At 44.6% G+C, this 287,509-nt stretch overlaps 2 protein-coding genes across 3 annotated transcripts in view; both read left to right on the top strand.

Moving 5' to 3' along the window:
* XRN1 (5'-3' exoribonuclease 1) overlaps nucleotides 1–110,115 on the top strand; it is a 227,733-nt gene extending 117,618 nt beyond the window's left edge. Inside the window, exons 16-44 of one of the 2 annotated variants that reach the window (XM_069727559.1) lie at nucleotides 2,335–2,504; nucleotides 13,905–14,025; nucleotides 15,365–15,463; nucleotides 22,735–22,838; nucleotides 22,921–23,052; nucleotides 23,137–23,299; nucleotides 23,838–23,951; nucleotides 24,054–24,152; nucleotides 27,906–28,021; nucleotides 28,920–29,066; nucleotides 37,270–37,359; nucleotides 37,445–37,580; nucleotides 37,793–37,849; nucleotides 39,202–39,334; nucleotides 39,544–39,613; nucleotides 39,712–39,788; nucleotides 39,870–39,937; nucleotides 68,089–68,172; nucleotides 68,675–68,764; nucleotides 68,866–68,977; nucleotides 69,247–69,296; nucleotides 70,463–70,558; nucleotides 70,677–70,805; nucleotides 72,692–72,806; nucleotides 73,548–73,735; nucleotides 74,085–74,198; nucleotides 87,380–87,488; nucleotides 88,463–88,608; nucleotides 108,285–110,115. In XM_069727559.1, the coding sequence (XP_069583660.1) occupies nucleotides 2,335–2,504; nucleotides 13,905–14,025; nucleotides 15,365–15,463; nucleotides 22,735–22,838; nucleotides 22,921–23,052; nucleotides 23,137–23,299; nucleotides 23,838–23,951; nucleotides 24,054–24,152; nucleotides 27,906–28,021; nucleotides 28,920–29,066; nucleotides 37,270–37,359; nucleotides 37,445–37,580; nucleotides 37,793–37,849; nucleotides 39,202–39,334; nucleotides 39,544–39,613; nucleotides 39,712–39,788; nucleotides 39,870–39,937; nucleotides 68,089–68,172; nucleotides 68,675–68,764; nucleotides 68,866–68,977; nucleotides 69,247–69,296; nucleotides 70,463–70,558; nucleotides 70,677–70,805; nucleotides 72,692–72,806; nucleotides 73,548–73,735; nucleotides 74,085–74,198; nucleotides 87,380–87,488; nucleotides 88,463–88,608; nucleotides 108,285–108,560 (3,405 nt within the window). In that variant the 3' untranslated portion in view covers nucleotides 108,561–110,115. Of the gene's footprint in view, nucleotides 1–2,334; nucleotides 2,505–13,904; nucleotides 14,026–15,364; nucleotides 15,464–22,734; nucleotides 22,839–22,920; nucleotides 23,053–23,136; nucleotides 23,300–23,837; nucleotides 23,952–24,053; nucleotides 24,153–27,905; nucleotides 28,022–28,919; nucleotides 29,067–37,269; nucleotides 37,360–37,444; nucleotides 37,581–37,792; nucleotides 37,850–39,201; nucleotides 39,335–39,543; nucleotides 39,614–39,711; nucleotides 39,938–68,088; nucleotides 68,173–68,674; nucleotides 68,765–68,865; nucleotides 68,978–69,246; nucleotides 69,297–70,462; nucleotides 70,559–70,676; nucleotides 70,806–72,691; nucleotides 72,807–73,547; nucleotides 73,736–74,084; nucleotides 74,199–87,379; nucleotides 87,489–88,462; nucleotides 88,609–108,284 lie in introns of both variants that reach the window. The other variant, XM_069727558.1, reaches the window with a different exon arrangement.
* A 51,567-nt stretch (nucleotides 110,116–161,682) lies between these two features.
* Nucleotides 161,683–287,077, top strand: LOC138637838 (guanylate cyclase soluble subunit beta-2-like). Its single transcript, XM_069726762.1, has 16 exons — nucleotides 161,683–162,199; nucleotides 173,224–173,297; nucleotides 192,351–192,445; nucleotides 201,723–201,883; nucleotides 210,564–210,663; nucleotides 212,482–212,663; nucleotides 234,088–234,214; nucleotides 235,327–235,430; nucleotides 238,439–238,655; nucleotides 240,230–240,550; nucleotides 249,031–249,179; nucleotides 250,083–250,229; nucleotides 257,816–257,970; nucleotides 271,856–272,073; nucleotides 272,154–272,255; nucleotides 287,028–287,077. The coding sequence occupies exons 1-16, from the start codon at nucleotides 162,197–162,199 to the stop codon at nucleotides 287,075–287,077; spliced, it is 2,205 nt and encodes a 734-aa protein (XP_069582863.1). The 5' UTR covers nucleotides 161,683–162,196.
* Nucleotides 287,078–287,509: the final 432 nt, after the last annotated feature.

The following is a 287,509-nucleotide window of genomic DNA, read 5'->3' as shown; positions in this document are numbered from 1 at the left end:
GGTTAATATTTCACCTCACAACGTAGCCTATGACGCTCTCAGGGTCCAGACGTGTGACTGTGCAAAATTTTGTGGCTGTAGCTGCGACGGTGCAGATGCCAATCACACACACACACACACACACACACACACACACACACACACACACACACACACACACACACACACACACACACACACACACACACACACACACACACACACACACACATTCAGCTTTATATAGTAGATATATGTGTAAATTTTTTTTTTTTTTTTTTTTTTTTTTTTTAAGAACCCAGAAGTGACTTTGGGGGTCCTAAATAATTGAAAACCTCCAAAAGTGATACCATTTTTAAAAACCGTGCCCCCCGACATATTGAAAACTGCTGTCAGGCATGGCTATTTGGCCATGAACTACCATGGTAAACATCAGAGCCACACAATCATGATCTCAGGGTGCAGATGGAGATAAAGAGGAAGCCCCCACACTCTGTTAACCATTTATATGATGTCACTATTTACAGCAGCATCTAAGGGGTTAAACAGATATGGACGGTGCTTACGTGGCTGATGCAGCAAGTTGTCAGCTATAGTGTAGTGGACAGCCGACAGCTGCTGGATTGTCACCTGTATGGGGAGGCTGTTCTATTCTATCTCAGGTCAGTAAATAGACATATTGGCAGTCTTTAAGGGGTTAAACTTATTGTTGTATTAAAATTCTCCCCTCTTTCTTGATAATTGTAATTTTTGGGGTTATATTTTTAGCTGTTTATATCTCTTAAACTGTAGCGGTGGCTGATCTTTTCATCTAACTGCAGTGACCGAATACGTGTTGTGCTTAAGAGCTGTTTCCAATAGAGCTAGTAAGTAGAGTTGAGCAAATTTGTCGGCTGTGTCCCAGTCAGAGCACATGCATGGACAGCCTGTCTGTTGGGGTCTCCATGCATGTGTCGTGACTGTCACACAGCCGCAACACATGCAGCTGCAGCGCTGATCAGCCGGCGCGCTCCAGCTATCTGGGTTCCCACTGTAGCTTATTTTCCAAGTGTTATAGCTTGCCGAATAAGAGGGAACCCGAGCAAATGAATTTGCTGAACTCTACTAGTATGCACTGATCCGAAGCTGACCAGGAATGCTGGTACTTCACTTTAGATTCTTAATGTGACCAGCTACCGTGCCACTGTGGTCCTCCAATGCTCTAATCCAGTCAGTTTACATGACACTGTGGTCCTCCAATGCTCTACTCTGGCCACGTTACATGACACTGTGGTCCTCCACTGCTCTACTCTGGCCAGTTGACATGACCGTGTGGTCCTCCAATGCTCTACTCTGGCCAGTTTACATGACAGTGTGGTCCTCCACTGCTCTACTCTGGCCAGTTTACATGACAGTGTGGTCCTCCAATGCTCTACTCTGGCCAGTTTACTTGATACTGTGGTCCTCCACTGCTCTACTCTGGCCAGTTTACTTGACACTGTGGTCCTCCAATCCTCTACTCTGGCCAGTTTACTTGACACTGTGGTCCTCCACTGCTCTACTCTGGCCAGATTACATGACACTGTGGTCCTTCACTGCTCTACTCTGGCCAGATTACATGACAGTGTGGTCCTCCACTGCTCTACTATGGCCAGTTTACATGAGTGTGGTCCTCCAAAGCTCTTCTCTGGCCAGGTTACATGACACTGTGGTCCTCCAATGCTCTACTCTGGCCAATTTACATGACAGTGTGGTCCTCCAATGCTCTACTCTGGCCAGTTTACATGACACTGTGGTCCTTCACTGCTCTACTCTGGCCAGTTTACTTGACACTGTGGTCCTCCACTGCTCTACTCTGGCCAGATTACATGACAGTGTGGTCCTTCAACCCTCTACTCTGGCCAGTTTAGATGACACTGTGGTCCTCCACTGCTCTACTCTGGCCAGTTTACATGACACTGTGGTCCTCCAATGCTCTACTCTGGCCAGTTTACATGACACTGTAGTCCTTCAGTCATGCAGATATGAAGCAGACTTATGTAGCAGCATTAGAAAGCATGCAGTTCATTCAAATGGCACAAAGTTGCCTCTGGTCCGATTTGTGAAGCATGAGCACAACGTTCCCAAGCAGGCCGGAGGCTGGGGAGAGGTGCTTGGGGGGTAAAACATTGAATACTCATGGAGAGTGGAATAAATACCTGTATGCACTTGCTGTAAGACTAAGTGGGCAGTAGTGGTGATGCTAGTGCTTTAATTTTGCTGTTTTTTGCTTGTCTAAATCTAGTTTACCCATTTTTCTATTTCTTCCTTCTACAGGACTATGGCAGAGATAAAGCGGGATGAGAATTGAGCCATGATCTATTTCTGTATTTGCAGATTCGGTTGCTGGAAGCCATGGATCCCTGCAACAAACGTTTGACAGAGGATGAAAAAAAGAGGAACAGGCATAGCGAGTGCTTGATGTACTGGTATGAAAAGGAGTCCAACTTCAAATATAACTCGCCATGGCCGGAAAAGTTTCAAAGCATTGAGTGCTGCTATGCAAGGTAATTCAAGGCTGTGTGTACCATCATGGGCAGAGTGTGATGTAAGAGGTGGATCACTCTCTGTAGCAAGTTCTTTGCGCCAAGTGTTGTGAAGACTCTGAATCTAGCCGTGCTGGTGTCAGTAGTTTTACTGATGATCATGGCACTCTGGAAAAGGAAAAAAAGATTCTGGTGCTCGCTTATGGTATGTCGGTCTTTGGAGCATGTGGGACGGCGCGTACATTGCTAACTAGATTCTCAAGGCACTGTTACTTCTTATCTTCCATTTTCCTGCACTAAGAACGATGTACCATCAATCCATTTGCTATCCGATGTGTGAGGGTCTCTTGACATGACCGAAACGTCACATTATACCTTTGGATTATTCAACAATAAACTCATCTAATTTTATTGCAGAGTTATTTCTTTCTGTGTTTTTAAGTCCATTCCTTTCCGTTCCAGGACTCCTCTGCACTAGTGATGAGCGAGTGTACTCGTTGCTTGGGGGTCCTCCGAGTATTTGTTAGTGTTCGGAGATTGTTTTCATCACCTCAGCTGAATGATTTACAGCTATTATCCAGGCCGAGTACATGTGGGGGTTGCCTGGTTGCTAGGGAATCCCCACATGTAATCAAGCTGGCTAGTAGCTGTAAATCATTCAGCTGCTGCAAGGAAAACTAAATCTCTGAGCATTTACAAATACTCGGAGGACACCCGCGCGTGCTCGGGAAATCTCGAGCAACGAGTACACTCATCACTACTCTGCACCTAAAATGTGGGTAGACAGAAAAATCTGCGGATTCTTTGAAGGAAGCGACTTTTATGCTTCATTAGTTGTGGTGCCATGTTACAGAGATTATAGAAAAAAAACACTTTTTTTTATCAAGCCCCATCTGAAATTAAAGCCATGCGGAGGTACAGTAGGGCTCCATGCCCACCGGTCTGTGCCGTGTCACCTGTAACACCATAGTGTGCACGAGCCCGTATTCTTCTAAAGTAAAGGCAAAGTTTTATGGCTGTATGTGGAGATGTCTTATTATGAAGAGGAGTGTGTTCAAATCATATATGCTTTTTTAACAGTTTGTGATCATTTGTAATGTTAAAGTGGTTATCTATAGTAGATAACCCCTTAGTTAAAATCTGACCAGTGTCCCTTTATGTGGTAATACCTCTAGAATGCTTCAACACATCCTAGGGATTTTTTTTTTTGTGACACATGATATTTTTGGTTAATTCTAAATTTAGGTTGATATATTTTGCATTCATTTATAGAAATATAAGAAATTTGACAAAAATTTTAAAAAACTTGCAATAAGAAGGAGATGTAAGACCTTCCTTTTTTGTCGCATTGCTTCTGACTCTACTCCTTTCTTTGGCTTGAAAGAACGCTTGAAAAAAAAAATGCATTAAATACTATGATGTGTGACGCTAGCCTAGGGATTTTTGCATAACTCTTTTTCTGGGATGAAAAACGTACCTTTATTCAATTTAGTTTCTCCTACGCCTCATTGGGGGACACAGGACCATGGGTGTTATGCTGCTTGCCACTAGGAGCACACTAAGTAAACACAAAGAGTTAACTGCAGTAAACACCCCTTGACTGGCCAGTAACGACTCAGTTCTTGCTTAGTGTCTGTAGGAGGCACTTGGGTCTGTTTTCAGACCCCACCGTTTTTTTGTTTTATTTTTATTTTCTGTAAATTTTTATTTTTTAATTAACGGCGTGAAGGGGGCGACGGATTCCTCTCTAGGGTCCGCTCTTCCCCGAACCATCAACAGGCAAGCATGGTGAGTATACCTCCCCGTACCTCCCCTGCGACGACTGGGGCACGGAAAAGCTACACCAGGGCGACTGTTCCTATACGGTCCCGATCTCCCCCCTGTAAGAGGGCGAGCACATAGAGTACCGTATTTTCTGGCGTATAAGACGACTGGGCGTATAAGACGACCCCCAACTTTTCCAAATAAAATATGGAATTTGGGATATGCCCGCCGTATAAGACGGGGGTCATCTTATACGCCCAGTCATCTTATACGGCGTGTGGTTCCCAGGGTCTGGAGGAGAGGAGACTCTCCTTCAGGCCCTGGGATCCATATTCATGTAAAAAATAAAGAATAAAAATAAAAAACATGGATATACTCACCCTCGGATGGGCCCTGGATCACAGCGCTGCTAGCGTCTCCCTCCGTTCCTTAGAATGCGGTGAGTGAAGGACCTTCAATGACGTCGCGGTCACATGAGCGGTCAGGTGACCGCTCATGTGACCGTGACGTCATTGAAGGTCCTTCATTCACCGCATTCTAAGGAACGGAGGGAGACGCTAGCAGCGGTGACAGCCAGGGCCGGTCCGAGGGTGAATATATCCATGTTTTTTAGTTTTTATTCCCAGACCCTGGGAACTACACGCCGAAATGCAGGATCGCTCCCTGCACACGCCGTACCAGGTGTATAAGACGACCCCTGACTTTTGGGACAATTTTTGGGGGTCAAAAAGTCATCTTATACGCCGGAAAATACAGTATATCTCTTATGTGCATCTCCCGGGCTCATCCGAAATTATGCCCTCACCTCGGCGACACGTAGACCCCACAGTAGCCGTAAGTCCCCTGCGGCAGGCATTTCCGTAAGTCCCCTGCGGCAGGCATTTCCGTAAGTCCCCTGCGGCAGGCATTTCCCTAAGTCCCCTGCGGCAGGCATTTCCCTAAGTCCCCTGCGGCAGGCATTTCCCTAAGTCCCCTGCGGCAGGCATTTCCCTAAGTCCCCTGCGGCAGGCATTTCCCTAAGTCCCCTGCGGCAGGCATTTCCCTAAGTCCCCTGCGGCAGGCATTTCCCTAAGTCCCCTGCGGCAGGCATTTCCCTAAGTCCCCTGCGGCAGGCATTTCCCTAAGTCCCCTGCGGCAGGCATTTCCCTAAGTCCCCTGCGGCAGGCATTTCCCTAAGTCCCCTGCGGCAGGCATTTCCCTAAGTCCCCTGCGGCAGGCATTTCCCTAAGTCCCCTGCGGCAGGCATTTCCCTAAGTCCCCTGCGGCAGGCATTTCCCTAAGTCCCCTGCGGCAGGCATTTCCCTAAGTCCCCTGCGGCAGGCATTTCCCTAAGTCCCCTGCGGCAGGCATTTCCCTAAGTCCCCTGCGGCAGGCATTTCCCTAAGTCCCCTGCGGCAGGCATTTCCCTAAGTCCCCTGCGGCAGGCATTTCCCTAAGTCCCCTGCGGCAGGCATTTCCCTAAGTCCCCTGCGGCAGGCATTTCCCTAAGTCCCCTGCGGCAGGCATTTCCCTAAGTCCCCTGCGGCAGGCATTTCCCTAAGTCCCCTGCGGCAGGCATTTCCCTAAGTCCCCTGCGGCAGGCATTTCCCTAAGTCCCCTGCGGCAGGCATTTCCCTAAGTCCCCTGCGGCAGGCATTTCCCTAAGTCCCCTGCGGCAGGCATTTCCCTAAGTCCCCTGCGGCAGGCATTTCCCTAAGTCCCCTGCGGCAGGCATTTCCCTAAGTCCCCTGCGGCAGGCATTTCCCTAAGTCCCCTGCGGCAGGCATTTCCCTAAGTCCCCTGCGGCAGGCATTTCCCTAAGTCCCCTGCGGCAGGCATTTCCCTAAGTCCCCTGCGGCAGGCATTTCCCTAAGTCCCCTGCGGCAGGCATTTCCCTAAGTCCCCTGCGGCAGGCATTTCCCTAAGTCCCCTGCGGCAGGCATTTCCCTAAGTCCCCTGCGGCAGGCATTTCCCTAAGTCCCCTGCGGCAGGCATATCTGAAGACGCAAACGCTCTCCATCCCCCAACATAGGGAGGATCGATTGAGCTGCAGTCACCCCTCCTCGGTGAATAATACCCTTCCTCACGCTGCCTGCGTGGGAAGGTGCGGTCCGGGTCCCTGGGGAGAGATACCGCTGGCTAGATGCCAGCGGCGGTCATCAGGCACGGCCACCGGTCCGTTCCGCCGGCCGGCTCCATAAATTTAGTCCCCGGCTTCAACTGCCGGACTAGTCTGCAACTTAAAGTTCCCGCCCACCGTCTAAGCTCCGCCCACTACTCAGGCGCTTCTCACTCTGAACGAGAAGTGCCCTGCAAATCTCGGGCGCCATCTTGGGACTCCACTTCTGCAGGGAACATTCAGCTGATAACGCTGCCTTCCCTCTCTGCCTCCCCGGGGACAACAGCACAGGACCGTGGGTAAGCTGCTCCACTCCATAGGGAAAGCTTAACCCCTTCACTGCTCCCATAGCCCTGCTATCGCAGTTTAATTGGCGTATAGACATACACTATGTCTCAATCTAAGAACGCAAAAAGGGGCAATAAAAAGCACACTGTTTTTTTTACTTCATGTGCCATTTGCAATTCTGCCACGTGCCCACTATACCCCTTTGTGCCAGAACTGTGACCCGGCCTGTGCGCAGCCGCCTTCTGCCGCCACCTCCAATGTCTCCACAGACCCCCGCCGAGCCTAATCCTCCTGAGTGGGCTGCGTCCTTGTCACGTCCAATGGAGTCCTTGGTCAAGGCATTGGACTCTTTCCGAGGGTCCTCTTTAAGCCAGAACTCACCTCCGTCGGCTGCGATGGAATCTGGCGACGGTGCAGGGCCGTCCGACCACAGGGGGCGTACCGTTCTACGGGACTCTCGGGATGCCAGAAAAAGAACCCTTCCCTCATATCCCGTCTATTCTCGAGCTTCAACATCTGTGAGCTCATCTTCTCGCTCCCCCTCCCCTGAGGGTCGCAGCGTGCATGACTCAGTATACGAGTCAGAGGAATCTTTAACCCAAGACTCCTCTATCGGTCAGGAGACACTTGACTCCTCTATTGAGGCAGTCAACAAAACACTAATGGTGGACGACGAATCTGTTTCCTCTCAGGAACATGTTGTATCTTTTAAAAAGACTAAACGTGTCCAAAAGATATTTGCTAATCACCCTGAGTTTCAGGACATTATCCAAAAACACAGGGAACACCCCGAGAAGCGTTTTACGGCTCAAAAAGACACGGAAGCTAAATATCCTTTTGTAGTTAACGCTTCCATAGATGCGGCTAATTGCACAGCGCAAGCGGCTGCAGACACCATTTCAGGAGGGCCTTATGGCTCCGCGATTGGCGAGCAGATTCTGCTTCCAAAAAGTCGCTGACTTCTCTACCTTACCAAGCGGGCCATTTATTTGGGGAGAAACTAGACCAAATAATTTCTGACGCTACCGGAGGGAAGAGTAAATTTCTTCCCCAGCAAAAACCTGCCCGGCCTTTTTGGAATCAACAGCAGTTTCGATTCTTGTCCTTTCGTAACAACTCCAGTTGGTCCTCCTCTTCCCCTGGTTTGGGACGACGGGAAAACGGAAAGCCCCAGGTCTCATACAGACCAAACCGTTCCTGTAAACCTAGATGAGACGTTCTGCCCCTAAGCCATCCGCATCCCTTAAACCTTCTACACAATTACTCGTTGACGTGTTCGGCGGACCCCGACAAAGTAGGCGAATGCCTTCTTTTGTTCCGTCAAAATTGGCTCTCGGCCGTTCATGACGAGTGGGTCAGAGAGCTCGTGTCTTCCGGATACAAAATCAAGTTTTCTTCCATCCCCCTCCGCACTTCTTTCAGTCTTCTCCCCCCCAAATCAAGGGCATCACATCTTCTTCAGGCCATCCAGGCGCTTCAAAGGGACGGTGTCATCGCTCCGGTCCCTCGAGACCAAAGGTTCAAGGGGTTTTACTCCAACCTTTTCGTGGTCCCAAAGAAGGACTGGACTCTACGGCCCATACTGGACCTCAAACTGCTGAACAAGTTTGTACGTGTCCGACACTTCAAGATGGACTCGCTCCGTTCCGTTGTCGCGTCCCTGGAAAAAGGAGACTTCCTTGCATCCATAGACATCAAGGATGCTAATCTACATATTCCAATTTTTCCCTCCCATCATCAGTTCCTGCGCTTCGCAGTCCAAGAAGTACACTTCCAGTTTGTGGCCTTGCCCTTCGGACTTGCCACCGCCCCCAGAGTCTTCACGAAGATCATGGCGGCTGTCATGGCCATTCTTCTCGCTCGGGGAATGGTAGTTCTGCCCTATCTGGACGAGCTATTAATCAAGGGTACGTCCCTTTCTGCCTGCGAGGAGTCTGTAAGTATCACCGTGGATTCTCTTTCTCGCCTGGGTTGGAAAATCAACTTCGAGAAATCATCTCCAGTGCCGGCTCAGCAAATCTGCTTCCTGGGCATGAGTTTGGACGCTTCATGTGGGTTAGTCATTCTCCCTCCAGAGAAGGTCTTGTCCTTACAACAGGGAGCGCGCAAGCTCTCCCGCCCAGTCCCTCACTCCATTCGCTTGGCAATGCGCATCCTTGGAAAAATGGTTGCGGCGATGGAAGCTGTTCCGTTTGCGCAGTTCCATCTCCGTCCTTTGCAACAGGCGCTTCTGTTAGCCTGGGACAGGAGCCAGTTTTCCCTCGACCGTCATTTTCGCCTACCCCCACAGGTCAGGCAGACCCTCAGGTGGTGGACGCTACAGTCCTCCCTGAACCAAGGGAAGTCCTTTCTCCCAGTACGCTGGTTAGTGGTGACCACTGATGCCAACCTTTTGGGCTGGGGCGCAGTTTTCAATCACCACACGGCACAGGGTCGTTGGTCCACAAGAGTAGCGTCTTCCACTCAATATCTTGGAGATTCGAGTGATCACTCTTACCTTACGCAACTTTCACCACCTTCTCGCAGGCCAGGCCATCTCATCAGAATCCAATCTGACAACTCCGTGGCGTATATCAACCGGCAAGGGGGAACCCACAGCAGGGCAGCCAATCTCGAAGTCTCCCACATCCTGCGCTGGGCCGAGACCAATCACTCGCTCATCTCGGCGATCCACATACTGGGTGTGGAGAATTGGGAAGCGGATTTCCTCAGTTGCCAAGGTCTTGCCTCGGGCGAGTGGTCCCTCCATCCGGAAGTCTTCTAGCAGATTTGCCTTCGCTGGGGGACGCCGGATGTGGATCTCATGGCCTCGAGGCTCAACAACCAGTTTCCCCAGTTCATTGCGCGGTCCCGTGATCCTTGCGCCATCGGGGCAGATGCTCTTGTCCTGTTGTGGCATCAGTTCCAGCTGCCATACATATTTCCACCTCTTCCTCTGCTCCCGAGATTCATCAAGAAGATCGGGGCAGAGGGGAGACCGGTGATTTTCCTCACGCCAGACTGGCCGCACCGAGCATGGTATGCAGAACTCGTCTAAATGGTTGCCGACGTCCCCTGGCGGCTTCCAGATCGCACGGATCTTCTCTCACAGGCCCCGATTTGCCACCAGAACTCCGGACCCTGTCTTTGATGGCGTGGCTGTTGAATCCTGGATTTTAGCCCAAGCCAGATTCTCTCCAGGGGTTTCTTTTACCATGATTCACGCTAGGAAACCCGTATCCATGCGCTTTTATCATCGCACCTGGCGCATTTTCTTTTCATGGTGCAATGCCCATGGCCGTTCTCCTGTTTTTTTCCATTCCGTCCATTCTGGAGTTTCTCCAATCAGGCTTAGAGTTAGGCCTTGCCCTAAGCTCGCTCATGGGGCAAGTGTCCGCATTGTCTGTTCTATTCCAATGAAAGATCGCTTCCAGACTGCCGGTTAAGACGTTCATCCAAAGAGTCTCCCGGGTGGTCCCTTCCTATAGAATGCCTTTGGCTTCATGGGATCTTAACTTGGTTCTCGGCGTTCTTCAGGAGGCCCCTTTCGAACCATTGCAGGACACACTCACCCTCCTTTCATGGAAGGTGGTCTCTCTCGTGGCAATTACGTCAGTCAGGAGAGTTTCTGAGTTGGCGGCTCTCTTGCTGACCCCCTTTCCTGATTTTTCACCCAGACAAGGTAGTTTTGAGAACCTCTCCCTCTTTCCTACCTAAAGTCATCTCCTCCTTTCATCTAAATGAGGACATTGTCTTGCCGTCATTCTGTCCCGCACCAACCCATCGTATCGAGAAAGCTCTCCATATGCTGGATGTGGTTAGGGGTCTTCGGCGGTACATACCTCGCGCGGCTCCCTTCCGTAAGTCGGATGTCCTGTTCGTGCTTCCGGAGGGACATAGGAAAGGTCTACCTGCCTCAAATGCCACTCTAGCCAAGTGGATTCGCTCCACTATTCAGGAATCCTATCGCGTCACGAACACCCCTGTCCCAGCAGGGATTAAGGCACATTCGACTCGGTCGGTCGGTGCTTCTTGGGCCATTTGGCACCAGGCTTCCGCACAACAGCTTTGTAAAGCTGCGACTTGGTCCAGTCTGCATACCTTCACGAAGCACTATCACATCCATACCCAGGATTCAGCAGACGCTGCCCTTGGCAGGCGCATTCTGCATACAGCGGTACCTCAGTAAGCCAGTGGTACATGGGATTTTAGCAGTGCAATTGCTCCCCACCCAGGGACTGCTTTAGGACGTCCCATGGTCCTGTGTCCCCCAATGAGGCGTAGGAGAAAAGGAGATTTTTGTGTACTCACCGTAAAATCTTTTTCTCCGAGCCAATCATTGGGAGACACAGCACCCACCCTGTTAGCCTATTGGCTGTTTGTTGTTGTATTTTGTTCCTCAGTTTTGGACATAGTTTACTTGTCTTGGTGTTCTTATACTCCTACTGCTTTACTACCGAACTGAGTCATTACTGGCCAGTCAAGGGGTGTATACTGCAGAGGAGGAGTTAACTGTTTGTGTTTACTTAGTGTCCTCCTAGTGGCAAGCCGCATAACACCCATGGTCTTGTGTCCCCCAATGATTGGCTCGGAGAAAAAGATTTTACGGTGAGTACACACAAATCTCCCTTTTCAGATTCTATAAAAATGTTACTAATAATGTTACTGATAGAGATAGAAATTTCTATATATATATAATCGTCTAAGGTCCACTTCTATCTGTCTGTTTGTCTGTCACGGAAATACCACGTCGCTGATTGGTCGCGGCCGGCAGGGCGCGACCAATCAGCGACAGGCACAGTCCGGCTGCGAATTGGCCCCTCCCTACTCCCCTCCAGTCAGTGCCCTCTCCATACTCCCCTCCAGTCAGCGCCCACATAGCGTTTTAGCAGTCCGTTAACGCTGCCATTAACCCTGTAAGTGTGACCAACTTTTTACTATTGATGCTGTCTATGCAGTATCAATAGTAAAAACATATAATGTTAAAGATAATAATAAAAAAAGAATTGTATTCTCACCTTCCAGCGTCCGCACCAGCCTTTCCCGCTCCTCACGACGCTCCGGTCCCAAGAATGCATTGCGGCAATGACCCCAGATGACATAGCGGTCTCGCGAGACTGCTACATCATCACGGGTTATTGACGCAAGGCATTACTGGGAAAGGAGTGTCGCGAGTAGTATCGCTAAAGGCCTGGGCTGGATCCGGGGGCCACCAGAAGGTGAGTAAATAACTATTTTTTATTTAAAATTTTTTTTTTAACAGGGATATGGTGCCCACATTGCTATATACTGTGTGGGCTGTGTTATGTACTGCGTGGGCTGTGTTATGTACTGCGTGGGCTGTGTTATGTACTGCGTGGGCTGTGTTATGTACTGCGTGGGCTGTGTTATGTACTGCGTGGGCTGTGTTATGTACTGCGTGGGCTGTGTGACTCTTTCGCCTGGGGCCCTCAAAAACCTGGAGCTGGCCCTGGCTTCACTGATTGGTCGCACCCGGCCGGCCGCGAACAATCAGCGACAGACGCAGTCCGGCCGCGAATTGGCGCGGGATTTGAACCACGCTTCGCTAATTGGTTGCGCCCGGCCGGCCGAATCCTGTGTATTCATTGCATTATTCTGAAATCTTCATAAATAAACTACATACATATTCTAGAATACCACCATCTAGTTTCTATATATTGATATTTATACGTTGGACTAGATGGTGGCCCGATTCTAACGCATCGGGTATTCTAGAATATGCATGTCCACGTAGTATATTACACAGCCCACGTAGTATATTGCCCAGTCACGTAGTATATTGCCCTGTCACGTAGTATATTGCCCAGCCACGTAGTATATTGCCCAGCCACGTAGTATATTGCCCAGCCACGTAGTATATTGCCCAGCCACGTAGTATATTGCCCAGCCACGTAGTATATTGCCCAGCCACGTAGTATATTGCCCAGCCACGTAGTATATTGCCCAGCCACGTAGTATATTGCCCAGCCACGTAGTATATTGCCCAGCCACGTAGTATATTGCCCAGCCACGTAGTATATTGCCCAGCCACGTAGTTTATTGCCCAGTCACGTAGTATATTGCCCAGTGACGTAGTATATTGCCCAGTCACGTAGTATATTGCACAGCGATGTAGTATACAGCACAGACACGTATATTGCCCAGTCTCGTAGTATATTGCCCAGTCTCGTAGTATATTGCCCAGTCTCGTAGTATATTGCCCAGTCTCGTAGTATATTGCCCAGTCACGTAGTATATTGCCCAGCGACGTAGTATACAGCACAGAGCCACGTAGTATATTGCCCAGTCACGTAGTATATTGCCCAGCTACGTAGTATACAGCACAGAGCCACGTAGTATACAGCACAGCCCACGCAGTATATAACAGTGGCCACGTAATATATAGCACAGCCCACGGAGTATATAACACTGCCTATGTAGTATACAGCACAGAGCCACGCGGTATGTAACACAGCCCACGTAGTATACAGCAGTGTGGGCACCATATCCCTATTAAAAAAATAATTAAAATAAAAAATAGTTATATACTCACCTCCTGGGATCCAGCGGAGCTCCGGCGATAGGCGCGCGGCTGCCGCCATCTTCGTTCCCAGGATGCATTGCGAAATTACCCAGATGGCGAGACCGCTAAGTCTTCTGGGTAATTTCGTAATGCATCGCCGGGAACGGAAGATGGCGGCAGGTGCGAGCGGTTCAGCGGACAACGGAGGGCGAGTATAGCAGGTTTTTTGTTTTTTTTATTATTTTTAACATTACAATTTTTTTTTACTATTGATGCCGCATAGGCAGCATCAATAGTAAAAGGTTGGGGACACACAGGATTAATAGTGGCGGAGTGCGTTACCCACGATATAACGCGGTCCGTTACCGCCAGCATTAACCCTGTGTGAGTGGAGGGGAGTATGCGGGCGCCGGCCACTGACTGCAGGTATCAAAGAGCGGCCATTTTCTTCCCGACTGTGCCCGTCGCTGATTGGTTGTGGCTGTTTTGCCGCGACCAATCAGCGACTTGGATTTCCAGGACAGACAGAGGCTGCGACCAATGAATATCTGTGACAGACAGACGGAAGTGACCCTTAGACAATTATATAGTAGATTATTTGGATTTCCGTTTGTCCGCCGTCCATCTATTACATCTGATGTATTATCAGTTCCTAAGCTGCACCGCGCCTAAAACACCGCTACGTTTTCCTGAATGGTTACGTGTTTTGGTGTGGCATAGATGCAGTCTTATATTATATGTATAAACTGTTAATTTTCCTCTATTACAGGAGTAAGATGATTTCACTAGATGCTTGGCATGTTTCTATGATTGATAACAAGATTACTAAAGTGAACAAGAGTGCATTATATTTCTGTGGCTTCCCAACTCTGAAGCATATTAGGCACACGGTGAGTTCTGTCTGGATGCAGTGGCCCACATTTATCAAAAATGGCATCATTGACACTAAATAACATGGGACGTATTCACTTCAACCTCACCACTCCATAACTGTGAACTGTTGCACCTTAATGGTACATTTGGTGCAAGTTACTCCAGCGCCTCTTTTTAGACATGGTAATGCACTTCACAAATTTACAAAAAAAAGGATCAGCGTAGTATTTTTTGTAAAATTGTAACTTTTCATGCATGTTAAAAATGTTCCATCATTCACGTATTTGTCCAGTCGCTTTTTAAGACCGCTATGATATTAATATACTTTGTAATAATTTTATTAGGGACAAACAGCATTGATTAGCCATGATGTCCCAATTGCTCATTCATTTTAATTACTAAATGATAAAGGTTACATTTTAATATTTCTCACACCTCGTGCTGCACAAATGAGGGTGTCCCAACATAGCAAGTTACACATTACACATTGATGTGTGTTCTCTGCCCTCACTCCTATCAGCCAGTGGCACCTACAAGGCACCCAGCCATCAGCAACTTATCACCTTTCCTGTAGATGGGTAATCATTTAAGTTGCCGCAAATCCGTCAGAGGTTCTCAATACAGAGCACCATGATCAGTCCCTAAATGTGCAGCTAACATTGATACATTGTGCTGCATATTTGGGTGCTTAGTCACAGTTTGCCTCCTGCCTCTGTCTTAGGCTAGGTTCACATTGCGTTAGGGCAATCTGTTTAGCGCATACGGTAGCGGATTGCGCTAACGCAATGTCCCAAAAGGGATCACGTTTGGCGATCCCGCTAGCGCAGATACCCGATCTGCGCTAGCGAGGAACGGACTGCAAGCAGTGTCCGCAGTCTGTCCGAAACTAACGGGACATCGCTAGCGCATGCCAAAAATGGCATGCGCTAGCGATGCGCTAGAGATCCGTTAGCATGTTGCAGTCAATGGGTGCGCTAACGGATCCGTTACATAGCGTTAATTGCGACAATCGCGCCATGTAACGGAGTCCGCTAGCGGACACCCATTAATGCAATGTGAACCTAGCTTTATCCAGATGTATCTGGGCCGCTCTTTGGCTCCAGCTTCACATCTCCAAGCAGCTGCTGTTCAGGTTCAATGATTGTGTGGCGTATGCTTGGTTGTCTGCAGAATGGAAAATGTGCTAATCCCTCAGTATGCTCCACATCTGAGTGCACTCCCATTCTAGAAGCCAAAGCCATTCTAAATCTAGATCTGCATGGCTATAAGACATGGCGTAACTCACCAGTAAGTTATTACTTTGTGCCTATTTCTTTCTTTTTGATAAAATGCTATATTACTTTTTTTTATTAATAGTTTTCGTTGAAGAAAGCAGGAGTTCAAGTTTTCCAACAGAGCAGCCGAGGAGAGAATATGATCTTAGAGATTGTGGTAGATGAGGACTCTGAGGATAACGTAAGTTACATTTACTTGCTCAGACATTAAAAAGATTTTCTGGGATCAAGAGACATTTCTTCAGTCATTTTGTGTGACTTCTGATTTCTGACTTGTGTGCAATGTGCTCACTGTCAGGACTTTACTGCTTTACTTCCAGCACAAGTGTGCTGTCACATGACCACAAGTAATCGATTTGCATAACCCAAATTGCTATGTTTAGGTCTGGTATATTTTTACCTTGTATTGTACATTTTGTAAATGATATCTATAGCCTTTTATTTCTCCTTCGCCTCATTAGGGGACACAGACCGTGGGTGTATGCTGCTGCCACAAGGAGGCTGACACTAAGTAATACAAAGAAAGTTATCTCCTCCCCTGCAGTATACACCCTCCTGCTGGCTCTCAGAGAACCAGTTCATGCTTAGTGTCCGTAGAAGGCACACTGGGGTCTGCTATTCAGACCATACATTTTTATTTTATTTTTCAATTTTTTTTACCTTTTTAAACCTTTTTCACGAGGAAGACTGGGGCAACGGACCCTTTCAAAGGGCTGATCTCACCCAACCAACAACAGGCGAGCTCGGCGAGTGTCACCTCCCTGTATCCTCTCCTGCGACGTGTGATGCCATGCCTGAGCTATCTTAGGGGCGACGGTTCTCTTCAGGGCGCCAATCTCCCCGCACCAGCAACAGACGGGAACATAGAATGTCGCCACCATGTACCCCCTTCTGTGCCAGACTACAGCCGGACACAGCCCTGTGAAATCCTAGGGGAGTGAACCCGTAGGATACACAGAGGCCCCTATAGCATCCGTGCTGCTCCCACTGCAACAACACTGATTGAACAGCGGTGCTGCAAGGAGCTGGATGGTCCCTCTCCACCTCCCTTCTAAAAGGGGATGGTAGATGGAGGGTTCCTGCACCATCTGAATCGCAACCCTCACCTGCAAGCTGAGTGTCGGCTTTGCCTTCCCTCCATCTCCGGTGGTAAGTTTGGCACCCTGTGGGGCCCCTGCAGTGCGATCCTCAGGATCTTTTTTTCGACCAGGCATTCTCTCCACAGCGTGGACAATCAGGGAGGGGCCCTACAGCTGTTTTTCTTTTTTTGTACGGTCGGTGCTGGCAATCTAGTTCCTGGCTTCGGCCCGCACTAGGCCGAGCACTAAATAATACTCGGAGGACACCCGAGCGTGCTCTGGAAATCTCGAGTAACGAGTATACTCGCTCATCACTATTAAGCAAGTCTTCCCCATTTCCAGCCCATCAGATATCTCTTTTTCGGATGATCCTGGACACTTCCAGAAGGTTGGTCATACAAGGCCTTGGCCCTCCAACAGAGAGCTTGCGCGCTGATTAGCTATGAGTGTTCTGGGAAAAATGGTGGCGGCAATGGAAGCGGTCCCCTTCGCTCCACTTGTCTCTGCTGGTCAGACAGGTTTTTCAGATGATGGTTTTTGAATTCCTCCCTCAACCAGGGGAGATCCTTTCTTCCGGTTCAATGGTTAGTAGTGACTACCGATTCCAGCCTTCTGGACTTAGGAGCGTCACCACACTGTTCAAAGTCGCCAGTCAACTCGGGAACTCTTGATCAAGGCTTCTGGAGATCCGAGAGATATGGCAAGCCCTGCGGTAGTTCCACTGTCTTCTGGTGGGCCACCCCATCCAAATTTAATCGGATAACATCAGGAGGGTACCAGCAGCCGAGCGGCCATGGCCGATGTCGCTCGCTTACTCCGATGGGCAGATCAAAGAAAACTGGGCGGCAGATTCCCTTAGCCGCCAGAATCTCGCCTCAGGCAAGAGCAAACTTCATTTGGAAGTCTTCCAACACATCTGCCTTTGCTGGGTAATTCTGGATGTGAATCAGATGGCGTCCGGACTTAATGCCAAAGTACTCGGGTTTATAGCTCAGTCTCGAGATCCAATGTCATCAAAGGGCATGCTCTGGTTCTTCCGTGGTGTCCGTTCCATTTCCCCTCTTCCGCTACTTCCGAGAGTCTTGGGAACGGAAACGGTTGCAGTGCTCCTATGCGATCGGGATTGACCACGTCAGGCGTTGTTTGCTACTCCAATTCATCGTCTTTTTTTTTCTGGCGATTGTCGGATCATCCAGATCCGCTCCCAGGGTCCGTTTCGTCACTAGATCCCAGGGGTTCCGTGTTTTTCAACTTGGCCATTAAATCCTGTAGAGCGCTATAGCCTGCCTCAGTATACATTTCGCTTGGGGCAGGGATCTCAGACGCCTCCCCCTTTTTTAACTTTTTTCTTCAGAATAATCTGGATTCGGGCCCGGCGTTCAGCTCACTGGAAGTCCAAACTTTGACTTTTTCAGTCTTATTGCAACAAAACGGCAACTAAGGTTTTTCTCTATCGCATACCGCTAGATCTTTGGGACCTTAATTGGTCCTGGAAGTCTTACAGAAGACTTCTTTTGATCCTCTTCATGATAATTATCTTTCTTGCATGAAAGGTCACCTTTTTTCGTGGCGGTCACATCATTCAGGTGAGTTTTTTTAAGCCAGCTGCTCTCTCCTTTCAGATGCTTTTCCTTATTTCTGTCAAGGCAAGGTTTTCCTCAGACCGTGCATGTCCCTTGTTGCCAAGGTGGTATCGACTTCCACCGTTACGAGGACATTGTTCTTTACTCGTCTTGTCCAACTCCAGTCCACAGAGTGGAACGAGGTGAGCGCTCTGAGAAGGTATGTATCGAGGACGGTGTCTTTCCGAAGGTCGGACGCTTTATTTGGGCTTTCTGATGGTCACGGGAAGGGTTTAGCCGCCATATCGGCTATGATAGCCAGGTGGATTCGTTTCCACCTTCCAGGACTCCTTCCATGTCAGAGGTCAGCCTATCTCAGCAGGGATCAGAGCACACTCCACTCTGTGGATTGAGGTTTCTTGGGTCATTAGGCACCTGGCGTCAGCAAAGCACGCCTGCAAGCTTGCGGGTTCGTCCAGTCTGCACATATTCTTGAAGCAATATAATTTTCACACCCACACTTCCGCAGAGGTAAGTCTGGGCAGCCAGACTCTGCAGGCCGCGGCAGCGCATTTTTGGGTAGCGATTACGCAGGGCCTGATCTGATGTTGTTCCCACCCAGGGACTCATTTGAGACGTCCCACGATCTGTGTCCCCCAATGAGGCGAAGGAGAAATAGGGATTTTTCTGTACTCATTGTAAAATCCTTTTCTCCGAGCCATTCATTGGGGGACACAGCTCCCACCCTGTTATTAGCTTGTGCTTGTTCTTTAATTTGACATGTTATACTCTTATGTCTTGTTATTGATCTCCTACTACTTTTACACTGAACTGGTTCTCTGAGAGCCAGCAGGAGGATGTATACTGCAGGGGAGGAGCTAACTTTCTTTGTATTACTTAGTGTCAGCCTCCTGGTGGCAGCAGCATACACCATGGTCTGTGTCCCCCAGTGAAAGGTTCGTAGAAAAGGATTTTACAGTGAGCACACAAAAATCACTATTTTCATGTTAATATTTGTGTCCGATTAACCCCTTTCTGACCTCGGACGGGATAGTACGTCCGAGGTCAGAAGCCCTGCTTTGATGTGGACTCCGGCGGTGAGCCCGCATCAAAGCCGGGACATGTCAGCTGTTTTGAACAGCTGACATGTGCCCGCAATAGCGGTGCGTGAAATCGCGATTCACCCGCCACTATTAACTAGATAATGCCGCTGTCAGACGCTGACAGCGACATTTAACCGACGCTTCCGGAAATGAGCGCATTGCTGACCCCCGTCACATGATCGGGGATCAGCGATGCTTCTGTATAGTAACCATAGAGGTCCTTGAGACCTCTATGGTTACTGATCCTCGGTAGCTGTGATCGCCACCCTGTGGTCAGCACTCATAGCACACCTGCATTTCTGCTGCATAGCAGCGATCTAATGATTGCTGCTATGTAGCAGAGCCGATCGCGTTGTGCCAGCTTCTAGCCTCCTATGGAGGCTATTGAAGCATGGCAAAAGTAAAGTTAAAAAATATAAAAATTTAAATCACCCCCCTTTCGCCCCATTCAAAATAAATCAATAAAAAAAAAATCAAACCTACACATAATTGGTATCGCCGCGTTCAGAATCGCCCGATCTATCAATAAAAAAAAGCATTAACCTGATCGCTAAACAGCGTAGCGAGAAAAAAATTTAAACCGCCAGAATTACGTTTTTTTTGGTCGCCGCGACATTGCATTAAAATGCAATAACGGGCGATCAAAAGAACGTATCTGCACCGAAATGGTATCATTAAAAACGCCAGCTCGGCAAGCAAAAAATAAGCCCTCAACCGACCTTAGATCATGAAAAATGGAGGCACTACATGTATCGGAAAATGGTGCAATTTTTTTTTTTTCACCACTTAGATAAAAAATAAACTAGTCATGTTAGGTGTCTATGAACTCGTAATGACCTGGAATGACCTTTGCAATTTCACCGCACTTGGAATTTTTTTCCCGTTTTCTAGTACACGACATGCTAAAATCAATGATGTCGTTCAAAAGTACAACTTGTTTTGCAAAAACTAAGCCCTCATATGGCCAAATTGACGGAAAAATAAAAAAGTTATGGCTCTGGGAAGGAGGGGAGCAAAAAACGAACACGGAAAAATCGGAAAATCCCAAGGTCATGAGGGGGTTAATCAAAGATTCTCTCAAGACATTTTAAGTTTCACTTTCTAATAGTGTATAACATATAGTTCTATCCTTTCTATCCTAACTATTAAAGATTAATAAGGGTTGGTGGCATTTGTATCAGTTGTCTCGTTTAACCCCTCAACCCTCTAGCGTTTTGTTTTTTTTTCAGTTTTCGCTTTTTCCTCCCCTTCCAAGAAACTGGGGGAAAAAAAATTCCAAGTTTAATGAAATTGTAAAAAAAATAAAATAAAAAAATAAAGCAATTCTACGACTTTTATTTATTTTATTTTTCTGTTTTTATTAACGATCATCAACATAGTAAAACTGACTTAACAATATGACTCCCCAGGTCATTCCGAATGTGAATATATATATATATATATATATATATATATATATATATTTAGTACAGAGCGAAAGTTTGGACACACCTTTTCATTTAAAGATTTTTCTGTATTTTCATGACTATGAAAATTGTAAATTCACACTGAAGGCATCTAAACTATGAATTAACACATGTGGAATTATATACTTAACAAAAAAGTGTGAAACAACTGAAATTATGTCTTCAAAGTAGCCACCTTTTGCTTTGACTGCTTTGCACACTCTTGGCATTCTCTTGATGAGCTTCAAGAGGTAGTAACCGGAAATGGTTTTCACTTCACAGGTATGCCCTGTCAGGTTTAATAAGTGGGATTTCTTACCTTATAAATGGAGTTGGGACCATCAGTTGTGTTGAGCAGAAGTCTGGTGGATACACAGCAGATAGTCCTATTGAATAGGCTGTTAGAATTTGTATTATGGCAAGAAAAAAGCAGCTAAGTAAAGAAAAACGAGTGGCCATCATTACTTTAGTCAGTCCGAAAAATTGGGAAAACTTTGCAAGTGTCCCCAAGTGCAGTGGCAAAAACAGTCAAACGCTACAAAGAAACTGGCTCACATGAGGACCGCCCCAGGAAAGGAAAACAAAGAGTCACCTCTGCTTCTGAGGATAAGTTTATCTGAGTCACCAGCCTCAGAAATCGCAGGATAACAGCAGCTCAGATTAGATACCAGGTCAATGCCACACAGAGTTCTAGCAGCAGGCACATTTCTACAACAACTGTTAAGAAGAGACTTTGTGCAGCACTCCTTCATGGTAAATAGCTGCTATGAAACCACTGCTAAGGACAGGCAACAAGCAGAAGAGACTTGTTAGGGCTAAAGAACACAAGGAATGGACATTAGACCAGTGGAAATCTGTGCTTTGGTCTGATGAGTCCAAATTTGAGATCTTTGGTTCCAACCACTGTGTCTTTGTGCGGCGCAGAAAAAGTGAACGGATGGACTCTACATGCCTGGTTCCCACCGTGAGGCATGGAGGAGGAGGTGTGATGGTGTGGGGGTGCTTTGCTGGTGACACTGTTGGGGATTTATTCAAAATTGAAGGCATACTGAACCAGCATGTCTATCACAGCATCTTGCAGCGGCATGCTATTCCATCCGGTTTGCGTTTAGTTGGACAATCATTTATTTTTCAACAGGACAATGACCCCAAACACACCTCCAGGCTGTGTAAGGGCTATTTGACCAAGGAGGAGAGTGATGGGGTGCTACGCCAGATGACCTGGCCTCCACAGTCACCAGACCTGAACCCAATCAAGATGGTTTGGGGTGAGTTGGACCACAGAGTGAAGGCAAAAGGGCCAACAAGTGCTAAGCATCTCTGGGAACTCCTTCAAGATAGTTGTAACACCGTTCCCGCTGACTACCTCTTGAAGCTCATAAAGAGAATGCCAAGAGTGTGCAAAGCAGTCATCAAAGCAAAAGGTGGCTACTTTGAAGAACCTAGAATATAAGACATAATTTCAGTTGTTTCACTCTTTTTTGTTAAGTATATAATTCCACATGTGTTAATTCAGTTTTGATGCCTTCAGTGTGAATTTACATTTTTCATAGTCATGAAAATACAGAAAAATCTTTAAATGAGAAGGTGTCCAAACATTTGGTCTGTACTGTACATACATATACATACATCCATATAAATAAAAATAATTAAGTGATACCTTGTTTGTGTGCATAATCTTTTTCTTTCTGTGCGCAATGTGATTTAATGGATATGCATCTAGGTGATCCTGTTTGAATAATGCTTTTGATGGGCGCTTAAAATTTTATATTCTGGGTTTAAATAGTATGCATGCCATTGTATGTTATGCTGTGATAGAACTAGTGTAATTTGAAATGCATTGCATGGTGTCATCTTTTACATCAATGTCTCCATAATTTTTAATGGATTAATCTTTAATAACGTTTGGAGTGTATGGTTGCGCTGGACTGCTAACCCAAATGTTCTATTCAATGTGCATATTTGTGTTCATTTGACAACTAGAAGTCACATGCTGATGATTCTGGGCAGATAATCGGCTAGTGACAGCAGGTAAATCACATACTTGTGGTTGTGTGACCGCGTACTGGAACTGGAAATTGCCGAATCGTGACAGTGTGCAATGTGCACACTGTCACTACTTTCCACTGTCTACGGTCACACAAAGTGACAGTACAAATATCTTTTGAGCCTAGAAAACCCCTTTAAGCAGTCCATTATACTATGGTGGCATTGCTGCTATCTTGAGGGATACATGCTTTTTATTGCATTATTTTGTCCATAGGAAGTAGAAATTGTGGCTTCGGCTGTGCTCGGGAAATCTGTGTTTGTCAATTGGCCTCACCTTGAAGAAGCCCGAGTGGTTTCTGTGTCGGATGGAGAAGCGAAGTATGTACAGTATATTGATTCATGCAACGGAAACCTGTAGCATATATCTTTTACTTTCTGTATTTCCTTTCGCTTAATTTAGGTTTTACTTGGATGAACCTCAAGGAACCCAGAAGCTGTATGTTGGTGGGGCGATCCCACCGGCAACAGTAATTAATGTTGGTAACAAAGAGAGAAACATCTGGGTGAAGGAAGTGCAAGGAATCCACGAACAGTGAGTTCATAATGCAAGGCTGATGCAGTTATTTCCCCTAACTTTATATGTTGAACATTACAGTATTTTCCTGTATCCTTAAAGCTATCACAAAAGAAAAGGAGTAATCGTCAACGACACGTCAGTCATTATATATGCACAGCTCCTTACTGGTCGTCGATACCAGTTATCACAAAATGGAGACGTTGTCCTTGAGAAGCAGTGGTCCAAGCAGGTTGTCCCTTTTGTATACCAAGCCGTTGTGAAGGTGAGCATAGCTTTCCCTGCGGAATTGTAGGTAAGGTTTCAGCTCAAGGAAGGCAAAACTTTTCACATCTTAAAGGCAACCTCAGCTGATAGTTGCTGCCCAAACTGTGGGCAGCGTGTGTCGGCCACGGGCAGACCGACATTGTGATGTTTTTGCCCTTGGGCATGCATAGGACATCAGATTTGGCACAATCACATCACTATGTTGCTCCACCCGCACCAGGACTTATAACATCTTGTGCACCACCCTGTAGTTCTGTAAGCCACTGGCCTAAAGTGTCCTGCAGCTTACAGGACAGAGCACGGTAGGGCAGGGAGACGTCTTCCTGCTCTATCACAGGGTTTAACTCTATCGCGGTGTTATGCATGCCGGTACAGTTAAGATTGGCGGTAGATCCAGGTCTCCCCCCTCTGAGTGTGCCCGTGGCAGCCACCCCCTCTCCTCACCTCTACCCTCCCCTCTAGCAATGCTGCTGCTTTTGTGTTAAACCGTTATATGCTATTGTATATTATATTCTGGTATATTTCTATTATTTCAGGACATTACAGCTTTTGAATCTGGCTCATCCCATTTCAAGACACTTGGAGAACTCTTTTCGACTGGTAGCACAGTATTCATGCTTGGCATTCCCTACTATGGTTGCATGGGAGAGGTATCTCATCTACCTGGCCGATGAGCCGAGACTTTAGTTTGCTTTGTTATACTTTGCATATGTGTTTTTAAAAGAGATTTTTCTTTTCTTTCCAATGTTTAGGTGCAAGATTCATCCGATGTTCTCAGTGAGAACAGAATTCGAGTTTTATTTAGCATTACCTATGAACCAGAGCTTGATGCCTTAATACTAAACCAGCATGTAAGTTGTCTGAGCTCTCCCATGATAGAAACTTATCACTCATGACTATTTTATTCGCAAACCTTATTTTATATAAGATATGGGATAAACTTTTTTGCTATGGACGTCACTCCTGTGTGTCTTATTTTATAGACACTGCAGGTTTATTTAAACTCTACTTACTAGCTCTATTGGAAACAGCTCTTAAGCACAACACGTATTCGGTCACTGCAGTTAGACTAAAAGATCGGCCACCGCTACAGCTTAAGAGATATAAGCAGCTAAAAATATAACCCCAAAAATTACAATTATCAAGAAAGAGGGGAGAATTTTAATACACCAATAAGTTTAACCCCTTAATGACCGCCAATACGTCTTTTCACTGACCTGAGATATAAGAGAATAGCCTCCCCATACAGGTGACAATCCAGCAGCTGTCGGCTGTCCACTACACTATAGCTGACAACTTGCTGCATCAGCCACGTTAGCACCGTCCATATCTGTTTAAAAAGAACCTGTCACCCCCAAAATCGAAGGTGAGCTAAGCCCACCAGCATCAGGCCTTATCTACAGCATTCTGGAATGCTGTAGGTAAGCCCCCGATGTATCCTGAAAGATGAGAAAAAGAGGTTAGATTATACTCACCCAGGGGCGGTCCCGCTGTGGTCCGGTCCGATAGGCGTCACGGTCTGGTCCAGGGCCTCCCATCTTCATAGGATTACGTCCTCTTCTTGTATTCGCGCTGTGGCTCCGGTGCAGGCGTACTTTATCTGCCCTGTTGAGGGCAGAGCAAAGTACTGCAGTACACAGGCGCCGGGAAAGGTCAGAGAGGCCCGGCGCCTGCGCACTGCAGTACTTTGCTCTGCCCTCAACAGGGCAGACCAAGTATTCCGGAGCCGCAGAGCGACGACAAGAAGAGGATGTCATCGTAAGAAGATGGGAGGCCCCGGACCGCAGCCGGACCGCCCCTGGGTGACTATAATCTAACCTCTTTTTTTCATCTTTCAGGATACATCGGGGGCTTATCTACAGCATTACAGAATGCTGTAGATAAGCCCCTGATGCTTCGATTTTGGGGGTGACAGGTTCCCTTTAACCCACTTAACTATTTCATTATACACCTTATGACACTGATCTTCTATGGGGAGCATGTGGATTCACATTTATGATGACAAAAATACAAGTGTATACTTATTTATTCTATGTTTTCCCTCAACTGTGGCTAAGGATTTATGTTTATTGTGAAATACATTACTGGCATCGCATTTAGTTAGTAGCTGTCTCCTGTTTTTGTTTAATTTTTAATTTTAGGTGAATTCACAATGTATTTAATTTGATTAGCTTCGACTAATGTACAACATTGTATTATATTGACAGCTTACCAGCTGGTGACACGTTGTTCAAGCTATTCTTATATGTATATTACTAGATGGTGGCCTGATTCTAACGCATCGGGTATTCTAGAATATGTATGTAGTTTATTTATGAAGTTTTCAGAATAATGCAATTCATACACAGGATTCGGCCGGCCGGGCACGGCCAATTAGCTATGCGTGGTTCAAATTCCACGCCAATTCGCAGCTGGACTGTGCCGGTCGCTGATTGTTCGCGGCCGGCCGGGCGTGACCAACAGCGAAGCCAGGGCCGGCACCAGGATTTTGAGGGCCCCGAGCGAAAGAGTCTCAGTGGGCCCCCCCTCTTAAACACATACCACGATTCATGATGCACAGATACAGCAGAGAAATATACCACAGCTAAGTAGCATATAACAAAGCCCAATTAGCACAGGCCACGTAGCATATAGCACAGGCCACGTAGTATATAACACAGGCCACGTAGTATATAACACAGCCCACGTAGTATATAACAGCCCACATAGCATATACCACAGCATTCACGTAGCATATAGCACAGCCACGTAGTATATAGCACAGCCCATGCAGTGTATAACAGCCCACGTAGTATATAGCATAGCCCACGCAGTGTATAACACAGCCCACACAGTATATAGCTCAGGTCACGTAGTATATAACACAGCCATGTAGTATATAGCACAGCCCAGGAAGTATATAACACAGCCACGTAATATATTGCACCGCTAGGTAGTATATAGCACAGCTCACGCAGTATATAACACAGCCACGTAGTATATTGCCCAGCCACGTAATATATTGCACAGCCCACGTAGTATATAGCACAGAGATGCAGTATATAACACAGCCCATGCAGTATATAACACAGTCCATGTAGTATATAACACAGCCCACTTAGTATATAGCAATGTGGGCACCATATCCCTGTAAAAAAAAAAAAAAAAATTAAATAAAAAATAGTTATATACTCACCTTCCGGCGCCCTCGTATCAGGCGAGAACGCTCCGGTCCCAAGAATGCAGTGCGGTCTCGTGAGATGATGATATAGCGGTTTCGCGAGACCACCACGTCATCCTCTCGCGAGACCGCAATGCATGGCCCGGAGCGGGAAAGGCGCCAGAAGGTGAGTATATGATTTTTTATTTTTTTAATTATTTTTAACATTACATCTTTTTACTATTGATGCTGCATAGGCAGCATCAATAGTAAAAATTTGGTCACACAGGGTTAATAGCAGCGTTAACGGACTGCGTTACACCGCAGCATCAGGCGGTCTAACGCAGCCATTAACCCTGTGTGAGCGCTGACTGGAAGGGGCACTGACAGAGTAGGAAGGGGCGAATTCGCGGCCGGACTGTGCCAGTCGCTGATTGGTGGCGGCCGCAACCAATCAGCGACGCGGGATTTCCGTGACAGACAGACAGACGGAAGTGCCCCTTTCAAGATACATGACATATGTTTTCATTGAAGTGCTTGAGGTTGTTCTACTATATTGACTTTATTTTTTCCTCTGATGCACCAATCTATTGGAGTGTGCAGATTTGACCTTGACCATTTCTTATTTTATATAAGAGCCAGCTTGATCAGATAAGTAATAAAAATAATATTTTGGTTTGGTGTTTTTTGGTTTATTCTGAGTTAAAGCTCAGAGGGGACAACCGACAAGGTAACGTCACATATCTTGCATGGTTCTTGCTCAACTTTTCCAGACTCCCGAATAGCAAATGTTCCTACTTACGGTATTCTCTAGTATCGCTAATCTCTCAAGCCCTTCATGGCCGGGCAGAATTCCTATTCAGTACACTATCTCGTATGAAGCCATTTATTTCTGTACATTTTTACTTGGTTCCATGTTTGGCAGCAGTATTAATAAAAAATAAAACACCAACCATCTATCGACAGTCGCTATATTAAGATTATTATTATTATTATTTTTTTATTCTGTAATGCAGTGTAATGTCTTGGAGGAATCTAGTGCTAGGCAGGCATAGCATGAGTATAAGTGTGTGATTTTCCCCAGGTGAAATGAGTTCGCTACTGGGCAACTTCGACTGAATCAGTGCAGAATCTCCATTAAAATAAAAGCCCTGTATACTCAGGTCTTGCAGCGCTGCTGTTCCGCTGTTCCCAGTGCTCGATGCCACTTTTGTAACTTGTAGGCTTCAGCCAATGAGCGACCGCTCGTCAACGTAGGGCTTTACTATTCCGTCTTAGTGGACATCAGTCCTGATGGAATATTGATGACCTGCGGCCAATCATTGACTGCAACTGTCACGAGACACAACAATGTCACAACAACTCCAGGAAAGAGCTACTGCAGGAAGTGAGCATACATTGTTTTTATTGAGGTCCTGAATTAAATGGGCAACCCCTTTTAATGATTTTCTATTTGTTTTTGTAGAAATATTCAGTAAAATATAATCCTGGCTATGTCTTAGCTAGTCGACTAGGCGTTAACGGATACCTCGTTTCAAGGTTCACTGGAAGTATTTTCATTGGCCGAGGATCCAAAAGAAAGTGAGTATAAATGTAATTGAAAATTATTTAATGGGAACCTATCACCAGGTATGAGGTAAGACCAGTAACTATAAGCAATTATAAGATATTATCCAGGCACGCTCGGGTGCTAAGAGTGTCTTGGGCGTGCTCGAATAATATGTTTGAGTCCCCGAGCCTGCATGTCTCACGCTGTTTGACTGCCATAACACATGCAGAGATTGCCTAACAAGCATGTAATCCCAGCATATGTTGCAGCTGTTGAACAGCCATGAGACATGCCGCCACGGGGACTCACATATTTTTCTAGCACACCAAAGACACTCAACACAGGAGCATGCCCAGATAAAACCTTATCCGAGCACGTTCTTTCACGTTCTTTCATAAACCCTCATATACATCATTCTATTATGCTGTATATATGCCCCCAATGCGGCCTGCAGGACAAGAAACCTTTTATAATACTCCCCTATGGGGCGGTCCGGTCCGATGGGCGTCCCTGTTCTTGATCTGGCACCTCCTCTTTTTGCGATGCCATCCTCCTTCTGTACTTTGTGTGGATACCGTGTCCTACATCATCCACATAATGTGCTCCTGCCCAGATGCACTTTGCTCTGTCAAGGGCAAAGCGAAGTACTGCAGTGCGCATGCACCGGGAAAAGCAAAGAGCGCAGGCGATCTACAGTACTTTGCCCTTCCTTCGACAAGGCAGAGAGAAGTACGCCTGCACAGGAGCGCAATACTAGGGGACAAATGTTTTTCACAAGGGTAAAAAAAAACTAAATGCTAATCAGAACAGCCGAAATAAAATGAGTGAAAATTGGCCAATTTGTACCTGGTGATAGATTCTCTTTTAAATATAATGAAAATGAGGATATTTATCACGTATGGCATAACCATATATGTCCTTCCTCTTTAGTCCACATGGAGAGCAAAAAGCCAATGTGGGCTTGAATTTGAAATTCAATAAGAAGAATGAAGAGGTTCCTGGTTACACTAAGAGAGTTGGTACTGAATGGACATATTCCTCCTCTGTGGAGCAGGTTCTGGCTGAGTATATTGAGAGGTAATATTGCCATGTCATAGAAAACTAATATATCTTTGCTACAGTGTTTACATTGGTTTTATTTTTATGGATATCTTTTGTTTTCTGCTCAGATATGGCTTTTATCCATGTTTTGGGTCTTTTGTCAATTAGAGGCAGTTTCTCATCCCATCTATTCACCAGTGATAGGAAATAATCCCAATGCAAGCCTTGTTGTTTATTATTTTATCATAATTTTCATTATCTGTAACCATAATTGCACCCTGTACATGAAAAGGAAAACAATAAACTGTGTAGGTTTAATTAAAGAGGTTGAGTCGCGACACACTTTGCTATTAAAAAACCCTTATCTGGTATAAATGTTCACAGAAAATGTTTAAAGGGAATAACTTGAATAAATAACACCTTTTTACATGTTTTCTGGTTCGCTTGTACCCTCTTCATTTCATACTGAACCGAAGAGATTGTGGGAGGAATTACAAGATGGAGTATGTGACAGAAGCTGCTTCTTCTTTATTGGCTCATCTGTTGCATTGCTGCCTTTTATAGTCTCCTTCCCTACTGCTGTGTTCAAATAGTCCATTAATACTTTCCAGCTTGACAGGAATCCTTTTCTTCCCTAAAAATGATGTGCGCTTATTATTTACCCTGCTGGTTCTCTATGCCTCTCATAGGTTAACTGGACCATAGTTTGTCAATAAAATAAGCACTATTTAGAGCATTTGTGAGAGAGTGATAGGAATGAGTGACATGATGTCACGGGTTTATCGTGATAGAGAGGGACCTGAAGAATGCAGTGTTTATTCGGACTCCCATGACAGCACACGAGAGAGGGGATCCGCCCTTAAGGAACAGGAAACCTACAGATACAAAAGGGCGGCACCTCTCCCCATGCATCAGTTTGTTTCCTGTTCCTGAAGGGACTGGATGCCTATAGAATCTACAGGAGTCCAGGCCGGCCGGACCGATTCTGGTGGCGAGGGGGTCTCCCACTTCGGCCGGTGCGGGTACCTGAGGTAGTCACGGTGGCCCTGGCAGGGCGGCACGGCGGTGACTAGGCAGCGAGGAGCGGTCACCAGGGGGTGTCCGGTCTCCGGGGCCAGCATATGGTAAGTCGCCCTTCCCGTGTGCTGTGGGTCTCTCTGTGCGGGGGGGCGGCAGCGTCTAGGGGGCGCCGATCGGAACGTAGCTGGCCGGCCTCGGCGTTCCACGATGGCTGCAGCGCTGACAGGAATGGGAGATTGCTAAAACCAAACTAGAACGGTTGGGTTGGAATTACAGCCCCTAAATGTTCAAAAATTCCTGGGGTTAATGTTGAATTCAGTGACACAGCAGTGTCTCCTCCCTATAGAGAAAATAGACCAAATTCAGAGTTTTGTATTAAGAGCAATCAATACACCTTCCATGACACTTAGGCAAGCAATGTCTCTACTTGGGTCACTCACATCTTGCATTCCACCAGTTAAGTGGGCTCAGTTCCACACCAGGTCCCTACAAAAAGAAGTCCTGTTCCATGACAGAGCCTTAGGAGGCGCATTGAATGGGAAATTGACGTTGAGGCCGATAACATTGAATTCCCTTAGGTGGTGGCTAGATAAACGGAATTTATCAGCAGGGGTTCCCTGGATGGTAGATGTCACCCACGTGATAACCACAGATGCCAGCTCTTCAGGGTGGGGAGCCTATATGGGGGACATGGTAGTCCAGGGACAGTGGGAACCCTTCACAACATTCTCATCAAACCAAAGAGAGTTGTTGGCGGTTGAATTGGCTGTTAAAAAATTCCTCGTATATCTGCAGGGCCAGCACGTCAGAATTCTGTCGGACAACAGAATGGCGGTCGCTTACATAAACCGGCAAGGGGGAACTCGTTCCGAAACTTTAATGCAGATCACGGGTCGGTTGTTCCAGGTGGCAGAGCTCAATTTTCTATCTTTGACAGCTCTTCACATCAAAGGAAAAGAAAATGTGGCAGCAGATTTCCTCAGCCGAAATGTGTTAAAACAGGGAGAGTGGTCTCTCAACGAGGACATTTTCAATCTTATCGTCCGCAGATGGGGTCAACCAGTGGTGGATCTATTCGCCACCAGAAACAACAGAAAAGTAAAACTCTTTTGCTCCCTAAATCCCAGGGAGAAACCCCTGGCGGTGGACGCGTTTCTGATAAAATGGGATTTTCCACTGGCCTATGCTTTCCCACCACTGAACCTGATACCTCTAGTGGTGAGGAAAATCAGGGAGGATCGAGCGAAACTCATCCTTATCGCCCCCTTTTGGCCCAGAAGAACCTGGTTTGCCTGGCTCAAGACAATGTCCATAGCGGTCCCCTGGGTACTGCCAGAGATCCCGAACTTGCTTTCTCAGGGACCGATCTCCCATCCACAAGTGGCGGCGCTCCATTTAATGGCGTGGAGTTTGAACGGTCACTATTAGTGGGGAAAGGCTTCTCTCCAAACTTAGTAGAGACACTCCTAAAGAGTAGAAAGCAAATAACTACGAGAATCTACTCTAGGACTTGGAGAAAGTTCTTGACTTGTTCAAAATTTAATATCCAAGACGGGGTGCCAATACAACAAATCTTAGAGTTCCTACAGAAGGGGTTCGAGTTAAAACTCTCTCCTAGTACCCTTAGAGTACAGGTCTCAGCTTTAGGTGCCCTGTTTTCCTGTAATATAGCTAATAGCTACTGGATAGCAAGGTTTATGAAGGCAGTTAGTAGATCCACACCAGTGCATAAAGACAGAACAGTTCCATGGGATTTAAATTTAGTTCTGTCCTCTCTCACTAAACCCCCCTTTGAACCTCTGCAGGAGGCCTCGATCAAAATGTTGACACTCAAGACAGCCTTCCTGATTGCCATAACCTCAGCTCGCAGGATAGGGAATATACAGGCGCTTTCCAGAGCTCCTCCATACACTGAAATCTTGTCAGACAGAGTAGTCCTTAGACCAGACCCAGCATATCTACCAAAGGTGGCGACACGTTTCCATAGATCACAGGAGATAGTTTTGCCGTCCTTTATTCCTAATCCCTCTAATCCTAAAGAGCAGGAGCTTCATACGTTAGACGTCAGGAGATCTCTTCTTCAGTATGTTTCAGCTACTGATAATTGGAAGAAAGATGGGGCACTGCTTCTTTCCTTCCAAGGAAAGGGTTTAGAGTATCAAAATATTTACTGGCTAAATGGATTAGGGAAACTATCTCTCTAGCTTATACAGCAGGTGGGGGGCCAGCTCTGCAGAATCTAAAGGCACATTCCACCCGGGCCATGGCGTCATCCTGGGCGGAAAGATCTGGAGTGTCAGTGGAGCAGATATGTAAGGCGGCCACATGGTCATCCCCTTCCACTTTCTTTAAACACTATCGGTTGGATTTGGGGTCCTCCTCTGATCTTTCCTTTGGGTTAAGGGTGCTACAATCTATAGTCCCTCCCTAAGGTAGCTTACATCTCTGTAAATCTCTCGTGTGCTGTCATGGGAGTCCGAATAAAGCATTAAGCTACTTACTGGTAGCGGCATTTTTCGGAGGCCCATGACAGCACCCTTAGTTCCCTCCCTATTCACGTGGGGGTAGCACTTCCTGATATGTATATAGCGTAATATGTAAATCTCACGTATGGTGTCTTATTACAATAATAGGTTATTTTGTTTCAAAATGTATATAATGTATATAATGTATATTTGTGTACCACTAACCGCGGCAGTCCTCTCAGGCTCTGAAATACAACTGATGCATGGGGAGAGGTGCTGCCCTTTTGTATCTGTAGGTTTCCTGTTACTTAAGGGCGGATCCCCTCTCTCGTGTGCTGTCATGGGCCTCGGAAAAATGCCGCTACCAGTAAGTAGCTTAATGCTTTTCTTCCCGCCCTCTGGCTCAGTTCTTCCCCTCTCGCCCTCCCGAAGCAGGGGAACGGGCCCGGCTTTTCTACCAAGCCACCGATTCGCTATGCCTAGACGGGATCGTTATTCCGGTCCCAGAAAAGGAGATGTTTGAAGGGTTCTACTTGAACTTATTCGTGGTTCCAAAGAACGACGGAGCGGTGCGGCCCATTATGGATCTGAAGCTTCTAAACAAGTTTGTCAAGGTCCAGCACCTCAAGATGGAGTCCCCCCGCTCTGTCATCACTTCGATGGAGAAGGGAGAGTTTCTAGCATCCATCGACATCTGATCTTTCTTCCTCACCAAAGGTTCCTTCTCTTTGCCATCCGCGTGGGTGACTTCCAGTTTGCATCTTTGCCTGTCCTTCCACGCCACCGCTCCAAGAGTGTTAACAAAGGTCATGGTGATTGTCATGTCCATTCTGCACTCGCAGGGTGTGGTCGTTTTGTCATACTTGGACAACCTCCTAGTTAAGGGTCCGTCTTTCCAAGCCTGCACGGAGTGCGCCCATATCACTTTGGATACACTTTCTCGTCTGGGCTGGCTGATAAACTTAAACAAATCTTTCCCTGTCCCAGCCCAGCAGATACCCTTTAGGAATGACCCTGGACACCTCCCGAGGGTTAGTGATTCTCCCTCGAGACAAGATCATAACCCTTCAACGGGGAGCCCGGGCACTTTGCCGCCCATCTCCTCACTCTATCAGATTGAGCATGGGGGTCCTGGGCAAGATGGTGGCAGCGGTTGAAGCAGTTCCCTTTGCCCAGCTACACCTTCGTCCTCTGCAGCATGCTCTTCTGGCAGCCTGGGACAGGAACCCATTCTCTCTTGACAGGCTATGCCGCGTGTCTCCACGGGTCAAGCGGGCGCTCCGGTGGTGGACGCTTCCCTCACCCAGGGGAAATCTTTTCTCAATGTTCAATGGCTGGTGGTCACCACTGACGCCAGTCTTCTCGGCTGGGGAGAGTGTCTTTCGGCATCACACTGTCCAGGGCCGCTGGTCACCTCGGGAGTCGCGCCTTCCGATCATCGTCCTGGATATTCGGGTGATTCGGCTGACCCTGCGGCGGTTCCATCGCCTCCTGGTGGGTCATCCCATCCAAATTCAGGCGAACAACGCCACGGCTGTGGCATATATCAATCATCGGGGGGCACCCGCAGCAGGGCAGCAATGTGCGAGATAGAACACATTCTCCGCTGGGCCGAGATGACCCAGTAAGTCATTTCAGCGGTCCACAACCCAGGCATGGAAAACTGGGTGGCAAACTTCCTCAGCCGTCAGGGCCTCGACTCGTCGTCGATGTTCCCTGGTGACTACTGGATCGTCCAGATTTGCTCTCCCAAGGCCCGATTTGCCACCAGAAGTCAGGGCCCTGTGTTTAACTGCCTGTCTGTTGAATCCTGGGTTCTAACTCAAGCTGGGTTTTCCCGAGAAGTAGTTTTCAGTATGATTGGTGCTCGGAAACCCACATTGGGTCACATTTATCACCGCACTTGGAAAACGGTTTTCGCATGGTGCAGGGAACGCGGTTGTTCTCCTCTTGCCTTCTCAATTCTGACTATTTTGCAGTTCCTTCAGACTGGTCTGGACCCAGGCCTAGCACTTAGTTCCCTCGAAGGCCAGATCTCTGCCTTATCAGTTTAGTTCCAGCACCTGATTGCTTCTAAGCTGCAGGTGAAGACTTTCATTCAGGGGTCTCCCACATGGTACCTCCCTATAGAAGGCCGTTGGATGCCTGGGACTTTAACCTGGTCCTGGTTGTTCTACAGGAGGCTCCCTTCGAGCCGCTACAGGACGTCTTTCTGACCCACCTTTCATGGAAAGTCGCCTTCCTTGTCGCGGTGACATCATTCAGGCAGGTATCGGAGCTGGCCACTCTTTCCTGTAGACCCCTTTTCCTAATATTTTACCAGGAAAAGATGGTTCTCAGGCTGACCCCATCCTTCCTTCCCAAAGTGTTCTCTTCTTTTCACTTTGTGGACATTCTCCCGCCCTTGTTTTGCCCGACTGCAATTCACTGTTTTGATAGGACCCTTCACACTCTGGGCCTGGTGAGGGCCCTCAGAAGATACATCTCACGGACGGCATCATTCCGCAATATGGACGTCTTATTCGTTCTTCCTGAGGGTCACAGGAAGGGACTCGCCGCTTCAAAGTCCACAATAGTCAGGTGGATATGCTTGGCTATTCAAGAGGCTTACCATGTCAGAGGCAAGCCTATCCCAGCGGGGATTAAGGCACATTCCATTCGGTCGGCGGGTGCCTTTTGGGCCATTCGGCACCAGGCATCGGCGGATCAGGTTTGCAATGCTGTGATTTGGTTCAGTCTGCACACATTCTCGAAGCACTACAACTTTCACACTCAGGATTCCGCAAATTCAGGCCTGGCAGGCGGATCTTGCAGGTGGCAGTAGCGCATCTCTAGACAACAAGCCAACAAGCCATAACCCTTTCATCATTAGGAAAGGCCCGGTGATGCTTTATAAAAACCCAGCCTCCTCTATCCTTGTGCCAAAGAACAGCAGCCATGGGTTCCCCTAAGCAGCTGCCTTGCACTCTGAAAATGGTGGAGGGCCCACAAAGCAGGAGAAGGCTATAAGAAGATACAGTAGCAAAGTGTTCTCAAGTTGCCCTTTCCTAAGTTTGAAATGTAATTAAGAAATGGCAGTTAACAGGAACAGAGGAGGTGAAGAAATAGTCTGGAAGACCAAGCAAAATTTCAGTGAGAGCTGCTCGGATTGCTAGAGAGGCAAATCAGAACCTCTGCTTGACTGCAAAAGACCTTCAGAAAGCTTTAGCAGACTCTGGAGTTGTGGAACATCATTCTACTGTTCAGAGACACCTGCACAAATATGGCCTTCATGGAATAATTTATATTTTATATAGATTTTTTTTGTTGTTGCTATAAATACAAAGAAAACGTGTCCGCTTTAACTTTATGCCTTTTTATAGATAGTTTAATCTTCAACTTGCTTAATTGCTCACAATAACAGTAATTTTGACCAGGGTTGCCCAAACTTTTACATCCCACTGTATCTGCTGTGCCAGGTGGGAAACTCCTGTCCTGGTGATGTGCTGAGAGCTTCTGTATGCAGAATCTTCAGACTCGAGCTTTCCGTTAGCTGGATGAGAACCGGCTAGCTGACTGTGAACTGCATTGGTGAGGCGTCCATTGCAAAGGGAGAGAGAACCGTGCATGCTCGGCCAGTGGAGACGGGTAGGAGGGACGGACAGTGGGGTCAGTAGTACCATCTCTAGGGGGCGCCATATTAAACATCAAAGTTGCTTATCTTTTACATGGGGCATCATTTTTCATACATTTTCAATTACAAAAATATTTACAGGATTTCTGCAGCTTTAACAATATGTTGTATCATGGCACAACGCCTTCAATCTATCCCCATAACCTTTATGTGCAGAATGATCAGTATATGCAGCTCGTAGTGATATTTGCATTGGGCATTACCATTACTTCTTACCATATGGCTTTTGCAAGGTAATGCGGTAAACCATGTGGTCTTTGCTGCAAATCTCAGACTATTTAATGAAGTTCAGAAAAGTGACAGCACAAAGACCAATGTCATCCTGTGTGCTAGTGTACAAGGTCTGCCTGTAAAATATCACATCATGTGTTAGTTTGGCCCAATATATGGACCACATAGGTGCATGTAAGGCCTAATTCACACGTCAGTATTTTTCGATGAGTATTTGTACGCCAAAAGCAGGGGTGTCTCCAACGCACAGAACAGGTGCCAATCTTTCAGTTATAGTTCTTTCTATATATTGCACTCCTGGCTTTGGCACACAAACACTGATGACAAATACTGAAGTGTGAATGAGGCCTTTGTGGTAGGCAGCGTCTGCCCACGTCCAGTATGCGGACACATGGCGCTGCACGTCGCTGGTCCGCTAGGGTCAGCAGTTGTCATGTATACCTTCTATAGTTCCCCATGAGATCAACAGCTTGTGTATGCTGAGGTCTTCTGGAAATATGTGTAGACTATTGTTACACCTTATATTTAAAAAATATAAATATTAAGAAATGAGTATTTGAGACTTGATTCCTAACAATTCTGTTTACGTTTTCTGCTGTGTGCATGGTTTTCCATGCTTATATATAGGTGAATTAATGATAATAATGTTATTTTTATAGCGCCAACATATTCTGCAGCACTTTACATGTCAGAGGGGACTTGTACAGACAATAAAGACATTATAGAGTAACACATAACTCCGATCCCGACAGGAGTGAGGGTCCTGCTGCTCACTAGCTTATTATCTAATTTTTAGCGACTATATGAGATGTGAATCCAGCATTAATGCGCATTTCTTTCTCTTCTACAGGTATCCTGAGCTGTTCATATATATTTCAAAGAACAGCCAAGACGATGTGTTCTATGAAGATGACATCTGGCCAGGAGAGGATACCAACGGGTAAAACTGTCATGGTCGTGATAGTTGCCGTGATGCTGACTTTTTCTTTTCTGTTGTGACACAGTTTATGTTCTCTTGTGTGCAGTGCAGAGAAAGTTCAAGAGATTGTTTCCTGGCTCCGAGCCCATCCTATTAGCTTGTTGGCACGCTCCTCGTGCGATTTGCAGATTTTGGATATCGCTATCGTGGAAAAAATTGAAGAGGAGGTTACAAAGTGTAAGGTTAGCATGGTACAGATGAAGGGTTATGTCCCACTGTTTCTTTTGCTTGATACTTTTTATCATTTTCAATAGTTGAATTCTTTCCTTAGCTTCATTGCATGATATACCATCCTTATAGTGTACAATACGTCACAAATTCTAATTATTGCTTTTCTATATGTCCAAATTGCATATATCATTTTCTGCTCAGTTAATATATGTGCTCTCTACAGACCAAGAAGAGCAGTAAGAAGGTGCGCGTGACTGTGAAACCACACTTACTGTTTCGGGTATGTTTCTCTTCAAAAATGAAATACTGTTACATGTTCCTTTTTATAGGAAACTTTTACTGCAATAAGTAATTCAGTAGAGTACAAATGTTGTTTGCAACTGACATGAAGTTAGACCTGTACTTCATCAAACTGTGCATAAATCAGTAATACAAGCCAATATGAGAGTGCATAATATATTATCAGAAAAATCTGCTTCTTTCTCCACTTATGAGCCAGTTTTTCACTGCATCTTGAACTCGCCATACAATGTTAGAAAAAGTTAGAAGAAGAAAAACAGCTCAAATTTGTCTTACTCAAGACAGACTGCCAGAACACTGAAATGTCAGATCCTATTACTGTACTCCATATAGAGGGAAAGAGACTGAGAAACCAAGCATGGAGAGACACAAAAAGATCGTGCTGAGCTTTCTATAAAATCTGTTGCCTCACCCCTGCGCTGGATTCATATGTACACTGTTCAGTACTGCAGCATAGTGTCCTCCATTCAGAGGTGGATTCTGTTTTTGTTCTAGCTAAGGAATGAGGAGCAGGAATTGCTCCTTTTGGGTTTGTATGATGGTCTTCATAGCAGCTAGTCTGCTTCCAGAGATAGAGCCTGCAAAGGGAAAAACTGATGAGAATGCAGATTGCAAGTCCTTCAATGGCCAGAAATTGTGCTATTCCTCATGTACACTTGAAAGTACAGTTGCCCTTTGCGATTATTCGCTGCTGTGCATATGCCTAAAATTGAAATGACCTCCATTGACGCTATTAGCAAAAGTATTTGCTTGTCTCCCAGCAACTATACACCTTTTGCGATTTTTCTGGGGGGTTTTCATATCATTCACTTTATGATCTGCAGTATATAGCTTGGGGCAAAATTAGAGCTGTTTTTGGAAAAAGGATGCTTTTTTTAAAATTAAAAATTGGGGATAACTACTTTTAAAGGGGCAGTACTACCCATATGCCATCATTTTCCTAAAGCATAAAATGCTATACAATACATCACCTTGATTAATCCCTCCTTCGTTCCAAATCTCCACCGGGTTGTGCACCTGTCTCTGCTCATCGGGCTATGTATGACCACCATGGTGTTGATGGTGATCAGTGCAATCACAGGCTAGTGGGGGAGTCTAATGATAACGGGTAACGTTCATAGACTTATAAGCTTTTGGTGGAAAAAAGGAGCTGGACAACCTCTGTAGCACCTACAGTGGCTGTCACACAGCTTTCCCAGGTTACTGGATAACAGACCGGCATTGTTGGATGTTTTTTTTTCCCCTATAATGTTTGCCTTTTTCACTTTTAAACGGTCTGTAAGCTTGACCTTCCACTTGTCATATATAATTGTATTCTTGCTTCTCTCTCAGCCTCTTGAACAGCAGTTTGGCGTTGTTCCAGACAGAGATGCAGAGTTCCGGCTTTTTGACCGTGTTGTCAACGTGCGGGAGAGCTTTTCTGTCCCATTGGGTCTCAGAGGCACAATCATCGGGATTAAAGGAGGTAATGGAAATCGTTTCAAACTCGATGATTACTTAGCCTCTTTAGAGTCAATCTTGCACGGTCCCCTTTATGTCTATGATTTCTAAAGTGCAAATCCAATCTGACAATCGTAACTCCCATTAAGGGGAAACCGCTTGTTCTCGAGACCACACATACTGATTTTGGCATAAGATGAAGCAATATTCCTGACACTGTTCATGTACTTGCAGCGGAGAGAGATGCTGATGTCTTGCTTGAAGTATTGTTTGATGAGGAGTTCCCTGGTGGCTTGCATATAAGGTACTGCCATGAAAACATGTTTATTCTACTAATTCCTCTAGGAAAATTACTACAAAAGCAAGGCAAGCTAAATACATTTCCTCAATTCGTTTTCTTAGATGTTCCCAGTCAAGAGGCTACCGTGTGCCAACAAGTGCCTTAATCAACCTTTCTCATGGTATTCGTACAGAAAATGGTATGCAAAAGTTGACAGCAGTTGTTAAACCGCAACCAGCCATCAATCTCCATGGCTCTCACCCCTCTGAATTATCTACAGGAGGATCTCAAAAAGGCCACTTGGGTGCCCTCAACCATTCACCCCGCTCACTCTTCATACCTATGAAGGTTAGACTTTTTCTCACTTCCACCCAATATAGTGTGTTGGTCTTGCACAAATTTATACTTAAGAGGTAACTCACAGAATGGAAAGTCAGCCCATATACTAGCAGTCAGACCCCCAATGGTCCAGAGAATGGATTTCAAGATCTCAGAACTGGCTTCTGAAGAGCCACATCTTGAATGCTGTGCATGCTCATCCTCTGCTCCATTTATTGTCTATGGTACTGCTGGTAATAGTGCTGTGTTCTGTTTTCTCTGGCAGTCTCATAAACAATGAATGTAGCAGAGGTTGAACATGCGCACCTCTGCACTATTGAGGAGACAGTTATGCACTATGTTATGGTACAGTACAGCGTTATCCTGTCAATTAATATTACATTTTACCTGTTAGAGCGTGCAGAATGTGTATGTCCTGCATAAATTGTGTGAATGGTGCATGTGTCCATGGCTCCAATAAGTCGGCCATGCATGTCCAGAGTGGTTTGTGTGTTGCATGTGTTTTATCTGTATTTAGTATGCAATTTTGCATGTTTTATAACTTCAAAAAATAAAGTTGTGTATGTTTATATTTATTCAAATTATCTGATATAAGAAATATCTACATACAAGAGCATTTCTAGAAGTGATTACGGTACATTGGTTAGATCGCACTTCACCTTTTTTTTTTTTTTTTTTGTATCAAGTTTGTTTTTATTGAACAAGATTTCCAACTTTTAGGATACAAACACTTAAAAACAGAAAGTAAAATAAATTAGGCTTGTATAAAGTAATCACATGTTGCATTAATCAAAAAACCTTTCAGCATTTCAATTCGCCATCTGATGGGTTCTCAGCATTTTTCTAAGTGAATTAATATTCACTTTATGGCACAATAACGTTTACCATTGCTACATCTTTGTTATACCTTTTCTATAAATTGATAAATTCTGGGTATGTGCTATTGCCTCGTCATGTATAATACTTAGTGAGTGTCTTCTCTTGTACCCCGGCATACAAGCAGCTGTTTCTGCTATTGCAGCTCAGTCCTATGTAAATGATCAAACTGATTAACCTTAAGGGTATGTGCACACGTCGATGGATTGGCCTCTGCGGATTCGCAGCAGTTTTCCATGAGTTTACAGTGCCATGTAAACCTGTGGAAAACAAAATCCGCAGTGCACATGCTGCGGAAAAAAATGTGCGGAAACGCTGCGTTGTTTATTCTGCAGCATGTCAATTCTTTGTGCAGATTCCGCATCGGTTTACACCTGTTCCCTAATAAAAATCCGCTGGTGGAATCCGCACAAAATCCGCAAAAAAATTGCGGTAATTCCGCAGGTAATCCACAGTGCGGTTTACCTGCGGATTTACCAAAATCAGTCCAGAAAAATCCTCACCATTTTCCGCAACATGTGCACGTGGCCTAATAGCCTGTGCTAAGGATAGGCTATCAATATTTATATGGGTTGAGTCACTAATAAATATGCAATCTACTCATGGATCATAGCTTATCTTGTGGTCAGTGTATAGCAATGTGAATTTCCATGAAGTTATCTGAGTACTGCTGGTCATACACGCTCAGTCACCCCCTTCCTCCCATACACAGGTTAAGCGCTTTGAGTGGTCTGCACATACGATTTGCATAATTAGTCATGTGCTGACTAGCGGCTTATTTTAATTTTCTCAATAGAGAAGCTAGTTGGCCTGTGACCTTAAAGCTTGACAGTCGTTTACATTTTTATTTAATAAATCAATAGTACACATGGAAATTAAACAAATTTGTAATCTATCTTATCAGAGAAATCTGCTTCTTTCTTTGCTAGGACCCATCATTCCTTCTCAGTTCAATGGTTAACCCCTTTACCCCCAAGGGTGGTTTGCACAGTATGGACCGGGCCAATTTTTACCATTCTGACCACTGTCCCTTTATGAGGTTATAACTCTGGAACACTTCAACGGATCCCGGTGATTCTGACATTGTTTTCTTGTGACATATTGTACTTCATGATAGTGGTAAAATTTCTTTGATATTACCTGCGTTTATTTGTGGGAAAAAACGGACATTTGGCAAAAATTTTAAAATTTCGCAATTTTCCAACTTTGAATTTTTATGCAATTAAATCACAGAGATATGTCACACAAAATATTTAATAAGTAACATTTCCCACATGTCTACTTTACATCAGCACAATTTTGGAACCAAAATTTTTTGTGTTAGAGAGTTATAAGGGTTAAAAGTTGACCAGCAATTTCTCATTTCTACAACACCATTTTTTTTTAGGGACCACATCTCATTTGAAGTCATTTTGAGGGGTCTATATGATAGAAAATACCCAAGTGTGACACCATTCTAAAAACTGCACCCCTCAAGGTGCTCAAAGCCACATTCAAGAAGTTCATTAACCTTTCAGGTGTTTCACAGGAATTTTTGGAATGTTTAAATAAAAGTTAAATGTTAATGAACATTTAACTTTTTTTTTCACAAAAAATGTACTTCAGCTCCAATTTGTTTTATTTTACCAAGGGTAACAGGAGAAAATAGACCACAAACGTTGTTGTACAATTTGTCCTGAGTACGCCGATACCCAACATGTGGGGGTAAACCACTGTTTGGGCGCATGACAGAGCTCGGAAGCGAAGGAGTGCCATTTGACTTTTCAATGCAAAATTGACTGGAATTGAGATGGGACGCCATGTTGCGTGTGGAGATCCACTGATGTGCCTAAACATTGAAACCCCCCACAAGTGACACCATTTTGGAAAGTAGACCCCCTAAGGAACTTATCTAGAGGCGTGGTGAGCACTTTGACCCACCAAGGGCTTCACAGAAGTTTATAATGCAGAGCCGTAAAAATAAACCAAAAATTTTTTCCCACAAAAATTATATTTTAGCCCCAAGTTTTGTATTTTCCCGAGGGTAACAGGAGAAATTGGACCCCAAAAGTTGTTGTCCAATTTGTCCTGAGTATGCTGATACCCCATATGTGGGGGGGAACCACCATTTGGGCGCATGGGAGGGCTCAGAAGGGAAGGAGCGTCATTTGGAATGCAGACTTAGATGGAATGGTCTGCAGGCGTCACATTGCGTTTGCAGAGCCCCTAATGTACCTAAACAGTAAAAAAAAAACCACAAGTGACCCTATATTGGAAACTAAACCCCCCAAGCAACTTATCTAGATGTGTTGTGAGAACTTTGAGCCCCCAAGTGTTTCACTACAGTTTATAACGCAGAGCCGTGAAAATAAAAAATCCTTTTTTTTCCCACAAAAATTATTTTTTAGCCCCCAGTTTCGTATTTTCCCAAGGGTAACAGGAGAAATTGGACCCCAAAAGTTGTTGTCCAATTTGTCCTGAGTACGCCGATACCCCATATGTTGGGGTAAACTCCTGTTTGGGCACACGGGAGAGCTCGGAAGGGAAGGAGCACTGTTTTACATTTTCAACGCAGAATTGGCTGGAATTGAGATCGGACGCCATGTCGCGTTTGGAGAGCCCCTGATGTGCCTAAACAGTGGAAACCCCCCAATTATAACTGAAACCCTAATCCAAACACACCCCTAACCCTAACCACACCTCTAACCCAGACACACCCCTAATCCTAATCTCAACCCTATTCCCAACCGTAAATGTAATCCAAACCCTAACTTTAGCCAAAACCCTAACTGTAGCCCCAACCCTAGCCCCAACCCTAGCCCCAACCCTAGCCCTAACCCTAGCCCTAATGGGAAAATGGAAATAAATACATTTTTTTTTTTATTTTTCCCAAACTAAGGGGGTGATGAAGGGGATTTGATTTACTTTTATAGCGGGTTTTTTAGCGGATTTTTATGATTGGCAGCCGTCACACACTGAAAGACGCTTTTTATTGCAAAAAATATTTTTTGCGTTACCACATTTTGAGAGCTATAATTTTTCCATATTTGAGTCCACAGAGTCATGTGAGGTCTTGTGTTTTGGGTGACGAGTTGACGTTTTTATTGGTAACATTTTCGGGCACGTGACATTTTTTGATCGCATTTTATTCCGATTTTTGTGAGGCAGAATGACCAAAAACCAGCTATTCATGAATTTCTTTTGGGGGAGGCGTTTATGCAGTTCCGTGTTTGGTAAAATTGATAAAGCAGTTTTATTCTTCGGGTCAGTATGATTACAGCGATACCTCATTTATATCATTTCTTTGTTTTGACGCTTTTATACGATAAAAACTATTTTATAGAAAAAATAATTATTTTTACATCGCTTTATTCTCAGGACTATAACTTTTTTACTTTTTGGCTGATGATGCTGTATGGCGGCTCGTTTTTTGCGGGACAAGATGACGCTTTCAGCGGTACCATGGTTATTTATATCTGTCTTTTTGATCGCATGTTATTCCACTTTTTGTTCGGCGGTATGATAATAAAGCGATGTTTTTTGCCTCGTTTTTTTTTTTTTTCTTACGGTGTTTACTGAAGGGGTTAACTAGTGGGACAGTTTTATAGGTTGGGTCGTTACAGACGCGGCGATATTAAATATGTGTACTTTTATTGTTTTTTTTTTTTTATTTAGATAAAGAAATGTATTTATGGGAATAATATATTTTTTTTTCTTTATTTAGGAAATTTTTTTTTTTTTTTTTTTTACTTTGTCCCAGGGTAGGACATCACAGATCGCTGATCTGACAGTTTGCACAGCTCTCTGTCAGATCACCAATCTGTCTCAGAGCACTGCAGCCTTACAAAGCGCCTGCTCTGAGCAGGTACTTGGTAAGCCACCTCCCTCCCTGCAGGACCCGGATGCCGCGGCCATCTTGGATCCGGGCCTGCTACAGGGAGGGAGGTAAGGAGACCCTCGCAGCAACGCGTTCACATCGCGTTGCTGCGGGGGTCTCAGGGAAGCCCGCAGGGAGCCCCCTCCCTGTGCGATGCTTCCCTGCACCGCCGGCACACTGCGATCATGTTTGATCGCGGTGTGCCGGGGGTTAATGTGCTGGGGGCGGTCCGTGACCGCTCCTGGCACATAGCTCGGGATGTCAGCTGCGATAGGCAGCTGACACTCGGCCACGCTCCCCCATGAGCGTGGCCGATCGCCCTGGACATACTATTCCGTCCTTGGGAATTTAGGCCCACCCCACATGGACGGAATAGTACGTCCAATGACAGAAAGGGGTTAAAATCTGACTTCAGTGAAGACAGACTTTTGCATTGCTGATATAGGAGTTTGGAGTTGTTACTCATAAGATTCTGTATAGACGGGAGGAGGTGAAGGGGCTTTCTGCCACTTGTCCCTCCCTCCTCCTACCTCTCACCACTGCATAGAATAGGAACTGTCATCTCCTCTCTCTGTAATGTAATAATCTCTCTTCACTGAATATAGATTTTACCCCAGAATTGAGAATTTTGAAAATGAAAGATCAGTCCTAGTGGAGAAAGGAGATTTCTCTAATATATTACAAAGTTGCTTATTTCACCCCATTCGGGGACACAGACCATGGGTTGTATGCTGCTTGCCACTAGGAGGCTTACATTTTCATGTGTACTATTGTTTTATGAAATAATAGTGAAAATGATTGGTGTTCTTTAACCCCTTTCTGCCATCTGACGTACTATCCTGTCGAGGTGACCTGGGACTTAATTCCCAGTGACGGGATAGTACGTCATAGGCAATCAGCCGCTCTCACGGGGGTAGCACGGCTTATCGCGGCCGGGTGTCAGCTGATTATTACAGCTGACATCCAGCATCATGTGCCAGGAGCGGTCACGGACCACTCCCAGCACATTGACCCCCGGAACACTGCGATCAAACCTTGATCGCAGTGTTCCAGAGGCATAGGGAAGCATCGCGCAGGGACGGGGCTCCCTGCGCGCTTCCCTGAGACCCTCGGAACAATGTGATCGCGTTGTTCCGAGCGTCTCCTCCATCCTCCTCCCTGCAGGCCCCGGATCCAAGATGGCCGTGGGGGTCTTCCTGGTCCTGCAGGGAGGTGGCTTGCGAGCGCCTGCTGAGAGCAGGCTCCAGCAAGCCTCCTGCACTGCCTGTCAGATCGCTGATGTAACACAGTGCTTTGCAAAGTACCCTGGGACAAAGTAACAAAAAATATATATATATTAACCCCTTCCCGACCTGTGACACAGCGTATGCGTCATGAAAGTCGGTGCCAATCCAACCTGTGACGCATATGCTGTGTCACAGAATGATCGCGTCCCTGCAGATTGGGTGAAAGGGTTAACTCCAATTTCACCCGATCTGCAGGGACGGGGGATAGGTACTTTAGCCCGGGAGGGTGGCTTTGCCCCCACGTGGCTACGATCGCTCTGATTGGCTGCTGAAAGTGCAACAGCCAATCAGAGCAATTTGTAATATTTCACCTATGAAAAGTGGTAAAATATTACAATCCAGCCATGGCCGATGCTGCAATATCATTGGCCATGGTTGGAAACACTGATCTGCCCCCCCACTGCCACCAATCTCCTCCCCAGTCCTCCGTTCTGTGGTCCGCTCCCCTCCGTCCTCCGCTCCCCTCCGTCCTCCTGTCCGCTCCCCCCGCGCGTCGATCCACCCCGTGCTCCGATCCACCCCCGTGCTCCGATCCACCCCCCCCGTGCTCCGATCCACCCCCCCGTGCTCCGATCCACCCCCTGTGCTCCGATCCACCCCCTGTGCTCCGATCCACCCCCTGTGCTCCGATCCACCCTCCGTGCTCCGATCCACCCTCCGTGCTCCGATCCAACACCCCGTACTCCGATCCACCTCCCCCTGTGCTCCGATCCACCTCCCCCTGTGCTCCGATCCACCCCCTCATACTTAACGAGCCTCCCGGTGTCCATCCGTCTTCTCCATGGGCGCCGCCATCTTCCAAAATGGCGGGCGCATGCGCAGTGCGCCCACCGAATCTACCGGTGATCAAATCACAGTGATCAAAATAAAAAAAAAATGGTAAATGAACCCTCCCCTTTATCACCCCCATAGGTAGGGACAATAATAAAATAAAGGAAAAAAAAAAAAATAATATATATATATATATATATATATATATATATATATATATATATATATATATATATATATATATATATATATATATATTATTTTTTTTATTTTTTTTCCACTAGGGTTAGGGTAAGGCTATGTGCACACGTATTCTGGTCCTCTGCAGATTTTTCTGCAGCGGATTTGATAAATCCGCAGTGCAAAAACGCTGTGGATTTATCGCGTTTTTTTCTGTGGGTTTTACTGCGGGTTTTACAACTGCGGTTTTCTATTTGAGCAGTTGTAAAACCGCTGCGGAATCCGCAGAAAGAAGTGACATGCTGCGAAATGTAAACCGCTGCGTTTCCGCGCAGTTTTTTCCGCAGCATGTGCGCAGCGTTTTTGGTTTCCCATAGGTTTACATTGAACTGTAAACTCATGGGAAACTGCTGCAGACTCGCAGCTGCGGAAACGCTGTGGATCCGCAGCGTTTTCCGCAGTGTGTGCACATACCCTTAGAATTAGGCTATGTGCACACGGTGCGGATTTGGCTGCGGATCCGCAGTGGATTGGCCGCTGCGGATTCGTAGCAGTTTTCCATCAGGTTTACAGTTCCATGTAAACCTATGGAAAACCAAATCCGCTGTGCCCATGGTGCGGAAAATACCACGCGGAAAAGCTGCGTTTTTTCCGCAGCATCTCAATTCTTTGTGCGGATTCCGCAACGTTATACACCTGTTCCTCAATAGGAATCCGCAGGTGAAATCCGCACAAAAAACACTGGAAATCCATGGTGAATCCGCAGGTAAAACGCAGTGCCTTTTACCTGTGGATTTTTCAAAAATGGTGCGGAAAAATCTCACACGAATCTGCAACGTGGCCACATAGCCTTAGGGTTAGGGTTGGAATTAGAGTTAGGGTTGGAATTAGGGCCAGGGTTAGAAATAGGGTTAAGATTAGGCTTGTGGTTAGGGTTAGGGGTGTGTTGGGGTTAGGGTTGTGGTTAGGGTTGGGATTAGGGTTAGGGGTGTGTTGAGGTTAGGGCTGTGGTTAGGGGTGTGTTGAGGTTAGGGCCGTGATTAGGGTTATGGCTAGAGTTGAGATTAGAGTTATGGGTGTGTTGGTGTTAGTGTTGGAGTTAGAATTGAGGGGTTTCCACTGTTTAGGCACATCAGGGGTCTCCAAACGCAACATGGCGCCACCATTGATTCCAGCCAATCTTGCGTTCAAAAAGTCAAATGGTGCTCTCTCCCTTCCAAGTCCTGACATGCGCCCAAACAGTGGTTTACCCCCACATATGGGGTACCAGCATACTCGGGACAAACTGATACCCTTGTGAAAATAAAAAATTGCTTGCTAAAACATCATTTTTGAGGAAAGAAAAAAGATTTTTTTATTTTCACGGCTCTGCATTGTAAACTTCTGTGAAGAACTTAGGGGTTCAAAGTGCTCACCACATACCTAGATAAGTTCCTTGGGGGGGTCTAGTTTCCAAAATGGGGTCACTTGTGGGGGAGCTCGAATATTTAGGCACACGGGCTCTCCAAACACGACATGGTGTCCACTAAAGATTGGAGCCAATTTTTCATTCAAAAAGTCAAATGGCGCTTCATCACTTCCGAGCATTGTCGTGCGCCGAAACAGTGGTTTTCCCCCACATATGGGGTATCGGCGTACTCAGCACAAATTGTACAATAACTTTCGGGGTCCACTTTCTCCTTTTACCTTTGGGAAAATAAAAAAAATTGTTGCTAAAAGATCATTTTTTGTGACTAAAAAGTGAAATGTTCATTTTTTCCTTCCATGTTGCTTCTGCTGCTGTGAAGCACCTGAAGGGTTAATAAACAACTTGAATATGATTTTGCGCACCTTGAGGGGTGCAGTTTTTAGAATGGTGTCACTTTGTGGTATTTTCAGCCATATAGACCCCTCAAACTAACTTCAAATGTGAGGTGGTCTCTAAAAAAAAAAATGGTTTTGTAAATCTTGTTGTAAAAATTAGAAATCGCTGGTCAAATTTTAACCCTTATAACTTCCTAGCAAAAAAAAAAATGTTAGTTCCAAAGTTGTGCTGATGTAAAGTAGACATGTGGGTAATGTTATTTATTAACTATTTTCTGTCACATAACTCTCTGGTTTAACCCCTTTACCCCCAAGGGTGGTTTGCACGTTAATGACCAGGCCAATTTTTACAATTCTGACCACTGTCCCTTTATGAGGTTATAACTCCGAAACGCTTCAACGGATCTTAGCGATTCTGAGATTGTTTTCTTGTAACATATTGTACTTCATGATAGTGCTAAAATTTCTTCGATATAACTTGCGTTTATTTGTGAAAAAAACTGAAATTTGGCGAAAATTTTGAAAATTTCACAATTTTCCAACTTTGAATTTTTATTCTGTTAAACCAGAGAGTTATGTGACACAATATAGTTAATAAATAACATTTCCCACATGTCTACTTTACATCAGCACAATTTTTGAAACAAACTTTTTTTTTCAAGGAAGTTATAAGGGTTAAAATTTGACCAGCAATTTCTCATTTTTACAACCAAATTTACAAAACCATTTTTTTTAGGGACCACCTCACATTTGAAGTCATTTTGAAGGGTCTATATGGCAGAAAATACCCAAAAGCGACACCATTCTAAAAACTGCACCCCCTCAAGGTGCTCAAAACCACATTCAAGAAGTTTATTAACCCTTCAGGTGATTCACAGCAGCAGAAGCAACATGGAAGGAAAAAATTAACATTTTACTTTTTAGTCACAAAAATGATCTTTCAGCAATAATCTTTTTAATTTCCCAAGGGTAAAAAGAGAAAATGGACCTCAAAAGTTGTTGTCCAATTTATCCTGAGTACGCTGATACCCCACATGTGAGGGGGAACCACTTTTTGGGCGCATGGCAGGGCTCAGAAGGAAAGGAGCGCCGTTTGACTTTTTCAAGCTAAATTTGGCTGGAATTGAGATCGGACGCCATGTCGCGTTTGGCGAGCCCCTGATGTGCCTAAACAGTGGAAACCCCCCACAAGTGACCCTATTTTGGAAACTAGACCCCCTAAGGAACTTATATAGATGTGTCATGAGCACTTTTATCCCCCAAGTGCTTCACGAAAGTTTATAACGCCCGGGCGTGAAAAAAAAAAATCCTATTTTTTCCACAAACATGATCGTTTAGTCCCCAATTTTTTATTTTCTCAAGGGTAAAAGGAGAAATTGGACCCCAAAAGTTGTTGTCCAATTTGTCCTGAGTACGCTGATACCCCATATGTGGGGGGGACCACTGTTTGGGCGCATGGCAGGGCTCAGAAGGAAAGGAGCGCCGTTTGACTTTTTCAAGCTAAATTTGGCTGGAATTGAGATCGGACGCCATGTCGCGTTTGGCGACCCCCTGATGTGCCTAAGCAGTGGAAACCTCCCACAAATGACCCCATTTTGGAAACTAGACCCCCTAAGGAACTTATCTAGATGTGTCATGAGCACTTTTATCCCCCAAGTGCTTCACGAAAGTTTATAACGCCCGGGCGTGAAAAAAAAAATTCCTATTTTTTCCACAAACATGATCGCTTAGTCCCCAATTTTTTATTTTCTCAAGGGTAAAAGGAGAAATTGGACCCCAAAAGTTGTTGTCCAATTTGTCCTGAGTACGCTGATACCCCATATTTGGGGGGAACCACTGTTTGGGCGCATGGCAGGGCTCAGAAGGAAAGGAGCGCCGTTTGACTTTTTCAAGCTAACTTTGGCTGGAATTGAGATCGGACGCCATGTCGCGTTTGGAGAGCCCATGATGTGCCTAAACAGTGGAAACCCCCCACAAGTGACCCCATTTTGGAAACTAGACCCTCTAAGGAACTTATCTAGTTGTGTGGTGAGAATTTTGAACCCCCACGTGCTTCACTAAAGTATATAATGCCCAGGCGTGAAAATAAAAAATCCTATTTTTTCCTACAAAAATGATATTTTAGTCCCCAATTTTTAATTTTCCCAAGGGTACCAGGAGAAATTGGACCCCAAAAGTTGTTGTCCAATTTGTCCTGAGTACGTTGATACCCCATATGTGGGGAGGAACTACTGTTTGGGCACACGTTGGGGCTCGAAAGGGAAGTAGTGACGTTTTGGAATGCAGACTTTGATGGAATGTTCTGCTGGCATCATGTTCCATTTGCAGAGCCCCTGATGTGACTAAACAGTAGAAACCCCCCACAAGTGACCCCATTTTGGAAACTGTACCCCCTAAGGAACTTATCTAGTTGTGTGGTGAGAATTTTGAACCCCCACGTGCTTCACTAAAGTTTATAATGCCCAGGCGTGAAAATAAAAAATCCTATTTTTTCCCACAAAAATGATATTTTAGTCCCCAATTTTTAATTTTCCCAAAGGTAACAGGAGAAATTGGACATCAAAAGTTGTTGTCCAAATTGTCCTGATTACGCTGGTACGCCATATGTGGGAAAAAAACTGTTTAGGCACACGTTGGGGCTCGAAGGGGAAGTTGTGACGTGTTGGAATGCAGAAATTGTCTGCGGTCGTCATGTTCCGTTTGCAGAGCCCCTGATGTGCCTAAACAGTAAAAAAAAACCACAAGTGACATCATTTTGGAACCTAGACCCCCCCCAAGGAACTTATCTAGATGTGCCCCCTTTTTGGAACTAATGTACGCTTTCTTGTAAAGTAAATTAGTAGTGCATGGAGGTGTGGTACAATCTGAAGCAATCCTTCATACACAGGCCAGGTTTTTCGGGGCAGGTGTCGCATTGATAAATGGTGTCCTTGCGTATTCCCCTTTTGTAACACACTCGGCACCTTTTTTGCGGCTTACCTTTTCTGCCGGTTGGCGGGACCGCCCCCGGAAAATGCTGGCCTTTTACGATACGAGCACCTTCAGTTCCGGAAGTACTGGGGCCCTCTCCTTCCGGAGTACCAAATATCAGGGCCTTAACCACTACCTCCTGGAACTGAAGGTACGACGTATCGGTGTGGCGTGCACATCGTAACAGCAGGAAAGCGTTGAGCATTGCCATTTGTACGATGTGGACGGCCAACTTTTTGTACCACACCTTGGCCTTTCTCAAAGCACTGTATGGTTGGAGGAGTTGATCAGAGAGATCAACCCCCCCCATGCTTTTTTTGTAGCCCAGTACACAGTCCGGTTTGCAGACCTGTGTAGAGGTACCCCGTACAGTGCTGAGGGCTCTGCCATCACCATGTATGGTGGTCAAGAGAAGGACATCCCTCTTGTCCTTGTACTTGACCACCAGCAGGTGGTCGCTACATTGGGCCTTGCTCTCACCTTTTCTGAGCATCTGCCGAAGTAGCGTCTTTGGGAGGCCTCTCTGATTTTTGCGCACAGTACCGCAGGCTGCGGTACCTCGCGCAGAGAGGGATTTGTAGAGTGGGATGCTGGTATAAAAGTTATCAGTATAGAGGTGATAACCTTTATCCAGCAGTGGGTGCACCAAATCCCACACGATCTTCCCACTCACTCCCAGGACAGGAGGACACTCAGGGGGTTCAATCCTGCTGTCCTTCCCTTCATACACTCTAAACCTGTGGATGTACCCTGAGGCACTCTCACACAGCTTGTAGAGTTTGATTCCGTACCTGGCCCTTTTGTTGGGCAGGTATTGACGGAATCCGAGCCGCCCCTTAAAATGGACCAAGGACTCATCCACGCAGATGTCCCTTTTGGGCACGTACACTTCAGAAAACTTTTTGTTGAAGTGTTCGATGACCGGCCGAACTTTGAACAGACGGTCAAAGTTGGGGTCATCTCGTGCGGGACACTGTGCATTATCGGAATAATGCAGGAATTTATGGATGGCCTCAAAACGTCTCCGAACCATGGCCATTCGGAATACTGGAGTGTTATATAAAACATCTACACTCCAATATTGCCGCATTTCTGGCTTCTTCACGATCCCCATGTGGAGGACCAGGCCCCAAAACTGCATCATTTCAACTGCGTCTACAGGAGACCAGTTGGAAAATGATGTACCGGGGTTTTGCTCCAAAAATTGACGAGCATACAAATTAGTTTGCTCCACCATGAGGTTAATAAAATCCTCAGAGAAAAAGACTTTGAAAAAGTCTGTTTCTGTGAGGCCCGTGGTGTCAAACTTGATTCCTGATTCTGCCACAAAATCAGGAATCAGTGGCTCGTAATTTTCGGGGGGCGAGGTCCATGTGGGTTCCGCAGTGGGGAGCGCTGGTTCAGGAGTGGTGGGGGCTGCCTCATCTTCTGTCCTGGGGCGTCTGCGTGGTGGTTCCGCAGGACCCGAGGAGGAAGAGGATGAAGAATCAGAAAAGTGAAGAAAAGTGGGATCCTCTCCCTCGCTATCAGTGTCGGAGGCAAGGAAAGCATATGCCTCCTCCAATGAATAGCGCTGTTGGGACGAACGGGACGAACGGGACGAGCGGGACATTTTTGTGTGAATATGGTGATTGGGTGCACTTTATTGATAACTGTATGTGTATGTGTGGGGGGATAGTGATTTGTGCAAACTTATCTGAAAAGAAAATGCTAAAAGGAGAAGAAAAACCTGTAAAAAAAAAAAAAAAAGGCAGGCACAAACTCTGATAAGAGAACTGCGTCACTTATCAAAGTTTGGCGGCTGCGGGATGTGTGTACGGAGGTTGCGCAAAAAGGCTGAAGGGAAAAAAGCGAGCGCGAGAGTTGATCGGTGAACTGCGTCACCAATCAACGCTCGGCGGCTGTTAAATGGGCGCACGGAAGGAGGTGCAAAGGGGGGTAAAAAGAGGGGGAAGGGAGATGGGGGTGGAAGTGGGGATTGGGCAGGGATCAGTGATCAAAACGTACGGTTGTAGTCAGGTGGCGCAAAAGGGGGGTGAAAAAAAAAAAAGGAAAACGGCAGGCACAAACTCTGATAAGTGAACTGCGTCACTTATCAAACTTTGGCGGCTGCGGAATGTGTGTACGGAGTTGGCGCAACGGGGGCGAGGGAAAAAAAGCGAGCGCGAGCGTTGATCGGTGAACTGCGTCACCAATCAACGCTCGGCGGCTACTAAATGTGCGCACGGAGGCGGCACAAATGGGGGTGGAGGGGGTAAAAAGAGGGGGAAGGGGGGATTGGGGTGGATGAACGGGGATTGGGGTGGATGAACGGGGATTGGGGTGGATGAACGGGGATTGGGCAGGGATCAGGGATAAAACTTACGTTTAGTTGTCTTCTTTCTTTAGCAGGGATTGTGGTGCTACAGGCTGCTGTGGCACCACAATACCCAGCACGGCAGGGAGATCCAGGCACAAAATCCAGCAGGGAGATCCAGCAGTATGACCGCTCTGTAGCAATCCTCAGCTAGAATGAGGACCCTGCAGAGCGGTCATACACAGGTCAGGCAGGTGACACAGACAGGTCACAGAGCGGTCATGCTGCTGCTGTGACCTGTCATTGGTGGGATCGACCATAACATCGATCCCACCAATCAGAGCTTTCCTGGTGACCTGGCTGTGACCTGCCTAGGATCGGATCTGTTCGCGCCATCCTAGGCAGGTCACAGCCAGGTCACCTGCAGGGCACAGAGCGGTCACAGCGTGATCGCCGCTGCGCCCTGTGATTGGCGCGATCGACGATGACATCGATCGCGCCAATCGGCTCCTGCAGGCCCTGCTGGGCCTGCACTGTGTCCTATCCTAGGATCGGTGCTATTAGAGCACCGATCCACGCAGGTTCCGGCAGGGCACCGCGCGGTAATACCGCGCGGTGCCCTGCGATTAGCGCGATCGATGCGATCGGCGATCGCGCCAATCCGGGGTGTTCTTGCCGGTGCCTGGCGTTGCCAGGCACCGGACCTAGGATCGAGTACATCGGTACTCGATCCTAGCCTGTGACCTCATTGTTTCAGCCGCTCCGATTGGCTGAAACAATGAGAATGGCTGTGATTGGCTGTTCAGAATTGAACAGCCAATCACAGCGATCGAGAGGGCGGGTGGGCGGCGACAATGCCCTGGATGCCGAGGCCATCTCCCCCCAGGTGAGATGGCGTCGGAATTTTAATGCGATCACCGCGACTTAAGTCGCGGTATCGCATTAAAGGGCAGGACGTACTATCCCGTCAAGGGTTAGATAGGCCCAGGGCACCTCGACGGGATAGTACGTCCAAGGTCACAGAGGGGTTAACAGAATAAAAATTCAAAATTTGATAATTGCTAAAATTTTTAGCCAAATTTCCGATTTTTTTCACAAATAAACGCAAAAATTATCAACCTAAATTTACTACTAACATGAAGCCCAATATGTCATGAAAAAACCATCTCAGAATCGCTAGGATCCGTTGAAGCGTTCCTGAGTTATTACCTCATAAAGGGACACTGGTCAGAATTGCAAAAAATGGCCAGGTCATTAAGGTCAAAATAGGCTGGGTCATGAAGGGGTTAAACATTCCAAAAATTCCCGTGAAACACCTGAAGGGTTAATGCAGCTCCCGGCGTCTCGTTCCGGCGTCCGGTCCCGGCGTCTCTCTCTGCACTGACTGATCAGGCAGAGGGCGCCGCGCACACTATATGCGTCATCGCGCCCTCTGACCTGCACAGTCAGAGCGGAGATAGACGCCGGGAAGATGGAGCGGCGCCCGGCGGCTGGAACGGGGACAGGTAAGTATGATATACTTACCTAGTCCCAGCTATCCTGGCGCTCCCCGCCTGTCACACGGTCTTCTGTGCTGCAGCATCTTCCTGTCAGCGGTCACCGGCACCGCTGATTAGAGAAATGAATAGGCGGCTCCACCCCTATGGGAGGTGGAGCCGCCTATTCATTTCTCTAATGAGCGGTCCCACGTGACCACTGAAGAGGGGAAGAAGCTGCAGCACAGAAGACCGTGGGACGGCAGGGGGAGCGTCAGGATCGCTGGGACTAGGTAAGTATACCTCAGCGCCCTCTCCCCCTCACCCGCCGATCCCACCGCTACCGTGACTCGAGTATAAGCCGAGAGGGGCACTTTCAGCCCAAAAATTTGGGCTGAAAATCTCGGCTTATACTCGAGTATATACGGTACTTCTTGAATGTGATTTTGAGCACCTTGAAGGGTACAGTTTGTAGAATGGTGTCACACTCTGGTATTTTCTATCATATAGACCCCTCAAAGTGACTTCAAATCTGATGGGGTCCCTAAAAAAAAAAATGGTGTTGGAAAAATGAGAAATTGCTGGTCAACTTTTAACCCTTATAACTCCCTAACAAAAAATTGTTCCAAAATCGTGCTGATGTAAAATAAACATGTGGGAAATGTTATTTATTAAGTATTTTGTGTAACATCTCTGATTTAAGGGCATGAAAATTCAAAGTTGGAAAATTGCGACATTTTCCCCAAATTTCAGTTTTTTTCACAAATAAACGCAAGTAATGTCAAGGAAATGTTACCACTTGCATGAAGTACAATATGTCACGAGAAAACATTGTCAGAATCCTCAGGATCTGTTGAAGCGTTCCAGAGTTATAACCTCATAAAGGGACAGTGGTCAGAATAGTAAAAATTGACCCGGTCATTAACATGCAAACCACCCTTGGGGGTCAAGGGGTTAATCCAATTTTTACAATTCTGACCACTGTCACTTTATGAGATAAGAACTTTGGAATTCTTCAACGGATCCCACTAAAACTAATGTTTTTTTTTCCGTGACATATTGTAGTTCATGATAGTGGTAACATTTTTTTGATATAACTTGCATTTATATGTGGAAAAAAAACCTAAAATTTGGCAAAAATTAGTAAATTTTGCAATTTTCAAACTTTGAATTCTTATACCCTTAAATCAGAGATGCACACAAAATAGTTACTAAACAACATTTCCCACATGTCTATTTTACATAAGCACAATATTTTAAACAATTTTTTTTCTGTTAGAACATTATAAGGGTTAAAAAGTTGACCAACAATTTCTCGTTTTTCCAACAAGATTTACAAAACCATTTTTTTAGTGACCACATCACATGTTAAGTGAATTTGAGGGGCCTATATGATAGAAAATACCCAAAAGTGACACCATTCTAAAAATTTCACTTCTCAATGTGCTCAAAAACACATTCAAGAAGTGTTTTAACCCTTCAGGTGCTTCACAGGAATTTTTGGAATGTGTAAAAAAAAAAAAAAAAAAAATTGACATATACCATATATACTAGAGTATAAGCCGAGATTTTCAGCCCATTTTTTGGGGCTGAAAGTCCCCCTCTCGGCTTATACTCGAGTCATACCCTGGGGTCGGCAGGGGAGGAGGAGCGGGGGCTGTCTAGTTATACTTCCCTACTCCCAGCGCGGTCCCTGCGCGTCCCTGCTTCTTCCAGCGCTGCAGATTCTTCCTGTACTGCCATAGAGGTGGAGCCGCATATTCATTACTGCAATGAGCGGTAACTGTGACCGCTCAGTACAGGAAGAGGATGCAGCGGTGGAAGAAGCAGGGACACGCAGGGACCGCGCCAGGAGCAGGTAAGTATACGGGGAGGGGAGCGCTGCGCGATATTTACCTGCTCCTCGTTCTGGTGCGGCTCCATCACCAGCGTCCTCTGGCTGTGACGCTCAGGTCAGAGGGCGCGGTGACGTAGTCAGTGCGCGCCCTCTGCTGAGCGTCAGTGCTGGATACGGAGCCGCACGAGGAGCAGGTAAATATTGAAAGCGCCGGCGTCCTGAGCGAAGAGAGGTGAGTATGTGATTTTTTTTTTTTTTTATTGCAGCAGCATTATATATGGCACAGCTTTATATGGAGCATCTATGGGGCAATAATCAACGGTGCAGAGCATTATATATGGGGCACTGCTTTATATGGAGCATTTATGGGGCCATAATGAATGGTGCAGAGCATTATATATGTGGCACAGCTTTATATGGAGCATCTATGGGGCAATAATGAACAGTATGGAGCTTTATATGGGGCCATAATGAGCGGTGCAGAGCATTATATATGGCACAGCTTTATATGGAGCATCTATGGGGCCATAATGAACGGTGCAGAGCATTATATGTGGCACAGCTTTATATGGAGCATCTATGGGGCAATAATGAACGATATGGAGCATTATATGTGGCACAGCTTTATATGGAGCATCTATAGGGCAATAATGAACAGTATGGAGCATTATATGTGGCACAACTTTATCTGGAGCATCTGTGGGGCAATAATGAACGGTATGGAGCATTACATGTGGCACAGCTTTATATGGAGCATCTTATGGGGCAATAATGAACGGTATGGAGCATCTATTTTTATTTTTGAAATTCACCGGTAGCTGCTGCATTTCCTACCCTAGGCTTATACTCGAGTCAATAAGTTTTCCCAGTTTTTTGTGGCAAAATTAGGGGGGTCGGCTTATACTCGGGTCGGCTTATACTCGAGTATATACGGTAACTTTTTTTTTTTTACAAATCATTTACTTTAGACCCCAATCTTTTTATTTTCACAAGGGTAACAGGAAGAAATGGACCATAAAATTGTTATGCAATTTCTCCTGAGCATGCCGATGTCTCATATGTGAAGGAAAACCACTGGGCGCACGACAAGGCTCGGAAGGGAAGGAGCGCCATTTGACTTTTTGAATGCAAAATTTGCTGGAACAATTAGTGAATGCCATGTCACGTTTGGAGAGCCTCTGATGTGCCTAAACAGTGAAAATCCCCTACAAGTGACACCGTTTTGTTAACTAGACCCCCTCAGGGAACTGATCTAGTTGTGTGGTGAGCACAGCTGCTTCACAGAAATTTATAATGTTGAGCCATGAAAATAAAAAAATCACATTTTCTCCACAAAAATGTTATTTTAGCCCCAATTTGTTTTATTTTCACAATAACAGGATAAATTGCACCATACATCTTGTTGTGCAATATCTACTGAGTACGCCGATACCCCATATGTAGGGGAATACTACTTTTGAGACACAGTGCAAAGCTCCGAAGGGAAGAGGCGCCATATTGGAGTTCAAATTTTGCTGGAATGGTTTGAGGGTGGCATGTCACATTGGCAGAGCCCCTGAGGTGTCAGATCAACAGAAACCCCCCATTTGTGACCTCATTTCACAAACTACCCTCCCAATGAATTCATTTAGGGGTGCAGTGATCATGTTGATAGCACATGTACCTCACAGAATTTTATACCATTGTGCAGAAAGAATAAATTACATTTTTGCCACTAAAATGTTGTTTTAGCTCCAAATTTTTAATTTTTCCAAGTGCAAATAGGAATTTATTTTTTTTTTTTACAACAAATTGAGGTTAATTTTTTCCTGAATGTGCCAATACCCTACATGTAATTGGGAAATTCTTTTTCAGGCACAGTGCAAAGCTCAGAAGGGAAGGGTTGCCCTACCCTCATAAAGCTCAAGAGATGCCAGAACAGCAGAAATAACTACATTTTTCCCAACTATTTACAGTATATACTCGAGTATAAGCCGACCCGAGTATAAGCCGACCCCCCTAATTTTGCCACAAAAAAACTGGGAAAACGTAATGACTCGAGTATAAGCCTAGGGTGGAAAATGCAGCAGCTACCGGTAAATTTCAAAAGTAAAAATAGATACCAATAAAAGTAAAATTAATTGAGACATCAGTAGGTTAATTGTTTTTGAATATCCATATTGAATCAGGAGCCCCATATAATGCTCCATAAAGTTTGATGGACCCCATTAGATGCTCCATATTAAAATATGTCCCATATAATGCTGCATAAAGGGTAATAAGGGCCTCATAAGATGCTCCATAGAGATATTTGCCCTATGTAGTGCTGCACAAGTGTTATGGCCCCATAAGATGCTCCGTACAGTCACTTGCCCCATATAGTGCTGCACAAGTGTTATGGCCCCATACAGATGTTCCGCACAGCTACTTGCCCCATATAATGCTGCACAAGTGTTATGGCCCCATTATAGTGCTCCGTACAGCCACTTGCCCCATATAGTGCTGCACAAGCGTTATGGCCCCATACAGATGCTCTGCACAGCTACTTGCCTCATATAATGCTGCACAAGTATGGCCCCATAAGATGCTCTGCACAGCTACTTGCCCCATATAATGCTGCACAAGTATGGCCCCATAAGATGCTCTGCACAGCTACTTGCCCCATATAATGCTGCACAAGTATGGCCCCATAAGATGCTCTGCACAGCTACTTGCCCCATATAATGCTGCACAAGTATGGCCCCATAAGATGCTCTGCACAGCTACTTGCCCCATATAGTGCTGCACAAGTATGGCCCCATAAGATGCTCTGCACAGCTACTTGCTCCATATAATGCTGCACAAGTATGGCCCCATAAGATGCTCTGCACAGCTACTTGCCCCTTATAATGCTGCACAAGTATGGCCCCATAAGATGCTCTGCACAGCTACTTGCCCCATATAATGCTGCACAAGTATGGCCCCATAAGATGCTCTGCACAGCTACTTTCCCCATATAATGCTGCACAAGTATGGCCCCATAAGATGCTCTGCACAGCCACTTGCCCCATATAGTGCTGCACAAGTATGGCCCCATAAGATGCTCTGCACAGTCACTTGCCCCATATGCTGTGGCTGTCATAAAAAAAAAAATCACATACTCTCCTCTCTTCGCTCAGGGCCCCGGCACTGTCACCTGCTCCTCGTGCGGCTCCGTCTTCGGCACTGACGCTCAGCAAAGGGCGCGCACTGACTACGTCACCGCACCCTCTCACCTGAGCGTCACTGCTGAAGACAGAGCGACACCCGGACCGAGGAGCAGGTGACTATCGTGCAGCGCAGCGCTCCCCCTCCCCGTATACTTACCTGGTCCTGGCGCTGCGTCCCTGCTTCTTCCCCGCCGCTGCATCTTCTTCCTGTATTGAGCGGGCAGCGTCACCGCTCATATACAGTAATGAATATGCGGCTCCACATCTATGGGGAGTGGAGCCGCATATTCATTACTGTATATGAGCGGTGCCATGTGACCACTCACTACAGGAAGAAGATGCAGCGCTGGAAGAAGCAGGGACTGCAGGGACCGCGCCGGGAGCAGGTAAGTATAATTACACAGCCCCCCTTCCCCTCCCGTGCCGACCCCCGGGTATGACTCGAGTATAAGCCGAGAGGGGGACTTTCAGCCCCAAAAAATGGGCTGAAAATCTCGGCTTATACTCGAGTATATACGGTAGTTTTAGCCCCCGATTTTACATTTTCACAAAAGTGGGTAAAAATGGCACCAAAATTTGTCCCACAATTTCTACTGAACGTGGTCATACCCCATATGTCGCTCTACAGTACTGCTTAGCTATACGGAGAGACTCTGGAAGGACAGAGCGCTATTTGCCTCCTGGAACACAGATTTTCCAAGAATAGTTTACAGACTCCTTATATAGATCTCCTAATTACTAGAAGAGCAGAATCCCCCCTCAAGTGACCCCATTGTGGAAGCTATACCTCTTTGGGAACTTATCTACAGTTGTAGTGACGATTTTGACTCCATGGTGGTTTTCCAGAAACAAGCCGTATTGGAAATTGCTGACAGAAAATTGCAAACTGCCATTATAGTGACCAGTATGCTGTAGTGACCAGTACGTTGCAGTCACCAGTGCGTTATGCCCAGCCCGTGCTTCTGGAGACATGCACCCGTAAATTAGGTAGGCTCTCGTCACTACAGAAATACCAAACATGTGTGCACTATACAGCTCTGGCAAAAATTAAGAGACCACCACATCTAAACCCTGTCATAGGCAGCCCAATCTCCAGACCTGAACCCCATTAAAAACCTCTAGAATGTAATCAAGAGATTGAAGAATAGTCACAAGCCATCAAACAAAGAAGAACTGCTTACATTTTGGTGCCAGAAGCAGTATGAAAGACTGGTGGAAAGCATGCCAAGAGGCATGAAAGCTGTGATTTAAAATCATGGTTATTCCATAAAATATTGATTTCTGAACTCTTCCGGAGTTAAAACATTAGTATTGTTGTTTCTAAATGATTATGAACTTGTTTTCTTTGCATTATATGAGATCTGAAAGCACTGTTTTTCTTTTTTTTAATTTTGACAATTTTTCTTCGTCAGAAAAAAAACTACAAAAATTGATTGGAAATTCGGAGACCTGTCAGAAGTTTATAGAATAAAAGAACAATTTACAGTTTACTCAAAAATATACCTATAAAGAGAAAAATCAGAGAAACTGAACATTTTGCAGTGGTTTCTTAATTTTTGCCAGAGCTGTATGTAGTTTAGAGAGACTGGGGCTCAGAAGGGAGGGGGGCATTTGGATTTGAGAGAGTAGAATTTGCTGAATTTCTTTTGGAGGGTGAGGGCCATTTAGCTTTTCCAGAGCCTTTTTACTACCACAAATGTGGAAGTCCCCCCCCCCCCCCCTATATTTCCGTTAACAGATGAGAGACCTGAGTGGGGACTTGCTTTTTGTTGATTGAGTTGGAGATTTTACACACGTTTGGGATCACATTTAGCCAGCGCATCTAGAGAGCACTTACATTGGGGTTTCCATCTAAATCTCCAACTTACAGGATTCAGGTTAAACCCCCAAGGGATCCATTTACTATAATGAGGCAGTAGCATTACTCTGGATTCCATCTGGCCTCTGTTCAGTGTTGTCCTTCTTTTCAGAAGCGCACAAAACTGTCGTCGATTACACTTTTATTCGATCCTAAAAAGACACTGCTGGAACACAGGTCCTATAGGGCGTCCACAGGGCCTTCATCTGCCTCATTCATAGGGAATCTTGCGGTCTGTGCGATTACAGCGATACCAGATATATGTTTTTTTAATGTATGGCTGATGTTACACACTAAAAAGCTCTTTTTATTGCAAAAACACATCACCTTATTTTGATAGCTACAATTTTTCCATATTTCGGCCCACAATGTCATGAGATGGCTTGTATTTTGCGGAGCCAGGTGATGTTTTTATTGGATCCATTTTCAGACATGAGACATTTTTTGATCGCTTTCTATTCCGATTTTTTAGAGGCATAATGAACAAAATACAGCAATTCAGGAATTGTTTGGGGTGGGGGTTTGTCGTTCAGCGTATGGTAAAATTGATAAGGCATTTTTATTCTTCTGGTCAGTACGATTACAGTGATACCCCATTTCTATAATATATAATGTGTGTGTTTTGGCTCCCTTATACAATAAAAACGATTTTACAGAAAAATATTTATTTTTGTATTTTTATTCTGAGAGCTATAACTTTTTTATTTTTCTGCTGATGGAGCTGTAAGATGGCTTTTTTACTTGCTACACAAGATGACGTTTTCAATGGTACCACGTTAATTTATATTTGTCTTTTTGATCGCATTTTATTCTACTTTTTGTTCAGCGGTATGATGATTAATGGTGATGAGCGAATATACTTGTTACTCGAGATTTCTCGTGAATGTTCGGGGGTCCTCCGACTATTTTTTTAGTGCTGGGAGATTGTTTTTCTTGCCGCAGCTGAATGATTTACATCTGTTAGCCAGCATAAGTACATGTGGGGGTTGCCCGGTTGCTAGGGTATCCCCACATGTACTTTATGCTGACCAACAGATGTAAATCATTAGCTTAAATTATTGTGTGTATATATATACATACACATACAGTTGTGGCCAAAAGTATTGACACCCCTGCAATTATGTCAGATAATACTCAGGACAGGGATGAGGGATCAATGCATACCCGGCTTATACTCTAGTCAAAGTCAATAAGCTTACCCAGTTTTTTTGTGGCAAAATTTGGTGCCTCGGCCTATACTCGGGTCGGCTTATACTATAGTATAAAGGGTAATTAGATTTTTTTATTTTGGAATTTTTTTAAGTGTTTTTTTTTTTTTTTTACTTTTGTGGGAACGAGGTTAAGTATGAAATCGTGTATGAGTGATCATATGATAACCACTGAAACCTGCAAGCAGAGCTGAATACTGATAGTGACTATATTACATGTTAGGATTTGTTGTGCTAGAGTGGTTGATTTTATAATTAAGGCTCCTAACAAATACAAACATAATAACATTTAGCTTGCCAGATGGCGCCATACTTTATTAACATAACCATATGTCACATCTGACAAGTTATGGATTGCTGCTTGTGGACAGGATCAGCACCAAGTACAGGAATACATCAGCTGAATTACCATCACTACAGAAGTGCATTACCAGAACCACCATCAGTACAGGCAAGCATCCCCAGATCCACCAACCGTACAAGAATACAGCATTACAACTATTATCAGTACATGAATACATCACCATAACCATCATCCGTACAGGAATACAGCACAAAACCACCAGCCGTATAGGAATACAGCATCAGAACCACCAATACATGAATACAGCACCAAGCTTAGTATAGCAATAAATTGTAATGTAAGGCCAGCCCAATAAACAATTGTATTTTATGAACTCACTGAATGTTCGTAACAGTAGTAAGGCGATACTGCAAATTGTTGATTCCAGCCATCATCAGATCTTCCATCATCAGGGACTACAGTACTGATGAGACAGGCAGTATCACATATAAACATTTACATCCAGGTACCTTTATAAGTGACGTGTTCTCTGATTGGAGTAATTCTCGTACTTTTACTCTCCATCTTGTCAAGTTGCCATAGAGACTTTTCTCATCCATAGCTCATCTCTGCAGACTTTCATCTTATCCTGTCTTCTACAGCACACCCTGACACTAATGTCCTTAAAGGGAATTCTGTCACCACATTTGACCGATCTAAACTATTAATATGGGCATACAGGTTATAGACTGCTGACAAAAGTCCTACCTTTGTGCCTCATATTTTATCACTTTATATAAATGACCACTTCCAGGCTATGGGGAGGACGCTGCCTGTAAGATAACGCTGCCTCCATAGATTATTATAAATAAATAAAAGGGGGAGTTACCAGTGTGAGACAAGTAACTAGCACGGAACAGTAGAAATGAAATTTGTCTTCTTGCAACCACATTTTCTGCTTCACTCTGGGCTCTGCTGTTTTGCAACAGTATTGCAACCCTGTCTGCCTGTGAGATGGAAGCTGGAAGTGAGAGGATCCTGCAGATGTCAGGTATAATCACACACAGCTCTGCGGTGAGATCAGGAGAGCAGAGTGCAGCCATTACACATCAACCAGGTAACACTGGTAATCATTACACATCACACTGGTAACCATTACAGCTTACCCTGGTAAAACTGGTAACCATTGCACATCACACTGGTATCCATTATATATTGCACTGGTAACACCCCCCTTATACACTGCTCAAAAAAATAAAAAAAAATAAAGGGAACATTTAAACAGAATATAACTCCCAAGTAAATCAAACTTCTGTGAAATCAAACTGTCCACTTATGAAGCAGCGCTGTTTGACAATCAATTTCACATGCTGTTGTGCAAATGGAATTGACAACAGATGGAAATTATTGGCAATTATCAAGACACACTCAATAAAGGAGTGGTTCTGCAGGTGAGGACCACAGACCACATCTCAGTACCAATGCTTTCTGGATGAATATTGGTGTGTGCTTTCACACTCGTGGTAGCATGAGATGGACTCTACAACCCACACAAGTGGCTCAGGTGGTGCAGCTCATCCAGGATGGCACATCAATGCGAGCTGTGGCAAGAAGGTTTGCTGTGTCTGTCAGCGTAGTGTCCAGAGGCTGGAGGCGCTACCAGGAGACAGGCCAGTACATCAGGAGACGTGGAGGGGGCCGTAGGAGGGCAACAACCCAGCAGCAGAACCGCTACCTCGGCCTTTGTGCAAGGAGGAACAGGAGGAGCACTGCAAGAGCCCTGCAAAATTACCTCCAGCAGGCCACAAATGTGTATGTGTCTGCACAAATGGTTAGAAACCGTCTCCATGAGGATGGTCTGAGTACCCGACGTCCACAGATGGGGGTTGTGCTCACAGCCCAACACCGTGCAGGACACTTGGCATTTGCCACAGAGCACCAGGATTGGCAAATTCACCACTTACGCCCTGTGCTTTTCACAGATGAAAGCAGGTTCACACTGAGCACATGTGACAGACGTGACAGAGTCTGGAGACGCCGTGGAGAGTGATGTGCTGCCTGCAACATCCTTCAGCATGACTGGTTTGCCAGTGGGTCAGTAATGGTGTGGGGTGGCATTTCTTTGGAGGGCCGCACAGCCCTCCATGTGCTCGCCAGAGGTAGCCTGACTGCCATTAGGTACAGAGATGAGATTCTCAGACCCCTTGTGAGACCATATGCTAGTGCGGTTGGCCCCGGGTTCCTCCTAATGCAGGACAATGCCAGACCTCATGTGGCTGGAGTGTGTCAGCAGTTCCTGCAAGATGAAGGCATTGAAGCTATGGACTGGGCCGCCCATTCCCCAGACCTGAATCCAATTGAACACATCTGGGACATCATATCTTGCACCATCCACCAACGTCACATTGCACCACAGACTGTCGAGGAGTTGGCGGGTGCTTTAGTCCAGGTCTGGGAGGAGATACCTCAGGAGACCATCCGTCGCCTCATCAGGAGCATGCCTAGGCATTGTAGGGAGGTCATACAGGCACGTGGAGGCCACACACACTACTGAGCATCATTTCCTTGTCTTGAGGCATTTCCACTGAAGTTGGATCAGCCTGTAACTTCATTTTCCACTTTGATTTTGAGCATCATTCCAACTCCAGATCTCCGTAAGATATTAGTTGTTATTTACGTTGATCATTTTTAGGTTTTATTGTTCTCAACATATTCCACTATGTGATGAATAAAGATTTACAACTGGAATTTTTTTGTTCAGTGATATCTAGGATGTGGGATTTTAGTGTTCCCTTTATTTTTTTAAGCAGTGTATTTAAAAGTAATCTCTGGAGGCAGAGTTCTCTTCCAGGCACCATACTCCCCAGAGCCTGGAAGAGGTCATTTAAATAAAGTGATAAAAGATTTCTCACCAACAAGGCATCTGATATGAGGCAAACAGATATGACTTTTTTCATTAGTCTATAACCTTTATGCCCATATAAATAGTTTAGATAGGTCCTCTTTAAACTGTGCCCTCATACTGTATTCCCATGCTGCCCCTCTCTCTTCTGCCCCCCCCCCCCCCCCCCACACACACTACCCAGTCCCTATACTGTTCACCATCACATTTTTCTTCCCTTTACTGTCTCCTTACACTTTTCTCTTTCGGTATTGTCATCCCGCTTAACTCCCCTCATACTGACTCCTCACAATCACCCCCCACTGACCCCTCACAATATCCCCTTTACCTTACTCCCCACGCATTTATCCCTTCCCCTCCATACGGTCTTCTCTGACATTTCCCCCCTCCCCTCCATACTGTGTCCTCACACATTTGTGCCCTCCCCCTTACTGTCTGTTCTTACATCATCCCTTTACCATACTGTCTTCTAATCCATTCCCCCTCCCCATTCTGTCTCCTCACACTTGCCACTCCCTCCATACGGTCTCTTCATACATTTCTCCCCCCTCACTCCATACCGTTTCTTCACACATTCCCTCATTCCCATATTGTCTACTCACATATCCTCCACTCCTCATACTGTCTCTTCATACATCTCCCTTCACCCCATTATGTTATCTCCCCAAAAACCCCACCCCCGCTTACTGTCCTCTTACACATTTTCCCCTCCCACCCATAAGGTCTCCTCACTCATCTCCTGTTTCCTCATGCATTTTTTCCCTCCTCTCAAATACGGTCTCCTGACGCTCTTAATTCCACTGAAAGACATGAGTACAGTTAAATTCACGGAGTTGGCAATATGCACCTTTTTTAACTGGCTGTCACTTTGATAACCGGCTTGGAGAACTGATGAATCCCACTCCAAAATTGCCGCCCTTTGAGATAAACCGTGGACCAATGCATTAGGTGGCGTGACGACACTGTGCCCTGAGCAAACGCCTCACCTGCCCACTCTAGTTAAGCCACTGACTTGCCCCATGGCTAGTAACTCCTTGTGTACTGTAGCACAGCCAGTAGAAATGGCTTTCTGCACTGCTTGCTAGTTTTAGTGGTTGCTCTGCAGTATGTAAGGGATGGTGCAGAGAACTGGCTGTGAGTGGTATAACGGAGTGTGTATGATTGGCAGATGGACCTGCACACTGACATACACCTTGTGCATCAGATGGCACTTTACTATGTAAACAAATGTCATAAATTTTTTACTGTAAATTACATGTAAATTGCAACTATTTGTTGTTGTGATCTATTTAGTGAATATATAATTTAATGATGGAACAACACTTTTAAGTCTATAGTAATGTTAGTCTTACTACCATTACTATTATATTTCTTTTCTGTTGTGTATTAAAGCAACCTAATGAGAAGCATCAATTTCCGGATATTGCAAACTCCCCGCAGTCAGCAGGTATCTCTTCTGGAAGTCAGAAACAGAAGGCAAGTTCATTTCAATGGTATTTTCGGTATAGTTCTGCCAGTTTTATGTTTTAAAGATGATTGGCTACGTGAGTTGTCCATATCTGCCAGACAGGAGCCCTTCAAAAACTGCCTCCTACTTGCCAGTATTCCCAACACCCTTTCTAATTAGTATGCCCAGGCAACCAAGGGGATAGGCGGCAAAATTTAAAGCTCCGGTCCGGTGGCCGCTGGTCCAGGCTCCTGTGAATGTAGTTGATCGTTTTTATTTATACCTTAACATAAATGGTCACTTTCAATAGTAATAGATAATAAAAATTATTTTCTTCCAATTTTGCGTTGTACTACTAAAGTGTGTGTTTTCCCATTTTCTACCGCACTGTAGGCACTCTTAGGTGTAATAATAATTTCATTGAGTGCAATGTCTGTCTGTCTTCATGGGATCTATTAATTGTGGGTTTCTTTCTAAGTGTATTACTGAAACATGCAAATATCAATGTTTTTATTTCTTTTTGTCTTGCAGCATAAACAAGATGATGAATTCAGCAATGTGTGGCATTCCTTGCAAGGCGTTGGGAAGCCACAGTATGCACCTCATATAATGAACGACCAGGTCTGTCACTCTGAATGTGAAATGGTCATGCTGACCTTGTGTATCAAATCTTTCTCCAGCTTCCCCCGAAACAAAGATTAATTAGTATTTATGTTTTGTAGTGTCTACCTCAGGAAAAGAAGCCTGGCCAAAATATGCAGCTGTACCCCAATTCAGGCAACACTGAGAACACCTCAAAGTGCCAGCGCAAAAAACAAGAACTTAAGAATATTGGTAAGTGAACAGAGCGGATTTGGTACTAATATTTATCATCCGCACATGATCAGTCGCAGACATAGCACACAATATTTCCTAGACCTTCTACTGTTACCGAAATCCCCTGTAAATTCTTACGAATCATGCCTAATTTACTAGGTGCCATCAGAGATATCAATTGTGTCATAGTACACGATAAACAGCCCAAGATACCCCTTCTCAATACATGTGTATATGTTATATGATGATCTACATGTTAAAGATAGACTTCATCATGTCTATTGCAGGTAAACAAGGCTTTGAGTTTCAGAACCGTCAGCTGGATGTTACTACACAGGTGAGATCATGCAGCAAAACATCCTGCACCTCCATTGTTTTTCTTCAATAAAATGTGTATGATCCTTAATAATCTTTTATAGCCATTCTTTGTATTTCCATCATCTTTATAAAATGAGAACAGTAGAAGTTCTGTCGTTGTGTGATGCAGGTGCTGGAGTTAATGGGCAGGATGGTGTTTGGCGCTGCTTGAAGACCATTATTTGCCTACCTAGAATATAAAGTGGTGAAGCAGTGATATAAATGTTGACTAAGGCATTTGACTTATCTAGACTGAATTTTTTTTAGACTGAGTGAAGGTCTGACATTGACCTCAGGCTGTTTTGAGCTGAGCAGTTTTAAAAAGGCCTACTACTCGGACAGCCCTTTCTGAATCCCATGTTTCCTCCCAGTAATTTAACTCTCATATTTGCCTTCCAGCGGTGTCGGCACTGGCTCTCCCGGGGATTGTATGACATTGACCACAGGGATTGTGTGACATAATCAGCGCTGGCTTCATTTCTCCCCCCTCTTCTGACAAATCAGACAGAGGAAATGAGAGAGCACTCATAACTCTCACTTCCTCTGGATGTCAATCAAGCCCATAGGAGGAGAGTGAAGCAAGAGCTGATTGGCCACAGGGTTTGCATGATATAAAAATGTCACACGATCCCCGGGAGAGCCAGTGTCAACACCGCAGGAACGGTGAGTATGAGTATTACTTGGGGGAAACAGGATTTCAGACGGGGTAGAAGGAGTGGTGAACAGCCTCTTTTATGTATATGTAACCAAGTGACCTTTTTTTCTCTTACTCAGGACAGCAGTAGAAAAAGTATTTGGGGTGTTTTTTTGTTTTTTTTTAACCCACTGTACACTACCAAAGATGGAGTCCTTTTCATTTAGTGCAAATTTTTATGCTCTTACAGGGGGGCGATGCACACAGGATTCTCTGGGGGCTTGTCTTTAGGCTGCTCTTCGTTATTACCCTGTGAGCAACGCCCCCTTGGTAATGACCATAAAAATAAACACCGAATGAAAGTCTATATCTCTGGAACCATGTGTTGGATTTACAAACGAAAAACAAAGTGACACCCAAAGGGGAGGTGGGGGTGGAGAAAGGTTCTCATTAACCATCGAAAGAAGTTTTTATAGCTCATAAAGTAGGTATCTCTTCTCTGCATTATGTAGAACGTCTCTGAGCCTGAAACGCGCATCAAACTATTGAGGAGAAATGATCAGTTAGAGGCAGCAGCACGTGGTAGTGCAGGCACCACTGAAGGAAAGGTAATGCTGACTTCACCCACAGTATAAAAAAAAAAATTATCTCCACTAAATTTCTGAGTTATGCTTGAATTTTGTGCTGCTGCAGTGAATGTAACAGATGATGTCCCCTTCTTCACAGCCAAATAGTGAATTTGAGAACCTTTTTGCATCTTTGAAGATTGCAGGAGATGAGCAAGCACAGCCTGCACCCATTATGGAGGCACAGAGGACCACTGAAGAACATTTGTCCCCACAGTCCTTTGCTATGGTAAGGTTATTTGGCTCATTTGGTATCTTACCCTAAGGGTATGTTTCCATGGTGAGTATTGACAGCGCTTTGGACGCAGCACGTCTGCTCCTTCCAAAGCGCTGCCGGCTTTTGTACGCCCGGTGATTCCACTTGTGTTCATTGAACCATGCGGAATCACCGCATCCTATACATTGTATGGGTGACTTTATCTTGCGGAGATGGAGCGTCTCCGCAAGATAAATAGATATGCTGCAGTCTGGAAAGACGAGCTGCATGTCCGGTTACGCAGGGAAGCCGGAGATGTCCCTGCACGCATAGTGGAGATGGGATTTCATGAAATCCCATCTCCATTATGCTGTAACATTTGGACTCTGCAGCTGTACGCAGCGTCCAACCCGCCGCAGCGTTTACTGACCGTGGAAACATACCCTAACAATAGCAATAGGTGGGTTTGGGAAATAAAGATTGATAGCCTATTTTTAAGATAGGTGATCAATGTTTGGTCAGGGCTGGATCCTCTGACAATCTGCACAATTAAAGGGATTCTGCCATCATCATTATATGACTCTAACAGAATATATGGCTCTGAAAATTCAGATTAATGGATGGATGCCTGTATTGTCTCTGAGGTCTGCATCTGGCACACAGAAATACACACACAATGCTACTACCTTCTTGATTGACAGTATTACGTTCCATTGATCAAACGACTAACGTAGAAGAGGTGCAGCTGTGAATTAAGGAGATGAGCGTGGGCAGCAATGGGGATGACTGATGCCCTCGCTGTACATTGTCCGTTCTAGCGCACTTCCAGCCTTTTTAGCCTATATGTTCAGAGCAACATTTCTAAGCTGGTGTAGAGCATTTGGGCCATACTATCCATTATCTTGTATTTTCAAGACTTGCTCAGCTATGTATTCTTTTCTGTCACTTTAAAGTTCCCGTTTGTTGTCAGTGGTTCATCTGTTTGCATCCTGCAGTGCCATTGTTCTGAATATGGGTAAAGGTACCTTCACATTAAGCGACGCTGCAGCGATACCGACAACGATCCGGATCGCTGCAGCGTCGCTGTATGGTCGCTGGAGAGCTGTCACACAGACAGCTCTCCAGCGACCAACGATGCCGGGAACCAGGGTAAACATCGGGTAACTAAGCGCAGGGCCGCGCTTAGTAACCCGATGTTTACCCTGGTTACCATCCTAAAAGTAAAAAAAAACAAACCGTACATACTTACCTACAGCCGTCTGTCCTCCAGCGCTGTGCTCTGCACTCCTCCTGCACTGACTGTGAGCAGAGCGGTGACGTCACCGCTCTGCTTTCCGGCTGACCGACGCTCACAGCCAGTGCAGGAGGAGTGCAGAGCACAGCGCTGGAGGACAGACGGCTGTAGGTAAGTATGTACTGTTTGTTTTTTTTTTACTTTTAGGATGGTAACCAGGGTAAACATCGGGTTACTAAGCGCGGCCCTGCGCTTAGTTACCCGATGTTTACCCTGGTTACCAGTGAAGACATCGCTGGATCGGTGTCACACACGCCGATCCAGCGATGTCAGCAGGAGTCCAGCGACGAAATAAAGTTCTGGACTTTATTCAGCGACCAACGATCTCCCAGCAGGGGCCTGATCGTTGGTCGCTGTCACACATAACGATTTCATTAACGATATCGTTGCTACGTCACAAAAAGCAACGGTATCGTTAACAATATCGTTATGTGTGAAGGTACCTTAAGCTGTTGTGGCTGTGTAAATGACGATGTGGACATGGAGCCTATGTTGTGCCTTCAATGGGCTGATACATCAATAGTGTGTAAGTCCCAGAAAACGCTTTTCAGAAAGGGACACGTCATTGATTGAAACATGTTTTGGTATTTACTACAGAGAAAGTTAACTTTATTTTCCTTCATAGAAAGGGACTCAAATGTTAAAAGAGATCTTGAAGATTGATAGCTCTGATGGTCCAGAAAAGCAGAGCGATGTCAAAAAAGATCCTGTTGCTCCGCGGAAACAAACCAAGTATATGGGTATGTCCTCTCACCACTTCATAATGATGAAATTGTTATACATACTTTTATGGCAAAAATTTACAAAAAGTGTTCTAGGAGTAATTTGCAATTATATTTACAAGGTTTTAGCTCACAGAGGCTCCTTCATCAGGCAGGATTACAAATCAATTAGACAAGAGCCCAACATTTAAGAGATATTATAACAGGACATTTGTGAACAGGGTGATGGCTTCTGAAGATAGACCAAGGAAATCAAATTAAGGTTTTCGTTACAAATGGAGAGGTGGTGGTAGTCGTGACTGTGATCTGGAGTTGGTGTGATGGAAGTGTGTCCATGTATTGTGCCAGAAATTCAGGTGTTATTTGAGTCCTTATTGTCAAAGACTTGAACATCATTTGTAAACCTGCCTGAAGAAGGGGCTTCTGTGCTCGGAAAGCTTGCAAATATAAGTTTTCTGGTTAGCCAATAAAGGTATCACTCCTAGAATACTTTTGTAATTTTTTGCATAAAAGTATGTACCGTACATAAATTTTTCTGGCTAACACTGTACCACATTATATTTTTTTTAATTGTACATCATAATGATGAAAGAAACTGATAATTTGTATATTTGGGCATGCTTGTTGGGGCAGCAGCGGAGCTTTATACACGCCCTGAATGTTGCCTGATGGGACATACTTCAGGGACAGTTTAGCTTTATATTTCAAAAGACAGATACTTGAAGGTTATGTTGTGTTAATTGTGTACTTATTGTACAGCTGCTCACATGAACAGACCACATGGTACGGGACCACCGTTCAAAACCCCAAATCCAGAATTGCTGCGCCCGCCTCTGCTTACTCCACCATTAGCCACACCTCTGGCCCCAGCGGTAGCTGAACTTTTCCGCATCTGTTCCCTTGTTGGCATGCATCCACCAGAGTTTTCCCTGCTGCGGACACCACAGGTATAGTTTATCTTGTAATAGGTAACCTGTTAAGCCAACCCCATTGCCAATATCTTTGGATAGCTATATGATCTATAAAGTCTCCAGTTTTAGCATACTCATTGTGTGGTTAATTCTAACCACTATATGTAAATGGATTCCACTGAAATCCACAGTGGCTGAAGTACTCCTCTTTATCTCCTATTATTATTTGTATTTATTTCGTTGGTCTTTATTTTCTAGCTGTTTTCCAGTTTCAAACTTCAATATATTGGTTTATGTGCTTAGTGTACACCCAGTGGATTTTTATCATTCTTTTGATGTGACGGACGGTATGTTTATAGTGTGTATTATTTTCTACTTTTCCTAGGCGTTGACAGTCTGTCAAGTGAAGCTGTCAAATGGTTTGGTCCTTCATGGACCCCAGTGTCATGCTGAACATGAAGCAAAAGAAAAAGCTGCCTTTTATGCGTTGCAGAGGCTGGTAAGTAAATACAGATATATCTTAACCTATATGTGCAGCTAGTGCTGAAGCCACATACCTAGTTTTAGCTCCTTCCCGACATGGCTAATTTTGGTTTCTGCATTCTCATTTTTTTTTCTCCCCTTCTTCCAAAAGCCATAACTATTTTATTTTTCTGTTATCCGCACTGGAGATATAGGACTAGGTTGAGGGCTGGATATATAGGCACTGTTATTGCTGTTAATATACCTGGTTCAGTACATTGATATTGGTGTACAGGCGTTGATGGTATAATGTGCCGCAAACTCAAGGACCCAAAACCTGCAGCTGGCCAGAGGTTACACTGTAATATCCCTATCTGCTCTATCGATATAGAGCGAAATGGAAAAAGAGAGGTATCAGTGTTAATAAACTTACTTGTCTTGTCGGTAGTGGTATAGCATGTCGGAGTAGCAGAAGCAATATCTGTCCCAAGAAGGGGTGTCAGCACTGCTCAGGGCTGTGGTGCATAGCTGACCCTCTGGTACAAGACGATGCAGGACACTGTTGGAGCCAGGAGGTGATGCGGGAGCCTCCTTCCCTCAAGATGATCCTCATGGCTGGCCACAGAGAACCGCCGGCTTCTGGCGTGCCCCGGCCGGAAGCAACGCGGTGGCTGCGGCGGGATGCGATGGGGGTGTGGAAAAAATGTGACGTCATGAGGCTGATGGACGGTTGCACGAAGGGGCCAAAACAGTCCAACGTGTTTCGAATGATGCTTTCCTTCTTCGTCAGGGCTATGGTTCCCCCTTATATATCACCGCCCGCCTACAGCTTCCATTTCCTGTTTGAGTGGCTTATGTAGCAGGTCACATAGTCATTTAAATTACTTACTCGTGTTGATGTTTATACTGAACACTTATTATGGCCAGATATGTATGATGTATGTTACATGAATGCATGGCATGTTAATTGCGTCAAAGAATTTGCCAAATTGCATTAAAATCAATTATCCTATCTGCCATATGTATTAGTAGATATAAATTGTTCTTAAGGGTTAGGGTATAGAATAATTTGGCTAAATATGTTACAATGAAAAAAAACCCACAATATTTTATTACGAATATATGCTAAAATATATATGTATGTGTGCCTTAAAATTAAATTAAATATACCTAAAAGTGTCAGAAAATTAACATTTGATCGATTAAAAAATATAATAAAATTCATAAGAAATACCATAATAAAAACCAGACAAGTGATATGAATCACGTATCTAGCCTACTGGCGGATAAGATTTAAAGGGTATATATTGCATAAGAGTACATTCTAAATGTTAGTGATGTTGAGTGTGAGCGATTCTGTTACTAAGTTAGGGCGCTAAAAAGTGTATAGTTAAATTTCATGATTAAGCCCTTTAGGGACTAGGCTATCAAGTGTAAAGATCCATTTAGATTCTATCCTAAACATAGATTTTAGAAAGTCACCTCCCCTAGGATTTTGTTTGACTGTTTGAATGCTGCAAAAGAAATCACCTACACAAGATCGATTGTGTTTTTCTAAAATATGGCGGGATAAGGGATGCCCTTTAAAGGGAACCTGTCACCCCGAAAATCGCGGGTGAGGTAAGCCCACCGGCATCAGGGGCTTATCTGCAGCATTCTGTAATGCTGTAGATAAGCCCCCGATTTTACCTGAAAAAGGAGAAAAAGACGTTATATTATACTCACCCAGGGGCGGTCCCGCTGCTGGTCAGGTCGGATGGGCGTCTCTGGTCCGCTCTGGCGCCTCCCATCTTCATTACAAGACGTCCTCTTCTGATCTTCAGCCACGGCTCCGGCGCAGGCATATTTTGCTCTGCCCTGTTGAGGTCAGACAAAGTACTGCAGTGCGCAAGCGCCGGGCCTCTGACCTTTCCTGCGCACTGCAGTACTATCCTCTGCCCTCAAGAGGGCAGAGCAAAGTACGCCTCCGCCGGAGCCGTGGCTGAAGATCAGAAGAGGACGTCTTGTAATGAAGATGGGAGGCGCCGCAGCGGACCAGAGACGCCCATCCGACCTGACCAGCAGCGGGACCGCCCCTGGGTGAGTATAATATAACGTCTTTTTCTCCTCTTTCAGGTTACATTGGGGGCTTATCTACAGCATTACAGAATGCTGCAGATAAGCCCCTGATGCCGGTGGGCTTACCTCACCCGCGATTTTCGGGGTGACAGGTTCCCTTTAAAGCCGTTATTTATATTGTCTAGATGCTCCTTTATTCTATCCATTAGGCGTCTCTTTGTTCGGCCTACGTATATTTTATTACAGGGACACTTGAGGATATATATGACCCCTGTAGTTTGACAAGATATACTGTTCCTGATGTGGAACTCCTTTGTCTCATTTGAATCCATAAAAGTGGTCTGAAATGTCTTCTTAAAGGATGTACGACTACAACACGAGCATTTTCCACATGGCATGAACCCAATTTTCTTGGGTGTGGATTTTATTGAGGGTAATATTTGCTTTGAAAGGACTGGTTTCGTAGTTAGAGCTAAAAGTAGGCCCAAATTTTGAGCTTTTGTATAAACAAATCTTGGGTTAACTGGTAACAGGTGTTCCAATACTCTTATCACCCTGCAAAATGGGCCAATGCTTACGAATACTATTGGTACATTTTTTATACCCAGAATGAATCTGTGTTACTATAGGTAATTGATTTATTTGTTGTTGAATATTCAATGGATTGAGATTTGGTTGGGCCTTATGTGTTAGGGTTTCCCTTGGTATATGGCCCACTTCTTGTCTAGCCTTATCCAAGGGGCCTGCCTGTAGGTCGTAGTCTTTTGCTTCAAACTGTTTGGTGATATGTGCAGTTTCGTTATAGTAGCCTTCAATACTTGTACAGTTTCTCCTAATTCTCGTATACTGCCCTTTGGGAATATTTGTAAGCCAGATTGGTAAGTGGCAGCTTGTAATATGTATAAAGCTTTTTGAGTCTACATCTTTTACGATAGCATTTGGTTTTTAGTGTGCTGTTTTCCACATATATAGTTAAGTCCAAGAAATTCACTCTAGTGTTACTGATAGTAAGTGTACATTCCAATCCAAATCTATTGTTATTCAAGTTTGAAATGAACAGGCTGCTGTTCCTTCAAAATAAATAAGATTTTGTCTACAAAATGACGCCAAAGTTTTAATCCCTTACATAATAGGCCCTCTACAAAATATATTGTTGTTCCCAGTTGCCTACGAACAGATTTGCATAACTGGGCACAAAGCGTGTGCCCATTGCAGTGCCCCATGTTTGAAATAGTATTGTTACTCTGTCGCCTCATTGGGGGGGGACAGGACCATGGGTGTTTTGCTGCTGTCCACTAGGAGGCGGCACTATACATTATCTGAAAAAGATTAACCGTAGCTGCTCCTCTGCAGTATACACCCCTGGACGGCGTCAGCCTTCTCCAGATTTTGCTTAGTGTCGCATAGGAGGCACAAGATTTTTTTTCTCCGTTTTTTTCCGACGGATTACAGATGAAGAAAAGTGGGTCTCCTGTGAGACTCCCGGCATGGACCCTTCCTCGGCCCCATATTATGAGGTGCCCGGTTGAAGTAGAGATGGCTTTTTCCCCATGTCGCTCCTCCCCAGTGCCTCGGGTGCTGGTTCAAAGTTGAGACTTCCCCCCCCCTTCCTTCCCCAATTCCTTTTGGTTTCTGGGTTGAGGTCGAGGTGAGGATAAAGCCCCCTGAAGGTGACAGCAGCACCTCTCTAATCCCCCTCTGGGAGCATTAGGTTGGGACGCCTCAGGAAGGGCCTGTACAGGCAGCATTCTGCAACTCCCAGCATGGTGCCCGGTGCCACCCGTTTATTTTACCATCTCTGATTGCCCTTACCGTTCTTGTGGGATGCTATCTTGGAGACCCGATGTATTTCTGGCAGGTAGTATAGGATGCCCTATGTTCTGGCTACTTTAGAGCCACTAGGGGAATTTTCACTTTGTACTCTGAGATAGCTTTATGGGTGGCACTGTGGTTTGACCTTATTACAGGTCTGATTTTCATTGTCTTTTTGCTATGTTTTTGCAAATTTTAAGTGTTTTTAACTATTTTGTGTTTTTTTTTTTTTTTGTGTGGTTTAATAAAATTTATATTCTTTGATATATACTTTTGGTGGTGATCCCTTTTGTTTGCATGCTACGCTTTTCTTTCTTTGTTTATACGCCATGTTGTTTTGTAGCATGCTTTAGGTGATCCCTGGCGGTGGTGCCTGCCTGCTCTGTTATTCGCATGGGCCAGCACACTGCGCCTGCATCCAGGGACCCCAGCCCAGCTTCGGGCTCCTGTCGGGGCCGGGGGGAGTGCAGGCAGGCATGGCACAATAGAGACACAGGGCTTCCTGCGCCCCTGTCTCTTCGGCAGCACCAGCTCTATACTGCCTCAGGGGGACCCCTTACAGGGCCCCCCTTCCGCTTATAGCCCCACTGCTATCCTGCCTATAAAGCCGGGGGGGGGTCCATTTCAGATCCGACTCCCTTCCGGACTTCCGCGCCGGCCTGTAGCCTTTCTGGACATCAGGCATCTAATTTAGGCCGCGGCTTCGGCCTAGCTGGAGCCGCCGCCTCCTCTCCGCCCCCCAGCCTGCCCCCGGATGACAAATATGACACTCTACAGTGTCACAGAGGAGGCGGATCGAGACAGAAGGGGCACGTTTTAACACAGCTTTGCCGCCTTTTTTCTCAGCTCTCCGCCCCCTTCTCGCCCTTCCTCTTCTCCTCGGCAGCCATTTCTATTGCAGGAAGGATTAGCCCTGCATCTCCCGGTCAGCAGGACCAGGCCAGCCAGTCTCCGGGGGGCACAGGACTGTGGATCTTCGGCGCTGGACCTAGGGGCAAACTGGTGGGGTAAGATCACAGCTGGGTTGTTTTACTCGGCTGTGAATCCATATTCCCTATAAGGCTCCCCTATAGGTTCCTCTGTATAGCTACCCCGTAAGGTCCTCTGCATAGCCAGCCCTTCTGCACTATGCCGAGCTCAGGGTCCAAGAGATCCTGGCAAGACTGCTATTATGCATTCTGCACAGCCTGCAGGACCACTCTCCCCAGTGGCAGCATGTACCAGCACTGCCAGGACTGCATCCAGACTACTGTGTCAGAGCTCCAAGAAGCCCCTGCCAATGCTCCAGTGTCTAATGCCATGCCGGAATGGGTCACTCAGATGTCGCAATCTATGTCGCAGTCTATAGATAACCTAACCTCCACATTGCTTCAGGCTCTGCAGAGTCATGCCTCGGCTATGACCGTTACCCAGCAAAGGGAGAGCTTGACTCCGGAACAGGACGACCCTCGCACATCCACGTCTAAGTCAGGACGCAAGCGGACCCATAAGTCAAGTCCATCTGCGTCATCCCATAGCACACGGTCATCCCCTTTTAGGGAGAGACACTGTAGTTCCAGGTCATCTAGACCGTCCCCTTCCAGGGAACGTAATAGCAACTGTATTTCTAGTAGATACATCAAAAGCCCAGCAGATATATTAACAAGGCCACAGAATGTTTGCGTTCAAAAAGTTTAAAATTTATTAACAATAAATAGAATAAAATATATTTTTTCACATCACAATACAACAAGATGCCTCCAATCCAATAACCGGTACTAAATGCGTTGCAGGTGTATAGCCAATGATGGTATTAACCCCTTAGCGACCGCCGATACGCCTTTTAACGGCGGCCGCTAAGGGTACTTAAACCACAGCGCCGTTAATTAACGGCGCTGTGGAAAAAGTCCATAGCGCCCCCCAGAGGCCGATTTTCTCCGGGGTCTCAGCTGCCGAGGGTAGCCGAGACCCCAGAGAACATGATTCCGGGGGGTTTTTAACCCACCCCGCATTTGCGATCGCCGGTAATTAACCGTTTACCGGCGATCGCAAAAAAAAAAAAAAAAAAAAAGCGATCTCTTTTTAATTTCTCTGTCCTCCGATGTGATCGCACATCGGAAGACAGAGAAAAGGGGTCCCAGGTGGCCCCCCAATACTCACCTAGCTCCCCCGATGCTCCTCGTGTCTCCCGGTGGGCGCCGCCATCTTCAAAATGGCGGGCGCATGCGCAGTGCGCCCGCCGGCCGGCACCGGGAGAATCTTTGGGGTCTCGGCTGCCGGGGGTAGCCGAGACCCCAAAGAGCATGATCGGGGTCGGTATTACCGACCCCTGTTTTGCGATCACCGGTAATTAACTGTTTACCGGCGACCGCAAAAAAAAAAAAAAAGTAAAGTGTAATTCTCTGTCCTCTGATGTGATCGCACATCAGAGGACAGAGAAATAGGGGGATTCGGGGACCCTAGCATACTCACCTAGGTCCCTGGATCCTCTTGCTGCTCCTCCTGGCCGCCGGCAGCAGAACATGGCGGACGCATGCCCAGTGCGCCCGCCATCTGTCTCCATCTGCCGGCCGGCAGGAGAACAGCAGTTGGGGCTAAAATTAGGGGTAGGGTTAGGGGTAGGGGTCGGGTTAGGGCTAGGGTTAGGGCTAGGGTTGGGGCTAAATTTAGGGTTAGGGTTGGGGCTAAATTTAGGGTTAGGGTTGGGGCTAAATTTAGGGTTAGGCTTCTTTCACACTTACGTCGGTACGGGGCCGTCGCAATGCGTCGGCCCGACATACCGACGCACGTTGTGAAAATTGTGCACAACGTGGGCAGCAGCTGTAGTTTTTCAACACATCCGCTGCCCAATCTATGTCCTGGGGAGGAGGGGGCGGAGTTACGGCCACGCATGCGCGGTCAGAAATGGCGGATGCAACGTACAAAAAAACGTTTCATTGAACGTTTTTTTGTGCCGACGCTCCGCCAAAACACAACTGATCCAGTGCACGACGGACGCGACGTGTGGCCATCCGTCACGATCCGTCGGCAATACAAGTCTATGGGCAAAAAACGCATCCTGCGGGCACATTTGCAGGATCCGTTTCTTGTCCAAAACGATGGAATGCCAAACGACGCAAGTGTGAAAGTAGCCCTAGGGCTAGGGTTAGGGTTGGGGCTAAAGTTAGGGCTAGGGTTGGGGCTAAAGTTAGGGTTAGAGCTGGGATTAGGGTTAGGGTTTGGATTAGGGTTGGCATTAGGGTTACGCTTGGGATTAGGGTTAGGTTTGGGATTAGGGTTAAGGTTAGGGTTGTGATTAGGGGTGTATTGGGATTAGGGTTAGGTTTGAGGTTAGGGTTGAGATTAGGATTAGGGGTGTGTTGGATTTAGGGTTTTGATTAGGGTTATGGTTAGGGTTGACATTAGGGTTGTTTTGGGGTAAGGGTTGTGATTATGGTTAGGGTTAGTGATTAGGATTATGGATGAGGTTGGGATTAGGGTTAGGGGTGTGTTGGGGTTAGGGTTGGAGCTAGAATTGGGGGGTTTCCACTGTTTAGGTACATCAGGGGGTCTCCAAACACGACAGCCAATTTTGCGCTCAAAAAGTCAAATGGTGCTCCCTCCCTTCTGAGCTCTGCCGTGCGCCCAAACAGTGGGTTACCCCCACATATGGGGCATCAGCGTACTCGGGATAAATTGGACAACAACTATTGCAGTCCAATTTCTCCTGTTACCCTTGTGAAAATAAAAACTTGGGGGCTACAATATCTTTTTTGTGGAAAAAAAAAATATTTTTTATTTTCACGACTCTGCATTCTAAACTTCTGTGAAGCACTTGGGCATTCAAAGTAATCACCAAACATCTAGATAAGTTCCTTGGGGGGTCTAGTTTCCAAAATGGGGTCACTTGTGGGGGGTTACTACAGTTTAGGTACATCAGGGGCTCTGCAATCGCAACATAATGCCCACAGACCATTCTATCAAAGTCTGCATTCCAAAAAGGCGCTCCTTCCCTTCCGAGCTCTGCCGTGCGCCCAAACAGTGGTTTACCCCCACATATGGCGCATCAGCGTACTCGGGATAAATTGGACAACAACTATTGCAGTCCAATTTCTCCTGTTACCCTTGTGAAAATAAAAACTTGGGGGCTACAATATCTTTTTTGTGGAAAAAAAATTTTTTTTTTATTTTCACGGCTCTGCATTATAAACTTCGGTGAAGCACTTGGGCATTCAAGGTTCTCACCACACATCTAGATAAGTTCCATGGGGGGTCTAGTTTCCAAAATGGGGTCACTTGTGGGGGATTTCTACTGTTTAGGCACATCAGGGGCTCTCCAAACGCGACATGGCGTCCGATCTCAATTCCAGCCAATTCTACATTGAAAAAGTAAAACGGCACTCTTTCTCTTCCAAGCTCTGCGGTGCGCCCAAACAGTGGTTTACCCCCACATATTGGGTATCGACGTACTCAGGAGAAATTGCACAACAACTTTAGTGGTCTAATTTGTCCTGTTACCCTTGTGAAAATAAAAATTTGTGGGCAAAAAGATCATTTTTGTAGAAAAAATGCAATTTTTTTTTTTCACGGCTCTACGTTATAAACTTCTGTGAAGCACATGGGGGTTCAAAGTGCTCGCCACACATCTAGATAAGTTCCTTAAGGGGTCTAGTTTCCAAAATGGTGTCACTTGTGGGGGGTTTCCACTGTTTAGGCACATCAGGGGCTCTCTAAATGTGACATGGTGTCCGATCTCAATTCCAGCCAATTCTGCATTGAAAAAGTCAAACGGCGCTCCTTCACTTCTAAGTTCTGCGGTGCGCCCTAACAGTGGTTTACCCCCACATATGGGGTATTGGCGTATTCAGGAGAAATTGCATAACAAAATTTATGGTTACATTTCTGTTTTTACACTTGTGAAAATAAAAAAAATGGTTCTGAATTAAGATGTTTGCAAAAAAAAGTTAAATGTTCATTTTTTCCTTCCACATTGTTTCAGTTCCTGTGAAGCACGTAAAGGGTTAATAAACTTCTTGAATGTGGTTTTGAGAACCTTGAGGGGTGTAGTTTTTAGAATGGTGTCACACTTCATTATTTTCTATCATATAGACCCCTCAAAATGAGTTCAAATGTGATGTGGTCCCTAAACAAAAATGGTGTTGTAAAAATGAGAATTTGCTGGTCAACTTTTAACCCTTATAACTCCCTAACAAAAAAAAATTTTGTTTCCAAAATTGTGCTGATGTAAAGTAGACATGTGGGAAATGTTATTTATTAACTATTTTTCATGACATATCTCTCTGATTTAAGGGCATTAAAATACAAAGTTTGAAAATTGCAAAATTTTAAAAATTTTCGCCTTATTTCCGTTTTTTTCATAAATAATCGCAAGTAATATCGAAGAAATGTTACCACTAACATGAAGTACAATATGCCACGAAAAAACAATCTCAGAATCAGCGGGATCAGTTGAAGCGTTCCAGAGTTATAACCTCATAAAGTGACAGTGGTCAGAATTGCAAAAATTGGCTCGGTCATTAAGTACCAAATTGGCTCTGTCACTAAGGGGTTAAACAAAATATATAAAGAACATTTCCATTACAGTCATATGACTTATATCCTGTGGCTAAAATGTATATTTATGGTCTGATAGGTTGCTGAGGAAAAACTACTGTGCTCCGGTGCCAATAAGGATATATACAAAGGCTAAAGAATGGCCTATGTCATTTATATCTAAACTGTAAATAAACCCCAATCTAATTTGTGGCCAAAGCACCATGTGTACAAAGGCACCTGGATTATGTGCACTCTGTTAGCAAAGTTATAACACAAAGGAACCCCAGCAGCAGCCTAATCAAGATCCATAATTACCTCTGCACACTCACAAGACCGGTAAGATACCCCTCTGCGCGTTTCGATAAGATTCTTCTTCCGGGGGCGGACACCCCTTCTTGGGACAGATATTGCTTCTGCTACACTGACATGCTATACCACCACCGACAAGACAAGTAAGTTTATAAACACTGATACCTCTCTTTTTCCCTTACGCTCTATATCGATAGAGCAGATAGGGATTTTACAGGGTAACATCTGCCCAGCTGCAGGTTTTGGGTCCTTGAGTTTACCGCACACTATACCACAAATGCCTGTACACCAATATAAATGTACTGAACCAGGTATATTAACAGCAATAACAGTACCTATATATCCAGCCCTCAACCCAGTCCTGTATCTCCAGCGCGGTGATAACTTTTCACATAACCTATTGCTATATCCTTGGACAGGATGGTACACAGACCCTGACACATCACAAGCAGCTTTTTCCCCTCCTCCCTTTTCCACTTCAAGTTTGTGGAGTGCCAGTGTGCCTGCTTTTTACTATAATATTTTATTTTTCTGTCCATATAGATATATTATTATTATTATTATTTATTTATATAGCACCATTAATTCCATGGTGCTGTACATGAGAAAGGGGTTACATACAGAGTTATAGACATCGTTTACAGTAAACAAATTTACAGTGACAGACTGGTACAGAGGGGAGAGGACCCTGTCCTTGCGGACTTACATTCTATGGGATAGTGGGGAAGAGGCAGAAGGTAGGGGCGAGGCAGCGGCTCTGGCGATGGCGAGGCGGCAGAATGGTTATTGAAGGCTGTAGGCTGTCTTGAAGAGATGGGCTTTCAGGTTTCGTTTGAAGGAGCCGAGGGTGGTCGATAGTCGGACGTGTTGAGGCATGGAATTCCAGAGGATGGGGGATATTCGGGAGAAATCTTGGAGGCGGTTTTGTGAGGAACGAATAAGTGTGGAGGAGAGTAGGAGGTCTTGGGAGGATCTGAGATTACGTGAGGGAAGATATTGGGAGATTAGTTCAGAGATATAGGGAGGGGACAGGTTATGGATGGCTTTGTAGATCAGTGTTAGTAGTTTGAACTGGATTCGTTGGGGAATTGGGAGCCAGTGGAGGGATTTGCAGAGGGGAGAAGCAGGAGAGTAGCGAGGAGAGAGGTGGATTAGCCGGGCAGCAGAGTTGAGGACAGACTGGAGTGGTGCAAGAGAGTTAGCGGGGAGGCCACAGAGGTGGGTGTTGCAGTAGTCGAGGCGGGAGATGATGAGGGCATGCACAAGAGTTTTGGTAGATTGTGGGCTGAGGAAGGAACGGATTCTGGCAATGTTTTTGAGTTTGAGGCGACAGGAGGTGGCAAGAGTTTGGATGTGCGGTTTGAAGGACAGGGCAGAGTCGAGAGTTACCCCGGGGCAGTGGATTTCAGGTGCGGGAGAGAGCGTGATGCCGTTTACCATAATAGATAGGTCAGGTAGGGGGGATACGTGAGATGGGGAAAGATGATGAGTTCGGTTTTGTCTACATTGAGTTTTAGGAAGCGAGAGGTGAAGGAGGATATGGCTGACAGACACTTCGGGATTCTGGACAGCAGAGAGGTGACATCTGGGCCAGAGAGGTAGATCTGAGTGTCGTCCGCATACAGGTTGTACTGCAAGCTGTGGGACTTTGAGTTGTCCTAGGCCAAGAGTATAGGTGGAAAAAAGTAGGGGCCCTTGGACAGAGCATTGGGGGACTCCAACAGAGAGAGGGAGGGATGAGGAGGTGGTGTGGGAGTGGGAAACGCTAAATGTACGGTCGGAAAGGTATGAGGCAATCCAGGACAGGGCAAGGTCTTTGATGCCAAGGGCAGAAAGAATCTGTAGCAGTAGGCAGTGATCGACTGTGTCGAAAGCAGAGGACAGGTCAAGAAGGAGGAGGATGGAGAACTGTCTGTTAGCTTTGGCTGTGAGTAAGTCATTAGTAATTTTTGTCAGGGCAGTTTCGGTGGAGTGGTGGGGGCGGAAGCCAGATTGGAGATTTTCAAGGAGAAAGTTAGATGAGAGGTGGGAGGAAATTTGAGCATGGACATGCTGCTCAAGGAGTTTTGAAGCAAACTGGAGCAGTGATATGGGGCGGTAGCTGGGCATAGCAGTTGGGTCAAGGTTAGTTTTTTTGAGGATTGGTGTGATGGTGGCATGTTTGAAGGCCAAGGGGAAGGTACCAGAAGATAGCGATAGGTTGAAGAGATGGGTTATGGCTGGAATGAGCATGTTAGTGAGGTTGGGGAGCAGGTGGGAGGGGATGGGGTCAAGTGCACAGGTGGTGAGGTGCGATTTGGAAAAGAGGCGAGTAAGCTCTCCTTCAGTGATGTTGGAGAGGGAGGTTATTAGGGAAGGGCAGAGGTCTGGTATGGAGTGGTTGGGGTGATGGAACAGTAAAGGTTTGCCTTGTTTGGTCGATCTTGTTTTTGAAGTAGGTGGCAAAGTCCTCGGAGGAGATGAGGGGAGTTGGAGGTGGCAGTGGTGGGCGGAGGAGGGAGGTAAGGCTAGGGTCACATTGCGTTAGTGCAATCCGTTTAGCGCTAGCGGATTGCGCTAACTCAATGTTTTCTATGGGGCTGCGGTCGGGGTCGCAGTAACGTCCTCGCTCTCGCAGATCCCCGATCTGCGAGAGCAGGGAACGGACCGCGGGCGCGCCTCGGACGCTGCTTGCAGCGTCCGCGGCGCGCCAGGAAACACCGGCGCGTCGCTAGCGCGTGCCGAACATGGCACGTGCTAGTGAAGCGCGTTCCCATTGCCTTCAATGGGCACGTTAACGGACGCGTTGCACGGCGTTAATTTCGCCGTGCAACGCTGTCCGTTAAACGCGGTCCCATAACGCAATGGGAACCCAGCCTAAGTGTGCTGAATAGTTGTTTTGGGTTGTAGGATAGTGAAGATACAAGGTTAGTGAAATAGTAATAGTGACATATGACACCTTGATTTTTACGGGACTACTTGTAGTTTTGAAAGACAATCCTTTTACAACATTAGCGTACTGGAAAACGGGGAATAAAATTCCAAGTCTGCTGAATTTGCGAACAAAAAGACAATTTTGACAGTTTTCTTATCTCTATAGCGTACATTGTGTGGTACAAATTACCTGGCAATATGGTTCTCTTCCTCAATATGATTAAGGCATGTGTAAAAAATAAAAAAATGAAATAATGTGTGAAAGAAAAAAATTCTGTTGATTTTTCCAGTTATTCTTAATGTTCTTATTTTTTGGTTGATGGAGATGTGTGAAATCTTATTTATTGCAGGGTGAGTCAATGTTTTTATTGATTTTATTTCTTGATAGATATGACATTTTGAAAGCGTTTTACAAAGTTTTTTGCGATGTTGTACCGAACAAATGAAAGCAATTTTGGTGTTTTAAATTTTTTCCTGTTTGCAATGTTTACCGGTCTGGTAGTGTTTTCATTTGTCAAATCTCACAAGCACCACAACATAAGCTGTCACTTTTTACTGCTGATTTGTATTCTGCTGATCCTTTACTGTTTGTTTTTTAATTGTTTTCATTAGGGCTCACTTGGAGCAAATTTTCCTCTGCCGCCACCTCTCTTTTCAAATTATCAGCCTCTAGGAGCAAACTTATCTGCGGGATCCCTGCCAGTGTTTCCTCAGCCAGCACGTAAGTCATGGCATTTAGCTGGGTCTGCTGTGTGGAAAGAAGATAAAGTTTTAGCTTGTGTACATGGGTGATGACTGAGTAATTGTGTACCAATGAACCAGCCTAAAGGTACCTTCACACATAACGATATTGTTAACGATATCGTTGCTATTTGTGACGTAGCAACGATATCGTTAATGAAATCGTTCTGTGTGACAGCGACCAACGATCAGGCCCCTGCTGGGAGATCGTTGGTCGCTGAATAAAGTCCAGAACTTTATTTCGTCGCTGGACTCCCTGGAGACATCGCTGGATCGGCGTGTGTGACACCGATCCAGCGATGTCTTCACTGGTAACCAGGGTAAACATCGGGTAACTAAGCGCAGGGCCGCACTTAGTAACCCGATGTTTACACTGGTTACCATGCTAAAAGTAAAAAAAAACAAACCGTACATACTTACCTACAGCTGTCTGTCCTCCAGCGCTGCGCTCTGCTCTCCTCCTGTACTGGCTGTGAGCCGGAAAGCAGAGCGGTGACGTCACCGCTCTGCTTTCCGGCTCACAGACAGTACAGGAGGAGAGCAGAGAAGCAGAGCGCAGCGCTGGAGGACAGACAGCTGTAGGTAAGTATGTACTGTTTGTTTTTTTTTTACTTTTAGCATGGTAACCAGGGTAAACATCGGGTTACTAAGCGCGGCCCTGCGCTTAGTTACCCGATGTTTACCCTGGTTACCGGCATCGTTGGTCGCTGGAGAGCGGTCTGTGTGACAGCTCTCCAGCGACCAAACAGCGACGCTGCAGCGATCCGGATCGTTGTCGGTATCGCTGCAGCGTCGCTAAATGTGAAGGGGCCTTAAGTAATTGTCCTGCTTTGTAGCAATTCTGACTCACAATGTGTCATGCATATATAGATACAAATGGCAGCAGTCCTGTAGTAAAACTGCTATACCATATGTTAGTAAATCCCGTAATAGAATGACATTCTTTCTGTGCAGCCAACATCATGCCTTCAGCACCTCATATGTTTGGTGCCGTTCCCTGGAGACCGACGGTACCATTTCATAATAAAATGTATTACCAAGGATCTTACCCTGGACATATGCCAAATGCTGGAAGCCACAACCAATTCATACCACTACAGGTAAAGAAGTTCATGTTTGTACATCTAAAGACATGCAATATAGCTTAAATCAAATTAGAGTGGATATAAAAAGTCTACACGCCCTTGTTAAAATGCCAGTTTTTTTTATGTAACCATATCATACCAAGAATAATCATTTCCGAACTTTTTCTTTTTCTTTTATAAATCCTTTATGAAACAAACTGACATCATTCTGAGTGGGAAAATAAAAATAACAAAACTGAAATAATGTGGCTTTATAAGTGTGGACACCCTCTTATAATTGGATATGTGGTTGTGTTCAGTATTAAGCAATCACATTTAAACTCTTGTAAAAATAATAGTCAGTACACAGCTGCCATCATTTACAGGGTTTCTGGTTAACCCAGTATCAAGTTTTGCTTTCCTAGTAGGATTTACCTGACATTTTCTTTGAGGCATTTTACAATAAAAGCTATGGTCCATACATAGCTTACAACACCGCAAAGGGTTCTCACTGTTGAAAGTTATCACCTAGGAGAAGGGTACAAACAAAATTTCCAAGGCATTCGATATACCATGGAACACTGTAAAGACGGTCATCAAGAAGTGGCTTAAATTTAACACAACAGTGATATTACCTAGAACTGGGCGTCCCTCAAAAAAATGAAAAGTCAGGCAAAAAATTGGACCTAGAGGATGCCAATAGGCCAAAAGTAACATTAAAGGAGCTGCATGAGCTTGTAATAATAAATAGTAATAGCTTCTGGCAAGTACTGGTTGCGTACTGCATGTGATAACAAACTCCCATATTCTTTTTACGTCTGGGTTGTGGAAAACTGGCAAGATGGAAAAGTTTGCTTTCAAATAAAAATGTCGTAGCCTGAAAAATGTTTTGCCAAAAGCATGTAAAAAAAATATGTTCTGAACTGATGAGACCTATGAACTTACTCTGTTGCCTCATTGGGGGACACAGGATCATGGGTGTTATGCTGCTGTCCACTAGGAGACGACACTATGCATAATCTGAAAAAGATTAACCGTGGCTCCTCCTCTTAAGTATACACCCCTAGACTGCGTCAGCCTTCTCCAGTTTTGTGCAAAAGCAGTAGGAGGAACGTAACATGAATAACATAACCTTGCCTATAAGAAGGCAACTATGTACGAGCTCAAGAAAACAATGAGAACTCAACAGTAACAACGGCCCAGAAAGGGCAACAGGGTGGGAGCTGTGTCCCCCAATTAGAGGCTAAGAGAAAGATTTTACGGTGAGTACACAAAAATCTCCTTTACTCTGTCGCCTCATTAGGGGACACAGGACCATGGGACGTCCCAAAGCAGTCCCTGGGTGGGAAGCAATGGACGAATATTGTGCAGACAGGTCCCTACACTTGGGGCACCGCCGCGTGCAGAACACATCTACCCAGGCTCTTGTCCGCTGAGGACTGGGTATGAACCCTCTAGTGTTAAGTAAACGTGTGTACGCTAGTCCAAGTGGCCACCTTACACACTTGTTGTGCCGAAGCCTGGTGCCGAATGGCCCAGGAGGCCCCTACCGCCCGTGTAGAGTGTGCCATAATACCGGCTGGAAGAGGAGAATTCTTAAGGCGGTAGGCCTCTTGTATGGTGGTATAGTGGAAAAGAGAATCAGACCTCCGGAAGGACGCAGTCCTAGACACACACATACGCAATGCCCTGACAAGGTCAAGCGTATGCAGAGCCTTCTCCACTTTATGAACCGGAGTGCTGTCAGTTCAGGCACCCTGCGTAGCGAGCTGATTGCCACCAGGAAAACCACTTTCTGGGAGAGAAGGCGGAGCGGGACCTCCTTAAGGGGTTCGAAGGGTAGTTCCTGCAATGCTGTCAGGACCAGGTTGAGGTCCCACGTTTCTAGTGGTCTTCTGTAGGGGGGAACCAATCGGGAAACCCCCTGAAGAAAAGTCCTTACTTGCGGCTTGGTAGCAATGCGTCTTTGAAAAAGCACTGAGAGAGCTGACACCTGGCTCTTAAGCGAGCCCAGGGACAGCCTGGCCTCCAGACCTGATTGGAGAAAACCAAGTAGTTTGGGGAGGGAATAAGGGAATGGGGTCTGGCCACGAGATTCGCACCAGGTAAAGAAAGCTTTCCAGGTACGGTAATAAATCTTGGCAGAGGCTAGCTTCCGTGCCCTGATCATGGTCCTAATGACGTCCGGCGAGAGCCCTGCGTGGGTTAGAACCCAGGTTTCATGGGCCACGCCGTCAAATTGAGGGCCCCTGAGTTCTGGTGGTAGAACGGGCCTTGTGATAGAAGATCTGGGGAGGCGCCAGGGGGCGTCTGCTGTAAGTTGTACGATGTCGGCGTACCTTGTACGTCTGGGCCAGTCCGGTGCGATTAGGATGGTTGGAACTCCCTCTTGCTTAATCTTCCTCACCACTCTGGATATGCATAGTGTCGCCTCCTAGTGGACAGCAGCATAACACCCATGGTCCTGTGTCTCCCAATTAGAGGCTAAGAGAAAGAGATTTTACGGTGAGTACACAAAAATCTCCTTTTTCTCCATCGCCACATTGGGAGACCCAGAACCGTGGGTGTATGCTGCTGCAACTAGGAGGCTGACACCAAGTAAATACAAAAAGGGTTAGCTCCTCCACTGCAGTATACGCCACCCACTGGCTCCGGATAATACTAGTTCTTGCTTAGTGTCCGTAGGAGGCACACTGCGTCTGTTTTTCTCCAGATGTTCTTGCTTTTAATTTTATTTTTAACTTTGCGCAAGAGGATGATGGGGCAACGGACCCTTTTAAGGGGGCCGATCTCCCCCAAAACATCAACAGGCGAGCATGGCGAGTTTTACTCCCCGTACCCTCTCCTGCGACATGGGATGTACGGCCGAGAACTAGCCCTGTGAAATCCTAGGGGAGTGAACCCTTAGGATACACAGAGCCCACCTTCCAATGGGCAAAGTACGGCCACCCTCCCTCTGCACCGCCACTGATGAACAGCGGTGCTGCATATGGAGCTCCTCAGTCCCTCTCCACCTCCTCATCAAGATGGTGGCGGATCGAGGTTTACTGCACATCCCCCCCATACCTCGCCTGAACAGGAACAACAGCGGTGAGTCTGGCAGAGGTGGGGGGGGGGCTCCCGAGCGCACCGCGGGCTTGGCCCCAGGTTGCGGCCGGGAACCACTAATTTACTCCGTGGCTTCGGCCCCAGCTAGGCCGCGTCTACGCCCACAGCACGTGCCACGCACGAGGCCCCGCCCACCGGTTTAGCGCTTCTCGCACACTGCGAGAAGCGCTCCACATACTCTCGGCGGCCATCTTGGTTACAAGGAGCTTCTGGACGCCAGGTCGCACCTCTCCTCCCGGTAACAGCGCGGCGACAGGACCTGGGTAGGTGCGCTGCACACTGACACAGGCCCTCCTCCTCCTGCACACTGCTCCGCTTTTTTAGCTGCACAAGTGCCCTGCCTCAGCCCTGCATGGAGGTTAGCAGCACAACATGTCTCTGCCTAAACCCTCTAAAAAATCTGCAAAAACACGGTGTTCTTCACTTTTTTGCACCTCCATCAGGCTGCGCTACCAAGCGGGCATACTGTTCCGCTCTGTAATGCTTGTGACCCTAAATGCGCTCAGGAGCCCCCCGCCGCAAACGAGCCTGCTGTGACCAGTCCTCCTGAGTGGGCTTTGTCACTTTCGCAATCTATGGCTTCTTTGACTAAAGCTATCGAGTCCCTCCCGGACCCATCCAGGAGCAGGACCACTGATCCGCCTATTAAGGAAGCTTCCCCTACGGCTGCGGAATCTTCAGCCTGCAGAGGCCGCTCTCATTCTAAGCACAAGCGGTCATCTAGGAAGCGCGTCCGTAGCTCGTCTCCCAGGCTCTCTAGTGCCTCGGCGTCTGGTAGCTCCACTTCCTGCTCTCGCTCCCCAGGCACCTCTTCCGAGCAGGACTCTGAACCTGAGTCTGATGGGCCTCCTGGTCTGAAGTTGCCAGGTTATCAGAGCACTATAGATAGTCTCATTGAGGCCGTCAACCAGTCCCTTCAGGTTGATGAGGAACTGGCGACCTCCAGTATGGATAATTCGGTGTCCTTCAAAAGGACCAAAGGTACTCATAGCGTGTTTGTCAATCACCCGTAGTTCCAGGACATAGTCCAGCGACATAGGGAGCGTCCAGACAAACGTTTTGCAGGCCAGATATCTCTGGAGTCCAAATATCCCTTTTCTCCCGATCTCCGCAAACAATGGTCAGAATCTCATCCTGTGTATCCTCCTGTTTCTCGTTTGTCCCCTAAAACTCTCCTATCTGTGTCGGATGGATCTTCTATCAAAGATCCCACAGATCGCCTAGTGGACAGTCTCACCCATTCAGCTTTTGAAGCTTCAGGCTCGGCACTCTTTCCCTCCTTCGCTGCTACCTGGGTAGCCAAAGCCGTGACTGTTTGGGCAGACTCTCTGCATAAGGCAATGTGCACACTTTGCAGATTCCACTGCGGATTTTTCCGCAGTGGAATTCCAAAATCCGCAGTGAAAACCCGTCGCGGTTTTTACTGCAGATTTATCGCGGTTTTTACTGCGGTTTCTTCTGCGGATTTTCATCTGCAGTTTCCTATTGGAGCAGGTGAAAATCCGCAGAAAAGAAGTGACATGCTGCGGAATGTAATCCGCAGCATTTCCGCGCGGTTTTTTCCGCAGCATGTGCACTGCGTTTTTTGTTTCCCATAGGTTTACATTGTTCTGTAAACTCATGGGAAACTGCTGCAGATCCGCAGAGGTCAAATCCGCTGCGGATCCGCAGCAAAATCCGCAAAGTGTGAATATAGCCTAAGGCTTTACAGAACAGTGATCTTCCTTCTGACAAAGCGGAGCTGGCAAATCAAATTTCCTTGGCTGGCGATTACCACTTAGTAAACGCTTCCCTGGACGCGGCGAATTGCTCTGCTCTTACGGCTTCAAGCGCTGTGGCGATTAGGTAAGCACTATGCTTGAGAAACTGGCGAGCGGACACTGCATCTAAAAAGTTCCTCACGTCCCTTCCATATCTCAGTGGCCGATTATTTGGTGAAAAGCTGGACAAGCTGATTTCAGACGCTACAGGGGGGAAAAGTACTTCCCTTCCCCAGCAGAGATTCAGACAACCGTTCCGTCAACAGCCACAGGCTCGTTTTCGGTCCTTTCATGGAAATTACGCATGGCATTCCTCGGCCAGTTTCCCTGGTTCGGGGCGCCGGGCCGACAGAGACAAAAGCGTACAGGCCCAACCATTCCTGGAGGGGCCGCACCACGCAGTCTAGGTCCAGGGGATCCAGACCCCAACCAACTTCTAAATGACTCGCAATCTCGTCCGGACAACACCAGCAAAGTAGGCGGACGCCCTCTCTTGTTTCTATAAGGCAATCCACCAACAGCACTCAGGTGGGAGGGTGCACGCTCCAAAGTCCCAGGATCCAACTGGACCAATAGTAACAAAAGAAAAAGGAGCAGCATCCATTCCAGTTGAAGAGTTTTCGTGAAAAAAATCTTTATTCTGCCATCACTGGAATACAGCGTTTCGGCCGGAGTGGCCTTTGTCTTGTTTCATCATGCCTGGCTCGCAGTCATTGATGACGAGTGGGTCAGGGATCGATTTTTTTCCTCCCCCCTCCAACCCGGTTTTTCCCTTCCCGCCCTCCCGAAGCAGGAACGTGTGCTCGGGCTTTTCCCCCAGGACATCGAGTCTCTTCGCCAAGACTGAGCCATTATCCCAGAGGACGAAAGCTTCCGCGGTTTTTATTCAAATCTGTTCATGGTCCCCAAAAAGGATGGAGCAGTAAGGCCCATCCTGGACCTAAAGCTCTTGAACAAATTCATCAAAGTCCGTCATTTCAAGATGGAATCCCTCCATTCTGTCATTGCCTCAATGGAACAAGGCGAATTCTTAGCATCCATCGACATCCGGGATGCGTACCTCCACATCCCAATCTTCCCACCTCACCAAAGGTTTCTTCGCTTCGCCGTCAGAGAGAAACATTTTCAGTTCACAGCCTTGCCTTTCGGCCTCGCCACCGCCCCCAGAGTTTTCACAAAGGTCATGGCGGCAGTCATGGCCATTCTACATTCTCGGAGTCTAGTCGTGCTACCCTACCTAGACGACTTACTGGTCAAAGGCCCATCTTTCCAAGCCTGCGAGGAGTGCATCCGCATTTCCTTAGATACTCTTTCTCGGCTGGGCTGGTTGGTCAATTTAAAAAAGTAATCTCCTGTTCCGGCCCAACGGATCTCCTTCCTGGGCATGACCCTGGACACCTCCCTAGGGTTGGTGCTTCTTCCTCGGGACAAGGTCCTGGCTCTTCAACAGGGGGTCTGGAAGCTTCTCCAGCCGTCTCCCTGTTCCACCTTTTTCAGCATGAGGATTATCGGGAAGATGGTGGCAGCAATAGAAGTGATTCCATTTGTGCAACTACATCTCTGTCCCCTCCAGCACGCTCTGCTGGACGCATGGGACGGGAGTCCATTTCCCCTTGACCGACTGTGTCCTCTCTCCCCTCGGGTCAAGCACACACTCCAATGGTGGATGCTTTGAACCTCTCTTCTCCAAGGGAAGTCCTTCCTCCCAGTCCATTGGCTGGTAGTCACTAATGATGCCAGCCTCCTCAGCTGGGGAGCGGTCTTTCACCATCACACTGCGCAGGAAACCTGGACTCTCACGAGTCTCGCCTTCCAATCAATATCCTGGAGATTCGTGCGATTTGGCTGTCTCTAAGGCGGTTCCATCTTCCAGCAGGCCGCCCCATCCGTATCCAGTCCGACAATGCCACGGCTGTGGCTTATATAAATTATCAGGGGGGCACCCGCAGCAGAGCTGCAATGCGCGAGGTAGAGCACATTCTTCGCTGGGCTGAAAACAACCACTCGGTCATATCGGCCGTTCACATTCCAGGAGTGGAGAATCGGGCCGCGGACTTCCTCAGCCGGCAAGGTCTTGCTTCAGGAGAGTGGTCTCCCCATCAGGACATATTCCAACAAATTGCCTTCGTTGGGGTACTCTGGACGTAGACTTGATGGCTTCCTGGTTCAATGCCAAGGTACCTCAGTTTGTAGCCCGGTCTCGGGACCCGAGAGCAATCAGGGCGGACGTGCTGGTCCTTCCTTGGAGTCAGTTTCGCCTTCCTTACCTGTTTCCTCCCCTACCCCTGCTTCCCAGAGTCATCAGGAAGATCAGGGCAGAGAGTGTCCCAGTGATTATCATCGCTCCGGATTGGCCTCGCCGGGCATGGTATGCAGAGCTGGTCCAACTCATCACAGACGTTCCTTGGCGCCTACCAGATCATCCGGATCTACTTTCGCAGGGCCCGATCTACCACCAGAACTCAGGGGCCCTGTGTTTGACGGCTTGGCCGTTGAATCCTGGGTTCTGACTCAAGCAGGTTTTTCCCGTCAGGTAGTTTCCACTTTGATCAATGTCCAAAAGCCGGTGTCATCGCATATCTATCATCGGTCCTGGAACACCTTCTTTGAATGGTGCAGAAGCAGAGGTCGCCCTCTGTAGGCTTTCAATATCCCTACCATCCTGGATTTCCTCCAATCTGGTCTGGACTTGGGGCTTTCGCCGTGTTCCCTTAAAGGGCAGGTCTTGGCCTTGTCAGTCCTTTTTCAGCGAAAAATTGCTTCCAAACCCCAGGTCAGAACGTTCTTTCAGGGAGTCTCCCACGTGATGCCTCCCTATAGAGCACCTCTAGAGGCTTGGGACATCTGGTCCTAGGTGTCCTGCAGGAATCTCTCTTCAAGCCGTTGCAGGACATCTCTCTACCTCTCCTTTCATGGAAGGTGGCTTTTCTCATCGCTATTACATCGATCAGACGAGTCTCTGAATTGGCTGCCCTTTCCTGCCGTTCCTTACATTCCACCGAGACAAGGTGGTCCTCAGACCGTCCCCTGCCATCCTCCTAAAGGTGGTGTCTTCCTTCCACCTTAACAAGGATATCGTACTTCCGTCATTTTGTCCTACTCCGACGCACCGCGTGGAGAAGGCTCTTCACTCTCTGGATCTTGTGAGAGCTCTCAGGAAGTACGTGTCTAGGACGGCACCTTTTCGACAGACGGAAGCTCTGTTCGTGCTTCCGGCACGACACCGGAAGGGACTGGCCACTTCTAAGTAGACAATCACCAGATGGATTCAGTCGGCTATTCAAGAGGCTTATCGTGTCAGAGGCAAGCCTATCCCAGCGGGTCTCAGGGCACACTCCACTCGGTCGGTGGCTGCTTCCTGGGCAATTCGGAATCAAGCATCTGCAGAGCAAGTTTGCAAAGCAGCGACCTGGTCTAGCCTGCACACCTTCTCAAAGCATTACATTGTCCATACTCGGGCATCTTCAGATGCAAGCCTGGGTAGGCGTATTCTGCAGGCAGCGGTGGCGCACCTGTAGATAGCAGGTGCCATGAGTTTACACTGTTGTGTTATTTCCCACCCAGGGACTGCTTTTGGACGTCCCACGGTCCTGTGTCCCCCAATGTGGCGATGTAGAAATAGGAATTTTTGTGTGCTCACCGTAAAAAGCTTTTCTCCGAGCCACTCGTTGTGGGACACAGCACCCACCCTTGTTTTGGCCTGTTGCCTATGATGAAGGTTTTAGCCTTTGACATATTGTACCTACGGTTAATTTTTGTTCATCTCCTACTGCTTTGCTACTGAACTGGTATTATCCGGAGCCAGTGGGTGGTGTATACTGCAGAGGACGAGCTAACCCTTTTTGTATTTACTTGGTGTCAGCCTCCTAGTGGCAGCAACATACACCCATGGTCCTGTGTCCCTCAATGAGTGGCTCAGAGAAAAAGATTTTACGGTGAGTACAGAAAAATCCCTATTTTGTCCATAATCTTTAAAAAGGCATGTTTTGCGCAAAGCTAACACTGTGCAAAACCAAAAACACCATACCCACAGCAAAGTATGATGGAGACAGAATTATGCTTTGGGGCTTTTTTTCAGCAAGTGGAACACAAGCTTTAGTCAATGTGGAAGGAACTATGAACAGTTCCAAATAGGAGTCAATTTTGCGACACAACCTTCAAGCCTCTGATAAAATCTGAAGAGGAATTTCACCTTTCAGTACAATAACGACCCAAAGCATACCTCCAAATCAACAAAACAATGTATTAACCAGAATAAGAGCAAAGTTTTGGAATGGCCCAACCAAAGCCCAGACCTCAATCAAATTGAATATATGTGGGTTGACCTGAAGAGGAAGCTATTAACAGGAGATGCCATTGCAATCGGACAGATTTGGAGTGCTACTGCAAGGAGGAGTTATAGATGCGCCATGCTTATAGGCTCCTATTTAAAAAAAAAATGAATGTTGTCATAAATTCATGGGAACTTCCAAGAAAGTTTTATTTTAAAGATGTTCATATTTATGCAACCACATAATATTAGTACTTTATTTTTCCACCCAAAAAGATTTGTTTTTCAATTTAGTTGTGCAAAGTATGGGTGGCATCAAGGCTATGTGCACACTTGTACGCATTTGCTCCATAGATATCTGAACCAAAAACGTGTTTCTTTGCAGGAAAAACACTGTGTAAAGCACACACATTTTCCTACATTTTTGTGAGCTGTTTTTCCATTAATATTAATGGATGAAAAACGTTGCAAAAATGCTGAAAGAATTGACATGCTGATATACAAATGGGAAAGAACCTACATTTGAAAGGGATTTTGGAAATCTGTGTTTGCTTGTACAGTAAAATGCATATGTGATAAAAAGTCTTGCTTGTAGTCTATTTTTTCACATATGGTTATCCAGAAAATGATCATGTAAATCAGGGGGACTAGAGAGAACAGATTGGACGGAGGGTTGTTTACGTGCCCCCTCTGCCTTGCACTGTGTGAATTCGGCTGGTGCAGAAGCAGAGCGGGGATACATGCCTTTCTCCTGTTTGCCACGGCTGCTCAGGTGCCACATCTCTGTGCATCAGTGTGGTGAACTGCCACTAGAGTCCCCCATACCAATTGTTTTTTTTACATAATCTAAGAAACCTAGACTATAGACTTAATTTTTAAAAGGGATTCTAGGTGACTTTTTCCAGTCCAAAGCATTACATTGACTTGTATGCAACTGGGTGAAAAACAGCTGCCACATATTAATTAATTAAAATCAATCACTAGCGTTATAAACAGTCACAGTGTCGTCTTAGCCTAAAGATTAGTTAACATCAAGCATGACTCTTTATTTTAATATATTATACATAAAAATATAACTTTTCTAAATATTATTTTAAAAAATCACTAGGTAAAGGCATTTGTCTATGTGAAGGGTGCACACATGGTATGTAAATCTATGGCTACGTTCACATTTGCGCGCAGCGTCGTCGACGCATGCGTCATGCGCCCCTATCTTTAACATGGGGGGCGCATGGACATGCGCCGGTATGCGTTGTACTGCGTTTTACGACGCATGCGTCATGTAGACGCACAGACAGGGCGCAGAGGACGCTACTTGTAGCGTTTTTCCTGCGCCGAAATTCCTGCTCTGTGCTTTCTTATGACAACGCATGCGTCGCAAAAAGCAGCGTTGTGCACATGTGGTGTTGGTTGCGTCGCCGATGCTGCGCCCAACAAGGCAAATGTGAACGTAGCCTATCTGCTGAAAGGCATCAGCAGCTCCCAGCTTTCCTATCAGCACTAGGTCACTCCACAGAATGGAAGTGATGTATCTGCGCTGAGCAGTGTGATCTCCCTGTATAGAGAGCACTGATAAAGTACTTCTGATGGTAAGCTGTGTAGTGACGGTGAAAACTCTTTTGAAGTTAAACAATTTCCCCATCGGCAGCAGCACATACAGTATCATTCCCGCTATAAGCTCTATGCACTAAGCAGCGAGATCTCACCAATTATTGCGAGATCTCACTGCTTAGTGAGGAGACACTATAGCGTGAATGAGACTGGTACATGCTACTTCCAGGGGCATTTGATAAGAATCTTCACTGCCGCTCCACTGCCCATCACCAGAAGGTCTACATCAATACTTTAGCATCTGTCACTATCACATTGGTCTCTGTATCGTTCGGAGCATTCTCACGCCATTCTTAGCAGAGAGCAGTATGACAGTGATGGAAGCTGTAGCACTGCAGAAAGACAGGATGAACTCCTCTTATAAAGTAACAATGTGTCCCCGGGTGTAGCTCTTCCTGGGGCTTCTGCGTGCATTAGAAGCATGCATGGTTCAAATGGATCAATAAGAGGCTATGTCATCTACAAGAAGGCATCACACTTCGATTGACCAATATATAAGGCTTTGAAATTCAATATCTAAAACAAAAACAAGCACACACAAAGCATTTACTGTTTGCTGCAGGTTTAGCGCAGTCATTATGTGCTCTTGAGCATAAGAGTTCTTTCCATCAACAAAAGTTCAGAAGATCAGCTATCACCATCCCTATGGGGCAATTCAGAGTCCTATTCTCAGAATTGGTGGGACACCAAGTAAGGCTATGTTTCTCTTATTGATACATTATGGGTTGTAAAACGAAATCCTATGTCCTGAGTGCCAAAGTGACTCCTTCTTTAAAGGAAAGCTATCATCAGAAAATGACCTATTTATCCGGTTTTCTCAGATACTTCATTGAGGGACTGTTGGAATTGTCTGCTGCCACTAGAAGACTGACACTAAGGCTACTTTCACACTGGCGTTTTTTTTTTTAATACGTCGCAATGCGTCGTTTAGGGGAAAAAGCGCATCCTGCAAAGTTGTTTGCAGGATGTGTTTTTGCCCCATAGAGTAACATTACCGACGCATTGCAACGTATTGACACACGTCGCAAACGTCATGCGACGGTTGCGCCGTGTTGTGGCGGACTGCCGGGAGCAAAAAACGTTAAATTTAACGTTTTTTGCTGCCGACGGAACGCCCTGACCTCCCCGCACCTCACAATGGGGCAGCGGATGCGCCGGAGAAATGCATCCGCTGCACCCGTTGTGCAGTGCATCCAACGCTAGCGTCGGAATCTCGGCCCGACGCACTGCGACGGGCCGAATCCGGCGCTAGTGTGAAAGTAGCCTAAGAAAGAAAAATGAAGTCTACTCCACCTTCACAGGTTGCACCAAGCTACTCAGTGTAGCTTACATTGACATAGAAATTCAGACCTGTTCCTTCCTATGGAGTTTTCTGGGGTTTTTTCAAACTAAATAGAAAATGGCTTCACTGTCATCCCACTCAGAAACCGAGAGCACAATGCTGAAAGGGTCACACTGTATTGTCTGTGGTCGGGATGGCAGGACCTCATTCCCTGATGCAGCAGATCAGGTAACCAGGCAGACGTTCCCTGTCTCCTAAACCGCCTACCCCCCATAGTGTGGTGCGTTGCATAGAGCGAAGATGGATCCATGGGCCACAGCAAAGACTGGACCATGGGAAACATCTTTTACGGGCCCCAGGAAAGATAGATGCACGGCCTACCAGCTATCGCCTCTTCGGGACGTATAAGTATAGTCCCCTCACATCTACAGCTCTGATTTGCTCAGTCCCCTTTTACCTAGTGCCAGTCTCCATCCCCTGTTGCAGTCCTCCGCTTCGCCGAATAGTCCTGTCATGTTCACAGCGTAGTTTCCTACTACTCCGGTAGGGCCAGTTGTAATCTAGTTAACTTTTCATTGCAAGCTATCAAGCTTGTGCGGGTTTTTCACATGAGCTTTTGCCGTCCCGGTCTCCTCCCCACTGTATAGCCTATCTGGCTCGCATTGGTCATTCTTGCACACATCTGAGTCATGACCACTGCCCTTTCCTCCTGCCTCAGAGAAGCAGCCTTTCTCTGACACTCCTGCACTGTGGGAGAGTACGCCGCTCAGATATTCCTCCAAAATGGACTCCTAGCTAGTCCTCAAGTCACCTCCAGAACTCTCTAGGACTTTGTGACTGCCCTAGGAATATGCTCTGGTAATCTGGCTGCTACCCTGCTCCCCTTAGCACTCCCTCTTCTCTTTTTTTTTTTTTGTTTTCTTCCTCTTCTCTACCAAGCCCGATTTCAGAGATGATCATATACGCCATCCTGCCCTAACTGGTCACACATTTTTTCTGTGCCTCTTGCAAGTGTAAATTTCCCTCAGGCCAGAGCACCACAACATACACCGATTGAAGCTACATACCCTAGAGGAGTTCACCGATGTCTGACATGAAATGCCCCCTCTCCCCTTGAATGGGCTGTAGCTCTCTCCCAATCTATGCCTGAGCTAATCAAGGTATCCCCATCCTTGGTTTCCATCATAGACCGTCAACCTATTTTTTTCCACCACCTCTTGTATTTTTACCAGTAGGCAGGGTGAGTTGGACCTACCTGCTACTCTGCACCAACATAGCAGATTGTACAGGAGATCCAAGTGACCTCTAGCAAGTTCCTCCTCCAGATATCCTTCTCTATTCATCTGTCCCAGGATGGGTCTCTTGTCTTGCTCTCCAAAGGCCCAGTCTGTGCCGGAATCTGACCTTCACCCCGACTTAAATTCAGAACTAGACTCCGACCAGATTTCCAAGCTGGGGGACATGACAAACAGCCTGGTTCAGGCCATGAACCAATCCTTCGTCAAGAAAGCAGGCTCCTCTCCTTATGTGCAACCCTTCAAGATAGTTGGGCAAGCTGCCAGATGCTTCTCAAATCACAAGGAATTCAACAGTTGTGTCCAAGGAGTGGAAGCACCCGAACAAATGTTTCCATAAACAGAAGTGCATGTATATCTTGTTTCTAGGCAAACTCCTTAATATTTGGCCCGACTCACTCTCAGTGGATCCCCATAGTTTTCTGGCTATCCACAAATACTATGCTTCTGCACTCTGATGGAGCAGCTCTCAAACCTACAGGTAGACACATTGAGTTCTTGGCAACTAAGGGTACCGTCACACTATATGATTTACCAACGATCACGACCAACGATACGACCTGGCCGTGATCGTTGGTAAGTCGTAGTGCGGTCGCTGGAGAGCTGTCACACAGACAGCTCTCCAACGACCAACGATGCTGAGGTCCCCAGGTAACCAGGGTAAACATCGGGTTACTAAGCGCAGGACCGCGCTTAGTAACCCGATGTTTGCCCTGGTTACCAGCGTAAAAAAAACCAAACAGTACATACTTACATTCCGGTGTCTGTCCCTTGCCGTCTGCTTCCCGCACTCACTGACTGCCGGCCGTAAAGTGAAAGCACAGCACAGCGGTGACGTCACCGCTGTGCTCTGCTTTCACTTTACGGCCGGCAGTCAGTGAGTGCGGGAAGCAGACGGCAAGGGACCTGACGGACACCGGAATGTAAGTATGTACTGTTTTTTGTTTTTTTTTTACATTTACCCTGGTAACCAGGGTAAACATCGGGTTACTAAGCGCGGTCCTGCGCTTAGTAATCCGATGTTTACCCTGGTTACAAGCGAACGCATCGCTAGATCGGTGTCACACACACCGATCTAGCGATGACAGCGGGAGATCCAGCGACGAAAGAATGTTCCAAACGATCTGCTACGACGTACGATTCTCAGCAGGATCCCTGATCGCTGCTGCGTGTCAGACACAGCGATATCGTATGGATATCGCTGGAACGTCACGAATCGTACCGTCGTAGCAATCAAAATGGCACTGTGTGACGGTACCCCAAGTCTGCCTTTGAAGCCATCCACATCACCCTCTGTCCAGTCTTTGCCTCTACCTGGGTGGAACACGAACATTGCTTCCAAAGAATCCCTTACAGGCCTCCTTTTTCCAGGCTACTGCCTTTTCTGGCGCTAGTCGGATCAGATTCAGTCTGTCACCGTTGGTAAGAGCACCATGCTCACACAACCCATGCCCAGACACTCTTTTCCCAAGCGTAAGACGCATCAGTTTTGGCCCATTCGTTAGTTCTTCTCAGGAAATGGTTTTACCGTCAGGAAAGGCCATCGATGCTTCAATAAAAGAGGAGACCTTTGTTCAAACTGGCCCCATCCTGGCGCCCACTTGGTCAGTCCAACATGTCCTCCAGATTGAGGCAACAAGTATATTTCAGCGTGATGGACCGTTCCCACCCGAGAACCCTCTTCAGATGGGCAACAGATTTCTGCTATTCCAGGACGTGTGGTTTATTGAAGTAGATGACACCTGGGTAAGAGAAACGTAATCTCCAGATACAAGATTACTTTAAATCTCACACTCCCTTCTTGGCTTTCTTTTTTTTTTTTTTTTTTTAAAGGGGTCAGTTGTCATCCTTCTGGTTCTTCCTTGAAGGTGCCTCTTCATTCCGTCATGACCTCCATGGTACCCAAAGAATTTATTTTTTCAGTAGATACCAGGTTGCCTATCTCCACATCCCCCATCATTCCTGCTCATCAGAAGTTTCTTCACTTCCCTATTTAACAGTTTCCCTTTTTGGTAGTGGATCACCCCTTCAGACTAGCTAATGCCCACCAGGCTCTCTTGCTCTCTCTCCCACCATGGCTCTCTTGCGTTTCGAGTGGGGTTTATAATCTTCGTTTACCAGAACGATGTTCTCTCAAAATTCTGAAAACCTAGAAAGTCTACAGATTACTCTGAATACTCTTACTTCAGATGGATGATCAACAAACTGAATTCCTCCCTGTTACCTTCTCACCGAATTGTCTTTCTGGGCAAGTTGCTCGATAGTGTCTGAGCCAAGGTTTCTCTTTCGGAAGACAAAAAGTCTGTTCTCCAGGCCAGCTTTCACATACTTAAATTGACATCTTTAGTCCCTCTTTGCTCCTGTATGAGCGTTTTGTGCAAGATGGTGGCAGCCATCTCATTGGGACAGGTCCATCCTCTCTGTGCCCTGTCCAATCCTTCTACCCTTCCAAATCTGGCAGTCTCATCTGGTGGATCACCTCTCCTGTAATCCACCAGGAGGGTCACTCCTTTCTTTTCATTAATTTTCAGATTGTGACTACAAACACCAGTCTTTTATGCTGAGGACTGGTTCACAGCTAGTTCACTTTGCAGGGGCGATGCAAGAACCACAATGCCCGTATTATCAATGTACTGGAATGAAGAGCTATTCTTTTGGATTTGGTGGTTTTGTGCCTGCTTCCGTCTTTTCTTTCCAGAGTGATTTCTTCCTTTCACCTCAATAATGAGATTGTCCTACTTCCTTCTGACCTTCTTGTTCCTCTCTCACAAAGCGTTCTCTACACAAGTAGGACATCGCCAAGGCTTACTTTTCATTCCGGAAGATCCTTGCAGAGGTGTGCCCACCTCTCAAACCATCATTATTTGCTCGATGCTGCCATTCTGTAAGCTTATCGTGTTAAGGCTTGAGCTCCCCTGTTCAGGGTCACTGCTCACTCCACTCAATCAGGTGTCTGTTCTGCAACTCTATAAGGCCTCTACTTTGTCTTCAGTGTATACCTTTTTAAAATTAAACATTTTTCTGTTACTTGGGAGAAATGTGATTCAAGCGGCAGTCATTCATCTACTTGCCTGAGGATTTGCTATTATTTTATATTCAATTTTCAAGCTTGATGTTCTTCCTCCCTATGGACAGATGACTCTCCATGATTTCCTACTTCCCCCATTGAAAAATGAGGATTTTTGGTAGCGTGAAATCTGTTTCTTGTAGCTTTCTTGGGGTATGGGAACACTGCTTCCACACCATTGAGCTCATGTTCGATTTCTTTCCCGATTTGTATTCTTTCCTTTTTTTTTTTTTTGCTACACCTACTACATTTTGCTAACTGAGTAGCTTTGTGCCAGTAGGCAGGTATAGCTTGCTGAGGGGTAGCAGACTGACTTGTGTTCTTTTTAAAATCAGCCTCTTGGTAGCAGCAAACCGCACCCATGATTTTCTGTGTTTCCAATGATGGGTAACATCTCTATACATAGCTCATAACACAGGATCCACCAATCACAATAGTTGATGGCACACCCTGCTCCCCCTCCTTTTACACTGACTTTAGCTCACACTCGTTACATACTTCAATAGAAAAGACATGGTCAAAGTTTGACCATTGTAGCTAAGATATGTATTTCTCCTTCGCCACATTGGGGGACACATGACCGTGGGTGTATGCTGGTGCCGCTAGGAAGCTGACACTGAGTGAATATAAAAAAAGTTAGCTCCTCCTTTGCGGTATACACCACCCACTGGCTCCAGACAGAACTAGTTCATGCTTAGTGTCCATAGGAGTCACACTGGGGTCTGCTATTCAGACCATACCTTTTTTATTTTAATTTTATTTTTCAACCTTTTACTGTTTAAACCTTTTTCCACGAGGAAGACTGGGGCGACAGACCCTTCCAAGGGGCCAACCTCCCCCAACCAATAGGCGAGCACGGTGATTGTCGCCTCCCCGTTTCCTCTCCTTCGACGTGGGATGCCATGCCTGAGCTATACTAGGGGCGACGGTTCCCTTCAGGGCACCGATCTCCCCACACCAGCAACAGACAGGAACATGGAGGGTCACCTCCATGTTCACCCTTGTGAGCCAGGCTACAGCTGGACACTGTGAAATCCTAGGGGAGTGAACTCTTAGGATACGCAGAGGCCCCTATGGCGTCCTTGCTGCTCCCGCTGCAACACCACTGATTGAACAGCGGTGCTGCAAGGAGCTGAACGGTCCCGCTCCACCTCCCCTCTAAAAGGGAATGGTGGATGGAGGGTTCCTGCACCGTCTGCATCGCAACCCTCACCTGCAAGCAGAGTGCCGGCTCTGTCTTCCCTCCAGCTCCGGCGGTAAGTTTGAGATCCTGGGGGCGCCTAGAGCGCGATCCTCTGGATTTTTTTCTGACCGGGCATTTTCTTCCGGCGGGGATAGTCGGGGGGTGGGGGGGACCCTACAGCCATCACGGCCCTTTGTTCCGGTCAGGTGCTGGTAATTTAGCTCCCGGCCTTGGCCTCCGCTAGGCCGGTAACTCCGCCATGCTCCTGTGCTGGTGGTGCCGAAAAATTTAGTTCCCTATGCAGCATCAATAGTAAAAGATAGAATGTTAAAAAAAAAAACGTGATATTCTCACCTTCTGACGGCCCCCGCAGCCTTCCCGCTCCCAGCAGCTCCCGTTCCCAGTAATGCCTAGTGGCAGTGAACCGAAGCGGAATTGGCATGCGTATTACCGCTAAACACTAGCATTTTGCAAGCGTAATTAGCTTGCAGAATGCTAGCGTTTTCCAAGCGATCTGTAGCATCGCTTGGGAAAACTGATTGACAGGTTAGTCACACTTGTCAAACATAGTGTTTGACAAGTGTGACCAACTTTTTACTATTGATGCTGCCTATGCAGCATCAATAGTAAAAGATAGAATGTTAAAAATTGTGATATTCTCACCTTCTGACAGCCCCCGCAGCCTTCCCGCTCCTCGAGATGCTCCCGGCAGCTCCCGTTCCCAGTATTGCCTCACGGCAGTGACCCCAGATGACGTGGCATCACGCGAGACCGCTACGTCATCACAGGTTATTGTCGCAAGACATTACTGGGAGCGGGAGCATCGCGAGGAGCGGGAAGGCTGCGGAAGATAAGAATATCACGATTTATTTTTTTTTTTTTTTTTTACAGGTATGTGGTTCCCAGGGCCAGGAGGAGAGTCTCCTCTCCTCCACCCTGGGTACCAACCGCACATGATCCGCTTACTTCCCACATGGTGGGCATAGCCACATGCGGGAAGTAAGCGGATCAATGCTTTCCTATGTGTGCGGAATCCCCACGATAACGCACAAGGAATGAACATGCTGCGTTTTTTTCCGGAATGCGTTTCCAATGCAGAAAAAAGCGCAGCATGTGCACAAAAAATGTGGAATGCATTAAAAATGATAGAAATGGCCGAAAAAATGCTAAGAAAATCAAAAAATTCTGAACGTGTGCACATAGCCTAAAAGTTCTCCTGCGCTTTGTGTTAATCCTGTTGGTCTGGGGCATTTATTCTGGGCTACTGCTCTCCATCCTTCCGCTTTAATTTACATGGGTGATGCCTCCTGCATCATCTAAATAGCCTGTCAAAATCCCACGCCTGTGCAGAGATATCCCTGACTTGCATCTGCTCTGCCCTACTGAGCCGAAAACATCAGTGCGCATGTGTCTGCCCACGTCTTTCCAGCTCATGTACCCAAACTATCTTGCCGCCATTGCTGTGTGCATGCGCGCTGATGTTTTCTGCTCTGCCCGCAGTAGGGCAGAGCATAGTGTGCAGGCACGAGCCTGCAACTTCTCTGCGCAGTCGTGGGATTTCACCCGGCTGCTTGGATGATGCAGAAGGCATCACCCATGTTAATTTAAATGGGAGGACGGTGAGCAGCAGCCAGGAGGAGGGATAGAGAATCCAGAAGGAATGCCCCTCGGACTGAACCAATACAGCACGGGAGAACGTTAAAAGTTTTTTTGGGGGGTTATATAGGTGGAGACGGGGTTATATAACCATTTATGAGATGTAGCACAAGCTTAAGGTGATAGTTTTAGTTGACACATGACAAAAACTAGTGACTGGTTCCTTTAAAAAAAAAAGTTATTTTACTGATTTAAAAAAACATGTAGCATGAAAGCGTGATTTTCAGTAGGTCATTTTCGGATGATGGCTTCCCTTCAAGGGATTAATATTCTGATCCGTGTGTCTCGTCATCCAATATCTGGCTCAGTCTGTGGTCCCCATCTGTATCTCACAGTGATGTGCATGATCCATGGACCTGTGGTCCCGAGATTTCTGGGTTTGGGGGTTTTATATGGCTGAGTTAAACTGTTTGCTGTGCTATTCTGTTTGCTTACGACTTGGGATCCCACTTTATTGATGTTATGCAATTTTATTTGAAGGTAACAAAGCAAAGAGTTGCTACTAATAAGAGTAGCGAGAACTCGAGCACATCAAGTAGTGAGCAGAGACAGGTTCCTGATGTTGCCAGTCATCTTCCCTCAGAATACTCTTCTGTCAATGTGACTTCTCCACAAACCACTCGGTGCTCTGCGATAGAAAAGTCTGCTACTCCTGTCTCTGGGGCTCCACGCTCTAAACCAAACACAGGCTCAGCAAGCAAGCGGAAACCTCGGAAACTGGCAGTGAATTTTAATGTCCCTAAAACCACAGAATAAACCTGACTTTTGGATTTTCATCATCTGTATTACCGCCTTAACATTGCTGTGTACAAACGGCATGAGCTGCTGTCTGCAATTTTAATCTTTTTTTTTTGTTTTTTGTTATTATTTTCTCATCAGTGCTTATATTAGACTGTACCTATATTGATAACCACTTTACATCCATTTATTAAATATCACAAAAATCATAACTGATGATGGATTACCAAGCAGCACTTGGACACATGTTCAACCTTTTACTTCTGGAACCTGCACGGTTTTTTTTTTGTTTGTTTTTTTTACTAAAAATTAATCCTTTTTTTTTTTTTTAAACTTCTAATGAGTTGCTTTGAATAAAATCAATGTTCTCTTTAAGAGTAACCTACTGCAATCCTGGAAGCCGTACAACGCTGCACATTTGGTAAATGTGTCCAGTGCTGTGATCCAGATCCAGCTGCCATCTCCTGTGCTGTAAAGTATTACAGGAACAGTAGTACTTTGCATTGCCATGCTTGAGGCTGTTTTCGCCCATGCTGATCATGTACGTGCCTTCATCCTAGGCAGCTCTTCTGCACAACACCACCTATTACTGTGCCTGTCTCCTCACAGTGTGGATGTAGCATCCTCTTCACCCTCTTGTGCTCTGTGCAGGGTGTGGTACTATAATTTCCACACATATAGAGGTTGCCCACTATTGGACAACCCCTTCTTAATTGCTAAACGGTCCATCAATAAAATTGAAAAAGAATTGCTTACCTCCGATCACCACATTGATGGTCAAGTGACATTGTACTACATGACTGCTGCAGTCTTTATTACTGACAGATGCAGAATGCTGCAGCAGTCACGTAACGATCAGGTGATGCACCACTTGCTGTAGGATTTAAGCATAAACAGTATATAGTTTTTTTTGTTTTTTCAATTTATGATGGACTTTTTAGCCGGTTAACGGTAGGGTTGGCTTTTAGTGGATTATACTTTTTTAATACTTTTGTTTTGGTCATTTATTTTTCTTTTTTTACATATTTTTGACTGGAGAATGTATTTGGAGCATGTACTGTTTTACAGTCTATTTGTTCTTAAAAGGCCACACATTTATTTTGTTAAATTATCCATCACTCTGTTTTAAGCTCCTCGGCATGTGTTGCCGTAGGGCGGACTAGAATTAAATGTTTTATTGATAATTTCCTGTTTCTTCTTCCTAAGGCTGTTCCAAAACCTTTTTTTCAAAGAACACTTCAATTTCCCCCAGTTATGGTTTTTAAGTCCTGGATTTTTTCATTGGGTCTTATATAAAACACTATTTTATTAAGAAAGGAAAACTTTTATGTGCCCATTTCTCTAGTTTCAAATTTTTTAATTAAACTAGTTTTCTCTGTATTTACAGTATAAAGTGCGGGTGTTTCATAGTAGCATGTGTCAGTAAATGTGTGTAAAACATACCTTGCAGATCAGGATCATGGCATGTCACTATTCTGCACAATGGACAAAAACATGTTTTTATTTTTTTTATTAAAAAATAAATGTTGATTGCAGAATTGTACACAAAATATATATATATATATGCAATGTTGCAATGTGTCCGAAATTGTTCTTTATCTTTATTTTATCAAATGATTTACATTTTCAGTTTTAACAAATGACTCACATCTCTAAGAATATCATGAGAAGAACTAACCTTAACTTTGTGGACACACTGAGGCCCGATTCATCAAGACTGGCAATTTTCTTGCTGGTATTGATGAAGGGACGTGGTACAGTCAGACGCTCCCGATTCTTAAGGAGGTGTACGTCTCTTTATGAATCTGTGGTATCTGACGAGTGACGTCCACCTTCGGGCACTACGCCATAAATCCAGTCAGGGACTGGAGTGAGATTTCTGGTGTAGGGATTACCACAGTTCATCATGAATTAGAAGAGCTATAGCGGCATGCCCCTGTTTTGCATCTTTGAAGAGGATTTGGAAATTTTACACTCTGTACTACAACCTCCTCAAAAAACTTAGTGTGTGCGTACCCTAAATGAGCTTTCCAGTTTCAGAAAATCATATTCCCAGGTGTAGTTTGTGTTGGAAAAAGCAGGTTTTTTGTTTGTTTTGTTTTTTACTCTTCCTGGGTCCAACTGAGTCTCCACCAGCGCTCTGTGTCTATTATTGTCTGTTGTGCTCTGAGCAACTTCTGCTGTCAACTCTGACAGAGCCGCTGAACTCGCTGCCGCTGAGCTCAGTGATCGACAGCAATTCTTCAGACCATAACCGATACTGGCAGCAGCAACAGAGACTTGGCACTGGACCCTTGGGTTTGTAAAGCACAGTTTGTTTTTCTTAAAACAAACTGCTCCTTAAGACAGAGTTTTTCTGATAATGGAAAATTTTAACCCCTTCATTACCCAGCCTATTTTGACCTTAATGACCTGGCCGTTTTTTGCAATTCTGACCAGTGTCCCTTTATGAGGTAATAACTCGGGAACGCTTCAACGGATCCTAACGGTTCTGAGATTGTTTTTTCGTGACATATTGGGCTTCATGTTAGTGGTACATTTAGGTCAATAATTTTTGCGTTTGTGAGAAAATGGAAATTTGGCTAAAATTTTGAAAATTTCGCAATTTTCAAATTTTGAATTTTTATTCTGTTAAACCAGAGAGTTATGTGACACAAAATGGTTAATAAATATCATTTCCCACATGTCTACTTTACATTAGCACAATTTTGGAAACAAAATTTTTTTTTGCTAGGAAGTTATAAGTGTTAAAATTTGACCAGCGATTTCTCATTTTTACAGCAAAATTTACAAAACCATTTTTTTAGGGACCACCTCACATTTGAAGTCAGTTTGAGGGGTCTGTATGGCTGAAAATACCCAAAAGTGACACCATTCTAAAAACTGCACCCCTCAAGGTACTCAAAACCACATTCAAGAAGTTTATTAACCCTTCAGGTACTTCACAGCAGCAGAAGCAACATGGAAGGAAAAAATGAACATTTAACTTTTTAGTCACAAAAATGTTTTAGCAACAATTTTTTTTATTTTCCCAAGGGTAAAAATAGAAACTGGACCCCAAACGTTATTGCACAATTTGTCCTGAGTACGCCGATACCTCATATGTGGGGGGCAACCACTGTCTGGGCGCACGACAGGGCTCTGAAGGGAAGGAGCGCCATTTGACTTTTTGAATGAAAAATTGGCTCCAATCTTTAGCGGACACCATGTCGCGTTTGGAGAGCCCCTGTGTGCCTAAACCTTGGAGCTCCCCCACTTGTGACCCCATTTTGGAAACTAGACCCCCCCAAGGAGCTTATCTAGATGCATAGTGAGCACTTTGAACCCCCAGGTGCTTCACAAATTGATCCGTAAAAATGTAAAAGTACTTTTTTTTTCACCAAAAATTTATTTTAGCCTCAATTTCTTCATTTTCACATGGGCAACGGGATAAAATGGTGTACTCAGGAGAAATTGTCCAACACATTTTAGGATCCGATACCTCATATGTGGTCAAAAACCACTGTTTGTGCACACGGCAAGACTCGGAAGGGAAGGAGCGCCATTTGACTTTTGAATGAAAAATTAGCTCCAATCGTTAGCGGACACCATGTCGCGTTTGGAGAGCCCCTGTGTGACTAAACATTGGAGCTCTCCCACATGTGACCCCATTTTCGAAACTAGACCCCCAAGGAACTTATCTAGATGCATAGTGAACACTTTGAACCCCCAGGTGCTTCACAAATTGATCCGAAAAAATGAAAAAGTACTTTATTTTTCACAAAAAATTTCATTTAGCCTCAATTTGTTCATTTCCACATGGGCAACAGGATAAAATGGATCCTAAAATTTATTGAGCAATTTCTCCTGAGTACACTGATACCTCACATTTGGGGGTAAACCACTGTTTGGGCACGCGGCAGGGCTCGGAAGGGAAGGAGTGCCATTTGACTTTTTGAATGAAAAATTTGCTCCAATCGTTAGCGGACACCATGTCACGTTTGGAGAGCCCCTGTGTGCCTAAACATTGGAGCTCCCCCACATGTGACCCCATTTTGGAATCTAGACCTCCCATGGAACTAATCTACATGTGCGGTGACCACTTTAAACACCCAAGTGCTTCATAGAAGTTTATAATGCAGAGCCGTGAAAATAAAAAATCATTTTTGTTTCCTCAAAAATTATTTTTTAGCCCTCAATTTTTTATTTTCACAAGAGTAACAGGAGAAATTGGACTCCAAAAGTTGTTGTCCAGTTTGTCCTCAGTATGCTGATGCCCCATATGTGGGGGGGAACCACTGTTTGGGCACACGTCGGGGCTCAAAAGGGAAGTAGTGACTTTTGAAATGCAGACTTTGATGGAATGGTCTGCGGGCGTCACGTTGCGTTTGCAGAGCCCCTGATGTGCCTAAACAGTAGAAACCCCCCACAAGTGACCCAATTTTGGAAACTAGACCCCCCAAGGAACTAATCTAGATGTGTGGTGAGCACTTTCAACCCCCAAGTGCTTCACAGAAGTTTATAACGCAGAGCCGTGAAAATAAATAATAATTTTTCTTTCCTCAAAAATTGTTTTAGCAAGCAATTTTTTATTTTTGCAAGGGTAACAGTAGAAATTGGACCCCAATAGTTGTTGCCCAGTTTGTCCTGAGTACGCTGGTACCCCATATGTGGGGGTAAACCACTGTTTGGGCGCACGTCGGGGCTCGGAAGGGAGGGAGCACCATTTGACTTTTTGAACGCAAGATTGGCTGGAATCAATGGTGGCGCCATGTTGCGTTTGGAGACCCCTGATGTGCCGTAACAGTGGAAACCCCTCAATTCTACCTCCAACACTAACCCCAACACACCCCTAACCCCTATCCCAACTGTAGCCATAACCCTAATCACAACCCTAACCCCAACACACCCCTAACCACAACCCTAACCCCAACACACCGGTAATCCTAATCCCAACCCTAACCACAACTTTAACCCCAACACACCCCTATCCCTATCCATAACCCTAACCACAAGCCTAATCTTAACCCTATTTCCAACCCTAGCCCTAATTCCAACCCTAACCCTAAGGCTATGTGCCCACGTTGCAGATTCGTGTGAGATTTTTCCGCACCTTTTTTGAAAAATCCGCAGGTAAAAGGCACTGTGTTTTACCTGTGGATTTACAGCAGATTTACAGTGTTTTTTTGTGCGGATTTCACCTGCAGATTCCTATTGAGGAACAGGTGTAAAGCGCTGCGGAATCCGCACCAAATTGACATGCTGCGGAAAATACAACGCAGCGTTTCCGCACGGTATTTTCCGCACCATGGGCACAGCGGATTTGGTTTTCCATAGGTTTACATGATACTGTAAACCTGATGGAAAACTGCTAAGAATTCGCAGCGGCCAATCCGCTGCGGATCCCCGGCCAAATCTGCGAATCCGCAGCCAAATCCGCACCGTGTGCACATACCCTAACCCTAGTTCTAACCCTAGTTCTAACCGTAACCCTAGTTCTAACCGTAACCCTAGTTCTACCCCTAACCCTAGTTCTAACCCTAACACTAGTTCTAACCCTAGTTCTAACCCTAACTGTAGTTCTAACCCTAGCCCTAGTTCAAACCCTAGTTCTAACCCTAACCCTAGTTCTAACCCTAGTTCTAACCCTAACCCTAGTTCTAACCGTAACCCTAGTTCTACCCCTAACCCTAGTTCTAACCCTAACACTAGTTCTAACCCTAGTTCTAACCCTAACTGTAGTTCTAACCCTAGCCCTAGTTCAAACCCTAGTTCTAACCCTAACCCTAGTTCTAACCCTAGTTCTAACCCTAACCCTAGTTCTAACCGTAACCCTAGTTCTAACCCTAGTTCTAACCCTAACCCTAGTGGAAAAATTAAAATAAATATATTTTCTTTATTTTATTATTGTCCCTACCTATGGGGGTGATAAAGGGGGGGTTTATTTTTTTGATCGCTGTGATAGAACCTATCACAGTGATCAAAATGTACCTGGAATGAATCAGATTCGGCGGGCGCACTGCGCATGTGCCTGCCATTTTGGAAGATGACGGCGCCCATGCAGAGGACGGACGGACGGACGGACGGATGGACACCGGAGGTCAGTAAGTATGCGGGGGTGGGATCGGACAGCAGGGGGGTTAGATCGGACTGCGGGGGGAGCGGACGGGAGGATGGAGCGGAGCAGAGGGCGGGGGCAGATCGCTGTTTCCAGCCATGGCCGATGATGTTGCAGCGTCGGCAATGGCTGGATTGTAATATTTCACCAATTTTCATTGGTGAAATATTACAGTTGCTCTGATTGAAAGTAAAACGTCACTTTCAACAGCCAATCAGAGCGATCTTAGCCACGGGGCGGGGGGGGGGGGGTCTGTGGGCTCAAAGCCTCCTCCCTGGGCTGAAGTACCACTCCCCCTGTCCGTGCAGATCAGGTGAAATTGGAGTTAACCCTTTCACCCGATCTGCAGGGACACGATCATTCTGTGACACAGCATATGCGTCACAGGTCGGATTGGCACCGACTTTCATGACGCATACGCTGTGTCACAGGTCGGGAAGGGGTTAACCACACCAAGGACAACCACACCAAGTCACCAACACACAGGTCCGGACCCACCGAACATCTCCAATCAGCCACTCTCTTATAATATGACCCTGTCTTCCTCAAATTATCAATAACCCCTTGCCACACAGATGTAATTGATGATGAAAATTGTTCTTCAGGTTTTCCAGAGCTGAATGAGGGTGAAACCCATATGCCCCGAAAAACGGGGAGTTACCAGTAGACTCATGACAATGATTATTTACCCCAAATTCAGCTAGAGGTAAGTAGGTAACCCAATCCTCCTGATTCTCAGATACAAAACACCTAAGATAAGTCTTAAAATTCTGGTTAGCCCGTTCAGTTTGTCCATTAGACTGTGGGTGAAATGCTGAAGAGAATGACAGGTGGACCCCAAAACAAATGCAAAACGTCATCCAAAATTTGGAAATAAACTGGACCCCCCTGGTCAGAAACGATATCTGTAATTTTACTATCTCACTGATGAAATAAACGATATCTGTAATTTTACTATCTCACTGATGAAATTTTGCGTCAAGGTCTTGGTGTTGGGTAAAGCGGGTATATCAACAAAATGTGACATTTTACTGAATCTGTCCACCACCACCAAAATTACAGTATTACCTGCTGACACTGGTAGATCAGTGATAAAATCGACCCATAAATGAGTCCAAGGTCTACTGAGAATCGCCAATGGTTGGAGAAACTCAGATAGACCTGTATGAGAGGTTTTAGAACTGGCACAGACACTGCAGACGCTTACATACTTTTGGACATCCTGATATATCCCTGATCACCAAAAGCGCTTAGTAAGAAGATCTGTGGTGGCTTTATTACCAGGATGTCCGGCCAAGACCGAATCATGATGATCACTAAGAACTCTCAGATGGAGATACAGATACAAACCGTTTCCCCAACGGACAGGCAGCAGGAGTGTCCCCCTGAGCCTCAACATCCTCTTTCTCAAGATCGGAGCATTTAGATGCAATAACCACCCCTTTTTGTAGTATTGGAACCAGTTCACAATTATCTCCAACCCCAGGAAAACGAGATAAGGCATCCACCTTAATGTTCTTGTTGCCCAGCCTGTATGTAACAAAAACGTTAAACCTGGTGAAGAACAATTCCCATCTTGCCTGTCGAGGCATTAGACTTTTTTGCAGACTCTAGATATGAGATTCTTATGATCCGTGATTACCATAGCCAGATGAACTGCCCCCTACAAAAAATGACGTCACTCTTCAAAGGCCCACTTGATTGCCAAATGTTCCTTATTACCCATGTCATAATTTCTTTACACAGATGTTTTCTTATTTATTTATTTTTTTTAGAAAAGTATGCACATGGACATACCAGGAGACGTACCCTGTGACAATGCAGCCCTTATCCCCACTTCAGATGCATCAACTTCTACAATAAAAGCCTGAATGATGTCAGGCTGTATGAGAATCGACACAGGTGCAAAATACTCCTTCAAGGTATCGAATGCCTCCCTGGCCAGACTGTCCCACTTGGAACAGTCTGTCCCTTTCCTGGTCATATCAATCAGACGATTGGCCACCACTGAACCACTGAAAAGTTTTTGGTGAACTTACAGTGGGGGCGTAAAGTATTCAGACCCCTTTACATTTTTCACTCTTTGTTTCATTGCAGCCATTTGGTAAATTTAAGAAAACTTCTTTTTTTTTTCCTCTAGTAATGTTTGCAAATTTATTAAAAAAAGAAAAACTGAAATATCACATGGTCATAAGTTTTCAGACCGTTTGCTCAGACACTCCTATGTCACGTGCTGTCCATTTCCTTGTGATCCTCCTTGAGATGGTTCTACTCCTTCATTGGAGTCCAGCTGTGTTTAATTAAACTGATAGGACTTGATTTGGAAAGGCACACATCTCTAGATAACTGTTATTTTCTGCAGAGACGAGTCCTGGCTGGAAGTAGCGATGGTAGTCTGAGCTGGATGAAGAAAAGCGAAGATGATGGACTTTAACTAGAGATGTCACTGGTGAGTCAGTGTTTCCTATATAGTATATACAGAGCTCCTTTATGTAATGTCATTGGTGATCACTGTATTACCTGTTCACTGACACTATATACCATGCTCCTGTGTATAATGTCACTGATGATCACTGTATTACCTGTACACTATATACAGAGCTCCTGTGTATAATGGCACTTATGGTAATATTAGTATTGTGCTTCTTTTTTTATCGGTCATCCATGACAGCACCACAGAGAGAGGGGATCCGCCCTTCAGGAACAGGAAACCTACAGATACATAAGGGTGGCACCTCTCCCACGCATCAGTTGGTTTCCTGTTCCTGGAGGGCAGGATGCCCTACAGATATCCGTAATTCATCTGAGGATACCCAGGCCGGCTGTTACTCAGATAGCAAGGGGGTCTCCTACCTCGGTCAGTGCGGTTTCCTGGAAGCACCACGGTGGGTCCGCGTAGGGCTCCATGGCAGTGAGCGGAGCAGGTGGAGTGGAGCGGAGTCCTGAGGATGTCCGTCTCCGGGTGCCAGCGACGGAGGTGAGTATTCCCCCCCCTGGGGTCCCTCCAGTTTCCCCGGTGCCTCTGCAGCTCCTGCGTCCCGTCGGTCATCCTGTCCGGGGCGCTTGGCATGGCGGGGTTGGCCGGCGGCGCCGTACCACGGCCTCCCTGTGCTCTTTTTCCGGCGCCGGAAGTGACGCGGCAGGACCGGAAGTCGGACGCCGGCTGGCTTCTGTTGCAGACACCGCTATGCTGCGGCCACGTGCAGCGATGGCGGCGGCGTTGGGTGGGGGGCGGTCGGAAGCTATGGGGGGGACTGGCAGTGCACATGCAGATCACCATGTGGTTGCCTTTTGCCAGACACCTACCCTAAAAGACTGTCAGTCATGTGTGCGACAGACGGTAGGGAGAAAAGGAAATGTATATATATATATACATTTTATGGCAGTAGTACTAGTTAAATTACAGTAGCTGCCACATGCGCAGCCAGATCGATGATGGTCTGGCTGGACCAACTAGAATCTAAGCTAGAAGATGGAGCCTCTAGGGAATCCATGTTAAAATCCCTGCCGACAATCCAGAATGCCGCTGCTTTTTTCGCTGACGCGTCCGCAGATTGTGCAAGGATGGCAGCTAGGGCTGCAGGGTTATCAAATGTGGCATGCAGGGCCCAATGGCTGAAGTGTTGGTCTGGCGACCTTCAGGCCAGATCCCGTCTTTGCTCTATTCCATGCGAAGGAGAATACCTGTTCGGTCCGGTTCTAGACGGACTGCTGGAGAAGGCCGGAGACGAGGAAAAGACATTTCCCAGTCTACTGATCACTTCTTATAGGCATCCTTTCACAGGGAAATGGTTCTTTCGCAGAAGGCCGGCCAGAGACCAAGGCAGATGGGACGATAAAAAGAAAAAAGGTACTGGATTCATGTTTGGAGGTGGGGGACTTCAGGAACCATCCCGTGAGATCAAAAAGCCGTCCCAATGACTATTCGCCCCGGTGGGAGGTAGACGATCTGCCTTCTACCCAGCCTGGTCCAAAATTTCCAGTAGCAATTGGATTTTGGGAATAATAGCTACGGGTCTACGGCTAGAGTTCTCTATCCCTCATAATTTCTTCAGAGTTACCCCGCTCAGGTCCTCTCCAGCAGAACAGCATCGGGTATTCTAGAATATGCATGTCCCCGTAGTATATGGACAATGATGATTCAAGAATTCGCGTCAGACTGTGCCCGTCGCTGATTGGTCGAGGCAACCTTTGACATCATCGTCGCCATGCTGTGCCCGTCGCCTGGCGGCCTCGACCAATCAGACGCGGGATTTCCAAGACAGATAGATGGAAAAACCCTTAAGGTACCGTCACACTATACAATTTACCTACGATCACGACCAGCGATACGACCTGGCCGTGATCGTAGGTAAATCGTAGTGTGGTCGCTGGGGAGCTGTCACACAGACAGCTCTCCAGCGACCAACGATGCCGAGGTCCCCGGGTAACCAGGGTAAACATCGGGTTACTAAGCGCAGGACCGCGCTTAGTAACCCGATGTTTACCCTGGTTACCAGCGTAAAAAAAAACAAACAGCACATACTTACATTCCGGTGTCTGTCCCTTGCCATCTGCTTCCCGCACTCACTGACTGCCGGCCGTAAAGTGAAAGCACAGCACAGCGGTGACGTCACCGCTGTGCTCTGCTTTCACTTTACGGCCGGCAGTCAGTGAGTGCGGGAAGCAGACGGCTAGGGACCTGATGGACACCGGAATGTAAGTATGTGCTGTTTGTTTTTTTTTACATTTACGCTGGTAACCAGGGTAAACATCGGGTTACTAAGCGCAGCCCTGCGCTTAGTAACCCGATGTTTACCCTGGTTACAAGCGAACGCATCGCTGGATCGCATCGCTAGATCGGTGTCACACACACCGATCTAGCGATGACAGCGGGAGATCCAGCGACGAAACAAAGTTCCAAACGATCTGCTACGACGTACGATTCTCAGCAGGATCCCTGATCGCTGCTGCATGTCAGACACAGCGATATCGTAACGATATCGCTGGAACGTCACGAATCGTACCGTCGTAGCGATCGAAATGGCACTGTGTGACGGTACCCTTAGACAATTATGGTGGCGCAGTGGTTAGCACAGCAGCCTTGCAGCGCTGGAGTCCTGGGTTCAAGCCCCACTAAGGACAACATCTGCAAAGAGTTTATGTTCTCTCCGTGTTTGCGTGGGTTTCCTTCGGGCACTCCGGTTTCCTCCCACATTCCAAAAGACATACTGACAGGGAATTTAGATTGTGAGCCCCAATGGGGACAGCAATGATAATGTGTGTAAAGCGCTGCGGAATATGTTAGCGCTATATAAACATAAAGATTATTTATTATATCATTAATTATATATATAGATTATTTGTTCTAACCATTTATTAGATCATCAAGGACTTCAAAGAGAGGTTCAATTGTTGTGAAGAAGGCTTCAGGATGCCCAAGTCCACCAAGTGCCAGGACCATCAGCTCAAAGGGATTCAGTAACAGGATAGGTTCATCACCAGTGTAGAGCTCGCCTGGGTATAGCAACACGCAGTTGTTAGTGCATCTGCACACACAATGAGGTGAAGACTTTTGTAGGCTGACCTGGTATAAATAAGGACAGTAAATAAGCCATTTGTCTCCAAGAAAAAAAAAACATCCGACACATTGAACTACCACTAGGATCAACTGATTTTCAGATCTGGTGATTGGAACACATTCTGGTTTGGCTATTATCCTAAGTCATGTGACAAGGCTCGTTAAAGAGTCAACATTGACTGTTAGGTTTGCTACTTCCAATAGGTGGCACTAGAGTTCTAGTCCTCTTCCTCTCTGAAGAGACAATTTGCATATTACTACCTAGGAACTTTTAACAAGCAATGGATGATAAATATTTGATGTCAAATTATAAATGGATGATTATGGATCCTTCTTTCTCCATCTTAATATCTTCTACAGCCAGCTTACTAATATATGACTACACAATACAAGTATATGCTAATTGAACAGTTTGGTCTATTACTGAGCATTATATATTCATGTAGTGATGATCCAGGCTGTCCTTATCTACTATATAAAGCTGAATGTGTGTGTGTGTGTGTGTGTGTGTGTGTGTGTGTGTGTGTGTGTGTGTGTGTGTGTGTGTGTGTGTGTGTGTGTGTGTGTGTGTATGTCCGGGATTGGCATCTGCACCGTCGCAGCTACAGCCACAAAATTTTGCACAGTCACACGTCTGGACCCCGAGAGCGTCATAGGCTATGTTGTGAGGCGAAATTTTAACCCCGCGCATTCCAATTCACCAAACAATTTTGCCCCTATCTACATAATGGGGAAAAAAGTGAAAGGAAAAGTGTTGGAGGCAAATTGACAGCTGCCAGATGTGAACAAGGGGGACTTAAAGAATGAGAGCGATGGCGCCAAAGAGTATATACCGTACAGTTGCTAAGGTGAGGCCCCGACATGGGATACTCACCACACGGGGATATGAACACACACACAAAATGCGCCACACACTACCACGTGCTTGAACACATATACCACCCTCAGCACACATTTCACCACACATACACCAACCTCGCCACATAAAAGTCGAAACACAAAAGTCGCCGCTCAAAACTCGCCACGCGCAAAACTCGCCACATGCAAAAACTAGGCTCACGCAAAACTCGCCACAAGTGCAAAACTCCCCTCATGGAAAACTCGCCACACGCAAAACTTGCACACGCGGAAAAATTGCCACATGCACAAAATTTGCAACACATGCAAAAGTTGCCTCACACAAAACTTGCACATACTCAAAAGGCACCAGACATAAAACTCGCCACGCGCAAAACTTGCTGCACACAACTTGCTGCACTAACCTGTCACATGCAACTCGACACACAAAAAGTTGCTACACGCATGTTGCCACACAAAACTCATCTCACAAAAGTCGCTACATGCATGTCGCCACACACAACTCAACACGCACAACTTGACAAACGAAACTCGCCCTAAAACACACACAAGTCTGGTATTAGCCTTCAAAAATAAAAATCTGATTAATAAGCAGACAAACTACAAGAGCAACAAATGTACCATATAGGAAATACAGCAGCTGTCAGTCACATGACCTGTCTATTATGTGTATGTGTGAGCTAATATATACTGCCAGGGGGAGGGCTTCCTGTTGGCTGGGGATTTATCAGGCTGCCAATTTATCTTACAAATACTGAGGTAAAAATACTGAGCAAATAACGTGTTAACGAGGTCTAATACAGGAGATCACACAGGTATATACTATATACAGGGGAGATGACACACAGATATATACTATATACAGGAGAGATGACACACGGGTATATACTATATAGAGGAGGAGATGACATACAGGTACATAATATATACAGGAGGAGATGACATACAGGTATATACTATATACAGGAGGAGATGACACACAGGTATATACTATATACAGGAGCAGATTACCTACAGGTATATACTATATACAGGAGGAGATGACACACAGATATATACTATATACAGGGGAGATGACACACAGGTATATACTATATACAGGAGGAGATGACATACAGGTATATACTATTTATAGAAGGAGATGACATACAGGTATATACTATATATAGGAGGAGATGACATACACGTATATACTATATATAGGAGGAGATGACATACAGGTATATACTATATATAGTAGGAGATGACATACAGGTATATACTATATACAGGGGAGATGACACACAGCAGGTATATACTATATACAGAGGAGATGACATACAGGTGTATACTATATATAAGGGAGATGACAAACATGTATATACTGAGGTGAAAATGAGAGGTGTGAGGTGAAAATGAAAAGGTGTGAGTGCAAAATGAGAGGAGTGAGGGAAAATAGTGTAGTGATCGGAAAATGACAGATGTGAGGTCGAAATGACAAGTGTTAGGGGGGAATGAGAGGAGTGAGGGAGAAAATGAGAGATGTGAGGGGGAAAATGAAAGATGTGATTGGGAAAATGAGAGGCGTGATGGGAAAATAAGAGAAGTGACGTGCTATAACTAACCACAGATATTTACTATGCCCAGGCAACGCCGGGCTCTTCAGCTAGTTACAATATAAAAGGAGTTGGGTATCACTACAGCATGGTGTTAGAAAGCAATCCAATATAATGGTGAGGGAATCCTTTAGTGGGTATCTAGAGAATACTTTGAAAGCTTCCTTTTCTTTATCGCTTCATTGGGGGACACAGATAACCGTGAGTGTATGCTGCTACTGCTAGGAGGCTGACACTATGCAAAAAAAGGAAAAAGAGTAGCTCCTCCCTGGCAGTATACACCCACCGACAGGCACCAAGCACCTCAGTTTGTTTTTAGTGTCTGTAGGAGGCGGACCTGGATCTTCAGATCTGCAGCTAATCCTTTGTTTCCTTACAGGTTTGTTGTTTTTTAGTAACCACCTTCTTTGTTTTTCAGATACAGCAATGCAGGGAATCAGGGTGTTATTTTCACTCTGCCTTTCCAAGAGAGGCGGCTGAGCGAGCAGTGTGGTGTCACCTACATCGCATCTCTCAGGACTTTATCCCCTGTCACCTTCAAAGGTTCTCCAGGGTCTAAATGGTGGCTGTCCTGGCCAATTGTCCCCCTCACCCCTCTCCTCGGAGAGGGCTGAGAGGAAGACGGTGGTCACCAGCGGTGACCTCCTCCCTTTATTAAGGGGGTTGATGCCGTCTTCTGGATGAAGGATCTGTGATCCAGCGACCCTCCCTACCATGGGCCCCTGGTCGATCCTCATGACATGTGGAGCCGGAATACAAGAAGGGTAAAGGATCATCAACCCCATGGTCTCTGCAGCGTCCGGGGAGTGTTTTTGAATTGCGCGCCCGTGACAAGTTCTCTAACGCACACCTTACTGGGTATCTCAGCGCGCCTCTTTCTCTTTAGTTTGCGGTCACCCCCTTCTTTCCTCAGACTCTTACTTTCACTTTTGTTGCTCCGGCTGCCCATGCCCCCTTTTCGGCCGCGCTCTCTACGCCATTTCTCCCGCCACTCACAGGCCGCCCCCTCATTTGTGGCACACCCCCTCTTACACCGGCCCTATCAGGAGCATTTGGCCTTCTCCGTCATCGGACAATCTCTTAGGCATGCCCCCTTCTTCACCGCAGAGACTTCCTGCTTTTCCTCCATCTTGGAAGCTGCAGCTCAGCGCGCATCACTTCCTATCTGGATGGAGGAATCTCGGTTTTGAGGGACAAAGATAACTCTGCTGTCTGCGGTACCGGTAAGCCTTTTACTGTGCTATCTCAGCACCTCCCTTCAGTATCCCCCTTATACTGCGGCAGGTTCTCCCAAGCCTATTATTATTAGTATAAGCGCATCAGAATCTACTTATGTCCAACTCTCTTGGGGCCTCTCATTCCAAACCTACCATAACTCATTACGCTTGCACACGCTGCAAGAAGAAGTGGTCAGCAGGCCAGTCGTCACCATTCTGCCAGTCCTGCAGTCCTCCTACCATATCTGCCCCGCAGGAAGCTTCCGATGCCCTGGTTGAGTGCACTCCCCTTCCCCCAGAGTGGGCTGTTGCCATGTCCCAGTCGGTCTCTGACCTGACTAAGGTATCCCAGTCTCTGGTCCAGGCGCTTGAACGACTTCCACAGCTGTCAGCAGCCACGAGTGCCCCGATTGTCTCCCATGGCGATTCACACGCACCTGATACCGACCTTCAAAGAGACAGACCAGCCAGCCTTTCTAGAAAGAGGACTGTCTGGCTCTTCATCCAGCTCTCCGGGTCCCTCCACAGCCCCCAAGCTGCTTTCCTCTTCCCAATTCCCCTCTTCGGAGGACCTTGGGTCAATTATAGATTCTCAGTCCGGGTCCGACTCTGATTCAGACCAGACTTCTAGTATGCAGGCTATCATTGATAGTCTCATCTCGGCTATATCTCAAACTTAAGCAGGTCGAGGCTCCTTCCCAGGATCCTTCCGTTTCCTTTAACCTTTGTCAGGCTGCATAATTTTACAACGTTAACAGGCTGCAGAGGTACAATTGTACCTTCATATATATTTTATTGAAATTTGGCCAATATCTTCTGGACCAAAACTGCAGAGATGTCACGAAATTTCAGCCCTCTTCTTAAGGACGCGACGGACAGACAGATTGAGGCACTAGCCAAATCAGCCTTTGAGGCAACGGGCGCTTCCCTCTGCCCCAGTTTCGCCTCCACCTGGGTGGCGAAGGCCATCTCTGCCTGGGCCAAGATTCTTCGCCGGGGCATCTTAGCTTCGGCTTCCCCAGACGAGCTAGCCGAACTTGCAGACCAGATTAACCACGCCGGCTAATATCTTCTGACTGCCTCCTTGGATGCAGCAGCTGGTGCGGCCAGAGCAAGTAACAACATTGTGGCTATTCGCCGCATCCTTTAGCTGAAGGCGTGGAACGCAGATACCACTTCCAAAAAGTCCCTCACCAACTTAGCTTTCCAGGGCTCCAGGCTGTTTGGAGCTCGGCTAGACCAAATAATTTCAGATGCAACTGGAGGCAAAAGCACCTCTGCCTCAGTCTAGGCCCAAACGCTTTTTCAACAGAAAAGGCCCTCGACCCTTTCGGCCTTTTCGCCTATTTGCAACGTCAGATTCCTCATTGCAACAGGAGTGCCCCACGGCCTCGGGCAAATGAAGGAAACCTTCTTACAAGCCAGCCCCCAGCTGGAGGCCTAAGAGCCAACCTCCAAGGTCGTCTGGGTCCCATTTCAACAGATACCATTCTAAGTGATGGGTCGCCCCCACCTGGAAATCTTTCCAGGGTGGGAGGCAGGCTTTTTTCCAAGGACGCCTGGTTATCAGTGGTCCGCGACTCCTGGGTCAGAGAGATCGTCACCTCTGGCTACAAAATCGAATTTTATTCCCTCCCGGAAAGTCGCTTCTTTCTCTCTCGTCCACCGAAACAGCCATCCCAGTAACCCGGTTTTCTTTAGGCCGTGTCTTCCCTGGTTGCCGCCACAGTAGTTGTTCCCATTCTTTCCAACGAACGTTTTTCCGGGTTCTACTCGAACCTCTTCGTAGTCCCGAAGAAGGACTGTTCTCTCCGTCCTATTCTGGATCTAAAGCTACTGAACCGCCACGTCCATCTCCGCCACTTCAGGATGGAATCCTTACGGTCAGTGATCTCCGCCATGGAACCTGGGGAGTTTCTCTGCTTGGTGGACATTCCCATTTGCGTGCGGCACCAGAGATTCCTTCGGTTTGCGAATCAGGATGACCACTATCAATTCACGGCCCTTCTTTTCGGCCTAGCGTCTGCCCCCAGGGTTTTCAACAAGATCATGGCGTCGGTCATGGCCATCCTTTGTTCCAGGGGGATTCTAATTATCCCTTACCTGGACGACCTGTTGATTAAGGGATCATGCCATCGAAACTGTGCTCAAAGTTTCCAAACCTCTCTGGATACTCTGACTTGTCTCAGCTGGATCATCATCCTCTCTGATTCCTTCCCAGCGCCGGTCCTTCCTGGGCATGAAATTCGACACAAACTTGGCACGGGTCTTTCTCCCGAAGGACAAGTTCACCATTCTCTGCAAAGCAGTCCGATCTCTAAAACACCCCGCTCCCCTGCTCCCTACGGTTCTGTATGGGAGTCCTGGAAAAGATGGTAGCCTACATGGAGGCCGTACCCTTCGCACAGTTCCACACTCGCCCTCTTCAGCTGTTTTTTCTGTCCGCCTGGAACAGGTCCGCGACCTCTTTGGACTGTCCTGTTCATCTTCCTCTCCAAGTATGGCAGTCCCTAACCTGGTGGACTCTGTTTTCCTCAGTCCTGAGAGGGAGGTCCTTCCTTCCCCTTCGGTGGCAGGTCAACACCACCGATGCCAGCCTGCTCGGATGGGGAGCAGTCTTCCGACATCACACAGCTCAGGGCCGCTGGACCACCCAGGAGGCTCCTCTTCTCATCAATCTCCTGGAAATCAGAGCAATCTTTCTTGCCCTATGCAACTAGCAGTCTCTCCTGACCCCCCGTCCCGTCCGCATTCAATCGGACAATGCCCCGGCCGTGGCGTACTTGTGGCGGGACTCGCAGCAGTCAGGTGATGGCGGAAACGGCAAAAATTCTAAAGTGGGTGGAAAGTCACGTTCCGGCCAGATCAGCCGTTCACATTCTGGCGTCGAAAATTGGGCAGCCGATTTCCTCAGCCGCAAAGGTCTGGCAGCGGGCGAGTGGTCTCTCCATCTCTGTCTTCAATCAAATTTTTTCAGCGCTGGGGCACTCCGGACGTCGACCTTATGGAGTCTCTGATAAACCACAAGGTACCTCAGTTTGTAGCCAGATCCCGGGACCCATCGGCCACGACGCTCTGGTAATACCGTGGTCCCAGTTTGTTTCCTTACCTGTTCCCCCCTCTTCCCTTGATCCCCCAAGGGTAGTAAAGAAGATAAAGTTGGAGGGAATTCCAGTTATCCTGATAGGGCCAGACTGGCCAAGACGCCCTTAGTACGCAGAACTCGTGAACATGCTCTCCGATACCCCTTGGAGACTCCCAGACCGGGCCCTGTGAGAGAAGGTAAGGGCGCTCTTCCACCAGAGTTCTCAGTCTCTGTGTTTAACGGCATGGCCATTGAGGCCCTGGTCCTAAGGGAGTCCAGTTTTTCTCAACAGATCATACAGACCATGATCAGAGCCAGAAAGCCTGCTTCTTCTCGCATTTACCACAAGTACTGGAAGGCCTTTTTCCGGTGGTGTGAAACAAACCAGGTTTTTCCTGTGTCCTTTTCCCTTCTGGACTTTCTTGGCTTCCTTCAATCAGGTCTCGATTCGGGACTGTCCCTCAGTACCCTAGAGGGCCAAGTCTCTGCTTTGTCCATTCTTTTCCAAAGGGACTTGTCTTCCATTTCTCTGGTAAAGACCTTCCTCCAGGGAGTTGCGCATCTTGCTCCTCCTTTCCGTTCCCCCTTGGAACCTTAAGATATCAACCTGGTTCTCGGGCTTTTCAGGCCGCTCCCTTCAAACCTCTTCAGGACGTTTCTTTTTCACTTCTCTCTTGGAAGGTGGCCTTCCTCATTGCTATCACATCAATCAGGAGGGTCTCCGAGTTGGCAGCCTTATCCTGCCGTTCCCTGTTACAGGTTTGCAAGGCCGCAACCTGGTCATCCTTGCACACTTTTACGAGGTTCTATTGGGTCCATACTCAGGCCTCGTCTGATGCAGGTTTTGGTAGGAGGATACTGCAGGCGGCGGTTGCACACCAGCCGACCTGAGCCCTTCTTAATTTTTTTTCTACCCACCCTTTTCTGGGACTGCTTTTAGACGTCCCACGGTTATCTGTGTCCTCCAATGAAGTGATAAAGAGGGATTATTTGGTACTTACCGTAAAATCTCTTTCTTGGAGCCTTCATTGGGGGACACAGCACTCTCCCTGCTTGTTTATTCTTGTACGGTGTTTGGGGCCTGAGCGCCCTGGTTTAGTTGGTACTTATACATTCTGAGTTCTGTCGCTTTTCCTACTGCTTTTTACACCAACTGAGGTGCTTGGTGCCTGTCGGTGGGTGTATACTTTCAGGGAGGAGCTACTCTTTTTCCTTTTTTGCATAGTGACAGCCTCCTAGCAGCAGCAGCATACACCCACAGTCATCTGTGTCCACATGGTGTAAATTACAATGTAAATCATCAAACCAGGACACCTTCATCCATTGATGTATAGTATAGTTCTACTGCTCACGTTAGCCGCCGTGTAATAAGCTAAAGGGGCACGAGGGATTATAAGGCCTTTTGCGTGAATAAAGGTTTAAGATCAGTATGATTAATACTGTTTATATTTGAGATCCTTCTAGGGTTAACCTTGCTGAGTTTTGGCGGGTATGTTATCACTGGGCCCATAAGGAACACTTGGAGAATTTTATCCTTACAGAATCCAGGAATCCCAGGATTGGTGGATTATCTGGAAAGAGGCGGTAGACTTTGAATTTTTATACCCCTGATGGCCAGCGACGGAGCCATACTAACCTGAGGATTGAAGTTCAGAGGTGAGGACTAGCTGAGACACTGGCTAGAGAACTTGCCAATGCCTACCAGGACAGATGATCCCAGAGCACAGCTTCATGGACCAATACCCGATGAGATCCAGTCCCAAGATGAAGCAAGTACCTCCATCAGACAGCAGGCAGAGTGAAGTGACCACCGGCATCCTATTACCCCCTGCTGCCAGAGAAGCGTCGTCGGAGAAGAGGAGCATTGTAGACGTGGAACCCGGAAGTGACACGCAGCCCAGATGTGATGGGTAACTGCCAGCCATCGGGTGGAAATATCGCCTGCCGACTCCGCATTTCAGCAAGCCCAGTGAGAGGGAGCCATTTTCATGTTAGTGGAGACACTAGATTGTTGCCGAAGGCCAACAGGGAGTCCAGGCTGGACCTGTATGCTGCAGATAGAGAAGGTCCAGCCTGAGAATGTATTTCCATGAACGAGGACGAAGATGGGGCTCACTACAGAGAAATGTCGCCCTCTGCTGGTGCCTCTGGTCACCGTGCCTCCACAAGGCAGTCTGACTCTGACCGGGGTCATGACCGCAGGTCTGCTGGTCAAGCTGCAGAAGAAGCTGCCACAACACCAGGATGTGAGGACGGCACATGACAGGGGGAGATAACTTCAGGGCGTGGTTGTATTAATGATATGAATAATCCATTATTACAGGATGTATATAAATATATTGCTAGTTCCTTTGCTAGGTCTGTCCCTAGTAGCACTAGCAATGTGGGTAACAAAAAAGTTAGTACACCAGTTTACTCCAGGGGTCTGATATCCCCAAGATCCCACATTAAGCTCACTAAAGATCTAAAAGAGGATTTAACGTTCATAGTATCATGCAGGAATAATTTGTTTATAATGTGGCTTTATCCCTGTATACGGATGCTTCCAAGTCAGGCGGTTTTGGATGTTACTGGTCAGGTCATTGGTCCACAGAAGCATGGCCAATTGCTGGTGGTAGAAAGAAATTTTGAACAATTTGGTTTTATTGGATCTTTTTCCGGTGGTGCTAGCAATAGAAATTTGGGGTCAATGTTTTAAAAAAAAAAAAAAAAATGCTTGTATTCTGACAAAGTGGGTGTTTTTGCTATTAATTATTTGAATTCAAATAGTGTTATGGTTGTTATCCTTTTCAGACACCTAGTGTTATGCTGTCTTGAGTTTAACATTTGGTTAAAGGTAAAATATATTGCTAGGTTCCAGAACTGACTGTTTATCCCGTCTTAAATGGAAAAAAATTTCAGGAATTGGTGCCAGGAGCCCAAGGAGAAGCAATCCCCTGCCTCCCGGCATTTATGGGACCTGATGATCGCGTACCTTACCAATTTATAAAGAAATCTGTGTCCAACAAAACATAGATATATGGTACCAATCATAATCTATATAGTGTGTTGGTTGAGTATTAGGGGTTTGTTGTTAGAAGGACCTCCAAAGTCAGTTATTGCGGGTTGGAATCTTATTTCTGGATCCGTTTTTTATTATTTTGCACCCTCGTGGAAACTATGTTGGAAGAACGGAGAATAGACGTCTGAGTGTGGTGTTTTCCCTAGAGTCCAAGTAATTTTTTCAGAGCCCATCCCTCCTTTATTTTACTTTTGTCTAGAGTACAAATTCATGGAGAGAATCAGGACGAGGATTAACGACTGATATCATGAACTTACTTATCTTTACACAGTTTCTCTTAAGGTACCTTCACACTGACCAACTTCACAACGATATCACTAGCGATCCGTGACATTGCAGTGTCCTGGATAGCGATATCGTTGTGTTTGACACGCAGCAGCGATCTGGATCCTGCTGTGACATCGTTGGTCGGAGCAGAAAGTCCAGAAATTTATTTTGTCGCTGGATCTCCCGCAGACATCGCTGAATCGGCGTGTGTGACGCCGATTCAGCGATGTCTTCACTGGTAACCAGGGTAAACATCGGGTTACTAAGCGCAGGGCCGCGCTTAGTAACCCGATGTTTACCCTGGTTACCAGTGTAAATGTAAAAAAAAAAAACACTTCATACTTACATTCCGGTGTCTGTCGCGTCCCTCTGCATTCTGCTTTCCTGCACTGTCAGCGCCGGCCAGCCGTAAAGCAGATTACAGCGGTGACGTCACCGCTGTGCTTTACGGCCAGCTGGCACTCACAGTCAGTGCAGGAAGCAGAGCGCCGGGGGACAGATACCGGAATGTGAGTATGTAGTGTTTGTTTGTTTTTTACTTTAGCACTGGTAACCAGGGTAAACATCTGGTTACTAAGCGTGGCCCTGCGATGATCTACCAGGTCTGGGGATTTCGTCTAAAGGCCCCGTCACACATAGCGACGCTTGAGCGATTCCGACAACGATACGACCTGTCAGGGATCGCTCAAGCGTCGCTATGTGGTCGCTGGTGAGATGTCAAACAGTGAGATCTCACCAACGACGCAGCAGCGATGCGGCGACCTGTACAACGATGCTATTTCATGACGATTCAATGGGACGTCCTGTCAGCGAGGTCGTTGGTAAGGTGTCAAACACAGCGATGTATGCTACCCAGCGGGACCTCAACGATCAAAAAATGGCCCAGGCCATTCCGACACGACCAGCGATCTCACAGCAGGGGCCTGGTCGCTGCTACGTGTCACACATAGCGAGATCGCTACTGAGATCGCTGTTGCGTCACAAAACTTGTGACTCAGCAGCAATCTCGCTAGCGATCTCGCTGTGTGTGACGGGGGCTTAAGACCGGTAAGCTGACTACATTCCTTTTTTTTTTGGTGGGAGGTTACACCCAGCCTTGTGGCTAGATGTGATAGTTGTTTAAATGTTTGTGGTGTGGCTCGAGTCAGTTAAGGACTGGGCCACTGTCTGCAGAATTGATTTATTATTATGGTTTATTTATTAATTATTGATTGAAACCCTTAATAAAACATTGCAGCCTGTTTTCCCAAAACTTGGTTTATGTCTCTTATTTTAAACTAGATGGTGGCCCGATTCTAACGCATCGTGTTATCTAGAATATGTATTTATGTATGTATATAGCAGCCACATAGTAGATAGCACAGGCCATGTAGTATATAGGAGCCATGTAGTATATAGCAGACAAATACTACGTGGCCTGTGCTATACACTTTGTGGCTGCTATATACATACATATTGTAGAATACCCGATGCGTTAATACAGGCCACACAATATATAACAGTGGCCACGCAGTGTATAACACAGCCACGTACTATATAACATAGCCCACGCAGTATATAGCAGCCACGCTTTATATAACACAGGCGATGTAGTATATAACACAGGCCACGCAGTATATAACACTGGCCACGTAATATGTAGCACAGCCCACACAGTATATAGCAGCCACGTAGTATATAACACTGCCCACACAGTATATAACAGTGGCCACATAATATATAGCACAGCCCACGCAGTATAGAACACAGCCCACATAGTATATAACACTGCCTATGCAGTATATAGCAGCGACGCGGTATCTAACAGCCCACGTAGTATACAGCAGTGTGGGCACCATATCCCTGTTAAAAAAAAAAATTAAAATAAAAAATAGTTATATACTCACCTCCTGGGATCCACCGAAGCTCCGGCGATACGTGTGTGGCTGCCGCCATCTTCCGTTCCCAGGATGCATTGTGAAATTACCCAGATGACTTAGCGGTCTCGCATCGCCGGGAACAGAAGATGGCTCGGCGGACTACGGAGGGTGAGAACAGCAGGTTTTTTGTTGTTTTATTATTTTTAACATTACATTTTTTTTACTATTGATGCCGCATAGGCAGCATCAATAGTAAAAAGTTGGGGACACACAGGGTTAATAACAGCGGTTACGGAGTGCGTTACCCGTGGCATAACGCTGTCCCTTACCGCCGGCATTAACCCTGTGTGAGCAGTGACTTGAGGGGAGTATGCGGACGCCGGGCACTGACTGCGGGTAGTAAGGAGTTGCCATTTTCTTCTGGACTGTGCCCGTCGCTGATTGGTCGTGGCTGTTTTGCCGCGACCAATCAGCGACTTGGATTTCCATGACAGACAGAGGCCGCGACCAATGAATATCCGTGACAGACAGAAAGACAGACAGACGGAAGTGACCCTTAGACAATTATATAGTAGTTAAGTTATAGTTAATGTACAGCCTTCATAATCCTACGTTAGCTCCTGTGTAATAAACTAAGGGGGCACATGGGATTATAAGGCTTTTTGTGTGAATAAAGGGTTAGGATCAGTGTGACTAATACTGTTTGTGTTTGAGTTCCTTGAAGGGTTATTCCTTCTGAAATTCGGCAGGTAACTCGTCGCTGGGCAGATGAAGAACACCGGGTGAATCTTCCCACAAGAATCCAGGAATCCCAGGTTTGGTGGATCAGCTGGAAAGAGGCGATGGACTTTGATATTTAACCCACCCTGATGGCCAGCAATGGAGCATTGCTGACTTGAAGATTGAAGGTCCACGACCCGCCCGCCCCCAATTTCTTCATTTTGTTATATTTTCATTGTTGCGTGTTTTATTAGGAGGATGGTTGTATTTAAATGTGTGGTGCCGCTCAATCCAATTAAGAACTGAGGCACAGTTTACAGAATTGATTATTATTTATTATGGTTTATTTATTAATTGTTGATTAAAACAATTATTAAAACATTGCAGCCTGTTTTCCCAACACTTGGCTTATATCTATTATTTTAAATTAAGTTCTAGTTAATATATTGCCTTTATAATCCCATGCAGCCGCCACATAAGATTTCCAAGCTGGACAGGGGTCAGCATGATGACTTAGACAAGTCTGCACAAGGTAGTTTTGTGCACATCAAGCCAGAACAGCTAGGTTGGACTACATGACATATACCTTTGGGGCCCGTCACTTTGACATGGCATGTTACTTAGGAACTCTTAGTGACATGTGCCATGATTCTGATTTAGGGGTAGTTCCAACTAAATTTCAGAAGAGTAGTTTTTTTGTGCCAAAAGGGGTTAGGGTGTGTGCGCAACTAGTAGGCTCATCTGTGTGTCCAGTAAAAGCACTGTAGGTGTGTTGGACAGATGGGGTTCAGACTGACCAGAGGTTGTGATGGACTGGTAACTGTTGACAAATGGTGAAAAGAGATAGAAGTAGACACTGGTAGAAACTCCAATGTAAAGGGTTACTTCACCCAAGAGCCTTGACCAGAGAGAGGTACACAGAGTCTAGCCAGCCTGACGAGATGTGACAGGGTGACTACCTAATATCGTTGTAGGTGGAGGCAACCGTTCCCTGCCTGAGCGACCCACAGGACTGACACCACTGATAAAGTATTTGTAGGTAGTGAGAGTGAGGGTCCCTATTACTAGCTGTCATAACAACACTTAGACTTGCCTTCAGGTGTTTAGTAGAAGACCCAACAATATCAGTGCCTTCTTGTGCTGTCGTATCACCTACTGGGCTTGTGGCAAAAGTGGAGGTTGTGCACGTGGGGAAATACACTTATGTATGAGCGGATATGTAAGATATCTAATTGAAAAAAAACAACATGTTTTCATAGTAATACTATTTTATTCAACATAATCCTCTTTCAACTCTGTATATTTAATGCATCGATCAAAAAGTAATTCTAACCCTTTAAAAAATAAATTGCTATGTCGGTCTGCACAGCATCAATTACCATCTCATTTTTTGTCCTTTCAATGATTTTTTGATAGCGCCAATTCAGGAGAATATATTAAATTATTGCAGATTTTGAGTTTTTGCAACTTAATTTGAGAATTGTGGGCGTGCGCATAATTCAGCAAGACGCTCCTGGAAAGTTTTTGCTCAAATTCCAAACTTCATCTGACATGGTTAACTTTTCTTAATTAGAATTTCAAAATGACCTTTTCTGCTAAAACTTAACATGTGCACTTGTCAAAGTTAATGCTTGTTTCCATAGCAACTTGATTTATTTTTGTCTGCTAGAAATAGTCAAGGCTCACTATTTATCAAAATCTCGTATAGCACTGTGCACACAAGAGGCAAGAGCAAGCATACCAAGAAAAAAAACTGTAGGACTACCAAATCATCATTGATCGCCACTGGGGCAAATTGTTCCTAGCAAATCAAGAAGGTGCCACAAACATACTATTACTATTCTGTCTGGTTGTTAAGCCGCACTTTACAACTTGAAGTAATTAGGAAAACACGAATTCTGGTGGTGCACAAGTAGGGTAACCAAATCTGTCAACTACGATGTAAAAATACTTGGAACTCATATAGGTATATTCAAGATCTTATTTATTCAATGAAGAAATTCCAGAAAATTAAGCTGTTTCGGTGAATATCTGACCTTCATCAGTCATCTGGATAGAGGAGATCTATGTGGAAGCGCGCTGTGTGAAAGTCTGCAGTGTCCACTGCTGAGACAGAAAGCTCTGGAATTTCTACATTCAATAAATAAGTTATTGACTACACCTATGAGTGTCAAGTATTTCTACATCTCACTTTACAACTTGACTTCCAGTCTAATCATTTTTGTTCACTTATATAGCGACATTAATTCTACAGCGCTTTACAGACATCACGACTGTCTCCATTGGGGCTCACAATCTTAACTCCCTGCCATTATGTCTTTGGAGTGTATGTGGAAACTGGAAAACACTGGAGTAAACACACACAAACATGTTGTCCTTGGTGGGATTTGAACCCAGGACCCCAGCAACAGTGTGAGCCACCGTGCTACTAGTCATATCTACTCCAATTTCCCTCAATTTGTTACAGGTATTATAGGATTTTAATCATGCACCACATCATTTGTTCCTTCATCAATCTCTACTGATTTAACTTTCTGTAAGGATTTTTTTTTTAATTCTCCCATCTAATGATGGTTGAACCCCTGGATGCTTCGGTCCGACTGGTTTGGCCAGTTAAAAAAAACATTCAATTTGGGTACCAGAGCAGTACCCGAACCCAGAACCCATTCAGTTGAATGGGGGACCCGAACATCCATTCTTTGCCACGCTGTCATTAGCATGACAGCGCAGAAAATACTGACTCTGATCGGCGGTAAGATTATTACTGCCAGTCAGAGAGATGCGGTTCCCATGCTGTCAGATGACAACGTGAGCCAGTAGCTGCGACCAGCAATAAAAAGTTTCTCAGGTCACAGGAGTCAGCTGATGGGAGTACTACTGCCCTGTTAGCGCATGCTTTAATGCGATTGTAGAAAAAAAGTGATTTTGGGCGTTAGCGCATACGTTTAACGGACCTGTTAAACGGATCGCCCTAACACAATGTAAACCTAGCCTTTTCTCCTTCGCCTCATTGGGGGACACAGGACTGTGGGTGTATGCTTCCGCCGCCAGGAGGCTGACACTAAGTAAACTTGAAAAAAAGTTAGCTCCTCCTCCGTTGTATACACCCTGACACTGGCTACTGGAGACTCCAGTTCATGCTTAGTGTCTCAAGGAGGCACACCTCTGGGTCCCGGATCCTTTGGACCCTGTTTCTTCATCACTTTCTATGGATTGAGGGGGCGACGGACCCTTTTGAGGGTCCGATCTCTCCAAACCAACAACGGGCAAGCACGTGCGAGGTCCTCCACGTTTCCTTTCCCGCGACGTGGGATCCCTCACCGGACTTGGCCCTGACCACCCTGAGGTATTTAGACCCTGGGCTGTACAGGTGCCCGTTTGATGTCCGTGTGACCCCCCTATTTCTACACCTCTGCTCCGCTGCGGTGATAGATGGGATGATAGACAGTCCCTCTCCTTATCCTGTGATAATGGAGCTAGGGTGCCTGCACCGTCGTTTGCCTCCCCCCGCTGGATTTACGCCGGGGTTACTCAGCCTGCAATATGGGGAAAGTGGCAAAAAAAGGGGCTCCTTACAAGGCCCACAAATGCATCTTTAAAGATGCTGTTTTACCTGGCATCCCTCGGGCGTTTTTTTTTCTATGCTGTGTGGCAGCTCCTGCTGTAATTGTCCTGCGCCATGGCTGTGCGGTGCGCCTGGTGCCGCAGTGTCTCCGGCGCCATTTCTCCGATGCTGCGGTCGGTACTGCCGGCGCTGCGGCCTTCCAAGGGCTTCAGGCTCCTGCCTGGCCTCCAGCAAACACTTCCAGGTCGCTCTGACCCGGGCTTCCTCCAAGCAGATCGAGCCGTGACGCCCTGCCCCCTCCGGCGCATCTACTTCTGGTTTCGGCTTTCCTTTTTGCTTAAAGGAGAAATTGAGGCCCCCGACTTCTGGCCTACTATAGGCCGCACCTCATGATGGCGGTCCCGCCTCCTGAGGTCTGCTGGGGATAAAGGTGAGCTCTTTTTGGCTCCACATCGCGCGTTCGTTTCATCGCGGTATTCGTGGGGACACAGGACTGGGGTAAGTGCTTCGCCCTCCAGCTGGCAGAAGCATTATTTTTTTCCCAGTCTCAGGCCCTGGGTATAGCTTTTTACAGATCACTATGTCTAGAAGGGTTAAAACTCACACGGTCTTCTATACCGTTTCTGTGGCTTGTCGTGCTGCATTCCCGCATGCCCAGAGCAATCGTCTCTGTGAGGCCTGTGACTCTAAACGCGCCCAGGAGCCCCCCCTGCCAGCTCTCCAGCAATCTCTCCGGCTCCTGCCCCTCAAGCAGATGCTGGGGCAGCTCTGCCGGAATGGGTCACGTCCTTGTCACAATCCATGGCGTCCCTAACTGAAGCAATCAAATCCCTTCAGACCCCGGCGGTCAGGGCCAGCAGTCCTTCTGTCTCGGAGAGGGCCTCAGGGTCTCAGAAGCCTTCGGCCTGCAGGGGCCATGCCCGCACTAGACAAACGCGTGGTAAGCGGATTCGCACAGCGTCGCCCGGGCCGTCAGGTGCTTCGGCATCCTGGAGCTCTGTATCACTTTCTCCTTCCCCAGCAGAGAGCGGGGAAGTTGAGACAGACTGAGTCGGAGGAGTCCCTTAGCTTTGAGAATCTTGGGCTTCAGGAGTCTGTAGATAGCCTGATTGAGGCTGTCAATCAGTCCCTGGGGATAGAGGACGAGCTCGCCTCATCCTCAAATCATAAGTTCTCATTTAAATGGGTCAAACGGCTTCATAAGGTTTTTTCCTCTCACCCTGAGTTTGAGGACTTGATTCGGCGTAATCGGGAGCACCCGGACAAGCGTTTTTCAGGGCAAAAAGTCTAGAAGGTTAGGTACCCCTTTGCTACTGAGCTGTGTAGTAAATGGGCAGAAAATCCTTCTGTAGATCCTCCGGTGTCCCGTTTAGCCTCTAACACGTTGCTATCTCTCCCTATATTAAGGGTCACCAATCTAACCCAAGAAGAGGTGCGAAACCGGCTAAATAAGATTAAAATAGATAAATCTCCGGGTCCGGATGGCATACACCCACGAGTACTAAGAGAACTAAGTAATGTAATAGATAAACCATTATTTCTTATTTTTAGTGACTCTATAGCGACAGGGTCTGTTCCGCAGGACTGGCGCATAGCAAATGTGGTGCCAATATTCAAAAAGGGCTCTAAAAGTGAACCTGGAAATTATAGGCCAGTAAGTCTAACCTCTATTGTTGGTAAAATATTTGAAGGGTTTCTGAGGGATGTTATTCTGGATTATCTCAATGAGAATAACTGTTTAACTCCATATCAGCATGGGTTTATGAGAAATCGCTCCTGTCAAACCAATCTAATCAGTTTTTATGAAGAGGTAAGCTATAGGCTGGACCACGGTGAGTCATTGGACGTGGTATATCTCGATTTTTCCAAAGCGTTTGATACCGTGCCGCACAAGAGGTTGGTACACAAAATGAGAATGCTTGGTCTGGGGGAAAATGTGTGTAAATGGGTTAGTAACTGGCTTAGTGATAGAAAGCAGAGGGTGGTTATAAATGGTATAGTCTCTAACTGGGTCGCTGTGACCAGTGGGGTACCGCAGGGGTCAGTATTGGGACCTGTTCTCTTCAACATATTCATTAATGATCTGGTAGAGAGTTTACACAGTAAAATATCAATATTTGCAGATGATACAAAACTATGTAAAGCAGTTAATACAAGAGAAGATAGTATTCTGCTACAGATGGATCTGGATAAGTTGGAAACTTGGGCTGAAAGGTGGCAGATGAGGTTTAACAATGATAAATGTAAGGTTATACACATGGGAAGAGGGAATCAATATCACCATTACACACTGAACGGGAAACCACTGGGTAAATCTGACAGGGAGAAGGACTTGGGGATCCTAGTTAATGATAAACTTACCTGGAGCAGCCAGTGCCAGGCAGCAGCTGCCAAGGCAAACAGGATCATGGGGTGCATTAAAAGAGGTCTGGATACACATGATGAGAGCATTATACTGCCTCTGTACAAATCCCTAGTTAGACCGCACATGGAGTACTGTGTCCAGTTTTGGGCACCGGTGCTCAGGAAGGATATAATGGAACTAGAGAGAGTACAAAGGAGGGCAACAAAATTAATAAAGGGGATGGGAGAACTACAATACCCAGATAGATTAGCGAAATTAGGATTATTTAGTCTAGAAAAAAGACGACTGAGGGGCGATCTAATAACCATGTATAAGTATATAAGGGGACAATACAAATATCTCGCTGAGGATCTGTTTATACCAAGGAAGGTGACGGGCACAAGGGGGCATTCTTTGCGTCTGGAGGAGAGAAGGTTTTTCCACCAACATAGAAGAGGATTCTTTACTGTTAGGGCAGTGAGAATCTGGAATTGCTTGCCTGAGGAGGTGGTGATGGCGAACTCAGTCGAGGGGTTCAAGAGAGGCCTGGATGTCTTCCTGGAGCAGAACAATATTGTATCATACAATTATTAGGTTCTGTAGAAGGACGTGGATCTGGGTATTTATTTATTATGATGGAATATAGGCTGAACTGGATGGACAAATGTCTTTTTTCGGCCTTACTAACTATGTTACTATGTTACTATGTTACTAATGGCTCATCAATTAAGGACCCTACGGATCATCTTATAGAGAGCTTGGCTCGCTCCGTTTTTGAGGCTTCAAGTTCGGCACTTTTTCCTTTTTTTGTGGCAACCTGGGTTGCTAAGGCTATGATTTCTTGGTCAGAGTCTTTAACAAAGGCTCTTCAAGAAGGTGATTTGCCAGCATAGTTGGCGGAAATGTCATCTCAGATAGCTCTTGCTGGTAGCTATCTGATCAATGCATCCTTACATGCTGCAGACTGTGCCTCTTCGGCTGCGGCTAACGCTATCGCTATTAGAAGGGCTCTCTGGTTAACAACATCGCAGGCAGACTCTACCTCTAAAAAGTCTCTTACAACCCTACCGTATCAGGGGGGTTGCTTATTTGGAGAGAAGCTGGATCAGCTTATCTCTGACTCCACAGGAGGGAAGAGTAAGTTCCTTCCTCAGCAGAGGATTAGACAGCCTTTTCGTCTCCAATTTCAGGCTCATTTCAGACCCTTTCACAATCCTAGGTGGGCCCCAGCATCAGGCTCTGCTGCGCAAGGTCGACCCAATCAGGACCGAGACACTCGGGTCTCTTATACGGCCAATCAGGGGAGAATGCGTTCCCAGTCAACTTGATCCAGAGGAGCTAGGAGTCAAAGGTTTTCGGCCAAGTGACTGGAAGCCTCCTCGGAGTACCTCCAACAGAGTAGGCGGACATCTACTTCTGTTTCGTCAGGTCTGGCTTCAGGTAATCCACGACCGGTGGGTGGGAGAGCTCATATCTTCAGGTTACAAGATAAAGCTGGTCTGTCAACCTCCTCCCAGGTTCTTCCCATCCCGTCTTCCCAGGTCCGAGTCCCATCGACAAGACCTGTACAATTCCATAGAGTCCCTTCGTCTCAGCAGAGTCATTTCTCCTGTTTCAAGGGAGGAAAGGTTTCAAGGGTTTTATTCTAATCTATTACCCAAAAAAGGACAGAACAATAAGACCTATCCTAGATCTGAAACTCTTAAACAGGTTTGTCCCCGTTCGTCACTTTCGGATGGAATCTCTTCGGTCAGTGATTGCTTCAATGGAAAAGGGAGAGTTCTTGGCCTCAATAGACATTCAGGATGCCTACCTACATATTCCCATTTTTCCTCATCAAAGGTTTCTCAGGTTTGCTATAAACAACCTACATTTCCAGTTCACGGCTTTACCCTTCGGGCTGGCCTCCGCCCCCAGGGTGTTCACGAAGGTCTTGCCAACTGTGGTGTCCATTCTGCACTCCCGAGGCATAATAGTCTTGCCATATCTGGACGATCTCTTGATCAAGGGGCCGACCTTTCAAGCTTGCAGGGAAAATGTCAGCCTTACTCTGGACACCCTGCTGCATAATTTTACGTTAACAGGCTGCAGAGGTACAATTGTACCTTCATATATACCTCCACTGTGATATTTGGCCAATATATTCTGGACCAAAACTGCAGAGATGTCACGAAATTTCAGCCCTCTACGGCTTTTCGAAAAAAAAGTTATTGCAATTTTAACCCCTTTACCCCCAAGGGTGGTTTGCACGTTAATGACCGGGCCAATTTTTACAATTCTGACCACTGTCCCTTTGTGAGGTTATAACTCTGGAACGCTTCAACGGATCCCTGTGATTCTGACATTGTTTTCTCGTGACATATTGTACTTCATGACAATGGTAAAAATTCTTTGATAGTACCTGCGTTTATTTGTGAAAAAAACGGAAATTTGGCGAAAATTATGAAAATTTCGCAATTTTACAACTTTGAATTTTTATGCAATTAAATCACAGAGATATGTCACACAAAATACTTAATAAGTAACATTTCCCACATGTCTACTTTACATCAGCACAATTTTGGAACCAAAATTTTTTTTTGTTAGGGAGTTATAAGGGTTAAAAGTTGACCAGCAATTTCTCATTTCTACAACACCATTTTTTTTTAGGGACCACATCTCATTTGAAGTCATTTTGAGGGGTCTATATGATAGAAAATACCCAAGTGTGTCACCATTCTAAAAACTACACCCCTCAAGGTGCTCAAAACCATATTTAAGAAGTTTATTAACCCTTCTGGTGCTTCACAGGAATTTTTTGAATGTTTAAATAAAAATGAACATTTAACTTTTTTTCACAAAAAATTTAATTCAGCTCCAATTTGTTTTATTTTACCAAGGGTAACAGGAGAAAATGGACCCCAAACATTGTTGTACAATTTGTCCTGAGTACGCTGATACCCCATATGTGCGGGTAAACCACTGTTTGGGCGGATGGGAGAGCTCTGAAGGGAAGGAGCGCCGTTTGACTTTTCAATGCAAAATTGACAGGAATTGAGATGGGACGCCATGTTGCGTTTGGAGAGCCACTGATGTGCCTAAACATTGAAACCCCCCACAAGTGACACCATTTTGGAAAGTAGACCCCTTAAGGAACTTATCTAGAGGTGTGGTGAGCACTTTGACCCACCAAGTGCTTCACAGAAGTTTATAATGCAGAGCCGTAAAAATAAAACAAAAAATTTTTCCCACAAAAATTATTTTTTTAGCCCCCAGTTTTGTATTTTCCCGAGGGTAACAGGAGAAAGTGGACCCCAAAATTTGTTGCCCAATTTGTCCTGAGTGCGCTGATACCCCATATATGGGGGGAACCACCGTTTGGGCGCATGGGAGGGTTCGGAAGGGAAGGAGTGCCATTTGGAATGCAGACTTAGATGGAATGGTCTGCAGGTGTCACATTGCATTTGCAGAGCCCCTAATGTACCGAAACAGTAGAAACCCCCCACAAGTGACACCATTTTGGGAACTAGACCCCCTAAGGAACTCATCTAGATGTGTTGTGAGAGCTTTGAACCCCCAAATGTTTCACTACAGTTTGTAACGCAGAGCCGTGAAAATTAAAAAAAAAAATCTTTCCCCCCAAAATTATTTTTTAGCCCCCAGTTTTGTATTTTCCCGAGGGTAAGAGGAGAAATTTGACCCCAAAAGTTGTTGTCCAATTTGTCCTGAGTACGCTGATACCCCATATGTTGGGGGGAACCACCGTTTGGGCGCATGGGAGGGCTCGGAAGGGAAGGAGTGCCATTTGGAATGCAGACTTAGATGGAATGGTCTGCAGGCGTCACATTGCTTTTGCAGAATCCCTAAGGTACCTAAACAGTAGAAATCCCCCACAAGTGACCCCATATTGGAAACTAGACCTCCCATGGAACTTATCTAGATGTGTTGTGAGAACTTTGAACCCCCAAGTGTTTCACTACAGTTTATAACGCAGAGCCGTGAAAATAAAAAATCCTTTTTTTTTTCCACAAAAAATATTTTTTAGCCCCCAGTTTTGTATTTTCCCACGGGTAACAGGAGAAATTGGACCCCAAAAGTTGTTGTCCTATTTGTCCTGAGTACACTGATACCCCATATGTTGGGGTAAACCCCTGTTTGGGCACACCGGAGAGCTCGGAAGTGAAGAAGCACTGTTTTACTTTTTCAACGCAGAATTGGCTGGAATTGAGATCGGACGCCATGTCGCGTTTGGAGAGCCCCTGATGTGCCTAAACAGTGGAAACCCCCCAATTATAACTGAAACCCTAATCCAAACACACCCCTAACCCTAATCCCAACAGTAACCCTAACCACACCTCTAAGGCCATGTTCACACCATCCTTTTTTTCATGCGGAATCGCCGCGATTTTCCCGCTGCGGGTCCGCAGCTGTTTTCCATGCAGGGTACAGTACACTGTACCCTATGGAAAACAGGAACTGCTGTGCCCACATTGCGGAAAATCGCGAAAAAAAGCCGCGCTGAATAGCCGCGGTAAAAAAGAAGTACCATGTCACTTCTTTTTGCGGAACTGCAGCGGTTCTGCACCCATAGACCTCCATTGTGAGGTCAAACCCGCAGTAAAACCCGCAGATGAAAAAAATATCTGCGGGTTTTCTGCGGTTTGTGGTGCAGAACCGCTGCAGTGTGGCTGCCCCCCCCCCCCCGTGCCCCAATCCCACCCCCCCATGCTCTGATGCCACCCCCCCGTGCTCCGACGCCCCCCCGTGCCCTCATCTCCCCCCCTTATACTTACCCGGCCTCCCGGTGTCCGTCCGGCCGTCTCCTCCCTGGGCGCCGCCATCTTGCAAAATGGCGGGCGCATGCGCAGTGCGCCCGCCGAATCTGCCGGCCGGCAGGTTCGTTCCAAAGTGCATTTTGATCACTGAGAGGTTATATCTCAGTGATCAAAATAAAAAAAATAGTAAATGACCCCCCCCCCTTTGTCACCCCCATAGGCAGGGACAATAAAAAAATTAAGAATTTTTTTTTTTTTCCACTAAGGTTAGAATAGGGTTAGGGGTAGGGTTAGGGTATTTTCAGCCATTTTAACCCTAAAAAAACCTCCTAGAAAACACACACTCTGCATAGAAAATTGCATCAAAAAACGCATCAAAAAACGCACCAAAAAAGCACCAAAAAAAGGACCTGCGTTTTCTGCCAAGAGCTGCAGTTTTTAGTCCTGAAAAAAAAGGAGGGAAATCAGGAACGTGTGAACATAGCCTCACCCTGGCACACCCCTAACCCTAATCCCAACCCTATTCCCAACTGTAAATGTAATCTAAACCCTAACCGTAACTTTAGCCCCAACCCTAACTGTAGCCTTAACCCTAGCCTTAACCCTAGCCCTAATGGAAAAATGGAAATAAATACATTTTTTAAATTTTTCCCTAAATAAGGGGGTGATGAAGGGGGGTTTGATTTACTTTTATAGCGGGTTTTTTAGCGGATTTTTATGATTGGCAGCCGTCACACACTGAAAGACGCTTTTTATTGCAAAAAATATTTTTTGCGTTACCACATTTTGAGAGCTATAATTTTTCCATATTTTGGTTCACAGAGTCATGTGAGGTCTTGTTTTTTGCGGGACGAGTTGACGTTTTTATTGGTAACATTTTCGGGCACGTTACATTTTTTGATCGCTTTTTATTCCGATTTTTGTGAGGCAGAATGACCAAAAACCAGCTATTCATGAATTTCTTTTGGGGGAGGCGTTTATACCGTTCCGCGTTTGGTAAAATTGATAAATCAGTTTTATTCTTCGGGTCAGTACGATTACAGCGACACCTCATTTCTATCATTTTTTTATGTTTTGGCGCTTTTATACGATAAAAACTATTTTATAGAAAAAATAATTATTTTTGCATCGCTTTATTCTCAGGACTATAACTTTTTTTTTTTTGCTGATGATGCTGTATGGCGGCTCGTTTTTTGCGGGACAAGATGACGCTTTCAGCGGTATCATGGTTATTTATATCTGTCTTTTTGATCGCGTGTTATTCCACTTTTTGTTCGGCGGTATGATAATAAAGCGTTGTTTTTTGCCTTGTTTTTTTTATTATTTTCTTACGGTGTTTACTGAAGGGGTTAACTAGTGGGCCAGTTTTATAGGTCGGGCCGTTACGGACGCGGCGATACTAAATGTGTACTTTTATTGGTTTTTTTTTATTTAGATAAATGTATTTAGGGGAATTTTTTTTTTTTTTCATTATTTAGGAATATTTTTTTTTATTTTTTTTTTTTACACATTTTGAAAAATTTTTTTTTACTTTTTTACATTGTCCCGGGGGGGACATCTCAGATCAGTGATTTGACAGTGTGCACAGCACTCTGTCAGATCACCGATCTGAGAGCAGTGCAGGCTGCTTCACAGTGCCTGCTCTGAGCAGGCTCTGTGAAGCCACCTCCCTCCCTGCAGGACTCGGATCCGCGGCCATCTTGGATCCGGGCCTGGAACAAGCAGGGAGGGAGGTAAGACCCTCGCAGCAACGCGATCACATTGCTGCGGGGGGCTCAGGGAAGTCCGCAGGGAGCCCCCTCCCTGCGCGATGCTTCCCTGCACCGCCGGCACATCGCGATCATGTTTGATCGCGGTGTGCCGGGGGTTAATGTGCCGGGAGCGGTCCGTGACCGCTCCTGGCACATAGTGCCGGATGTCAGCTGCGATAGGCAGCTGACACCCGGCCGCGATCGGCCGCGCTCCCCCCGTGAGCGCCGCCGATCGCGCTGGACGTACTATCCCGTCCGTGGTCATAGGGGCCCACCCCACCTCGACGGGATAGTACGTCCGATGTCAGAAAGGGGTTAAAAAACAGAATAGTTACAATTGTACCTAGTCAGCCTAACGAAGGTTAAGAAAGTCATCCCTACAACCTTCTCGGAGGATATCTTTTCTAGGCATGATTTTCGATACCTCTCAAGCCCTATCAATCCTTCCCCAGGACAAGGTCCTAGCCCTTCGGTGGGAAGTGAGGAATCTTCAGAAACCGTACCCTCATACGATCTGGTCTTGCATGAGGGTGTTAGGAAGGATGGTGGCAACTATAGAAGCAGTACCATTCGCACAGCTTCATCTTCGACCTCTCCAACAGGCGATCCTAGCAGTATGGAACCGGAATCCTCTCTCCCTCAACCGCAGATTTCGGTTGTCTCCCCAGGTCAGACAGGCTCTCTCATGGTGGCTAGACAGCTCATCCCTACTCGGGGGGGGGGGGGGGAGGGAAGCCCTTTTCCCCAACCAATTGGCTGGTGGTCACAACAGACGCCAGTCACCTGGGTTGGGGAGCAGTGTTTTTTTCACCACACAGCTCAGGAGCGCTGGTCTCCTCTGGAATCAGATCTCCCTATCAATCTCTTAGAGATTCGGGCGGTTTGACTAGCCTTACAGCATTTTCACCATCTTCTGGCGGGTCACCCTGTCCGAATTCAATTGGACCATGCCACAGCCGTGGCCTACATAAATCATCAAGGGGGCACTCGCAGCAAGGCAGCCATGCAGGAGGTAAAACAAATACTGTTCTGGGCTGAGAGAAATCACTCTGTTATTTCAGCAGTCCACATTCTGGGCGCAGAAAACTGGGCGGCAGATTTTCTGAGCCGTCAGGGTCTAGCATCCGGGGAATGGTCTCTCCATCCTGAAGTATTTCAGCAGATATGCTATCTATGGGGGACCCCGGACGTGGATCTAATGGCGTCCAGGGGGAATGCCAAGGTACGCAGGTTTTTCTCCCGGTACCGAGACCCACAGGCAATCGCCGTGGATGCGCTAGTACTAACTTGGAACCAATTCCATCTCTTTTATCTGTTCCCTCCTCTGGCACTACTACCGAGGGTCATCAAGAAGATCAAGTCAGAAGGAGTACCTACTATTCTGATCGCCCCAGATTGGCCACGTCGGACATGGTATGCGAACCTAGTACAGCTTCTCACCGGGGTCCAATGGCGGCTCCCCGATCGGCCGGATCTTCTATCTCAAGGGCCGATCTACCACCAGAACTCAGGGGTCCTACGTTTGACGGCCTGGCCATTGAATCTTGGGTTCTAACTCAGGCAGGGTTCTCCCAAGAGGTAGCAGATTCCGTGATCAGCGCACGTAAACCCGTTTTGGCCAGAATTTATCATCACACTTAGAAAGTTTTTCTCTCTTGGTGTAGAGAGCGCGGGCTGCCTCCTTTACGTTACTCCGTACCAAATATTTTAGCCTTCCTCCAAGCGGGCCTGGATTCAGGGCTTGCTCCAAGTACTCTTAAAAGGCAGATTTCAGCCTTATCGGTCCTTTTTCAGCGTAGGATTGCTATTAACCGTCAGGTCAGGACTTTTTTTCAGGGAGTCGCTCATAAGGTCCCTCCTTATAAAACTCCTTTGGAAGCTTGGGACCTTAATTTGGTCTTAAGGGCCTTGCAGGAAGCTCCTTTTGAGCCTCTTCAAGATATTTCCTTGACTTTCCTTTCTTGGAAAGTCGTATTTTTAGTGGCCATAACTTCCATAAGGCGGTTATCAGAGCTGGCAGCTCTCTCCTGTCGTGCTCCCTTTCTACGTTTTCATCAGGACAAGGTAGTGCTCACACCAGCACCTTCCTTTCTTCCGAAGGTTGTTTTGTCTTTCCACATTAATGAGGATATAGTTCTTCCCTCCTTTTGTCCAGCAACTACGCACCGTGTAGAAAAAGCTCTACATACGTTGGACCTAGTGAGAGCTCTGAGGAGATACATTTCCCGGACGGCTCCTTTCCGCCAGCCAGATGCTCTGTTTTTCCTTCCGGAGGGTCGCAGGAAGGGATGCGCGGCCTCGAAATCTACCTTAGCCAGGTGGATACGAGCGACCATTCAGGAGGCCTATCGGGCCAAGGGCATGATGGTTCCGGCTGGAATCAAAGCTCACTCCACTAGAGCAGTGGGGGCTTCCTGGGCGATTCAGCACCAGGCCTCAGCAGAACAGGTTTGCAAAGCTGCAACCTGGTCTAGTTTGCATACTTTTGTCAAACATTATAATGTCCACTCTGCAGATGCAAGTCTGGGTAGAAAGATTCTTCAAGCGGCGGTGATGCACTTATAAGCCAACTATTATCTGGATAATTTTAACTGGCGAGTTAATTTCCCTCCCAGGGACTGCTCTGGGACATCCCACAGTCCTGTGTCCCCCAATGAGGCGAAGGAGAAATAGGGATTTTTGTGTTACTCACCGTAAAATCCTTTTCTCCGAGACGCTCATTGGGGGACACAGCTCCCTCCCTGGTAGCCTGTGGCTGCTTTGACTATATCTGATTTTGTCAGTCAGTATGACTTTTTCTAGACATAAGTTTTCTGTATTTATGCTGTCATATTATTTCTCGTGTTTTGTTCTCCTACTGCTTTTGGACCGAACTGGAGTCTCCAGTAGCCAGTGTCAGGGTGTATACGACGGAGGAGAAGCTAACTTTTTTTCAAGTTTACTTAGTGTCAGCCTCCTGGCGGCGGAAGCATACACCCACAGTCCTGTGTCCCCGAATGAGCGTCTCGGAGAAAAGGATTTTACGGTAACACAAAAATCCCTATATTTACAGTATGACTATAGGGTTAGTAATGGATAGGCATCTTATAGACTCTTCACCATTACTAATCCGTGGGCTTGATGTCACCTGATAATACAAAGATGGCATCAACACCACAAATATTAACCCCACTGCCACAGGGCAAGTGGGAAGAGCAGGACAAAGAGCCAGAATTGGTGCATCTAATAAATGTGCCTTTTCTAGGGCAGCTGCGGGCTATTTTTAGGCTGGAGGAGACCAATATCCATGGCCCCTTACCAACTTGAAAATACCAGCCCCCATGTGTCTACTTTAGCTTGGCTGGTTGTCAAAAATGTGGAGGACCCCAAGCCATTTTTTTAAATTATTTAAATAATTTAAAAACAATGGCGTGTGGACCCCTTTATTCTTGATAACCAGCCATTCTAAAGCGGACAGCTGAGGGTTGCAGCCCGCAGTTGTCAGTTTTGCTATGCTGGTTATCAAAAATAGAAGGGAGCCCAAGCCATTTAAAAAAAAAAAAAGTATAGCACAGGTGCCAGCTAATGAATACCCCCATCAGCAGCATCTGCTTTCGCTGTTATTAGCATCAGGCGTAGGCTGATGGGAGTAGTACTTTGGGACTGTAGGTAAAGCTTTTACCGTCGGTCAGAGCTACTGGTGCTCTGACTGGCAGTAATAATCTTGCCGCCAATCACATGTTTCTCACATGACAGCGTGAGAAGCACCCAATGTTCTGTGTGCCGAACGCAAACAGTAACACGGACTTCTTGGAGAAGTCCGTAATCGAGGCCGTGCCCAAACAGTAGGTGTTCGGTACAGATGCCAAACTTTGTCGGGTTCACCCATCTCTACTCCTATGGCTCCATAAGTATCAAAATAAATTTTGTTCTGGCTGAGAATTACATTACCTGAGACTTAGGTTTTCTACAATTATATTTGTGACTTTTCCTTAGATCGGTGGAGGTGCAACACTACTCTCGGTGCTGGTGGCAGCTGGATGATGTTGTGGAGCGGAATTGTGTGGTTGATGCTGTGGTGTATGATAGATCTGTTCTTATACAGCCAGGAGGGGGTGGATCTGCAATTCCCAGCAGCGTCTGCTACATCGACAATAGAGCTGTGCTGTTCAGCTCTGCAAATGCTAACATTTGACCCTAGGATAAATCATCAATATACAGCACTGGCAAAAATTAAGAGACCACTGCAAAATGTTCAGCTTGTCTGATTTTTCTTTTCATAGGTGTATTTTTGAGTAAAATGCAAATTGTTCTTTTATTCTATAAACTTCTGACATGTCTCCAAATTTCCAAGCAATAAATTTTGTATTTTTTTTCCAAAAAGGAGAAATGATCAAAATTTAAAAAAAATAACCAGTGCTTTCAGACCTCAAATAATGCAAAGAAAACAAGTTCATAATCATTTAGAAACAACAATACTAATGTTTTAACTCAGGAAGAGTTCAGAAATCAATATTTTGTGGAATAACCATGATTTTTAATCACAGCTTTCATGCGTCTTGGCATGCTTTCCACCAGTCTTTCACACTGCTCCTGGTGCAAAAATTTAAGCAGTTCTTCTTTGATGGCTTGTGAATATCCATCATCCTCTTGATTATATTCCAGAGGTTTTCAATGGGGTTCAGGTCTGGAGATGGGCTGCCCATGACAGGGTTTTGATATGGGGTCTCTTAATTTTTGCCAGAGCGGTAATTGAAACAACCCTTTCATATGTTTCAAATGAAACCTTTTGTCTGCACCTTTGTTCCTCAACAGTAGGATTATAGCATGGCCGGGAGTATACTATTAAAACTTAACCTTTAATAGGTATTATTAAAAACAACAGCCATTGTATACCTCAAACATATACACAAAAAATTATTTCAAAGTGCAAGTGCTCTCATGATTAACAGTGCTCTATTTAAAAAAAAAATGGTAAGATCTCACCCATACACGTTCTTGTTCATTCCCTTCCCAGATAATTCCAACCTTGAGGGGAATGGATGGCGGGAAATTTAAGAGTGGGATATTCCCTGTATATCTCCTGGCTGTGCCCCTGCTTTTGCCCTGACAACGCGTTTCTTCCCCTGTTCAGGTGGATCATCAGGGGAGAGAATATAGAAATGTGGGTGCTTGCAGTGGCAAGTTAAACCAGTTAGCTGACTGGTTATGTCAGTGCTCACGGTGCTAGCGGGGATCTCACCGAGGTCACAGCAGTTCATCCCGACTGGGAACGGAGCCTCCATGACGTCACATCTAGTCACTGAGGCTGTGCTCACAGCTGTTCATTCACCAGTGGTTCTCAGCCTGAATGGTCGCATCTTGGCACCGTCCAGGTTAAAAACTAATTATCCCCCAGATATGGATTACGACGTTGGACAGAACGACTAACAGGTATGGTATATTGTTGTTTTGTTATTTTTGGCTTATTACAGGAGAACGAGTGCTTCGGTGGAATTAGGGGATGTCGGAAGTATGGTTTAATTGAGGTTATTAAAGGAGTTTGTGTCAGTCTTTCAATTAAATGACTTTATTCTTGGTGTCTGTGTTTTCTTACAATGTGACTATGGGGTTAGTAATGGGGAGGTTTTGACGCCTCTCCATTACTATCCTCAGGGCTTGATGTCACCTGATGGTGACATCAACCCGCCCAACTATGACCCCACTTACCACTGCTACAGGGCAAGTGAGAAGAGCTGGGCAAAGCACGAGAATTGGCCCATCTAATACATGTGCCTTTTCTGAGGAGCTGCAGACTGCTATTTTTAGGCTGGGGGGCCAGTATCCATGGCCCCTTACCAGCCTGAGAATACCAGCCCCAAGCTGTCTGCTTTAGCAAGGTTGGTTCTTGGCTAGATGAAGAGAATGGGGCATCAGACTGCGCTGCTCGCCTGTCAGGATAATGTACCAGAGAAGTCCAAATAGAAGTAGTAGAGAATAGACTTTATTTCTACGCGTTTCGTGGTGATCACACCACTTCCTCAGGACAGTCTATACACATACACATACAGGGTCTTGTATTTATAGCAAAAGAAGGCACATGGAGACGCCTTTCAAAGGAAGAAAAAAAACACAAACAAAAAACACCACACCCAGTGGGTGGGGAATCTGACTTAAAACACATATTCAAACATATACAGTGGGGCAAAAAAGTATTTAGTCAGTCAGCAATAGTGCAAGTTCCACCACTTAAAAAGATGAGAGGCGTCTGTAATTTACATCATAGATAGACCTCAACTATAGGAGACAAACTGAGAAAAAAAAATCCAGAAAATCACATTGTCTGTTTTTTTAACATTTTATTTGCATATTATGGTGGAAAATAAGTATTTGGTCAGAAGCAAAATTTCATCTCAATACTTTGTAATATATCCTTTGTTGGCAATGACAGAGGTCAAACGTTTTCTGTAAGTCTTCACAAGGTTGCCACACACTGTTGTTGGTATGTTGGCCCATTCCTCCATGCAGATCTCCTCTAGAGCAGTGATGTTTTTGGCTTTTCGCTTGGCAACACGGACTTTCAACTCCCTCCAAAGGTTTTCTATAGGGTTGAGATCTGGAGACTGGCTAGGCCACTCCAAGACCTTGAAATGCTTCTTACGAAGCCACTCCTTCGTTGCCCTGGCGGTGTGCTTTGGATCATTGTCATGTTGAAAGACCCAGCCACGTTTCATCTTCAATGCCCTTGCTGATGGAAGGAGGTTTGCACTCAAAATCTCACGATACATGGCCCCATTCATTCTTTCATGTACCCGGAACAGTCGTCCTGGCCCCTTTGCAGAGAAACAGCCCCAAAGCATGATGTTTCCACCACCATGCTTTACAGTAGGTATGGTGTTTGATGGATGCAACTCAGTATTCTTTTTCCTCCAAACACGACAAGTTGTGTTTCTACCAAACAGTTCCAGTTTGGTTTCATCAGACCATAGGACATTCTCCCAAAACTCCTCTGGATCATCCAAATGCTCTCTTGCAAACTTCAGATGGGCCCGGACATGTACTGGCTTAAGCAGTGGGACACGTCTGGCACTGCAGGATCTGAGTCCATGGTGGCGTAGTGTATTACTTATGGTAGGCCTTGTTACATTGGTCCCAGCTCTCTGCAGTTCATTCACTAGGTCCCCCCGCGTGGTTCTGGGATTTTTGCTCACCGTTCTTGTGATCATTCTAACCCCACGGGGTGGGATTTTGCGTGGAGCCCCAGATCGAGGGAGATTATCAGTGGTCTTGTATGTCTTCCATTTTCTAATTATTGCTCCCACTGTTGATTTCTTCACTCCAAGCTGGTTGGCTATTGCAGATTCAGTCTTCCCAGCCTGGTGCAGGGCTACAATTTTGTTTCTGGTGTCCTTTGACAGCTCTTTGGTCTTCACCATAGTGGAGTTTGGAGTCAGACTGTTTGAGGGTGTGCACAGGTGTCTTTTCATACTGATAACAAGTTTAAACAGGTGCCATTACTACAGGTAATGAGTGGAGGAAAGAGGAGACTCTTAAAGAAGAAGTTACAGGTCTGTGAGAGCCAGAAATCTAGATTGCTTGTTTCTGACCAAATACTTATTTTCCACCATAATATGCAAAAAAAATGATAAAAAAACAGACAATGTGATTTTCTGAATTTTTTTTCTCAGTTTGTCTCCCATAGTTGAGGTCTACCTATGATGTAAATTACAGACGCCTCTCATCTTTTTAAGTGGTGGAACTTGCACTATTGCTGACTGACTAAATACTTTTTTGCCCCACTGTATGTACATCATAAAACACACGAAACAATCATAAAATATAATTGAGTAAAGCACTTAAAACCATTGCTCATACATGTAAAAATCTAAATACAAAAAAACACATTAAAAAGAATAACTTTTGCAAGCTGGGGGAGTGCTAGAACCTACAGTGTTAAAACATCTATTCTTTGTCAGGACCCTGCTACTGATGTTTTGAACCATTGAGCCATGGGTGGATTTGATTGGATTGTTTTGTTTGGTGGTAATTTCACAAGAGTCTGTGAAATCAAAGAGATAACAGTGGAAAAAAAAAAAAGAATCCCTGAGAATTATTCTTTATTTTTATTCTTTTCCCCTTCAGCTGAACAAATCAGTTGTTTCGTTGAGTCCATGGGGATTTATGGTGTTCAGCTTGTGAATCCAGAAGATCTCTTTTCTGTTGAGAGTCTGAACTCGATTAGAATTATCAAGGGGGACATGGTCAATAGGGATCACCCTGAAGGATATCCTTTTGTTGTGATACATTGCATAATGCCTGGAAAGGCCATGCTGTAAAAATCCTTCTTTTATATTATACCTGTGCGAGTTTATTCTTTTATGCAGCTGTTGCGTTGTCCTGCCCACATATAATTTCTTACATTCGCATATAATGACATAGATGACAAAACTGGATTGGCAAGTCAAATGGTATTTGATTTGAAACTCATCTGAATTTCCACTGTCTGATGAAAAAATTTTTGCATCATGAATGATGCTTGAGCAACACAGGCATCTCGGGACGCCACATCTATAGGAGCCTTGTCTGGGCTTTTTTGTAGAGGGATTGAGATCCTCTTTTTTCTTTAGCCGGCTGGGGGCCAACATGTTTTTCAATGTTGGGGCCCTTCGAAACGTTATCAGAGGATTGCTGGGAAGAAGCTTCCCCAATATGGGATCATTAAGAAGTATGCCCCAATGTTTTTCCAGAACCATGCGAATTCTCTTGTTCTGGGCTGAAAAAGTGGTAATAAAATTGAAGCTGAACTTAGTATCAGATGCAGATTTTTTTGTTTTTATATTAGAGATTAAGTCTATCTGTTCTATTTTTTTGCTTTCAGAGAAGGCTCTATGGATCAATTTTTGGGGGTAACTTCTCTCAAGAAATCTATGTGATAAAAGTTTTGATTGGTTAATGAAATCTATATCCATACTACAGTTCCTCTTGATTCTTTTATATTGGTTGAGTGGAATATTCCTCAACCATTTAGTGTAGTGTCCACTTTGATAATGGACATAACTGTTCGCATCCACAGGTTTGAAGTAGGTTCTTGTATGAATTTTTATATGGTCATGAAAAAAGTGAGGTCAAGGAAGTCAACTGTGTCAGGGTTTACTACAGGGGTGAAACCCAAACCCCAGGTGTTGTCTTCAATGCTCCTGAGGAATGACCCCACATCATTGTTTGAATTATCATAAATAAAGAATAAATCATCTATGTAACGTTTGTAAATGATGATGTTGGGTGCATGTATACTGCTGTATATGAAAATAATTTCAGGGATAGGGTCCCTGACATGAAACCTTGCAAATTATGTGGATGTAGTGATGCACACACATGTAGACCAGCTACACAGTTACTTGAGGGATTCCAGTCATCTAATCCGACTCACAAAGGACATCCCATGGAAGAACACTTTTGTTTTTATTTCCATGGATGTATCCGCCCTCTATTCCAGCATCCCACATGATTTGGGACTGGTGTGTTTTAAAACCTTCATAGACATTGATCCACGTTTGACACCTAGACAAAAAGATTTTTTATATGAAAGCATGCACTTCATACTCCATAATAATTTTTTTACCTTTCAAGATACTCTATACCATCAGATACTTGGGACCGCAATGGGCTCGAAGGTGGCGCCAACTTATGCAAATTTGTTTATGGCCATCTTCGAGTCCATTTTCATATACAGCAGTATACATGCACCCAACATCATCATTTACAAACGTTACATAGATGATTTATTCTTTATTTATGGATGTATTTTATGAGCCCAAGTCCAGTGCCCTACCTCCGCATAGGGATTGCGATTGTGCTATCGATTTGATTCCTGGTAGTAAGTTTCCTAAAGGTCGACTGTTTAATTTATCTGTGCCTGAGCACGCCGATATGCGGAGTTACGTAAAGGAATCCTTGGAGAAGGGTCATATTCGCCCGTCGTCGTCGCCATTAGGAGCAGGGTTCTTTTTTGTGGCCAAGAAGGATGGTTCGCTGAGACCTTGTATTGATTACCGCCTTGTAAACAAAATCACAGTCAAATTTCAGTACCCCTTGCCGCTGCTGTCTGATTTGTTTGCTCGGATTAAGGGGGCTAGTTGGTTCACCAAGATAGATCTTCGTGGTGCGTATAATCTTGTGCGTATTAAACAGGGCGATGAATGGAAAACAGCATTTAATACGCCCGAGGGCCATTTTGAGTACCTGGTTATGCCATTCGGGCTTTCTAATGCTCCATCAGTATTTCAGTCCTTTATGCATGACATCTTCCGAGAGTACCTGGATAAATTCCTGATTGTATACTTGGATGATATTTTGGTCTTCTCGGATGATTGGGAGTCTCACGTGAAGCAGGTTAGAATGGTGTTCCAGGTCCTGCGTGCGAATTCTTTGTTTGTGAAGGGGTCAAAGTGTCTCTTTGGTGTTCAGAAGGTTTCATTTTTGGGTTTCATTTTTTCCCCTTCTACTATCGAGATGGACCCTGTTAAAGTTCAGGCCATTTATGATTGGACTCAGCCGACATCTCTGAAGAGTCTGCAAAAGTTCCTGGGCTTTGCTAATTTTTATCGTCGCTTCATCAATAATTTTTCTAGTATTGCTAAACCGTTGACTGATTTAACCAAGAAGGGTGCTGATGTGGTCAATTGGTCTTCTGCTGCTGTGGAAGCTTTTCAGGAGTTGAAGCGTCGTTTTTCTTCTGCCCCTGTGTTGTGCCAACCAGATGTTTCGCTCCCATTCCAGGTCGAGGTTGATGCTTCTGAGATTGGAGCAGGGGCTGTTTTGTCGCAAAGAAGTTCTGATGGCTCGGTGATGAAACTATGTGCCTTCTTTTCCAGGAAGTTTTCGCCTGCTGAGCGTAATTATGATGTTGACAATCGAGAGTTGCTGGCCATGAAGTGGGCATTCGAGGAGTGGCGTCATTGGCTTGAAGGAGCTAAGCATCGCGTGGTGGTCTTGACTGATCACAAGAACTTGACGTATCTCGAGTCTGCCAAACGGTTGAATCCTAGACAGGCTCGTTGGTCGCTGTTTTTCTCCCGTTTTGACTTTGTGGTTTCGTACTTTCCGGGCTCTAAAAATGTGAAGGCGGATGCCCTGTCTAGTAGTTTTGTGCCCGACTCTCCGGGTTTGCTTGAGCCGGCGGGTATTCTCAAAGAGGGGGTAATTTTGTCTGCCATCTCCCCTGATTTGCGGAGGGTGCTGCAAAAATTTCAGGCTAATAGACCTGACCGTTGCCCAGCGGAGAAACTGTTTGTCCCTGATAAATAGACGAGTAGAGTTATCTCTGAGGTTCATTGTTCGGTGTTGGCTGGTCATCCTGGAATCTTTGGTACCAGAGATTTGGTGGCTAGATCCTTTTGGTGGCCGTCTCTGTCGCGGGATGTGCGTTCGTTTGTGCAGTCCTGTGGGATTTGTGCTCGGGCTAAGCCCTGCTGTTCTCGTGCCAGTGGGTTGCTTTTGCCCTTGCCAGTCCCGAAGAGGCCCTGGACACATATCTCTATGGATTTTATTTCGGATCTCCCCGTCTCTCAAAAGATGTCGGTCATTTGGATAGTTTGTGATCGCTTCTCTAATATGGTCCATTTGGTACCCTTGTCTAAATTGCCATCCTCCTCTGATTTGGTGCCATTGTTTTTCCAGCATGTGGTTCGTTTACATGGCATTCCAGAGAACATCGTTTCTGACAGAGGTTCCCAGTTTGTTTCGAGGTTCTGGCGAGCTTTTTGTGCTAGGATGGGCATTGATTTGTCTTTTTCCTCGGCTTTCCATTCTCAGACAAATGGCCAAACTGAACGAACCAATCAGACCTTGGAAACATATCTGAGATGTTTTGTTTCTGCTGATCAGGATGATTGGGTGTCCTTTTTGCCTTTGGCTGAGTTCGTCCTTAATAATCGGGCCAGCTCGGCTACTTTGGTTTCGCCGTTTTTCTGCAATTCTGGTTTCCATCCTCGTTTCTCTTCAGGGCAGGTTGAGTCTTCAGACTGTCCTGGTGTGGATACTGTGGTGGATAGGTTGCAGCAGATTTGGACTCATGTAGTGGACAATTTGACATTGTCCCAGGAGAAGGCTCAACGTTTCGCTAACCGCAGGCGCTGTGTGGGTCCCCGACTTCGTGTTGGGGATTTGGTTTGGTTGTCGTCGCGTTATATTCCTATGAAAGTTTCCTCTCCTAAGTTTAAGCCTCGTTTCATTGGTCCGTATAGGATTTCTGAGGTTCTTAATCCTGTGTCTTTTCGTTTGACCCTTCCAGCTTCTTTTTCCATCCATAATGTATTCCATAGGTCATTGTTGCGGAGATACGTGGCACCTGTGGTTCCATCCGTTTATCCTCCTGCCCCGGTTTTGGTTGAGGGGGAGTTGGAGTATATAGTGGAGAAGATTTTGGATTCTCGTATTTCGAGACGGAAACTCCAGTACCTGGTTAAGTGGAAGGGTTATGGTCAGGAAGATAATTCCTGGGTCTTTGCCTCTGATGTTCATGCTGCCGATCTGGTTCGTGCCTTTCATTTGGCTCATCCTGGTCGGCCTGGGGGCTCTGGTGAGGGTTCGGTGACCCCTCCTCAAGGGGGGGGGGTACTGTTGTGAATTCTGTGGTCAAGCTCCCTCCTGTGGTCATGAGTAGTACTGCGGCTGGTTCTGTCTATGAACTTCCTCTGGTGGATGTGAGTGGGGCTGCGGCTTCTGGGTTTCCTTCCTCAGGTGACGAGGTTAAGTCGTTAGGTGCTGCTCTATTTAACTCCACCTAGTTCTTTGTTCCTGGCCTCCAGTCAATGTTCCAGTATTGGTCTTGCTCTCTCCTGGATCGTTCTTGTGGCCTGTCTTCACTGCATAAGCTAAGTTCTGCTTGTGTTACTTTTGTTTGCTATTTTTTCTGTCCAGCTTGCTATATTGGTTTTTCTTGCTTGCTGGAAGCTCTGGGACGCAGAGGAAGCACCTCCGTACCGTTAGTCGGTGCGGAGGGTCTTTTTGCGCCCTCTGCGTTGTTGTTTGTAGGTTTTTGTGCTGACCGCAAAGCTATCTTTCCTATCCTCGGTCTATTCAGTAAGTCGGGCCTCACTTTGCTAAAACCTATTTCATCTCTGTGTTTGTATTTTCATCTTTACTCACAGTCATTATATGTGGGGGGCTGCCTTTTCCTTTGGGGAATTTCTCTGAGGCAAGGTAGGCTTATTTTTCTATCTTCAGGGCTAGCTAGTTTCTCAGGCTGTGCCCGAGGTGCCTAGGTCTGGTCAGGAGCGCTCCACGGCTACCTCTAGTGTGGTGTGATAGGATTAGGGATTGCGGTCAGCAGAGTTCCCACGTCCCAGAGCTCGTCCTATGTTATTATTAACTATCAGGTCACTTTGTGTGCTCTTAACCTCCAGGTCTATTGTGTTTCTGAATCACCAGTTCATAACACTGCACCAGCCTGGGAAGACTGAATCTGCAATAGCCAACCAGCTTGGAGTGAAGAAATCAACAGTGGGAGCAATAATTAGAAAATGGAAGACATACAAGACCACTGATAATCTCCCTCGATCTGGGGCTCCACGCAAAATCCCACCCCGTAGGGTCAGAATGATCACAAGAACGGTGAGCAAAAATCCCAGAACCACGCGGGGGGACCTAGTGAATGAACTGCAGAGAGCTGGGACCAATGTAACAAGGCCTACCATAAGTAACACACTACGCCACCATGGACTCAGATCCTGCAGTGCCAGACGTGTCCCACTGCTTAAGCCAGTACATGTCCGGGCCCGTCTGAAGTTTGCTAGAGAGCATTTGGATGATCCAGAGGAGTTTTGGAAGAATGTCCTATGGTCTGATGAAACCAAACTGGAACTGTTTGGTAGAAACACAACTTGTCGTGTTTGGAGGAAAAAGAATACTGAGTTGCATCCATCAAACACCATACCTACTGTAAAGCATGGTGGTGGAAACATCATGCTTTGGGGCTGTTTCTCTGCAAAGGGGCCAGGACGACTGATCCGGGTACATGAAAGAATGAATGGGGCCATGTATCGTGAGATTTTGAGTGCAAACCTCCTTCCATCAGCTAGGGCATTGAAGATGAAACGTGGCTGGGTCTTTCAACATGACAATGATCCAAAGCACACCGCCAGGGCAACGAAGGAGTGGCTTCGTAAGAAGCATTTCAAGGTCCTGGAGTGGCCTAGCCAGTCTCCAGATCTCAACCCTATAGAAAACCTTTGGAGGGAGTTGAAAGTCCGTGTTGCCAAGCCAAAAGCCAAAAACATCACTGCTCTAGAGGAGATCTGCATGGAGGAATGGGCCAACATACCAACAACAGTGTGTGGCAACCTTGTGAAGACTTACAGAAAACGTTTGACCTCTGTCATTGCCAACAAAGGATATATTACAAAGTATTGAGATGAAATTTTGTTTCTGACCAAATACTTATTTTCCACCATAATATGCAAATAAAATGTTAAAAAAACAGACAATGTGATTTTCTGGATTTTTTTTTCTCAGTTTGTCTCCCATAGTTGAGGTCTACCTATGATGTAAATTACAGACGCCTCTCATCTTTTTAAGTGGTGGAACTTGCACTATTACTGACTGACTAAATACTTTTTTGCCCCACTGTATATACAGTTGAAGCCAGTAGTTTACATACACTGTATAAAATGACACATATGCATGTTTTTCTCAATATCTGACATGAAATCAGAATAAACCTATCCCGTTTTAGGTCAATTAGGATTATCATAATTATTAATATTTGCCAAATGCCAGAATGATAAGAGAGAGAGGCAGAATGTTTTAATGTAATTTTTTTACTTACTGCAAAGTCAAAAGTTTACATACATTTCATTAGTATTTGGTACCATTGCTCTTAAACTGAATGACTTGGGTCAAACGTTTGACATATCCTTCCATAAGCTTCTCACAATAGTTGGTCGGAATTTGGGCCCATTCCTCCTGACAAAACTGGTGTAACTGATCCTGGTTTGTAGTTCGCCTTGCTTGCACCTGCCTTTTCAGCTTTGCCCATAGATTTTCAATAGGATTGAGATCAGGGCTTTGTGATGGCCACTCCAACACATTGACTTTGTTCTCCTTAAGCCACTTTGTTACCATTTGGCAGTATGCTTTACAGACATTATCGTCACTAATATGTGTCAAAGTAGCATGTAATGTTGGTAAGTGTATCAACATACTCAGAAACCCCCGCTCTCTCCGGTGTCTAGCGCCGTTCTTCTCCTCTTCTCAGTGACGCCACCCTTCTGCAGCGTGTCCTGGTCATGCTGCGCTCTGTGTAGCCTGGAAGTAGCTTTTATAATGTAAACCTATGGAGCATTGGTGAAAAAGTCTTCCAGCTCGCTCATAGAGCATAGAGTGATCCGCTAGACACAACTGTGATGAAGTCACTGAGAAGAGGAGAGTGGTGCTGGACACAAGAGAGAGTGGCTCTATGTGAGTGATTTAATACACTTACCTACATTTCATGCATATATACACACATTTAATAACAACATACATGAGGATGCTTCTTTAACGACACCTCAGGTATCCCGCTACTCTGAATACACCTACCCCAGACCTGGTTATTGCAGATACCTGCCCCTTTTATTGTTATTAGCTGCTGTTTTGCACACTATTAATGCCACCATTGAATTTCCGCATCTGGCTTTTGAGTTGCCTGATCTACAGATGTTGTCATATAACCTGAACATGATTTGTGAAGGCGAAAACGATAAAACACCGCTAGCATTCTCAGAAATATTTCCCATTACTGAATAACCTTGAGTGTCTATCCAAGAATTTACAATTGACATTCACAATTCACAAGCCGTGATTGTTTATCTTCTCCACCAAGGTGACCTCCTCCCCAGTCACCGTCCCCTGATACAACAACAAATTACCCAGCTCCGTGTAATCTTTCTAAAAGCGACCACCAGAGCAGACGCTGCCACGTCCGTCCGTACCGTCATTAGTGATGTCCCTACTGTTTACACCCATGATGTAATGAGGTCCAAAGCTCAACAGTCTCGTTCATTGGGTTAAGTCCATTAACCAGTTTGGGTTAGTTAAGTGTTCGCCATAAAGACGATGCTGGAATTTACAGTTCAACAAAAAAAAAAACGACCACCCCAGGAAACATTTTTTTTTTTTGGCGCTTTAATTATAAATCAAAGATCCTATTTCTAGCTACAGGCTCTGTAATGTACTATTATCATTCTAGCCCCCTGACTGTCAGAGCTGATAGAAATAAATGATTATTAGTGTCAGTGATTACAATTGCCAGAGAAAGGAGACTCAGGAGTGGAATACATTATCCATTTGTCAGAAGCTCTCCAGCAGACTGTGACTTGCATACATGGCTTGGATCTGAATCAAGCCCCTAACCGTGAAGGGGACATTTCATCCTCTCAGACACTGGCTCAGGATGTGCCTGTGCAGACTGGGAAAACGTGCACATTCCTCAGGACTGGAGGATTTCAGCACCAGGAGCTGTGGACAGCAACAGCAGCACTGACTGTGGAGGCAGAGACAGGATCAGGGCTCTCCAAGCTCCACACAACCCAGCTACTCCAGCTTTCCTACCACAGCCACCTGATACCAGGTGGGTTCCTTCACCAGCTTCTTCACCAAGGCTGAGGGATCTTACAAGACTGTGGAAGTTCAGTCTGGGAGACAAAGCAATGCGTTCACCAGCACACAAGATGCCCATCTTGCTTCTTAGAAGGGGACATTAAAGGGCATTACCACTGTTAAACTGATTGTCATACATCCAGTCTTCTAAAAACTACCTTCTATGTTTGTGGAGATAGCTTTCCTCATTGGGGGCTTCATCCTGTGGGCTATCCAAGGAATAACTGCAACTTCATGGCAAGAATAAAGCTAATGCTTCCATAGCAGCAATAATCCGGCGTTTGCAAGTTTTCTTTATAAAGTGGATGTGAAATCAGAGCAGAAAATGGTGAGTAATTTACATACCTGTGTGCTTTCTACCTTGGATTAGGAATTGTAGTAACCTTCAATTTGCAATTCTCTTTTATTGTGTCTACTTTAGATGAGGATACCTGTAATAGGTTTTGTCCTGTAGAAACCTTATTAATAATTCATCCTTCTTGAAATCACTGTTTGTGCCACATGTTGAACTTTGCGTCACCTGTGTATATATAGTATATATTTTATACTCACAGATTTCGTATAACCTCTAAAATATAATCCTAAGGGTGAAAGGCAGAAGATGCCACAAATTTATCACAGTGTAGGATAGATTAAGCGCAATGATAAATATGTTGGACACATTACTTACAGGACGTCTTTGTTGGCTCAATTTAGACCAAAATTTTGCACAAAAATTATGGAACATGCTGTTAATAAATCGGGAGTATTTATGGAAACCACTGAGCGGCCCTAACTCTTTTCTAAATAATTTTTGAAAAATGAGCAATAGAGGTGCAAGAGGTAACATACATGGTCACAGGATTTACGTCTGTGTGTGTTACTCATCTCACAATTTGGTTCTTCGATATTTCTTATGTTACATACTGAATATATTTTATAGCTGCCTGCATCATTATACTGTATATGAGAAAGTCTGGGGTCAATGTTTCCGTTCTATATTACGGATACACCCAACGTGTGGATTATGTGATATTGGACTGCATATCGGACCACCTCTACCATGACAATGTACACAATCGCAGAATGAGTGCCACCAAATGGTGTGTGTCTGCAACCATTAGGTGACGTGCACAGTTTGGCAGCTGAAAATTGACATTGCCATGTAACCGTCACCCACAGAATTCACATTTATGTCTATAATGAGTAAAATACATTTGAAATTTTGTATCCAAACATTTGCTGCTACAAGTTGTCTTCTACTCTCCGTCCACCATCTGATTGATGCACATCAATGCAGAGTTCATGCCATCTTATTATAGTTCTAATGAGATGCTGCTTGCACCATTGTACATTTGGAAATTTCTGGAAAAATATCTTTCTATCTTCACTTACAACAATGTACTTTCCATGTTTATCAGATTGCAAGTGCTCTGGTGACAAGCTTATTATGGAAGGTCCTGATAGTGTGAACCATGACAGTCAGCTTCTATTAACAGGGGAACGCCTGTGTACATGTTTGTAGTGAGGAATTATATCAAGTCTCTTACGACCAGTGACCATTTATTGATTTCAAGAGACAGCAGTACTTGACTTGATGTTTAGCTCTAGCAAATAGAGGTCAACTTCAGGCCCCCAACTGCTTTACATTTAAAATGCCAGGTTTTTGTCATGTAATAAATCATATAAAAAAGAATAATATCAGAACTTCCCCCCCCCCCCTTTAATTTCACCTATAATCTGTAGACGAGGGGCAGTACCCCGAAACACAGTGTCTGCAAATTGAGATTCTGGTTTGGCTATCATCCTAAGTCATGTGACAAGGCTCGATAAAGAGTCGACATTGACTGTTAGGATTGCTACTTCCAATAGGTGGCACTAGAGTTCTAGGCCTCTTCCTCTCTGGAGAGACAATTTGCATATTTCCCAGAGGAGCATTGCGGCTTTAAGTCTCCTCACCTCGACATGCTTATCATGTCACTCTCCACAAGGAGAAACGATACTTCTTGGATCCCGGTCAGACTCCTCTCAATTAGCCAAACCAGATCTCCACTTTGCACTGACGAGGGGCAGTACCCCGAAACACAGTGTCTGCAAATTGAGATTCTGGTTTGGCTATTATCCTAAGTCATGTGACAAGGCTCATTAAAGAGTCGACATTGACTGTTAGGATTGCTACTTCCAATAGGTGGCACTAGAGTTCTAGTCCTCTTCCTCTCTGAAGAGACAATTTACCTATAATCTGTAAAACTCAAATGGAAAATAAACTGAAATCTTTTCAAGTGGAAAAAGAAAAAACTAAAATAATGTGGTTGCATAAGTATGCATAATCTTCAACTACTACTTTGTTGAAGTACGGTTTGAATTTATGACGACATTCTGTCTTTTTTGGGTGGGAGTCTATCAGCACGCCACATCTAGAATTGGCAATCTTGCCCCATTTTTCCTTGCACTTGTGCTCTAAATTTGTCGGTATCTCCTGAGTACAGAACCCTTTCAGGTCACCCACAGATTTTCAAATGGATTCAGGTCCAGGCTCTGGCTGGGCCATTCCATACCTTTAATATTCTTCAGATAAATTCATTCTTTTGTTGATTTGGAGGCATGCTTAGGATAATTGTTATGCTGAAAGGTGAAATTACTCTTCATCTTTTTAGAGGAGGCCAGAAGGTTTTGATGCAAAATTGACTGATATTTAGAACTGTTCATAATTTCCTCCATCTTGTCTAAAACCCTAGATCTATTTGCTGATAAACAGCTCCAAAGCATAATGCTGCCTCCACCATGCTTCACTATGTGTATGGCATTCTTTTGGTGATGTTTAGTGTTGGCTTAGCACCAAATATACTTTTTGGAATTATGGTCAAGTTCAACAAAATAAAACAAAAAATCCATTCAAAATGTAACTGTGTCAGAGAAGAGATCCAGACTATAAAAGGTCTTGAGAAGGATCATCACATTGTAGATAAACACTCAGACAAGATAAGCAATATTATGATACTGGTTATTCCGAACTATTGACAGATATGTAAGTCTCTGTTCAATGATAGATATGGTAATGTTCAATCACCGCACACTCTTAATAGATGCTTGTGAAGACTTTATTAGGGTATGTGCACATGTTGCAGATTTCCTGCGGATCCGCAGCGTTTTTTTTCTGCGCAGAAACGCTGCAGATCTGCAAGTGATTTGCAGTACAATGTAAATCAATGGAAAAATATATGCTGTGCTAATGGTGCAGAAAATTCCACACGGAAAATGCAGCGGATTAAAAGAAGGAGCATGTCAATTCTTTGTGCAGATCTGCAGCGTTTCTGCACCCATTCCATAATATAAATCTTTACAGAATCCACAGTAAATCCGCAACAAAAACACACAAAATCTGCCAAAAAAATGCTCAGATTTTGACCTGTGTTTTCTGCCAATAGATTCAGAATCCGGACAGAAAATTCCACAGGCAAATCTGCAATGTGTGCACATACCCTTATACAGGTGTTGATGCAGCGATAACACAATTCAGCCGGACCTACCTAGGACCCAGGTGTCCTTTTGCAAGCAGGATATACTTTATTTTACCAACAGCGACTATGTGAATAAGACCCTATGAGGGTCGAAATGTTAGGTTCTTGTCCCCTCACCATTTTCTCTAGCTCTGCACCAATTCCTTATTCATGAATGGGTTTTCCATAGTTAGGAGTTTTAACTTCACCATATTTATTTTTTTTTATACAGCACATCTAAAAAATGTAAATAATCATGATGCATCTCAAAGGTGAAACAAAGTCTCAGACTTTTACAATTAAGTTTAACCAATTCAGTCAAATCCTTAGTTACATAGTAACATAGTTAGTAAGGCCGAAAAAATACATTTGTCCATCCAGTTCAGCCTATATTCCATCATAATAAATCCCCAGATCTACGTCCTTCTACAGAACCTAAATAATTGTATGATACAATATTGTTCTGCTCCAGGAAGACATCCAGGCCTCTCTTGAACCCCTCGACTGAGTTCACCATCACCACCTCCTCAGGCAAGCAATTCCAGATTCTCACTGCCCTAACAGTAAAGAATCCTCTTCTATGTTGGTGGAAAAACCTTCTCTCCTCCAGACGCAAAGAATGCCCCCTTGTGCCCGTCACCTTCCTTGGTATAAACAGATCCTCAGCGAGATATTTGTATTGTCCCCTTATATACTTATACATGGTTATTAGATCGCCCCTCAGTCGTCTTTTTTCTAGCCTAAATAATCCTAATTTCGCTAATCTATCTGGGTATTGTAGTTCTCCCATCCCCTTTATTAATTTTGTTGCCCTCCTTTGTACTCTCTCTAGTTCCATTATATCCTTCCTGAGCACCGGTGCCCAAAACTGGACACAGTACTTCATGTGCGGTCTAACTAGGGATTTGTACAGAGGCAGTATAATGCTCTCATCATGTGTATCCAGACCTCTTTTAATGCACCCCATGATCCTGTTTGCCTTGGCAGCTGCTGCCTGGCACTGGCTGCTCCAGGTAAGTTTATCATTAACTAGGATCCCCAAGTCCTTCTCCCTGTCAGATTTACCCAGTGGTTTCCCGTTCAGTGTGTAATGGTGATATTGATTCCTTCTTCCCATGTGTATAACCTTACATTTATCATTGTTAAACCTCATCTGCCACCTTTCAGCCCAAGTTTCCAACTTATCCAGATCCATCTGTAGCAGAATACTATCTTCTCTTGTATTAACTGCTTTACATAGTTTTCTATCATCTGCAAATATTGATATTTTACTCTGTAAACCTTCTACCAGATCATTAATGAATATGTTGAAGAGAATAGGTCCCAATACCGACCCCTGCGGTACCCCACTGGTCACAGCGATCCAGTTAGAGACTATATAATTTATAACCACCCTCTGCTTTCTATCACTAAGCCAGTTACTAACCCATTTACACACATTTTCCCCCAGACCAAGCATTCTCATTTTGTGTACCAACCTCTTGTGCTTTGTTGACGCTTTTCATATTCCAAAAATGTCGTCTATATACTGCGACCACATTTCAATCTTTTTATGTCAGAGTTGGTGTCTTCCAACCATCCCAGGAGCAATTTAGCATCCATGGGGTCACAGGGGTTCCTCACTGGTGTGCCCCTGAGCTGTTGGTAGTCTCCAATCAAAAAGTATAAAGTTCATTGAGAGACAGAAATGTGACAATTTAAGGATGAAATTGTTGGGGATAAGGTACTGATGGCCTCTTATAGACAGGAAATATTCTACCACCTCAACCCCCTTATCAAGGGGGGTGGAGGAGTAAAGAGCCTCAACATTAATACTAGCAAACAGAGTCTCTTAGTCTACAGAAGACATTCAAAATGTAACAAGAGGTCTGTTATGTCACGTGTCTTTCTATAAGCCTAGTAGAGAGGGACTTAGCCCCTTCAAGATCTTGCCCTTTTTTGCATGTCTGAAAAACCAATATAGAACAATTGGAAATACCGCGCTACAAGTGGCTAGGACTGGTTCCCGTCCGTGATCCTAGTGTGACAGATAGAAACTCCTTATGATCGTGGGCGGCAGCCACTACTATTTGTCCAGTTTAACACATAAACCCCTATTGTGTATAACTCAATGAGGTAAGGAGAATTTTCCTTCAGATATAAATATTTTTATTAACAAACACAAAATAAATTAAATTACATACGGTAAGAGTACCACAAACCAAGCAGGTTTAAATGGGAGTGTAACCAGGTAATTAAACAATAGCTATATTATGCCCCCGTAAGAACAAATATCTTATATCTCCACATATTTAATATAGACAAGTTTTTGTGCAAAATTTCAAAAATATAGGAGAAAAAAGGGGTTTTGGCCCTTTAAGAACCGGGGGAGTGAACCTAGCCCAGATCGCTACAAATACAGCTGGCTATACACGGCAGGGTTTTCATTAGAAAACAAGTTTTTTTCTCTCTTTTCTCTTTTTTTGTATAATGGCATGTGCCATGTGTTATACCCCTACCACCAAAGTAGTTACCCAGCTGACGGATAAGCAAAAATGGACCAGAGTAAGAGTAATAAACTTACATAAAGCTAGTGAGAACCTGGAGCCCCAGCCTGCCGCCTCGACGCGCGTTTCACTGTTTTCCTTCTTCAGGAGACATGCAGCCCAGCCGCTCAACGATCTCTACACGGCTGCATCCAGTAGGTAATAGAATATCATTAGTCACCACCTACTGTTGCGGTATAGTATTATTACAACACAGGCTCAGCAGGAGAGCCACAATTAGCTATACTACGCATATAGAGGATCAATGCATCCCTTCTCTTCTAAGCATATAATAACCGGCAAACTGGACAAATAGTAGTGGCTGCCGCCCACGATCATAAGGAGTTTCTATCTGTCACACTAGGATCATGGACGGGAACCAGTCCTAGCCACTTGTAGCGCGGTATTTCCAGTTGTTCTATATTGGTTTTTCTTACTTTTTTGTCGGATTGGGCACATTATCCGACTGAGATACCAGCGGCACTTGTGTAGCTTACACCTGTAGTTATAGCGCCAGTGTATTTTATCGTTTTTTGCATTTCTGTTTTTCGCTCCCCTTCTTCCCAGAGCCAGAACATTTTTATTTTTCCATCAATATGGCCATGTTAGGGTTTGTTTTTTGCAGGACAAGTTGTTAAAGGGAACCTGTCACCCTGTTTCCCCCCCCAGGGCGTTCTTAAGTAAAAGAGCCACATTCAGCAGCACTAAGGCTGCATTCTGTGAAGGTGGCTCTTGTGCTTAGTATCCCTAGGAATGCTGAAATAATCACTTTTATAAATTGTCCGCCATACCTCTATTGTGCACCAGTATATGATACCATAAATTTACACTACCAACTTAATATTTCTGTTGTATAGAATTAGCAATACTTTTCGTAATCAGAAAAAAACATCTCTATGTGCCAGAAATAACCTGGATTAATTATGTAAATGTAACTACATTGGCAGACTCTAATTTTTCTCCTGTTCCATTCCTTTCATTGGCTTTATCATGATACATTGAATGTAAGGGGGCGTAGCTATATATGTGAGCTGTATCCTGACACTCGTACAGAGGTACCTATAGTGAAGGGGTGGTTTACATTTCACTAAAACCAGAAATGACTGAGGCACTTGCGGTTCAGTCAATGGAAAATGATGCGGTACCAGCTTGCTGCGAGACTTATGCCAGCAACTTGGTACAGATAGAATGAATTAGTAAGTCTTCAAACCTCTCTACTTTCTTAATTTTCACTAGACTCTTTTGATTGGTTTGATTGGTGGTCTAGGGGATCACGTTCTCAAGTAGCCACTTGGAGCACGAATCCACAGGGTTTTTACATCAAAAACAAAATATTGTTTATTCCAGTATTGAAAACAAAACTATAAACATAAAATTAATATCCATGTCCAGACGCTAACTAAACAATGCAGACCTGGTGTGGAGACACCAGGGGTCAGCGAATGCTCTAGTCTGTTGGCCCGAGACTGCATGGACCAGGGATCATCCTATTGAATGCACACTCTCCTTTTCCCATGGGCATAATACTACACAGACAACACAGGGTAAGGGTAAAACAGTGTGGCAATACTTTACTGAACCACGAGCAGGCAATACCAAATAGAACAGTCGCAGCAAAATACCCAAGATGGTACAAAATTACAGTTTCTCACCCTTCTGCCGACTTGCCAGGATTAAAGCAGCCGCGAATCCCACAGCCAACTAGCACCACCTGTGGCATGCACAGAGAGGAGGTAATGACAAGCTTAGGAAGCTGACAGTCCATTGAGTTACAAGGCCAGGTGATCGGAGGGTCACAGCCTGACTTTTCTGAACATCTACATGGAGCCAGGTGACCGGTGGGTCCCAATCCTGGCTTTCCCAAAAGTATATGTGAGGCTCAGGTGACCAGTGGGTCCAAGTACTGGCTTCTCCAAATGTACCCATGAGTTCAGTAATGGTCAATGGAGCAGATCTGTATTAATTCAGCTGGGACCATGGCCACCTAAGGTGGCATCTTGTAGAATGTCAAATCTGTGTCCCTAGTGATGGTCATGATTTTCTGGCTGCTGCCTTGAAGAGTGTTCTTGCCTGTGGTTTTGCAAAGAGTCTCTGGATCTTTTGGATGTCTTTTTATAGAGGCATATCCACCTTATTTAATTCACAACTGTTGTCCAGCAAGCCATCATCTACAGGTTAAGAGGAAGGTGTGATGAAATTAACTCGTATTGTTTGAGTATTTAATTTGCATTGTTTTTCCTGTTCTGTTTTGCAAGTCAACAGGCCACAGGGTCCCACACATTGGTCAATCAACATATTATCAAACATCTATTATTCAATTACCCTTTGTCTCTATCCCTCAAAGATAGTAGACAATGAGCTTGGAGCAAACAGCAACTCCTGAGTCAAATTTAGGCTAGTATGAACAATAGTCTGTGTTTCTTGACCAACCAAAGAACAAATACTTACATTCAAAAGTAAACATAAAGATAACAGTCTATGCCTCCTGGCTTACTGAAAATAGACATCTGTATAATTAGGATTAAATGCTGTTTCATCACATTGATCCCCGATCTTAATTAGCCAGACTCATCTTAACATATAATTCAATTTACACTGTGTAGGTAGATCAGGTCACAGATCTTTTTTAGAAATGATTGTGGCTTTGTATTCTTTCATTAATATCTGATTAAAGGGTACATTTTAAACTAGTGCTTTTCATAATTCTGCTGTTTTAGTTAATGATGAAGCGAGTTGCTATTATTTCCCAATTTATTTGTGGACACTTTTTTTCTTTTGCTGTTTTTGTCTTTTTCTCTCTGTAACACATATTTATAAAAGACTTGCTGTAGGTTTTTACAAAACATAGCCAGGCTTGAATGCTTGAATGTTTCTTTGTAAAAAAAAAAAAAAAAAGTTCATATCTGGCCACCCTACCCCACAGACCAGGAGAATGGAGAATACAGGATATTGTTGTGAAATGCAGTACACAACCAGTACTTGCAAGAAACCCCTGCAGCTACTTTAATGTTGCTGTGGGTTTCTTGTCAGCCTCTCAAACCAATTTTTTTCTTGTCTTTTCATCAATTTCTTACAGATATGCAGTTCTAGATAATGTCAGTGTTGTGCCAAATTTAAGCCACTTCTTGATGACCGCCTTCACAGTGTTCCATGGAATTTCTAATGCCTTGGAAATGTTTCTGTACCCTTCTCCTGAGTGATAACTTTCAACATTGAGATACCTTTCCTGTGTTGTACCGTAAATTGTTTACGGACCATAGCTTTTGCTGAAAAATGCAACTAAGAAAATATCAGGAAAATCTTTCTAAAATAGCTAAAATATGTACAGAGTTAATCAAAATCCCTGTAAATGATGGCAGCTGTGTACTGACTACTATTTAACATGAGTTTAAATGTGATTGGTTAATTCTGAACACAACCACATCTCTAATTATAAGAGGGTTTTCAAACTTATGTAACCACATTATTTTAATTTTGTTATCTTTATTTCCCCCCTTAAAATGATTTAAATTTTATTTCTCAATGGATTTGTATATATTATGGGTCACAATAAAGGTGGAAAAAGTTCTGAAATGATTTTTTTTAGCTGGATTTTTTTTTACATGACAAAAACCTGTAGAGTTTTTATATCCACTACACCTACAGTACAGACCAAAAGTTTGGACACACTTTCTCATTTAACGATTTTTCTGTATTTTAATGACTATGAAAATTGTAAATTCACACTGAAGGCATCAAAACTATGAATTAACACATGTGGAATTATATACTTAACAAAAAAGTGTGAAACAACTGAAATTATGTCTTATATTCTAGGTTCTTCAAAGTAGCCACCTTTTTACTTTAATGATTGCTTTGCACACTCTTGGCATTCTCTTGATGAGCTTCACGAGGTAGTCACCGGAAATGGTTTTCATTTCACAGGTGTGCCCTGTCAGGTTTAATAAGTGAAATTTCTTGCCTTATAAATGGGCTTGGGACCATCAGTTGTGTTGAGCAGAAGTCTGGTGGATACACAGCTGATATTCCTACTGAAGACTGTTTAGAATTTGTATTACGGCAAGAAAAAAGCAGCTAAGTAAAGAAAAACAAGTGGCCATCATTATTTTAAGAAATGAAGGTCAGTCAGTTTGAAAAATTGGGAAAACTGTGAAAGTGTCCCCAAGTGCAGCTGCAAAAACCATCAAGCGCTACAAAGAAACTGGCTCACATGAGGACCGCCCCAGGAAAGACCAAGAGTCACCTCTGCTTCTGAGGATAAGTTTATCCGATTCACCAGCTTCAGAAATCCCAGGTTAACAGCAGCTCAGATTAGAGACCAGGTCAATGCCACACAGAGTTCTAGCAGCAGACACATCTCTACAACAACTGCTAAGAGGAGACTTTGTGCAGCAGGCCTTCATGGTAAAATAGCTGCTAGGAAACCACTGCTAAGGACAGGCAACAAGCAGAAGAGACTTGTTTGGGCTAAAGAACACAAGGAATGGACGTTAGACCAGTGGAAATCTGTGCTTTGGTCTGATGAGTCGAAATTTGAGATCTTTGGTTCCAACCACCGTGTCTTTGTGCAACGCAGAAAAGGTGAACGGATGGACTCTACATGCCTGGTTCCCACTATGAAGCATGGAGGAGGAGGTGTGATGGTGTGGGGGTGCTTTGCTGGTGGCACTGTTGGGGATTTATTCAAATTTGAAGGCATACTGAACCAGCATGGCTACCACAGCATCTTGCAGTGGCATGGTGTTCCATCCAGTTTGCGTTTAGTTGGACCATCATTTATTTTTCAACAGGACAATGACCCCAAACACACCTCCAGGCTGTGTAAGGGCTATTTGACCAAGTAGGAGAGTGATGGGGTGCTATGCCAGATGACCTGGCCTCCACTGTCACCAGACCTGAACCCAATCGAGATGGTTTGAGCTGGACCGCAGAGTTAAGGCAAAAGGGCCAACAAGAGCTAAGCATCTCCTTCAAGATTGTTGGAAGACTATTTCTGGTGACTACCTCTTGAAGCTCATCAAGAGAATGCCAAGAGTGTCCAAAGCAGTCATTAAAGCAAAAGGTGGCTACTTTGAAGAACCTAGTATATAAGACATATTTTCAGTTGATTCACACTTTTTTGTTAAGTATATAATTCCACATGTGTTAATTCATTAATTCATAGTTTTGATGCCTTGATGTACAATTTTCATAGTCATGAAAATACAAAAAAAAATCTTTAAATGAGAAGGTGTGTCCAAACTTTTGGTCTGTACCTAAGACCAAATGTTAGAAAGGATACATTTGCATTCTAGATGGTAGTTTAGCTATGCATTCAACTGATTATATGTATTTTGTAATCCTTCCAGTATGGATTCATAAATACCTGCTTGAAGTCACTGGTGATTGAGAAATATGGTGAAGAGACATGGGATTTACTAAGGTAAGTTATTAACAATTAATGTACCATATATTGCTTATGGCGATGTTTTATTATTTGTTTCTAAAAGGATAATAATTTAATCAGTGTTGTAACTATATTTATTTTAATATATTTTATCTCTTTTAAAATGTTGTGTGTGCTAAAACTTTTATTGTAGTTGTTTTAGACCCTATTAAACATATACCAAGCAGTGGCATAATGGGTAGGGGAAAGTGGCGACTGTCACCTGGTGCCAAAGTCTATGGAGGCACAACATTTTTCCCTGGAAATCTAGGCATGTAGTGAGTGCCTGACTGGTAGCCAGCAAGCTACGGTAAATAAGAAAAGTATCCGGGGGTTGCTTTAACAGCTCGGTCAATGCTGCAGATTCTTATTTAGACCACAATAGACAAAAAGAGTTTGCCACCGGCTGCTGGTCTCTGCAAAGGCAGAGAGAGAGGAGCAAAGTAGTTTGTTCTTCCATAGTTTCCTCTTCTCTTGCAAGTGGCGTACTGTGGGTTGCCAGCACCCTAGGCAAGGCAAGTATTTTTTCCCTCTAACTCATAGAACATTAGCATTCCCTAAGCCCCACCTGTATTGAAAGCTTTATCGCCCAAATACTATTTGGGGCTTGGGTGGCTCCGATTCATTTTGGTTTGGGAGTTGGGCAGGATACTGTAGTTACACTGGTTGCTACTGGGGTTGACCAGCGGAGGGGTGTGGCAGGAGTTGTGGCTGAAAAAGGCCAGAATGAAAAGGACTAGGAAGATGAGGTTGTGCATATGAACAATAGGGCCAGGAATGAGGTATATATATGTATAATTTGAAGGCGCGCTGGGGATACATCTGAAGCAGCAAGAGAGGATAAGATTTGGAAGGAAGTATATGTGGAAATTTTATCTTTGCTGCTATTGGAAAAGTTTAACTTTGATAAGGTTAAGCCTTCCAACTCTAAAAAAAGAAAAAGATGAGGAGAAAAAACGTAAATATAGCTTAATTCCAAGGGCATTTGCTAATTGGCTTCAGGCGATTTGCACTTCTGGCTAGCATAATTGGTGAGAGGAAGTGTGAGCATTGCTCTGCCCTGTTCAGTTATATGAATGCGATTGAGGAGACTTATAGAGTTTTGGTGGGACTTACAGTGGGTATGGAAAGTATTCAGACCCCTTTACATTTTTCACTCTGTTTCATTGCGCCCATTTGGTAAATTCTAAAAAGTTCATTTTTTTCTCATCAATGTACACTCTACACCCCATCTTGACTAAAAAAAACAGAAATGTAGTAATTTTTGCAAATTTATTAAAAAAGAAAAACTGAAATATCACATGGTCATAAGTATTCAGACCCTTTGCACAGTATTGAATAGAAGCACCCTTTTGAGCTAGTACAGCCATGAATCTTCTTGGGAATGATGCAACAAGTTTTTCACACCTGGATTTGGGGATCCTCTCCAGTTCCGTCAGATTGGATGGTGAATGTTGGTGGACAGCCATTTTCAGGTCTCTCCAGAGATGCTCAATAGGGTTTAGGTCAGGACTCTGGCTGGGCAAGTCAAGAATGGTCACAGAGTTGTTCTGAAGCCACTCCTTTGTATTTTTAGCTGTGTGCATATACCATAATGCACTCCACATAGTCCTCCATAAAGTATAATACACTCCCCATAGTCCTCCATATAGTATAATACACTCCCCATAGTCCTCCATATAGTATATTACACTCCCCATAGTCCTCCATATAGTATAATATACTCCCCATAGTCCTCCATATAGTTTAATACACTCCCCATAGTCCTCGATATAGTATAATATACTTCCCATAGTCCTCTATATAGTATAATGCATCCCCCTCATATAGTATAATGTAGCCCCCTCAGAGTATAAAGCATGGGCTGCCCCATCCCCATTCTGGTATTCATGCCCCCCTCATCCCTATCCTGGTATGAATGGCCCCAATCCCCATCCTTGTATACATTGTCCCCTCATCCCTATCCTGGTATGCATGACCTCCTGATCCCTATATTGGTTTGGCCCACTCATCCCTATCCTGGAATTAATGGACCTGTAATCCCCATCCTGGTATGCATAGCCCCCTTATCTCCATCCTGGTATACATGCCCCCCCCATCCCCAGCCTAGTATGTATGGGCCCCACATCCCCAGCCTGGTATGCTTGGACCCCTCATTCCCAGCCTCGTATGCATGGTCCCCTCATCCCTATCCTGGTATGAATAGCCCCCTCATCCCTATCCTGGTATGCATGGCCCTCATAAAAAAACCCATAAAAAATAAACTTTTGTACTTACCTTCCTTGTGCTCCCTCCCAGCGTCCTGTCCTGATGTCAGCAGCTGATTTCAACTTGTAAGTAGCTCATGAAAGTAGTATCATGCACTGCTTACAAGGCAAGTACAGCTGCCAGGATATTCACTGCTCCCCATACCCCAGACTATATGAGTGGTTGGTGAGCAGTGAATATTCATTTCACTTTAATAGCGGGCAGTGTTAGCCACAGCCGCAGGCTTCCTGCTGCTGGGCGATCACGTGTGCCAGCTACTAAAGGGAATGAATATTCACTGCTCTCCATTCCCATGGGCGTGGGGAGCAGTGAATATTCATTATCTTTAATAGCAGACACGTGATCACCCAGCAGCTGTGGCTAATAATGCCCACTATTAAAGTGAAATGAATATTCACTGCTCTCCACACTCATGGAAATGGAGAGGAATGAATATTCATTCTTTTTAGTAGTGGGCCTGTGATCTCCCAGCAGCAGGAAGCCTGCAGCTGCAGCTACTATTCCCGCTATTAATGTTAAAGGAATATTCACAGCTCTCCACTTCTATAATCTTTCCCATCTCTCGGCACCTGCTTCAGCGCATAGAGGTGGGAGGGACTATGGGTGTGGGGAGTAGTGAATATTCAATTGTTCTGTCTTCCTCCACGTAGGATGCTGTGTGGATTCCAACATACGGCTAAACCTTCATCCACATCCCAGTAAACAGACTGTGTTGATGCTTAAGTCTTATTTATTAGGGTGATGATAATCAAAACTATAACGTTGAACAACAATGGTGGACAGTATTCATAGTAGATGATCGAATAGTGAATGATGTTGATGTACAAAGTGGATGTTCAGTGAATAATCATAGTGGATGACTGGTGAAAAACTGTAAAGAATAACAGCATTTCAGTATATGCACATACAGGGTGCAATCACATAAATAACTGGGACATAACAGCAAGAATTATACAGAGTGCATTACACAGTAATTCTAACAGCACTGCCCTATTCTATACAAGAATGCATCTATCTAAATGCAGAGTACACATTAACCTAACTGCAAGCTGCAAAGCACATCTGCCTAACTATATCTGACTATAGGAGCTGCATAAGGCTTAAATACTAACACAAACATAAGATGCATTAAACCTTTATAAACGTACCGAGATCCGTTAGGACAGGGGTAAGAAAGTAAGCGAGACAGGAGCACGTGTGCCTCTCTGCAGATCTGAGGAAAAATGGCTACTGAAGCTTGTCTTCACAAGAAGAATGTGGACGGAACTAACCCATAAGACATTGCTCTTAGGAGGGAAAGGTTGGTAAACAACATGAAAAGTAGGCAACTGATAACCTCCAGTGGCCACAACTTGAATAACATGATAATTAACTCTCTGCACATTAAGATGGGCAGAACACTCCCCGCTTGGCGTCAACAGATGCCACAATTAGGTTCTTTTGGGGAAAATAATAATACAAGCTCGGTAACGGGCCTGAGGAACAGTTTGTTTTCTCCAAGCTTGCACACGTTGACCTCTACTTTCCGCACTTTCCCATCTTTACTGGGAAGGGTCTTAATGACTAGGCCGAGTGGCCACTCGTTCCGATGTGACTGACTGTCTTTGACGAGTACAACATCGCCAGATTGAATGTTTGAGCGGTCTTTCTGCCACTTTGTCCTGCTTTGCAGAGTGGAGAGATACTGTTTCCTCCATCTATTCCAGAAGACGTTGGACACGCTTTGTACTTGCCTCCATTGTCGTCTGTAGAGGTCTTTGTCATTGAATTCTCCGAGTGGAGCTTTCGGGACACAGGTTTTCTGTGTGAGTAACATTGCAGGAGTAAGGATGGATGGATCTCCAGAATCACTAGAAAGTGCTGTCTTGTAGGACTGGGTTACAAGAAATAGACAAGCTATAGCTCGAACAAGTGACTTCCAGGTGGAGAACCTGCTGAACCGGTGAGATTCGAGGTGGCAGCTTGAAATCTCTGTATGTAGAGCAGACACTTGAGGTCGGATCTCTTCGTCTGCATCTGGACCCACTAGTTCAAAAGTTTCAGGCCTGCTGATGTGGGACATCGAACGGTACAAAGAGGTAGGACCTGTGAACCATGAAGTGTCCTTCAGATGACTGGGTGCAACGGATCTAGTCGCGTGGTCCGCAGGATTGTGGTGAGTAGGTACGTAGTGCCACTGATTAGGGTCGGTGGATCTTCTTACCCGAAGTACCTGGTTGCTGACGTAGACGTAGAAGCGTTGTGTCTCGTTACAGATGTACCCCAGTACCACCTTGCTATCGGTGTAGAACTCTGCATCCCCGATCTTCAGGCCCATCGCATCCGAGACCAGCTCGGCCAACTCAACTGCGAGGACAGCAGCACAGAGTTCCAGTCTGGGTATCGTGTGTTCACGAAGTGGCGCCAATTTCGTCCGGCTCATAACGAACCCGATATGGCATTGCCCACTTACGTCTGTGGATTTGAGGTACGCTACTGCTGCAATCGCTTTGACTGGTGCATCACAGACAATACAAAGTGTTTGCGTTTTGACCTCTGTGGATGGCACAGGAGCATACGGTTGTTTCACACGAAGGTTGGTCAGGGCTTCAAGAGACTTCCTCCACTCTGCCCACAGGTCAGCCTTTCCCGCTGGAAGTGGATCATCCCAATCAGTAGTGTCTTGGGTGAAGTCCCTGAGCATCAGCTTTCCTTGGATGGTTACTGGAGCTACGAACCCCAAGGGGTCGTATAAACTATTCACGAAGGAAAGAACTCCTCTGCGCGTGAAGGGTTTCTCATCCTTGCTGATATGAAAGGTGAAGGTATCTGTCTTCAGGTCCCACAGCAATCCAAGGCTCCGCTGCATAGGAAGGGGGTCAATGCTAAGGTCTAAATCCTTTAGATCACTGGAATAGTCTTCAGAGGGAAAGGCTTCCATCAACTCTCGGCTGTTGGAAGAAATCTTGTGTAACCTTAGGTTAGACTGAGCGAGCATGTCACGAGTCCTCTTTAGTAGACTGATTGCGGCCTCACTTGTCGGTGTGGACTTCAAACGGTCATCCACGTAAAAATCCTTTTCCACAAAGGACCTGATGTCCGAGCCATACTCTTCTTCACCCTTTTTGGCAGAATGTCGGAGGCCGTAGATTGCGACCGCTGGGGAAGGACTGTTCCCAAAGATGTGTACCCGCATCCGGTACTCTGCGATGTCTTCGTCCGGGTCGTTGTCACGGTACCAGAAGAACCTCAGGTAGTTTCTGTGTTCCTCTTTGACGAGAAAACAGTGGAACATCTGTTGTATGTCGGCCATAAATGCCACTGAATCTCTACGGAAACAGAGTAATACTTCCAGAAGTCTGTTGTTGAGGTCTGGGCCCGACAGTAAGACATCATTCAATGACACGTCTTCGCATTTGGCACTTGAGTCGAATACCACTCTAATTTGACCTGGCTTCTTAGGATGGTACACTCCGAAGATGGGCAGGTACCAACACTCCTCTCCGTGTCGAAGTGCAGGTGCAATCTCTGCGTGGTTGTTCTGGAATATCTTTCCCATGAAGGTCAAGAAATGTTCCTTCGTCTCAGGTGACTTCTGAAGCTTGTGTCTTAGGGAGATGAATCTGCTGTAGACCAATTCCTTGTTGTTGGGTAGGCGTCTCCTCTGAGGTCGAAATGGTAGAGGTGCGACCCAACTATTCGCCGTATCCTTGACTATTTGTTCGTCCATGATGTCCAGGAATATCTTGTCTTCTATAGACATCGCTACCTTGTTGTCTTCCTTCGTCCTGTGGAAGACTGTACATCCTATGTGGTCTTGTTCACCTTCACAGGCGTGGTCTTCGTTGATAGGAACTGAGAAAGGGCAAGGTAGGGGAGTGCTGCTCGGTAGTTCCTTTACCAGCAGATTATTGTGACACGGCTGGAAGAGAGATGGACGTCCATTTTCTAGAGTGCTGGTAAGCATACTGTTGACTGAGACCGGCTTGTGTGCTCCTCCTAGACAGACATCTCCTACAATGACCCATCCAAGGTCTTGCCTCTGCGCGTATGGAGCATTCAGTGAGCCGTTGATATATTCTCTAGTCTTGTGGACTCGTAGTATATCTCTTCCCAGAAGTAAAGCTATTGGCGCTTCTGGTTCCAACTTAGGTATCAGGTGGGCTATACGCTTCAGGTGGGGGTGATACGTTGCCACCTCTGGTGAAGGTATCTCAGACCTGTTGTCAGGAATCTGGTTGCACTCCAGGATGGTCGGTAGTGACAGACAGGTCTGGCCATCCATGAACTCCACTTTGTATCCGGTTGCTTTCCTCCCCGCCGTCTCGACGGTACCTGAACATGTCCTAAGGGAGTAGGGAGAACTGGGGCCTACAATGCTGAAGTTGTCAAAGAAGATGGACCTGGCTAAATACCTATTACTTTGGTCATCTAGGATTGCATATATCTTGAGCGCTTTGTCTCTGTGGCCTGTTGGATAGACTCGGACAAGGCAGATTTTTGAGCAGGATCTTCCTCCCTTGAGTCCCTTACAGATCTCCGTACATTGAGAGGTGACCGCAGGGGTGTCTTAGTCGGTGTTCTTCTGTTTCTCATCGTGCTCCTCTGCTTGTGACAACACTCCTGGAGGTGGTCCAGGATGCAAGGCTGTATTGTGATCCGTGCTGCTGCATTCTGCACATTTCACGCTAGCTCCACGGTTCCTGGCGAAGTGAGAGGTCGTAGCACAGCATTTGAAGCAGATGTTGTTTTCCTTGAGGAAACCTTTGCGATCCTCTAAAGTCTTCTCCCTGAAGGCTCTGCACTTTAGTAGAGGATGTGGTTTCCTGTGTAGAGGACACTGCTTACTGACATCCTGAGGTTTGCTCTCTTCCGTAGGGGGCTTAGTTGTCTTGTGTGGAGGACCTGTGGAATCAATATCAGTTTTATGGACTGCCACGGGTGTCTTACTGGGTTTGACACCAGGGGTAGTGGAACATGACAGAGTGAAATCAAAACTAGGGTCATTTCTGATCTTGGCTTGCTGGGTGACAAACTCAACAAATACAGCAAAAGGAGGGAATGGTACGTTATGAATTTGTTTATACCGTGAACCATGTATAATCCACCTTTCTTGAAGATTGTAAGGAAGTTTTTGTACTATTGGATTGACACCCCTAGCAGTGTCTAAGAATGCCAATCCAGCCAAGTGACCTTCCTTCTGGGCGACCTGTAACTCTATCAATAAATCATTCAGTTCTCTAAGTCTTTGATAACCCTTGGGCCCTATCTTAGGGAAATCATCAATTCTTTTGAATAAAGCATTCTCTATTACTTCTACGGACCCATAGCATTCGTCAAGTCTTTCCCACACTTTACGTAAACCTATGTGTGGGTATTCTATGTTAATGTCTCTTAGTCTTTTAGCATGCTCGACCGATTCAGTTCCAAGCCACTTTACCAGGAGATCTAACTCCTCACTACTAGAAAGGTCCAGTCCCTGAATGGCGTTCTGGAACGAAGCTCGCCACGACCTGTAGTTTTCGGCTTTGTCAGTGAACTTTACAAGTCCTTTTGTTACCAGTTCTCGGCAGGCAAAGAACTTTGCCAAGTCTATGGTGGCTTGATCAGTGTTGGTACGAGCCGGTATGTTATAGCCATGTCTAGTGTGTGGTGCGTCACCATACCTGTGAGACGCTCTTGGCTTCGGACAGTCTGCATAGTACCTTTCTGGTGAAGAAGATGTCTCTTTAAGGTGAGGTGGGAGCTGTACCTTCTTCTCAGTGGAACGGTAGCTGTGGTCGACTCCTCTGTGTTGGACGTCTTCTTGTTTGTAGTAGTGAAGTTCGGGGTTGGATCGATGATAATCGGCGTAGGCTGATCGTTGTAGTCTGTCGAGGGTGTTGTCCATGCTGGAGTGTCGATAAACGTACTCTGCGACGCGCTGAGCTGGATCTTGCTGCTCTAGATCTGTTCCAAGAACGTTGCTGCGTCTCTCATAATCAGGATCCTTCATGGCTTCCAAGTACTCTGCCTTAGCTATTGCAGCTGCTGCCTCTTTGTCTACCATAAGTCTTTCTAGAGACACTTGCAGGCGCGCACCTTCTGCTTCTTGCTCTGCCCGCAAACGTGCGGTTTCAGCCTGCAAACGTGCATTTTCTGCTTCATGCTCTGCCCGCAAACGTGCGGTTTCGGCTTGCAGGCGTGCAGTTTGTTCTGCCTGCAAACGTACCTTTTCTGTCTCATGCTCTGCTTGTCTCAGCTTTAGATGCATTTCTTTCTCGGCAAAGGAGGACCTCGCTTTGGCTGCTTCAGCTTCAGCACACGAGCGACAGCAGCCAGCTCTGCTAATGATGACCTGTTAGAGCTTGCTCGTGACCTCGTCTTGAGTGAGGATGTGCTGTTTCGAGACATTGTGCGCTTAGCTGCGTACTGCTGAGTGTTTTAGCGGGAAACTGAGTCTAGGTGCGGTGAGCTTCCGCGTGGCGGGAATGATGTAGCTCCTCTTGGCGGGCTGTAGTATAGTCCCACGGCTGTATGGCGGCTGCTGTGATACCCGAATGCGGAGCAGTGTGGGTGTTAGCGGTTCCGTACAGTCTGAACAACTAAAGCCTGCGACCGGCTATCAGTTTCACTGAAGGCAGCTAATCTGTTCTTACTTTAGAATCACCGCCTGCAACTGGCGGTCTCGTTTTTCACTGTTCTGTCTTCCTCCACGTAGGATGCTGTGTGGATTCCAACATACGGCTAAACCTTCATCCACATCCCAGTAAACAGACTGTGCTGATGCTTAAGTCTTATTTATTAGGGTGATGATAACCAAAACTATAACGTTGAACAACAATGGTGGACAGTATTCATAGTAGATGATCGAATAGTGAATGATGTTGATGTACAAAGTGGATGTTCAGTGAATAATCATAGTGGATGACTGGTGAAAAACTGTAAAGAATAACAGCATTTCAGTACATGCACATACAGGGTGCAATCACATAAATAACTGGGACATAACAGCAAGAATTATACAGAGTGCATTACACAGTAATTCTAACAGCACTGCCCTATTCTATACAAGAATGCATCTATCTAAATGCAGAGTACACATTAACCTAACTGCAAGCTGCAAAGCACATCTGCCTAACTATATCTGACTATAGGAGCTGCATAAGGCTTAAATACTAACACAAACATAAGATGCATTAAACCTTTATAAACGTACCGAGATCCGTTAGGACAGGGGTAAGAAAGTAAGCGAGACAGGAGCACGTGTGCCTCTCTGCAGATCTGAGGAAAAATGGCTACTGAAGCTTGTCTTCACAAGAAGAATGTGGACGGAACTAACCCATAAGACATTGCTCTTAGGAGGGAAAGGTTGGTAAACAACATGAAAAGTAGGCAACTGATAACCTCCAGTGGCCACAACTTGAATAACATGATAATTAACTCTCTGCACATTAAGATGGGCAGAACATCAATTCTCTTTAGCAGTGGGCACAGGCTTTATTAGCTGGTTTTCTGCTGCTGCCCCCGTGGCACTGGGGGGGCCCACCTGACTCACGGACCACATAGCGGCTGCATGGTGTGCCACTATTAGCAACAAGCCACTAGCTGGAGGCCCCGGGGGCAGCGGTGGTCCTTGGCAGCTGCCTAGTCTTCCTGCCCCTAATGTTGGCCCTGTGTGGGGACATGGCCCAATGCATGGCGATTGACGGATTTGAGAATCTGGCTTTACTTGAAATCTTTCCTATAATAGGGGCACTTGAACTCTGGGGGTCTGTGTTAGCAAATAAAAAGTTGTGCTTTCATTGCGACAATTTGTTGGTAGTTTACGCAACCAATCTGCTTTGGGCTAAGTTGTGGCTCATTTGCATAATTTGCATTTATGATGTTTGGAATGGAATGTGCAGTAAGACATGTTCCGGGTGTGTCCAGCGATGTAGTTGACGAATTGTCTCATTTTCGGTTTGACAGGTTTCAGAGTCTGGTGCCTTGGGCGGACGAAGCAGAAGCAGAGTATCCCATCCAGTCAGATATGGAGCTTGATAACTATGTGGTTTTCAGTTTAATCAGGCAATCAATGTCTGAGGCCTCTTGTTGCCATTATATGAAGGTTTTGGATGAATAGGAGAATTTAGCCATTGAAACTAGCGTGAGCTCTTCTTAAAAGGATAGGTTGTTTCTGAAACTGTCTTTGGAGGGTCAAGACTTTGGAGTTGGCAGGTCAGTGTAGGCTGTGGCACAGAAGATGGCGGTGTTAACCTTTTTGTTTAAGTTACAATTGTCTTTGGGATGTGACCAAGAATTTTTTGGTTAATCATATGCTGCAGGGTTTTCACAGGGGTTCTTATAGTCGGGATAAGAGGAGGCCAGTTTCCTTCAAATAGTTGGTGAGGATGCTATGCTGTTTAAGGTCAATCTGTTTTTCAAACTATGAGCTCTTTTTGTTTTCAGCTGCTTTAATTTTGGCTTTTTACGCCGCTTTTTGTATTACGGTAATGAATTTGTCTGTCCTTCAAGGCAAGCAGGAGGCTTGTTGTTGAACAATGTGCGTTTGATGGAGGACAAATTTAACTGTTTTTTGCGGCGTTCAAAAACGGATCAAATTGGTCAGGGTAAATTGGTCGTTTTGTATGTGGTTATAAAGCATGATGCCTGTCCTATTACGGTGATAACATGTTTTATGGATATTAGGAGTGGTTATACAGGTTCATTCTTGCAGCACCAGGATGGTTCTCCACTTTCCATATATTATTTTATTGCAGTACTGAACTAATGTTTGTTGTATTTTGATGAGAAGCTGTAAGAGTATGGGTCGTACTTTTTCTGAGGCGACTGAGGCATCTTGCTGGGGTTTGGATGATGACTTGTTCGCTATATTGGGCATTGGGAATCTTCGCGTTTTCGTTCATATGTTCACCTTAATTTGGTTTTTGTTTAGGTGGCTGTTTGGATTTGCGATATCTTGAAGGTTGGGGCACTATGTATACTAAAGTTGTGTTGGTTGTTTTTTTTACTATAGATGCATGCTTAGTATGGATCCTTTGCCACTCATGTGTTCTGAGGGGTGTTGCACGCTGAGATGCATACTGACAGGGTCGGGTTTTACCAGAATTCTCATATTATTGCAGAGTGGACTGACCACCGAATGTGCCTGTCTTACATGTGGGAGGTAATAACATTGGCGTTAGGTCTTCCCGGGAGTTAATTTGTGATATGAAATTCGATTTATTAAGGTTGTAGTCTACTTATCCAGGCTTATTATCATCTGTCAGATATTGTGGTGCGGATGACATGGAGATACATGAGATCGTTTGACATATGAACAAAAAGGAATGGCGGGTTGATGGTATGTCATAGGCAGGGCTGTATTTACCACTAGGCACTTGAGGGCACGTGCCTAGGGCGGGACGATGCGAGGGGGGGGGGGGGGCGGCACCAGAGCAGTTTGTTTTTTTATTAAGTCCGGGCCGGGGTCACCTTAAATTCCGCCCCCGCCCGCCCGCTTGCCTCCTTGAAGACATGTCACATCATACAGTATGATTCATACTCAGCTACTCCAGCGATGCCTGGTCTGGTCTCAGCGACGGCAGCTCGTCCTGTGTGAGCGGTCACGTGGTACCGCTCCTTAAAGTGATGAATATGGATGCATATTCATGACCTTAATGAGTGGTACCACGTGACTGCTCACACAGGATGAGGGTGCTGCGCCGGGACAGAGGTGGAGGATTCCGTTCTGCGCGGTGTGGAAAAGGTGAGTATGATGACAGCCAGGGAGGAGGATGGAGAGCCAAGCCATACAAGATAGGAGCGGCGGGGAGCCGATGAGCCATGCATGGAGGGGGCAAGGGGGGAGAGATGAGCCATGCAAGATGGGAGCCGATGAGCCATTCATACAGGGGGGGATGGGCGATAAGCCAGAGCCATCCATGCATACAGGGAGGGGGAGATGAGCCACGCATACAGGCCAGTGGGGAGAGATGACGAGCCATGCAAGATGGGAGCTGATGAGCCATGAATACAGGGGGGGATGGGAGATGAGCCAGAGCCACCCATGCATACAGGGAGGGGAAGATGAGCCACGCATACAGGGAGGGAGGGGGCGATGAGCCACCCATGCAGGGCTGTATTTACCACTAGGCACTTGAGGGCACGTGCTTGGGCGGGGCGGGGCGATGCGGGGGGGGGGCACCTGAGCAGGTTTTTTAATTTTTTTTTTATAAAGTCCGTGCCGGGGTCACCTTAAATTCCACACCCGCCCACCCGCTTGCCTCATTGAAGACATGTCACATCATACAGTATGATTCATACTCACCTACTCACCTAATTGTATCATACAATTATTAGGTTCTGTAGAAGGACGTAGATCTGGGGATTTATTATGATGGAATATAGGCTGAACTGGATGGACAAATGTCTTTTTTCGGCCTTACTAACTATGTTACTATGTTACTCCAGTGATGCCTGGTCTGGTCTTAGCTACGGCAGCTCGTCCTGTGTGAGCGGTCACGTGGACGCATATTCATGACCTTAATGAGCGGTACCACATGACCACTCACACAGGACGAGGGTGTTGCGCCGGGACAGAGGTGGAGGATTCCGTTCTGCACGGTGTGGAAAAGGTGAGTATGATGACAGCCAGGGAGGACGGGGAGGATGAAGGAGGACGGGGAGCCGAGCCATACAAGATGGGAGCGGCGGGGAGCCGATGAGCCATGCATGGAGGGGGCCAGGGGGGAGAGATGAGCCATGCATACAGGGGGGATGGGAGATAAGCCAGAGCCACCCATGCATACAGGGAGGGGGAGATGAGCCACGCATACAGGGAGGGGGGAGAGATGATGAGCCATGCAAGATGGGAGCCGATGAGCCATGAATACAGGGGGGGATGGGAGATGAGCCAGAGCCACCCATGCATACAGGGAGGGGGAGATGAGCCATGCATACAGGGAGGGGGAGATGAGCCACACATACAGGGAGGGGGGGAGATGAGCCACCCATGCATACAGGGAGGGGGGAGATGAGCCACCCATGCATACAGGGAGGGGGAGATAGGCCACACATACAGGGAGGGGGGAGATGAGCCACCCATGCATACAGGGAGGGGGAGATGAACCATGCATACAGGGAGGGGGGAAGATGAGCCACCCATGCATATGGGAGGGGAGAGATGAGCCACGCATACAGGAGGGGGAGTCGGGAGAGATGAGCCATGGATGATGGGAGCCGGGAGCCGATGACCCATGCATACAGGATGGGAGGGGGGAGAGATGAGCCATGCATGATGGGAGCTGGGAGCCGATGAGCCATGCATATGGGGGGAGATGAGCCATGCATACAGGATGGGAGGAGGGGTGAGCCATTATACAGTATGCATGGAGCATCATATGTGGCCGTTATACAGTATTGAGCATCATGTGTGGCCATTATACAGTATGGAGCATCATGTAGAGCCATTAGACAGTATTGAGCATCATGTGTGGCCATTATACAGTATTGAGCATCATGTGTGGCTATTATACAGTTTTGAGCATCATGTGTGGCCATTATACAGTATGGAGCATCATGTACAGCCATTATACAGTATGAAGCATCATGTGTGGCCATTATACAGTATTGAGCATAATGTGGGGTCATTATACAGTATGTGGAGCACTGCATAGCCATTATACAGTATGGAGTATCATGTGTGGGCATTATACAGTATTGAGCATCATGTGTGACCCTTATACAGTATGGAGCACGGTGTGGCCATATTTTTTTTTGTTTATAATTATTGCTTATGAAACAGTGTGATCAGCAGTGCTAAATGGGCGTGGTTCGGACATGGATATGGGTGTGACTAGTTGTGAAATGGGTGTGGTCAGAGGTGTGGCCTAAAATTTGCCACTACGCACGCCGCAAGCTTTATACCTCTTTCCCTTCTTCAAAAGTTGGGAGGTATGGTACCGCATTTGCCAGATCACGGCAAAGTGCCGCAAATCTCATAGGGAATGAATGAGGCCAAACGCAGTGTTGCTGTAAGTGACCCGTTGCATGGCAGATGAAGAAAAACTGCCCGATCTGCTGCAAAAGGCTACTTTCACATCAGCGATTCTTGCCAAAGTCACTGCCGATAGTGTCATACTTACCAAAGGGGGAGGCAGCACTAAAAGTGCCTAGGGCAGCAGAAACTCTAAGTACAGCCCTGCACCCATGCATACAGGAAGGGGGAGATGAGCCACGCATATAGGGGGGGAAGATGAGCCACCCATGCATACAGGGAGGGGGAGATGAGCCACGCATACAGGGAGGGGGGGAAGATGAGCCACCCATGCATACAGGGAGGGGGGAGATGAGCCACCCATGCATACAGGGAGGGGGAGATGAGCCACGCATACAGGGACGGGGAGATGAGCCACGCATACAGGGAGGGGGAGATGAGCCTCGAATACAGGGAGGGGGAGATGAGCCATGCATACGGGGGGAGATGAGCCACCCATGCATATGGGAGGGGGGAGATGAGCCATGCATATAGGAGGGGAAGATGAGCCACCCATGCATACAGGGAGGGGGAGATGAGCCACACATACAGGGAGGGGGGGAAGATGAGCCACCCATGCATACAGGGAGGGGGGGAGATGAGCCACCCATGCATACAGGGAGGGGGAGATGAGCCACGCATACAGGGAGGGGGAGATGAGCTACGCATACAGGGAGGGGGATATGAGCCATGCATACGAGGGGGGAGATGAGCCACCCATGCATACGGGAGGGGGGAGATGAGCCATGCATACAGGAGGGGGGAGTCGGGAGAGATGACCCATGCATACAGGGAGGAGGGGGAGATGAGCCATTCATACAGGATGGGAGGGGGGAGATGAACCATGCATACAGGGAGGGGGGAGAGATGAGCCATGCATGATGGGAGCGGGGATCCGATGAGCCATGCATACGGGGGGGAGATGAGCCATGCATACAGGATGGGAGGGGGGTTGGCCATTATACAGCATGCATAGAGCATCATATGTGGCCATTATACAGTATTGAGCATCATGTGTGGTCATTATACAGTATGGAGCATCATGTAGAGCCATTATACAGTGTGGAGCATCATGTGTGGCTATTACACAGTATTGAGCATCATGTGTGGCTATTATACATTATTGAGCATCATGTGTGGCCATTATACAGTATGGAGCATCATGTGTGGCTATTATACAGTATTGAGCATCATGTGTGACCATTATATATTTTATATCTTTGACAGGAGCATTCTCATCGAAACTAGAATCAGATGAATTAAGACCGTGCAGGCCGGACTCTTCGTGATCTGCGCCGGGCTCTGCGGGCATACACTTCCCAGGGCTTCTCAGCCACACACCCTGTCTCACACAGCTGTTCCATTTGCTCTGTCTGATCAGGATCTTGTGAGCTGACAGCCAGCACACTCTTCACCTCAGGGGACGACATCAGTGGTTCCTCCAATCAGTGGTTCCTCCTTCTCATCGACTAGGACCTTGAAAACGAGCGTCGCAGGAACACTTGGCACTTTCTTCCCTTCTCCTGGGCATCTGACATTGTGGTACTGTCTTGCTCTAGGTGGGGATCTTCTCTTCCTGCTGTACCACTCCTTCCAGGGGCGACGTTCCCTCCAGTTAGCAGGTCCCTCAGAGGGGTGAGCGGATCTCTGCCATCGCTCTTCTCGGGTAGGGCAATTTTTGGACATGTGTCCTACCCTTCTGCATGACCAGCACTCACGTCTGTGTCTGTCTGGAGGGCGCTTTAGTCTGAATCGTCGACCTCGGCGGGAGACGTCTCTCATCTGCGGTTGCTCTTCACCCCAGGATACGGAGTTACACTCTGGGGCCACCACTGAAGCCTTCTTCATGCTACGCACCTCTCCACTATCTCTTTTGGGCTGCTTCCGCATGTCACCTCGGGGTATACCACTGGTACCCAAAACTGCTGTCAGGGCTTTCCCCAGACTCTCAATCTCTTCCTAGATTCTTCTTATCTTCAACCGGGAATCCCGGGTCCATGTAATCTCCTCTTCATTCTGACTGGGTGCTTCGCAATTGTAGCATGTCGACAGTCTTCTTTGCCGAGCAGCACTAGTCTCACTTTTGGGGCCGGTCTCTCTTTCTCGCGCCGGAGGGCTGTACTCTGCAGCAGGGGTCTTCTTATATTCAGCTACTTCCTCACAGACCCGCTTAACCTCCTTTTTCAAGTCTTCTACCCATTGAGGGGCTGTTACCTCCCCGCTCCATACTTTTCCCACTGGCACTACCACCCCTTGCTCTTGCTCGCGCGTGCGTGCCTCACTCCCGACCTCATAGAAGGTCATATCTGGCTTTACGCGCATGCGCTCTCGTAGGGCCTGTTTCATCAACACATCTCGCAAGCCTGTCACCAGTTGGTCTCACAGCACAACGTCAATTCACCCCACACCTACACCGTCCTTCCGCATAATAGCAGTATGAAGCTCCTGCAGTGCATTCATATATTGCGTCACGGTCTCTCCCTCTCTTTGTACCCGGCAGAACAGTCGCATGCGCAGCTCCCCTACGTCAGTGGGGTCCCCATGTGTCTCCTCAAGTATATGTAATACTTTGTTCAGGGAATCTCTCGCCTGGGGGGTCTGAGCATAACAGAGTCCCGTGCATCCCCCTCTAGGGCCATCACGGCTATTTCCACCTGCAGAGCCATCGTCATAGGATGCATCCGCATCATCCCTCGGATGCGCTCTGTCCAACTCCACAACATGACATCGCTCCCCGAGAATTTTGGCAGGTTAACTAACATGGCTCCCAGGGAGATGCTAGACCTGGGGCCTCCCTCAACTGCTTGGTCTGCCCCTTCCACGCTACCGTGTGACATTCCGCCGACTACACCAAGTGTAATAGGGTGCAGGGTTGAGTATGTCACCATGGAACAGACAGACCAACTGTTGAGGGGAATTTATTAACAGGAGTAAGATTCTCCTCTCAGGGAGTAAACGGGGTTAATAGAGATAAATCAAATAGTAAACAGTTAAGCGGAATCAAAAGGGTTAACGAGTGTTCTTGTAACTTCAGTCCAGGGAGGTCCTGAATAGAGGGTCCTAATTCCAACGTGGGTACAGTCACCAGAAGCGCTTGAGATGCTGTAGTCTCTCTTCTGTCTCCTGGGAACTGGAGACTCCGGGGTTAAGTCCTTGGCAGTCTTTTCTCCCAGTGAAGCTGAAAGCAGGAAGTAGCTCAGCCACTCTGCTGTGAGTCTCTGTATATCAGGCTGGCAGTCTCTCTCTGCAGCAGCAATGTTACACACACACTGAGCAGCTTACTTTGTCACACTCAGGGGTCCTGGCTTGTCAGTGCGGTCACCGGGGCTGCGCGCTCAGGTCACTGTAAGGGGATATGTCTTCTCTGATTACGGAGGCTTCCAAGTCCACACTCTCACATCCAGCCTCCACTACTGCTGGTATCTCAGCCTCAGTGCCCTCATGGGGAGCACTCTGTCATGGGGAGCGCGGCGCTGCATCCTGCTCTCTGTCTGGCACGCTGTCCCCTCTGTCTCGCACGCTCTGCTCTCCCACTCTTTTCTGACCACACCCCCTCTCTTCCTCTCTGCCCCCAGCAGTCACATAATCCCTTCTGTCCAGGGCAGAAAGTCTTCCCCCCCCGACAACCCAGCTGTCTGACTAAGTGGTTCCAGGTATGGAGCAGGAAAAGCAACCTCCTTACAGGGTGATGCAACAAGACAAGTCACAGTAACCATATTGAGATGTTAAATGACCTAAACAGGACTATACACCCAAGGCATTCCTGAAATATTGATAAAATGAAACACATATAAAGGGATAAATGGTCCAAAATTACTACAAAAAGTGCAAATGTTGTTTGTAGCTACAATAAACATTTACTGGAGGTGATTTCTAATGAAAAAAGGTTTGCAGATCTTTACATTAAAGTTTCAGGTACTTTTTGCCTGCACTGTGCATGTTCGCTCAGAGTACTCAATAAAAAACATGATCAGTACAACTACCTATGTGTTATTAGTTTAGTTCTTAGTTTTCTTTCTTTGTGGGAGAGATGCTGCTTTTTTTCGTACTTAGAACCAATAGATTTTCATTTGCAATCCTATTCTAAGGATAGGCTATCAATATGAAAGTTAAAAATAAGTCTCTTTAAATGGGGTTCTCCAGTGATTTGATAACAGTGACATCTGGTACTATCACTGATCTTCTATTATTAGCTTGGCAGGGGCCGGATGTAAACATGGAATGGCTTCTATATATTGATCAGAGCCTTGCAATTCAGCTCCATTCAATGTTTCCATCCCCAAAACTTACCGTAATAACAGCAGATCAATGAGGGAGCCGAGTGTTGCCAATATGACATGAGCAGAAAACCCCTTTCTTGATTCTTCTGTGCCAAATGTTAGTCACATTGGTGTCCTCATTCAAGAATTCCGGCTTATTAAAGATCTGTGTATGTAACTGTAATTTTAAATGTGATGCTGCAGTTCCAAGTACATAATAGCATGTAAAAGGAAAATTATTTTACAATAATAAAAATAAGCAACGTACATTATAATCACATTTTTATGCTTGTGCAATATTACATTTCTTAATTTAGCATTGAGAACATTGTCGGTTGTGAGTCATTAGATTTATTCTTTTAATTTGGTGACGGAATCATGGAATTTGAATTTGTCTGAAAGTAATTACTTAGATTTATAGCCAATACTTTGAAGGCAAAATTTCTTGTCTACTTAGTGGGTGAACAAATGAAAATATTTTCCATCTTGTTTTTATGTAATTTATGTCAGATCATTGAGTGTTTTTAATCATGTCACTTAAAACAGGGTGAAAACTGGAGTACAAGACACATTCATGACGTACGAAGTTTACAAAGATGAAATTACACTGCAGTTAGTGGAAAAGGCTTGTCAGATGTTGGGTAGGTGTGCATGAAAAATAGATATTTTCGCCAATTTATCAGACTGTTTTTGCAAGAAATCTATCATAAAACTGAAATATTTGCGCTACTCACATTTTCATAAGTGTGAGCAAAGCTTGGTCCGGAGGTGCATGGCCATGTACGGCTGGGAAATTCATTATTATTAAGGCCATAAGAGTAAGCGCTAAAATTATGACATAAATGTGCAATTATTGTAGTGGCACATTGCAGCAAAAATATGCACCAAATTCAATAGATAATTAACTCTTAACAAATTTGGCACATCTTATTCCAGTGCACTCTTCATCAAGGCTGGCGTGCAAAATATCAGTCTTGATGAATTGATACCTTTGTGCTTTAAAAAATTAAATTGTTCTTATTGGTTGATGTTTTTCGAATTACCGGTATGTAATTTACTAATACATTTGTGATATTCAAAAAACATTACATACAGTTGCAAACAAAACTTAATTCATACCCAATGCAAATTAGGTCTATTAGTAAAATGTACACATTTTCTGCTCTTTGCAATGAATCAAACAAGAACAATTTATGTAGCGCAACACAAGTGATTTCTAAAAAATCAGCACCAAATGACAATTTTACTGACTACTGTATTTTCCTGAGTATTCAATCCCTTAATGACAATAGTTTTTAATAGAGATGAGCGAACTTGTTCAGAAAATGTTTGTCAATTTCAAATTCGGAATGAATGTAGCTCATTTGTATTTGAGTACGGCTTCACGAACATTTTTCCTCAAAGTCAGCTTAATTCGGGCGCAGTTCGGTAAATGATCGCGTTTCCACTAATGCTTTTGTTAGGACTTTGGCTAGGATAGTGGTGTTGTATGATAAGCGAGGGGACGTGTTTTATGAGGGGAGGGGGTGTGCATAGGGCAGAGGAGCGTGGACTGTAATTTATTTATTTTTTTAAATTAACTTAATGTGTATAGAGTCCAGCAGCCAATCAGGGCGCAGAAACCATCCACAACATCCAGACACAAGGCCTACTGTCATTGGTTGCCGAAGTCACATGCCCCTTTCCATTTAAATAGTGGACATGTTGTTTTGCTGGCATCATTTTGTCAGTGTAATAGCACAGAGAGGCTGCTCCTGATGCTGCAAGTTGTCATATAGTTTGATAGGATTCTATGTGAAATCTACCTTCCAGCATCTAACTAATAGTGTTGTGCAGGCAGGAGTCCACAATTCTGGACGCTTCTGGACTTATTCCTGGCATATACGGGTAATTATATCAGCTACTCTAAGCTGCTTCTACTTTGCCCCTCTCATTTATGACCTATATCTTATTGCCAGACTTATGCTGATTAGGCTTCATGGGAAATGTGCAATACTTATATATAATGTTATGAGACAGTACTATATGGATTTCTGTTTGCCTATGTACATTTTTTGTCCAGTGAGCATCCTTACTCTTTGACATGTGTTAGTGGTTGTACCCCCTTCCCTGTCCTACCCTCTTGCCATCTTTACCTGATCACTTAATAAATTTACATTGATTATTTAAATTATATTTGGGATCTTTTTGTCGTGGTTTTTTTCGTTCTGGTATAGTCCTTGCGACTTTTTCCCTGTATCATGTCCATATAAATCTAACTTCACAGTACATTTAATTTAACTAACACTGTTTCTGTGATTTGTTGTTTTCATGAGGTGTGTTGACTTAATATTGAGATGAAGGCAGGAGTCCCCATTTCCTAGTCAAAATAATTTGGGCTATTATTGTCATGCAAGCAAACTATCTCAGCAAATAAATACTGAATGTTAATTTAGTTACAGGTGACTTACAGGTCTGGGCTTAGAGTTGTCAAACAGCTGGTTAAAAGTGGGAAAGAGTACATCTTAGGTAAGTGGGAAAAAGCGAGGTCATGGTGGAAGGGGGAATAGGTTTGGTGTTCAGTGTGTACATGGGTTAGCTGGCAATCTTGCTGAAAGCTCTACTGAGCAAACACCATCTCATCCTATCCAAAGACAACTGACAACATCTGTTACTGAATGGACTTCTCGACTCCCTTTCTTTGGCAGCCAAACAGCTGTACACCTTGTAGATGAGGGCTAGAACGAGCATGTACTCCAGTGGATGGCAAGTGCTGCATCAAGTGGCTTTTCTTTATCTTCCTCCACCTTAACATCACGCACAGTACAATCCTCAGAGGTGGCACCCAGTTATCCTGGTTTACCCCCGCATCATAACTCTCCAAATGGCCAACTGACTGTGGTTAACCACAGATGAGCGAGTCTGCAAAGCTGTTCACACAGTCTATTCCATGGGCATCATAGGTCTGCTCCAAAGATTCACAGAAGAGAGAAGGAAAGCATCTGAACTGAAACCCCACATTTTTTTGGTTGGATCCGGGGACCGGACAAAGTAGGGTCTGAGCAGAATCCAGACCCTTGTCACCAGACATTAACCCCTGGGAGTGGAGGTGATGCTGATGAGACTCAGATACCGGAGGCACACAAGGACTTTACTGTACTGTAAGGGCAGGAAGAGGAGGAGGGTGATTCTCAGGGTGAGGATTGGGAGAACAGAGAGGATGACGATGAGGTTGTAGATCCCACTTGGTGCGAACTTGTAGCCACACAGTTGAGTAGCTCAGAACAGGAGGTGGAAGAAGAGGGTCTGCAGTTCGCAGGGGCAGCAAGGGTTGCCTAGTCTGGGCCTTTTTTGAAACCGCAAAGCTGATGATGGTTGTCACCTAGTACCAGTTGCCCAGTCATCACTCATTCCGTGAAAAAATCTATGTCTGCCAGGGTGTATTTCACCACTGACACCTGGACAATTAAACCTGGCCAGTGGTGTTACATCCTGCTAACTGGGTACTGAGTGACTCTGGCGGTTATGGGGGCAGGTGGGCAAGGGGCTGCACCACAAGTGTTGGAATCCCCAAGGTTGGTGCCACAAATCTCTGTATCTAAGACTTCCTCCATTGCTTCTGCCTCCACCTCCTCTAGGGCCTCCACCTGCACCCTGAACCTCTCTAATGAGACATCAATTCCATCAGTGCAGAGAGAATTCCCCCCAGGGCTGACCACAATCAGGCAGTGTTTAAATTATTATCCCTTGGGGATGGCAGTCACACAGTTTAAGAGTTGTGGACAGGAAACTAGGCCGAGTTTGAGCAATGGCTGTCTCCACTGGACCTGGAGCCAGGGAAGGCCATGTGCAATAACGATGCAAACCTGGTGGCGGTCCTACGGCATGGCAACCTCACACAGGTGCCTTGCATGGCATGGCTCACATCTTCAACCTGGTTGAACAGCAATTTCTTTGCCCTTATCCCGTCCTGGATGCGCTGCAGCAGAAAACATGCTTGCTGTGTTCTTAGTTCTGCCGTTTGCACTCCACAGCTCATCGACTTCCATGGCTACAGAGGTCTTTTGGCCTAGTGGTTAACCATTTGTTATGCGTTGTGCCGACACTGTGGAATTCCACTCTCCACATGTTGCAGCGACTGTGGCTTCAGCAACACGTCTTGGTACAATATGTTCTTTTGTATAGCCTGAACAAACGCAATAAGGATGTGTTGCAAATCACACTTGCAAAGTGGTCACAGATGAAGGACCTCTGCACATCTTCTCTTTCGAAATGGCTACTAAGATGGTTAGCGCTGACAATGCTATCATCAGCATCACTATTCCAGTCAGCTGCATGCTGGAGCACACTTTGAATAGTGTGTGGGAGGAGGTGTTGGTCCTAGAGAAAGAGGTGGAAGCAGAGGAGGATGCGGAAGGATAGCAGTATCTCTAAGTTCTGGACTGTCGTTGCATAGACGTGTGCCATGGGAGGGTGGATTACAGCAATTAAGGGGGGCTCATGGTACCAGACAAACTGTGAGGGTATGTGCACACATATCTGTGAGGGCTGCAGATTTTTCCACAGCGGATTTGATAAATCCGCAGTGCAGAGCCGCTGCGGTATTTCCTGCGGATTTATCACGGTTTCTATTGCAGATTCCGCTGCGAGTTTACACCTGCAGTTTTCTATTGGAGCAGGTGTAAACCCGCAGTGGAATCTGCACAAAGAATTGACATGCTGATTAATGTAAACCACTGCGTTTCCGCGCGCTTTTTTCTGCAGCATGTGCACTGCGGATTTCGTTTCCCATAGGTTTACATTATACTGTAAACGCATGGGAAACCGCTGCGGACCCGCAGCTGCTTATCCACAGCAAAATCTGCAGCGTGTGCACATACCCTGAGTAAAGATGCAGGAGCTATGATGGAACAAATGGAGGAAGATGAGGTGATGGGCACGCAACAGTCAAGAGATGAAGAGGATAATGATCCTCTGTTGTCCGTTGTTGGAGGGGACAGAGGAAGCAAGCTTGAGAGTTACTCTGCCACCAACACAACATGAACTTGGACTTCATAGAAGCATCTGACACATGAGCGCCTTCTTGCTATCCTATCTGTAACATGATGCCCACATTGTTAGGATGACAAATAGTGCTGACTATTGGGTTGCTACTTTGCTAGATTCACGGTACAAGAGTAAATTTTGCCAGATGCTTCCCCCTGAAAGGCACGCACGCATGCTGGAATATTGAAACACACTTGTAGACAATCTTAAGAGTGGTTTTCCCCAAGACAGCAGTTTGACAGAGAGTGTGCATCGCAATTACAGACTTTGAACCCAGAGAATGTTGAGTCGTCAATGCAAAATCATTAGCAGCATCAGTGTAAGTGGCATTAGCAATTTATGTGAGTTGTTTCACACATTTTTTAGACCAGCCAGTGCACCAGAAGAACAGAATACAAGTTTGGCACGTTGTGAACGACTTAAGAGGATGGTGCAGGAGTATCTTGAGCTCAATAGCAATGCCATCGGAGGGGGGGGGGGGGGAGTTTGGACCCTTATGCTCTTCAAAAATGAAATTGTGGCCTGAGCTTGTCTGTTATGCCTTGGAGGTTTTGTTATGTCCGGTAATCCGCATTCTGTCAGAACACGTCTTCAGCGCTGCTAGTGGTGTCCTGACGGATGAGTGCATCCGGCTGTCCCTGGAAAATATTGACTGCCTAACTTTCATCAATATGAACAAGTCATGGATCTCCAATTACTTTTGCACCCCAGTCACAGACTGGGCAGACTAGGCGATGGTGTAGTTTTTAGTGTGCTGCATTGATTTCACGTAATTGCAGTCTGTGCCACCTTTGTAGTGGCTTCTTTGACTGCTGTTGCTACTGCTGCTTATATTACAAATAATTTTTTGAAATGTGGAGACTCCAAGTTGGGTCTCCGCTGATGGATTGCCTGTAGTGGAAGGGATCTGAGAGAGGCGCATTATACTACTTCTACTCTGGGGAAATTGATGACACTTTACTGGTGTGTGCCAATAATTTTTTGAAATGTGGACACTCCAAGTTGGGACTCCATCTGGTGGGTTACCTGTATTGGAGGGGGTCTGAGAGGCCCATTATATTATTTATACTCTGGGGTAATTGGTGCCACTTTAGTAGAGTGTGGCATTAATTTTTTGAAATGTTTAGACTCCAAGTTGGGTCTCCTTCATGTGTGTTGCCTGTAGCAGTAGGGCTCCCAGACAGGCAGACCTACAATTACTTTCAGTCAAATTACCTGTGTTAAATGTTTCTAACAATAGTAGTCTACGAAACTGATATTTGTGCCATCTGAGTGTGACTGAGCAGGAAAGCAGTTTGAACTGTTGCATGAGGTATCAGGGCTCCCAGCACAGCAGGTTTACACCGGTCCCTCGTCTTACTTTACACTTAAATTCAAAGCTGTAAATGCTGGCCCAAAGCCTGATACCGCATGCATGACCAATTGCTGTGTGCTGCTGTGCCATTATCAAATTTCTACTGTGGGTCAATTGATGCCTCTTTTCTTGTTGTCTTCCCCTAATTTTGGGAAATGTTTGGACTCCTATTAGGGTCTCCTTCATGTGTGTTACCTGAATTTGGAAGGCCTCTCGGAGCACCAGGCCTACACCTGTCACTCATCCACTTATTACTGATCAATGTTTCAGCTATAAATGCTGGTCCAATCCCTGTCCCAGGCCCTGTCCCATGCATCCATGCTGCACAATTATACTATTTGTACTCTGGGTCAATTGATGCCACTTTTCCTGCTGTCTGCCTCTAATTTGAACTGTTTGTGAAGCTTTTTGGCCTCTTTTAAGGTGTTGTCTATGCTTTTGCTTTATCCTCCCATTGAATTCAATGGGGTTCGGGTATGTTCGGTGAACCGTTCGGCGAACATGTTCCGTGAACATCGGGACGTTTGCCGAACCGAACCTTGAAAGGTTTGCTCATCTATAGTCTTTAACACTAAGTTGAGCGCCTCTGTCTATTCTAATCTGCTGCAAAAGTGATGCATTGCTAAACATCAGTTTCAGGCAGGATTTCTGAGTAATCTTAGTCCATTCCTCCTGGGCAATGATCTCCAGTTCACTAATATTCTTGGGTTTGTGTGGTGCCACTCAAGAATAATCCAGTACTTCTAAAAATAAGGCTTGGTGGATTTTGCGATATGTTTATATCATTGTCCTTCTGGAACGTTCAATGACGCTCAAAAAAAAATATTAAAAACAAAGTAAATGTGGTATATAGATATACTTTTTTTGTTTGCAATGACATCACTTTTGCACTGAGTTCTCCATTTTTTATGACACATTAGCACTGAGCAGTTTATGGCAGATTACTGTGTATTTTGTGAATAACACTTTTAATAATAACTCTTTATTTATTCATCACCATTTCCTTATGGTTTTTTTTACATTGTGAAACGCAGGTTGGCCTGATTACATCTCTATATTCACTATTTTCGGCCATTTATTTTCATGTGGATGTGCGGCCTTATTTTTAATCAACTGTCCTTATATAAATTGTTTCCTTGTAATCCCATTATTATTTCTCATCAATTTCTTATTTCTTAATAATTAATTAATAAAATAATACATCTTTATTATACTACCTCTTGGACCTGTTTTTGTCGTTTTTTTTTCTTGTTTTCCCTTGCAAGGTATTGATCTCTTACCTTTTTGTACCACCTTTTTGACAACCCAAGAATATTAGTGACCTGGAGACCATCGATGGCTATTAGGAATAAGCTAAGATTCCTCAGGAACACTGCTAGAAGCTGGTGTCTGGCTATGCACCAAGTTTACAGCAGGTCAGAACAGCCAAAGGTGCTCTACTGGGTATTAAAGACGTTTGTCATGAAGGGGTTGAATAATTCTGCAACAGTAATCAGTAAAAGTGGCATTTTATTATAAATTTTGAGAAATCACCTATTATATTAGTTTTGTTGAGATATTTACTTTGTTCTTTTGTTTAACTGGTTTATTGCAAACAGAAGAAAGTTTTTAAAGTTTGGTAATAAACCAAATTTGCCATGAGGTTTTGTATAATTTAATTGCAACTGTATACAGTATGACCATGCACATATGCGTGCATGTTGTACATTGGGTGCCTAGGTATACACATGCAGTATTTGAATTATCTGTTATTAATAGAGACATTAATTAAAGCACAAAGCGAAGAAGAAGACCAGCAACCCAATGGCTTGAGGCTATCAAGATAACAACGGAGAAGACCCTAGTGGAGCTATCTATGTTTGCACAAGATGTATCTTCCTACAGATCTTTCATTCATCAAGTCGCAATAACCCAAAATTGAGACGAAGGCCGTTAAAATAGATGAATAGGATTATTAGCAACCCTTAGGCCCTTTTTCGCAAACTCTGTTCTGTAGGTTTCAGGAAATGGCTGGTACCTAAACTACTCTACATCTGGACCAAAAGCAGAAAGCTTTTCCTATTGGTTTTACTTTAACTGAGACAATTCAAGTCTAAACCAAGGCACTTACAAGTATCTATGTCTCCTACTCCTATCAACACCCTAGTGGTAACATGGAAAGAATCAGAAAGTTTAACTGCCAGATTCCTGAAGCAGTATGTATTAGTTTTATGGGATTGAAGAAAGCATTATAGATAAATTGTGTTGGCTTTCTGCCTTTCCCTCATTTATTTTTACATTTCTAGTGTTCCTTTAATGCAGAAGAAAAATATAAACAGTCAGGAAAATGTAATGTGACAGTCCCCATAGATACTATAGCTATGACCGGATTTATAGCGATGTGTTACGTTTTACGAAACATTGATTATAGTGGAGGGGGAAGGGTGCAGGAAGAAGAGAATTGGAGTAAGCCACATTATAGGACACCTGCTTTAGTATAGAATTTCTATAACATTAGATACATTAAGTAGAATACTATTTATAAGGCACATATGGGCGTAGATACAAAACATGTGTTAAGTATTTTCCCTACATAGCAAAACACTCCTGATAAGTGCTGGTGATACAAACTTAGAAAAATGGACTCACGAGTGTATCATTTAAAAATAATGAATATATTACATCATATTAAAAGGAACAAAGTTCATATAATAGTGTCAAAGTCTCCTAAGGAGGATAGAAAAAATCGCAAAATATCAACGAGAGAAGCATTATCCAAAACATTATTCCATGATAATTACTATCAAGAAGCATATATAGTAGAAAGTGTACTATAAAGTGTACGTGCAATTAGAGGGAAATTACCCTAATGTAGTATGCCCGAAATTAAGTACTAATTATACGAATACAACGCAATAGGCTAATATACAATCATGGTACATGTAAAGGTCAATAGACATAAGTGCATATATATATATATATATATATATATATATATATATACAACAGTGCTCTCTTCCTGAACTGAAACGTGCGTCGGGGCAATGGCAATAATATGAGGATATGAGGCACTTTTTACTCCCTCTAGTGGTGGCTGAAGACAGAAAGAACATTTGGGCAGATTTATGCTTCAGAATTCTGACAAACTGCTTAAAATTGGCATACATACCATATACTAGATTTCTTAGATAGTGCCTTACTAAATACTTTTCAAAAGTGTCTAGAAAAGTGAGAATGGCTAAGTGGAGTTCTAAAATGTGGCCAAGTTTATTTTTATTAATAAGATGCACCACAGTTTGGAGGCAAAATCTTGTTTAAAGTTTGCTTTTTTAGACAATATTATTACATTTGCTATGGTATTTTTCAAATTGTTTGTTTTCTATTTGGGTTCACCTACATTGCACTAGGTGCATTTTATAACACTTTATCTTTTTGTCAAAACAGAGTTTAAAGGTTCCCTTTAATGAATCATTCTTGTTATGTTGTATTTGAATATTAAATTATTCTAGAATATGAATTTGTCTGTAATTGAGACAATATTATAATTTAATGTTCCCCAGGTGTTTCGCCAGAGGCTGTTCTACAGCAGTTCGGAGAGTATTTCTTTGAATTCTGTAAAAGGTCAGGCTATGACCACATGCTGAGGACACTAGGTGGAAATCTCTATGAATTTATTGCCAACCTGGATGCCTTACACAGTTATCTATCGTTGTCTTACCAGGTGAAACCAAATTAAATGAAATGTTACAATGTGCTTAGCTAACAATCTGTTTAATTACTGGAAATGCATGGTGCATGCAAAAATATTAAAATTTGAGAGTCCTCAGTGGTTGATACCTTTAATGGATAACTGAAAAAATTGTAAAAAAAAATAGCAAACTTTCCAAACTACCCAGGTCTCTTCATGAGGCATAATATTATGCACTAAATGGTGGCCCGATTCCAACACATTGGGTATTCTAGAATATGTATGTAGTTTATTTATGAAGATTTCAGAATAATGCAATGAATACACAGGATTCGGCAGGCCAGGCATGACCATTTAGCGAAGTGTGGTTCAAATCCCGCGCCAATTCGCGGCCAGACTGCGTCTGTCGCTGATTGTTCATGGCCGGCCGGGTGCGACCAATCAGTGAAGCCAGGGCCAGCTCCAGGTTTTTGAGGGCCCCGGGGAAAGAGTCTCACAGCCCACGTAGCATATACCATAGCCCACGTAGTATATAGCACAGCCACGTAGTATATAGCACAGCTACATAGTATATAACACAGCCACGTAGTATATAGCACAGCCATGTAGTATATTGCACAGCCACGTAGTATATTTCACAGCCACATAGTATATAGCACAGCCCATGCAGTATATAGCACAGCCCATGCAGTGTATAACACAGCCCACGTAGTATATAGCACAGCCACATAGTATATTGCACAGCCACGTAGTATATTGCACAACCACATAGTATATAGCACAGCCCACGCAGTATGTAACACAGCCCACGTAGTATATAGCACAGCTCACGCAGTATATAACACAACCCACGTAGTATATAACACAGCCACGTAGTATATAGCACATCCCACGCAGTATATAACACAGCCCATGTAGTATATAGCACAGCCCATGCAGTATATAGCACAGCCCATGTAGTATATAGCACAGCCCACATAGTATATAGCGCAGCCCACGTAGTATATGGCACAGCCCACGCAGTATATAACACAGCCCACATAGTATATAGCACAGCCCATGTAGTATATAGCACAGTGACGTAGTATATAACACAGCCCATGCAGTATATAACACAGCCCACGTAGTATATAACACAGCCCAAGTATTATATAGCAATGTGGGCACCATATTCCTGTTAAAAAAAAGAATTAAAATAAAAAATAGTTATATACTCACCTTCCGGCGGCCCCCGAATCCAGCCCAGGCCTTTAGCGATGCTCCTCGCGACGCTCCGTTCCCAGTAATGCCTTGCGGCAATAACCCGTGATGATGTAGCAGTTTTGTGAGACCGCTACGTCATCTGGGGTCATTGCTGCAATGCATTTTTGGGACCGGAGCGTCGCGAGGAGCGGGAAATGCTGCTGCGGACGCCGGAAGGTGAGAATATAATGATTTTTTTTTAATTAGTATTGTTAACATTCTATGTTTTTACTTTTGATGCTGCATAGGCAGCATCAATAGTAAAAAGTTGGTCACACTTACAGGGTTAATGGCAGTGTTAACGGACTTCGTTACACCGCGTTATGCCTCGGTATAACTCAGTCTGTTTAACGGACTGCTAAAACGCTATGTGGGCGCAGACTGGAGGGGAGTATGGAGGGGGCACTGACTAAAGGGGAGTAGTTAGGGACCAATCCGTGGCCGGATTGTGCCTGTCGCTGATTGGTCGCTCCCCAGCCGACCATCTTTATATAGATGGTGCATGCAAGGAAACATCTTAACTGAAAGAATAATCCCAAGTGAAAATATTTATTTTATGTGATACACTGTATGCAATCCAACGGCTCTGTTACTTGCTCACACGGTCAGATGTAATGGAGAGCGGGATCTATAATGAGGGCAAAATGTAGGATTCATGTTACTATGCTATCCTGGTAATAGAACAGCCTGGTATTTATCTATCTGTATCTCATCCCGAATTGGGTCCAGGATAATTTCTCTCTATTTTATTTTTTACTAAATTGGATGTTCATGTGAAAAGGGAGGGATTGGGCAAATTTACGCAACTGAAAGAGGAGAAGGTTGGGACAAACTCATTTTAGACATATCTCCTTCATAGGTTTCAGAGCATCTCCCTGGATATCGTTTACATTTCCTATCTTCTTATTTCTTTTTTTACAATATCTATTAAAAAAATCCTAACTTCAAAAGCATGAAAAAAATAAATAAATAAATAAAACAAAACTTTAAAAAAAAAAAGTCAAGGCCTATCTGAATTTCTGTTTCTAGCTCTGCCTCCATTGAAAAAATATGTCCAGAATAAATGTAAATAGTTTCTATGGAAATACGAGCACAATTTAAATTTTTTTCAGGGGTCCCTTGTAGTCGTAAAAAAAAATAAGAAGAATAAAAAGTGAAAAATGGACACATATTTGTTTTTTCTTTCTATTTTTTCTCAATATCTTCAAAAAAAGAAATATAAAATTGATGTAAAAGTGAAGTTCCATGTGTCACGGTTAAAAAGATAAAATTATTTTTTTTAGAGTACCGTAGTTAAAGTTTCATGTATGATAAAACCCCAAAACGTATCTCGATAAGAAAGTAGGAAAATGGTCTGGTCATGAACTGGTTAACCCCTTAATCCCATATGATGTACTATCCCGTCAAGGTGACCTGGGACTTAATTCCCAGTGACAGGATAGTACGTCATACGCGATCGGCTGTGCTCACGGGGAGAGCGCGGCCGGTGTCAGCTGACTATCGCAGCTGACATCCGGCACTATGTGCCAGGAGTGGTCACGGACCGCTCCCGGCACATTAACCCCCAGCACACTGCGATCAAACATGATCGCAGTGTGCCGGCGGTACAGGGAAGCATCGCGCAGGGAGGGGGCTCCCTGCGTGCTTCCCTGAGACCCCCGGAGCAACGCGATGTGATCGCGTTGCTGCGAGGGTCTCTTACCTCTCCTCCCTGCAGCAGGCCCGGATCCAAAATGGCCGCGGCATCCGGGTCCTGCAGGGAGGGAGGTGGCTTACCAAGTGCCTGCTCAGAGCAGGCGCTTGGTAAGCCTGCAGTGCTGCAAGTCAGATCGCTGATCTCACAGAGTGCTGTGCAAACTGGTACAAAGTTAAAAAGTTTAAAAAAAAATACTTTTCTTTATCTAAATAAAAACAAACAAACAATAAAAGTACATATATTTAGTATCGCCGTGTCCGTAACGACCCAACCTATGAAACTGTCCCACTAGTTAACCCCTTCAGTAAACACCGTAAGAAAAAAAAACGAGGCAAAAAACAACGCTTTATTATCATACAGCCGAACAAAAAGTGGAATAACACGCGATCAAAAAGACAGATATAAATAACCATGGTACCGCTGAAAATGTCATCTTGTCCCACAAAAAACGAGCTGCCATACAGCATCATCAGCAAAAAATAAAAAAGTTATTGTCCTGAGAATAAAGCGATGCCAAAATAATTATTTTTTCTATAAAATAGTTTTTATCGTATAAAAGCGCCAAAACATAAAAAAAATTATATAAATGAGGTATCGCTGTAATCGTACTGACCCGAAGAATAAAACTGCTTTATCCATTTTACGCCAAAGAAAATCAGATATGTAATAGGGAAATTATAAACTGTGTAACATATTGTCCCCTTAAAAATATAGTTTTAATTAAATTACCATAAAAATACTGATACCCAGTGAAACAAACAAAAAATACTCAAAGAATCTAATAGTGCACCTAGCCTATTACAATGACCCTACGCTTAACTGCTGTCCCTTCCTCGAAAAGAAATGAAAACAAGCGTAAGGTAAGAAAAACTAAGGTGCACAAAAAGTATATATATCAAACCCCTTGCATTCAAATCCCGTATAGAACAATCAAAAAATGGTGAAAGAAATAAGCAAAAAATATATATAGACCCATATGCTCATAACTTTTATGCTCCAGTCCTACTGCAGGGGGTTTGATATATATACTTTTTGTGCACCTTAGTTTCTTACCTTACGCTTGTTTTCATTTCTTTTATATGCTCATTGTTTTCCCACCTATAGTTTGCTAGTTATTTAACAGGGTGAGCAGGTGAGAGCCGCCGCGGAGTGGGAGCGCCAAAAATTCTATCAGGGTGCCAACCTCCACTGCTAGGAAGGGACAGCAGTTAAGCATAGGGTCATTGTAATAGGCTAGGTGCACTATTAGATTCTTTGAGTATTTTTTGTTTGTTTCACTGGGTATCGGTATATTTAATTAAAACTATATTATCCATTTTACCAAATGCGGAACGGTATAAACGCCTCCCCCAAAAGAAATTCATGAATAGCTGGTTTTTGGTCATTCTGTCTCACAAAAATCGGAATAAAAGGCGATCAAAAACTGTCACGTGCCCGAAAATGATACCAATAAAAACGTCAACTCGTCCCGCAAAAAACAAGACCTCACATGACTCTGTGGACCAAAATATGGAAAAACTATAGGTCTCAAAATTTGGAGACGCAAAAACTTTTTTGCTATACAAAGCGTCTTTTAGTGTGTGACAGCTGCCAATCATAAAAATCCACTATAAAAAGCGCTATAAAAGTAAATCAAATCCCCCTTCATCACCCCCTTAGTTAGGGAAAAATAATAAAATAAAAAAAATGTATTTATTTCCATTTTCCGGTTAGGGTTGGGGCTAGGGTTGGAGCTAAAGTCATGGTTAGGGTTGGGGCTAAAGTTAGGGTTAGGGTTGGGGCTAAAGTTAGGGTTAGGGTTGGAGCTAAAGTTAGGGTTGGGGCTAAAGTTAGGGTTAGGGTTGGGGCTAAAGTTAGGGTTTGGATTACATTTACGGTTGGGATTAGCGTTTGGATTAGAGTTAGGGGTGTGTCAGGGTTAGGGGTGTGGTTAGGGTTACTGTTGGGATTAGGGTTAGGGGTATGTTTGGATTATGGTTTCAGTTAGAATTGGGGTTTTCCACTGTTTGGGCACATCAGGGGCTCTCCAAACGCGACATGGCATCCAATCTCAATTCCAGCCAATTCTGTGTTGAAAAAGTAAAACATTGCTCCTTCCCTTTTGAGCTCTCCTGTGCACCCAAACGGGTTTAACCCAAAATATGGGGTATCAGCGTACTCAGGACAAATTGGACAACAACTTTTGGAGTCCAAGTTCTCTTGTTACCCTTGGGAAAATAAAAATGTGGGGGGCTAAAAATAATTTTTGTGGGAAAAAAAAGATTTTTTATTTTCACAGCTCTGCGTTGTAAACTGTAGTGAAACACTTGGGGGTTCAAAGCTCTCACAACACATCTAGATAAGTTCCTTGGGAGGTCTAGTTTCTAATATGGGGTCACTTGTGCGGGGTTTCTACTGTTTGGGTACATCAGGGGCTCTGCAAATGCAACGTGACGCCTGCAGATCAATCCATCTAAGTCTGCATTCCAAATGGCGCTCCTTTCCTTCTGAGCTCTGCCATGCGCCCAAACAGTGGTCCCCCCAACATATGGGGTATCAGCGTACACAGGACAAATTGTACAACAACTTTTGGGGTCCAATTTATCCTGTTACGCTTGTTAAAATACAAAACTGGGGGCTAAAAAATCATTTTTGTGGAAAAAAAAAGAATTTTTATTTTCACGGCTCTGCGTTATAAACTGTAGTGAAACACTTGGGGGTTCAAAGCTCTCAAAACACATCTAGATAAGTTCCTTAGGGGGTCTACGTTCCAAAATGGTGTCACTTGTGGGGGGTTTTAATGTTTAGGCACATCAGGGGCTCTCCAAACGCGACATGGTGTCCCATCTCAATTCCAGTCAATTTTGCATTGAAAAGTCAAATGGCGCTCCTTCCCTTCCGAGCTCTGCTATGCGCCCAAACAGTGGTTTACCCCCACATATGGGGTATCCGTGTACTCAGGACAAATTGCACAACAACTTTTGTGGTCTAATTTCTCCTGTTACCCTTGTGAAAATAAAAAAATTGGGGGCGAAAAGATCATTTTTATGAAAAAATATGATTTTTTATTTTTTACGGCTCTGCATTATAAACTTCTGTGAAGCACTGGTTGGGTGAAAGTGCTCACCACATATCTAGATAAGTTGCTTAAGGGGTCTACTTTCCAAAATGGTGTCACTTGTGGGGGGTTTCAGTGTTTAGGCACATCAGGGGCTCTCCAAACGCAACATGGCATCCCATCTCAATTCCAGTCAATTTTGCATTGAAAAGTCAAATGGCACTCCTTCCCTTCCGAGCCCTGCCATGTGCCCAAACAGTGGTTTACACCCACATATGGGGTATCAGCGTATTCAGGACAAATTGCACAACAACTTTTGGGGTCCAATTTCTTCTCTTACCCTTGGGAAAATAAAAAATTGGGGGCGAAAAGATCATTTTTGTGAAAAAATATGATTTTTTATTTTTACGGCTCTGCATTATAAACTTCTGTGAAGCACTGGTTGGGTTAAAGTGCTCACCACATATCTAGATAAGTTGCTTAAGGGGTCTACTTTCCAAAATGGTGTCACTTGTGGGGGGTTTCAGTGTTTAGGCACATCAGGGGCTCTCCAAACGCAACATGGCATCCCATCTCAATTCCAGTCAATTTTGCATTGAAAAGTCAAATGGCGCTCCTTCCCTTCCGAGCCCTGCCATGTGCCCAAACAGTGGTTTACACCCACATATGGGGTATCAGCGTATTCAGGACAAATTGCACAACAACTTTTGGGGTCCAATTTCTTCTCTTACCCTTGGGAAAATAAAATATTGGGGGCAAAAAGATCATTTTTGTGAAAAAATATGATTTTTTATTTTTACGGCTCTGCATTATAAACTTCTGTGAAGCACTGGTTGGGTGAAAGTGCTCACCACATATCTAGATAAGTTGCTTAAGGGGTCTACTTTCCAAAATGGTGTCACTTGTGGGGGGTTTCAGTGTTTAGGCACATCAGGGGCTCTCCAAACGCAACATGGCATCCCATCTCAATTCCAGTCAATTTTGCATTGAAAAGTCAAATGGCGCTCCTTCCCTTCCGAGCCCTGCCATGCGCCCAAACAGTGGTTTACACCCACATATGGGGTATCAGCGTACTCAGGACAAATTGTACGACGACTTTTGGTGTCCATTTTCTCCTGTTACCCTTGGTAAAATAAAACAAATTGGAGCTGAAGTAAATTTTTTGTGAAAAAAAGTTAAATGTTCATTTTTACTTAAACATTCCAAAAATTCCTATAAAACACTTGAAGGGTTAATAAACTTCTTGAATGTGGTTTTGAGCACCTTGAGGGGTGAAGTTTTTAGAATGGTGTCACACTTGGTTATTTTCTATCATATAGACCCCTCAAAATGACTTCAAATGTGATGTGGTCCCTAAAAAATATTGGTGTTGTAAAAATGAGAAATTGCTGGTCAACTTTTAACCCTTATAACTCCCTAACAAAAAAAAATTGGTTCCAAAATTGTGCTAATGTAAAGTAGACATGTGGGAAATGTTACTTATTAATTATTTTGTGTGACATATCTCTGTGATTTAAGGGCATAAAAATTCAAAGTTGGAAAATTGCAAAATTTTCAAAATTTTTGCCAAATTTCCATTTTTTTCACAAATAAACGCACATTATATTGAAGAAATTTTACCACTATCATGAAGTACAATATGTCATGAGAAGACAGTGTCATAATCGCCAAGATCTGTTGAAGCGTTCCAGAGTTATAACCTCATAAAGGGGCAGTGGTCAGAATTGTAAAAATTGGCCCAGTCATTAACGTGCAAACCACCCTCGGGGCTTAAGGGGTTAAAGATGAAGTAATGTGTATTTCAGAAATTATTGATTTACTCCTGATTTTCAACAGAACATATTCTAGAGTTTATAGAGAATGACGAGCAAAACAGAATCAAGTGAGAAAGAGTTGTATGATGTAAAATCCTGAGGAGGTCTCAGAAGTTACTGCACTGGTTCTACGCCGATACATAGGGTTTATAGAAACTGAGGAAAGACACATCTTGGAGTGTTAAACACTGATTCAATTTCCTGTCATTAAAGTCATGGAATACATATCAAATATTGCATCGAAAACCTGTCTCTTCCTCACAAAATGCATTAAAGTGTTTTTTTTCCCCACAACACACAGTTTGTTTTAATCAAGAGATTTTGGAATAATAATAACTTTGACTATTGGATGTGTTAAATAAAAATGTTCCTGTGCTGAGATAATCTTATAAATGTGCCCATGCAATGTACTGTGTAATGGCTGTGTCTGGCCGTGCAGGGACATGGTCTGATCATACCACAGCTCCTGGGCAGGGAGGGGGAAGCAAAAGAGTATACAGACAGGACAGCACGGGGTCACCGATGATTCTTTCTGTGAGGTAAAGATTGACTAAAAACAACCAGGGAAATGTTTTACCTCACAGAAAGAATCAGCTGTGATCCCATGCTGTCCTGTCTGTATACTCTTTTCCACCATCCCCCACCCAGGAGCTGTGGTATGATCAGACCATGTCCCTGTGCAGTCAGACACAGCCATTACACAGTACACAGCAGGGGCACATACTGTATATAAGATTATCCCAGCACAGGGATATTTTTATTTAACACATCTAATAGTGGAAGTTATTTTTATTCCAAGATCTACTGATTAAAATGAACTTTGTTTGTGGGAAAACCCATTTAAGGGAATCTGTCACCAAATTGACAACTTTTTGCTTACAGTCAGCTGCCCCACAATGACCCATATGCTCTTGTTCTGCACAGGCCATGAATGCCCCTTCTTTCAGGGTAGAGATGAATGATGATGGCTCCATGCATCTGCATTATTACTCAGATAGAAGAGGACTGTGTCACATTGTTCCAGGTAACACAACTCCACATCATATTCTTAACTGATAAACGTAACATGCGATGTGAGTGTAAATATTACTTGATGATTGTTGATATTGTTCTTTGCTTAATGACTTAATTATTGCATAATTTTCATTTCCTAATTATGTATAGCAGATCTTTCAGCCTAGTATGATGCCCTATATCAGATTAATATATTACAGCTAGAGGAGCATTGTGCTGTTTCCTGCTAAGAATATGGAAAGAAGACTGGAAATATAGGCCAGGATTCATTGAAATTGGCGTTGCACATGACCATCTTAATGAAGGGGTGTGATGAAGTAGGAGGTGCCTGATGCGCTATGAGCTGCAGGCCCGCTGTCTGTTATCTTTTACATCTGTGACGTCATCTCGACAGCGCTGCAAGTAATCACTAAGCAAACTCCTATATAGAAAAGAAATTCCAGAAATAATAATCTTATATAGTCAATGAATACAACTAATATATAATCTTCAAAAAATACTCATCAGACCAACTTTTAAACAAAAATATAATTTTTATTTTGATAAAATCACAATGATATCACCACAAAAATTCATATAGTTGAAACCTTTATTAATGTTGTTGATATAAATTATTAAAATATAAAAATTAAGAAATATCTATAAAATATACTCAATATATGTGAATTGTGGGGATAAGGTGTGCGCGGGGCAGGTGGCGTTCTATTACTGGTTGGTATTGCACTTAGGCTACGTTCACACTAGCGTTGTGCGCCGCTGCGTCGGCGACGCGACGCACAACGCACCGAAAAACGCGTGCAAACGCACGCAAAAACGCTGCGTTTTTCGACGCGTGCGTCGTTTTTTGACGAAAATCGGACGCAAGAAAAATGCAACTTGTTGCGTTTTCTTGGTCCGACGCTAGCGTCAAAAAAGACGCACGTGTCGGAAAACGCAACAAGCAAAAACGCATGCGTCCCCCATGTTAAACATAGGGGCGCATGACGCGTGCGTCGCCGCTGCGTCGCCCGACGCTAGCGCGACGCACACTAGCCGAACGCTAGTGTGAACGTAGCCTTAGCTTGATTTGGCATATTGTAATAACCATTGTGGTTTTTGGCACTGATATATTATGGTGTATTTATTCGTTTTAAGCACTTTTTCACTAAGTTATACAATTCAGTTGGTTTTCATATTTATTTAGCACTTTGCACTTTTTTGTATTATGGTTATAAAATGAGTTATATGAATTGCCATATACAGTATATTACTTTTACCAATCAGTTTTAGTATGCCCTGCCCTGTACATACACAGTTTTCAATGAATTTGTGATCCCCACAATTCGCATATATTGAGTATATTTTATATATATATATATATATATATATATATATATATTTATTTATATTATCAACATTAATAAAGGTTTCAACTATATGAATTTTTGTGGTCATAACATTGTGATTTTATCAAAATAAAAATTATATTTTTATTTAAAAGTTGGTCTGATAAATATTTTTTGAAAGTAGTCACTCAGGTCTGCGAGTGATTTGTGCCATCAACTTGAGCGGCTGAGCTCAGATATCGGCTGCAGCGCTGTTGACATGATGTCACCGCTGCAGCCAGTAACAGACACTGAGAGCAGCGGTGGAGACTCCAAGCTGGATGTGGAGATGGTGAATAAAGCAGATTTTGTTTATTTTTTTTGAAACTGCACCAGGAAAAAAAGGGTTTTCAGAAACCAGTATACACCTATATTCTTGGCGACTGATTTTGTATAGCAGAAGAGGCTATAAATATGGGCTCGGCTACTATAAACATTATTATATCTATTTTTCTATTGTTTAGGTATTATGGGGGCGGTAGCATTGGACTTTTTCAAAACTGAAATTTCAATGGAGATAATAAGTCAATCAGATGAGGAAGAGAGAACAGGAAAAAAAGAACACATTGTCTTTCTAGTCACTCAGCGACCAATAGTTCCACCCAAATCTTCCAACAAACAGGCATCGCAGCAAAATAATAAACAGGTTAGTCATTACTTTCTACTGTTTGCTGCTAGTGTTGTCATTACCATAGCCGTGGGGATGCAGTACTTGAATTTATATGAGTCCTCCAACAAGAAATTTGTCCTTGAGAGAAAACAATAGTCCCCATATGTCTCCTACTGTGTGAATGATGTACAATTTGATAGTGGCGGCAGACTGCGCCAGAAGGATATTTTCTGCATGGCTAAGGATGTGAGATTTCCAAGAACAGAAGAGCTGCAGATTATTGAACAGTTGTGGTGTGAACAGTATCTATTGGATCATAATAGTGTGAGAATGACTGACGCCGACTGCACCTGGGTCTTTTCTACGCTGCCTGCCTTCTTGGCCCATAATACACCCGCATCATCCAAACCATTTTCTTCATTTTGATATTCGTGCTACATAATAACTTTCTGACAACACGGAATAGATCAGTATACTAAACATGGCACACAAAAACATGCCTCCTAATAAGTACGGTACATTGTATTAATAATTGCTAACACACAACATAGACATATACACATGGAACATTATAGCTGATTCCAGGTAATAAAACAGTTCCTGGTAGTTTGACCTTTACGCCTCACTCACATGAGCGATGATGATTCTCTCTTATGAGAGAATTGGATCGATGATAATAATGACACTTGGCTTAAAGGGCCTCCAGCCGTTATAAACTAAAAGAGCCACCTTGTGCAGCAGTAATGCTGCATTCTAACAAGGTGGCTCTTTTAGTTTTTTGTTCATGTATTCCCAAAATAAAGCGCTTTGAAACTTATCCAAAATACCTCTCTTTGTCCATGGAGGCGGGTCCTCACTCCCCAGCTTGAACCGGTACTCTGCCGTCACTCACATCTTCAGGGGCTTTCGGCGCCGCCCCCTCCGCACTTTTTCGCTTCAAAACCGGCGCCTGCGCTGTGTACAACTGTGTGGGGCAAGCGCAGTAAGCTCTGGCCGTCTGACGTCCCAGCCAGGCTTGCAGACTGCGCCTGTGCGGCCGCCCTGCCTGTGAATCTCAGCCCCGCACTGTGCATAATGCATAGCACACTGCGGGGCTGGGATTCCAAAGGTGGGTGGCCGCACTGCCCGCACAGGCGCAGTCTGCAAGCCTGGCTGGGATGTCAGGCGGCCAGAGCTTACTGCGCCTGCCCCACACAGTTGTACACAGCGCAGGCGCCGGTTTTGAAGCGAAAAAAGCACGGAGGGGGAGGCGCCGAAAGCCCCTGAAGATGTGAGTGACGGCAGAGTACCGGTTCAAGCTGGGGAGTGAGGACCCGCCTCCATGGACAAAGAGAGGTATTTTGGATAAGTTTCAAAGCGCTTTATTTTGGGAATACATGAACAAAAAACTAAAAGAGCCACCTTGTTAGAATGCAGCATTACTGCTGCACAAGGTGGCTCTTTTAGTTTATAACGGCTGGAGGGGGTGACGGAGGCCCTTTAAATGCTGATCAGAGTTAGATCCGATTGTCAGTTTACTGTGATCCGATTCTATTGCATGAGAGAATTGTATCACAGGAGCAGAGAAGACGAAGAACTTAATTTCTCCATCTTCTCAATTGTCTGTGTCCGCATAAATCAGACTACACTCGAATGACATCCGAGTGTACCTGTAGACTTAAATGGGTGCACATGATCAGACTTGCGGGGCCACTTGCAGCATGCTGTAGTTTTTTTTCATGTCGATTGGAAAGTTTAATAAACTGATACATTGATAACTGTGATCTCATGACTAATTGCAGAGGAATTCATATGTTTCTTAATATGCAAATAAGGTGTTAAGATCCCTGGGCAGGTAGAGATCTTCCGGAGATTCTGTATCTGGAGCTTATTTTAATTCTTAGCGAAGACTATCAGTGGCGAACATGCCATTGCTGCAACCTGTGCAGCCCCAGCGGTAAGGGGGCCGACTGGCACCTCTAAAAATGCAAGCAGCTTTTGAAAAATAAGTGATAATTTGAATAAGTTATTCTCATTTTTTTGGAGGGTACCCCACTTGTATAGGTGATTGCTCCATGTCCGGACACAAATGTAGGGAAATAACTGCTGACACTTCAATAAATCACTGTTTCTTCTTTTACGTTCAACTTCGAGTGCCATTTTTATTCCCTACCACTGAAGCACCTCCTTTATGTCCCAACCATATCTACTACAACATTATGGGTTGATATGATGAAATTCATGTAAATTGGATGCAACTTTGATTTCATTTCTTTACTTTGATTTTTGGGGTGATTTGTCATTTAGTCATAACCTGGTTGATGATTTTAGTTTCTATTGACTGATGATACATCACTTTGATCTCAACGATTTCCATAATTTGCATAACTAATGATTTTCTACTTTAGTCCCTTATTTTTATTTGAGCAGTTTATTTATGATAATAGAAATCAGGCACTTCAAAGATATTCACATTACTAGAATAATAAACCCAGATGTGTCAACAGATTAAAATACAAAACTTCAAAAAATATAAATAGATCACTTAAACCTGGTGAAACTGGTGCACTTACTCAGGAAAGGCATGTCAGAGGTGCTGTAGAATCCAGATATTACAGCAAGAATTTTTTTTTTAATCTAGCTAAAGAGTGATTGGGTTCATAATTCCAAGTGTATTCAGTCTCTGCCCTCATCCAGGTGGATTGACAGCTTCAGCTTGTACTAAGCAGTGTGAGTTCTCAGCAGCAGGAGGGACACCATGGAGCTGTCAATCAGACTAGATTGGCGGAGATTGTGTTTAAATGTTCTAAACTGATTATGCAGCCATTGTGACCTGGATTTTATAGTAAGTCTCCACAGTTCTAAGAGATTTATTAAATAAATGTATGGAGTTTGTATTGTGAAATCTGGAAATAGATCCTGTTTAATAGACTAACAATATGTTTAATTTTAATTCAGATTTGTTACATCAATGACCAGCCTAGATGGCCTTTTTCTGTACTTTTCTAATGTTTGCTTAGTTGTTCCTTCTTGTTTAGCTGCCAATAAGTTGTGGTCTTTAAAGCTATCACTTACGGTTGAGTCATGTGTTCACTGAGGGGCTGTTTGGTTTTCACTCTATATAGGTCATAGGAAGGCTGTGTTCCCACCCACGATGAGCTTTTGACGCTGCAGAATTTCTGCGCCTATTATTTAAATTTGGTTACTTGCATTTTTTATTGTGTTTTTGTGCGTAGTTTTTTAAGATGTGTTTTTTATGCTGCATTATTTTCTCTTGTTGGTGTGTCATGCTTTAACCCCTTAGTGACAGAGCCAATTTGGTACTTAATGACCGAGCCAATTTTACAATTCTGACCACTGTCACTTTGAGGTTATAACTCTGGAACGCTTCAACGGATCCCGCTGATTATGAGATTGTTTTTTCGTGACATATTGTACTTCATGATAGTGGTAACATTTCTTCGATATTACTTGCGATTACTTATGAAAAAAACGGAAATATGGCGAAAATTTTTAAAATTGTGAAATTTTCAAATTTTTTATTTTTATGCCCTTAAATCAGAGAGATATGTCACGAAAAATAGTTCATAAATAACATTTCCCACATGTCTACTTTACATCAGCACAATTTTGGAAACAACATTTTTTTTTGTTAGGGAGTTATAAGGGTTAAAAGTTGACCAGTAATTTCTCATTTTTACAACACCATTTTTTTTTAGGGACCACATCACATTGAAGTCATTTTGAGGGGTCTATATAGAAAATAACGAAGTGTGACACCATTCTAAATTAACCCTTTACGTGCTTCACAGGAACTGAAACAATGTGGAAGGAATAAATGAACATTTAACTTTTTTTTGCAAAAATTTTAATTCAGAAGTATTTTTTTTATTTTCACAAGTGTAAAAACAGAAATGTAACCATAAATTTTGTTATGCAATTTCTCCTGAATACGCCAATACCCTATATGTGGGGGTAAACCACTTTTTGGGCGCACCGCAGAACTTGGAAGTGAAGGAGCGCCGTTTGACTTTTTCAATGCAGAATTGGCTGGAATTGAGATCGGACGCCATGTCGCGTTTGGAGAGCCCCTGATGTGCCTAAACAGTGGAAACTCCCAACAAGTTACACCATTTTGGAAACTAGACCCCTTAAGGAACTTATCTTGATGTGTGATGAGCACTTTGAACCCCCATGTGCTTCACAGAAGTTTATAACGTAGAGCCGTGAAAATAAAATATCGCATTTGTTTACACAAAAATGATCTTTTTGCCCACAAATTCTTATTTTCACAAGGGTAACAGGAGAAATTAGACCACAAAAGTTGTTGTGCAATTTCTCCTGAGTACGTCAATACCCCATATGTGGGGGTAAACCACTGTTTGGGTGCACCGCAGAGCTTCGAAGAGAAGGAGTACCGTTTTACTTTTTCAATGTAGAATTGGCTGGAATTGAGATCGGACGCCATGTCGCGTTTGGAGAGCCCCTGATGTGCCTAAACAGTAGAAACCCACCACAAGTGACCCCATTTTGGAAACTAGACCCCCCCAAGGAACTTATCTAGATGTGTGGTGAGAACTTTGAATGCCCAAGTGCTTCACAGAAGTTTAGAATGCAGAGTCGTGAAAATAAAAAATATTTTTTTTCCACAAGAAAGATTTTGTAGCCCCAAAGTTCTTATTTTCACAAGGGTAACAGGAGAAATTGGACCACTAAAGTTGTTGTCCAATTTATCCTGAGTACGCTGATGCCCCATATGTGGGGGTAAACCACTGTTTGGGCGCACGGCAGAGCTCGGAAGGGAAGGAGCGCCGTTTTGGAATGCAGACTTAGATAGAATGGTCTGTGGGTGTTATGTTGCTTTTGCAGAGCCCCTGATGTACCTAAACAGTAGTAACCCCCCACAAGTGACCCTGTTTTGGAAACTAGACCCCCCAAGGAACTTATATAGATGTGTGGTGAGAACTTTGAATGCCCAAGTGCTTCACACAAGTTTATAATGCAGAGTCATGAAAATAAAAAATATTTTTTTTTCCACAAAAAAGATTTTGTAGCCCCCAAGTTTTTATTTTCATATGGGAAACAGGAGAAATTGGACCCCAAAAGTTGTTGTCCAATTTGTCCTGAGTATGCTGGTACCCCATATGTGGGGGTAAACCACTGTTTGGGCGCACGGCAGAGCTCAGAAGGGAGGGAGCACCATTTGACTTTTTGAGCGCAAAATTGGCTGTCATGTTTGGAGACCCCCTGATGTACCTAAACAGTGGAAACCCCCCAATTCTAGCTCCAACCCTAACCCCAACACACCCCTAACCCTAATCCCAACCCGATCCATAATCCTAATCACTAACCCTAATGATAATCACAACCCTTACCCCAAAACAACCCTAATGTCAACCCTAACCATAACCCTAATCAAAACCCTAAATCCAACACACCCCTAATCCTAATCTCAACCCTAACCTCAAACCTAACCCTAATCCCAATACACCCCTAATCACAACCCTAACCTTAACCCTAATCCCAAACCTAACCCTAATCCCAAGCGTAACCCTAATACCAACCCTAATCCAAACCCTAACCCTAATCCCAACTCTAACCCTAACTTTAGCCCCAACCCTATCCCTAACTTTAGCCCCAACCCTAACCCTAGCCCTAAGGCTACTTTCACACTTGCGTCGTTTGGCATCCGTCGCAATCCATCGTTTTGGACAAAAAATGGATCCTGCAAATGTGCCCGCAGGATGCGTTTTTTGCCCATAGACTTGTATTGCCGATGGATCGTGACGGATGGCCACACGTCGCGTCCATCGTGCACTGGATCAGTTGTGTTTTGGCGGACCGTCGGCACAAAAAAAGTTCAATGTAACTTTTTTTTGTACGTCGGGTCCGCTATTTCTGACCGCGCATGCGTGGCCGTAACTCCGCCCCCTCCTCCCCAGGACATAGATTGGGCAGCGGATGCGTTGAAAAACTACATCCGCTGCCCACGTTGTGCACAATTTTCACAACGTGCGTCGCTATGTTGGGCCGACGCATTGCGACGGTCCCGTACCGACGTAAGTGTGAAAGAAGCCTAACCCTAAATTTAGCCCCAACCCTAACCCTAAATTTAGCCCCAACCGTAACCCTAAATTTAGCCCCAACCCTAGCCCTAACCCTAACCCTAGCCCTAGCCCTAACCCTAGCCCTAACCCTAGCCCTAACCCTAACCCTAGCCCTAACCCTAATTTTAGCCCCAACTGCTCTTCTCCTGCCGGCCGGCAGATGGCGACAGATGGCGAGCGCACTGCGCATGCGCCCGCCATTTTCTTTCCCCATGAAGATGCCGGCGGGCAGGAGAAGGACGCAGGAGGACCCAGGGACACCGGTAAGTATAATAGGGTCCCCGAATCCCCCTAGTTCTCTGTCCTCTGATGTACGATCACATCAGAGGACAGAGAATTACACATTACTTTTTTTTTTTTTGCTGTCGCCGGTAAACAGTTAATTACCGGCGATTGCAAAACAGGGGTCGGTAAACTGACCCCGATCATGTTCTTATGGGTCTCGGCTACCCCCGGCAGCTGAGACCCCAAAGATTCTCCCGGTGCTGGCCGGCGGGCGCACTGCGCATGCACCCGCCATTTTTTTGTCGGAAAAAGATGGCGGCGCCCATCGGGAGCCACGAGGAGCACCGGGGGAGACAGGTGAGTATCAAGGGGCTATCTGGGACCCCTTTTCTCTGTCCTCTGATGTGCGATCACATCGGAGGACAGAGAAATTAAAAAGAAATTGCGTTTCTTTTTTTTTGCGATCGCCGGTAAACGGTTAATTACAGGCGATCGCAAAAGCGGGGTCGGTAAAAAAAACCCCGAATCATGTTCTCTGGGGTCTCGGCTACCCCCGGCAGCCGAGACCCCGGAGAAAATCGGACTCTGGGTGGCGCTATTTAATTTAATTAACGGCGCTGTGGTTTAAGTACCCTTAGCGGCCGCCATTAAAAGGTGTATCGGCGGTCATTAAGGGGTTAAATAAAGCTGCTTTGTTTTTGATACTTCCTGGTATTTGGCTTTGACAAAACTTTATTGACATACCTATGTGCAGATTACATGTGTTTTTTATGCTTTTCTGCTTTGGATGTGCATTTTTTACCTGCTAAATTTCCTCAACTAATGCAAGTCTATGGGGAAATTTGGCACAGAAAACTCAAAGTACCTGTAAGAGAAATTGACGTTGTGTGGATTTGAAACACACACCGCAGATCAGTTTACACTGTATTAAAAAGAAGCACGTTGGGCAGGAGATTTCTATAAATCCCATCCACTTTGCTGGAACTGTAAGATGCTGTGGTTTTGATGCAACAAAAATATGCAACATCAAAAACTCACCAAAAGCTCATCATTGGAACGTAGAATTATTCACCCAAAGCCAGTTGCTTCTGTTGTATTTAGGTGTATGCCATCTTATCATGAAAAAATGTACACTAGAACCAACAATTACAAACATATAATTTTTTATTAAATACTGAAAATGTATTTTACATATATAGATTAAGCATATTAAAAAGTGAGAACCACAAGGTGGTGCAAAAATGCTAAAATCCTCCACACATGAAAATTATAGAGTAATTGTTGAATTGTGAGCGAAATTAAGGCAATTAAACAGATACCTATGGTGGGGATATGCATACAAATAAGGCAGTAGGTACCTATAGTTAGATGTTAACCAAGGACCCTGCATGGCCAAACATTACTTGCCACTCTGATAAAGCTACACCTAATACGAAACAAAAGGACCCATTCCAGTTCAACAGCAGTATACAAATGTATTACACATAAACTGGACTAAACTGAATAGCCACAAAAGCACAGAGAACCGTAATCAACCAAAAAACCTGTAAACTAGCAACAAAAGTCTCCCAATACAGTGTAAAGAATCAATAATGTCTTTATTGAAAATACAAATTTTAAAATGTTTTAACCCCTTCCCGACCTGTGACACAGCGTATGCGTCATGAAAGTCGGTGCCAATCCGACCTGTGACGCATATGCTGTGTCACAGAATGATCGCGTCCCTGCAGATCCGGTGAAAGGGTTAATTCCCATTTCACCCGATCTGCAGGGACAGGGGGAGTGGTAGTACAGCCCAGGGGGGGTGGCTTCACCCCCCCGTGGCTACAATCGCTCTGATTGGCTGTTGAAAGTGAAACTGCCAATGAGAGCGATTTGTAATATTTCACCTAAAAAACTGGTGAAATATTACAATCCAGCCATGGCCGATGCTGCAATATCATCGGCCATGGCTGGAAACACTTTTGTGCCCCCACCGATCGCCCCCCCAGCCCTCCGATCTGTGGTCCGCTCCCCTCCGTCCTGTGCTCCGCTCCCCCGTCCTCCTGTCCGCTCCCCCGTGCTCCAATCCCACCCCCCGTGCTCCAATCCACCCCCCTGCACACTGATCCACCCGCCCGCACACCGATCCGCCCGCCCGCACACCGATCCACCCGCTCGCACACCGATCCACCCCCCCGCACACCGATCCACCCGCCCGCACACCGATCCACCCCCCCATGCTCCGACGCCCCCCCCGTGCCCTGATCTCCCCCCCCTTATACTTACCTAGCCTCCCGGGGTCCGTCTGTCTTCTTTCCTGGGCGCCGCCATGTTCCAAAATGGCGGACGCATTGTTATGACCTGGTGGTCAGGACAATAATGGACCTGGTGGTTAAGAGCACATGGAATGACCTGATAGTTTCTGATAATAAAGGATGAGCTCTGGGACGTGGGAACTCTGCTGACCGCAATCCCTAATCCTATCAAACACACTAGAAATAGCCGTGGATTGCGCCTAACGCTCCCTATGCAACTCGGCACAGCCTAAGAAACTAGCTAGCCCTGAAGATAGAAAAATAAAGCCTACCTTGCCTCAGAGAAATTCCCCAAAGGAAAAGGGAGCCCCCCACATATAATGACTGTGAGTAAAGATGAAAATACAAACACAGAGATGAAATAGATATAGCAAAGTGAGGCCCGACTTACTGAACAGACCGAGGATAGGAAAGGTTACTTTGCGGTCAGCACAAAAACCTACAAAAAGACCACGCAGAGGGCGCAAAAAGACCCTCCGCACCGACTGCGTCCCAGAGCTTCCAGCAAGCAAGACAACAATAAAAATAGCAAGCTGGACAGAAAAATAGCAAACCAAAGAAATACAAGCTGGAACTTAGCTTCTGCTGGAAGACAGGTCACAAGAACAATCCAGGAGTGAACTAGACCAATACTGGAACATTGACAGGTGGCATGGAGCAAAGATCTAAGTGGAGTTAAATAGAGCAGCCAGCTAACAAATTTACCTTGACACCTGAGGAAGGAAACTCAGAAACACCCACCAGAGGAAGTCCATGGACAGAACCAGCCGAAGTACCATTCATGACCACAGGAGGGAGCCCGACAACAGAATTCACAACAGTACCCCCCCCCCCCCCTTGAGGAGGGGTCACTGAACCCTCACCAGAGCCCCCAGGCCGACCAGGATGAGCCAAATGAAAGGCACGAACCAGATCGGCAGCATGAACATCAGAGGCAAAAACCCAGGAATTATCTTCCTGACCATAACCCTTCCACTTGACCAGGTACTGGAGTTTCCGTCTCGAAACACGAGAATCCAAAATATTCTCCACCACATACTCCAACTCCCCCTCAACCAACACCGGGGCAGGAGGATCAACGGATGGAACCACAGGCGCCACGTATCTCCGCAATAACGACCTATGGAACACATTATGGATGGCAAAAGAAGCAGGAAGTGCCAAACGAAATGACACAGGATTGATAACCTCAGAAATCTTATACGGACCAATGAAACGAGGCTTAAACTTAGGAGAGGAAACCTTCATAGGAACATAACGAGACGACAACCAAACCAAATCCCCAACACGAAGTCGGGGACCCACACAGCGCCGGCGGTTAGCGAAACGTTGAGCCTTCTCCTGGGACAATGTCAAATTGTCCACCACATGAGTCCAAATCTGCTGCAACCTATCCACCACAGTATCTACACCAGGACAGTCCGAAGACTCAACCTGCCCTGAAGAGAAACGAGGATGGAAACCAGAATTGCAGAAAAACGGCGAAACCAAAGTAGCCGAGCTGGCCCGATTATTAAGGGCGAACTCAGCCAACAGCAAAAAGGACACCCAATCATCCTGATCAGCAGAAACAAAGCATCTCAGATATGTTTCCAAAGTTTGATTAGTTCGTTCGGTTTGGCCATTTGTCTGAGGATGGAAAGCCGAGGAGAAAGACAAATCAATGCCCATCCTAGCACAAAAGGATCGCCAAAACCTCGAAACAAACTGGGAACCTCTGTCAGAAACGATGTTCTCCGGGATACCATGTAAACGAACCACATGCTGGAAAAATAATGGCACCAAATCAGAGGAGGAAGGCAATTTAGACAAGGGTACCAAATGGACCATCTTAGAAAAGCGATCACAAACCACCCAAATGACCGACATCTTTTGAGAGACGGGGAGATCCGAAATAAAATCCATAGAAATATGCGTCCAGGGCCTCTTCGGGACCGGCAAGGGCAAAAGCAACCCACTGGCACGAGAACAGCAGGGCTTAGCCCGAGCACAAGTCCCACAGGACTGCACAAAAGAACGCGCATCCCGTTACAAAGAAGGCCACCAGAAGGATCTAGCCACCAAATCTCTGGTACCAAAGATTCCAGGATGCCCAGCCAACACTGAACAATGAATCTCAGAGATAACTCTACTAGTCCATCTATCAGGGACAAACAGTTTCTCCGCTGGGCAACGGTCAGGTCTATCAGCCTGAAATTTTTGCAGCACCCTTCTTGGTCAAATCAGTCAACGGTTTAGCAACAGTAGAAAAATTAGCGATGAAGCGCCGATAAAAATTAGCAAAGCCCAGGAACTTTTGCAGGCTCTTCACAGATGTTGGCTGAGTCCAATCGTAAATGGCCTGGACTTTAACAAGGTCCATCTTGATAGTAGAAGGGGAAAAAATGAACCCCAAAAATGAAACCTTCTGAACTCCAGAGAGACACTTTGACCCCTTCACAAACAAGGAATTCGCACGAAGGACCTGGAAAACCATTCTGACCTGCTTCACATGAGACTCCCAATCATCCGAAAAGACCAAAATATCATCCAAATACACAATCAGGAATTTATCCAGGTACTCTCGGAAGATATCATGCATAAAGGACTGAAATACTGATGGAGCATTGGAAAGCCCGAATGGCATAACCAGGTACTCAAAATGGCCCTCGGGCGTATTAAATGCTGTTTTCCATTCATCGCCTTGTTTAATACGCACAAGATTATACGCCCCTCGAAGATCTATCTTGGTGAACCAACTAGCCCCTTTAATACGAGCAAACAAATCAGACAGCAACGGCAAAGGATACTGAAATTTGACTGTAATTTTATTAAGAAGGCGGTAATCAATACAAGGTCTCAAAGAACCATCCTTCTTGGCCACAAAAAAGAACCCTGCTCCTAATGGTGATGACGACGGGCGAATATGGCCTTTCTCCAAAGATTCCTTTATATAACTCCGCATAGCGGCGTGTTCTGGCACAGATAAATTGAACAATCGGCCCTTAGGAAACTTACTACCAGGAGTCAAATTAATTGCACAATCGCAATCCCTATGAGGAGGTAGGGCACTGGCTTTGGGCTCATCAAATACATCCCGATAATCCGACAAAAACTCCGGGACTTCAGAAGGAGTGGAAGACGAAATAGACAAAAATGGAACATCGCCATGTACCCCCTGGCAACCCCAGCTGGACACAGACATAGATTTCCAGTCCAATACTGGATTATGAACCTGTAGCCATGGCAACCCCAAAACGACCACATCATGCAGATTATGCAACACCAGAAAGCAGATATCCTCCTGATGTGCAGGAGCCATGCACATGGTCAATTGGGTCCAGTAATGAGGCTTATTCTTGGCCAAAGGCGTAGCATCAATTCCTCTCAATGGAATAGGATACTGCAAGGGCTCCAAGAAAAAACCACAGCGCCTAGCAAACTCAAAGTCCATCAAAGTCAGGGCAGCACCTGAATCCACAAATGCCATAACAGAATAGGATGACAGAGAGCAAATCAGAGTAACGGACAAAAGAAATTTATACTGTACCGTACCAATGGTGGCAGACCTAGCGAACCGCTTAGTGCGCTTAGGACAATCGGAGATAGCATGAGTGGAATCACCACAGTAAAAACATAGCCCATTCCGATGTCTGTGTTCTTGCCGTTCAGCTCTGGTCAAAGTCCTATCACATTGCATAGGCTCAGGCCCATGCTCAGATAGTACCGCCAAATGGTGCACAGCTTAACGCTCACGCAAGCGTCGATCGATCTGAATGGCCAAGGACATAGACTCATTCAGACCAGCAGGCATGGGAAACCCCACCATGACATCCTTAAGGGCTTCAGAGAGACCATTTCTGAAGATTGCTGCCAGGGCACATTCATTCCACTGAGTGAGCACAGACCACTTTCTAAACTTCTGACAATATATCTCCGCTTCATCCTGACCCTGACACAGAGCCAGCAAGATTTTCTCTGCCTGATCCACTGAATTAGGTTCGTCGTAAAGCAATCCAAGCGCCAGGAAAAACGCATCAACATCACGCAATGCCGGATCTCCTGGCGCAAGGGAAAATGCCCAGTCTTGAGGGTCACCACGTAACAAAGAAATAATGATCTTTACTTGTTGAACAGGGTCACCTGAGGAGCGAGGTTTCAAGGCAAGAAACAATTTAGAATTATTTTTGAAATTCAAGAACTTAGATCTATCACCAAAAAACAAATCAAGAATTGGAATCCTAGGCTCTGACATCGGATTCTGAACCACAAAATCTTGAATGTTTTGTACCCTTGTAGTGAGATTATCCATCCAAGAGGACAGACCTTGAATGTCCATGTTTACACCAGTGTCCTGAACCACCCAGAGGTAAAGGGGAAGAGAAAGACAAAACACACTGCAAAGAAAAAAAAATGGTCTCAGAACTTCTCTTATCCCTCTATTGAGATGCATTAGTACTTTGGGCCACCTGTACTGTTATGACCTGGTGGTCAGGACAATAATGGACCTGGTGGTTAAGAGCACACGGAATGACCTGATAATTTCTGATAATAAAGGACGAGCTCTGGGACGTGGGAACTCTGCTGACCACAATCCCTAATCCTATCAAACACACTAGAAATAGCCGTGGATTGCGCCTAACGCTCCCTATGCAACTCGGCACAGCCTAAGAAACTAGCTAGCCCTGAAGATAGAAAAATAAAGCCTACCTTGCCTCAGAGAAATTCCCCAAAGGAAAAGGCAGCCCCCCACATATAATGACTGTGAGTAAAGATGAAAATACAAACACAGAGATGAAATAGATATAGCAAAGTGAGGCCCGACTTACTGAACAGACCGAGGATAGGAAAGGTTACTTTGCGGTCAGCACAAAAACCTACAAAAAGACCACGCAGAGGGCGCAAAAAGACCCTCTGCACCGACTCACGGTGCGGAGGCGCTCCCTCTGCGTCCCAGAGCTTCCAGCAAGCAAGACAACAATAAAAATAGCAAGCTGGACAGAAAAATAGCAAACCAAAGAAATACAAGCTGGAACTTAGCTTCTGCTGGGAAGACAGGTCACAAGAACGATCCAGAAGTGAACTAGACCAATACTGGAACATTGACAGGTGGCATGGAGCAAAGATCTAAGTGGAGTTAAATAGAGCAGCCAGCTAACGAATTAACCTCGTCACCTGAGGAAGGAAACTCAGAAACACCCACCAGAGGAAGTCCATGGACAGAACCAGCCGAAGTACCATTCATGACCACAGGAGGGAGCCCGACAACAGAATTCACAACAGCGCATGCGCAGTGCGCCCGCCGAATCTGCCGGCCGGCAGATTCGTTCAAATGTGAATTTTGATCACTGTGATAGGTTTTATCACAGTGATCAAAATAAAAAAAACAGTAAATGACCCCCCCCCCCCTTTGTCCTCCATAGGTAGGGACAATAATAAAATAATTTTTTTTTCCCACTAAGGTTGGAGTTAGAACTAGGGGTAGGGTTAGGGTTAGGGGTAGGGTTAGGGGTAGGGGTAGGGTTAGGGTTAGGGGTAGTGTTAGGGGTAGGGTTAGAGGTAGGGTTAGGGGTAGGGGTAGGGTTAGGGTACGGTATGTGCACACGTATTCTGGTCCTCTGCGGATTTTTCCGCAGCGGATTTGATAAATCCGCAGTGCTAAACTGCTGTGGATTTATCGCGGATTTACCGCGGTTTTTCTGCGCATTTCACTGCGGTTTTACAACTGCGATTTTCTATTGGAGCAGTGGTAAAACCGCTGCGGAATCCGCAGAAAGAAGTGACATCCTGCGGAATGTAAACCGCTGCGTTTCCGTGCAGTTTTTCCGCAGCATGTGTACAGCGATTTTTGTTTCCCATAGGTTTACATTGAACTGTAAACTCATGGGAAACTGCTGCGGATCCGCAGCGTTTTCCGCAGCGTGTGCACATACCTTTAGAATTAGTCTATGTGCACACGGTGCGGATTTGGCTGCGGATCCGCAGCAGTGTTCCATCAGGTTTACAGTACCATGTAAACATATGGAAAACCAAATCCGCTGTGCCCATGGTGCGGAAAATACCGTGCGGAAACGCTGTGTTGTATTTTCCGCAGCATGTCAATTCTTTGTGCGGATTCCGCAGCGTTTTACACCTGTTCCTCAATAGGAATCCGCAGGTGAAATCCGCACAAAAACCACTGGAAATCCGCGGTAAATCCGCAGGTAAAACGTAGTGCCTTTTACCCGCGGATTTTTCAAAAATGGTGCGGAAAAATCTCACACGAATCCGCAACGTGGGCACATAGCCTTAGGGTTAGGGTTGTGGTTAGGGTTAGGGGTGTGTTGGGGTTAGGGTTGTGGTTAGGGTTACGGCTACAGTTGGGATAAGGGTTAGGGGTGTGTTGGCGTTAGAATTGAGGGGTTTCCACTGTTTAGGCACATCAGGGGGTCTCCAAACGCAACATGGCGCCACCATTGATTCCAGCCAATCTTTTATTCAAAAAGTCAAATGGTGCTCCCTCCCTTCCGAGCCCCGACGTGTGCCCAAACAGTGGTTTACCCCCACATCTGGGGTACCAGCATAGTCAGGACAAACTGCGCAACAATTACTGGGGTCCAATTTCTCCTGTTACCCTTGAGAAAATAAAAAATTGCTTGCTAAAACATCATTTTTGAGGAAAGAAAAATGATTTTTTATTTTCACGGCTCTGCGTTGTAAACGTCTGTGAAGCACTTGGGGGTTCAAAGTGCTCACCACATATCTAGATAAGTTCCTTGGGGGGTCTAGTTTCCAAAATGGGGTCACTTGTGGGGGGTTTCTACTGTTTAGCCACATCAGGGGCTCTGCAAACGCAACGTGATGCCCGTAGAGCATTCCATCAAAGTCTGCATTTCAAAACTTCACTACTTCACTTCCGAGCCCCAACGTGTGCCCAAACAGTAGTTCACCCCCACATATGGGGTATCACTGTACTCAGGAGAAACTGGACAACAAATATTGGGGTCAAATTTCTCCTGTTACCCTTGAGAAAATTAAAAAATTCTGGGCTAAAAAATTATTTTTTAGCAAAGAAAACGTATTTATTATTTTCACTGCTCTGTGTTATAAACTTCTGTGAAGCACTTGAGGGTTCAAAGTGCTCACCACACATCTAGATTAGTTCCTTTGGGGGTCTAGTTTCCAAAATGGGGTCATTTGTGGGGGATCTCCAATGTTTAGGCACACAGGGGCTCTCCAAACGCGACATGGTGTCCGCTAATGATTGGAGCTAATTTTCCATTTAAAAAGCCTATTACCGTTGGCAAAATAGGAAATTCCAGGCTAAAAAATCATTTTTGAGGAAAGAAAAATTATTTTTTATTTTCATGGCTCTGCGTTATAAACTTCTGTGAAGCACTTGGGGGTTTAAAGTGCTCAGTATGCATCTAGATAAGTTCCTTGGGGGGTCTAGTTTCCAAAATGGGGTCACTTGTGGGGGAGCTCCAATGCATAGGCACACAGGGGCTCTCCAAACGCGACATGGTGTCCGCTAACAATTGGAGCTAATTTTCCATTCAAAAAGTCAAAAGGCGCGCCTTCCCTTCCGAGCCCTGCCGTGTGCCCAAACAGTGGTTTACCCCCACATATGAGGTATCGGCGTACTCGGGAGAAATTGCTCAACAAATTTTAGGATCCATTTTATCCTATTGCCCATGTAAAAATGAAAAATTGAGGCGAAAAGAAATTTTTTGTGAAAAAAAAGTACTTTTTCATTTTTATGGATCAATTTGTGAAGCACCTGAGGGTTTAAAGTGCTCACTAGGCATCTAGATAAGTTCCTTGGGGGGTCCAGTTTCCAAAATGGGGTCACTTGTGGGGGAGCTCCAATGTTTAGGCACACAGGGTCTCTCCAAACGTGACATGGTGTCCGCTAACGATGGAGATAATTTTTCATTCAAAAAGTCAAATGGCGCTCCTTCCCTTCCAAGCCTTACCATGTGCCCAAACAGTGGTTTACCCCCACATGTAAGGTATCGGTGTACTCAGGAGAAATTGCCCAACAAATTTTAGGATCCATTTTATCCTGTTGCCCATGTGAAAATGAAAAAATTGAGGCTAAAAGATTTTTTTTGTGAAAAAAAAGTACTTTTTCATTTTTACGGATCAATTTGTGAAGCACCTGGGGGTTTAAAGTGCTCACTATGCATCTAGATAAGTTCCTTGGGGCGTCTAGTTTCCAAAATGGGGTCACTTGTGGGGGAGCTCCAATTTTTAGGCACACGGGGGCTCTCCAAATGTGACATGGTGTCCGCTAAAGAGTGCAGCCAATTTTTCATTCAAAAAGTCAAATGGCGCTCCTTCCCTTCCAAGCCCTGCCGTGCGCCCAAACAGTGGTTTACCCCCACATATGAGGTATCAGCGTACTCAGGACAAATTGGACAACAACTTTCGTGGTTCAGTTTCTCCTTTTATCATTGGAAAAATAAAAAAATTGTTGCTGAAAAATCATTTTTGTGACTAAAAAGTTAAATGTTCATTTTTTTCCTTCCACGTTGCTTCTGCTGCTGTGAAGCATCTGAAGGGTTAATAAACTTCTAAAATGTGGTTTTGTGCACCTTGAGGGGTGCAGTTTTTAGAATGGTGTCACTTTTGGGTATTTTCAGCCATATAGACCCCTCAATCTGACTTCAAATGTGAGGTGGTCCCTAAAAAAAATGGTTTTGTAAATTTCGTTGTAAAAATGAGAAATCGCTGGTCAAATTTTAACCCTTATAACTTCCTAGCAAAAAAAAATTTTGTTTCCAAAATTGTGCTGATGTAAAGTAGACATGTGGGAAATGTTATTTATTAACTATTTTGTGTCACATAACTCTCTGGTTAAACAGAATAAAAATTCAAAATGTGAAAATTGCGAAATTTTCCAAATTTTCGCCAAATTTCCGTTTTTATCACAAATAAACACAGAATTTATTGACCTAAATTTACCACTAACATGAAGCCGAATATGTCACGAAAAAACAATCTCAGAACCGCTAGGATCCATTGAAGCGTTCCTGAGTTATTACATCATAAAGGGACACTGGTCAGAATTGCAAAAAGCGGCCAGTTCTTTAAGGTCAAAATAGGCTGGGTCATGAAGGGGTTAAGGAGATTAGAGCAAACTGAAAAGGGGTACACTGGATGGAACTGAACTCTGGGTATTTATATCTATCTGTGGTTTTTACTTTTGCTGCTACAATTAGTTCCCTTGATTTTTGATATGCATGACGCTGTCCCTGATTGCCCTTAGGGGATTATGCACTTTATACTTTATTACATGTTTTTTTCTGAGGCCAGTCAGGGAGTGAGGAACTCCCAGATACATGTGTGTGATGTATTGAGTATTTTATATCTGTCTTGAGACTCTTTTGGCTATCAGCACCATGCACTTTACTCTGTGTTTACCTATATGCAATATTGAACTGTGCCTCAAGCGGATGATATTAAATTCTTTATCTTGGATGTAATACACGTGTACAGGGCCACCATCAGGGCATTTCTGCCCTGACTAGCGTATGGGGGCCCGCATTGGGCCCCGTCTCATCTACCCATCGGGCCCTGCCCTGGGCTCTGAGACGCAGGTTCTATTGCTTTGCAGGCCCGTCCGGGCCTGCTAGGCAATAGTTAAAGCCGCCAGCCAATCGGAGGCTGGCAACTGACGTCAGCATGCACGTCGGCGGCGTATGACATCATTGTCATTCGCCGGCGAGTCCGCGCTGAAATGCTTGGGATGGACGTCGGCGCTGAACAGTGGCCAGGTGAGAAGAAAGCTGTTTTTTTTTATTTTTTTTACTGAAGGCCGGGGCAGATTGGAGGCACAGGGGGCAGGAATGAAGAAAACACAGGGGGGCAGAATGAAAACACGGGCCAGAATGAAGACAACACAGGGGGCAGAATGAAAACATGGGGCAGAATGTAGACAACACGGGGGCAGAATGAAAACACAAGGCAGAATGAAGAAAACTGGGGGCAGAATGAAAACAACACGGGCAGAATGAAAACACAGGGGGCAGAATGAAGAAAATACGTGGCAGAATGAAGAAAATGGGGCAGAATGAAGAAAACACAGGGGGCAGAATGAAGAAAATACGTGGCAGAATGAAGAAAACACAGGGGGCAGAATGAAGAAAACAGGGGGCAGAATGAAGAAAACGGGGCAGAATGAAGAAAACGGGGCAGAATGAAGAAAATACAGGGGCAGAATGAAGAAAACACGGGGCAGAATGAAGAAAACAGGGCAGAATGAAAACATGGGGCAGAATGAAGAAAACACAGGGGGCAGAATGAAAACAACACGGGGCAGAATGAAAACACAGGGAGAAGAATGTGAGACACGTAGGCAGAATAAGAGACACGGGGGCAGAATGTGAGACACGGGGGCAGAATGTAAGACACGGGGGCAGAATGTGAGACACAGGAGCAGGATGGGAGACAGCAGAATGTGAGACATGGGGCAGGATGGGAGACAGCAGAATGTGAAACACGGGGGCAGGATGGAGACAGATGGGGCAGGATCATGGTGCATGATGGATACGATGGAGACAGATGGGGCAGGATCATGGTGCAGAATGGAGACAGATGGGGCGGTAGGATCATGGGACAGATGGGGCAGGATCATGGGGACAGATGGGGCAGGATCATGGTGCAGGATGGATACGATGGAGACAGATGGGGCGGGATCATGGTGCAAAATGGAGACAGATGGGGCGGTAGGATCATGGGACAGATGGGGCAGGATCATGGGGACAGATGGGGCAGGATCCTGGCGACAGATGGGGCAGGATCATGTGGACAGATGAGGCAGGATCATGGGGACAGATGAGGCAGGATCATGGGGACAGATGGAGCAGGATCATGGGGACAGGTGGGGCAGGATCATGGCGACAGATGGGGCAGGATTATGGGGACAGATGGAGCAGGATCATGGGGACAGATGGAGCAGGATGGATACTCATGAGGGCAGAATGGGAAAACATATGGCTGGAGCCAGGAATGAGATACACGGGGCTAGGCTGGGGAATATTATTACCATAGGTGCTAATTAAGGGATATTATTACTGCAGTGATGTATTTATTTATTTTTTTAGGATACTGTTTTAAATGGGAGAGAGGGGTGGTCCTGTTACTGTGCAGAGCAACACTATGTTAAGTAAAATTAAGTAATGTGTTCTGCAAGCGGAGCTCTAGATAACTGTGTTATTTCCTGCAGGGATGACTTCTGGCTGGAAGAAGTGATGGTGGTCTGTGCTGGATTAAGATGAAAAGCGAAGCTGAAGGAATACACCTAGAGACGTCACTGGTGAGTCAGTGTGTTACCTGTACACTGACAATATACACTGTATACTATATACAGTGGTCCTGTGTACAATGTCACCAGTGATCACTGTTTTACTTTTACACTGACACTGTATACAGAGCTCCTGTGTATAATGTCACCGATGATCACTGTATTACCTGTACACAGACACTGCATACTAGTACAGATCTCCTGTGTATAATCACCCTTTTGGTGATAGTATTGTTTTTTTTTTATTAATGATCAGTATTTTAATATTCAGTCACTATGTGGTGGTAAGATGTTGTCCAGCCATGGTGTGGCAGAATTTGTTCCTTGTATGTGCTATTCTTCGGTCACTGTGGTGGTAATATGTGATCTGGACATGATGTGGCAGTATTTGCTCCTTGTATGTGGTATAGGTCACTGTGGTGGTAATATGCGGTCTGGTCATGGTGTGATGGTATTTGTCTCTTGTATCTGGTATTATTCGGTCACTGTGGTGGTAATATGTGATCTGGACATGGTGTGGCAGTATTAGTTCCTTGTATGTGGTATTACAGGTCACTATGTGGTGGTAATATGTGATCTGGCCATGATGCGGTGTATTTGTCCCTTGTATATGATATTATTGGTCATATTAAAAAGTGAAAAATAAATAAAAATTTACCTATATTGTATTGTATATTTTAACAAATGTTTAATATGTTAGCGTAGAGTAGAGCTTGGCCAAAAGAGTCTGCCTTGTTGTGGTGGAAGATTAGAATTCTTTTTTTGGCTAAAACAAAAGCTGCTGGCTATATGTATGATCTGGTGATGGGAACTGTTAATGTGTGATTGGTGAGAAGTGGAGTTTTTTCAAGAGAGAGCGGTGGGACTGTGGACAGTTTGAGGGATGGAGGTGGGGCTGGGATGGAGCCTGGGCGGAGTCTCAAGGGGGCCCTGAAAATTTTGCCAGTATGGGGCCCCGAAATTCCTATTGGCAACCCTGCATGTGTATATTTATACCCAGGATACTGTCATCATTTGTTCCGTCCAAAGTATGTTTTTTTCCATCCTGTTTTTTCAGTTTGCTCTTATCTCCTTAAAAGATTTTAAAATTTGTCTTTTCAATAAAGACAGTATTGATTCTTTACGCTGTGTTGGGGGACTTTTGTTGCTAGTTTACAGATTGTGTATTACACATAAAGCAATACCTGTAGTGTAGGATACAGCACACACCATAAGACCCGACGCACGTTTCGGCAGTTTGGCTTCTTCCGAGGTATTTAGGTGTAGTATGGCATATGTTTCTGTAGTTATTATATGTACAGTGATATGCTTTTAGTCTCTCTAACTCCAAGGATACCTTCAGCTAATATCGTTTTCAGAGTTGTCGAGATTATCAGCGTACTATTAGACATAGTGGGGCTAGAAAAGGGATCTGATCTCACTCACTGGATTTGCTTTATATGAAAATTGAAGGGAGGGTTCAATCCAACATCCTTTTGACCATAGATTTTAAATTAATTGTGGTTTACCATATTCAGACTCTATCATCATGACCAAAGAAGGCTGTTTCTACAGTTTTATTAATAAATTCACAATGATTTTTCTAGATTACTTCACAGAGCATTGAAAACGCTGTTAATAAACTTCGAGACAGAGCAAACCAAGTATCTGTGTGCCCCGTAAAAAAGAAAAATCATTGGGGGACTATTAGAGGAATTGTGCAGTTTGGAAGAGGTATTTATACATGCAAAGTCTTTTTGTTACCTTTTCAAGAAAGAATTAATATGGCATTATGTTGCATGAGACCATTTTGTCTTGTAATATATGGTGTTTGCACTGTGTGTTATCTTTTGTATTGTGTGTACAAACTGAGGATATGCAGCATTACAATTTAAGTTCTGGACATTAAAACCTTTATTTATGCTCGGAGCTCAAAGTGTGAAAATGCATGAGAAAACCAATGAAACCTATGAGAAAACGTGCCTGCCTAAGGGAGCTTTCACACTACATTTAGAACTTGTGGGTCCCGTCAGTGCTTTCATCCAAACCCCCCGCAAAACGGGATTCAGACATGTAAGTCTACTGGAGGCAGACACTCACAGGCAGTCTACCACATCAGAGTGTCCACCTCCAGTAGGCCAACGTGCTTGAAAATGATGCATGACAGTGCACACATTCGCATATGCTTGAACCTTGCTTTGCGGGGAAGTTTGGACATAAGCCCCGACTGGACTGACGAACGAGTGCTAGAATGCAGTGTGAAAGCACCAAGTTAGGCAGGCACTTTTTTTTCATTGGTTTTGTTTGTGATCACTGTGGATGATAGAAGGGTGCATACAATAAAAGGGACAATAACAAAATGTAAGGCAGATATAGTTAGCTAGCAGTTCAAAGGTTGTAGGAAAGTGGGGCAAAATTCCATGTTTTGCTTGGGGCCATAGATGTGTAAAAGAGTTGTAAAAGAGATCTCCTATAGCCAGGATTAAATAGATATGGTTATTCCTTTTAAAAATATAAGACAATCTAAAAGAAAATCCCTCCAGTATTATGCCTGGTATAACTGATATTTTGGAGGAAATAATGCAGATTTCTTGCCCTCTGTGTAAGGACAATGTCTGCACTCCTACAAATGTAATGTCTTCACCCTTTCTAGCTAATTCCACTAGTTTCGCTCCATAAACTCAGATATCATTTTATGTCTTATCTGCTGAATTAGTTTTATTACATCGCCAATCCCATCAGTACACAGACTCGGCGGCTGCCTATCACTTTGTCACTGACCCTGATCTTTTCTGATGATATTTCCAATTACTATCCTAATAGAATTAACATGAGGTTTGTTGCAGGTAAAATGTTAAGAGGATTTTTGCCTGTGTATCCAAAGTCTCTGTGGGTTGACGTTAAAACATTTTGCAATGGGCTTCCATTTCACATAGTGTTTGATGAAGAGGTAAGAGATTTTATCTTACACTTAAATCGTTTGTCGCTCTATGACTACAGTTGTTTTATAATAAGACAAAGAATATGTGCAGCAGAGGATGCTGGGAAGTAATGGACAATGAATGATGTATGGATAAAAAAAGATGCATGTATTTCTACACTGCTCAAAAAAATAAAGGGAACACTAAAATACCATCCTAGATCATCCTATATCATCCTAGATATCTCTGAATGAAATGTTCCAATTGCAAATTTTTATTCAATGCATAGTGGAATGTGTTCAGAACAATAAAACATAACAATTATCAATGTAAATCAAAATGAATATTCCATGGAGGTCTGGATTTGAAATGATACTCAAAATCAAAGTGGAAAATCAAATTACAGGCTTAGCCAACGTCAGTGGACATGCCTCATGACAAGGAAAAGATGCTCAGTACTGTGTGTGGCCTCCACGTGCCTGTATAACCTCCCTACTGTAAAGTGCCTGGGCATGCTCCTGATGAGGTGGCGGATGGTCTCCTGAGGGATCTCCTCCCAGACCTGGACTAAAGCATCCACCAACTCCTGGACAGTCTGTGGTGCAACGTGACATTGGTTGATGGAGCGAGCCATGATGTCCCAGATGTGCTCAATCGGATTCAGGTCTGGGGAATGGGCAGGCCAGTCCATAGCTTCAATGCCTTCATCTTGCAGGAACTGCTGACACACTCCAAGGTCTGAGGTCTGGCATTGTCCTGCATTAGGAGGAACCCAGGGCCAACCGCACCAGCATATGGTCTCACAAGGGGTCTGAGGATTTCATCTCGGTACCTAATGGCGGTCAGGCTACCTCTGGCGAGACATGGAGGGCTGTGCGGCCCTCCAAAGAAATGCTACCCCACACCATTACTGACCCACTGCAAACCGGTCATGCTGAAGGATGTTGCAGGCAGCAGATCGCTCTCCATGGTGTCTCCAGACTCTGTCACGTCTTTCACATGTGCTCAGTGTGAACCTGCTTTAATCTGTGAAGAGCGCAGGGTGCCAGTGGCGAATTTGCCAATCCTGATGTTCTGAGGCAACTGCCAAGCGTCCTGCACGGTGTTGGGCTGTGAGCACAACCCCTATCTGTGGACGTCGGGCACTCAGACCATCGGTTTCAAACCATTTTTGCAGACACTTGCACATTTGTGGCCTGCTGGAGGTAATTTTGCAGGGCTCTGGCAGTGCTCCTCCTGTTCCTCCTTTCACAAAGACGGAGCTAGCGGCCCTCCTACGGTCCCCTCCACATTTCCTGGTGTACTGGCCTGTCTCCTGGTAGCACCTCCAGCCTCTGGACACTACGCTGACAGACACAGCAAACCTTCTTGCCACAGCTCACATTGATGTGCCATTCTGGATGCGCTGCACTACCTGAGCCACTTGTGTGGGTTGTAGAGTCCGTCTCATGCTACCATGAGTGTGAAAGCACAACCAACATTCAAAAGTGACCAAAACATCAGCCAGAAAGCATTGGTACTGAGATGTGGTCTGTGGTCCCCAACTGCAGAACCACTCCTTTATTGAAGGTGTCTTGATAATTGCCAATAATTTCCATCTGTTGTCTATTCCATTTTCACAACAGCATGTGAAATTGATTGTCAAACAGTGTTGCTTCCTAAGTGGACAGTTTCATTTCACAGACGTTTGATTTACTTGGAGCTATATTCTGATGTTTAAGTGTTCCCTTTATTTTTTGAGCAGTGTATTAATGCTTGGTATGTGAACAGTCCTGCACCAAACATTTGCGATACTAGAGGTCTGCAGCCATAGTGTCGTTCAGCTGTGGCTGTGATAATGTTTTCTGCAGCCAGTGGCTGCATTTGTTATGGGGCACTGTACCTGTCTCTATATTAAGAGGACTATGACTTACGGGATTGGTATGGTAACCACTGTTATGTGAGTCCTGTGGCTTGTTCCCATATGGAAATATTGTGGCTCGCCGTATTATGGATATTGAAGTATTTTTATTCTCTCAATCTGGAAGTTTCTGGGATTTCTGTAGCAGGGTCGGGAAGATTAAAAACAATACACAGGAATGTGATTTCAGCCGACTCTGAGCTCCAGCTGTTGGTCATTCATTATATGCCTACCTAAAAAGCATCTTAAGGCAGTGGCAGTGATATAAGTTCCTGCTCCAGGAGGAACTGAGTTTACAATAATTTGCATTATAGGAAAAGTATATCTGACCTAGTCTAAGTTCCCTTCCCTGCCCATAGTATTATACTTCCTCACCTTTTACCGACACCGCTCCGTTAGGTCTTCCGCAGGGTGTGACCTGCTGTTTCGTTCCAGTGTTTGTTGGGTAATCCAAAAGTCACAACTCATTGAAAGTATGAGTAGGAGATCCAGAACGAGGCCTCAGACTTACATTGAGAGTTTGTGACTTTACCTCTGACTTCCCGTCAGTCAGAAGTTGCGGTCACAAGATGTCGGCACGGGACAGGTGTGGTGCCCAGAAGAGCTGAAGGCGGTGGCTGGGGAGTGTAATACTAGGCTCAGGGAGATAAGATTAGTGTCACCACTCCATCGGTGAAAAAAAAAGATGCTGAACTGGGGCTTTAGGAGCACAATGGTATGGGGGCAGGTTTGATCTGCTATTATCTCAATGGAAGAAAAAAGATTGTGCTATCTAGCTAATAGCAGCGATCAAAGAATTCAGAGGACTTAGAATAATGTAAGTGTATATGCTGCTAGATGGCACACAGGCACTTGCCTCAAAAATAAAGATATTTATAGTTATAGTTATTCTTTGAAATATTGCCAGATATCAGCCAAATGGCACAATATTCAGCCTCCTAACCGGCAGTGAATTACTGGATAGTATAATGTGTTGGAATGGGCAAACGTTGGCCAAAAGCATAATAGGCAAACTGGCCACCAAGTGGATAACAAAACTAGAGAAACATTATATGTTGAAAGCAGCAATATATTGGAGAAATGTGATGCTGTTTGCTTGTGTTATGTTACATTATAACTATCTATTCACATTTTCAGCTGAGGGTGAAGCAGGCTGGTGTGAGCATACAAAGGATTGTTCCTGGTCTGCAGACCATGGGGATTCGACTAGATCAGTATTTCAGCACAGTGCACCCTGAAGTTACCCTGACTATTTCTAATGTCAGAAAGTTCATTAATAGTCAGTTTGTATTTAGGACAAAGAGAGAGATGATGCCTGAGTCTTGGAGGGAGCGGCCAATGCTGGAATTGAGAGGTATTGTTTTTTAACTAGTTTATTGCTAATATCTACATGCGTTCCTTAACAAAAAGAAAAAAAGTATATAAGAAGTTTTTGTAATTTATATTAGGTACGCAATGGAGCATAATGTAAGTAATTATAGGGTTTTCCCACCATTGATCTCTAGGAGTGCACTGCTCCCTTGCCTCCCGGCTTTTTGCTTGCCAGGGGCAGTGAGTGTATGCTTGATTGACAGTTCAGACACATGGCATTGCTACGCCACTGGCACAAGCTGTTCAGTCTCAGATGATGCCAGCAGAGAAAGCTTTGTCTCTGTAGCATTATAGGAGCGTGGTGGTACCGATGCTTGTCAGATTACGTGATCCAGCCAGTTTCAGAGAAGCACTTACAAGCTCCATTGAAAAGAGCCTGTAAATGCTGCCCTCCTTGGCTAGGAGACTGCGGCCAGCAACAAAACTAAAAATGTCTCTGTTATTTATAAGAAAGTATTTTTAATAATTAAATTGCAGAGTTGCTTTTTTGTAAAATTATCTGATGAGGAGAATAACTATTTAAACAAATGAAATATTTTCTTATCCAGTGTTTTTTTCCTAATTATATCAAAATGTTTTGGACATTAGTATATTCTAATTTTTTTGGGTTGCTATTTTAACACCTGCAATATTGCAGACGATAAATATCTATTGCTCTGTTCTGCTTGTCTAGGTTTTTTAGGTTGCATCACATTCTGCATAAGAAACGTTTTACGTTGCAGTTGATGTAAATGAGTTTTTCAACTTCTAAAAAAATACAGCTGCTGGCTATCCTCAGTGTCACTGGTGGACACAGACAAACAAAAAGGGCCCGGGTGTGAAAACAGTATATGGGTCCTTTACGGTCCAATAGCTCATTATAATGCAAAATTCCACCTACTTTGGAGATAGAAATTGGCCCCCTTAACCCTTGGACTTTCGTGGGGTTGTATTGTACCCAGGGTGGCACTATCGGTACGTCCGCTCCTGCTCAACATTATGGGTGGATTAGCAGGAAAAAATACTGTTTATTTTGTTTATCTCTTTGGCAGCTGTTTTACATTCTTTCACATGTTGGGTAACCTGTTTATAAGTATTATTTGTGATGGTATTGGCTGTTATATTAGTTTACATATTCCAGGTTTAACAGCTGAAATGCTTGTGGTTTCTTACCCATTCAGACTGGTGAAGCACTGTCCTTGCAGCCTTTAACGTAAATGTGAATGTCGTGAGCTTCGTGGTTAGTGATGTTGATCAGCTTCTAGTTTTCGTAATCACAGATACTTATACAGAGCAGGGAATAGAGGAGTGTGCGTCTGTCACTTCACAGCTTTAGAAGTCATCTGCACATTCATTATGGAAGTGTTCTGGAAGGCCATTGCCCCCCTTGGGCCCCTTGTTGTTCTTCATCCTTCTAGTCTGTCGGATAGATCTGCTAAGGATTGAGAACCAGGCCACCAAGTCCACAACATTTTCTTATGGGGGTGATACAAAGTTAACACTGAGTATTTGAATTTGCAAATAATCTTGGCAATATACAGTATGAAGTCCAAGAACCATATGATGTTTTGTCTTTAGGTCAGATGATATGGATGGAGTCTTTTGAATGCATGCTCTATTTGTGCTCTCCTTTGCTGCGCAACTTGCATGAGTTGGAGGAGAGGCAGATGCATATCTCTGACATAGCTCCTCATGATGTCACTCGGGACCTTATTCTACTGAACCAGCAAAGACTGGCAGAGATGGAGCTATCTAACCAGCTTGAGAGGAAGAAGGAAGAATTGAGAATACTGTCAAAACATTTAGAAGAAGAGAAAAAAAAGACAGAAGCTTTACTGTATGCCATGCTTCCAAAACACGTGGCCAACCAACTGAAGGAAGGCAAGAGAGTAGAAGCAGGTGAGTTCCTATTTAATAGTATTTCTGCCTTTCTTTGATCCTTTTTACCCAAGTTACAGTTCGAAATTTAACAAACTTGGAATCAATTAAACTTTAGGATAGAACCATCCTGCTGCAACATAACTCGTATCACAGCTGATCTGGTGCAAAGGAAGAATAATCAAACTAGAGCTACATAGATAAAAAAAAAATGAGCCCAAGACATGACTTTATAAGACACTACTTCCAGATCGTGCAGGTATTTGTGCAGCCTCCTGCGACATGTTTAGTCCTCAAAGAGAGAAAGTGAGATATTCGCTGACCGAAAAGGGCTACAACTATTTGAAATAATTTTGTTTCTCTAATAATGTAACCTTGAGACTAGTTTACACTATTACCTAGGTACCGTATTGCCCTATGGTAATAATAGAAGCGCTATGATATTGTAATAAAATTCAATTTTTATTGATTACAAATCTAGTAAAAACACAATCAAAATCAGAAAAAAGGTGCAGAATAAGAAGGAGGGACTTGGATTGCTATGTGTAACTAGCGTGCCAGGAAAACACACTTGTGATGAATTGATCCAAAAGTGCCAAATATTGCCAAAATATATAAATACTGCAATCATACAGATTTCTCCTTCGCCTCATTGGGGGACACAGGACTGTGGGTGTTGTATGCTTCTGCCGCCAGGAGGCTGACACTAAGTAAACTTGAAAAAAAGTTAGCTCCTCCTCCATCGTATACACCCTGACACTGGCTACCAGAGACTCCAGTTTATGCTTAGTGTCTCAAGGAGGCACATCTCTGGGTCCTGGATCGTTGGACCCGATTTTTTCAACATCTTTGGATTGAAGGGGCGACGGACCTTTTTGAGGGTCCGATCTCCCCAAACCATCAACGGGCAAGTACGTGCGATATTTCTCCACGTATCCTTCCCCGCTACGTGGGATTATTCACCGGACTTAGCCCTGACCACCCTGAGGTAGCTAGACTCCAGGCTGTACAGGTGCCCGTAAGATGTCCGTGTGTTCCCCCCTGATTTCTACACCCCTGCGGGTGTTAGCTGGGGTGGTGGACGGTCCCTCTCCTTATCCTGGGGATAATGGAGATAGGGTTCCTGCACCGTCATTTGTTCTACCCCTCGATGAGTGCGGTATCACAAGGGGGGCTCCTGGCATTACCTGCTGCTGCGTCCTCCGGGAGTGCGGTGCCTCTTTTCAGCGGAGGCCGGTGCAGCGCTGCGGCGTGATCCGGGTGGTCCGGCGCTGCTGCATTAGGTCTGTGGCGCTGCAGCGTTGTGCGGCGCTGTGGCGTTATGTCGGAGTGGGGACGGCGCTGCAGCCAGCTACGCTGCAGCGTGGTCCGGCGGTGCGCGGTGTTAGGAGCGGCGCCGCGGGTATGAGCGGCGCCGCTGTCCCCCCATAGGCTTCGGCCCTGCCTGGCTGCTTCGGGCGTGGGGCAGCTTCCTGGAGCCGGGACTTCCAGCCTTTGGACCGCGCTGTGAGGCTCCGCCCCTCCGGCGCGTCACTTCCGGTTCCAGCTCTCCTCGCTCTAAAGGGGGAAAAATTGAGGCCCCGGCTTTGGGCCTGCTCCAGGCTGCAGCATCGTTTGGCGGTCCCTCCCCCTAAGGCCTGCTGTGCTATAAGACAGTGGGTTTTTTTGGGCTCCGCATCGTGCTTTTAGGATCCATCTCGGTACTCGTGGGGACACAGGACTGGGGTAAGTGCTTCTTCCTGCATCTGGCTGAAGCATTCTTTTTGTCCCAGTCTCTGGCCCTGGGTATAGCTTTACGGATCATTATGTCTAGAAGGGTTAAGACTCACACGGTTCTTTTTTCCAGTTGTGTATCTTGTAGTGCCCTTTTTCCGCACGCCCAAAGTAATCGCCTCTGTGAGGCCTGTGACTCTGAACATGTCCAGGAGCCCCCCCCCTGCCAGTCCTCCAGTAGTGTCTCCGGCTCCGGTCCCTCAGCCAGACGCTGTGGTAGCTCCACCGGAATGGGTCACGTCCTTGTCACAATCCATGGCGTCCCTTACTGAAGCGATCAAATCGCTGCAGACCCCGGCGGTCGGGACCGGTAATCCACCTGTCTCAGAGAGGGCCTCGGGGTCTCAGGAGTCTTCGGCCTGCAGGGGCCGCGCTCTCACTCGACAGACGCATGGAAAGCGGATTCGCAAAGCGTCTCCCAGGCACTCAGGTGCTTCCGCATCCTGGAGTTCCGTATCTCGCTCTCCTTCCCCTGCAGAAAGCGGTGAAGTTGAGACTGACTACGAGTCGGAAGGGTCTCTTAATTTTGATAAACCTGGGTTTCAGGAGTCAGTAGACAGCCTAATTGAAGCTGTCAATCAGTCTTTGGGGATAGAAGACGAGCTCGTCTCTTCCTCTGATCATAAGGTCTCATTTAAGCGGACTAAACGGGCCCATAGGGTTTTTTCCTCTCATCCTGAGTTCGAGGACCTGATTCGACGCAATCGGGAGCACCCGGACAAACGCTTTTCAGGGCAAAGAGCTCTGAAGGCTAGGTATCCCTTTGCTTCGGAACTTTGTAGTGATTGGGCAGAAAATCCTTCTGTAGATCCTCCAGTGTCCCGTTTAGCCTCTAACACGTTGCTATCTCTCCCTAATGGCTCATCGATTAAGGATCCTACGGATCGTCTTATAGAGAGCTTGGCTCGTTCCGTCTTTGAGGCCTCAAGCTCAGCACTTTTTCCTTCCTTTGCAGCAACTTGGGTTGCCAGGGCTATGATATCTTGGTCTGACTCGTTATCTAAAGGTACCGTCACACTTAGCGACGCTGCAGCGATACCGACAACGATCCGGATCGCTGCAGCGTCGCTGTTTGGTCGCTGGAGAGCTGTCACACAGACAGCTCTCCAGCGACCAACGATCCCGAGGTCCCCGGTAACCAGGGTAAACATCGGGTAACTAAGCGCAGGGCCGCGCTTAGTAACCCGATGTTTACCCTGGTTACCAGCGTAAAAAAACAAACAGTACATACTTACATTCAGCTGTCTGTCCCTTGCCGTCTGGTTCCTGCACTGAGTGCTGGCCGTAAAGTGAAAGTGAAAGCACAGCACAGCGGTGAGTCACACAGCGGTGACTCACCGCTGTGGCTGTGCTCTGCTTTCACTTTACGGCCAGCACTCAGTGCAGGAACCAGACGGCAAGGGACAGACAGCTGAATGTAAGTATGTACTGTTTGTTTTTTTACGCTGGTAACCAGGGTAAACATCGGGTTACTAAGCGCGGCCCTGCGCTTAGTTACCCGATGTTTACCCTGGTTACCAGTGAAGACATCGCTGAATCGGTGTCACACACGCCGATTCAGCGATGTCTACGGGGAGTCCAGCGATGAAATAAAGTTCTGGACTTTCTTCCCCGACCAGCGATCTCCCAGCAGGGGCCTGATCGCTGCTGCCTGTCACACTGGACGATATCGCTAGCCAGGACGCTGCAACGTCACGGATCGCTAGCGATATCGTCTAGTGTGACAGTACCTTAAGGCTCTCCAAGAAGGTAATGTGTCAGCAGAATTGGCTGAAATGTCGTCTCAGGTAGCTATGGCCGGTAGCTATCTGATTAATGCATCTCTGGATGCGGCAGATTGTGCTTCCTCGGCTGCATCTAATGCTATTGCCATCAGAAGGGCCCTTTGGTTAAGGTCCTGGCGGGCTGATTCTACCTCTAAGAAATCTCTTACATCCCTGCCGTATCAGGGTGGTCGCTTGTTCGGAGAAAAGCTGGATCAGCTCATTTCTGACTCCACAGGAGGGAAAAGTAAGTTTCTTCCTCAGCAGAGGGCTAGACAGCCTTTTCGGCGCCAATTTCAGGCTCGTTTTAGAACCTTTCGCTATGTCAGATGGGCCCCAGCATCAGGTTCTCCTGCGCAGGGTCGGCCCAATCAGGACCGAGACGGTCGGACCCCTTATACGGCCAGCCAGGGGGGAAGAATGCGTCCCCAGTCTTCTAGATCTAGAGGATCTAGGACGCAAAGATTTTCGGCCAAGTGACTGGAGGCCTCTTCCGGGCGTCTCCAAAAAGGTAGGCGGACGTCTACTTTTATTTCGCCAGGTCTGGCTTCAGGTAATCCACGACCAGTGGGTGGCAGAGCTCGTATCTTCAGGTTACAAGATAGAGCTGGTCTGTCTCCCTCCTCCCCGGTTCTTCCCATCCCGTCTTCCCAGGTGCAAATCTCTTCGTCAAAGCTTGTTCAATTCCATAGAGTCTCTCCGTATCAGCGGTGTCATTTCTCCTGTTCCAAAGGAAGAAAGGTTTCAGGGCTTTTATTCCAATCTTTTTGTAGTGCCCAAAAAGGATGGAGCAGTGAGGCCTATCCTAGATCTCAAACTCTTAAACAGGTTTGTCCGCGTTCGACACTTTCGGATGGAGTCTCTGCGGTTGGTCATCTCCTCTCTGGAAAAGGGAGAATTTTTGGCCTCAGTAGACATTCAGGATGCTTATCTTCATATTCCCATCTTTCCACTCCATCAAAAATTTCTCCGGTTTGCCGTAAACAATCTACACTTCCAGTTCACGGCATTACCTTTCGGACTGGCCTCCGCTCCCAGGGTGTTCACAAAAGTCATGTCGACTGTGGTGTCCATTCTGCACTCCCGAGGTATAGTCGTCTTGCCATACCTAGACGATCTGCTGATCAAGGGACCGACATTTCAGTCTTGCAGGGAAAATGTCGGCATCACTCTGGACACCCTTTCCCATCTAGGTTGGTTGGTAAATTTAAGGAAGTCATCCCTACAGCCGTCTCGAAAAATCTCTTTTTTAGGCATGATCTTCAACACCTCTCAAGCCCTAACTATCCTTCCCCAGGACAAGGTCCTAGCCCTTCGGCGGGAAGTGAGGAATCTTCTACAACCATACCCTCATACGATTCGGTCCGGGATGAGGGTGTTAGGAAAGATGGTTGCAACCATAGAGGCGGTTCCGTTTGCACAGTTTCATCTTCGACCCCTCCAACGTGCAATCCTATCAGCATGGAACAGAAATCCTCTCTCTCTCAACCACAAATTTCGGTTGTCTTTCCAGACCAAGCAGGCTCTCGCTTGGTGGCTAAACAGCTCATCTCTACTCAGGGGGAAGCCCTTTCCCCCAACCAATTGGCTAGTGGTCACAACAGATGCCAGTCTCCTGGGTTGGGGAGCAGTGTTCTTCCATCACACAGCTCAGGGACGCTGGTCTCCTCGGGAATCAGATCTCCCCATCAATATCTTAGAGATTCGAGCAGTTCGGCTAGCCTTGTTGCGTTTTCACCATCTTTTGGCGGGTCGCCCTGTCCGAATTTAATCGGACAACGCCACAGCGGTAGCTTACATAAATCACCAGGGGGGCACCTGCAGCAAGGCAGCCATGCAGGAGGTAAAACTGATTCTACTCTGGGCAGAGAGAAATCACTCTGTGATCTCAGCAGTCCACATTCCGGGCGAAGAAAACTGGGCGGCAGATTTCTTAAGCCGTCAGGGTCTAGCCTCCGGGGAATGGTCTCTCCATCCCGAGTTTTTTTTGCAGATATGCCATCTTTGGGGAACTCCAGACGTGGATCTAATGGCGTCCAAGAGGAATGCCAAGGTGCCCAGTTTTGTCTCTCGGTACCGAGATCCCCAGGCTATCGCCGTGGATGCGCTGGTACTGTCTTGGAACCAATTTCATCTCTCTTATCTGTTCCCTCCTCTGGCACTGCTCCCGAGAGTAATCTAGAAGATCAAATCAGAGAGAGTGCCGGCCATCCTGATCGCTCTGGATTGGCCACGACGGACCTGGTATGCAGACCTGGTACAACTTCTCGCCGGGGTTCCTTGGCGGCTCCCCGATCGGCCGGATCTTCTATCTCAAGGGCCGATCTACCACCAGAACTCAGAGGTCCTACGTTTGACGGCCTGGCCGTTGAATCTTGGGTTTTAACTCAGGCTGGGTTTTCTCAAGAAGTGGCTGATACCATGATCAGTGCACGTAAGTCCGTCTCGGCCAGGATTTATTATCACACTTGGAAGGTGTTTCTTTCCTGGTGTAGATAGCGCGGGCTGCCTCCTCTGCGTTTTTCCGTCCCAAACATTCTAGCCTTCCTTCAAGCAGGCCTGGTTTCTGGGCTTGCTCCTAGTACCCTTAAAAGGCAGGTTTCGGCTTTATCAGTCCTTTTTCAGCGCAAGATTGCTCCTAATCGTCAAGTCAGGACTTTTTTCCAGGGAGTCGCTCATAAGGTCCCTCCTTATAAGACTCCTTTGGAAGCTTGGGACCTTAATCTGGTCTTAAGGGCTTTACAGGACGCTCCTTTTGAGCCTCTTCAAGAGGTTTCTTTGATGTTTCTTTCTTGGAAAGTCGTATTTTTAGTGGCCATAACGTCTATAAGACGGGTATCGGAGCTGGCAGCCCTTTCTTGTCGTCCTCCTTTTTTGCATTTTCATCAGGACAAGGTGGTGCTCAGACCAGCACCGTCCTTTTTGCCGAAGGTTGTTTCATCATTTCACATCAATGAAGATATTGTTCTGCCCTCCTTTTGTCCGGCACCTACGCACCGTGTAGAAAAAGCTCTCTATACGTTGGATCTGGTGAGGGCTCTGAGGAGGTACGTTTCCCGTACGGCTCCTTTTCGCCAGACAGATGCTCTGTTTGTCCTTCCGCAGGGTCGCAGGAAGGGATGCGTGGCTTCAAAATCTACCCTGGCCAAGTGGATAAGGGCCACCATTCAGGAGGCTTATCGCTCCATGGGCATGACGGTTCCGGCCAGAATCAAGGCTCATTCGACTAGAGCGGTGGGGGCTTCCTGGGCCGTTCGGCACCAGGCCTCAGCAGAACAGGTTTGTAAGGCTGCGACCTGGTCCAGTCTGCATACATTTGTCAAACATTATAATGTCCACTCCCAGACCTCTGCAGATGCAAGTCTGGGTAGAAGAATTCTTCAAGCGGCAGTGGCACATTTGTAGACAAACATTATCTGGTTGTCTTTTACTGGTGAGTTATTTTTCCCACCCAGGGACTGCTTTAGGACATCCCACAGTCCTGTGTCCCCCAATGAGGCGAAGGAGAAATAGGGATTTTTGTGTTACTCACTGTAAAATCCTTTTCTCCGAGACGCTCATTGGGGGACACAGCTCCCCCCCTTGGTAGCCTTATGGCTGCTTTGGTTATATCTGATTACATTAGTCAGTAGGATCTTTTCTAGACATAAAGTTTCTGTATTTATGCTGTTATATTATTTTTTGTGTTTTTGTTCTCCTACTGCTTTTTGCACCAAACTGGAGTCTCTGGTAACCAGTGTCAGGGTGTATACGATGGAGGAGGAGCTAACTTTGTTTCAAGTTTACTTAGTGTCAGCCTCCGGGCGGCAGAAGCATACACCCACAGTCCTGTGTCCCCCAATGAGCGTCTCGGAGAAAAGGATTTTACGGTGAGTAGCACAAAAATCCCTATTTTTTTATATATATAAAAGAGAAAGATACAGTGCATAAACAAGTAAATACAGACCAATATAGATAAAGTGCAACGTTGTTTCTCTTTGGTGTGCATATCTTCCAAATATCACATTTATATATTGGTAATAAGGCCCATTTGGATCAAGGTATAGACAAAAATGAATCTGGAAATGTAATATGTTTGTAAGCTGAAATGATGAAGTCTGTAAATATCTCTGATTCCCCTGGGCATTCATGAATATTCCGCTGGAGTAAGGCATCGGTGTGGACACCATTATGCTAAACAACTAATCTATACATGTTGCTGTCCAAACCCTACTGCCATGTTGAGGGGAGATCAATGTCATAATGTATAATAACTAAACAAGAAACAATCATAATATTTTACAAGGGGTGTTTTACCTGGATAGATATACACTATAAAAGGATAGAATGGAGTTCAGTCCTTCTGCCTAATTATAGGGGTGTCTAGGACAAATTAATTGAATATCATTATTATTATTTATTATTATAGCGCCATTTATTCCATGGTTAGAAAAAAAAAATTCCTTTCTTGGCGCTTTTGGAAGACAGGAATAGTTTGAAGGTTGAGATAATTTGCTCAGTACCAAATTTATTAGGACACTTTAATAAGAACAAAACAACGCGTTTCAGCCCACAACGGCCTTCATCAGGTATTATATGTGCTTGAAAATTCATTCAATTGAATGTACATACAAGACATCTAAAGGGTGAGTGCAACAATATATATTTCTTGCTGTGAATATACACCTACACTTAGACTCTGCGCCCCTTGTCTCCCCTTTTATATCTCCTTCCGATATCCTTGTGCCATTTATTCCATGGCGCTTTACATGTGAGGAGGGGTATACATAATAAAAACAGGTACAATAATCTAATATCAACATGAAATGTGAGTGACAGAAGTGAAGAAGCGAATGAATTATTGGGAATGCATAATGTTGAAAGAATACATTATATAGACAAAATATGTGAAAGAGCGAGTGACATAAGTAATATGGGGTGAAGGAGCCTTCCCCAAAAATGACCTTTCAATTTTCTATTTTGCAGGTGAATTCAAAGAATGTACAATACTATTTAGTGATGTGGTCACATTCACCAACATTTGTGCTCAGTGCGAACCTATCCAGATCGTCGCCATGTTGAATTCTATGTATCTTCGATTTGACAGATTAACCACCGTGCATGATGTCTATAAGGTAGTAGTTTCAAATGAATATGCATGAAGGGGTTTCCAACGTTAGAAAAGTTGTCGCCAAACGTTTCCTGTACTGTAAATTAAACAGATACAGCAATACTCACTCTCCCCAGCTCCCTACCACCGCTCTAATCTCTGTGTCATGGCTGCTCCGTAATGTCGCGTCGAGAGCTCTCATCACTGCTGCAGCCAATCTCCAAGCTCAGTGGCTTGTGACATGTACAGCAGCAGAGCTGCTGAGCTTAGAGATCGGCTGCAGTGGTGATGTGAGCTGTCTACATGATGTTACCGCCGCAGCCAAAACACAGAGCAGTGCCGAAGAGCTGGCGCTGGAGACATGGGGGGTGAGTATTATTTGTCTTTGTTACTTTACTGTGCAAAAATCATTTGGGGTCTACTTTTATAAAAGTGGAAAAACATCTTTAATATTTAATAAGATGTAAAGTTTAATTGTATCCAAATAAATAAGTGCATTGCCATTGCTGTTCGATAGTATAATACTTATCCTAATTCCTTTTATCCCACTAATTCCAATGTCCTTTAAGAATATGTGTGGGAGGGTAGGGGGGAGTTTGTGTTGTTTATTCTGTATTTTGACCTAACAAATTGTAATGTGATAATGAAAAACTGAAATTACGAATTTGTAAGCTAAGAAAATGCATTTGAATGTACATTTACATATATATGTTAAAAATCAATAAAAATTATTGTTTTAAAAAATGAATAAGTGTTGGAAGAGAAGGTTGAAGATGGTGCCCTTGGTTGTATTTGTGCCCAGAGCTGCGAGGCGGCAGTGCTAACCACTGATTCTGCTGATTCTGACTATAGCTTAGTGTCTCATTCGGTTACTCTCACTTTCTAAATGTAAGTAAATACCAATTGTCTGTTTCCCTTTGTAATAAAGGTGGAGACTATTGGCGATGCATATATGGTTGTGGGCGGTGTACCAGTTCCTGTTTCTACACATGCGGAAAGAGTTGCAAACTTTGCTTTGGGAATGATACTTATGGCAAGAGAAGTACAGAATCCAATCACTGGAAATGCTATCCAGGTAAACATTTTGTTCTCAGACTTGGATTGCATAAAAAACAAACCTGAAACATCTCATTTTCTGGAATACAGGGCAATATGAGTGGGATGCACCGCTGACAGTAGAACCCCGCTGACTTGCCGATTTCCAAAAGTAGTACACGTAACTTTCAAATTGTCCCCATGTAGCTGTGACACAAATCATTCTTTCTGTTCCAGCATCATTTAAAGCATAGGTATAAGTAATGGCTACAATGACATCACAGCATCGCGAGGCAGAGAGATTCATAGTCTCACTGCTTGTATAGTAAAGAACCCCCATATATGATGATGATTACACTTTTTTTTTCTCTAGACATAGAGGATGCCCCTCATCAGGCCTGCATGTAAAAATAACATTGGGAAGATCTCTGCTCTGTCCCCTCACATATTAATACATTTTACTAAAATAGCCCCTAAGCTGTCTTTTTTTCTAAACTGAATAACCTAAAATGTGATAATCTGGAAAGAATCAATATTATAATCATGGGAAACCCTCACTCACACTCACACACACACACTTACTCACTCACACACACACACACACACACACACACTCTCACACACTCTCTTTCTCTTTCACACACACACACACACACACACACTCTCACACACTCTCTTTCTCTTTCACACACACACACACACACACACACACACTCTCACACACTCTCACACACACTCACACACACTCGCAGGGAGGCATGCAGCACAGCTCACCTCCCCGCAGCAGCAGCTCATTCCAGCAGCCTCTTCCTCGCTGGATTCCTGGATGCTTTCTGACTGAGACAGCAGCACGCTGAATGATGACGTCATCCAGCTGGGCTGTCTCAGACAGGAAGCAGGATGCCGGGAGGTGAGCTGCTCTGCCAGTCTGTGTGCCTGCGTGTGTGTATGTGTGTGGTGCGGTGCTGTGTGTGTGTGTGTGTGTGTGTGTGGTGCGGCTTTACATGCGGGCAGTGTTAGCTGCACCCTGCGGCTAATGCTGCCTGCTATTAAAGAGAAATGGTATTCACGCCTCTCCATGCCCGTAGGGGCGTGGGGAAGCGTGAATATTTATTTGGCTTTAGCAGCGGGGACAGGATCCTGTCTCCAGCTGCTGCTACTGGCACAGGGCGGGCCCTCTTGACTCAGGGGCCCTATAGCCACTGGCAAGGGGCCCCTGGAGCAGTGGGGGCCCTAGGCAGCTGCTGGCCAGTATGCCAGCAGGTGTCAGTGCCTGGGCCCACCAGAGAATCCTCCGGTTCTCCGGTGGGCCAGTCCGAGCCTGGTCTCATGTGGTTTTGCCATCCTCTAGAGCATTGGTCCCCAAATTTTCTGACCTTGAGAGCCACATTCTGCTTTGAGAGAGGGTCGTGATGGTATACCAAGATCCAGAGCTTCCCACATTACCCCCATTCAATATTCTCCCATCAGTCACTGTGGCATCCAGCTTCAAGCACCTACTCTCACAGTTAGCATCATCCGGTCTCCAGATACCATACCTAAATTATCTCCAAACCCCCAAGACTAGACTATATACATCCAGATCTGCTCTTCTGTGCAGGGCTCCTCACAAAATTCACCATTTAGAGATCTGCTCTTCATAGTTGTTTACTAGACATGTTGCTAATGCACAAAGCTAGCAGGCAGTCACATGCCACATATCATAAGCCCAAGCCACACGTTGGGGACCCCTGATCTAGATCAATATATTAAGATTATAGATGGGATTTAATGGACTTATGTATTTTTTTCAACCTTATCACCTATGAAACGAAATGAACAGGACTGCTCTGCAATTTATGTCTCACTTCCTGTCACCAATGAGGGGACCGTGGCACTAAAAGGATTATTGTGGTCTTTTTCAGTCAGCTCATCATCCAGAAGTGTTCAATAGAATCATAGAAACCCCTTCAAGGGCATTTCCCATAGCTCCTAACCATCCCAGATTCTGTGGACTGTTTCGATTTGAGGGTGCAGTCCTGCTGTCTCAGCACATCAGGGCATTGTCCCAATTTCCAATACTCACTTTTCTCTGTGCGATGTTTTCTCACCAATGTGGTCAGCGCTCCATAGCTCCACATCATGGGACGAGGCTGACATCTCTTCCTGTACAGTTATATGAAAAAATTTGGGCACCTCTATTAATCTTAAGCTTAATGTTTTATAAAAATTGTTTTTTTGCAACAGCTATTTCAATTTCATATATCTAATAACTGTTGGACACAGTAATGTTTCTGCCTTGAAATGAGGTTTATTGTACTAACAGAAAATGTGCAATCTGCATTCAAACAAAATTTGACAGGTGCATAAGTATGGGCACCCCACCAGAAAAGTGACATTAACCCCTTTCTGACCTCGGACGGGATAGTACGTCCGAGGTCAGATCCCCTGCTTTGATGCAGGGCTCCGCGGTGAGCCCGCATCAAAGCCGGGACATGTCAGCTGTTTTAAACAGCTGACATGTGCCCGTAATAGGTGCGGGCAGAATCGCGATCTGCCCGCACCTATTAACTAGTTAAATGCCGCTGTCAATCGCAGACAGTGGCATTTAACTACCATTTCCGGCCGGGCGTCCGGAAATGACGTCATCGCCGACCCCTTTCACATGATCGGGTCGGCGATGCTTCAGAATAGTAACCATAGAGGTCCTTGAGACCTCTATGGTTACTGATCCTCGGCAGCTGTGAGTGCCACCTTGTGGTCGGCGCTCACAGCACACCTGCAATTCTGCTACATAGCAGCGATCTGATGATCGCTGCTATGTAGCAGAGCCGATCGTGCTATGCCTGCTTCTAGCCTCCCATGGAGGCTATTGAAGCATGGCAAAAGTAAAAAAAAAAAAGTTAAGAAAAATGTGAAAAAAATAAAAAAAAAATATAAAAGTTTAAATCACCCCCCTTTCGCCCCAATCAAAATAAATGAATTAAAAAAAAAATCAAATCTACACATATTTGGTATCGCCGCGCTCAGAATCGCCCGATCTATCAATTAAAAAAAAGCATTAACCTGATCACTAAATTGCGTAGCAAGAAAAAAATGCGAAACGCCAGAATTACGTTTCTTTGGCCGCCGCGACATTGCATTAAAATGCAATAACAGGCGATCAAAAGAACGTATCAGCACCAAAATGCTATCCTTAAAAATGTCATCTCAGCACGCAAAAAATAAGCCCTCAACCGACCCCAGATCATGAAAAATAGAGACGCTACGGGTATTGGAAAATGGCGCAAATTTTTTTTTTTTTTTTTTTTTTTTTTTAGCAAAGTTTGGAATTTTTTTTCACCACTTAGGTAAAAAATAACCTAGTCATGTTAGGTGTCTATGAACTCGTACTGACCTGGAGAATCATAATGGCCGGTCAGTTTTAGCATTTAGTGAACCTAGCAAAAAAGCCAAACAAAAAACAAATGTGGGATTGCACTTTTTTTTGCAATTTCACCGCACTTGGAATTTTTTTCCCGTTTTCTAGTACATGACATGCTAAAACCAATGATGTTGTTCAAAAGTACAACTCGTCCCGCAAAAAATAAGCCCTCACATGGCCAAATTGACGGAAAAATAAAAAAGTTATGGCTCTGGGAAGGAGAGGAGTGAAAAACGAACACGGAAAAACGAAAAATCCCAAGGTCATGGAGGGGTTAATATTTAGTAGATCCTCCTTTTGCAAAAATAACAGCCTCTAGTCGCTTCCCGTAGCTTTTAATGAGTTCCTGGATCCTGGATGAAGGTATTTTTGACCATTCCTCTTTACAAAACGATTCCAATTCAGTTAAGTTTGATGGTCGCCGAGCATGGACAGCCCTCTTCAAATGATCCCACAGATGTTCAATGATATTCAGGTCTGGGGACTGGGATGGTCATTCCAGAACAGTGTAATTGTTCCTCTGCATGAATGTCTGAGTAGATTTGGAGCAGTGTTTTGGATCATTGTCTTGCTGAAAGATCCATCCCTTGCGTAACTTCAACTTTGTCACTGATTCATGAACATTATTGTCAAGAATCTGCTGATACTGAGAGGATTCCATGCATCCCTCAACTTTAACAAGATTCCCAGTGCCGGCATTGGCCACACAGCCCCAAAGCATGATGGAACCTCCACCAAATTTTACTGTGGTTAGCAAGTGTTTTTCTTGGAATGCTGTGTTTTTTGGCCGTCATGCATAACACCTTTTTGTATGACCAAACATCTCAATCTTGGTTTCATCAGTTCACAGGGCCTTCTTCCAAGAAGAAATTGGCTTCTCCAAATGTGCTTTTGCATACCTCAGCCAACTCTGTTTGTGGCGTGCTTGCAGAAACGGCTTCTTTCGCATCACTCTCCCATACAGCTTCTCCTTGTGCAAAGTGTGCTGTATAGTTGACCAATGCACAGTGACACCATCTGCAGCAAGTTAATGCTGCAGCTCTCTGGAGGTGGTCTGAGGATTGTACTGGACTGATCTCACCATTCTTCTTCTCTGCCTTTCTGATGTTTTTCTTGGCCTGCCACTTCTGGCCTTAACAATAACTGTACCTGTGTTCTTCCATTTCCTTACTATGTTCCTCACAGTGGAAATTGACAGGTTAAATCTCTGAGACAGCTTTTTGTATCCTTCCCCTGAACAACTATGTTGAATAATCTTTGTTTTCAGATCATTAGACAGTTGTTTTGAGAAGCCCATGATGCCACACTTCAGAGGAGATTCAAACAGGAGAACAACTTGCAAGTGGCCACTTTAAGTAGCTTTTCTCATGATTGCATACATTTGGCTATGAAGTTCAAAGCTCAGTGAGGTTAGAAAACAAAAAAAAAGTGTTTTAGTAAGTCAGTAAAAAGTAGGTAGGAGTATTTAAAACAAGAAAATGATAAGGGTGCCCATACTTATGCACCTGTCAAATTTTGTTTAAATTCAGATTGCACATTTTCTGTTAGTACACTAAACCTCATTTCAAGGCAGAAACATTACTGTGTCCAACAGTTATTAGATATATGAAACTGAAATAGCTGTTGCAAAAAAAACAATTTTTATTAAACATTAAGCTTAAGATTAATAGGGGTGCCCAACTTTTTCATATAACTGTACTTACATTAATTAGATAATTCTCTTTTCTTGTGATCACTGATCTGGTCTCCCTAGGAGTCAAATCCACAATCTATATCATTGTAGGCAGTAGCTAAAGCTATGAGCTACAACCTATAGAGATGGAGATAGGAGAATTTTGTATACTTGAAGCTGCATTGCAGACTCTGAACTGACAGGCAGATTATACTAGTACATAGAGACACATCTGCACATAACAATGTATTTCTATGTCCTTGCATTCTGGAGGTAAAGAAAAAATCTGATTTTTGGTTCCTATAAGACTACTAAACAATAATGAAAAACAATTGCAAAAATAGTAATTTTCTCTTGTTTTTGAGTCTCCCCAGATATCGAACCCACAACCTACATCATTGCTGAAACTGTGAGCCACAGCCTCCAGTGACATTATTAGGAGGATTTTTACCCACAGGCAGATAATACTGGTACATAGAAATACATCTGTATATAGCAGTGTATTTCAATGTCCCTATATTCTAGGGGGGAAATAAAAGGAAGACTTTTTCTTTTGAGTAAATGGAAACATAGCTGTACTGAAATGGGTATTAAAGGGAACTTGAATGCTGAAACATGCTGCCCAATCCATGAGCAGCGGGTATCAGATGCTGGCTGCACGATTTCAGCCATACATATTAAACTATGAAACGCTGCGGTGTTTCTGAGAAACGTCTGGTTACACTGGCAGAAACCTGTGCTGTAATGTGAACACAGGCAGGAGGAGGCTGCGACCTGAAGATAACCTATACCACGGAGGGTTAAGCTATGCCAAGTCCCAGCAGCGCAGCGTAGTACTGCATATGCGCATCAGCACCTGCCTTACTAACATTCTTGGAAATATTTAATAAGACTGCTGTTATTAAAATTGACTATAATGATTGCTTTTTCTAGACAAATCAAATACTATTTGCTAATAAAGGGAATGTAAGTTTGCTTTTATTGTCATATTATGTATTCTCTGTTACTGGACTATCCATTTAAAGAAACCTGACATATCGGATAATGCTGTTAACCTGCAGATATAGAGTTAATCTTCAGTTACCAGCATTAGGATAGTGCCCGGCCGCTGTACTGAAAGTGGAACAATCGGGAGCAAATTAACTTTATTCCTCCTGGGAGCCACCGACTTTCAGTCATGTAGGTATGCCAGCATGGATACAAAAAAAAAAAAATTTTCAATATAGATGACCAGGGTCACCCGCACACAATATCAGCTGGTGCTTAGGAGGAAAAAAATTGGAACAATATAATAGAACAACCTCCAGCACACCAAAAGTGAAAAAGTCTTGCATCCAATGAAGAATTCTTTATTATTATAATTATTTATTCTGGGAGTTCACAGCCATGAAAACAGGATATAACAGAAAATGTTCCCAACGTTTCGACCATAAAGTGGTCTTTGTCAAGGGTACAATCTGTGTAAGTGAACAAGATTCCAGACGGCAGTCCCAGAGTCACCGGTCACTATACTGAGACTGCTAGCACACCCCGACACTTTGACTGACAGCCAGCTCAGCAGTGCATCAGTTTCAGAGTCATCTGTCCGCCTCATTGCCAGAGCGTGCTTACAGCTGCCATTCACTGTGACTGTGCAGTTTCCATAGCTGCATTGACTCGCCTGTATGACTGAAAGCCAGGAGCAATGAAATTAATTTTCTCCTTGGTGCTGCACTTTCACTGTTGCAGCTGGGCATCCTCATAATGCTTTTAACCTTCACATTAACCCTATATATGCAGGTTAATTATCTGACGTGACAGGTTCCCTTCAAATACAGATTGTCCATCCTTAGGATAGGCCATCACGGTTTCATCTGACTCCTATGATCCACGACATTTAGCTCAATTAGTTGTCTCCAGTTCTACTGTGAGTGGCACATCCCCTTCATTCCTTACAAATGTCATCATATCCAACTTGCATACAGCTGTTCCAGGCATCGTTTCCCTTATCAATGAGAACTATAACTCTTAAATAAGGGTTGTGTTAGCAACCAAGAAGTATACTCTTTGACCCCAATTCATCACATGTCATTTATCAAAGTCACTTTTCTACTTTTGTCTTAAGGTATGCACTGACCTACTTTCCCCCATAGGTCAAAATGGTGTTGCTGTTTTTTTAAGACTTTATAGAGCCAAACGTCGCAAATCCTTAAAAAGTTGTGCATATGTCTAAGGCCCACTTCATGTGTACATGTATGGCATCCGTTTTTTTCACGGATACCACAAGTACCCATTATAACCTATGGTGATCTTCATATGTCCATGTTGTTACATAGATTGTGTGTCTGTATGAACCACATGGAGACATGTCTGTATTTTCCAGATGACAAGGGCAAGCGCAAGTCTATGGGTTTGTGAAAAACACACATAGCGCATGGATGGTGTCCATGTGCTGTCCGTATGCTGCATGGTGGAGAAACTACAATGTACAATGATGAATCGGGGCTTTTGCTTCCTTATGTGATGGAAACTTATGTGATGGAGACTTTTTTGTCTTTCATTTATTCTATAGATCCGAGTAGGGTTGCATACTGGCCCAGTGTTAGCTGGAGTTGTCGGAGAGAAGATGCCTAGATATTGTTTGTTTGGGGATACTGTGAATACGGCTTCTAGGATGGAAAGTCATGGTGTTCCCAGTAAGATTCACCTGAGCCCAGAAGCCTACAGGTAAACTCCATTCTCTAATTGTTGAAAATCTTCATATGTTTGCATGCTATAGTTCTCAGGGTGCCTGGTTTGTCGTTGTTTCTAATGATTAAAACATTCATAATAAGAATTATAAAAAGCAAAATCCCCAGCAAATAATTCTGTATGTCAAATGATTTAGCAAATGTTTAATTTCAAACAAAATATTGTTTCTTTTTTTTTTTTAAATTAGTTTATTAACCATAAAATAAAGTAATACAATATACACATTTGTATTCGTTATTGTGCCCATATTACAGAGCATATGTCGTTTGTATAAAGTAGGGTATTTACCCTTATTTATATCCAGAATGAGATTTATAACGACTGTGTATATCAAGTCATTTACATCACTTGAATCATATAAATGGAAACATGGAGCTAAAAATATGCAAAGTTCCTAAACTACAACTAAAACCATATCTATAGTAACTACTACTATTCCGCCAATTAACACTATACTTTATATTTTTCTCCGTGCGATGTCCCCAGAACAAAAGCCAAATCCCTTGCATTGATATTCAATCATTATGAATTTATAGAGTAAGGTGAGAGGAGTTCCATCTATCCCAGATTTTACCAAATTTACCCTGACATCCTCTATTTTGGTACAATGTGCGTTTATATGGGATAACTGAGTTCACCAGCTCAATCCAGGTTCTAAGGGAGGGACACGATCCCCCCATCCACTGTAATGCCAATACCTTCCGTGCCATAAAGAACGTTTCCCGTAGAAAAATCCAGACATAATGATGCCAGGCCTCCTCATCCCATACCCCAGACAGATAAATTAGCGGCTCAAGAGGAACAGGAGTAGACAATAAGGATGTTAATAATGACGTCACCTCTTTCCAATATTGAAGGATGACGGGCATCTCCATATCATGTGAACAAAATCTGCATCCGGTGAGTGGCATCGTAAACATTCCTGATGATTGAAATCGACCCATCCTAAAAAGTCATATCGGAGTCAAATATGATTGATAGATTATATATAACTGGGTCATCCTGTTATTATTCGATGGGGACACCCTGAGAGAGGATTCTAGAATTTCTTCCCATTCCTCTTCTTGCACATCAGAGATAAGTCCCTCCCATTTTCCCCTAACAGATCTTAAAGCAGACCCAGTTCCCACTGATAACATATAGGTATACAAAGAGGAAATAAGGCCCTGTGGACCTTGCGAATTAAGAATTCCTATCAGGGGTAACAACGAGATGGTTCGATCTGTGCCCGTATTTCTCAGGTATGACTGAAAGGCCGATCTCATTTGTAAGTAACAAAAAAATTGAGATCTCGGGATGCTATGTTTAGCCTGCAATTGTTCAAAAGACATGAAAAACAAAATATTTTTGATTAAACAATTCAACCATCCTGTGTATACAGCTTCTGTGCACGCATATGACTCCCTATGGTAGCAGACAACTAATAAGCCATGTGCAGTTTGATCCCTCTGGAATATCCTGCAGATTTTTTTTTAATCAAGAATTTTTGTCGATTTGCGTCACTGTTTTTTCCATTGAAATGTAATGAATCCATAAATATGTGTGGAATAATTGCATCGTCTTTATGGTATATTGTTCAGTGCGGTCATGCTGAACTTGATGAAATCCTCTTGTCTAGAGGGAAAGTAAATATAGTCCTTCATAGTTCTTTTCTTAGTAAGAAATTAAGTGGTTGGCAACTACTCAGGAGAGACCATCAATATCTGATTGATGGGGTGCTACGCCCATCCGGAAGGTCTCGGGGATGCTGCTGGCACGCAGCAGCACCATCATTTCTATGGTGTCCATGGGCGGGTACTGTAGATTCACCCTCCATTCATGTGACCAGGGGATGGATCTGTAGTACCACCATACTTTTGACGGACCTGGTTTGTTTCGGAAGCATCCGAGAAATTTGTTTGCCGCCGGTATCAGACAGGGGTTACAGGTGTCGCATCCCCATTAGTGATGAGCGAATATACTCGTTACTTGAGATTTCTCGAGCATTCTCGGGGGTCCTCCGAGTATTTTTTTAGTGCTCGGAGATTTACTTTTTCTTGCCGCAGCTGAATGATTTACATCTGTTAGCCAGAATAAGTACATGTGGGGATTCCCTAGAAATCAGGCAACCCCCACATGTACTTATGCTGGCTAACAGATGTAAATCATTCAGCTGCAGCAAGAAAAACGAAATCTCCGAGCATGCTCGAGAAATCTCGAGTAACGTGTATATTCGCTCATCACTAATCCCCATCAATCAAATATTGCTGGCTTACCTTGAAGATAGGTCATCAATAGATAGGTCTCCCATCCTGGCTCGCTGCACGACTTTACTAACTCCCCTCTCCCGCTCTTGGACCACAATCTTGTTTCCTTCTCTGTCAAGAATTGTCTCCTCACCTGGGACACCCCCACTTACCACACTTATTGGAATAAACATACCATTAAAATCCAGCAGCTTATGGACAATCTCCACACATCTTTAGCCCCCATCTCCTCCCTCTCCTGTCCAGACTTAGCATTGTCACACTTCAATAATACACTGAAGAATGCCCTAGATGAAACCTTAAACTTCTTCCTGAAACCTAAAGTACAGGCCCCCATCACCAACCTCAGTGGTGAGGATCTGGCCACTTATTTCCTAGAAAAAATCAACCACATCCATCAGGATGCCCTGCCGCACCTCAAGCTCACTAGACATCTTTGAGCCTTTCTCAGAAGAAGAAGTTTCCAAGCTCCTGGCTTCTGCTTGGCCTACAACCTGCAACAGTGACCCCATTCCTTCACATCTCCTGTAGTCTCTCTCACCAGTGGTTACCACTCACCTGACTAAAATATTTAACCTCTCTCTTTCTTCAGGTATCTTTCCCTCCTCATTTAAACATGCCATCATAACCCCTTTACTTTAAAAGCCATCCCTGGACCAGAACTGCACTGCTAACTACAGACCTGTCTCTAACCTTTCCTTCATCTCTAAACTCCTGGAAAGCTTGGTCCACTCCCTTCTAATCTGCTATCTCTTGGATAACTCTCTTGACCCCTTACAATCTGGTTTCTGCTCTTTACACTCCACTGAAACTGCCCTCACTAAAGTCTCTAATGATCTAATAACAGCTAAAGCCAAAGGTCACTGTTCCCTGCTGATTCTCCTGGATCTCTCCGCAGCATTCCACACTGGATCATCAGCTCCTCCTCTCTATGCTCTGCTCTATAGGCCTCAAGGACACAGCCCTCTCCTGGTTCCCCTCCTACCTCTCAGACTGCTCCTTCACTGTATCTTTTGCCGGCTCCTCTTACTCTCCTCGTCCTCTTACTATCGGGATTCCACAGGGCTCAGTCCTAGCCCCCTCCTCTTCTCTCTATACACTGCCCCTATTGGACAATCAGCAGATTTGGGTTCCAGTACCATCTCTATGCTGACGACACCCAATTATACACTTCTTCCCCTGACATCACTCCTACCCTAATTCAAAATACCAAGGATTGTCTGTCTGCTGTCTCTAACATCATGTCCTCCCTCTATCTGAAACTAAATATCTCCAAAATGGAACTTCTTGTGTTTCTCCCTTCTACTAACCTCACTCTACCCAACATCGAAATTACCCTGGAGGGTTCAACCATAACTCCCAAGCAGCATGCCCTCTGTCTTGGGGTCACATTTGACACCAAACTTTCTTTTACTCCCTATATCACTCACTCTTGTCCCCTGCATCTTAAAAACATCTCCAGAATCCGACCTTTTCTCACCTTTGAAACTGCTAAGGCTCTTACTGTCGCTCTTATTCATTCCCGTCTGGACTACTGCAACTCTCTTCTGATCGGTCTCCTTCTTGCCAACTTTCTCCTCTCCAATCCATCTTGAATGCGGCAGCCAGGGTCATATTTCTTTAAAGCCGCTTCACCGATGCCTCCATCTTGTGCCATTCATTACACTGGCTACCCATTCGCTACAGGGTCCAGTATAAACTCATCTCTCTCATCCACAAAGCTCTCCACAGTTCTGCACCGCCTTATATCTCCTCTCTCATCTCTGTCTATCGCCCTACACGTGCCCTCTGTTCTACAAATGACCTAAGACTAACATCCCCCATAATATGAACCTCGCACCTCCATCTCCAAGACTTCTCTTGTGCTGCGCCAGCTCTCTGGAATGTACTTCCCCAGATGATCAGGCTGATACCTAGCCCTGACCAATTCAAGCGCGCTTTAAAAACCCATCTCTTCAAACAAGCCTACGACATTAACTACTCAGTAAACTAACTTTGCCCTGTTCCCTCCTACCAAATATTTTTCTGAATCTGCACCCTACTATTCATCTGTCTCCACACCCTCCATGCACATAACTGCACTTGATACTTGACTATTGCACTTAAACACACGGGCTGATGACCGGATCATGCAGCTTTATATGAAAATCCCTATTTATTATAATTGCCAGACCTGAAATAACAAGCACTTTTCACCTATTGCGTCCCCCCATTTTCTTGTAGATTGTAAGCTTGCGATCAGGGACCTCACCCCTAATGTCACAGTTTAAATTGTCTTAACTGGTATTGAATTTATTGTCTGTACATGTTCCCGCTAATTGTAAAGTGCTGCGGAATATGTTGGTGCTATATAAATAAAAATTATTATTATTATTATTATGTTAACAACAGACAGACCGCGGTAATTGATGCACACTGAGCAATCTGTAAGAGAATATTCAGGCATAGGCTGTTGTTCTTGGCAGCCCAAATCCTGTTTACACATGATGATGTGCTGCCGAGAAAGATGATTTTTAAGCTATCTTAAAAATATTTTCACCCAATGAACAAGCACTTTGCCTATTCATGGGGTGATTAGCAGCCTGAGTAGAACTGCAAGATAATTGTGAAACAAGTGTTCCTAGGAAATAACCTTTCAGTGTCAATACACTTTAAGGTGTTAAAATTGCCTTCTCTACGCAATTTGCAGACTATCTGTTTCTGTTGTCCAAGTGACACTGTAATGTTTCACTATATTTATTGCATATGTAATGTTGTAATATGTGGAGCTTTCTTATTTAATGGAGGTACTGTAGTCTCCCTCAATTAGGCTACTTGGTGCCTGGGAAAATTGTCCTTGAGACTTTGCTGCTGCAGGATGCTTCCATTGACTCTTTTTTTTTTCAGAGAAGTCTGGTAGACATTATAGTTACATAGTTACATAGTTACGTAGGTTGAATAAAGACCTAGGTCCATCAAGTTCAACCTTTCTCCACCAACCGTACATTTTGTCATTAATCTAGCTATAACCCGTAATGTTATGTGTATCAAGGAAATTGTCCTGCCTTTTTTTAAAAGCTGATACAGTGTCTGTCTGCCATTGTTACCTCCTGTGGTCGGGCATTCCACAGTCTGACTGCTCTAACTGTAAAGAACCCTTTCCTGTTTTGCTGTCGGAATCGCCTTTCTTCCACCTGTAATAAGTGCCCCCTAATCCTCTGCACGGTCCTTGGAAGGAACAAGTCATGTGCCAGTGTTTTGTGCTGGCCACATATATATTTATACATGTAAATAAGATCCCCTCTGAGACATCTTTTTTCTAAGCTAGGATTACTCCCTCCCAGGTGCATTACTTTACATTTATCTATATTAAATCTCATTTGCCAAGTGTTTGCCCACACAGACCTCTTATTCAGATCGTTTTGAAATATTGTAATGTCAAGGTCAGAATTTAATATCCTACATAGTTTGGTGTCGTCAGCAAAGACTGACACTTTCGCTCAATCCCATCCACAAGTGGTACCCCACTGCTGACCATATCCCATTTAGAGAATGTAACATTTATGACAACTCTTTGTTTCCTGTCTTTTAGCCAATTCCTTACCCATGTGCATATAGTTTGCCCCAGTCCTGTATCAAGTGCCTTTGCAAAGTCCAGATAAATCACATCAGCTGTATTACCTACATCCAGATTTTCACTCTCCTCCTCATAGAAACCCAGCATGTTAGACATGACTTATTCTTCATGAATCCATGCTGGTTGTCAGTTCTTATATTTTTCTGTGCAATATATTTCTGCGGATCATCTCTTATAATGCCCTCAAAAGTTTTGCACACTACTGATGTCAGGCTTACTGGGTGTAGTTGCCCGGATCCACCTTCTTACCTTTCTTGAATATTGGTACCACGTGAGCCATCCTCCAATCTTGTGGCACCACCCCTTTGCAAGAGAGTCTGAGAATATGAGATACAGTGGTCTGTCAACTATTGAGCTCAATTCCCTCAGTATCCGTGGATGAATGCCACCGGGGCAGGGGGATTTGTCAATGTTTATATTGCTCAGACGTAATTGCACTTCTTTTTGTGTTAAACTAGTTATGTTACTTTGTGAATTTTGATTTTTAACTTGTTGAATGATCATTGTAACAGACAGTTCATTAGTGAACATGGATCAAAATTGCCTTTTCTTTGTCCTCTGTGATTATCTTGTTATTGTCATCTTTTAATGGGACGATACCATCTATTTTTTACTTTATGGCCTTGATGTATTTATTAAAAAAATTGGAATTTATTTTAATGTTTTTGATTTGTTTCTCTGTAGATAATTTTGCCAGCTTGATTTCTTTTTTACATTTCTTATTTAGATCTTTATACTCCTGAAATGCTATTTCAGTATTCTCAGCTTTCAAGATTTAGAATGCCCTTTGTTTTTGTCTTATTAAACTCTGTACTTTCCTGTTCATCCTTAATGGTTTATTTTTATTCCTTGACATTTTATTACCAGATGGTATTAGTTTTTTGCAGGATTCTAGTAGTATTTCCTAAAAAATGCCCCATTTATGTTCGGCATCCCCAGTTACCATGAAATGTCCCAGTCTATATGATTAAGCTCTTCCCTTAATTTGTTGAAATCCACTTTCTTAAAGTTCCAGGCTTTGGAATTTCCCCTTTTGAATGTTTGATTGAAAATTACATTGAAACTTACGATGCTATGGTCACTGGCTCCCTGACCTGTAGATATGAAATTGTATCTGGTCTATTTGACAGAACCAGATCCAGCAGATTACCTCCCCTTGTTGGTTCATCTACCAGCTGAGAGAGTTAATTGTCCTGAACTGTGGATAAAGGTACCGTCACACTAAACGATATCGCTAGCGATCCGTGACGTTGCAGCATCCTGGCTAGCGATATCGTTCAGTTTGACACGCAGCAACGATCAGGCCCCTGCTGGGAGATCGTTGGTCGCTGCAGAAAGTCCAGCACTTTATTTCGTCGCTGGACTTCCTGCTGACATCGCTGAATCGGCGTGTGTGACGCCGATTCAGCGATGTCTTCGCTGGTAACCAGGGTAAACATCGGGTTACTAAGCGCAGGGCCGCGCTTAGTAACCCGATGTTTACCCTGGTTACCAGCGTAAAAGTTAAAAAAAAAAACACTACATACTTACATTCCGGTGTCTGTCCCTCGGCGCTCTGCTTCTCTGCCCTGTGTAAGCACAGCGGCCGGAAAGCAGAGCGGTGACGTCACCGCTGTGCTTTCCGGCCGCTGTGCTTACACAGGGCAGAGAAGGAGAGCGCCGAGGGACAGACACCGGAATGTAAGTATGTAGTGTTTTTTTTTTTTACTTTTACGCTGGTAACCAGGGTAAACATCGGGTTACTAAGCGCGGCCCTGCGCTTAGTAACCCGATGTTTACCCTGGTTACCGGCATAGTTGGTCGCTGGAGAGCTGTCTGTGTGACAGCTCTCCAGCGACCAAACAGCGACGCTGCAGCGATCCGGATCATTGTCGGAATCGCTGCAGCGTTGCTTAGTGTGACGGTACCTTTAGAAATTGTAGCTTTTAACACAACCAGAAGATTCTATGTCCCATTGAATGTCTGGAAAGTTAAAATCCCCCATTATAAGAACCCTTTTACTGTTGGCTGCCTTTTAATTTGTTATAGCTTCCTCTACCTGTTCAGCTATATTAGGAGGCTTGTAGCAAACTCCAATTAGCAACTTTCCATTATTACCATCCCCATGTACATTTACCCATATTGACTCTACATTGCTGTAACTCCCCCCAATGTCTTCATTGAGCACAGGTTTTAATGTGGATTTTACGAAGATGCACACCGCTCCACCTTTTTTTTTATCTTTCCTGTCCTTTCTAAATGTAGTGTACCTCTCTACATTTGTTACCCAATCATGGCTCTCATCAAACCATGCTAGATGCATAGGCTTGCATCACTTGGTGTAGAGTTCTTAGGGCATCTAGGTTAAAAGAATGGTTTGGACGAGTTCTATAGCAAAATTTTGTGTGGGCTTCAGTGATAAGACATCCTTTCATAAAAGTGAGATTTCATTTCACCATATTTTTGTAAGTCATTAGAGAGGTGGTGGAATAAATGTGTCCTATGATGCGTAGGTTAGAGCAGAAGGCTTTCTGTCTTGGTCATCTGGCACATGATGAAGAATCCCGCTACCCTGCTGATTGTGAGGACTTACGGGCCGGAGAGAAGAATGTGTGACATCTGAGAGTGGAATGCCATTAAAACTCTCAAGTAAAATTGGATTTTAGCCACAGGGAACATGTAAGGATTTCTAATGAAAAATAACACTGAAATACTCACCGAACTGTATTGTCTAGCAAAGATTGTATGTTTCTATGTATTTTTGAGAAGTACTGTTTCTGTTTGCATGCCTATTATTGAACTGCAAGCACACCAGCTTGTGAAATGTGTTCCTGTATAACATACCGTGAAACTCAGACCTGAGCTAACTCCGTGTTGCATGGACATGTGAAACCGGAAAGGGCCTTCAAGTGTGTACATGTTTATTGCACTCCAAAGTCTGTCTCGGTGATTATTCAGGGCCAGCCCACCCAGTGGTGGGCATAACACCCATTGGTCTTGTGCCTGAACAGTAGTATCTCAGCCACTAAGTCTCTTCAACTACAAGATATCCATAGCCATCAAGTACACATGGGTAACACCATGAATTAGAAGTTACAAGTTGTCCATTAAGGCTACGTTCACATTGGCGTTCCGCCAATGTGCGTCGCTGTTGCGCCGGCGACGCAGCGGCGACGCAGCGGCGACGCGCCCCTATGTTTAACATAGGGGATGCGTGCGTTGTTTTGGTGGCGTTTTTCGCCACGTGCGTCGTTTCCGACGCTAGCGTCGGACGCAAGAAAACGCTACATTGTAGCATTTTCTGTGCGTCCGATTTTCATCAAAAACGACGCACGCGTCGCAAAACGCGCGCGTTTTTGCGCGCGTTTGCGCGCGTTTTTACGTGCGTCGCGCGTTGCGTCGCCGACGCAGGGCGGCGCAACGCTAGTGTGAACCTAGCCTAAGACTGTCCAGTAGGTATTGGAGGTGGCAGCCACAGACAGGCAGGAGCCAGATGTTAGAGCTCGCCTGTAGCTATTGTGTTCTCGCCCACAATGACACTGTAAGCCCTTCTCCACAATCACCCAGTGTCAGTGTGCAAGCGCAGACAGGAGAACCAGCATTTTCTCTCGGCCATAGAGACAAGTCAATCAATGTGAGGTATTCATGGTGTTATGCAAATAGGAAGGCGTAACAGTGCACCAAGGCTTAAGGAACACTAAAGGTACCTTCACACTCAGCAACTTTACAACGAGAACGACAACGATCCGTGACGTTGCAGCGTCCTGGATAGCGATCTCGTTGTGTTTGACACGCAGCAGCGATCTGGATCCCGTTGTGACATCGCTGGTCGGAGCTAGAAGTCCAGAACTTTATTTGGTCGTCAGGTCGGCGTGTATCGTCATGTTTGACAGCAAAAGCAACGATGCCAGCAATGTTTTTCATGGAGCTAACAACCAGCGAGAACGATAAGTGAGTCGCCGTTACGTCACTGGATCGCTCCTGCATCGTTCTGGAGCTGCTGTGCTTGACGTCTCTACAGCGACCAAAACAGCGACGCTACAGTGATCGGCTCGTTGTCTATATCGCTGCAGTGTCGCTGAGTGTGACGGTACCTTTAGGGTGCAACAAAGTGTCCTCATTTGCATAGCAAATAAAAGTAGATTTTTATCTACAGTTAGGGCCAGAAATATTTGGACAGTGACACAAGTTTTGTTATTTTAGCTGTTTACAAAAACATGTTCAGAAATACAATTATATATATAATATGGGCTGAAAGTGCACACTCCCAGCTGCAATATGATAGTTTCCACATCCAAATCAGAGAAAGGGTTTAGGAATCATAGCTCTGTAATGCATAGCGTCCTCTTTTTCAAGGGACCAAAAGTAATTGGACAATGGACTCTAAGGGCTGCAATTAACTCTGAAGGCGTCTCCCTCGTTAACCTGTAATCAATGAAGTAGTTAAAAGGTCAGAGGTGGATTCCAGGTGTGTGGTTTTGCATTTGGAAGCTGTTGCTGTGAGCAGACAACATGCGGTCAAAGGAACTCTCAATTGAGGTGAAGCAGAACATCCTGAGGCTGAAAAAAAAGAAAAAATCCATCAGAGAGATAGTAGACATGCTTGGAGTAGCAAAATCAACAGTTGGGTACATTTTGAGAAAAAAGGAATTGACTGGTGAGCTTGGGAACTCAAAAAGGCCTGGACGTCCACGGATGACAACAGTGGTGGATGATCGCCGCATACTTAATTTGGTGAAGAAGAACCCGTTCACAACATCAACTGAAGTCCAGAACACTCTCAGTGAAGTAGGTGTATCTGTCTCTAAGTCAACAGTAAAGAGAAGACTCCATGACATTAATACAAAGGGTTCACATCTAGATGCAAACCATTAATACAAAGGGTTCACATCTAGATGCAAACCATTCATCAATACCAAAAATAGACAGGCCAGAGTTAAATTTGCAGAAAAACACCTCAAGAAGCCAGCTCAGTTCTGGAAAAGTATTCTATGGACAGATGAGACAAAGATCAACCTGTACCAGAATGATGGGAAGAAAAAAGTTTGGAGAAGAAAGGGAACGGCACATGATCCAAGGCACACCACATCCTCTGTAAAACATGGTGGAGGCAACGTGATGGCATGGGCATGCATGGCTTTCAATGGCACTGGGTCACTTGTGTTTATTGATGACATAAGAGCAGACAAGAGTAGCCGGATGAATTCTGAAGTGTACCGGGATATACTTTCAGCCCAGATTCAGCCAAATGCTGCAAAGTTGATTGGACGGCGCTTCATAGTACAGATGGACAATGACCCCAAGCATACAGCCAAAGCTACCCAGGAGTTCATGAGTGCCAAAAAGTGGAACATTCTGCAATGGCCAAGTCAATCTCCAGATCTAAACCCAATTGAGCATGCATTTCACTTGCTCAAATCCAGACTTAAGACGGAAAGACCCACAAACAAGCAAGACCTGAAGGCTGTGCCTGTAAAGGCCTGGCAAAGCATTAAGAAGGAGGAAACCCAGCGTTTGGTGATGTCCATGGGTTCCAGACTTAAGGCAGTGATTGCCTCCAAAGGATTTGCAACAAAATATTGAAAATAAAAATATTTTGTTTGGGTTATGTTTATTTGTCCAATTACTTTTGACCTCCTAAAATGTGGAGTGTTTGTAAAGAAATGTGTACAATTCCTACATTTTCTATCAGATATTTTTGTTCAACCCTTCAAATTAAACGTTACAATCTGCACTTGAATTCTGTTGTAGAGGTTTCATTTCAAATCCAATGTGGTGGCATGCAGAGCCCAAATCGCGAAAATTGTGTCACTGTCCAAATATTTCTGGCCCTAACTGTATATGCATATAGAAATGAGTTTGTATGTGTGTGTATGTATCAGCAAACAATCACTAAGCATCTTTCAATTCACCAGAGCTGTTTATAAGAAACTGAGCTGTGATTGGTTGCTATGAGCAACTGTTTTCCTTGTAGGCAGTTGTGGTAACTGAGGCCTATTATTCTTATCATTCTATGATGTTATCGTCCATCTGTAAATCTGGAAATAACAATTTATTACCATGCCAACACAGATACACGGCTCAGCAGACAGTATTACACAGAATAGGATTAGATACACGGCTCAGCAGACTGTATCACACATGATAGGATTAGATACACAGCTCAGCAGACTGTATCACACAGGATAGGATTAGATACATGGCTCAGCAGACAGTATCACACAGGATAGGATTAGACACACAGGTCAGAAATCAGTATCACAGAGGATAGGATTAGATACACGGCTCAGCAGACAGTATCACACAGGATAGGATACGATACATGGTTCAGCAGACAGTATCACACAGGATAGGATACGATACATGGTTCAGCAGTCAGTATCATGCAGGATAGGATTAGATACATTGCTCAGCAGACAGTATCACACAGGATAGGATTAGATACATGGCTCAGCAAACAGTATCACACAGGATAGGATTAGATACACGGCTCAGCAGACAGTATCACACATGATAGGATTAGATACATGGCTTAGCAGACAGTATGACACAGGATAGGATTAGATACATGGCTCAGCAGACTGTATCACAGAGGATAGGACTAGATACACGGCTCAGCAGACAGTATCACACATGATAGGATTAGATACACGGCTCAGCAGACAGTAACATACAGGATATAATTAGATACACGGCTCAGCAGAATGTATCACACAGGAGAGGATTAGATGCACAGCTCAGCAGACGGTATCACACAGGATAGGATTAGGTACACGGCTCAGCAGACAGTGTAACACAGGATAGAATTAAATACATACCTCAGCAGACAGTGTCACACAGGATAGGATTAGATACACAGCTCAGCAACAGGATGCTCCAATGGAGAGGACCTTTTCATTCCAAGAATTCCACACATTCCATCTGATTTTCCTTTTGATTTTATAGTCTCCAGTTTCCAGTTCTACTGGCATTTGCAATGTCCATTAACAAAGCTCAGGGACAGTCCTTGAAAGTAGTAGGGATCGATTTGCAATCTCCATGCTTTTCTCATGGTCAACTTTATGTGGCCTGTTCAAGAGTTGGAACTGCCAAAAATCTGTTCATCTTTGCACCAGAAGGAGAAAACAAAAATGGTGTTTATCAAATGCCTCTTGAATTAGTTGAAATTTAAATACTGTCAATATTTAGGTAATCGTTTAGTTAATTTGTGCTGCAAATCTGTAGTGTTGAGTATATGATGTGACATTTTTTTATGTGCAATATAATCATTATAATTTGTTATAACTAGGGGCTAAGTCCCCTGCACAAATGTTCAGAAAGTTTAAATACCGTTTTGGGGTTCTTAAACTTCCTTTAAGGTCCATTTATGCTGCATGATTATTATGAATGAGGGTCCTAGGAAAGCTCCTTTCGTTTCACAATAATCTCGCAGTCTAAATAGATTGATGATCGCCCAGATAATGATCTTTTTTGCAGCACAAAAGATTATTGTTCTTGCCAATGCACTGCCCTGTGTAAACAGGACTCACAGTGCTGAGAGCAATGGCAGCCTGTGTGATCTATTACTGATCTTATCTGAAGTGTGTAACAAATCACTGCCTCAGTGAGACACTGACAAAAGTGTTTTTTTTTCTTTTTTCTTTTAAATAAAAAGACTACTTTAACATATCATTCACATCCCTCTTAACAAAGAGCCAGATAGACCTACAAGATTGGAGGTGTGCTTGGAATGGAGGGAATTACAATTACTGACAGATTTGGAGATCATCTGGCAATGTCAGAGGCTAAGACTTTAGCATTTTCATTATTGCCCTATAAAAGTGAACATGACAAAGGCGGATATTTATGTGTTTACACTTCAGAGCTCCATTTATGCTTCCTGGCTGAAAAATGAAAACCCAGGAGAAATGTTTTATAAAGAAAAAATTCTGCGTGAGGTTTATTCTTTCTATTGTTAAGACATCATGCCCCAGAGAAGCTCATAAATAATCTTTTCTTGTCTTATCTATTTCTTATTGAGATGTCTTAAAGATAAAGAATTTGAAATTGCTGCACGAGGAGAAATCGATGTAAAAGGAAAAGGCAAAATGTGCACGTACTTCCTGGTGAGAAATGTAACTGCTCAAGAAAATGAGATTTTAGGAAGACCAGCGAAGGAGACCGATTCAGGAAGGGAGTCTTCACAGTCTCTGCATGATGATCTCCACAAGGGCAGCTTACAAATGACATGTCCTCAAGGTAAAATTGCAGTGTATAACCATTTACAGTTCAAATATCCAATCTGCAGATCAGCTATAATATTTTATATTTTTGTACAGCAACACAAGAAGAATTTATCCAGAATGCAGGCCCTCCGATTCCAATGCACTATGATGATAGTCTACTCTTCATAGACACCGGGGGGCACAACAATCTACCGCGTGAGTATTGTTTTAGCATTATAGTTACGACGTAAAAAAGTAGTTGCTCAATGTGTTTTCTTTAGGGCTTCGAATTCTCTGTACAAAAATACCCTGGTAGTACTATTGCTCTAATTGAGCCATTTATGGGCCGGCAAGTAATGTTGTATACAGCACATCGGAAATAATATAAAAAACTCAACACTCACATACTGCTTCAATAACTTTAATTGGTTTTGCAGTTCATAATCAACTAATGTAATGTTCCGGTGACGTTTTTGACCTTCATCAGACAATCAAGTTGCAGATGCGGTGGGAAAATGACCTGGTTAAGTAAGGCTAGGAATTGTGGGATAAACTACCGGTGGAAAGGCACCTTCTTGAAGCAATACAAGAGTGCCGAGTTCTTGATATTATTATTGTACACGGTAAGGTCCTACTTGAGCACACTCTTCTGAAAGAGCGCCATGCTCATCTTATAACAATGGCATATACAGCTCTGGCAAAAATTAAGACCACCACATCAAAACCCTGTCATAGGCAGCCCAATCTCCAGACCTGAACCCCATTGAAAACCTCTGGAATATAATCAAGAGGATGATGGATAGTCACAAGACATCAAACAAAGAAGAACTGCTTACATTTTTGCACCAGAAGCAGTGTGAAAGACTGGCAGAAAGCATGCCAAGACGCATGAAAGCTGTGATTAAAAATCATGGTTATTCCACAAAATATTGATTTCTGAACTCTTCCTGAGTTAAAACATTAGTATTGTTGTTTCTAAATGATTATTAACTTGCTTTCTATGCATTATTTGAGGTCTGAAAGCACTAAGTTTTTTTTTTTATTTTGACCATTTCTCCTTTTCAGAAAAAAATATAAAATTTATTGCTTGGAAATTCGGAGACATGTTTTCAGAAGTTTAAAGAATAAAAGAACAATTTTCATTTTACTCAAAAATATACCTATAAAGACAAAAATCAGACAAACTGAACATTTTGCAGTGGTCTCTTAATTTTTGCCACAGCTGTAAGTAAAACCTTGACTGTTATTAGCTTACTGGGAGTTAAAGGGATTTTCCCCACAAATACAGCACATTTTAATTAATTGATCTTGGAATTAAAAATAATTTCTACAATTGAATATGTTAAAAAAAATGTTCTTGTACTGAGATAATCTTATACATGTGCCCCTGCTGTGTGCTGTGTAATGGTTGTGTCTGACCGTACGTCTGACCATACAGGAACATGGTCTGATCATACCACAGCTCCTGGGCAAGGGTGGGGGAGGAAACATCCAGACATTACAGCACAAGATCACAACTAATTATTTCTGTGAGATAAAACATTTCCCTGTTTTTAAACAATATTTTACCTCACAGAAAGAATCAGCTGTGATCCCCTGCTGTCCTGTCTGTGTTCTCTTTTGTTTCCTCCCCTGTCAGGAGATGTGGTGTGATCAGACCATGTCTCTGTACGGTCAGACACAGCCATTACACAGTAACATAGTAACATAGTAACATAGTTAGTAAGGCCGAAAAAAGACATTTGTCCATCCAGTTCAGCCTATATTCCGTCATAATAAATCCCCAGATCTACGTCCTTTTACAGAACCTAATAATTGTATGATACAATATTGTTCTGCTCCAGGAAGACATCCAGGCCTCTCTTGAACCCCTCGACTGAGTTCGCCATCACCACCTCCTCAGGCAAGCAATTCCAGATTCTCACTGCCCTAACAGTAAAGAATCCTCTTCTATGTTGGTGGAAAAACCTTCTCTCCTCCAGACGCAAAGAATGCCCCCTTGTGCCCGTCACCTTCCTTGGTATAAACAGATCCTCAGCGAGTACACAGCAGGGGCTCATGTATAAGATTATCTCAGCACTGGAACATTTTATTTAAACACATCTAATTGTGGAACGTATTATTATTCCAAGATCTATTGATTATAATGTACTTTGTGTGAAAACCCCTTTAAATTGGTTCAGTTGGCATTTGATATTGATAACCTATCCAGAGGGTAGGTCATCAATATCAGATTTCTGGGGATCCAACACCCAGAAATCCCACCATTCGGGTGTTATTAGCTACAGTAGTGACCATGTGGGACCATTGAATGGAGATGCACTGAGCTGCCCCTTTTACTGTGTAGCTGCTGCTGCCAGGTACTGCAGATCAGACCATTTTCTTTTGAGCATGTTATAGGGAAGTTGGCGCGTCTTGAGAGGAACTGTGTATTAAAGCTGAGTTGCTTTGTCACACAGATTAGTGTAGTGCTCAATGTCTAGCTTATAGCTTTTTGGTAAGGCCCGTACCCTTAGATCATAAGTGCTGCCCAGCACCATATAGGTGCGCTGCACAAAGACAAGTACCTCAAATTCCCCCAGCCAACACTAAAGGGCCTGTCTGCACCTTGCAAAAGGTGAAAAACATGCAACAAAAAAGAGGATGAAAAAGATGTAAAAAATGAATGAGGTCTCTGTTAAAATTTCAATCAAAGTATGCAAACTCGCAACTCACAAAGCTCAGTGCCTTTGTCTTTAGCCAACCTGCTTTGTGCCTGATCAAGTATAAAGTTATTTTGGTTTGCACCAGGTTTTGTAACTGGCTCTATGCTCTAATCCTCTTACAATCTAGGGTGGTTGCTGGCATTCCTCACATAAGACGTACAGTCATACAAGTTCATTGTATAAATTGTAATGTCACCATTTGTCTATTGCTGCATGTAATACCGGTAATTAGGAAATGCTCTTAAAGAGAATTTGTAATCAGAAAATAATTTATTGTTTATACCAGGTTTTTATGTTAAGTATATGTTTTGTTTTTTTAATAGTGTTTTTTTCAATGTTCTATATGACTATGTATATTAAAAAAAACACATTGCAATTTTCCCTCTAGGCCTTAGGTCTAATATTAGACTCACAACTCCTGTTCTTTTCAGTAGCCACACAGACGTAAGCAGCTTGGCTCAGACCCTACTGAATTGTATAGAAATATTTTCTGCTCATGCTCTGATTTGTGCAAAGGTAATTGTAAAAGAAAGAGGAGGCGATGAGCTGTAAATATACTGAATATAGAGATGTTATTACTTTTCATTGCGATACTGTCTATGATGATAATGAGACTGCTGAAAAGACGACAGGAAATATGAGTCTAGTATTAAGCCTATTTGCAAATTAGAAAATTGGAAGATTTCTGATCTTCTTTCATATAGACAGTGATATAGAAAATTGAAAAACATTATCAAAAATGTTTAAATAATATTTTTAAAAAGACCTAGTTTATGTAATAGATCATTTTTGATAATTTTTAATTTAAGGGTATGCTCACTTTTACATTGAAGCCCCTGTCTAAAATTCTGCAATCTTTAATAGGAAGATTAGAGCTACGTGCATCAATGTCTTCCCAACAAAATAATGGACACCATGACAGCTAGTCCTTGCTATATGTGTCATTCTTATATATTTTCTGAAATTACAGATTATCAGTAAGTTCCTTTCCTATTATTTCAACTGCTTTTGTCAAAGTAAAAATGCTACTCATCTCCAAGAAAGGCCTAATACCCAATGGGGCAGATTTACCAAATAATCCAAAAGAAAAGGTTTCTGTTGCTCATAGCAACCAATCACTGCTCAGCTTTCATTTTCGATAGCAGAGTACAAAATGAAAGCTTCACTGCGATTGGTTGCTATGAGCAACAAAAATGGTTTTTCGTTTAGACAGTGTTATAATTGTTATTTTGTATAGCTTTCATTATTAATGTATTTAAAAAAACTAAAAGAAAAAACGTGGAGTGATTAGGGTTAGCTCCAATCTCAGCAGGTGGGCGTCAGCTGTATACCACAGCCGTCACATGTTTGGTATGAAGCCGGCTCAACTTTATCCAGCCCCATACTCCCTGCGCACAGTCATTGTGCATATGGAGAAGCTGGAGAATGACCCCGAGCAATATTTCATCACTTCATTCTAATGCACTGTGTATATTGTTTTCTAGGAAAAATATGTCATACAAAGGACTATGGGAAAGTCCAAAATGGCCGTCGGGTTGAAGATGATTGTTTGAAAAAGTCAAGAGATAATCTGGAATCTGATAACGCTCATGTCAGATCGCACTTCTGTGTTCTCATTTAACATCTGGTTGAAGACGTTTTCCAGAACTTTAATATTAAAGGCTTAAAGGGCTAGTCCCATCTCCAAGATCCTAGCCCAATAGGTAGTAGGTGTAATAATAATAATATTAGCAAACACCTCCAATTAGAAATATAGTATAGTTTTTCTGATTCGCTATGTCTGTTTCCTCATGTGCAGGCATTGGAAGAACCTTAGGTATCCATGGTTATGTCCACTGAAACAATGACAGGTAGCTAGTTGGTAGTGGCCGTAACCATGGGTACCTAAGGTCCTGCAGTGCCTGCATGTGAGTAAAGAGAGATAAAAAAAAACAATACTACATTTCTAATTGGAGGTATTTGCTAATACTATTATTATTACACCTACTACATATTGGGGTATGAGTTTGGAGATGGGAATACCCCTTTAACCCTAAAAGCGGCCAGGGGCTATGGCACCCATTATTTATTCAAGTGAATGTAACTAAGCTCGGCTGCTACATATTGTTTGGAGCTATGCCTAGTAAACAATCAGCTATTCGTTGGGGGGTGACCTTTAGGGATGTGACATTGATTGCCTACTCTAAGGAAAGCTCATCAATATCAAAGTCCCGGAGAACCCCTTAATTTGTTTAATCATCCTTTGGCATACTGTAATATACTGTTAAATATGCAATACATTTTATTGGGGATTCCCTTTCTTGGGGTCTACAAGCAATGACACCTTGGGAAATGAATTCGACACTGACTCTACCAGTTGAGCATCACCAGGTTAAACCCATAAGAACATAAAGAATGTATTTTATATGCTCATGTAACGCATGTGCAACTTGTCTTTATCGGAAAGGGTGACTTACAGATGGTCTGTCTATAAAATGTTATTTATGTGAACTGAACATTTGGTAAATCCTTGCTTTAGTGGTGCAAGACTAAAATATTGCTATTGAGTTCTAATTAGTATGGAACCAATTCACAATTGACGTAAATTTGGATGAAATATTTGTAGGAAAGGCTCTAGAGTATGAATGTTCCCTGAACATATAGGTTAGCCTCTATGGCTACGTTCATACTGCATTTAATGTGTACAGTCAGCCTATGCGCAAAGAAAGGCCCCAATATTCAAGCAGAGTAGGGTATAGTGGGCTGGACATCGACAAAAGAGTACTTGGCCAAGAGTAAGCCCAACTCTGATGCCTAAGCATACGTTTTCTAATGCATAGCTGCTTACACATTTTTATGCAGAAGAGTATCATGAAAAATATATTAAGCGGTGAATGTTTTTCGACATGACACACTATAAACATTAGTTCCATTCTATGTGTGTTGTGTGATTTACCCAATTACACACTGACATACTGTACACATTAAATCCAATGGGAATAGATCTTAACTATCACCGATACCCTATGATTTCAGCACTGAAGTAGAACCATAATACTTGTATATTAAAAAGAAACACCCAATCCTAATTCAATCTTTCCTTGTAATACTTTAAAGGTAATCTATCAGCTCATTCGCTGCCCCATCCCAACCAACTCTCAAGAGTATATAGGTTACAAGAACACAAGTGAATCCATATATTTAGAGGAGTTGTCCGGCCTTAGGGTACAAGTCTGCAATCACTATATGTGACTGTAAAGTGAACCAAACATGATTTATTAAAGCAGCAAGAGATGTCTGTACATGATTCAGGCCAACGTTTTGGTCAGAATGACCTTCATCAGGGTCTTTATGAAGGAGCAGATATAAGAACACTGCAGAAAGTTTTTTTGTGCCATGGTATGTACGTATAATATTCATCTTCTTCTACCAGCATGAAATTTGGTTCTTGATCAATATGTGCCCACCATGTTACTACTAACCTCTATGTGACTGCAGACTTGTGAATCCTCACAGCGTGTGCACTGCTTGTTGTTCGGATTCTCCGATGCCAGTGCCGGGAGCAGTGGACGTGTGACTGGAAGTATATGATTTGTGTACATACGGTCACGTGCCAACTAGAGTTACACAGCCTCACTCAATGTAAGTCGGAATGTGGCCAGAAGTATGCAAATTACATAATGGAAGTCACAAGGCTTATTGATGTTGGCAGCAGAAAAGCACATAGAGTGACTACAGACTTGTACCCCAAAGCTGAACAACCCCTTTAATAACCAAAATCACTGCTTTATTGTAAAATAACCTACTTTAGAACTGATGTGTAAGTAAAGGTACCGTCACACTTAGCGACGCTGCAGCGATACCGACAACGATCCGGATCGCTGCAGCGTCGCTGTTTGGTCGCTGGAGAGCTGTCACACAGACCGCTCTCCAGCGACCAACGATGCCGGTAACCAGGGTAAACATCGGGTAACTAAGCGCAGGGCCGCGCTTAGTAACCCGATGTTTACCCTGGTTACCATCCTAAAAGTAAAAAAAACAAACACTACATACTTACCTACAGCCGTCTGTCCTCCAGCGCTGTGCTCTGCACTCCTCCTGCACTGGCTGTGAGCACAGCGGCCGGAAAGCAGAGCGGTGACGTCACCGCTCTGCTTTCCGGCTGACCGACGCTCACAGACAGTACAGGAGGAGTGCAGAGCACAGCGCTGGAGGACAGACGGCTGTAGGTAAGTATGTAGTGTTTGTTTTTTTTACTTTTAGGATGGTAACCAGGGTAAACATCGGGTTACTAAGCGCGGCCCTGCGCTTAGTTACCCGATGTTTACCCTGGTTACCAGTGAAGACATCGCTGAATCGGTGTCACACACGCCGATTCAGCGATGTCTGCGGGGAGTCCAGCGACGAAATAAAGTTCTGGACTTTCTTCCCCGACCAGCGACAGCACAGCAGGGGCCTGATCGCTGCTGCCTGTCACACTGGACGATATCGCTAGCCAGGACACTGCAACGTCACGGATCGCTAGCGATATCGTCTAGTGTGACGGTACCTTTAATCTGCAAGTGCTCTGGGTGGGACAGAGCACTTCAACTGTGTTACCTCTTAGCTACAGTCTCAACTTAACTCTGCCCTCCACAAGGTGATTAGCATACCACTGCAGTGTTAACAAACTAGCTAACAATCACTTAGTAGAGGGCGGAATTAGGCTGAGAATGGAACTGGGATCCGAGGCAGTGGAAGTGCTTTGTCCCAACCAGAGCACTTTCAAACTCATTTGGATATAACTTCTAAAGTCAATTTCTCTGTGACAGAGCAGCGGTTTTTGTTATTAAAGATAGGTGCTTATAACCAGTACACATGTAATCAGTTTGGGGAGGTAGAATAAGCCGTCAAACTCCCTTTAGGACACTTTCATCTTGTCTTTGTTTCTAATAGCAGTTGTCTATTATCAGAAAAAATGTGCAGTATGTTAATATGACCTGTTAAATCCATCATATCTTCTAAAGTTACGGTGCCAATATTTTGTCTTCCATAATAGAAGCATGAGCCCCTTTGTATCAGAAACACTTGACAGTCTTTCCATGATGTACAGTATATCAACATGTAATTTTGCCATTAATTGCCTGTAGCACTTTTGAATTAATGACAAGAGTCAATGTGCTGTGATTTTGAGATCTTTACCTTATCAGTATATTACAGCTTCACAGCTGGTCCAATGTAGGAAGCCATTGGCTGATCTGTTACATCTTACTTTCAGTCCTATCTTCTCTACAGTCAGACAACATAAGAAAAGTATCTACTTTGTCTTCCATCTATTTTCATAGTGTTTTATTCACACTAGTGGAATTTGTCCCTAACATTGTAGTATGTTGTTCTAGTATTTAGCTTATGTGTTGGACAGATAAAAGTTGATTTGCTGGAAACATGAGAGAAGGACCGGACTTCAGCCAGTATTTTCTGGGAAATGGTTTATATACAGAAATGAAATGAAAATGTCTGAATTCTAACAAAATGAAAAATCGCAGTTGCTCTTTTCGAAGTTATATTAGTGTTTATAGAGAACCTGTCACCAGATTCATGATGCCCAAACTGCAAGCAGCATGAATCAGATCCTGGTCGCATGATTGCAGACAGATATATTTTTTCTCTGCATTTCAGAGACAATATGCTTTAAAGATCCAGCCGAGGATCATAATAGATCAGATTAATCCGGCTATGCTCTTCCCTGCACCGCTCTATTTAATTGACAGGCCTTTCACTATGGAAGAGAACTGTCAATCAACTAGAACACTGCTGGAAGAAACTGGCTGGGGGCAGACCCGGGCTAGTCTTATCTCTGGCTATGGTCCCCAGTGTCCCACCAAAATCTTTAAAGTGTATTTTTTCTGAAATGCAGAGAAAAAAGTACCTGGCTGCCATCATGCAGCCAGGGCCTGATTAATGTTGACTGCGGTTTGGGCTTCATGAATCAGGTGACAAGTATTTTTTAAGATGTAATGTGGGCAGAAATTGTGTTTTCAGGTGTTTTTCCATACCTCTGCTTAGCTTTTGAAACTGACTCTTTATGTCTGCAGGGTAGATGGATCCTTCTGGAGAAATGACTCACTCATTAGATGTCCTCACAATTCGGTTCCTCGCCCCCCGCACAGCAGGCAGTCTCACAGATACATAATGAGAAATTGCAGCTGCATCTTTATCCTCTCCATCGTTTCTTGTATTTACTGTAAATGTTTGATTGTTCGTAGGAATCGCAGTGAAGGAAAAAAGCTGAGATAGTGCCAGCCATTAAAGCACCACTCAAAGGCGGTCATATCATTTGTGCAGCCTGTGCAGCCGCACAAGGGTCCAAGATGAAGAGGGGTCCATTTCCACCTCCAAAACAGGTGGAATTAGGCATTATGGTGAGCTATTGGACTGCAAAAGGCCAGAACAGTGCAGGGATAAGAGCTTCTACTGTTCTTGCACAGGTACCCTCTTCTGTCTGTGTCTGCCACTGGCTCCACTCCAGCAATTTTTATTATTTCAGCACTGGAGTGGTGCTACTAATATACCGTATTTTTCGGACTACAAGACGCACTTTTTCCCCCCCAAAAAAGGGGGGAAAATGGGGGGTGTGTCTAATAGTCGCAATGCAGGCTTACCGTGGCGGCAGAGGTGCGGCGGCAGAGGAGGCGCAGTAAGCGGGGTCCCTTTCTCCGGTGAGGTGATGCAGCAGCCCGGTAAGCAGCAGAGCCGGATGAATCCTGTTGTTATCGGTGGTGGCGGCCATTTTCCTGAGGCCGCGCGTGCGCCGATGGAGCGCTCTGCTTCCCGGGGCTTCAGGAAAATGGCCGCCGCGATCTCCATCTGCACACGCGCGGCCTCCCGCGGCCATTTTTCTGAAGCCCCGGGAAGCAGAGCGCTTCATCTGCACACGCGCGGCCTCAGGAAGATGGCCGCCCCCACCGATAACAACAGGATTCACCCGGCTCTGCTGCTTACCGGGCTGCTGCATCACCTCACCGGAGAAAGGGACCCTGCTTACTGCGCCTCCTCTGCTGCCACACCTCTGCCACTGCAGGATTCAACCGGCTCTGCTGCTTACCGGGCTGCTGCATCACCATACCGGGGAAAGGGACCCCTCCCACGCCATACCTCTCACTGCGCCTCCTCATCCCAGCACCTCCTCATCCCAGCACCTCCTCATCCCAGCACCTCTGCCGGTAATCACTACTGCAACCCTCCCATGGACACCAGGCCGTGGCATCGCCCACCTAAGCAGGAAGGGACCCTGCTCAGGTGCACGCCACACCGCATCACCCCACCTCTACCGACACCATGCCTCCTGTGACCCTGCTCTGCCACCGCCAGCCCTCAGGTAAGATACTGTACATTCGGACAATAAGACGGACCCCCATCTTATAAAAAATATTTTTTTCTGCAATTTTCACCCCAAATTTGGGGTGCGTCTTATGGTCCGGTGCGTCTTATAGTCCGAAAAATACGGTAAGTTCTGAGACTCTATCATTGTACTTACCAGGTGCTGTCTTCATGTTTTCCTCGAGCCGCTCTAGTCCCGTGCCATCTTTTGAATGGCATTTCTGACTGACCAGAAGTCATAGGTAACGGTCGCAAGCTCTAAATGTAAGTCTTTGAGAGTCTCGTTCTAGCTCTCATAGACTTACATTGAGTTGTGACACCTAAATCGAACTTCAGCTCTTCCCGGTGGCTCTCTGGTCCCACGCCACCATTTTGTGACTTCAACTCTGACCGGAAGTCAGAGGTAATGGTCAGAAGCTCTCATTGCAAGTTTATGAGGCCATGTTATGGCCTAGTTCTGGTTCTCATACACTTACAAGGAGTTATGACTTTCGCATCACTCTAGCAAACACTGGAGCGATCTGGTAGGTCACAAACTGCTGGACCAGAGTGGCACCAGGAACAGTTGAAGTATAAGGCTGGTAAGTATAAGACTAGGGGCAGTGAACTTAAATTAGTAGCTCTATTCAAGGGTTACAGTGAAAAAAAAAACACTGGAGTGGTGTTTTAATGCAATAGGTGTGCTTAAGTAAAATAAATTCAGTCTCTACTTTTTGCTTGAAGCAGTGTGAAATTCATGAATTGTTGCCGCTTTAAGTACCTGTCTATTTAAGGCTTTGACAGTTTAATTAGGCATTGATATATTTACAGAGAAATAACCAGATAACATATTAGCAGTATCAGGGAGTCAGACAGCCAGAGCATGGATAATGTCCATTAATTGACGTGCCAATAGGCTTCTCCTGTGCCGCTAATTTACATTTCGTTCCATTTCCTTTTACGGTCCTGCGGTGAGACACATCAGCTACTGTCAATAATGAAAATGCTGAACATGAACACGTATTTAATGGGATCAATATTATTTTCTTATTGGTTGGTGGAGGAAGTGCCTGTATGTGTCCGCTATGAGCCGGGGGTGGTGTGAGATAACAGCTGGTGGAGGAGATTACTAATTACAGGTCTCCTTGGCACTAAAGGCTTGCTCCGCCAGTATGACAGCTCTGAAATGGCTTTTCACTGTTTCTGTGTTTATTGTGTGTGGACATATTGAATAAAACATTGCATGCATCAAGATTTAACCTTCAAATATCTGCTCCGCAGGTTGACAGCAAAATATGCGAATTATCAGTTTGAGATTGACCCAACATATGGTTTTCAGTCACGAATGTAAACGCTGCAAGAAGTTCAAGGAATATAAACAGCTGAGAATTATTCAGATTTTCCCAGGTTAGACCTGAAATGGAAGTACAGTCAAGGTTGAGATACAAGGTGTTAAGGGGCATGCAACAGGCATTCAATTGACCACCAATCATTAAAAGTTTACCGATTGGCGGTTGTATCGTGTCACGAGTCAGTCCGTACAGACGGACCTTTGGATAAAACCATACCACAGAGTACTCTATACTATAGGAAGAATTGTTGTTCTCATCTTATGCTATTCTAGTTTGCAACCATTACCATTAATTTTCAGGTCATAAATCTCTGCCTCCCTAAAACTGTATTTACTTAAGGTCCCAAAAAGCAAAGAATAATTAGGAGTGTGTACTAGTAGAATAAAACCCTTGGTGGCTCCAAGGGTTGGTGGTATTATTATTCACCCACATCATCTTCATTAAGCTCGTATTACAAATAAGGTTTCCCTGGAGCCTTGTTGGGGCTTCTAAGAAAAGTGTAGCAGCAGCAAATGTCACTTTCACAGTAGGAAACAGATTCGATCTTGCTCATAGATGCTTGATATAAGTGTAGGCAAATGAAAAAATATATGGAATTATGATGTAGGAAGGAGCATAGGGGTTTCCTGAGAAGGGGATTTTGTATGTATTACCACCATGATACAGTTGGATGAACAGGTAGAAAGACATGCTCACCTAGTTTGATCCTTTAAAACTTTGCGGACAGCAGAGAGAGTTTTTCTTTGTACAGTGCGTCTGCGGTATATCTAAAGTTGGCCATACGCATGTTGATCTCTACTGTCTCAGCTATCTTTTCTGACTCCACCACAAACCCAAATACTCAGCCAAGCTGAATAAGCACTGGGCTACATTCCTCAGCAGTGGACACCACAGGGTGAATCTGTGCTGTCCTGGCTAAATGTTTTCATCCACTGAAGCTAAAAACAACTGGTCAGGCTGGATATTGGACTCCCACGGATCCCAGAAATAGGTCTTCAATATCATAAGACCGGAAAACCTCTTGAGACTCCTGGTAAATACGATTCTGAGAGATGGAAAATTAACCCCCAACATAGACAGAATACTCTGGATTTCCTGCAATTCTTTTTACTGTATTACAACTTTGAGGCCTGGTAAAAGGGAACTGTTAAAGGGAACTTGACAGCTTTCCCAGGCCCCACAAACCCCCGCCATGTATTTAATACTGTACTAAGACCTTTCCTAAAAAAACCCTTTTAAATTGTCTGATTGATTTGTGCTTGTTTAAAAAAAAAAATTCAAAATTGTGCTGGTGATTTGCTAATTAGTGCGTGACTAGTTGTGAGGGCGTTGTTTTGCCCAGATTTGACATCCCACTAATCATGTTATCATGCCCCTGTGGGCGTAAGTTAAATGATCAGCAAGAGTGGCCTCACTGCCGGGTCTTTGCACATCTCTGCCTCCCTGACAATGGCGGTAATCCAGATGTAAGCATCTCGGCTTCATCATTACGCTGCACATGACCACGGAGGCAGCCGTGATGCTGGACTCCACCACCTGACTGTGGGGCGTGATGACATGTTACTGGGATGACTAGTCTAGTGAACACAGTGCCCCCACGACTATTTACCCACAAGCCTATCATCAGCACAGTCATATAATTCTTTTTGCAATAAAAAGGGATTGCTAGGAAAAATATTAACATAGTAATAAATATATGGTAGGGATTTGGGGAGCATGGGGAAGCCGTCAGGTATCCTTTAAAAAATGTTAATGTCAAATGTAAAAAATAATTATTTCGTTGTGATCATTTTGTATTTGGAGCTTACAGAACCTGTAGATATTCTTCATGCACTTTATTTCGACTGTAAGCGCTATATGATATATGGACAATTTCTTGTCATTTATTTCCGTGTTCATTCAGAACAGTTGATATACTTGTAATAATGAGTGATTTTATATGTTTCACGTATTTCTTTCTATGTCTGTATAATCAGATAATTTGTTGGACAGTACGTCTTTGTATCTGTGTTTGCTTGTCTCGAATCCAAAAGTACGTAGATCATGGACATTTAGGTTTGATAGGATCATCTTTTTAACAATTCTGCTCATAGACTTTATAGACTCAAACAAATGATCCTTATAAAATGTGACAGTTTTGGCAATAGCCCCATTAGCAAACTTAGCTGGCTATCATTACACATATTAAATTAAGCAATAATCATCATCCACAGATAATAATTATCAAGATGCCCAATAAATGTTTCAATTAGTAAAACACATTTCCATCAGTTGGACCTGACCATTTAGTTACCATAGAAGCAATAATTATCCATATAAGCCTCTTATAACTGTACAATTAACTATTCTATTCGTAAACTACAGTAAATCCGTCATACGGAACATTTTTCAGGATGCATTGATTTTATGGAATGATTTTATGGAATGTGCAAAGAATAGGGCACAGTATCACAGGGCCACTTCATGTACAGACGCCATGTGGCAAAATGTTCTACGGTTCTATATTTATACATCTCAAGTTTTTTTCTCTATTCAGAGACGAGACTGTTTTTCTTCACCATAAATCTCTCATTTAAAAAGAGCCCAAAAATTCTCAATGGGGTTTAGGTCAGGTGCCATGGGGACATGTCTTTTTTTCATATTTAAGCCCTTTATTGGCTATCCAAGCAGTGAAAACTTTGATGCATGCATTAAAATCATGTTGTTTTTTTTTAAAAGATGCAGACATTTTCCCTTACCACAGCTTCAAGAAAGTGTCTTATAAAATATGGGAATAGGTTTGGGATTTAATTTTGAATCCATCTTAATCCCGAAAAGGTCCAACTTGCTCATCATTAATAATACCAGCTAATAACAGCACCCCACCTCCACCTTGCTGGAATCTGTCGAAGTGGATGTCTGTGCGTGTTATTTATCCATCCACAAACTCATCCATCTGATCTGTCAAGAGTCACTCTAATCTCATCAGTCCATTAAACCTTTGAAAAATCTTCAGATATTTCTGGTTCCACTCTTGACATTTCAACTTCTGTATCTTATTCAGTGATGCCTAATAATTCTGCACATAGTGTACATCCTTATTGAGCTGTACCAAAGAAGTTGCAAGAATTAAAAAACCCCATACACATTAGATGGCTGACTTAACCGAGTATCCCGTACACAGAAGTGCTCAATTGGCTGAGAGCTCCTGTGTTCCTTATGAGAAAGTTGACATCTGACATGTTAGTCAGTGGCTTATCTCTGGAAAGACAACGCAGACACCAGTCTAAAAATGAACATGTCCAATTGACGCATTCCCATCAGTTGACTGGTGCCCCCATACACATTAGGTCATCGGCTTATTGATATTGGCTGACATCTGTCTTATGTGTATGCTGGCCCAAACACTCCCTTTTCGCACATAATACTGCTTATGCTCAGTGATCTCTACTCCATTTAGCTTCTCCTGATGCATTTGGTCCAATAATAGAGAATTACTTAAAGGGTTATTCCCACACCCAAGATCCTATCCCAATATGTAGTAGTTGTAATAATATTAGCATATTAGCAAATATCGCCAATTTGAAATATAGTATAGTTTATCTGATTTGCTATGTCTCTTTCCTCATTTGCAGGACCTTATGTGTTTGTGGTTATGACCACTGATATAGTGACAGTTAGGTAGTTGCTAGCTACAGCAATTCCACAGAAAGTTGTTTTGTTCAACATGGAGAAGGAGATTACCCATATGGTGTACTTCAATATGTGCTATAAGTTTACAGTTTTGCCAGAGGAAAACACAAACTTTACATGCCAGAAATGCAAGCTTGTGACTCTGTTAGAGGAAAAGGTTCTAAATCTTCAGGAGAGAATAGCTACACTGAAGCTCATCAAAGAAGATGAGGATTTCCTTGACCGAGCAGAAGAATCTCTTCAGAATGTTTCAAGAGAAGAATTTTTCACTGTTCCTGCAGAAGCTGATGACAGAGTAGCAATTAGGGTTGAGCGACTTTTACTTTTTTAGGGTCGAGCCAGGTTTCGCGAAACCCGACTATCTCTAAAGTCGAGTCGAGTGAAATCGGCCGATTATGGCGTTAAGTCGGGGATCGACCGAAAA

The sequence above is a fragment of the Ranitomeya imitator genome, chromosome 5 (genome assembly GCF_032444005.1).
Source record: "Ranitomeya imitator isolate aRanImi1 chromosome 5, aRanImi1.pri, whole genome shotgun sequence".
NCBI classification, from domain to species: domain Eukaryota; kingdom Metazoa; phylum Chordata; class Amphibia; order Anura; family Dendrobatidae; genus Ranitomeya; species Ranitomeya imitator.
Note: the sequence above shows the minus strand (reverse complement) of the source record. Positions and strands in the feature narration are given on the sequence as shown.

Coding starts and splice junctions, on each gene's coding strand:
- LOC138637838 (XM_069726762.1), top strand. Junction 250,230..257,815: donor TCACTGGAAATGCTATCCAG/GTAAACATTTTG, acceptor TTTATTCTATAG/ATCCGAGTAGGGTTGCATAC. Junction 272,256..287,027: donor GGGGCACAACAATCTACCGC/GTGAGTATTGTT, acceptor CCTCATTTGCAG/GACCTTATGTGTTTGTGGTT.